Source organism: Pteropus medius, unplaced genomic scaffold, assembly GCF_902729225.1.
Source record: "Pteropus medius unplaced genomic scaffold, Ma_sr-lr_union100, whole genome shotgun sequence".
NCBI classification, from domain to species: domain Eukaryota; kingdom Metazoa; phylum Chordata; class Mammalia; order Chiroptera; family Pteropodidae; genus Pteropus; species Pteropus medius.
The window spans coordinates 2,336,825-2,621,066 of NW_024349801.1; the positions used below are offsets into that span (position 1 = coordinate 2,336,825).

The 284,242-nt window shown below is 52.6% G+C and overlaps 4 protein-coding genes and 1 long non-coding RNA gene across 9 annotated transcripts in view; 1 reads left to right on the forward strand and 4 right to left on the reverse strand.

The window, feature by feature from the left end:
• The window catches only part of IL17C (interleukin 17C), a 3,187-nt gene extending 2,560 nt beyond the window's left edge, over window positions 1–627 (reverse strand). Inside the window, exon 1 of the mRNA XM_039888678.1 lies at window positions 1–627. This exon is cut by the window's left edge and continues 370 nt beyond it. The gene's annotated coding sequence lies outside the window, so the exon portion shown is untranslated.
• A 4,591-nt stretch (window positions 628–5,218) lies between these two features.
• ZC3H18 (zinc finger CCCH-type containing 18) lies at window positions 5,219–62,088 on the reverse strand. Of its 3 annotated transcripts, XM_039888680.1 has the most exons (20): window positions 61,906–62,088; window positions 61,246–61,431; window positions 55,019–55,617; window positions 46,826–46,910; window positions 45,976–46,047; window positions 37,716–37,864; window positions 37,298–37,390; window positions 36,181–36,338; window positions 30,886–31,003; window positions 29,255–29,523; window positions 14,787–14,978; window positions 13,778–13,903; window positions 12,515–12,619; window positions 11,263–11,406; window positions 10,725–10,784; window positions 9,372–9,532; window positions 8,931–9,130; window positions 8,167–8,263; window positions 6,854–6,950; window positions 5,219–6,132 (listed from the first exon to the last, which is right to left on the reverse strand). In XM_039888680.1, the coding sequence occupies exons 3-20, from the start codon at window positions 55,601–55,603 to the stop codon at window positions 5,925–5,927; spliced, it is 2,919 nt and encodes a 972-aa protein (XP_039744614.1). In that variant the 5' UTR covers window positions 55,604–55,617; window positions 61,246–61,431; window positions 61,906–62,088; the 3' UTR covers window positions 5,219–5,924. The 3 variants fall into 3 exon arrangements, with proteins under 3 accessions (XP_039744614.1, XP_039744613.1, XP_039744615.1); XM_039888679.1 differs by lacking the exon at window positions 61,246–61,431 and having other exon boundaries at window positions 61,906–62,087; XM_039888681.1 differs by lacking the exons at window positions 45,976–46,047; window positions 61,246–61,431 and having other exon boundaries at window positions 61,906–62,087.
• A 30,850-nt stretch (window positions 62,089–92,938) lies between these two features.
• ZFPM1 (zinc finger protein, FOG family member 1) lies at window positions 92,939–167,902 on the reverse strand. 3 transcript variants are annotated; one of them, XM_039888683.1, is made up of 10 exons: window positions 167,481–167,901; window positions 137,503–137,631; window positions 134,718–134,834; window positions 110,802–110,935; window positions 101,969–102,071; window positions 99,809–100,018; window positions 95,709–95,942; window positions 95,358–95,453; window positions 95,119–95,265; window positions 92,939–94,931 (listed from the first exon to the last, which is right to left on the reverse strand). In XM_039888683.1, exons 1-10 carry the CDS (start codon window positions 167,518–167,520, stop codon window positions 93,172–93,174), a joined length of 2,970 nt encoding a protein of 989 aa, XP_039744617.1. In that variant the 5' UTR covers window positions 167,521–167,901; the 3' UTR covers window positions 92,939–93,171. The 3 variants fall into 3 exon arrangements, with proteins under 3 accessions (XP_039744617.1, XP_039744616.1, XP_039744619.1); XM_039888682.1 differs by having other exon boundaries at window positions 92,939–94,991; XM_039888685.1 differs by lacking the exons at window positions 95,119–95,265; window positions 95,358–95,453 and having other exon boundaries at window positions 167,481–167,902.
• An 8,905-nt stretch (window positions 167,903–176,807) lies between these two features.
• On the reverse strand, window positions 176,808–227,802 carry ZNF469 (zinc finger protein 469). Its single transcript, XM_039888686.1, has 3 exons — window positions 227,431–227,802; window positions 194,092–194,152; window positions 176,808–190,059 (listed from the first exon to the last, which is right to left on the reverse strand). Exon 3 carries the CDS (start codon window positions 189,931–189,933, stop codon window positions 178,267–178,269), a length of 11,667 nt encoding a protein of 3,888 aa, XP_039744620.1. The 5' UTR covers window positions 189,934–190,059; window positions 194,092–194,152; window positions 227,431–227,802; the 3' UTR covers window positions 176,808–178,266.
• A 4,081-nt stretch (window positions 227,803–231,883) lies between these two features.
• On the forward strand, window positions 231,884–236,379 carry LOC120622901 (uncharacterized). The gene is made up of 3 exons (XR_005658585.1): window positions 231,884–232,694; window positions 234,237–234,401; window positions 236,080–236,379. It is a non-coding gene; the product is annotated as an uncharacterized LOC120622901 (long non-coding RNA).
• Window positions 236,380–284,242: the final 47,863 nt, after the last annotated feature.

Here is a 284,242-nt window from a genome sequence, read left to right on the forward strand (position 1 = left end):
CATTCTCAAACCCTCTGTAAAAGGGTTTTACAGGCTGAGTATTCTTTTGCAATTTGCTGTTTTGATTCCACTTATATGTTTTTGATATCTGGACCTAGTAACCTGGGTACCTGGGGCGGGGTTGCTCATTCCACGCCATGGCACAGCGCTCCTCCAGGGTTTTCTCCTGTCCCCTGTCAGTGTATATGAGGTTGGCTCCATTTTTTATCTAAGATGATCAAGATCAGGTGGACACCAGTGTCTTTCCCCTTCTGCCCATGGGGGAAATGTTCCAGGAGAGACGTGGGGGGCTGGGACAGTGAGCGTCTTCAGGTTTCCACTTGGGCTCCTGTGGTTTTATTCAACAAAAGTTCAAGCTAAAAAGTCTGAGATGAAGGGGGTGAGAATGCCTTGGAAACTTAGGTACAGTGGACCCTAGGAAGCTTTATTCAAGGAGGCCCTAGAAGCCTACCTGTGCCCCACCACTCAGTGCTGCTGGCTGGGAAGGAGAGTGCTGGGGGGGTGCCTTTGTTATCCTGAAAAGGAGAGAGTTTGGAGCCAGATCTTGCAAAGGCTGAGGACCTTGCCTGCCCTGGTCCTCTTGAATCAGAGTCTAACACAGCAATCCCCAACCTTTTTGGCACCAGGGACCGATGCTCCTATGAGAATCTAGTACCTGATAATCTGAGGTAGAGCTGAGGTGGTGATGCTAGTGCTGGGGAGCAGGTGAAGATTAAAGGAGATCCCACGCTGCATTGGCCAGATGGAAACGCTGTGGCAGCAGGTGCTGCTTCATAACCGTTTTCTCCACTTACTCTGAATGATGGATGGATAGATGCATTGAGTCCCCAAGGCTGCTTCTCCCTACAATGCCCTTACCCACCCACCCACCCACTGCTTGCATGCCTCCTGCAATGGGGAGCTCACTCTCTGTATTAGTTTGCTAGGGCTGCCATAATAAGGTTCTACAAACTAGGAGACTTAAAGCAACAGAAAATTTTCTCTCATAGTCTAGAAGCCATAAGTCCAAAAATCAAAGTGTCAGCAGATTGGTTCTTTCTGGGGTCTCAGTAAGGATCCTTCCTGCCTCTACCAGCTGCTTGTGGCTGCTGGTAAACCTTGGAGTCCTTGGCTCATAGACATATCACTCCAACCTCTGCCTCTGTGTTCACATGGCCTCCCCTGTGTATCTGTGTCTTATAGAGATACTCACCCTCATCCAGGATGATCTCATTTCAAGATCCTTACCATAATTACATCTGCAAAGACCTTTTTCTCAGATAAAGGCACATTCCTCGCAGGTATTGGGGATAGGACTTCAACATATTTTTGGGAGGGGATACAATTGAGCCCAGTATACACTCTACCAGGATGGGGCCTGGATGCTTGTACTGTGGGTTAGGTCAGGTGGAGAGAGAGACCCACATTAGGCTGAGCTGAGCCCTCCCTCTCTGCTGGAGCACTTGGGGGGGCCTCAGAAAAATTTCAGTCCTTCCTTCCATCCCCAAAAGGTAATGCGAGCCCCCTGTGGGCATGGACCATGTCCCAAGCACATCCTGGCACCTTGGAGCTCTATAAATATAGCAGAACGAAGGGAAGAGAGGTGAGTCTGGACTCTCCTGTGGGAAAAATGGGATGACAATGCCTCATACGTGGGGACACATGGAGGCCCATGCTGGCTGGACAGGAAGGCCTGGAGTCAGAGAGACTAGCTGGCAACCACATTGCTTCCTTTGGGCTGAAAAGCCCAGACACACTCAAGCAGATACTCCTGTAGGTAATGAAAAGACTGTAAAACTGTTGCCTGAGCAGGGGTTCCCCGGGCGTCCTCGCCCCACAGGAATGTGCTGGATGCTCTGGCTAGAGTGGGGCCCTAGCCTTGTCCCGCTGCCCATGCCAGCCGCTTGTGGGGTGAGTGTCCACATCTTCTATGTTCCTGTGTCTGCTCTGAACAGCCAGCCAGCTGGGTGGGTGGGCGGGAGCCGGGCTGAGTGGAGGAAACTAGGACCCTGGTTTCGAGCCCATTCTTCCTTGCAGTGTGCTCCAGGTGCTCCCAGTGCTGTTGTGGGGAGGAGGGGCAGTGAAGGCCAATCCCCGGAGACCAGCATGGGGACTAGGGGTCAGGGGTCCCGCCGTACACAGAGGTCAGAAGGACAGATGCAGGGCGAGCCGGGGTGGCACCTCATTCCTGGGAGGCTGAGGCAAGCACAGAAGTCCCAGGTTGGGCAAGACTGGAAAGGTGGCAGCCAGAGGAAGGCTGGAGTGCATCCTGGAGGTAGTGTCTGGGAAGACCCCCTTCATCCTCCCTCCTCCTCAAATCACGCCCTCACCCAACCCCGCCCTCTGCAGACCACGCCCCACCAACCACACCTCCACATTCCAGAAACACAGAATGAAGGGGACTGAGGTGCAGGGAGAAGGATGTGTGAGGAAACTGGGATGTAGGAGTAGATGCATGGTAGGACAGGTGCAGAGTCACAGACACTCAGACAAATGCAGAGACAGAGATTGGAAGAGGGAAGGCGGGGGAGAGAGAAACAGGCAGAGGCCAAGGCAGGAAAGCAGAAATGCAGGACACACAGGGACAGACACACTTCTGGTGTGGCCGGCCTGTGGCTCAGAGCCCTTACAGCCCTGGCTGGACAGAAGTGGGCCTGGGTTGGGAGGTGGCCTGCAGGAGGGGTTTGCCCCAGGCTCTTTAGGCTTCAGGTTTGAAGTTTTCCCCCATCCTGGAGGAAGGCCCAATGGCAGGGCTCAGACCCCTTATCTGTGAAGTGGGAGCGACAATACCGTTTCCCCCTTCTCCTGGGTACATGGCCTTCCCAACCACTGGGCCCCAGGCAGCCTTGTCTGCAGTCGGTCTATCACACAGCCCAGTTCTCTTGTGCGCACAGCACTTTGCACCATCAGGAATGACCTCTTTACCTCATCTTTGTCCATGACCCAGTCGTTTGGGGCTGTCTGGGGCTGTCCCTGTTTGTTTACCCAGGGCCAAGGCCAGGGCCTGGCATCCTTCAGCCCAAGCTCCTGGAACTGCCACGGAGCTGGGTGGTTGGCAGGAAATGGTGGGGAGAGGGCAACCTGGGGGAAGTAAGGGCAGGTGGGGGCCTAGGCTTTGGGGGTAACAGCAGGGGCCTGGCCTTAGGGCTGGGAAATGGAAATTTAAACCTGATCCCTTCCCTGGAGAAGAACTAATAATACTGGGAGCTGCATCAAGTGACTCCAAGGTTACACTTGATAGACAAGGTGACAACGTGAGGACAGCACTGTGGCAGCAGACAATGGAGGGACTTGGGAGGGGATAGGGCGGGCTTGCCTGAGCTGTGAGAGGAAGCAGGCAGTCAGCCAGGCGAGTTCCAGGACCAGGGAACAGCATGTGCAGAGGCTCTGGATGGAAGCATGGCAAGCAGGCAGGGAAAGGCAGGGAGGGTCAGCATCTGCAGCGTGGCAAGGCCACCACTCTAGCTGTGGAGGAGTGAGGACTGGAGGGGCAGGGGATTCCGCAGTGGCTTGCACACTCAAGGAGCAGTCTTGTGGGCAGAGATGGAACCTGAGGAACTCATAATTATTCCCACTATTTGCATGTTAACCACCTGTCAGGATCTCAGCCCTCACGTTCCCTGGAGGGCAAAGATGCCCAAGGAGCCATCACACAACAGAGGCGTCCCTTTTCTCAGACGCCTGGCCTAGAATGTTCTTTCTACTAGGCCTGGGGAGTGAAGAGTTGGCTCAGGGTGTGGCCTCCCATCCCTCCCAGGACAGGAACCTGCCTCGGCCTAGCCCAAGTGAGCCATGGCCCAAGACAGTGAATAGAAAGTTGCTAGTTTAAACTCACCTTAGGTTGGGGAAGCCAGGGCTGTGGCTCCGGCCCAGGCATTAAATGTCAGGGTCAGGTCAGACTCTTGGGACGGGAAGAGGCTGATCAGGTGGGCAAGGAGGGCCGAATGCAGAAATCTCTGTGTTCTCACCTGTGGGCTCCTGACTTAATTAAGCAGGGCAGTCACTGCCTAGCTGGACTGCAGGGTCCAACGGCTCAGGGGCAGAGGGCACAGGGACAGGCTGGAGCTCAAGGTATCCTGGATCCTGGCTCCATGTCTTTGAAAGCCACCCATTCAGAGAATGGGGGTTTCCTTTGCTTTGATAACCAGATAAGCCTTTAAAAATTGTGGAGACACGTGACTGAGGCCACCGTGATGTACGAGGAATCTCCTGTCCTGTGCTGTGGAAGGGACATGGACATGAAATGGAAACAGTGCACTCAGGAGGCCTGTGTGGCCGGCCCACAGCGCTCCCTCCCTCCGTGTTTACGTCTAGTCTAATCGCCACGCAGCAGTGGGACCGAGCGCTGTGGAATGTGCCCTGTAAGCTGGTCGCAGCTCAGCAGGTCATACAACCAAGTGAGAACTTCAGGCTGCTGCCTCCTGATGCTGGCCCCACAGGGCCCTACTGCAGGACCAAACTGGGGGCAGCAGCCTGGGTTCTGGGGGCCATTTTTGTCCACAAGCATTTACGGCACTTGCTATATGGTAACCTGAGGGTGTCGGGGCACTCCAAGGCCTATGGCACCACTCCATGAATTTAATCCCATGAGGAAAGACTTGGAGGGAGCACTGGGGTCTCCCTGCTGGCAGTCTCGGTGGCCCCAGGGGCTCTTTGGGCTGCAGCGAGCACTGCAAAGGTGGCCGCTCTCAGAACTGCTGACATTCTGCTCTGCAGAGGATGACAGAGTAGCTCTGGGTCTAGGACTTCTCAAGCTTAGATATGGGCACAGCTGTGTGGGGATCAGATGGCATGTTTAAGGATCTGCATGGGGAACTGGCTTTGGGGTTGGGTCTGGCCCAAGGAGTGTCCTTCCTGACCTTGCTCGCCCAGGGCCTGCTGCTAGGAAAGGCTGCCACCGGCTTCCGTTCATGAAACCCCACCAGGGCCAGTTCCACCATGAGGAAGCCGAGGTGCAGTGCTCCCTGGGGGCTGTGGCCAGAGGGCAGAGTGTCTGGGCTGGTGGGTGAGTGAGCACCTACTGTTCCTGACTGGCAGCCCCCTGGGAATTGCACAGAGGTCTCAGGGGGACTCCGGGTCCTCGGCACCCATCAGCCAAAGGCTCCTAAATGCAAGGCGGGCTCCTAAATGCAAGGCAGGCCCAGCGGGTGTCTTGAGGTGGCCAGGCCCCATACCGTGGGGAGGGTAGAGGGTAGGGGGACCTAGGCACATGCAAATATCACCACCAGGGATAGACAGCTGCTTATCAAAATATTTTATTTTAGGAGACCCCTCAAAAAAAGACCCTCCACATTAGACAGACGCCCAACAATATACCCTTGGCCTTTTTTGGTCTTTCCTTTTTTTTTTTTTTTTCCTTTTCAAATCAACTAAAACAATTTGATGCTTAAAATAAAAGACAGGAAATATTTCCTAGTCAGACTTTTGTCAAGAATATATATATTTTTTGATCCTGGGGACAGGTGGGGATGGGGAAGAGGCTGCTCAGAAGCATTCGGTGTTCCTGTCGACAGGAGAAGTGTGGTGAGGACACCACACACAGCAGGGCGAGAACTCGCCTGACTAGCAGAGGGAGGAAAAGAAGACGGGGAAGAAAAACGTATGGGCTGGCTGATCCGGGCGTCTGGGACTCATAATTTACATAAAACTGTGCCACGTCCTCGCTCGGTGCTGTCTGCCGCCTGCCTGCCTGTCTCGTGGGACCTCTGCTCTGGGGAGGGACTGGTCAGTGTGGTCGGGAGAAGGCTGAGGTTCAGCGTCATCTTCATTACGTGTGTGTGGCTTCTTTTCCAGCTGAGAAACTTTTTTTTTCTTTTTTAATTTTTAAAAAGACTCACAGCCAAAATAAGACATTAAATGCAAAATCCAAAATGGCTGCGCTTACCCTATTTATAAAAACACTTGAGTCTCTGCCTCCAGTGGGGGAGCCGAGCCTGCGGGGCCCACTACACTTTCCCGGGGATCTTGGCCCGCTTGCGAGCTATGGCATCCTCCACGGCTTTGAGCTGTTTCAGGAGCTCCTCCCGCCGAGATAGCGTGCTGGCCTTCCCTGATTTGGTGCCGGTGGAAGAGGCAGTGCCGGCGTCTGAGGCTTTGCCGGGCACACTTGTGACCTTGCTGGAGCTCTTGGACTGGGGTGACAACTGGCGCTTCCTGTGGGAGTGGAGAGGCCATTAGAGGGGTCTGTCTGAGTGCCTCTCCTCTGTGCCACCAGCTTCTCACCAGGCAGGGCACACGAGGTCTAGTCTGGGACCCAGACCCTGTAAGCTGTACCTGCCAGGCAGAAGGTGCCCTCTCCCCAGGGAACAAAGGCCTCACCATGGTGGATAAGCAAACAGGGCCCAGCCTAGCACTCCGCTAACCTGTCCCTTCTACTTCTAGTCTTTGTATGCAACTTCCCTCTGTGATGAGGAAAAACCCAACACTATTGGCTCAGGAGGACCCTTGAGGCTGTGGGGGCCCCCAGCATGTGTGGGGAGTTGTACAGCTCCTTGAGTCCTGTGCCCACCCTCTCCGTGTCCTCCCTCACCCAGCCCTCAACCCCGAGCTGCATGGTGCAGGTGCACAGGATCTTGGAGTTGACTTCCTGGAAAAAGGAAATTGCTGTCCTACTTTCTGTGCCTGACATGGAAGGTTAGAAAAGAACTATGACCATCCTGGCCCCTTTCTCCCACCTCAGGCTGTGAGCTGAGTGCCTTGGGCCATTCCTCATTCCAGGACCCACTGGTGGGACAGAGTGAGACGTGTGTGGGGCTACCCTCTTGCCTCGAGATCTAAGCCCAGTACACAGTCTCAAGCTGCATCTGGGTCTGCAGATCCTCTTCAAGGCAAAGGGGCCCATGTGGTGTGCCAGGGTCACAGGTAGGATACTCACCTGTCTGGCAGGGCCATGGGAGCCTTGGAATTCTGGCCTCTTTGCCGCTCCGACTTTGGGGAGCCCAGTCTCCCGCTTGACTTTCGGTCCCGAGAACCTGGGTGACAGGGACAAAGTAAGATCAGGGTCCCAGTTACATGTGGGGGTGGTAGTGCAAGGGGCTGGCCACCCTTACTGGATATCAGTGACCATGTTCCGGTCGCAACAGCTCGGCATAGCTTTCCCCTTTTTATAGGAAGAAGAAGGAGGGCAGAGCTGGTAAAGAAAGGGGAGAACTGATCTCATGAGAATGAGGCTCCAGGAAAACTCCAGAAGCTGAACTCCAATTTGGGTTCCAGGTTTCCTGAGCCAGTGTCTAAAACCGCTGAGTTTTCATCATCCAGAAAAAACCCTTTCTCCTTGCTTTGAAGAAACTTATACGGGTCTTCAAATGGGAACAAAAGTCACGGTAGTTTGAAAAATAAAAGCAAAACCAAGAAATCAGGAGTGTTGGCTGCACTGCTGTCAAGTGAGCACGTGGGGTGAGAGCAGATGTGTGGGTGGTCACCACCTGACAGAGACAGGTGGGCTCCAGAATGAGGGCCAACGTGACCATTGTGCCGTCTGTGTTTTGAAGGCAAGGCCAGCCCTGGGCTCACCAGCAGAGGCAAGTAGCACCCCACTCCCTCCCAAACCTTCATGCTCCTGATGGGCCCCAAGACCTGCACACCCAACTGCATGGAGGTTTGGCCGGCCTCCTGCCTTCTGTTTTAGGGAAGAAAGATGGCCTGGCACAATTCAGGTTTTGCTTTACTTGTTAAATCCAGCCAGGAAGATGCTCCGAGTCTAGGCCAGGGGTTCTTAAGGTGTGGTCCTTGGACCGCCAGGGGTCCACACAGTCAGACTGTTTTCATAGCACACCAAGACCCTGCCTGCCCTTTGTGCTCTCATGTTCTCACAGCCTAGGGTGAAGTTTTCCAGAGGCCGTGTGTTTTATGCTATCACAAGAGATGAGAACCTAGCCATTGTCTTTCAGCCAGATGTTAGAGATTTGTGACAAAAAAGAAACAACAACGATGTCATTCTACTAACTTTTGTTTTGGAAAATAGTTATTTTTTCATAAAAAATGTTGTTTGTGTGTTAAAATATAGTGACTTATTAGTTATTTTAAAATAAATGTTAAAAATTTTTCTTAGTTTTAACTTTTAATACTGTAAAAATTGATATATATAACCTAAAGGATAAGAAGTTCCCTGGGGTCCTCAATATTTTTAAAGAGCAGAAGGGGTCCTGGTCCCTCTGCCTGTCAGGCCCCTGCAGGGACAGAGCTTACCTCGGTCTGGGGACATGTTGGCCCGCTTGGCTGGAGGAGGGCTTTGCCTGTCCTTGTCAGAGGGCTCATACCGCTTCCTGCTCCCTTTATCAGCGGCCTGAAATAACGGAGAAAGCACAGTGAGGACACAGGGCCTAAGCTGCTGGCCACCAAGTGGAACATACTAGAAGGGAGCAGAGTGGAGACATCCTCATGCCCAGACCTGCTCTCTGCTCTTATGGGCCCCATCCTTTGGGCTCCCCCTTCACCCACATGGCCTCAAATGAAGCAGGGCCCATCGTTTGGGGCCTTGATTCTCTGTAGCGAAGGTGCAAGCAGAGATGCTGTGCTCCGGTGAGGGCCACAAGCCAGGGACAGGACTCCAGCAGACGTGGCCTCACCCTTCTAGTTCCATGGGGCCCTGGGGACATCAATCGCAGAGGCCAAGTCTGCTTTGCTCTCCATCCCACTGCTGCCCTGCGGGAACTGGAAAGCCCAGGCACAGGAAGGAGGGCCAAGAGGGCAGGTTCTCAGAGACAGGGAGAGCACTCTCCCCTGGATGCTCTGATATCCCAGGACGAGCTGTAGGAACCTGTCTACCCTGTGCCCACGTGTCCCTCTACTTCCCACAGAGCTGTCCACCAGGGCAGGAGGATGAGCAGGGGTAATATGTGGCCACCAAGTCTGAAAGGCCACATGCTAGCCCTCACTCATTCTGAGTCCCAGGATGACTCCAAGGTGCACGGTTCCTTGGAACTACCCACCAGAAGTGCTTCTGGCCTCACCTTATTCAGCAGTGTCAACTTGATCTCCTTGTGGGCCACAAACGCACTCTGCTGGGGCTGTCCAGGGGGCGCCTGCTGGGGGGTTGAGGATTGCTGGGCGGATTTACCGCCTGCGGAAAGTTTTGAGGATTTGGGCTGTTGGGTCGATGAATCTCTTTTCCGCTTATCCTCTTTAATGCCGTCTTCTTTTTTAGATTTTCCTGCCGATGAGAAATGTTTGGTCACGGTCACTGAGCCAGTATAATGGTTTCCCACATGCCACTTGGTGGAGGACTGTTATCAGCCAGCTGATACGTGCACAGGGATGCAACTGGGAGGCCAGTGCGTTCTTGTCTGACCAGCTGCACGCATTGCTGACCGAGGCACCTCACACCCTCTCTCCACAAAGGGCCTGCCCCTCCTCTGGTGCCACAACACCCAGGATACAAGGAGCCCCTGTACCTTTCTCCTTCTTGGTCTGGGCTGGGGTGGGGGACCTAGAGCTGGCTGAAGACACAGGGCTGGCCAGGTCTGCATACATGTCGTCCGAATCCACACTGTGCACTGAGCTGCTGCTCGACGTGGCGCTGGACACTGAGGAGACGCTGCTCACGCTCAGGGACCTAGACACACATGAGCCTGTTTGCACCTACATGGCCCTGACTGCAAGATGGGCTGGGGATGGAGAGCTTAGGTGGGGGTGGGGTGGGGGGCTTGGTGCAGGGTTCTATGTCCAGTTTCCCCAACTCCCATTTTTAAGGAATGTGTACCCACCAAACCTTAAATTTCAGAGGGGACACTTGGTAAAGGTGACAAACAGTGAAGGGACACTCACATCACTGAGTGGAGGCTCCCCATCCTGTTTGTTGGGCAGGGACATAGGACTAAGGGTCACCCCAGAGTAATTGATGACAGAATTGAGAGTCCCAGTGAATGATGCACACAAAGGGAGAGGGCTTCAACCTGCAGTGACATCAGACACCAGACTGGAGACCACCTTAACACACGGCATGTCTCAGGAAAGCATGGAAATGACGGCCGATCTCTTGGGTCCTTGGTTTTGTCACAGCTCACGCTGCGCAAGGACTCGACATGCATAAAGCTGCTATGCTGGTTTCTGCTACGTACTATATCTTACGCTCTGAGAAAACACCAACCACCGTTTCCTAAGGTGATCAGACGCTGGGAGGAGGGAAGGGGAAGGAGAGCACACCCAACTATTCTTTAAAGGTTAGGTCTTTAAACCTATTTAGAAATATTTAGGTAAACATATATAAACCACTTGCTGCCTAGAAATGAAAGAGAAAGTTTGATTCGAGGAATCTTAAAGACTGATTTAGTTCTGTCTTCTTCTGAAACAACTAAGTAGCAGAATTCTTTTCTATTTATTTTCTCAGATTTTAAAAAACTGACTGTCCCCAGCTGCCTCAGGAACAAGAGGCTGGGGCAGGACTCAGCCCTCGATACAAAAACAGGTATGAGGGCATATACACCAGCCTCACTCAGTCCTGCTGGGCTGGAAGTGCCCTGGTGTCCTCGAGCCAGTAAGGTGCTGTGGGAACAGAGGTGCTGTGTACAGGCCTCTCCTACATGCCTGGAGCCATTGGGCCAGGCTCCCTACTATGTGAGCATTAGTGCATTCTCTTCTCTTTGTCCAGTGGAGACAGCCAGCCGTGCCGCTTTAAAACAGCATTCAGGCTGCCTGAGGGAAAAGGGCACCACACCGGAGCTGACCCTTTTCCAGGGTTCATGGACGACTGGGAGGCAGGAGTCAAAGTTGATGAGGACTAGGGCCAGAGAGATGCTGACAATGACCTGGATCTGGAACTAGAGCCGCTGTAGCTGCTGCCGCTGCCGCTGCCACTGATGGTCCGCCTGCAACACAACCAAAAGTCCTGCCACTCACATCTCTGCAGAACTGACAAAGGGCAGACAGTCTTAAAACCTGGGCTAATCACCGACCTGAGACAAATGTTTAACCAGTAACTTGCCACAGATGTGAAAGTAGATAGGGCTCTATTTTCCTTCAAGTACATCTTTAAAAAACAACAACAACAACAAAAAAATCCTCCCTCCACTGTCCTCAAATCACTATCACTTCTTTCCATGGAAGATTCATGGGTACTAAAGAAGTGCCTCCTCTCCTCAGGTGGAGTAGTGCGATGGGCTCACACTATCCATTGCACTCATGGGGAAAATGAAGCTCAGTGAGGCAATATAACTAGCCAAAGCCTCACATGTCAGGGAGAGAATGGGTCCTTGGCCTTAACTGCTTTGCTCAGGAGTACCCCCTCCCCCAGTGCTGGCATCAAAGATGTGGAAATCCCAATGAGGGTCCCCCAGAGTGATTTACCTCCTGGGGGGGGTCCTGGCTTGCCGCTCTCTCCTCCTGGCTTCCCGAGGGTCTCCTGGCTTGGTGGGCTCCGGGGTAGGAGCAGTGGCCTTAGGGACCTGTGGTAGGGCTGGAGGTGGGGCTGGCTTCTTCACCACCTTCTCTCTGTGACATAGGATGGAAGGAGGTTAGATCTGGCGGAGGGACCTGCCAAAGACCTCAGGGCACATCAGGTATTGATCCCACCTTACACTGGGCTCTCAGAATGCTTCTGAAGCTACGGAGCACCAGCCCTGCTTCCCCTTCACAGGCAGAAGCGAGAGGTGCATCCCCAGCAGGAAGAGATTCATCTGAGAGCTCTTGAGAACAGCCAAGAGCTGGCACTGAAGCCCCTTGGACCCTCTGCCCCGAATGTGTGGGTGGCCCTGCAAGGGTACTGGGACACACTCACATGTGGAAACCACACGGCAGTAAAAAAAAAGTCCCGCCCCACCCCAAGCTTTTCTTTACTGTCAACATGGGAAAACACTCTAATTGTTTTAGCAGCACTGAGCATCATGATTCAGATGAAGCACAAAGCATGCACCTATCAGAAACCCTGTCAACAAAGTGCCATCAGCAGGAAGCAGTCTTGGGCAAAAGCTAGCTGCTCAGCATGGCACTGAGGGTAAATAAAAATCTGCCAAATCAAGATTTGCGCTGATGAAAATGCAGACCTGAAAGCATGCATCCTGCATGACTTCGTCTGTGTTAAGTCTGGGCAGCGGCACAGCCGCCGCAGGGGTGTAATGTTTGTATAGTGAGTTCTAGATGTTTTAACTTCTCCCATCAGTCACATCTATTGAAAAGGATCAATGTGACCAATTCCAGGAGTAGCAGAGGGTGAGACAGAACTGGGCAAGGTTGCTCTTTCTAAGTATCACAGGCAGCCCTGGGGCGGAGCTTGGCAGGAAACCCCGCCCACTTATTTGTCCAATAAGAGTGGAGCCAGTGGCCTGTGTTGTGCTTGCTCCAAATCTGAGGAGCATGACCATCCATCGCCACACTCCAAGCAGGGGTGCTGGAGCACAGACATGACACATGGCCCCTAGGTCACATGTTGGGAAGTGAGAGGCTAGGCCTGCACCCTTTGGCCTCCAGAGCCCAATCCCCCGCTGCTCTGCCAACCCCAGGGGTCCCATGTACTGTTCCCACAGGGCTTCTCCACAGACATGATATAAGAGGGAGGGAGGGAGAAGGCTGGAGGCTGCCAGCCTGGCCACTGGGCACTTACCCTGCTTTACCGAGAGGTGGAGCTGGCTCCCCCTTGGTTCTGACAGAAGGTCTGTGTGGGGAAGGCGTTGGGGACGGGGACGGGGATGAGGAAAAGGACCGGGACCTAGGGAGTAAACAGAGGTGTGAGGAGGGAGTGCTACGGTGCCCTGGTCCAAGCCTGGGGACACCACTCCAGATTCACAGAGAAGGCCATTATGAGCTTCTACTTATTTGCCTCATTTAAAATGGGTTTCAGACAGTTTTTGGATCTTGTAAAATATAGTGTCAGAGGAGAGAGGAGAGTGCTGAGGGGACAGCTGGTGTCAACTGCGCACGCACAGGAAAGGCTGTAGGTAACCCTCCTGACATTTTGATTTCTAAAAATTCCAAATTTCCCAACTTGGCCTCAGGCTTCTTCCCGCAGCTCACCAGTCTCGTTTCTTAAATGAAGCCACACATGAGGTTTCTCCCTTGTTGACCAGTGTCCTTTCTGTCTTCCACTTCACCTTCTACAGGCTGCATTCCATGGCTGCCCCAAGCCTGGCAGCCATTCTGTGCCCCCTAGATACTGCTTAAACTTCCTGCAAGAAGGTCATGAGGCCCCAGGGCCCACAGCTGACCCTCTAGACACCCTTAGAAAAAGGTTTTCTTCCCCTCCGCCAACCAAGGCTAATGTTCAACATTCATGGAAAACGGGCCCCACACATCATCTACTTTGTTTCACAGTCCACTTTAAATGTTAACTGGACCATCAGATTCAATAGCTTCAATGATCTAATGCTATTCTAATTCTCTCTACAATTGTCCCAAAGTAAGACTCACTGCCAGGAAGGGGCACCACTGTGAAAGAACAGATTCCCGCAAGACGAAGTGGTCCATTTATTCTCAAAACATCTGGGGGGATGCTTCCCAGAGAAGTGTGTGTGGTGTGTGTGTACTTGTGGTATGTGCGTGTAGGGTGTGTATGCGGGTGTATGTGTGTGTTGCCTTATTTCTGATTTTAGCACACTCCCAAGCAGGCCAATGTAGTCTGAACAATCTCTTGATGTGCACTGTGTGTTAAGACCTCACAGCGCCTGCAGTTAGTTAGTTGGCACCTTACTGTGTATTCTTCAGAATTTACCATGTGAAGGTACCTTGGTGAGACTGTTTTGAAAACAACAGTACCTGGAAGAACACTATCAGGACAGAGACCTACCATCAATACAGGCAACTCAGGAAGACTTGGGTCACACCCAGAAGTGCCCAAGCTTGCCACATCCGCTGGGCCCTGGGAATGTACCTGGACCGGCTGCCTGAGAATGAACTGTGTCTGGAAGACCGGCTGGAGTAGGAGCTGTAGGATGAGGACCGGGACCGGGACCGGGACGAACCAGAGCCAGAATAGGATGAGGACCGTGAAGACGACCTAGAGCATCCAAGGGGAGAGAGGAGAGGCCAGGTCTTCCTCTACCCCTGCCTCGCCCACCAGCTCTGGGCCTAGGGTGCAGACCTGGACAACAAGGCTACACTCACACCCAGATACACCCCCACACACTCACACAGACTCACCCACCCTTTGGACACCTTTATGAACATGCTGCAGTCCCATCCCCCTTATGGTGGGAATGGTGTTTAGAAACCAAGACCTGGGTGCTGGGTGTCTCACTGTCATGGTGACACAGCTCCTAGGCCCTTAGTGGACAGAGCCAGGATATGTGCATGTGTATTCCTCCATCTGTCTATCTGTGCACACAGTGAACCCTGAATCCACACTGGTACCTACCTGTAGTTCCCACCTAACACACTGGCTCCCCTGGGGTCGCCCTTTCTGATCTGTAATGCCTTTTTCTGGCAGGGACAGACCTAGCTCTCACCATCCACAACTTCCTCACTTGTCTGTTAAGAACTAGTGTACACACAAGTTTCAGAGTTGCTAACTCCGACTCACAGGAGAAACAGAAAAGTTCACTATGATGGGGCTTGAGCTGTTCTGCTGGTTTCTCCTTATGGTGTCTCTCCTGGGGTCACCCAGGCAAGTGTTCTCCCCTGCTGACTCACCCCGCCCTTTAGCTCACTGGCCAGGCCTGTGTTCCACTCTGGGTCACCCGTACCCTGGAGAATCTCCTCACATGAGACTGTAAGATTCTACGCAGCAGTCTCATCTGCTGCTCATGTGCCAGCATCACTCAGTCAGTCTCTGCTCAACTAACAAATGCTTGTTTGGTCCCGCTGATGTCTCCCCAGGCAACAACTGTGTGTCATCACTGTGGTGTTTATGAACAGTCACTCCCATGAGCCAGCCTTCTCACCTGGAGGAATTGGAGGCAGAGGCTGATGAGGCTGATGTTTTTCGACGCCTTCGTGCCCGGCTAGGGGAGACTGATACTCCGAGTTTCTTCTTGGGAGATTTGGACCGGCGCCAAGGGTCCTTCCACTCGTCTGCTCGCTTTACCTGTGGCCCAGTGGAGGTCGCCTCCTTCTTTGGTGGCTCAGCTTGCCGGCTAAAATCACAGAGGTGTTAGCAATTCTTGGGCCACCTTCCATTTGACAGTACTGCTGTTTGGTGAAAGAAAATGAAGAGTGAGATGATGACATATTGGCTTTTTTGAGGAATGCCTACAAAAATAAAGGGTCATCTCTAAGAAGTAGCAGATATTCCACTTACAAAACTTATCTTGAACAGGACAAGCGGAGCTTTTTCCATAAGTGGTTTCCACTCACATGTATCATCTTAAGGGGAACATCCATCTTTCTCCTTCACGGCACCTAACTATATTGGTGCTTCATTTTTTGGGTGTAATTACTTATTTAATTCTTATCTTCCCCACTACACTGCAAGCTCTGGGAAGGGCAGGCATAGAGGTGGCCTCATCTAACATGTTTTCTCTAGAGCTGGCACACTGTGGGTGCAAAATAAATACTTATGAAATTAAAGGGTAATGAAGTATTTTTTAATTTTCGAATGCATTAGAAATTTTGTGAATTATCAAATCCAAGTCTTAAACACTTCCTTTATTCTCTAAGGTTTTAAAAGACTAGTTTTATTCACCAAGAAACATCCTGATTAAAACTCCAGAGAGAGAGATGAGAGAGAGGCCCACAGAAAGTCACAGGTGCGCCTATATAATAACCATTAACTAAATGCAAGAGTCCAGACTGAGGACTTGTGGGTTAGCAAGAGAACCTGACAATTCCCCTCCAATCCTAGCCGGGCTGTGGAATTGCTGATGACAGATGGGCAGATGAGACCAAATGGAAAGAAATCAAGTCCTAAATGTGAAAGCCACACACTGCACTGGAGAACTCAAGAGGGGGGAGGGAGGCAGCGATCACGGAGTCCTGACTGTGAGAGCCCACCCAGCCCTGCCCAGGGTGGAGAGAAAGTGGGAGCGGGAGGCTCAGCACCAAGCCAGGGCCCTTTGCCTCGCAGAAATACCCACAAACCTAAATGTCTCCACTTAAACACACAAGATGACACGCAGAGAACCAGAACCACTAACGGTAGTTTAACATGAAGGTATCTGCTGGCCCTGTGATTTTTTTTTTTTGTTAATTAAAAAATTATATAAGTTCATTAAAAATTTTTGGAAAATACATAAAGTAAAAGCAAGAAAATAAACATCCTGTTATCTTGCTCTCCAGGGACGGCCAATGTTTAGCATCTCTGCATTCTCTTTCTGCCTCTCTTTTATCTTCCACGATGTACACTCACACGTCTGCTCACACTCACTCTAACCACAGCTGGGACCTGCTTGTGACTGCTTGGCAGACTGCGGGAGCAACTCTTCCCACATCGTCCATTTGTGAAGACTGGTCTTTCTTGACTATGTGACAATTCACTGTCAGGTGTCACATAATCTGAACATTTCTACAGTTAGCTGCTTCTTTTAAAAAATACAAATAACATTAAAATAACCCTTATTTACAAATCTTAGGGATATCTTGTTTTTTTTTTAAGGGCAAACGCCTAAGAAGTGGAACCACTGGTTCAAAGGAGATGAGCGTTTTATAGGTTCCTAGTATACTGTCAAATATTTTCCCCGAAAGTGAAGCCAATTTATACTCACCCAGCAGGGGGAGGTGTCCATTCTACCTCACTCTCAACACTGCTGGGTTCCTGTGTTACCAGTGAAATAACACAAGTACCACTAGACAAAAATAAACCCCAGATCCTGGCAGCTGCACACACAGAAACTATTTGTTCCCAGAGGCACCAATGGCTGGAGGGTTCTGTCCTCTGTGATTCCTGGCACCTGTGAGTTCTGATCATCTGCCTTGTTCTTGGCCAGTTTTCTAGTAAGCTCTTCATTTATGAAGGATTGTAAGGCTATTTGCTTTAAACTGTGTTTGATGATGGTATTTGTCACATAGAGCATAACACTTTGTCAAGTCAATTCCTTTTCCTTCTCTTGTGTAGTTTCTTTTAGGCTTACAGAGCCCTTCTCTATTCCAAGTCACATTTACTTGCATTTTTCTTCTAGTTGATCTAGAGTTTCTTTCTTATGACTATTCCTACAGCACTGGCTGATCAGCTTCTCTTTCCCAAATGGTTTGTGTGCGACGCCATCTTTGGTATATATAAATTCTTATTCTGAGGTGGGAGTGCTCATGGGCTGTGCTCTCCCATGTATCTATCTACTTTCATTCTAGAATCATATTCGCAGATAGACCCACGATATACAAATAGTCCCCAACTTACAATGATTTGACAGGATTTTTCAACTTCACGATGATGTGAAAACAATACACATTCAGTAGAAACCATACTTCGAATTTTGATCTTTTCCCAGACCAGCGATATTTGGTACAATACTCTCTCATGATGCTGGGGAGTGGCAGTGTCAACAACCGATCCTCTACAGTGTATTCATTGTGTTAGATGGTTTTGCCAACTGTAAACTAATATAAGTGTTCTTAGCATGTTTGAGGTAGGCTAAGCTAAACTATAATGTTTGGTAGGTTAGACGTGTTAAGTACATTTAGACTTATATTTTTGATTTATGATGAGTTTATCAGGACATAACCTATTGTTAAGTTGAGGAGCATCTGGATTTAAAATTCTTAATACTCTTAATTTTCAAAGATTTCCTGGCATGTCCTGCCTGTCCTTACCTACAGAAGGACTTTAGTGACAGTCAGACCCTGCTCCTCCAGCCCCACTGGGCTTTGGATTAGAATGTTATTAAACTTATTAACAGCATTTATTCATGTATTCTTTTATGGGTATCAGCAAAGGGTAACAGTTTTCCTCATAAGAAGTTCTGCCTTATTGGGGTAGAATTTTAGTTACTATGAATTCTCCACCACCAGTATCTCAGCATCTCGCCTTATATCTGGCTTTGCTGTGACCAGTATCTAGTTATGTGACACCATAACATAAAAACCATTGCCTGTTGATATCTTCAGAACTGTTTAATCAATCAATCCACCAACTAGCAAGTTCTATGCCTACTGTTTGCCAAGAGCCACACCAGGAGCAACACCCAACCTATAAAGCTGCCTTAAGGACACATTAAATTGAGGCATAAAATCCCTGTTACCTCGGCCCAAACCCTGAGTGCTATTGCCACATAAGCTCAAAAGCATGATCTCCTGGAAAGGTAATCCAGGATGGAAGCAAAACCTGTCTGATGATTCCAGCCTGTCACAGGCCATCGGGGAGCTGCTTTCACCTTTATACTTCCTGTTATTCTCATTCTAAAAATGCAACAGGAAAGGAAGCACCTTGGTCACCAGGTTTTTCATTAGTCATCAAAGTGGCCCAGCTCTGTCAACCAGCAGCCCTTCTAAGATAGGGAGAGAAGAAAAGATGGAAATCAAGGGAGTGATTCATGACACAGCCATGACAGTACTGAAAGTTCTTGCTGTAGTGACTGAGAAGGAGAAAAGAATGCTGTACCCCGTCCCCATCACAGTATGGAAAAGAAAACTACTTGAGGCCATAGAGAGGTGACCAATGCAGGCCTCCATAATCTTTTATTTGGAGTCAATGTTTTCTCACCAAAAAGAACCTTTCACTTACCCTGGAGATAAGACTATAGGTTTCAAAATGAGCTGGCTCCTGTAACAGTGACAGAATGAAGCCTGGAGGTGTCCCTAAAGTCTCTCACTCTCTGTGCTGGTGCCATGGATGGGCCCGAACACTCCCATCAACCCCAGAGCCAGTCATACACAGACAGAGCCAACAGCTGGTATCACCTTTCCTCGGAAGGGCCAGTACCAGGCCTGGCAGTGACCCCAGTTTAAAAAGTGAAAATATTTTAAAAATATATAGGTGGTACCTAGATATAGAAAATCATGTAGTTGGCATAAGAATGAGGTAAGTTTAGGGATCATTCATGTTAATGAGCCACTCTGTGGACCACCAAAGTCAAATATCAATGAGCTAAACCCCAATTTGTTTCTCTCCCCAGACTTAGGGGACCCAAACCAGAAAGAAATGATGTCAGACTTGGAAGGAAAACTTAAATCATTCATTTTAATGGCAAATGTTTTGGGAAGAATGATGGCATTAACAATCAATAAAAAAATTCATTAAAAATTCCATTTGGGAAAAATGTTCATATGATACCGGGGAAGGGCAGGGAGAAAAGGCAAAACAGGTATGCTCTCAAACTCTCAAACACATGCAGTGGGAATGTGGCCAAGCTAGAACAGCAGCAGTCATTTCTAAGGCCATCTTTTCCTCTTTAATTTTTATTTTTTAGAAAGTTTTCCAAATTTTCCTAAATTGTTGTAGTTTAAATTTATTACAGAAAACACCTCGAATGTTATTTTTTCCCCCCATTTCTGCAAAGACAATGTTTTAACACTATTGATGAGTACACGCTCTCAGAAATTTTACTAACTGGTTTTAGGCACATGTTCTCATCTCTTATAGGAACCTCAAAGGGGAAGGAAAGTGCCCCTGCGCACTGACCTAAGGAACTGAAATGTAAAGTGGCTTGGAAAGAGTATATGGCCCACACTGTCAGTCTTCAACGGTCTTTAAGTGCAACACCATCGAGGATAGCAGAAGTCTTCCTGCACCCAGTGGCAAATTAAACATGACCTAGTTAGTTAGGGAACAATAACTAGAGGACAGGGCTTAGGCTGATGTGCCCTGGAAATCCTGGTGAGGGTGGCACTTGACAATGGGGCCCATAATTAGGGTCCTCAGGTGGCCAGACAGGTTTGCTCAGGCTTTGGGGCTGGGGTCATGTCGATGGCAGAGAAGTAGAGCTGTACTTCTGCTTTCTGAAGGAGCATAAGATATCTCAGGCTGAAGCCCTTCTCTCACTGAATGACAATACCCCAGGGGAGAGCCTGGAAAACTAGGGAGACAAACTTGAAAAACTAGAGAGATAGACAAACTATATCCAGACAGAAAACAGCAGGCTTGCCACCATTTCCACACATGCCACCCACTAAACCCTGAGTGCAGGTCAGCCACTTAACAATTTGAAGACATGGACAGGAAGAAAACCCAGCTGAATGGAGACAGCTGGTAAGAGATGATCTCAGTCAGGAATACTGACATCAAGAGCTGGCAGAAGTTTGGAATTTGCATAAATACTTCTAAACAGAGAGGAGTAAAAACCCTCCAGTAATCTCTGAGAGAGGAAGTGGCCTTCCCCAGGCATAGCTAGGACACAATCTTATCTCAACCTGATCCTTTGTTCAAGGCCACTGGAGAGAGACTCCAAGGAGCAGAGGTCAGCTGTTTTGTGACTGTCAAATAAATATCACAACAAAGGGGCTGTGAGTCAACTCAGGACATGCTCACATATTACATCAGCACCAGAGGTGTTAATGCCGATGATGCAAGTCGGCCATAGCGAGCGTGTCTGGAAATTCCGACCTGGGTAGCTGCCAGGTTTGGGGTCAAAGGTAAAATTAAGATAAAAGGGATGAAAGTTCTCTTCCAAAATCAAAAGAGTTAAACATCTAATAAAGATACATGTAAAGAGAATTTGAAGCACATGGATTTCCCTCCCAAATCAACTCACACTCATGTCCGGAGAAGCTCAGAACGTCTTTCATAGCAACTCCTCTCTGCTATTTCACCTGGACATCTTTGTGGAGCATCACACTCTGCTCACCTCCCATAACACTGAGCCAAACTGCCTATGTGGGTCTTGAGTGTGCTTGGGGCTGCCATGCCCCTTTCCTAGACTGTGCTGGTGGCCCTCCTGTCCAGCCCCCAAGTGCACACTGTCTCCAAATCCTTTCCTGCTCCACGCCACACAAGGCAGGAGGCTCCTGTTCTCAGCATGCCTAGGTGGATGCCTGCCAGCAGAAGAAACTCCAAGCCCCAATCAATCCCTCCCTCCAGAATACCCATGTAGAGTGAAGTCCCTTGCATTCCCTGCCCAGGAGTATTATTACTTTTTATGATTCGTCCAGCTGGCTGTAACCCCTCCTCCAACCTCCACCATGCAGTGTGGCCCTCTCTTAGGGACCTACACACAAATAAGAATGTGATATAACTTGTATTTCCTATTCACATTTCTCAACTCTGCGTCCCTCACAGGACTGAACAAGAAGGCTTGCAGCACACGCCAATGCATGCTGAATCAATAAGGCGCAGAGCAAATCCCAGCACCCTGTCAATTCCAGGGCCCAGAGTATGAGCCCTGACTGGTGGCCCTGATGGAGCAGGACTTTCCAAGGGTCCAGGGACTTACACTAAGTGCTGCCATGCAGGTGAAAGTCCTTCCAAGGGAGGCTTGAAAAAGTGGGGGCAGGAAAGATGGGCTTTCACTGGTGAGGGGGGCACCCAGGGATGACAGACCTATAACTTTAATCCTCAGATTCTGAGAACACATTTGAACTTGAAAACAAGCAGCTAAACCTGAGAGAAATGTAACTTAACAAAGGCGACACATTCCCATTCACAGTTTAATTTCTGGGGGAACAGAAAGAAAAATAATCTGTACTGTTTCAAGTGGTGGACAGGTGTCATTGTCTTCCTGTTTCCATGGTGAGGGCTTGTCATTCAAATATATTTCCTGAATTTCCAAGACTATGAACATTGCCTTAAGTTCTTTATGTCACTTCTCCACTTCCCACCCTTGACCTCAACCGTGAATATACAGCTATGACTGCAAACAGAGTAAGGCTCGAAAGGGCTCAATAATGCTTCTTTCTAATTCTGATCATATTTGTATTCATCTGTACTCATCGAATTCCTACCCGTAACAGATGTCTCTATTTAGCCCTGAACACACAGAAACCACTATTTATCTACCTTTCCATCTTTATGAAATAGTTGGGCAACTTCTGGAAAATTCAGTGAGTAAGGAGTCAAGAAGTTAAACAGGATACACTTTTTCTTAAATATGCCCTGGGCACAATGACTTTCCAAGAACTAAGCAATTAAGCCCTGCCCAGGACAGATCAGAATGAGATTAGAAAGGTAAAATAGGTTTATTAAACTCTCAGAGGAGTGTCTTTTGCGCTAACAGAGATATCAGTGACTATTTTAAAGCTAAACGTAAGAGCTGGGGATCCAACTCTGTAGTCTGACCACGTGGCTCATCAGGGGGCAGTAAAGGAAAAGACAGAGTCGGGAGTGAAGTGGAGGCCAGGTGACTTGTCCATCACAGGGCCTCAGGATGGCACCATTCCACTTCTCAGGTTACGTGCATCCTGTGCAGCTCCTGACGGCAGTCCAGGTGTAGTCATCTGACACATTCAGGATCAAAGGTGTGTGACACCACCATGGAGGTCTAAGTACAATCAAACCCAACTCTTAATGTTCAAAATCAGGAAATCAACAAATTCCACCATTTAAGATGTGCATATCAATGAGACAGAACTGAAAGGTGGTGATGAACCCCTAGTTGTTGGAGGCAACGAAGAAAGGAAACTGAGGTGAGCAGCACTACGCTGGGCAAGGCTGGAGGAGAGGCCGATGCACCAAAGAAAACGGAGGGAAAAAGTCACTAAAAGCCGAGGGAAACCTAACATATATATTTTACAAAAAAGATAGCAGAGTCCCACGGACCAGTCAGAGCAGACCAGAGTGACCGTCACCCTTCTCTCTAGTGTGGCAGAAGGCCATGCAGCCTTAGTTACAGCCATAATGGCGAGTCAGAGCTGGACGGAGACATACCGGGCAATGATCCCACTTGGAGCATACTTAGTAACAGGCCACGCATGCAGCACCGGCAGCCCCAGATGACGAGAACCCCATCTGGGAAACAACCAGGATTCAGTGAGTGTGAAAAAAGGGGCAAGAACAGGTGTTCCCTTATGAAGATTAAGCAAATCTCCTAGGAAATGAGGAGCCTGCCATTTCAAGGCACAGCTGAATGTTTAGTCAACAGCTTTAAAGATAACAGGCAGTCTGAGCAATTCCTCCAGGAAGGTCCCAGCTACTATTTATGTTTGGAATGAAATTAATTCACCTAAGCCAAAGAAGTTCCCCACCTCACTACACCTAGAAAGCATACCCACTGGCTTGTTTATAAAGAGCAGGTTTCACAAAAGGGATTTCCCCTAACCTACATAAATGCATTATTCTACAGAATTGGTTAAAAGGTTCTGCTGTCTAAAAATAGCTCCAGTATAGAAGTGGATACAAGTTTTCAAAAGGCATATTACAAAAGGAAAATGTGGGTGAAAAGTGACACAATTGCTAAATACAGTGACGCTGCATCTAGCCTAGGAGAACTAGAGAAAAGCTGAGCAATCTCTGAGGCAGAGATTTGAGGAAAGTTCACCAATTGTTTAGAGGGGTACATACAGCTCAGGCAAGTGAGAGAGAACCACAGGAAAGAGTGCTGACAAGGTGAGGGAAGAAGGGAGCCCCTGGTGTCCTGCTGGCCTGCTACGCCGTGCTTCTTTCTTCTGGTAATGGGGTGTCTGGGCTTAAAGCCCTTGCTGGTTGCAGATGAAACAGAATAACCACCGTAGTTTACTAAAGTTTATCACTGTCCACTCCAACTTATGTCCACTGGACCCTGCAAGTACTAGTCCCAGTAGAGATTCTGCTCTCCAGTGGCTGGAGACAGAAGCTTCCCAAGTGGCTCTTTTTGGATGCAGTTATGTCATCCTCCTATTTTAGGTGAAAAAGTTCTTTTCATCCAGCTACTGATGAAAAAATTCCAAACCTGTTGAAAGCTAAATAAATAAGCTCTTCTGTAAGAGAGAGATCATATAAAGGTATTATTGTAGGGAAATTCAGTCACCCCTGAAGTGGTCACGCCATCTCCGGCTGATCAAAGAAACTAGGAGGCCGTGCTGGAAATTCTGCTCTGGTGAAATCCTAGCCCTCAGACTGGTAGTGGGGCTGGCAGGGCTCCAGCCAGGAGATCAAAGATGGGGTTCAAGACTCCTTAGCACTAGTGAGACAGGCTAAATCCAGACCAAGTGACAGGAGTGCCCTACCTCTGCCGATGGCAGTAGATGTTGGGGGGTAGAAGCCCACAGGATAATAAATGAGAGTTTGGGGAGGAAAAGAAGGGAACAAACAAGGTCAGACACTGGGGTGGGATGGAGAGAGAACAGATCCACCCAGTTTGGTGAGAAAAGCTGCATCTGATTTTAGGAAGAACTCACTTAGTTAAGCTTCCTGATCTCCGATCTACTAATTCAGCTGAGCGCTCAGTGATCCTTTCTACTCTTGAGAGTCTATGGTTCTACACATGTAGTATTTGGAAGCTGTTCACAGCAATCTGCTGCTTGGGGATCAAGCCAATAAATGCCACAGCTTTTAAAACACTCTTTTTGTATTTGTAGGTACTTTCCTCTGGAGAGATCAGGCAACAATGAAGATACAAGCGAGCAGTGGATGGTCATCTGTCCCATGAGTTAGTAACAAGCCAAGAAACACAGCTGACCTATGTGGCTATCCTCCAGCAAGTACTCTAAACAGTACCCTTGTGGGCATAGCCACTCCTGGGTCCCTCGGCTAGAAACACAGACACCTGATTTGAAAGAGCTGCCTGGCTTCTTGGAAACAAGCAATGTTAGTATGGGCTGGGGAAGGGGTCTGTAGCCTGAGTAAATATGAGTAAATATGCTTGTGAAAACCACAAAACTACAAAACTAGACTTGCTCATGTGATTGGGGAATCCACAGAGTTACATGGGCAGTGATATCCTAGCCATTGCTTACGTCTCTGCTTAAGACCAGGGATCTGGACATGCACAAAAACAGAGCCATTTTATGGATCTGGAAAGCAAACTGAGTTAGTTCTGTTTGCACAACTCAGTATGCAATTTCACCAATTCTACAGCACTCACTTGTGTCACATGGTAAAAATGCAGGCTGCTACCAAACCCAAAATTCATTTATGGCTCCATCAAATGTTCATGAACGCTAGCTCTGTGCCAGCCTTACGACTACAGGGCCTTCCAGGGGATTACATTCTGGATGGTCAACAGAGGATAATGGATAAGTGAAAGAGGGACAATAACGCAGGGTAGGAAGACAGGAGTGAGTGGGGAGACCTCTTTGAGTAGTGGGATCTGATCAAAGCCCTGGAGACACTGGGGAAGAGGGAATGGCAGAGCAAAGGATGAGGCTACAATGATCAACAGCAAAGAGGTGTGAGTGGCCAGCAGGTGTGAGCAGAGGAGTGCTGGGCCTCATCTCCCAGTGGGGAAGGCAGCCCCAGTGGAAACGCCATGCATCTCAGGGGAAAGGGCTTCTAGGGGACTTCAAAAGGACCAATACCAAAGAGATCAAAATCAAAATTCAAATAAACATATAAATTTCAAGATAACTGAAAAAGTGATTACTGTAACAAAAAGATTCATTAAAGCAGTCTTTTAAAGAACAAACCCAGTGCATCTAAAATATGTGATTTACTCTAAATGTTCTTTAAGAACATTACTTTGCCCAGTGTTAGAAAAGCATGAAAGAATACAGTAAATTTAAGGGAGGCCAACTTACTGCAATTTAGATGACGAAAACAGTTAAAACTGACACTTATCACAAACTAAGCATCCTGCTGCAGGCATACATTTAATATGAAAGACTACAGTCCTGATGTTTACATTCAGAACTACAACTGTACACAGGAGCTTGTCTCATCAAAAGGTCAAGATAAAGGGATGAGAGAGCCTGGTTTCATCTACCAAAAAAAAAAAAAGGGTAAAGGGGGTCAAATATATGGTGACAGAAGGCGATTTAACTTTGGGCGATGAACACATAATGCAGTATACAGATGATGTATTACTGAATGGTATACTTTACACCTATGTGATTTTATTAACCAACGTCACACCCCAATAAATTTAATTTAAAAAAAAACGTTAGAACTAATGAATTCAGTACAGTTGCAGGATATAAAAATCAGCATACGAAAACCAGCTGCATCTCTCTGCACATTAACAAACTATCTGAAAATAAAACAAAGAAAAAAACCTCATTTACAATTGCGTCAAAAATAACAAAATGCTTTGGAATAAATTTAACCAAGGGGATGAAAGATCTGCACGTTAAAAATTATCAGACATTGATGAAAGACACAAATAAATGAAAAAATATTCTGTGCTCATAGACTTGAAGAGTCAATACTGTTAAAATGTCCATACTACCCAAAGCAATCTACAAATTCAATGCAATCCCTATCAAAATTTCAATGGCATTTTTCATAGCAATAGGAAAAAACATTCCTAAAATATGTTTGGAACCACAAAAGAACCCAAACAGTCAAGCAATCCCGAGAAAGCAGAACAAGCCTGGAGGGATCATACTTCTCAATTTTAAACTACATTATAGAACTATAGTAATTAAAGCAGTACTGGCTTAAAAACAGATACATAGATCAATGGAAAAGAATTGAGAGCCCAGAAATAAATTCTTGACGATAGGGTCAACTAATATTTTACAAGGGAGCCATGACTACTCAATAAGTAAAGGACAGCCTCATCAATAAGTGATGCTGGTAAAACTGGATATTCATATGCAAAAGAATGAAACTGGACCCCTATCTTAAACCATTCACAAAAATTAAATCAAAATGGATTAAAGACTTAAATGTAAGACATGAAATCATAAAACTCCCAGAAGAAAATAGGGAAAAAGCTCTTTGACATGGGCCTTGGTGATTTCTTGGATATGGCATGAAAAGCAAAAGTAAACAAGTGAGACTACCTTTAAACTAAAAAGCTTCTGCACAGCAAAAGAAACAAAAAGACAACTTATAGAATAGGAGAAAATATTTGCAAATCCTATACCTGATAAAGGGTTAATATAAAAATGTAATGAACTCCTACAACTCAATAGCAAAACAAAATCTCATTAAAAAATGGGCAGAGGATCTGACTCAACATTTTCTCAAAGATGACATACAAATGATCAACAGACATATGAAAAGATGCTCAACATCACTGATCACCAGGTAAATGCAAATCGAAATCACAATGAGATATTTCCTCACACCTGTTAGGATGGCTATTATAGAAATAACAAGGATTGGCAAGGATATGGACTGCTAGTGGGAATGTAAACCGGTGCAGCCACTATGAAAAACAGTAGGAGATTCCTCAAGAAATTAAAACTAAAACTACCATATGATCCAACAATCCAATCACATCTCTGGGTATATAGCCAAATCACTCTTGAAGAGATATCTGTACTCCCATGCTCACTGCAGCATTATGCACAATATTGAAGACATGGAAATAACCTATGTGTCCATTGATAAATAAATGAAGAAAATGTGGTATGTATATTCAATGGAATATTATTCAGCCATGAAAAAAGATATCCTGCCATTTGCAACAACACGGATGGAACCTGAGGGCATTATACTAAGTGAAGTAAGTCGAAGACTCTGTTTTTGCTGTATGTTCTCACTCATATGTGGAATCCAAAAAAGCCAAACTCATAGAAACAGAGTAGAATGGTGGTTGCCGTGTGCTAGGGAGTGGGGGAAATAGGGAGATGTTGGTCAAACGGTATAAATTTCTAGTTACAAGGTAAGTTCTGGGATCTAATGTACAGCATGCTGACGAATTAACAATACTGTATCGTACAGTTGAAAGTTGCTAAGAGAGTATATCAATCTTATCACCACATGCAAAAAAACATAATTATGTGAGGTGACATTGGTGTTAACTAACCTTACTGTAGTAATCGATTCACAATATAAATGTATCAAAATCACATCATATATCTTAAACTTACACAATGTTATACGTCATCTGTATCTTTTCTTTAGAAAGCTGGAATAAAAATAAGAGGGCTTCCTTTAAAAAAAAAAAGGAAATGGACATGATCAAGAAAGTAAAACAACAACCCACAGAATGGGAGAATGTATCTGCAAACTAGATATCCGATAAAGAGCTTATACCTATATAAAGAACTTTTACTACTCAATAATAAAGACTAACAAATTTATAAATGGGCAAAAGATCCGAACATTTTCCAAAGAAGATATACATATGGCCAGTGAGCACATGAAATGATGCTCAACATCCTTAGTTATCAGAGAAAAACAAATCAAACTACAATGAGATACCATTTCATACCCAATAGGATGACTACAATCAAAAAGATGGCTAACAACTGCTGGCAAGGAAGAGGAAGAAACTGGAACCCTCACATGTTTCTGATGAGAATGTAAAATGCTGCAGCTACTTTGGGAAAGTCCAGCAATTCCTCAAAAGGTTAAACGTAGTTACCACATGACCCAGAAGTTCTACTCCTAGGCATTTACCCAAGAAGAACGAAAGCTATGTTCACACATATACTTATACATGAATGCTCACATTCATGACAGCCAAACTGCAGGAACAACCCAAATGCCCATCAATGGGTGGTTAAACAAAATGTACATCCATATGATGGAAAATTATTCGACCACAAAAAGGAATGACATGGCTACATGCCACACGCAGTGTGGATGAACACTGGAAAACATGCTAAGTGAAAGGTGTCAATCACAAAAGACCATATATAATAAATCCATATATGTGAAATGTCCACAATAAGCAAATCCATAGAGATTGAAAATGGATTAGTGGTTGCCAGCTTGGGGGGCGTGTTTAGGGAAAATGAGGTGTGACTGCTAACGGGAAAGAGGTTTCTTTTAGGGGAACAAAGATGTTTTAAAATTGTGATGGCACCACAATTTTAAGCTGTGCTATATATTATAAACCACTGCATTTGTACATTTTAAATGGGTATATTGCATGGTCTGTGAATGATATCTCAATAAAGCTATAAAAAAATACACAAAATTTCATCAAGTTCTATGATTTTCTAGTGAGGAGCAGCTGTCCTGCTCCAATATTCAAATATGTTTAAAAAGAAAAAAAAAAAGGCTGTGCGAAGCCCCAGAGCCCGCCCAGCCTCTTGGGCCTTTGCTATGGGGCCATGTGTTCACTGCCCACCCCAGCAGTCTAACTGGCAACTCTCATAGAGCAGCATGGAACCTGCCACACAGAGAACAAGCTAAGTGGAGAGGCCAGCTGTTCCTGCATTCTAGCTGCTAGAGCGCCATACTGTGGCCAGCAACATGCATATCCTGAACCTTCCAATTTCTTCTTCCAAGTCCCAGAAGAACTAGGAATTCAGAACTTTCCTGATTTAGGAAAGTAATAGGGTACACACAGCACATGTTTTGTAACACATGTTACATGATGGGGCAGCACCTACTAATCAAAACACATCAACATTTCTTTAGCGACTGATTTTGGGACGGTGGGTTTGGGGCTGTGGGAAGCAGGCAGATCTGCTGATCAACAGGGCCCAGACAGTGGAGCTGCGGGCCCCAAGCCCTCCTCCTCTCAGGGCCCCACACCCCGGCCTTCCAGACCCCAAGCAGTGGGCAGCCTACCTTGGTGGCTGCGGGGAGCGGGGCTTTGGCTTCTCCTTCTCCTTCTCCCGCTCTTTCTCCCTGTCTCGGTCTCTGTGCTGTCTGTCCTTCTCGTCCCGCTTGGCTCGCTCTCGCTCCCACTCCTCTTTCCTCCGCTGCCGCTCCTTGTCTCGCTCACGCTCCCGCTCACGCTCGCGTTCCCGCTGCCGGCGCTCCCGCTCTCGGTCTCGCTCCCGCTCCCGCTCACGCTCGCGCTGTCTGTTCTCTCGCTCTCGTTCCCTTTCCCTTTCCTTTGTTGAAAAGCCAAACACACATATACCAGCTGTGATTTAAACACTTAAAACAGAAAGTACAGAGAAAATGCAAAGAGCAAGCGAATGAAAATTAGAACAATCTCTGGTGTTAATTTTGTTCGAAAGTTTCTCTTTAAAACACAATGTTAAAAAATAGATTAGATGCCAAATTAGAGTGGAATAAGACCTAAGAGTGAACCCTTCTAACTACTAATTTTAGGCTAATCAGCAGCCCAGGCTGGTGCAAGTTCTGGCACGTGAGCCGGTGGGCCTCCCTGGCCTCAGCAACTCATGCTTAAGGTGGAGACAACCCAGGCACCTAAAGCACTCTGCTTAGTGGTGTCTAGGACAGAGTGGACACCCCAAAATGGGGGCTCTTGTTTTTCTAACCATAATCCTTGAATACTTTTTTGAACTACTGTTCTGTTTCATTCATTCATCTGCTGTAATAGTCAAAATTAAAAGTGAATAAAGCCCAAGTCACAGTACACTGACGGGCTCTGGCTTTAGGAGGCCTATAGGGAAATAAAGTACACTCCTGACCTTCATGCTGCCCTGCCCCTTAGACACAGTAGGGATACGTGGTGGAAAGGGACTCCAGCAAGTCTCTGCTACCTCTAAGGCTGCTGGGTCTGACATGAGGCATCTGCACTCCTGCAGCCCAACCTCAGTGAGGAATCTGCTCTACTGGAGAGAGGGGCACGGATGGTCAACCAGGGTCCCCATCTCTTTACAAGCTTACCAATGGGCACCCAGGGCTTCCTTTGGTCCTAAAAACACATGACTGTCACATAAGTCATAGCACAAAAACTACTAAACTGCCTCTAACTGATCTCTTCCCAGTGGCAGCTTTTTTCATATCACCCTAACAAGCATAAGATTAGGGACCCAAAGGCTGAAGCGTATATATTCATAAATATACTAAACTCTCAGGGAAATGCCAATATAGACCAGTTCTCCATTAGACCAACAAGGCATGGCTGGTAGAGGCCCAAAGGAATATACTTAACTGGTTAAGCACAATGATTATAAATGGTGTTACCAAGGAGTTTGAAAAAGTAATATGCTTAAAAGGGTGAAACACACAACCCTGTAAGCCTGTATCAATAACCCGATCAGCAAATCTAATCAAAAAATAAAAAAACACAGCAAGAACAGAGATAAATCCAAGGAAGTCTATTTAAATCACCACATATTTAATCTGTGGATCTCCATTAGTTCTCTATAGTCAATTTGGGCTGGAGTTAGTATACCATACCAACATGATTAAGCCCACATAAAGTCCTATAAATAAAAAAGGGGGCAATTTTAATGAATCAATCAGTGAAGTTCAGATCTACACATCTCAGTCCTACTTACCCGGTAATTGTGGTATGGTTCTGTTTCTGTATATTGCACCCTGAAATTCTCATACTGTCCACCACGCCAGAACCGCTCTATTTCATAGTCATAATAAGGATCTGCGTAAGGCTCAAGTCTGAAAAAAGAACGAATAAAAAGAAAGTCTTTTCACTTAAAAATATTAATGCAAAAATATTACATAAAATGTTAGCAAACAGAATCCAACACCATATTAAGAAAGTAATATACCATCACTAAGTGGCATTTATTCCAGGAATGCAAAGGTGGGTCAATATTAGGAAATTCATGAGTATACTGCATATGATAATAGACCTATAGAGAAAAGTCATAGGATTCCACCCGCGGATGACAAAAATGTCTGTGATAAAAATTCAATACTCCTTCCTGATGAAAATAAAAAAAAAAAAAAAAAAAAAAAGGAAATAATACTTTCTTAAATGTGATAAAATATATGTATACACTTTAGAATAAAGCCAGCATCTTACTTCAGGGGAACAGGGGGAACATTTCTATAAGATCTGGATGAGGCAAGGAGGCCTGCTGCCTCCCTGATGACCCACCATTGTGCTGGAGGCACTGCCAACGTGATCTGACTAGAGGTGCCCAAGAGAGGAAAAATGGGAAAGGAAGTGAAATTATCTCAATTTGCAAATTAAGTGATGCTATATCTGAAAAATTGAGACTTGATGTTAAAGACAATTCAAAGAGCCAGAAAGAAGAACCCAGTAAAGCAGAGAAAAATGAACATACAGAAACCAACATCTTCATATACATAAATAATAACCAGTTAGGAGATGGAGTATAGAGAAAACCTCATTTACAACCCCAAGAAAGGAGAAAAAAATACTTAGGAACAAAATGTAATTAACCAGAAATGTACAGAACCTATCTGAGGAAACCTTCAAAACACCCTTGAAAGACATGCAAGTTCGTGTGACAATATTCCTTGTCTTTGCATAGATGACTGGACATTAACAAGATGTCAATTCTCCCTATGATAATTTATAAATTTAGGACAATCCCAGGAAAAACACCAAATTTCTTCATGAAGTAATATGAAAAAGTAATATGCTTAAAAGAGAGACATGCAAGACCATACAATCATACATGGAGAAGACAAGACACACCCTGAGATGTGACAACATTACAGGAAACCTGGGAATGAAGATACAATATGGACTGGAGGAATAAAACACAAGTCCAGAAACAGACCCCAGCACCTTTACCTCAGGGTAAAGGTGGACTTTGAATCAACAGGGACAGGACAACAACTGACTGACTAATCCCTGGGAAGAAGGTTTGAGTAGACCCATGTTACTCACTTGGGCTAGAAGCCATGCACACTGACCCAGAGGCCCTGCCCTGTGGGTGCCTTGAACCCAGGTTGGGGGCGGGGGAGGAAAGGTGAACATACACTTGGCAACAGATAGACCCCAGACAGGAGGTTCTTTCAAGGATTTCTTGGCTCCAGACCAACTCTCCCCTTTGGGTAAACTGGAAGGAGAAACCAAGGCATCTCCAGCTTGCAGAGGCCCCCACTCTGGGTAGCTGCAAAGGCCTCTGCCAGGCTTGTGCTGTCACCCTTAGTTGCTGCCATCTCCAGTTGTCTGCATGGCCTTCCACTGCCTACTTTCTAGAAAATCTCTCCTCCAGTGTTTCCAGTGCCTCTGGCAGGGATAACCCAAGGCTGGCTCTGCCAAATAACACAGCTTTTTTTCATCCCAAATAGCCAGACATCTTTCTAACAATCTAACCCACACACCACGCAGATCATATTTGATGACAACAATCAGTAACTTTGCACAGAGGCCTGCAGCCTGGCATCGCGCTACACAGAAAGAAGTGAGTATGGTCCCCAGAGCACAGACTTTTCCTGTGACCTTAAAGATACAAAAGCCAACACAAATATACAGCCAATGAAGACCCCAGAAAACACTTTCCAAATTGAGTGTGAGGATATGTGCTCTCACAAAGGGGTAAGGTCAGGTAAGTCTGTGTTGGGAAAACTGATTAAACAAAATGAAAATGACCTCTCTCCGGAGGAACTGTTCAGTCTTAGGCTACAGATGATGGGAAAAGGGCATGCAGTGTCCCCTCGGCCTGCCTCCCTCAGAACCAAGTTGGGGCCACAGCCATGAATGCAACCCGCCAATGATTACCTCCTCAGGCGCAATCACGAAGGACAGATGCTGGCAAAGGTACAGTCCTAGTGGGCATGTGGCCTGGCAGTCTGGCCCCAGTTTACCAAGCTCTGTTCCTGACAGAGCTAGCGCCAATGACCTTATTCCTCACAGGTGACATCCTGGGCATCCTGGGGGCCCCGTGTGTCTTTTGGAACATTGGCCCCTGCAGGACTCAGTGGAGTACTCTCGGTACAGTGCCCCACAGCCCTGTGCAGAGATGACATTCCTTAATGTCTTCTATGCATGAAGTCTCACAAGTTGGATGGCAATTGAATAAAGTGCCTGATGTGGTAGAAATGGAACTTTAAAAGATATGAATTGGGATGTGTTTGTCTAGGATAGCATTATTTTTACTAAATAATCATGCTAGCAAATTCTGTTTATTTCCAAATATAGGTATAAAGAAAAAACTTATTTTCCCATCCGTTATAGCAGTGGTCCCCAACTTTTTGGCACCAGAGACTGGTGCTCCTATGAGAATCTAATGCCTGATGATCTGAGGTGGAGCTGAGGCGGTGACGTTGGCGCTGGGGAGTGGCTGCAAATACAGATGAAGCTTTGCTCACTTATCCGCTGCTCACCTCCTGCTGTGCGGCCCAGTTCCTAACAGGCCAGGGACCAGTACTGGTCTGTAGTCCAGGGGCTGGGGATCCCTTCTTTACAGTATCCCAGAATCCTTCCTCAGGAGTTCTTGAATAGGCAGCTTTCCCATGGGTTCTATAACCTAGCACCTAGCTCCACATGATCAGAACCTGACCACACTAAGGAGATCCTACATGGTAACTATTCAGTTTTTCTATCCCTAAATCTTAGCATCATATCTGACGGCCTATGCCCCTGGAACTGAAATCTGTGGCTCTCCGACATCAGCGGGCATCAGAATCACCTAAGGGCCTTGTTAAAAACAGCCGGTTGGGCTCCACCCTCCCTAGAACTTCTGATGGGGCAGCTCTGAAAGAATGCACTTCCAACAAGCTCCCAGGTGATGCTGCTGCTGGTCTAGGGACCATCCCCGGAAAGCCACAGCTTTCAGTCATTTTACCATCTTTCTCTACCTGGGACATAACTGTGATCGCAGGCATGCTGCATCACTGGGAAAGGAGCACCTGGACACAAAACAGTAACATCGCAGGGTTCCAGTAAATGAGAACTAGTAAGGTTGGTCTTTTTGAGTCTTAACGTTGACGACCCTTGAGCCTCTTGTTAAATTTCAACTTAGTTTCTCAGTCACCCTTTTGTACTTCCTACTTCGAAGATGCCAGCACAGCTGGCCTGCGTGCCCTCCTCAGAGGTATGAGTTCTAGCTCCTCCTCCCAGCTTCTCAACCTTAACAGTTCCAACCTACACCCCTGCCCTTAGCAGCTACTTCCTACAAGTTGCTACCTTTCCCACTGCTTCTGTAGTCACCCAAAAAGCATGTCTTTATGTTAAATGTTCTCTATTAAAATAGCTGAGTGGTCTCCTCTGCTGAGTGGACCCTGGCTGACATAGCCCTTACACTGAGTGTCATTAGAAACAGTTTAGATGCTTTCCCACCTGACGCATTCCAGGACCCTGTTCCCAGAGGTCTGGAGTGACCAGGTCTGGGTGGGGCCTGGCACATGCATGTCACAGAAGCACAGCAGATGTTGAACAAACAAAATACAATTAAAAATCTTGCCCTAAGGCCTGTCCTCAGAGGTTTCAGAGTCTCAGGGTCCTGTAGCATCGACCCTCCTTGGTAGAGAAGGCAGCAGCCAGTGCCAGCCTGGCACCGAACATGGGGCAGGGCTAGAGCACAGGCTCTTGTGTGGCCAAGACCGCCACAGAACCAGACCTGCCTGACTGCTCTCCACTGGCAGTTTCTCGGTCTATGCTCCAGCCAGCAAGGGAAACAGTGTCAAGGATATGGACTCAGAGGTGCTTCCTTCACCAGTCACAAAATCCACACCCAGAGCATGTTCTGTGCTTTAGATTACTTCTGTATACACCAGCTCCTATGACTCTCAGAAACACTCCCCAGACAAGGAGGACAATGTCATCACCCACATTTACACTAGAAAGAGATAAAGTTAAGACTTGGGGCGATATGCCTTCAAGGGACCCACTTCTCACTCACACACACTGTGATCTAACACTGTCCTCACATACAGAATTAGAAAACAAAAGTTTTAATTATTCTTTAAATCTTTATGTCTTAGACCTCTGAGCTGTTAGCTGCCATGACAGGCCTACAAGCAGAGTCTAGAGGAGAGTAATCCACGACCAGATAATCCCTAGACAGTCTAGTGGATTCAAGTCAACATGACTGAATTCTGAAACACAAGCACTTGTATGTGTTCTTTTTTTTCTGTACCTTTTGCTGTCATTTCAGCCAGAAGTCAGTGATTGTGACTTTCCAGTAAATGTAAATGCATAAATTGTTGCTACAAGACTAAGATGGTGCTAAAGCTAGTTCGGAGCACTAAATAAATTATACACCATCCCCATGATCTGAGTCCACATCATACTGGCTGTTCAGAAGAAACCTGGCCTGTTTCTGTTCCCTTAGAGGTAAGTGCTTTCGCCTGGGATTCGGAGCTCTGGGAGACAAGTGCTGTACTGATTAAGTTACACAATTTTTAAAGATTTGACTTATGTTTTTCAACTATATGTACTTCCTAATTATTTTTTACAAAAACAGTACTAAAATATCTGGAAGAAACAATAAAGATGGTATTATGTTAAAAGGGTCGCATCTGCCATGCTCCTGGATTTTAGTGACAAATTTCATAGGTTTTCTTGGTTTCTGGGGAATTTGGGAAGGGGTCGAGAGGAGACTTACGGGGCTTCAAGACCAGCTGTAAAAACTCAAGAGTTCGTATGAACCCAAAAAGGTGTGAGCCTTCTCCAGTCACACAGCCCTTACATGAAACTAAAACATGCACTTCAGAGAAGCAAAAAACTGAGGAAAGTCAATTGCAAAGAAGTCTGAAATTATCTCAGGGATGTCATTCTCAGTCAGGGACAGTGAACAGTCATCAGCCCCCACACACCTTGGGGACCTACGTGCTCTCTTCCAAGCCCCACACAGCTGGGGACAACTTAATTCTCTCTCGAAAACGGAATGAAGAGGCAAATCATTCCTTACGTTGTGTCTCTGACATCTCTCGTGATCCGATAATTCCAATCTCGGAAAACTTCATTTTCCTTGTCAAACTCCCGTTCATCTTCCCCAATAGTCACAGTAAACCTTTTTTCTTCAAAATCAGGCTCTTGTTCTTTTCGAATGGTTGCCTTTTTTAAAACCTACCATTGTGAGAAGAAACCAACACTGGTTACTGTTAGGAAAAACAAAGGGAAGCCTGTCCTGATCTGACCCAAAGCCTTGGCCCCTGTGGCTGGAGCGGCCCCGCAGAACTGGCACGACTGAGTACTCAGCAGGCAAGGTGTGCCTGAGCTCTATGCCAGGGGCATAGGACCCCATGTGCCTTTCTGTGGGACTGGAGCACCCTGTCCCTGCACACAGTTGTACCTGGCAGTCAGGATGGGCCCACTAAGCAGCGCCACTAAACTGACATTCTGGGAAGGGTGTTGGAGGTGGCCGCTTCCTAATAATAGTCCTGGCATTGAACCAGGGAGTCCCAGATATTCATTCAGTGATGAGGACACAGTGTAGAGAAGAAAATAAGTCTGCTCAGCGCAGAAAATGCACAAGGAACGAAGTGTGAGCTGAGGTAGCAAGGAGAATGATTTTGTTTTAGTCTATCACCTCACTGAAAAGAAACTAACATAAGTGGCTCAGAAACAGCCTAGACATCTGGGACAAGAGTGTGGCCTGGAGTGAGGAAGTGGGAAGGGGCACCCATGTGCACAGTGAGGATCTCTACAAAGAGAGGATGGCTTCTCCAGAAGACAGGTCGCTAGGGGTAGAGGTGGATGCTAAATCTGGAGAATGGCTCTGAGTGGCTGGGGGCTGCAGCACCAGCTGGGTGTGACCCAATGTTACCTAAGCCGCATGAAGACAAAGGTGCATGTTCTAGGCTGGAAGTCCATGGCCTCCTGGGCTTGGTCATGACCTAGCATGCCTCACAGAGACAACCAGACATTGTTTTCTATTTTCCAGCTCTTCAAAGAAATCACAGAAATATACCTCTTACTTCAGAAGCTTTACTGAGTTTTCAGTCACTGTCTCCAGGTCAAGGAAATGCTAGTTTTATGCAAAGACTGCCACTACTCTTTTTCTTCTCAGGTTTTCTGCTAGTTACCTCTTTCGCATGCCGAAGTCCTCGTTCCCAGGCACTCTCTGTGGGGGGTTCTGGAGGGGGTGGAGGCAAAATTTCATCAACTACTGGCCCACCCTATTAAAAAATGAGACAGGAAAAGTTGAGAAAGCAAGCAAAACTTTAAAATCTAAAAAGAAATGGGAGCAAAAACACCATTTAAACATCAGCTGGCTGCGCACTGCCTGGTCTCTCCTGAGTCTCACTCTGTCTTGATATGGCTGCCCTGAGTCTAGGATTACCTCTACGCATGGAGACAAAGGAAGCATCTGGAAGGCAGCTCTGACTATGACATCACAGAAATGTCTTTTATGCAAGTGGCATTAATATGCTTTAAGCTGGAGAGTCACAGAGCTTAGATGTCTGATTTGCTACTTATTAAAGAAAAGAGGTGTTCACGCACCCAAGGGTTGGCAGGCATCAGTGGGTGAGGTCCGAGAGGCGGGGCACCATTAGGCGGGAAAGGTTCGGCTTTGGTGATTAGGGAGTAGTTGCCCTTGTCGTTGACTCCAGGGTGTATAAACCTACAATTCATTCCCCAGGTACAGTTCCCTAAGGAAACAAAAGTCAGGTCAGAATGGGTCAATGAGAGCCCAAGTACATGAGGTCAGACTCCTGCCTGTTTTGCTTGGGCAGCAGCTTTCCTGAGGATCTGCTGGGCATGCTCACAGGCTACTGGTGTCACTTTTCACCCCATAAGCTGCATGAGCCCGAATGTGGACAGGCCAAAGCCTAGGGGCTAAAGTGGCAGGGCCAAAGCTCACAGCAGGGCTGACACTCCCCCCACCCTCCCCAGCCCACCTCCCCGCCCCAGGGAGCCAGGGCAGCTATGCAAGTGTGCATGGGCTCACTCCTTAATGAGCTCCCAGCCTCCACCTCCACACACACCCAGGTCCCCAGCAGGCAGGCCTGGATAGTCTTGGACCAGACTCTCAAGCTAGGGAGTGAGCAGTATTTCCGAAAGGGCTCCTGAATGGAGCCGGTCATGTTAGAGGAAACACAGCCCTTGTTCCAAAGTCACTGTGAGAATAGTTCATTTCCCCCTAAAAAGAGAAAAGTCCAAGAGCCTCCCAGTTAGAGGCGGCCCCTGCTCTGTGGGTTTACTGCTCAGAGACACTGTGTTCTCAGCCAGGCTCACAGGTGCATATATAGGACCATGATTCTGACTCAAAAGCCACTCATACTGAAATAGAAATCAATGAGAAGCATAAAAATGACCAGAATTCTATAAGCTTGTCCCATGATGGTCTTTACCAGCTCTGTAAATCTGCATTTCTCTTATCAAAAACTCACAAACCATTTCAGGATATTTCTGCTACTTAAATGGGTTAAAGTTAAAACACATCGACAATGATAATAAATTAGGTGTTTATACTTTGCAAAAAAAGGTCATCTTTTAATATTATTCAGCGAGAGAACACCAGGGTTATTTAAGGAAACCACCTGCCTTTTCGACAGAGACTGCAAGAAGTCAGTTTTTAATCTAATCTGTGAGTAAATCACTTTTTAAAAATTTAATTTTTTTGAGTAGATAACATGTACGCAGGCTCAAAAATAAATATGGTACACAATACCTAAGTAGCTTTAAAAAACATTTTCAATGGGTTAACATGTAATTAAATTTTAAACTATTTTTAAATATATGTTCACTTCTAAACATATTCCATTTGAACCTATGTCAGCTAAACATGTTCTCCCTTGTACAGTGTAAATTAAAGAGAAATAATCATTTGGTACTTAGCAAAAAGCCAAATTTTATCTTTTAAACACTTAAATGAATACTTAAATTTATGTTAAAATCAACTTATTATATTGATCTAAATTAAATATGAAATAAAGTATGCTTAAAGTTGCTTCTCTGGGAATGCAAAAAGTGACAGATTAACTCTTAAAATTCCTAAAAGTGTTTGTAAAATCACATAGAAGGCACTTCTAAAATTCTAGAGTCTCAGGAGGTTTAAAGAAAAAAAGACATCTAAATAAAGAATTCCAAAATACTGTCTTCACTATGACTCATAAAAACTCATACTGTAGTACACCTTGCTTTTGTAGTTAAAAAAGTAAAAGCTCATGGTAGAAGATTTGCAAGTATAGAAAAATATTAACAATATAAGCAACTTTTCTGTAATTTTTTTAACCTAATATATATATCTGGGTTAATGGGTATTTGTTATTCTCTGTTCTTTTTTGTATTTAAAACATTTTCAAAACATAACATTAACCATAAGCCAGCGCACTGACAAAAAAGGTCTTTTATTGGTAGGGGGAGCAAAGAGGAAAAGGTGGCTGAGAAGAAACATGTGAGGAAAGTAAGAGGAAAGAGCAGGGCATGCACCAGAGACACCCATGAGTGACAGAAGCTCGTCCCCTTGGACCCTCCTGCTCTTGGGTGTGCTAAGATCCTTGCTGAGCATATGTTTGGACCTCTAGCTACCAGAGAGGACAGATGTCCAGCAAACACAGTCAGAAGAGAGCAGTTGGAATAATGCAATCTCATTAGCCTTTTTAAAATGACATTTTTATCTGTGTAGAAAGCAGCCTGGAACTGTTGGGGACTGTGGAAAGAGACTTTTATCATTTATTGTCTTGACTCTTGTCAGCACGTGTTACTTTCATAATTAAAAAGATAATAATAATTCAATTGGGAAAAAAATTATCTGGGAAACGAAAGCAAAAGTTGATCTTCTGGTTTTAAAATTGTATGGTGGTCTGCTTCTGAATGAAACTTCACAAACACAAAAGTTATGTGGATTGTGATTCTCACTGGATGAATAAATAGGTTTACAATTATATAAGGACATGGCTATGAGCCAGAGGGAACAGAAGAAATGGCAACAGCTGTGATGGGGGCAGGACAGTGGGACAAGTTTCTTCACCTTGATAGTTTTCTTTTTCTTAACTGGATGGTGGGCACATCAGTAATTGTTTTATGCTTTTATTATTCTTTATACCTTTATAAACATTATATATTATGAAGAATTTCATAATAAAACTAATAAAAGCAATACATATAAACAAAAAGTATCCAAATACTCTAAAAGATATTCAGGGAAGTCTCCATGCCTCCAAGGACCCTCCACAGAGGCAGTTATCAATTTATTGGGGCTCAATTGGTGTACCTATCTCTATTTTTTCCTCGTTATATTATACACTGTGTTGAACCTTTTTTTTCCCCCACTCAATATATCTACAAGAGAGGAGCCTCCAAGTTCAACAGCAACAAACCCAAACTCTTATCAGTGAAACAGACATGACATATGCAGGAAACCTAATGCTCCCCAGCAGAAATCAAGGAAACTAGACACAGAAAGGACAGGAAATGAAATCCACATCTCCCATGCCAGCAACCCACTGGTCACAACCCACACACACGCAGCGCAAAGAATCCATCTCTCCCATGGTTTGAAATGTCAGAAAAAAGTATGCCACGTCTGTGGGCAAACGTATGAGCACGTGTGCATGTGATGTCCAAAAATGCTACCAGATTTTTAAATTTCTGATTGTTGGTTCAAATGGTGATCAGCATAATGCAGTGTCATATCATTTTTTAAGCTGCAACGTCACTGTATTTACAATGCATCCTACTAACACTTGAAATGATTTCACATTTTCTCTATTTTTCATACAAAGTACTTGCTTCAAACTAGAATTTTAAACGAAGACTTGCTTATTTCTAAATAAGACACTTAAGTCTTAAATATTCCTTGTTCCCATTTCCTGTTAGTCTAAACAACTCAGAACAGGTAATAAATATCAGATTGTGAACATAAAATAAAGCAGTTTAAAGTACTTCACGACGGGAAGGTAGAATATTTAAAAATAATTAAATATTAAGAACAAAACTAAACTCTACAAATCTGTATTCTAATAGGCATAAATCCAACGAAACATCACACACAAAGTGGTATAACACCAAGAACTCATGTGTCCTTTCCTTTTCCATGTCACAGAGGACTGTGACAGAAATGGATAGACAGTCACAGACACTGAGCAGAGTTCTGAGATATTTTAACTTCTTTAGGGAACACATTCATTATAGTAGTCAAAAAATTAAAATAATTTCTGGACGGCTTCCTTATGAATAACATAGAGTTGAAACCAGCAGTTATCTAACTTTTTGGTCTTAGGACCCCAAAGAGCCTTTGTATGGGTTCTATCTATTGATATTTGCTACAGAAATTAAAACAGTAAATTTAAAAACATAATATATAACGTATATAATTCGTTAAAAATATTATCATAAATGTTTTATGAAAATTAATTATTTAAAAACCAACAAGTGATATAAATAGTATTATTTTCCTTTTTGCAAATCTCTTCAATGTTAACACAGAATAGAAGATAGCTGGGTTCTAAAGTCTGCTTCTGCGTTCAATTTGTTGTGCTAGGTTGTTTTGGTTAAAACAGGTGAAGAAAATCCAGCCATAGGCAGAGATATAGCTGGACAAGGAAGGAGCATCATTTAATAGCCTTTTCAGATACTCTCAGATGTTCTTTGATGCTGCACCAAACTCAGCAATGCGGGATCTGCAACCCTATCACTGAACTTTTCTGACTCTGTTCCACTGAAGTCCACTGGTCTATCTTGAACTATGAATGGATCTTCTACCCAGGTATGATTCTGTAACATCACATAATGGCCATTTGGAAAAGTTCATTAAACACTACAAAGCTGTCAAGCTCATGGTGGAGATAGACACATTCCAAAATTCTAATTTTCACTCAAGAGCTCAAATTTTACCATTTGCAAAAGATATTATCAGTTCTCCTTAAAGCAGCAGTCTCACTTGGTGAGTCTTTGAGAAGACCTGGTTTTACGGCACCATGGTGTGTCATGGTCATTCCTGCGAATCACACACTTCGTGGGAAGAGCAGCTGGCGCAGCTCACAGTGCAGACCTCCTATGTGCCCTCCCTGGAGATGACCTTTGCACTTCAGTGTGCAGCAGAGGGGCTCCATGTGCACTTCTAATCTTGTCATACTGAATGTAGAAAAGACATGTACTGAGGGCTGTTATTGGGGTGATGAAAATGTTTTAGAACTGAAATGTGATGATGGCTGCACAACTTGGTAAATTTAATAAAAATCACTGAATTATACACTTAAAACAGGCAAATTTTATGGTATGTAAATTATATCTCATTAAAGTTGTTTTTTTAAAAAAAGATCTGTCCTCAAGTGTAAAATTTAACTATAACTTTTACTGCTCTATCACAGATATCATTAAGTCAAACTGGCATTATTTAATTGTGGGTGCACGGTAATCAATACCTGACAATTAGTACAGAGAATGTTATAATGAAAATAGTTTTGATCTCAGGGGTCCCCTGAAAATGCCTCAAGGACCCTTAAAGGTCCACAGACCACATTTTGAAATCTGCTGCTTTAAATACGAACAAGACAGGGATTCAAAAAAAGGCAATAGAAATTTTTCCAAAGAAGACATACGAATGGCCAAAAAGCTCATGAAAAGATGTTTGACATTACAAATCATTAGTGAATTGCAAATCAAAACCACAATGAGTGAGGAGATACCAGCTTCACGTCCATTAGGATGGTTACTAAAAAAAAAAAAAAAAAATTGGAAAATAACAATTGTTGTTATTTGTTGTTGGCAAAGAGGTGAGAAACTGGAATCCTTGTGTACTGTTGGTGGGAATGTAGAATGGTACAGCTGCTGTGGAAAACAGTATGGCAGTGCCTCAAAAATTAAAAATAGAACTACCAGATGGTCCAGCAATCCTAATTCTGCATATATACCCAAAAGATGTGAAAGCAGGGTCTTGAAGAGATATCTGCACATCTACCTTCACTGCATTATTCATAAGCTAAAAGGTGGAAGCAACTCAAGTGTCTTTCATCAGATGAATGAACAAACTGTGGTCTATACAAGCAATGGAGTATTACTCAGTCTTAAGAAGGAAATTCTGACATGCTACAACAGATAGACCTTGAGGACATTATTCTAAGTAAAATAAGCCAGTCACAAAAAGATAAAATACTGTATGATTCCACTTATTTTAGGTACCTAGAAAACTCAAATTCATAAAGAAAGTAGAACAGTGGTCCCAGGGGCTGGGGGGAGGGAGAATTCGGAGTCAGTGTTTAATGAGAAAAGAGTTTCAGTTTTACAAGATGAAAAGAGTTCTGGAAACGAATGGTAGTGATGACAATAAGAATATACTCAATGCCACTGAATTGTACACTTAAAAATGGTCAAAATGGTAAATTTTATGTGTGTTTTACTATAATTTAAAAAAAGAGAGAGTAGGAAGCAGGAGGGAAAAGGAAGCCTGGCTCACAGAATGGGCTGGGTGGGTACTACTGACAGCTGAGTAAATCAGAGACTCAATGCAGGAAACAGTTTAAAGAAAATGCCATTTTTGCCTTTGTGAATAGAACTTTGTGTCTTGATGAGTCAACATAAATATGTGAGAGGTAAAAATATATCATAAATGAAGTACTGGTGCTTTAAAATGTTTCAGTTTGAATTCCTAAGTTCATTTGTTGTCAATGGTCACAAATATCAGTGTGTCTCCATTGGGGCAATTAAATGACTAATCTGTGGATCACAACTTATATAGCTAACAAACTTTTTAAACAAGAATTTTCAAATTAAGATATAATTTACATGCCATAAAATACCACCATTTAAAGTATAGTGAAATTCAGTGGGTTTTAGTATATTCGCAAAATTGTGCAATCACCACCACTACCTAATTCCAGAACATTTCATCACCCCAAAAGGAAACCTGTATTTATTAGCCACCATCCCCTCACGGTTCCCATCCCTACCTACCGGCCAAGAAAATGACTAATTTACTTTCTGTCTCTATGGCTCTGCCTATTCTGGACAGTTTACGTAAGTGGAAATGTACACTATGCGGCCTTTTGTGTCTGGCTTCTTTCACTTGGCATAATGTTCTCAAAGTTTATCATGTTGTATTATCAATACTTTATTCCTTTTTATGGCAGAATAATATTTCATGGTATGAGTAAACCACATTTTACTTATCCATCATTAGTTGATGAGTTGTTTCCACTTTTTGGCTATTGCAAATAATGCTGCTACGAATATTCACGTACAAGTTGTATGCATGCATGTTTTCATTTCTCCTGGATGGACACCCAGAAGTGGAATTGCTGGGTCATATGGTAGCTCTATCCTTCACTTTCTGAGGTGCTGACAGACTGTTTTCACAGCACCATTTTATATTCCCACCAGCACTGCTTGAGAGTTCCACTTCTCTGTATTCTTGCCAAACACAACAAACTTCATTTTCAAAGTGACTTCTCTTGCTGTTGAAGGGAACTTAAATGCATCCATCTCAATTTAACACCAAGCTTATAAATTGCAGGTAAGCAAAAACATGTACATCTGAATACCTTCTCCTAACTAAGCAAAAATAGGAGCTATGTCCTAGAACACTGAAAGAATCAACCATTTCCCTCTGCATATCACATTACTCTGCAGGTGAAACAGACAGTAGGGAGGAAAGGTAAATATATATTTTAAAAAATATTCCTGAAACAAGTTACTGATCACATCTAATTAAACTGCAAAAATGGCCACTTGCTACTAGCTTCAAATTTTTCTATTGCAGAAAGCCTTACCCACTGGTCTCACTCCCTGACATCCAAACTGAGCACTTAGTTCAACCCCCCAAGAGGCACCTTGCTCCTATTGTGATGTGACCCTGGTGACGTCCATAGAGATGACATCCTGTCCTTGTCCATCGGGCACCTCCTGATGATGCTGATCAACTTGCAGTTCCAGCAACAACTTCATTCGTGTACATGCTTCTCTTGCTAAAGTCTGGAAACTATTCCAGCGGTGTGACCCCAGCACCTGGGCCAGAGCCTCTGTGGCATGAACGGTGGGCACTGCTGCCTCCTGCTGTGGGAGCCTCTGGCTAATCCTGACCGCCAGTTTATGAACAGTGCTAACTGGAAATGGCTGCAAGTACATATACATATATGCATACATATTTGTCTCCATTGCTTTAATCTAGAAATTTCAGAGACGGATTGACATTTATTCTCACATCATTATGGAAAGGAAGTCTTCTGCTTCAGTTTAAATTTTCTGAAATACCAACACTTCAAATACTTTTTAAAACATATTATGTGCTTATCTGTGGTCTTAGGGTGGCTCTGCTGCTCACAATGTAACATCTGTTCTATAGCACACGACTATGCTGGCTGCCTTCCCACGCATAGTGGAGCCCATCACATGCAGAAGAGTCAAACTGTTTCCACTTGGTAAAAACAACAAGTACAGAAACAGCACATATCCTGAGGAGCACGCTGACCCAGGTCCTGAGTATGCTAGTAGTCCCTCAGCTCCCATGCACCCTCATCGTCAGGCCATCTCTCAGTACCAGGGATAGGGTTGCTCAAATGCCACCTGAAGTGCAGAGCTACCCTGTGAGATGGGACTCCACCATGCCCATGACCCCACCCTCCCCGCGAGGTTATCGCACAGCTACTGAGAGCCCCTTCAGGTGCCTCTAAATTAAGGCTCGCAATTGCTCTCTGCCCTTTCAAGCCTCCCCTTCCTTCTGGCTTCACAGTAGTACTCTGGGTCCAGGAGAAAGAAGTCTGGCCTCTGGAGCAGGGGGACTTTGAAGGACTAAACAGAGTGAATAGTGTATATTTTGTACCTTTAACCTGGTCTCTGAATGGTATGGAATTTGATATTGGTGGAAGAAGAGTGGATAATGGTGTCACAACATCTGGAAAAGAAGTACAGGAAGCTCTGGTGAACTTTAGATGGTACACGCAGGCTGGGTCAGTGAGCAAAGTCATCATGGGTCAGAGCAAAATTAAGAGAAAAACATCCTCCTACTTGTCCAAGGAAAATGCTGAATTATAAGACATACCCAACCTAATGCTGCACATCAAAGAAACCTTAAGACTGTGAATCCTCATTTCCATTTCCAAATCTCAAGACTTTAGTCCAGCCTTTTCACCAAGATTTTATCACATCACCACCTGTTACTGCTTCTTGACTCACACTGTTCAGTTTTCAAGAGGGAGCTTTGCTGCTTTCAGAGGCCATCCCTTTGCTATTTTGAAATCCATTCCAAATGAAAGATATACTTCTGATACATCTTGCAGAAAAGTGGTAATTTTCCTTACAGTGAGGGGAAAATGTCAAAAATGGTACCTGGGGTATTTTGCCTTATAAAAAGGACCACTTAGAAATATTATTTATATTGTCTATGTTAAAGTCATTGGTTTGTTACAAACAGGTGGGCCTGGAACCACAAGTGTGAAAATGACCAGGCTGGCTCCCCTCCGAGTTAGTCATTAACGTGATGACCAATAAAATAATCTATTGTTTCATACTAATACCACAATAACCACCATCACAAACTGTCACAGTCTGGCCCTAAGAACAGCCTTGCATAGGCTCCAGGGCACTCAACAGGTTGAACCACCACCACAGTCCTGGGAAAAGCTGAGGCCACACAAATGGGCCATGCAAAGGCCCCTCATTCAGACAATTACCTTTCATGAAGAATCGGCAGGTGGGACGAGGCCTCACCTTCCTGTCACTGGGGTCCTTCACTTCTCCCTCTTCCAGATCATCATCCTGAAACAGAGGACAATGTGACTTGCAGAAGGAATCGTCTAAACGAGAGGGAACATGCAAGAGGGGCATCTACCAACGGGCATGGCTTTCGCCAAACCAGAAAGGATGCGGTCACAACACTCGTGTCTGGGCCATTTGCCAATTCATCTACATTTTCCAAACCCGGTTCCTCATCCACACAATGGGACAGCTCAAAGCTTACCTACAAGTCTGAGGCAGACCTTGAAAGAACACTGAGTAAAAACACTGTGAAGCACGTAGTGCACGGGGTTTGGTTATAACTTTCTTAACAGCAATTCTGGGAAGGAAATGGTTATGCTTAAGATTTTTAATATTTTGTGCATTTAAAGAACATTTATAAAACAAAGTATCTTATGTCCTTAAAATTCAACACTAACTTCTAATTTAAAAGTCTGGGAGCAGGAAGGAGGGAAGTTAGGAGACTCAGGTCAGAGATGACACCTGGCCAGTTTTGTGGACTCACCTTTCACTTCAGATCTAGGTCCTTCTCTTCTCATTCTTAGTCTAGAGTTCTTAACCTTGGCTGTCAATTTTTAGAATAATGTAGCAGTTTTAAAAAGACCAAGCCCAGGGATTCCAAATAGCAGCCACAACATCGACCACAGCCCTGTGCCCACCCTGGCCCCCACTGCCCAGGGCCTTGATTGCCGCCCACCTGCACAGACCCCCACCCATGCCCCTTTGTCACCAATGATCTGCATAGACTCCCACCTGTGTCCCTCAGTCACCACCAACCCGCAGATTCTCACCAGTGTCTCCAGGTCACCACTGACTTGCACAGAGTCCTACCTGTACCCTTTAGTTGCTACTGACCTGTATAGACTCCCACCCACGCCCCTTTGTCACCACTGACCTACACAGACTCCCACCCATGCCTCACAGTTAAGATGTTCCCGCCTCCAACCACCCCTAGCCCAAGCAGGTATCCAGTTGCCCTGCTGACATCTCTGTTGGTTTGTCCAGAATGGAACTGCCCGTGTCCCAGCCTGTTCAAGTGTCTTAGTGCAGGCAATCCAAGGAGTCCTACAGCGCAGAGGTCTGGGAGTTAATGGACTCCTCTCTCATCTCCTGTAGCACCACTGTCTTCCATACCATGGCCCAGTCCCGCCTGGTCGGGAGAAGCACTCCCTAACTGGCATCCCCCACTCTCTCCTGAGCTCGCCCACACTTCCCACAGTGACCTTTTCAAACCCTAGCCTGACCATATTCTTCCCTCTCCTCTTCCCTCTCCTCTTCCCTCATCATTTTCAGATTGCAGCTTAAGTCTCCTTCCTCAGGGCCCCCCATCTCCCTTCATGATGGGTCCTTATAGCTCCCTCTCCTGCAGCACTGCTCATGGTCATCACAGCCTGCCCAACAGAACTGGAGGTTCCACCAGGCAGGACTGTATCTGTCTGCTTACCATGTGTTACTGGTCCAAGTGCAGTGCAGGGCTGGTAGTAAATGGTCAGTATTTGCTGAATGCAGAAATGCTGAAGCAAACCCTGGATTTATGATGACTTATTTTTAAAGCTTAAATATTTGTATAATCTGTGTCTTGAAAATATTTAATTAAAGGCATCTTATAACAAAAAGAACAGATGCCTGAAAGTTATAACCTTAAGAGAACCAATAGAATTTTTTAAGAGATTAAATAATTAAGTTCTTCATAGGTCCCTAGAATTCATCTTATAACTGAAAATTTGTACTCTTTGAATATCTCTCTATCTTCCTCAGCCCCAGAATAATTGCTTTAAGTTTTAGAGAAAATTAATTATTTTAAGACAGAACACCTCTCTCTCCTGGTCTTTTAGCCTGTATTTTTTTTTTTTTTTTTACTACTTTTCTCGCAGTAATGATTACTACACCAAAACCTGAATATGGTATTTACATGAGCTCAAATCTAAGTTGAGAGCATATTCTCTTTTTGTTCTCATTAGAAAAACTAGACCCGTTTGAATGGCTAGAATCCATTCAAATCTTCCTGACTTAGAAATTAATGCATGGAGTGAAATGATGAGTATAGAATAATAGTTTTTCAAAAGTCAGGATTCATAGTAAGTGTACTTTATCAGATTTAAAGAGGTGTGTGTTACTGTAAAGGTTTCACTTTCAATATTCGCAAGAGCAAAAAGGAGAACCACCTACCCATCTTAAGATTGATAAGCAGTCACATGAATCATATAAAGGACTATACGCAGCTACTAAAAATGATCGGTAAACATACCTAGAAATGCACAGTAAAGCACACGATATAATGTCAACTCAACGAACACAGAACAGCATCTACCAGCTGACCAGTCTTCTAGTACCTACACCTGCCAGGATAGAGACAGAGGGCTGTACACGTTGGTGTGCTGGGTTTATGGTATCTCCTTTAATTAAAAAAACAAAAACAATCAATAAATCACCCAACAATATAAAATATCCTGAATGGATGTTATGGATAGATATTAAGTGATGAATGATTAAAACAAATTCTTAAATCTTACAGAGTTTCATGCAAATACAACTCAAGAAAGGGATCTCCACGGCCAAACTCACAGTGCTCATTTGTTTGAGGGCTGTTACATCAAGTGCGTAACATATGGGAATTCTTTCAGGCCTCCTGACCATGTGACCTAGAGCAGAGGCAGCAGATAGCAGAGGACAAGGAGGGGCCCTGGTGGTCCACTCAGAAGCAAAATGGTGGGTCTATGAGGACAGTGTCCATGAAGCTTTCCGCATACATCACCCCAAATGGCTAAAATGGCACAAACACCTAACTGGGGGAGTATGCAAGGCCCTCTAGAGTTTACAAACCTAAGGATGGTTCACTGGCATATCTCTAGCAGCGCTTCCTAGGGGTCAATATGCACAGGGCACATTCAACTTTAATGGATGGAAGGCCTGAGTTTGAATTCTGGTGATGTGACCAGAAACATGTGCCTCCACTTTGAGCTGTGGTTTCCTCTAGCAGAATAGGGCTACATTCACAGTGCTCATGTACAGTGCCTCGCATAAAACACAAGCAGTGAATACTCAATGAGAGCTCATGATTTTAATGGAAAAATACCTAAGAGACAACATGCCAAAATACAATGATCTCTAAGCAATGGTAGCATAGGGGATTTTTACTTTCTTCTTTGTGCAGGTTTTTATTTTCCTTAAAATACACTCAAAAACCCAAACCAATGCCTTCATATGAGAAGTCATTTCCAATATGGCAGCTTCTATAGCGACAGCAGATAAGGAGATGGTCACCACATGGCACGGCTGTGCAGGGAAGTAAACACGGCATGTGGACATAGGCACCAGAGCAGAGGCCTAAATGCCACCTGGGCCAACCACAGTCTCCTGAAACCTGGGATCCTGCAACTGTAAAATGGGATATAATCCCTTACTCCAAACTTTCAGGGCCAGATGTTTTGGGAATTCAGAAATGTTTTGGTTTTAGAAAGGTGATTTAATGGGGTAAGAAGCAGTACCCCATAACAATAACAGTAGTAGTTCTGTGAGATGTGTGACCAGCCCCACAAGGCGGTAAATACAGGAGTACAAACAGCCTGGTGTCAGCTCAGGCTGGGACTGCCATCTGACGAGTGAGGAAACCTTTCCCTTCTCAGGGCTTCTGGGCTCTCCTGGCTGAGAGCAAGGACTGTGACCTGTGCTTATTCACATGGCCATGCTGACCAGTCCTTCAAGTGGCTGACACCTCATGGGCTCTCTTCTCAAATGTGGCACAGGCAGTGGCTTCCTAGGCTTTGGCAAGGGGACCGATGCTATCCAGTACCTAACTGGCTCGGAGGAGAGCGAATACAGTGATTGCACCACTTGAAAGGAGTGGGCCTTACAGATAGTGAATGCTTAGCCATGAGGGTAAGCTGAGAATGCCTTTTTGTAGAAGATAGTATGTATCCAGACATAAAAGAAACAGCTGCAGTTGAACAGAAAATATAAAATACCTCCTGCAAAGAAAATGCTTCAAAGTATTTTTGAATGTGTGTGGGCTGAGAGCTACTACTTCTGACCAAGGAACCACATGGACTGTCCATTTAGGACATGGCTGCTGTCCTGCTGTCTCTGAGAGGCCACCCGACCAGTGTGAGTCATCAATGAGAAGAGGACTGGAACAAAACATGTACCCCATCCTTTTCCAAAGGGGCTATATACTCAAGGTGGTGGAAGTAACAAGTGGTTGAAATGACAAGTAATCTAAAAACAGAACCGAGTAAATGAGACAAGGAGAGAATGGACAGACCAAAGATGGGAGGATGCAAGCCTGTAAAGGTGAATCAAAGACACATGAAGGCTGTTTAATCTGCTCATCAAACCAAGAAGGAAGAAATGGTTCTGGTGAGAGACTAAGCAGAGAGGTGCAGAAGGAAAGAACTTCATACAGTGGGAGTTGATTACAGTGGCTCCATTCATTCTTCTCAGAGATGCATAGGTAGAAACAAAGCAACAGTTGTGTCTGATTTTCTTAAGTGTGGCTTCCTGAACAGGTAAGGGACTGTTAAATAAGGCTCACACCAGGCTCAGTTGCCGGGGACCTTCGGCCCTAACTCCACAAATAACCAGGGTGCTAGAAACAGCTAGGCCACACCGGTGTGCAATATCCCACCCCTACCACAGCAGGGAAGTACTTCGAGAAAAGCATTTGTATCTGAAAGGTGTTGTGGCAGAACACCAGAAACATATAAAGGTAACTTAAGGCCTTAGTCACAAACTGTGTGGTTTAGACAAAAGAATTTCAAGGGTTTACTGCACAAATTGACATCACTATCAAAGAAATTACCAAGAGAGCAGAAAAGTTGGGAAGTGTGGGGGTTCAGTTCACCTTTCCCAGTGACCCAAAATCTAAAGAGAGAAAAGCAGGACGATACACCTGACAGAAGAGAAGAACTCCTCAGTTACAATAAATGTCTCTCAGCGTTCTAGACTCTTTCAACTCAGCTGTTCCCAGAAACGCAGGACTGGAGGTTGGGGGAAGAGATGGAGCAGCGTGTGTGCAGGAGGGGCCCTGTGAACTGTGAGTCTCTTGATTCGGCCAGCCTGGAAGATGCCCACTGGGCACGGATCCGCTCGGGGGCCTCACTGAATGTACATTTTTTTCCTCAAAAAACATCCAGGTAGTTCACTCTGACACCAGAACTGCGCTTGAAAGCCATGGAGGAAAAGTCCTCTGCGATGTATACTTTCCACCAGGATCAGAAACTACTTTGCAGGGATTTAAACTAAAGGGGACCAGGCCAAAGGCCTGTTGGATGCAGGCTGTTCATGGACCCAAGTGCACACGTCTGGTTCCCTCTCCATCAGAGAAATGCACCTGGGGACAGGACATTTTGGGAAAGAAAGATACAGGAGTGTGTGCTTGGTGGGGACATGGGGCATATACTCTAGCAGATATGTGACAGGGAGCCAGCAGTAGTCATTCATATACAAGCTAACACATGTCTACCCTAGGTTCTTCCAATGGTGGGTGGTTACAGCTAGCGCTGGCCACCCACACCCAGTGCTCTCTAGGTGCATGGCTCTCCAGGACAGACCTTCTGTTCACTGCCATTCTCATGGCATTCAACTTAAATGTGCCCCAAAGCAAGAAGACAGTTACTGACAATTACAATGTGCCAGGTCCTGGGATACAGAGAGAGCCAGCCTAGTAGTCCCAGATGTAAGGAACTTGTGTTCTTCAAGGTGGGGGGAGGGGGACGGGAAGCAAAAGAAACAAACATGCAGATGACCTGGTTAATTTAACTGTGGAAGTACAACAAAGGAAGTACTAAGCCAGGTACAACAGAGAGGCAGGAGCAAGGGGCAGAGCCTATGTAAAGGAGGTGACATTTATGCTAATAAAGGATGGGGAGAAGCTCAGAATGAAGTCAGGCAACCAGAAGAGACCCTACAGGGCAGGTGAACTCCTGTGAGGGCCTAAGTCACCATTTACAAGGGAGGCACTACAGAGGTGAGGTCTGCCTGTCCCTGAGGTGGGGGCAGGCTCTGCTCTAACCTGTCACATCCTCAGCGTGGTTCAATAAGCCTGGCACACTGCAGGGCCTGCCAGTGCTGTGTCCAAGAGCGGAGACCTGCAGGGGCAACCTGGTTAGCAAGCACGGTCTGTGGTGCAGGAAGGAAATCGTCTTCCATGGCTGAAACTGTACCTGGTCTCCGCAGCAGCACACTGTTTCTAACCAGGCTGTGGGGCCCCTCATGAGGGTGCCATGCAGGGCAAAACAAGCCAAACCAACCCATCAACGGTGGGATCTGGGTGGGCAAGAAAATCAAACTGGATTTATTATTTCACAGGTTGCTTCTAGGAGAAATCAGCCAATCTCCAGGAAAAATGTTTTCTAGGGACAGTTCAATTCAACTGAATGTCTCACATTGCCACATCTAAATTCAATAGAAAAACCCACTGGTATGATGACACCAAGGCCTTCCGGGACCTGCAGGGAGATACCTGGCCCCATATGATCGTGGAAAGGCAGGAGAGTAGATGAATTTCCCCCTTAGACTTATTCAACAGTTGAAACGAGAAGAGTGTGACTGGTCTTCTCAATGGGTAATGGACTAGGTAGAACTCCTGGACCAAAATCAGAAGCTCCCCCAAATTACCTGATGGCAGAACAAAGACATGGTTTTTCTCTCTTTAACACTGAAAAACCAGACTCACAGGCAATCTCAACCAATGGCTTCACATTCTGCCCAAAATTTCATCCAAACTGATTAACTCGAATGTTATGGCACCATTTTCCCCTTTGCCGACCCTGTCGTAGAGGTGAACTTTCCAAAAGTGGAAAGGAAGCACAGCTGGCAAAACCTAAGGATACCTGTATGACAATGTCCCAACAACGCCCTTTTAAATAAGACAATCTTAGGTACAGGTTAGTAACTAAGACCATCTCTTATACTTAGTTGTGAGAAGATAAAAGATCTAAAATTCTAATCTTGTAACCACATACATACATCCCACGAAATTTTGTTCTTATGAACCAAAGTTAGATAAGCAATGTCTAAAACCCTATAAATTCACTGGGCACACCATGGCCACCTCACATTTTAAAATGGACTGAGCACATAAGTACCAACGCATGGTAAACCTGTGGTTAAATATTAACTAGCAACTTCTTCCTTCCCAACCCAAAACATTTCTGAGAGATATTCCACATACTTTTCACTAAGATGACTCTCAGATAAGTAAAATCTCCTTCCCTGGGGTAGAGGAAAAAACACGTTATTTCAATCTGCTGTGTTCCTCTCTTGGCTCCTTTGAGTAAAAGCATTACTCAGTAAGACTTCAGGCTCTTTCTCCTCAAAACTCAATTTCTTAAATATCATGATTAAAGTTCTTTCAAAATGATTATGTCATAAGACCCCAAACTAGCCCTATTGAAGATGATATATTACAAGTCTTATCTTCTCACCTGAAGGACAGATCATTTAAATAAATTATAAGAAAGTGTAATGGTTTGATCAAAAGCTGAGATGTTTTGCCACACAACCCCACTTTATCCAGTCCTGGAGATCTTTTCAGATGCTTGGCCCAGCTGGGACTCTCACCAGAGGACAGGCCATGGGACAAAAATAAAAATGCCTAAAAGAATAGACAAAACTGGAAGGAAGCCTCTTGAAATTTTTCAATCTCAAGAACCTGACAAGGACTAAAGATCCACGATGGTTCTAGTTGAATGCTAACTCAAACAGGATTTAAAGATAGCAAAGACAAAGAGAGAAATTACCTCTTCACTTCTTAAAAAAAAAAAATTCAGAACTTGAAAAAACAATTGGGGCTAGGCATTTTAATACAATCCAGCAACAGCACCAGAGAGATGAGTGGGGGGCCACGGAAATTCTGCCAGCTATCAACCAGTAGACAGAAGTTTTCTGAATCTAGCCTATTTCTCCTTCTTGATTTTTAGCACTTCCTAATTACCATGGCGACTGCTCCCAGAACAATCTTATTTTCCTGCACTCTTCCATCCCACTTCCTTGTTCTGAGATGAGCAGATCACTGAGTTAACCCTATGAAGAGCCCTCCTCCTGGCTCCTTCACCAGGCCAAGGTGCAGCTTACGGCAGGAAGTCCTTCTGGGTTTTATCTACGCACACTCGCAGCTCAGGTATACTCACATCAATCTCCCCATCATCGATCTCTCCGTCATCATCCTCTTTTTTTTTCTCCTTGGCAGCCTCCAGGGGCTCCTTGTCTTCCACACTGTGGACACCTGCCTTCCCCTCCTCCCCAGGAGCTCCTTCTCCCTTCTCCTCGTCATCCTCGGCCCCAGCCTTCTCGGCTTCATCCTCCTGCCCGGCAGGGGCTGGTTCTTCGGGGACCTCCTCATCGTAGTCTAACTCATGTTCATCCAGTTCCCTGGTGACTGACGAGGCCTCGTCCCTCAGATCACTTGTGTGGTCTTCCTCCCCACCATCCCCCTCCTCTGCACGTGGGGGGCTCGTCGGGCCCCTGCTTAGCTCCTGAACCTCGGAGTCCTGGTCCTGGTCCTCCTCTTCCGAGTGACTTTCCTCTTCCTCCTGGCTCAGTCCTGGGGCAGCATTTTCCTCATCCTCCAAATCAGAAGCCCTCCCCCCAGTTTCGTCCAAATCCTGATCAGACCCACTTTCCCTCAGAATGTCATCGTCTGAGAGCCCCTGCTGCTCCTCTTCTTCGTCCTCTGGAGAGCGAGGGTCCCGTTCAGGGCTCTCGGCCACATCCATCGGTACCCACAGTTCTGCAAAAGAAAGAGAACACAGAATCATAGCATTTAACAAAATGGAAAGTGAATCATGCCCTGGTTTTCCTGGCCCCATGCTCATACCTGACCTGCAGGGGAGGATCAGGACCTGCACTTTGCTTGGACCTGCACACCTTCTCCAAACTCCAGATCCCACTCCACAGACCTCCGCTGTTGGCTGTTCTACCACAGAGGATGTTGGGCCATCCCTGCACACCGCACCTCTACAAGGCTGGACTGTGCTCACTAAGCTGTGCATTAAGTGCCTCACATCTGCAGTAGCCAAGCAGAAGGACACCTGGTGTACCCCTTCTTCAAACAAGTGCAAACCAAATAGTTAACAGAAAATGAGTGATAAGATGTGCATTGCAAGGGACAGCCTTTTGGATTTGCAGGCTAGATTGCTGATGAAATTCAAGAAATTCTGCATTATAGAATCAGGCAGCAAAGTTGAAGGCACATGTTGGACCATATTTCTGGAGTTATCTGAAGGGTCTAGAGCAGAAACCCAGCCCATCTGTAGGCCTGTTTCTGAATGCACTTTTCCAAGTATGACCCTGCCTATCAGAAGCACTTGGGATGATCTTGGGCCTCACCACAGACCTGTATGCTGGAGTTGCCAATGGATGCCCAGAAGGCGGCATTTATGTACTTCGCAGTTCTCACAAGAAGGTTAACTACATTAATGTACAAAGACGGCACACTGTTCCATTTGTTTTAAACGTAGATTGCATAAGGCACGGTAAAGTGTGTATGCATGAATCCAACAGCAGTCTATAAGCAAACACCATTCACCAATGCAAAGTGTAGCAAGTTACCACTAAGTTAGTCTGAAATAACAGGAACAATGAAGGGTTCAATGTTCACTTGATTCTTCAAAATTTTTTATTTAAAATAAATGTATGTCACAATCATGCTGCTTTAGCATCTCAGCAAGATCTGAAAACATATATAAATTTACAATTCTTAGTTATTTTATGTATTTATATAACCAAAGATTAAAAAATATATATATCTTTTAAATTTCTACTTTCCAAAGGAGAACCTGGGTTTAAAAATGCACACATCAAGAATTGGCATTGGTATTTGAACCTACAGTTAAAAATATTTTGGGGCTCTAAATGGAAATTATTATAGATCAGCATACATTAAGACAAATCACTTAAAATTCATCACATTATAAATAAATGGTTAGCAGTAATAAAAATTTACCAACCAATTAATTCAAAATCATTTAAGTAGATGATTTTGAAAATGATTCATTTTTTGATCTAACTACAATATGCAGAGGTAGGACTACTGAAAGAACTACTAAAGTCAGTTTGAATATGGCATACTCTGCCGAAAAATGAAAAGCTAAGGTTACTCTCATGGCTTCCCGACCTCCCTGCACAGGGCAGAGCCTGTCACTGCACACAACACTCCTACAGCCCACTGAAATGAGCAAGGATGAGAAAGCTACCAAGAACAGGGCCGGCTGCTAGGACTCCCTATCCTCTCAGCTGTTCCAGACAGAGCATGGGGGCAGTTACAGCAATCAGCCATGGACCACTGGCAAACTGGTGGCCTCTCTACTCCTTAATGATGTTAAAACACATAAGATTTTCTTTTGTGTATGATACTCTATGCTTATCTCTGTATACTTTTTATTACATTGTATATAGGAAATCTCCACAGAAGGGCAGGGACTTTATCTCCCCAGCTGCTTAAGCTAGCAGGGCAGTGATTACTGAGCCTTAACATCACTAGTTGAAACCAAACAAATTCTCATCCTCCCATGTTACAGACTAATGGTGACCTTGGCACAAAGTTACCTCTTAAATCAATCAACCAAAATTAAATGTCCTCTCAAACTACTTTAAAAATCACACAACTGATACTCTGCAGAAAACACTCCCTCTCTCAAGCCTATGATTGAACTTGCAACATACTATCCTATTCACAACTACAAACTCTCATAACCTGATAAAAGCTCTTTTCCAGGGCCCAGGTGCAAAGTGGTTTCTGTTTCGCTGTCACTGTTATGACTAGATCCAATCAAATTGCTTTTTACATTTTAGCAAACTTGAAATTAAATCCTAGAGTAAGAACTGGAAGAAAAGAGTGCCTAACTTCTAATACCTGAACTAATGCAAGTAGGCCAGTAACATGGGACATTTACCTCTTGGTACACTGTATCTTTATGGGATACATGGGCTAATACAAAACAGTGTGGGCTTCTGAGGTAGAACTTGAACCCCAGCTCTACAACTTCCTTCCTAGCTTTAGGATCTTGGGCAAATTATGTAAACTTGCCAGACTTCAGTTTCTTCATCTGAAGTATGAGGATAACAGTAACTACTTTATGAAGCTGTTGCAAAAATTAGATGAGATGAGCCTGATAATGTGCCTGGCACATGCTCCACACATTTTAACTTAAACTGAATTAATGTGAAGGTGAGTAAAAGTAATTCTCAACTTCCAAAAGCCATACTCCTTTCACCCCTGTCAGTTTCAGTTCAAGTCTCTTGGTGCACTCAGGAGTAATTCATTCACGGTTTCATTCGGCAAGTACCAGAGAATCTACTTAATGCAAGACTATTACTAAAACAACTTCTGCAATAAAATCAACAGCCGCCATTGTCCACTGTGACCACTACTCTGTCAGGCACTTGACCAATTTCTTCCTATCAATCTTCCAAATAAGTGATGTTCCCCTTCAAAGAAAGGAAACCAGAGCCATATGGCCAGAGTAGGTATCCTGGAACTGAACTCAGAGCTGCACCTCGAAGGAATGCTCAGTCTCAGAGCCATGCAGGAGATGAGCTTCTGTTCCCTGGCTAGGAACTAAGCCCCACTTTTTGCCATTGTTCCTATAGGAAAATGTGACCCAAGTTCCAAACTGATTTTATAAATTCCTTTTTGGAACACAGCCCATGCATAAATTGGGGACTTCTACTGCACCAGTACATTTTGCCTGTTTTTCTTTTCTTCCTTCTAAAGTTTTGTGCTGATCCAGCTATAGTCCTATCTTAGCTTTTCTAGAACCACGCATTTTTTCATATAAATGGAAGTTAACATATTATTTATACAGACTAGTTAAAAAAAAGTGATGATCATATGGAGATCCAACTTGTGACACCATTTATTTTATAATTTTAAATTTGTCTGAAGCTTGAAGCTTGAAACAGTGACAGTATTTAAACTAAACAATAATGCCCTCAAGTTTGAATTATGGAAATTCAACATTCTAAGGAAGCAAAGATAACTTCCCAGCTCTCAAAGGTAGCTCTCATTACTGACCAGAGGTGGTGAAGTCAAAGGTCCTGAGTGCACCTGCTACTATCAGGAGCGATCCAGTGCTGTCAGTGATGTTTAAAAGCTTTTTGGGGAGCAAGGATTGCTTGAGAATCTGATGAAGATGGCTTCCCTCCCTAGAAAAACCTGGACACACACAATTTACCTTCTATTTTAGAGAGTTCAAAACCTTCCAGATTACGTACTCTTGCACTAATTATATTGTACATTTTTCTACAATACACCCATACTTAACACGCTTAGAGTACTTGTTTGCAAAGTCTTTTGGAAGACTCCCCTACCCCCCCATGAAGTGCCTGAGTGGAAGGGCTCAGACCTCTGTGTTCCCTGGGCTTAGCCAAAGGCTGGAACTTAGTAACAGCTCCTATGTAATTTACTAAACTGGGCTATCTTTTAGACTGAAAGGGGGCACTGTAAACAATTACAATAGGCATGAACAGGGGCTGTCCGAGGCACATGGGGACATCCAGTCACCCTAGGAGGCCCTGACAATTTCTTGAGGAAAGGAGTCACATCTCTTCTTATGGAACTTCCTGGGAATTTACAATCTGAGGCTGTACACAGGTGAACACCTCGCAGAGGGAAACATGCCAAAGAATCTCCCTGTTATTAGAAACAACCTGAGTCAAACCTTGCTACACAGAAGAGGAGATGTGTCAGTAGAAGTCAAAAGATGGACTGTATTCCAGGTCCCACTATGGAAAACTGTCTCTCTAGGTGTCTGTGTCCTAAATTAATCTGAGATTAATTCAATTTGGCAAATATTTGAGTGTGTGTTCTATCACAGGTGCTAGAAAAAACATGTGGTTATGTCAGGTGCTAGGAAAAACACTGTTAAGTGTAGACAATGAAATGGAAGGTCCTCTGGTCACATCCTCACCAACGCCCATGTACACAGATTTCACCGTTTGTTCTTCTCACACAATCGCTCTGCAATCAAAGATTCTTGGCAAAGTTTAGAACTAATTCTTTAATCCTTTCTTTGATCCATAAGATGGTGAACTTGCCCAGAGAACAGCATAACAAGTATCCACTACTGTCTCCACTGCCTACTGCATTTGGCAGATGGTGACTGACAAATGTTTGCTGAATGAATACATGACAAAAGCTTGTTACTTGACAAACTACCTGTTGCATACCAGAAATAAACTGGAAATAAGTGCCTAACTTTTAGTAGACCACACCAGAACTCAAGCATAGTGTGGGAGCTGTCTCATTTCCCAGAAGTCACTCTGGAAGACTGCACACTGATTCCAACGGCACTGCTAAAGCACAGAACATCTTGGGAACTTCTCTTTTGAGTGACCATTAGAATCTGCAGAGCATGCTCTGGTCGCTCTCAGTGGCAGCAAATCTTCCTCTTCTCAAGGTGGGTCACTTTGAGAAACCACAGGAAGCCGTTCAGAGCCTGGTCTGGTAAGTGAGGTGAGTTACAAGCCAGGTAAGACAATTTTTGGTCAAACATGGGGTGTGACTATGTAATGAGACTGATTTCTCATATGGCTTATGTATTTACTACCAAAACAGGAGTTCTCAAGAGGTTTTGGCAAAGAAGCACCAATGAAATACAAGCATAACCTCTTGGGATAACAACTTTAAACAGAGCAGTCCCTATTCGAATGCCTAAATTCTGGTACATCTGGTTAAAATTCTGATCCATAACTTCATGAACTTACAATATCTAAAAGAAAGATGTCAAAGTTGGTGACAGACACCACCCCTGAACTGACTAAGCTTGACCACCAAAAACTCAGGGAGGAAGCACTCATCTTGAAATGATCTGTAGCTGTGAAAAAATAACAAAATAAAAAAAATAATAAATTAAAAAAAGGAAAAAGCCTCTTTAAACATGAGTAAGGCCACGACTTACCTGTTTTCTCTTTGGAATGACTCCACAAAGCTTTCTTACAAAGCTTGAGCATTTCCCACCCCAAACCAGAGAGGTCCAGCCTTTGAGACATGTTTGATTGCTTTCCAGAGCTAGCTGGGCTCCAGGTGTCTCAGACTGTAAAATTATCAGGCAAAGACTCCCCTCCCAGGGCTTGGAAGTGGCAATCGGCCTGAGTCCAAGCTCATTATGAATCCCAACCTCTACTCTGGGCAAGGAGCAATCCATGGGCTATATGATGGAGGTGTCTCCTGGGAGAAATAATGAAAGTCGTTGCTATGACCCTAAACAGTACTTCAGATGTCAAACGGCCTCTTTTTCCATTTTCCCCAAATGGATCTGAAGACTGACCTACTCTTGCAATTGAGTTTGCTGATATTTAAAATGATCGACTACTCTACCTAGCAAACTTAGCTGTTATAAAGAATTTAGGAACTTACGTTTTAGCGGGAACAAAACTGGAAGTCTCAGTCTTAGATTCTTCCAGCACCATAGCTGCAATTAGTTTATACCAAGGCTCCGACATTATTTGGGCTAACCAAAGGGTCACAGAAGTTACATATTCCTAAGAGAGTGGCGAGCGTCTTGAGAACAGCCAATACGTCCAACCTGTGCACACTGGGAAGCTGAGAAAACAAGTTCCAGTAGGCTCCAGAGAGCTCAAAGTTTCCAAAGAGCCCATCCCCAGTCTGGGCTGGCAGCCTCGGGAGGGCGAACCTGCGTGCCTCCCCCCCACCTTTGTGAGCGGCAAACATGTGCCAAGCGAATGTCCCGGAAGAGAAATGACAGCTTCAGGAAAACCAACTCCACCGCGGGGCGCGGAAGCAGTCGCGGGGAGCTCGGAATCTGAGGGCTTCCAGGGTCCCCCAGACTAGCTCGCCGCAGACGGAACGCGGGGTCGTGACTGTCTCAGCGACCCCTTCCCGGGGTCCGAAAGCCATGGTTCGGCCGGAGGAGCAGCCCGGTGCGCTCCCCGTAGGCGGCGGCGGCGGGCTCCCGGGCCTGGACTCCGCGCCGCCGCCACGCTCCCCGCCTGGCCACCTCCGCCTCCTCCCCGCCGGCCCAGCCGCTTCGCCGGCGTCGCTGCCGCCGCCGCTTACCTCAGCGCGAGGGCGGGGAGCGGGCCACGATTCCGCTGGGGTCGGGGCGGCGCGGGGAAGACGTCCCTCGGCCCTTCCGCTCTTCACAGGCTCCGGCTTAAGGCGCGACGCGGGCGGAACAAACGGGCTCCACTACCCGCGGGGGCCGGCCATTGTGCGACGTCATCAAGCCGCGCCGGTCGTCCTGCGGACCGGCGGGCTTCCCCCGCTCGCCCCGCCTTCTGTCCTCTTCCTTCCGGCCCCCGCGCGGCCGCCTCCGCGCGCTCTCGACTCCGCGCGGCGCGTGTCCGAGTCCGCCTCGGCGCAGGCGCCACAGGAGGCCACGCCCCCGTGTGTGTGTCGGTTGGGGCGAAGGGGTCGGTGTCGGTAAGTGCCAGCCCTCTGACGGAGGAGGGTTTACGGCGGCGCCCGGTTGCATCACGTGCTGAGCCCGAAGTTTCCGCCTCCTGGGATCTAGTTCTGGGTAGGGTTCCGATGTTCGCAGTGTTGGTTTCGGCGTCAGAGCTTGTATATTTTACTTCCGTCAGACTAAAGAACTCCATTCTCTTAACCGTAAGCGCCCAACACAAAAAATCATATTTGAGATAGTGAATTTAAATATGAAAGTTTGAACGTTTTTAACTTTCCATCAGAGTAAATGCCCCCCATTAAATGTAACCAGTTCAATGTAAGATTAATCATTTTTGAGATATTGAGTTTAAATTTAAAAACCAGAAAATTTTAACTAATTCTGCTTTCTTAAAAATAATCAGCTGGGAATCCTACACTGTTGGTGGAATGTAAATTGGTGCAGTCACCTGGAAATCAGTATGGACATGCCGCAAAAACTTAAGAATAGAACTATCATCTGGTCTAGCATACCCACTTCTGGATATTCATCTGCAGAATGTGAAAACACTAATTTGAAAAAATATCTGCACGCTCATGTTCGTTACAGCAGCATTTACAATAGCCAAGCTACGGAAGCAACCTGTGTTTGTGGATAGACGAATGGATAAAGAACAAGTATATGTCAATGGAATGTTACTCAGCCATAAAAATGTGAAATTCTGCCAATTTGAAAACATGGATGGACCTTGAGGGAATTATGCTAAGTGAAATAAGTCACACAAAGTCAAATGCCATATGATGTCACTTATATATGCAATATAAAAAACAAAAGCGAACTCAAAGCGACAGGCAACAGATCTGTGGTTACCAGAGGGAAGAGGGGGTAGAAGGAGAGCAAAACAGGTAAAGGGGTCAATGGGACAGACGGAAACTAGACTTTTGGTGGTGAACAGGGTGTAGTATAGATGTCGCGTTATAATGTGGCACAACTGAAACTTATATAATCTTACAAACCAATGTTACTGCAATAAAATAATCAGCTCAAAACAAAAAATCAATTTTGAGATACCAAGTTTAAATACCAAAGTCCATAGTTTCTGTAGGTAAAGAATCAGGACATGACTTAGCTTATCCTTCAATATTTTTTCCAGGCTAAGACTAAACATTTAAAACTATTTCCGTGGGACTAAGTGGCTTCTGCTCTATTAAATGCAACCAGTTCAACACAAATTCATCATTTTTGAGATCTGGAGTTTAAATAGTAAAGCTTAAAAATTTTAAACTATTTCCGTTAGACTAAATAGTTCTGCATCTTTTAAATGAGATCAACTTAACCTGGTATAACCTTTTTATGATCGGAAGGACATCACGTGAAAGCTTACTAACTGCTTTCACAGACCCTCAGGGGAAGCCTCATAGAGCCAGCCTGCAGAGGATCAGTGTGTTCTCTGTTTAAAGAGGAACCTGAACTTAGAAGGGTACTGGGCTTGGTAGAATGCTCTGCTGTCCCCATCTTAAAATTCTCATTTTTTAACAAGGGGCCTAGGTTTTAATTTTGCTCTGGGCCCTGCAAATTATGCAGCTGGTACTGGAGATAACTAATGATTTTGGGGGATGCTGAGCAGAGCAGACCCTTCCTCACTTCATCTTCGTCCTCCAGGAAACCTCCTCCTTGGGGAAACCCACCATCCTGCCCACAAATATGAGTCCGGATTACAGTGAAGTTGAATGAACTCATAGGTGTTTGCCCCATGTTATCTGAATGAATTAATGAGCAAAGGAAGAAATGAAGGCGTTATCAGAGTTACCATATGACCCAGCAATGCTACTCCTAGGTATCTAAACCAAGAGAGCTGAAACATATGTGCACACAAAAACCTGTACACGATTGTTCATAGCAGCATTATTCGCAATAGTCCCAAAATGGAGACAACTCAGCTGTCTGTCAACTGATGATGGATAAATAAAATAGTCTATGCATACAATGAAATATTATTCAGCCGTATCAAGGAACAAAAATCCCCTCTCCCTCTGTCTCTCCCTCTCAGTCCTCATCATGTGAGGACACAAGAAGGTGGCATCTGCAAGCCAGGAAGGGAGCTTTCACTAGAACTGGATCATGCCAGCATCTTGTTCTTAGAATTCCATGTTCCAGAACTGTAAGAAAATAAATTTCTGTTGTTTAAAGCCACCAGACTGTAGTTTTATTATGGTAGCCTAAGCTGACTTACACATTGCATTTACAGGAATTATCTAGAACAGGGGTCCCCAACTCCTAGGCCAGACTGGAACCAGGCTGCACAGCAGGAGGCAAGCGGCAGGCTAGCCAGCAAAGTTTCATCTGTATTTGCAGCCGCTCCCCAATGCTAACTAGCAACACCGCCTCAGCTCCACCTCAGATCATCAGACATTAGATTCTCATAAGAGCGTGAACCTTGTTGTGAACTGTGCGTATGAGGGATCTAGGTTGCACACTCCTATGAGAATCTAGTGACTGATGATCTGAGGTGGAGCTGAGGTGGCAATGCTAGCTGGGGAGTGGCTACAAATACAGATTAACATCAGCAGAGAGGTTTGACTGCACAGAGACCATAACAAATCAATTGCTTACAGACCCATATCAAAACTCTTATCAATGAGTGGCAAGTAACAAGCTGCATCTGGTAGCAGGCTTTATAGTGGCAGGTGAGTTGATGTACTTCAATTGCACAGCTGCATCTGGCAGCAGGCTTTAGGTCAGAATCTGACACTAGTCTGTGCGTGGCGCACCCATTATTTTATTTACCACTTCCATCAGCGCCTCTTTCCCGCACTGCACACTTGTCTCAGTTTTGGTAAGCCCACAAGCTAACCCTAGCCAAAATGAGTAAAAAACAAATGTTACTGGAGAGCATCTTTGAAAAGGGGGAAAGACTCAATGATGAGACAACAGAAGACTCCAAGACAGCCAACAAAAAGAAGGCTGCATTTAAAAGGAAATGCCAATGGTCCTACTTAAATTACAAGTTCATTGCAACAGGTGATTTGCATTCTCTGAGCCGCTTTTTATACCATGTGGCAACTGGCTATCCAACGAAGCCACGAAACCTTCAAAACTGCTTCGCCACATGGAGACCCTGTAAGTACCCTGTATTAAAAGACAAGACTTCGGAATTTTTCAAACGAAAAAAAACATGAACAGGAAGAACAGAAGCAATTATTGAAGGCCACCACTTCATTAAACGTGTCTGCACTGAGAGCATCATTCTTGTGGCTAACCGCATTGCTAAAGCTAAGAAGCCCTTTACTACTGGTGAACAGTTGACCCTGCCTAGTGCTAAGGAAATTTGTCGTGAACATTTAGGAGAGGCTGCAGTTCAAAAGGGGGCATGTGTTCTTTTTTCAGCTAGCACCATAACTAGATGATGAAAGAGCAGAAGATATTGAGGCACAATTGTTAGAAAGGATCAGTGAGTCACCGTGATAGACAATCCAGGTTGACGAGTACTGATGTTGACAACAAGGCAACAATGCTTGTTTTTGTGCAATATATTTTTCAGGAGGATGTACATGAGGATATGTTATGTACACTTCTGTTGCCACCCAACACCACAGCTGCAGAACTATTCAAGTCTTTGAATGATTACATATCAGGAAAACTGAATTGGTCCTTTTGTGTCGGTATATGCACGGACGGAGTGGCTGCCATGACTGGACGGCTTTCTGGTTTCACTACTCGGGTCAAAGAGGTCACTTTTGAATGTGAGTCCACGCACTGTGTTATCCATAGAGAAATGCTGGTTAGCCGAAAAATGTCACCTGAACTTAACAACGTTTTTCAAGATGTGATTAAAATTATCAACCACATTAAAGTACATGCCCTTAACTCACATCTGTTCATGCAGCTCTGTGAGGAGATGGACGCAGAACACAGACGTCTTCTCTTATACACAGAAGTGAGATGGCTTTCTAAAGGTTGATCACTGGCCAGGGTTTTTGAGTTACAAGAGCCGCTCCAGAGATTTCTTTTAGAAAAACAGTCACCACTGGTAACACATTTCAGTGATACAGAATAGGTCGCAAAACTTGCTTACTTGTCTGATATATTCAACCTGCTTAACCAACTCAATCTATCACTTCAAGGGAGAATGACAACTGTGTTCAACTCGGCAGATAAAGCGGCTGCATTCAAAGCCAAACTGGAGTTATGGGGGCAACAAGTGAACATTGGGATTTTTGACATGTTTCGAACATTAGCAGAGATTTTGAAACAGACTGAGCCAGGGCCTTCTTTCTCCCAGCTGGTGCACGATCACCTGTCTCAGCTTTCAAAAGAGTCTGAGCGTCACTTCCCAACCACAAAGGACCCCTGAATTGGGAAGGGATGGATCTGCAACCCATCTGTAAATAAGCCAGGTGAATCGAATTCGTGCTAAAAGAGGATCAACTGCTTGAGATCAGAAATGATGATGGCCTTAAAAGTATGTTTGAGACAACTTCAAAGCTCCATACATTCTGGATTAAAGTCAAGGCAGAATATCCTGAGATTGCCACAAAAGCACTAAGAAAAGCCTCCTTCCATTTCCAAAATCTTATCTTTGTGAAGCAGAGCTTTCTGCAGTGACAGCAACCAGACCGAGATTACGAAGTAGACTGGATGTAAGCAACACACTTCGCGTGTCACTGTCTCCCATCACCCCCAGATGACCATCTAGTTGCAGGAAAACAAGCTCAGGGCTCCCACTGATTCTGCATTATGGTGAGCTGTATAATTATTTTGTTATATGTTACAATGTAATAATAGAAATAAAGTGCACAAGGAATGTAATGTGCTTGAATCATTCTGAAACCATCGCTCCACCTCCCTAGTCTGTGGAAAAATTGTCTTCCACGAAACTGGTCCCTGGTGCCAAAAAGGTTGGGGACTGCTGATCTAGAAGACCCAAATTCATAGAGTCAGAAATTAGGTTAGTGTTTACCAGGGGATGAAGGAGGGAGAATAGAGAGTAAAAGAAACTACCAAATGGGTAGTTTCTTTTAGGATTGATGAAAACATTCTGGAATTAGGTAGTGCTGATGGTTGTACAACTTTGTGAATATACCATTGAGTTGTGCACTTTAAACAGGTGAATTTTATGGCATCTGAATTATACCTTAACAAAGCTATTATTTTTTTTAAGAAGAAAAGAAATGAAAGGAGTCAAGAGGAGGGGAAAAAATGCAGGGTTAGAACTGAGAGGAGGTGAGAGTGGAGAGGAGAAAGGGCTGAGCGAAATGCAGAGAGGAAAAGGGGCAGGACTCCTTTCCGCAACTCTGCCTTCTAACCGAATCTCAAATTCTCTTCCCTTTTCTTCATCCCCCTTGACTCTGGTTCCAGCCACCATCACCAGGATTAATGCCACAGATCCAAACTGTCCCCGCAACCCCTGTCCCCTGCTATAATCTTGAGTTGGTTCCAGTCTCACCTCTCCAGCCTGAGGCCCCTCCGGCGGCTCCCTCTGCACCCAGAGGAAATCCAAACACTGAAGCCTGATGCACCTGCTCTTTATGATCTGGCCCAGCCAGCCCGGCCCACCAGCCCTTATGCTCCCTCCCTGGCCCTCAATGTGCTCCACACTTTTCTGTTCCCTAGGTCTTTTTACATGCCACTCCTGCTGCCTGGAACACTGTTCCCACCTTTCCCCTTCATCTGGCTAAATTTTAATCATTCTTCAGGTCTCGGTCTGGATGGACATCTTCCCAGAGCCCTGTCTCCAAAGCTGGGAGAGAGCTCCTGGAGGGCAAGACTGCAGTGATCACCCTATAACCTAGGGTCAGGCACTGAATTTCTAATCACAATGTTTGCAACATCTAGGGTGTGTGTGTGTGTGTGTGTGTGTGTGTGTGTGTGTGTGTGTGTACTAGGCGGGAACATTTAGAAAGTCTAAGAAAATGGCTGAGGTTGGATTAGAACCCAGGTCTCTCTGAATCTAAATGCCATGGGCTTGAACCTCTGTGCTTTGAGCCAGAGACCCCAGGCGTGAAGGCGTAAGCACCATCACTTTAAGCCTCAATTTTACTGCTTTGTAAAGTGGGGTTATTCACATTTGCTGCCTCCTTTTCTGGAGGAAATGAAGAGACCACAAGGTGATAGATACAAATATTGTTGGTTCGTGGAGCTTCTCATGAACAAAGATCCCACCATTATCTCCATTTTATAGATTGGGGAAATATAGAAGGTGGAAAGTCACAGAGCTACAATTTCATCCCAGGCAGTTGGACCACAAATCCCAAGCCTTTCGTGACATAATGGACGAGGCCGTCCCTAGATTATGTTACTCTGGCTGTGACTGTTAGGTAAGAAAAACTTAAACACCTGTCTTATCATTTGGGGGCACTGTCAGCAGTCACTCTGATGCTAATGGGCACATTCTCTCACATTCTGGGTGCCAAAAGGCATGGTCGCGTCTGACAAGGGCCACTGGATCAATCGAGGACAACAGGCCTGCATTTACGCTACTTACCATGTGAGATAGCTGTCTCCACTGAGCTGTGGTGGATCATGCTGTCCTAGTTTCCAGGTCCTGTCAGCCCTTCTCATTCTCAGGTCACAACATGGAGGACACAAAAGGCGCGGGCAGCATCAGGCTCATGGAAATTTAAGTTCTGTCCATCTCCTTCCACTTGCTCAGAGCCACATGGTGGATGCAGTAAGGACCCCTTCCCATTCTGTGTGGGACTTCCACTCACATCACAACCCCTACCCAGACACAGTGTGAGGATGAGAAAGGGTGGGTCTCTGCTGTCAGGTGGCCTGATCCCTGTGGACCTTGTCCCTTCCAGGCTCCTCTACAACATCCTATGGGGACCCAACATCAACCCTGTGTGGCCTCCTACCCTCCCTCAAGACATCCAGGGGTGACCCTCAAACCTCACTAAAAGGCGGCTGCCTACCAGTGCCTCTCTAACAAGGTTCTCAGCCCCACTCTCCCAGTTGGTTGAAAGATTCCTGGGACCCTCTGTGCCTGAGGCTGGGGAGTTTTGCTGTTTCTGCTGCCCCCGCCACCCCCACCCCCACCCCTGCCACCGACCCAGCACTCTGCAGGGCCTCTGCAGGCTGGTTTGGGTGAGTAAATGGATGAATGTCAGTTTAGTTCCAACCATGTGGCCCTTATCAAGGTCCTGAGATTTCTTCCCATGTTTACACTTTATGGCTTTTCTTTGGCATATCTGAATGCTGGCATCACTGCTTTTGCACTTTGGGGGTCATTATTAAGTAAAACAGGGTCACTTGAACATATGCACTGCAATACCACAATAGTCGATCTGATAACTGAGACAGCTACTAAGTGGCTAATGGACAGGGAGCATATAGAGCATGGAGAGATGCTGGACAAAGGAACGATTCACTTCCTGGGCAGCACTGTATGAGATTTCATCATGCTACTCAGAACAACGAGCAATGCAGAATTTACAAATTGTTTATTTTTGAAATTTTCCATTTAATACTTTTGGACCATGGGTAACTGAAACCATGAAAAGCAAAACTGTGGATAATGGGAATCACTGTACTTCTCTATGACATCAGTTTTTTTTTCCCCCTATGACATCAATTTTAACAGCCAGATACTCTGCTTTGAGGACACAGCATCAAGTTTTTACCATTCCGAATGGACATTTAAGTTGTCAGCAAGTTTTCTTATTATGGACAAAAGCTACATAACCGTGCTGCACCCAGGAGGTGCCACTGAGAGTTTCTACTGGTGGTGGGTGAGGGTGGGGCTGCTCTGCTGGCTGCAGGATTCCTGGGGCATGCAGAGGGTAGAGACATGAGAAAAATCTGTGAAATGTGGTCTGTTCGCACGTGAGCTAGTGGGCACAAGAACTCAAGGCAGAGTAAAAACACTTTTTACATAAGTGCTGGGCAGTGATGTTATTGCTGCTCTGGCAGTCTCTCTCCTGTCCTAGATGGAAGGAGGATCCCCCCATACACACCAGATCAAGGGCAAGGGGTGTGGTGTAGAGCAAGGGCCAGCATAAGGCTGAAAATGTAGATTCCCATCTTGGCTCTACTGCTTCTAGACACGCTTCCTCCTTCATCAAGGGGACAAAATAATAAGGTTCCTACTCTTCAGTCTGCTGTATGGATTGGCTGAGGTAGTCCCCACATAGACAACATGGTGCCTGGGGTATAAAGTACTCACTGAATCTCAGTTTCATTCATTATTGCTGTTAGCTGTGTGATTCTGGCCAAACCGCTTTCCTTCTCTGGACCTCTGTTTTCACCTCCGCGTGATGAGGGCCTTCATATGGATGGATTTGTAGTTCCATTCCACACCATTGGATTCTGTTTTCTTCCAAGTTCACTCAGGCCTGCAGCTTCTTCTGCAAGGCTGCTTGGAAGGCAGTAGGGTGGTTTCAGCACCAGAATAGAGGACAGCAGCCTGGGAGCTGTCCATGGGGCTGAATTCACTGGAGGACCTCCTGGAGGAGAGGGCAGCAGATGTGTGGGTGGTGGGTTGGGGATGGCAGTAGCAGATGGTGAGAGATAGAGAAAACTGCCACCCACGGGGCACAACAGAGCCTTCTGTGTGACTATAGCTCATGGAGTCACAGCTTTCCCAGCCATTCCAGGCAGCCTTAGCGGAGAGCTGAGTGCTGTGTTTGGGAGTATTAAGGACCACAGCCTGCCATGTATGCCATCTCCTCTGCCACTTTTTCTTCTTCCCATAAGCTTTCTCTCCTCTCCACTCATCTCTGTGGTCCCAAGTTCAGCCGGGTCCTGGAAATCACATTTTTGGACCAAACTAATGAAAATTCTACTGAGCCAGAACTCTTGTACGAGATGTTCATAGCAGTGTCATTTGTGATTACCTCAAGCTGGAAACAACCCAGAAGTATATTGACAGATATCACACATTAACATTCGCAGCCTAGTCCTATGAGAATATTACACAGCAGTGGAAATGGATGAGCTACAGTCACACATAGTGGAGATAAATCTCTCAGCATGATGATGTGAGTGGTAGAAGCAGGACACAAACAACTGTATGTGGTTCTGATTATAGAAAGTTCACACACAGGCAGGATAAAGGATGGATTTTGCAAATGAGAACCAGGGAAGGGCAGGGGCTGGGAGGGCAAAGGTGATGGTTACCCGTGTGCTCACTTTATTCATTCAACCATTAATTTATCTTTCATGCCCCTTCTCTATGTAGAACACATTTCACAATGAAAATGTAAAGAAAGAGAAAGATACTAGTGGTCATTGGATTTTCCAGGGGAGGGGACTATTAAAACCATATTCATAGCCACTGCTCCTGGGGACTCAATTTGGAGGCTCAGGAATCTGCATGTTAACTGAGCTCTCCTGGGTTCCTAGGAGAATGCCTGACCCGCAGCCTGAGGACCTTGGCCTGGAGGCTGGAATCTGCATTCTAAATGCCTTGGAAGAGCCAGGTCCCTGGCCATTGCGGGGAAAGAGTCTGGGATTCCTGTTTTCTGAGCCCGCTGAGGGGCCCCTTTGGGGTTTCTTCCTGAGAGAAGGGATGCCAACCATGCCCCTTGTAGGGTGCATGGCAGCAAGCCCCGGTCCCAGTAGGAAGGGTCTGGAGCACCCCTTCCCCTCAGAGCCTCCAGAACCAGGCTCCAGTCCCACTCCTTCACCTGAGTTAGCCACTTGCCTTTCAGAGCCTCAGTTTCCTCTCTGGCACATGCTACAGGAGGCGCTCAGCAAGTGTGTCCTTCTTCCCAGATCACTGTGAAGGGCTCTCGAGGGGTGGCCACCACACCAGAGTCACCTTCAGATTCCAGATAGCTGAGCATCCCCAGTTAATCCCAGCCTAGCCTCTCATGGAGAAGGGGACTGGTCTCTGCCTCCTTACTTCCTCCCTCGGTCTCTGCCTCGCTCCTGTCAGGCCACTGTCAAGGGCTCAGCTGGCTAGTTGGGGATCCTTCCCAGCCTGATGAATTCCTGGGGAGCCCCCACCCAGAACCTGGGAGGAGAGGCAGTGGGCCCTGGGCTTTCTTTTCACAGATCTCCCTGCTGGGTGGGCTGCATCAACCGACACAGAGTTGGTGTGTTCAGCCATGCAGAGGGAGGGTGAGGGGCACGAGAGAATGGGAACTTGGGGGCCCCACGTGTCTGCACATACATGTGCAGCATTGCAGCCTGTAGGATGAGAAGCCTTCGCCTGTGGACTGACTGTGATGTGGGATTGCTTTCCCTTTCTGTTTCTCTTGGAAAGAAGAGAAGGAAGGCACCCAGGTTCTTCATGGGGTAAGTTCCCAGCACTTGCAAGTTTCTCTTGGGGGCTGGGCTGGTAGACAGTGGTCTGGGCTGCCCGCTTGGTGGAATGTTCTGTGGAGAAGGGCAAGTGTGCAGGCAGGAGGGGATAGATGGGGGGCTCACTGAGATGCAGATGTGGCTGCAGGTGGGGGCTTGCACATCTGGAGAGGCTGCTGTGAGAACTCCGGATTCAGTCCCCAGGGCTGCCAGCCTCTGCAGCTGAAAAGGAAATGAAACCTTTGGGGGTTCTCTGTGGTACATTGTGATCCTGGGGTGATTTTCTCCTCACCAAACAGAAAAGAAGGCTCATTTTCAGGAGAGTGATGGGTCTGGGAGCCATGTAGATCCATGTGTGGGGTGTATGCAAGGTGTCTGCGAATACAGGGTGTGGTGTGTGTTCTGTGTACTTGCATATGTGGGCATGTGAGAGTGGATGGCGTGTGTTTGTATTTACAGTACAAACACTTGTGTTGTGGGAGCTGCAGTGAGGGTTGTGGGGGCTGTTGGCCACTAGGGCCAGGCAACTGGCCCAGGGACCAGCTGTGGGTGGTGATCAGGCTCAGCTTTATCTGCACAGAAGGGCATCTGCTGCCAGTTCCAGGTCATAATGAGAGTTGACTTAGTTGGTGGGGAGGTGGGATGGGGCTGCTATGGGCCAGCTCTGCATATGTTTGGCTTCTTACATCAAGTTGGGGCTCTGAGAGGAGCTGATGTGTGGCCCTTTAGGCCAAGGACACTAAGGGTTAAAGGGCAGAGGTGTGTGTATGGTGTGTATATAAGTGTGTTGTGTGTATTAGAGGTGTGTGAATGTTGTGTGTGGCATGTGTGTGTTTGGTGTGTATGGTGTGTATGAGAGTACATTGTATATTGTGTCGTGTGGTGTGTTTTATGGATGTGTGTTATGAGTATGTGGGGTGTGTGTGTGTGTCCCATGCCCTTACCTCTTTGCCCAGCTTCTAGCTTTGACTTCACTCATTGAGCAGATGACTTTGGCTCTTTCAGCTCATAATAAAACTTTTCCTGTCATTCCCAGGAGCACGAAAAAGGAGGAGGGCACCTTCTTGCCCCCTCCAGCACCTGGTCAGCCACTATGGAAAATAGGACCAAGATGGATAACCCTAGTAATGTGTCATTGGCGTGAGACATTGCCCTCCTGGGCTCGATTGAGTACAGGGTGGTCTTGGTTTTCCTGGTGCTCCCGGTATGCATGGTGGACACTGTGGGCATTACCATAGTGATCCTGGTGGTGCTGACTATGCGGGACATGCACACACCCACCGACTGTTACCTCATGGAGCTGGTAGCCAAGGAGTTGCCCAATGTCTCTGATAGTGTGGCCGGGTAGTGGGTCTATGGGCATGCCAACCGCCTGGACATCATTAACTTGGAATATCTGGGCATCAATGTTTCCTTCTGCTCCATCCCAGCAGTCACTGGGGAGAGGTAGATCCTCCCAGCCTTCCTCCTGCATGGTATTTCCCTCACCACAAAGCAATGCATCCAGGACTTCCTTGTTGGGAGAACAGAGACTCAGTTGAATGGAGAGGAGAGCTGGGGTGGGACCCTGGAAAAACCTGGCACTAGGGAGCAGGCGTTAAGAAGTGGGGTTCTCATCTCAACTCTGTTGCTAACTTGCCAAGGCAATCCCTTCATTCTTGTTCTGTTTCCCCATCCAGAAAGTGGGCATTTGGACTGGATAATTTCTTGGGTCTCTTCCGGTTCTAATTTTTAATACCTGAGAAGCATTTTAGCCTCATGGTTAAGCATGTAGACTCTGAAGTCTGCTGACTGGGTTCAAACCCAGCTCTGCCACTTCCTAGATGCATGGCCTTGGGCAAATTGGTCCAGAGGACTGATGGCATTTCCAGGAGCACATAGATTCAGGGCATAAGTGGGCAATGCCTTCTGGCATCCAGACCCTCGCCTGGTCCTGGCTCTCCCCAGCTGTGCCCATCTGGGTCCAGTGCATTGACCTGGTGGCCTGGGTGTTGTGGGGTGGGGGGATCCAGGTCTATGCTGTGAGCCTGGCCATGAGGGACATACAATGTCATTGGCTGCCTCAGTCAGTGACCTTTGGAGGTGGGAAACACCTGAGACTGGAGCAAGGTCAAAGGCTTTTGAAGGGCACCAGGGTCCCTGTGCTATAGCAGTTGTGACTGTGCCTGGTGGGCCTCAGGGACAAAGGTCCTCAAGGAGCAAGTGAGAACTGGCCCTCTTTACTCTGCCAGTTCCCTATGGCTGCTTCAGAATGGCTACCTGGCTCCCCAAATGGCCCTCAAATTCTCCCATGAAAGAACCAGTTCAACCAGTCCCCTTTCCCATTTCCCCAGACAGGGAATCTGACTGGCTAAGCTGGGTTAGGTGTCCCTACTGTGGTCTAATCACACACTTGTGGGCGAGTCACGTGACCCCACTGCTTCTGGTGCAACTGGGCACCCTGTGGCTGCAGGTACATCACCATCTGCTACCTGAAGTAGGCACAGACTATGTGCACCATGGTCTGAGCCAAGCAGACCATTGTGAGCCTCTGTGAGGTGGGCAGGTCCATCTACTGCCTGCTCTGGCTCTTCCTGGTGGACCTCACCATCAGTGAGACCCAAGGCCTGGAATGTGGCTACGAGGTGTCCTGCAGCCTCTACCTGTCCATCTACTTGCTGGACTTTGCTGTCTTCTTCATCGTGCCCTTGCTGATGGTCACCATCCTCTATGGGCTCATTGGGACAATCTTGACTCACCATGGGGATGTGGCTGGAGGCAGGAACCAAGGAGGGGCAGCCCCACAGACCAAGCAAGGGCAAAGTGGACAGCTGCCCCAAGCCCAAAGGCTTCCTATCTTCCAGGAAGCAGGTAATTGAGATCTCCGGGGTTGGTTGGGGGTGGCAGGTGGGGTACTAGAGGGTGGGAGGAATTGGTACACAGAGAGAGGCAGAGAGAAGAAGCAAATTCAGCATTTGTTTATTAATTCAACAAGTGTCTATCAGGCACCGACTATATTCCAGGCATGGTTCTAGGTGCTGGGACACAGGGGAGAACACAACAATATAGACATCTTGACCTGCCGGTTCTCGTGGCAGGTGGAAATACACCGTGAGCACCACAAGTACACAAAAGTCTGTTAGAGGAAAGAGGGGAAATAAGGAAAGAAATGAAGCTGGGAGAAGAGAGGCTTTGGAAAGAAAGTGATGACTTCATGGTGCCCGCTTCCTCACCACAGTTCATGAAGAAACTGCTGTTATCCTAATGCTGTAAGTGGGAAAGGAAGGCTCAGAGAGGTTATGTGGGCTACCCAAGGCCACCCAGCCAGAAAGCAAGGAGCTGGGATCTAATTTAGGCCTACCTGCTTTAGCATCCCTATTCTCACCTGCTGCCTCTGCACCCTGGAGGCAGCAGTAGGTAGGTGCCAGGATTAGTGCAAATGAGAGGACTTCCAGAGACCTCCCCTTAGCTCTGGAGCCCCTACGAAGCTCCCTGCATGGGTCAGGTTGGTGGCTGTCTCTGAGGCACATGTCCCTTCCCTTTTTCCAATGACCTCACCTCCCTCAGACATAGACACAAAGAAGCCTTGATCCTAACAGACTGTCCTTGGGCTGGAAAACCCCTGTCTCCATCCCACTTCCCCAACAGGTTTATTTTTTGGGGTCTGGGGATTCACCTTTGGGCTGAAAGTATGGAATGGGGTCCCACCCAGAGGAACACGGCTGTCGCAGAAAGGGGCCATCGGACTACCATGAGCGCAGATGGGTTGCAGGAGAACTTGGGTCATGGGCGATACATGCTGTGTGATCTCTTAGTTCTCTGAGCCTCTGCTTCCTCATCTGTAGAGCAGAGAAGGTAATAGCACCTTCTCAAGGTGCAGTGGGAAGGGCCCAGTGCAGGGGAGGTAATGGGGTGTCGGCCACCACTGTGTTTATCCTGGACCTCTCTGTAGCATCTGGGTATCGAGGCCTTGCTCCAGGCATCAAATCTTTGCTTGGTGGGAATTTGAGAGGTCTAGGGGGCAGGGTGCATTTGCGGGGAGGAGACTCAGGGCAGTGACTATTTACCAGCCTATGTGGAGATATTACAAGATCCTATCAATAGGCACAGCTCTGAATGCCAGCCCTGCGTTACTGCATAGGAAGTGTTTAGCACAGTGCCGTGGATAAGCAGTGATAGTTTTAAGTTATTATTTTAGTAACATTCTCATCACTTACTCAGCAAACACTTCCTGAGGCAGGAGCCATGGCTGCACCTTCCTGTGGCATTTGCTTGGCCCCAGCCAAGTGGTGTGCTGGGCCCCAGTGGCTTCCCCTCTCCCGCCCTCCCACAGGTCACCAAGATGCTGGTGGTGATTGTGCTGCTCTTTGCTCCCCTGTGGATGCTCTAACACACGCTGGTACCGCTCAACTCCTTTATGGCCCAGCCTTTCCTAGATCCCTGGGTCCTTCTCTTCTATGAGAACCTATGTCTATACCAACAGTGCCATCAGCCCCACCATCTACAGCCTCACGTTCCAGAAGTTCCAGGTGGCCTGCCAGAGAGGGGCTGCAGAGGTGAACAGCCTGCCTCACCACCAGCAACGACAATGCAGTCCAAGAGACCCCCGTTGAAGATGCAGACCAGGAAGAGTGAGGTCGCCGGCCCTCAGAAGCTCTGCCCCCATCCCAGCTGCAGAAGCCATATATCAGCACAGTCTGAGGGCTGCTCTGCTGCTGGTCAGCCCCTCTGGGCCTCTCTCTGTCTCCACTCTCTCAGTCTGCTCACTGCTGGGTCCTGTAGTCATCTGCCCTATCCACTGTGGCTGGCAGGGCCAGGAGAAGGGCAGACATCCCTGTTGCCAATGACTCTCAGCTTCAGGTCCCCAGGGGCTTCCTTCATGAAGCAGGACATTAGAGTGTCCTGGGTCAGGTGGTTGAAGTTCAAGTCTGGATTCCATTTGGATAGCTCTCTTACCTCCTCCGGAAGCAGGGGAGGTGAGAAATAGGAAGAAGAAGCCGAGAGAACGCCAGCCTTAATCTTTGTAAAATTATGGCCTTCTATCATTATTATTTATTATTTTAAGCATTTTTTTCCCCTGGGGAAAAGTCCTGGTAGGTATTAAAGGAACACACCTCCAGTCTTTGGAATACTCATTCATCAGCCTAGCTGTGGACAGCGCCACCTAGTGCCTAGCTTCCACAGAAGGGTACCTGGCTTCCACTGCCTTCCACCCAGGCTCTTCATGCTGCCCCATCATTGGCAGAGAGGCTGTTTCCACTTTGCCACCCATGTGTGCTAAGAATGACCTGGTACATAGGACTACTGCTTCCCTCTCTTTTGAGTTCTGTCCCTGGGCCCAAATCCTGGAGCAGGACTGTCTCTGGGTCACAAATGGAGTAGAGCACTTAACTTAACCAGAAGCAGAAAGCTATTTCTGACCTCCATGGCTGCCAAACGTGCAAGCTCAGTCTTGTAGGGCCCACTTTGACCTTCAGGCATAGCCACCTATTCCCCTGTGGGTGAGCCATGGAGCTCCCAAAAAGAGCTAGATATGACAAAGCCATGAGACCCCTGACCCCATCCCTGTTCCTCTCAAGATTATTTTCCTCTCAGGCCCCTGCGATGGTCATTAAAAGCATATTTTCAGTGGAGACTTGTTTGGGAGGAGGTCTGAGTTTTCCAGAGGTGGCCTGAGTGTCACCTTGGCAGCGGGACACCTGTGTAGGGTGATGGGAGGCAGGAATGAGGGCCATCAGGGGCAGCAGGCATCTTGAAGGCTGGGGCCAACCCAGCAGGTGGTGTGGGCGGTGGTGAGGCTGTGTTTCCAGAGGAGGCTAAAGGATGGATAGGGGAGGATGGGAAGATTGGGGGCTTCACTGGAGGAAGGGTGCCCACACTGTGACCTTGCAACTGAGCTCAGTGGACAAAGGCATCTCCTTTGGCCACTGATGGCCTGCCAGTGTCAAGGTCCAGTCATTGACATTAAGAGGCCAGTGCTATGCAGTCTTGCTGTCTGAACTGTTCCTTTAATATTTATTTTATTTTTTTTGCACAAGAACATCTCATCAACAGGGAAGTTAACTGTTTTGTTGTCCCTTACGCAGGACATACATGAAAATCAGGAAGTCAGTTAATTTGTGTATCCCTTACTTTCCTGCAAATGAAAAAAGAAAACTTCTAAAAGGCAAAAGGTCGCCAAGCAGATTCACTGATACCCAGGAGTGAGCCTGTGTCTCTATGACACATAGCTCTCAGGCACTCAGTGTGGTGGTCCAGGAATCCTCAGACCTGGAGATTACTTGATCCAATTTCCATTTCCTGGTTCTCAAGTGCTGTGGACCAGAATGGCAATTCCCACATGTGAATCCCTTGGGCCCCGGCTGGAGGCCTGAGGGTCTATGACAGAGGGGTCTGGGAGATACTCAATGGTAGCCACGAGAAGCGATAACCATAGTGAAGTAGGCTACAAAAACTGTGACAGCTGGTTTTGTGTTAAGCACACTGGGGTGGGGGCCCTTGAGCAAACAGCCCTAGCCCTCTGGCTGGGCTACCCCCACCCCTTAACTGTAACAGTGCCTGGTAGCAGGCAACACCCCTGTTTAAGGTGACAAGGCCCATAAACTGTGCTATAGATGTATTTCCCACCCCAAGTGGCTAAAAGTGAAAAGCATAAACCGGGGGTTCTCGGCTGTGCCATGAAATCCTCACAGACAAGTGTCAAATTTGATTTATGCATGAGATTCATTCTTCCACTTTTCAGATTCATGCTGTCCTTGAAACTACTGTCAGCAGAGCTTTCTGCCATGTATGAGTGGGCGTGGCAGTCGGGGCGAAGCCAGCCGGTGGAAGGGCTTGTGTTTCTTGGGAACAAGCCCAGAATGCTGTGGTCAGAAAGTGACATGGCCCCGAGAGCCACTGGGATGGAGTGTGATGATGGCGGAGCCCTTGGGCATCAAGATATGTTGGTGTAACGGTACTAAGTGCTGCTGGAGGCTCCTGCCGCTGCTTCTATTCTCTGAGAGCATATGCAGCCTCGACATGGGTCTGAAGCCTCGAGAGTAAGCCTCCCGCATGGTGTGGTCAATGAAGAGACAGGTCCCAGTGCCGGCACAGGCAGACCTATGAATCTCCTCGCCCCAGAGACAGCAGTAAGGGAGGAAAAGGTGTGGGGCTGTGTGCTTTCTGCCTCAGACTCGGAGCTCAAGCCTCGGAGGGCCGCCTCTAGGAAACGGCTGAAGCGCTGCTGTGTGTGGTCCCCTCTGAGCCTTCTCAGGACAACATTGGACTTTATCTGAGCCTGCGCTCCCAGAAAAGAGGGGCAGGGAAGAATTCCTCATGAACCTTTTGTTTTCCAAATATCCTGGGAGACGGCTGACTGCCAAGAACCCCTTCCCCAAATGATCGAGCTGAGACCCTGGTTTACTATTCTTCATGACCCCCATAAGGCCCACAGATGACCCCCTGGACTACCTGTGACCAGGCCAGACCCAGACCCTCTAGCTCCCTGTTCTTCGTCTCATGGTTGACTGAGATTAGAACTGTTTGTCCCCTTGAAACTAGCTAGGCTCAGAGAAAAACATTTCCCTCAGCTGACCCTGACTTCCCTGATTGCAAAGCAAGCCCACCTGGAGGCCATCCACCTGTCACCTGTAGACCACCCACCTATCACCTGCAGACTATCCATCTGTTACCTGCACGCTACCCACCTGTCACCTACAGACTACTCGTCATTTGTCTACTCTGCATACAAACTTAGGGCAAAACCACCTGTCAGGACATGTGGCCTTCAGAACCACAGAGCTCTCTGCGCTGCAAAGGCCTAAGTGAAATCAAGGCCTTTCCTATGATTTTATCTTTGGCATCAGACCCAGTGGTGACTCTTCAACTTAGAGTTTGCAGGGCAGAGGCTGGGCAGGTGGGGGGAGGTAGGGATGGGGGTTAGGGAGCCAGGCTCTTGGAGGGGAGTAGCTCTGGGGCCTCTCTGAGCCTCTGTTTCTCATTTTCCATTTATATGAAGCCTCACGGTAGTCCTGAGGATGAAGGAGGATGAAACGTTTGTGGTAAACTGTGAGGTATTCCTGGGGTGGGGGGGTTCACCCACACGATAGGTCATTATTCAGTAGGCTGTCGTGAGCTATCAAGGTGACTTAGGCATCCAAAGGCCCCAGCTAACCAGCTAGTGGAGGCCACCTCCTGTGCAGGGGACCCAGGTTCCTGGAGGTAAACTGAGGAGGTCTGTGGGACAGACAACAGAGCACTGGACCCGTGTGGGGTGGGGGCTGCAGCTCCCACAGGGCTGAGTGCTTCCGGGACCGGGATGCTCCCTGCCTGGCCCTGTGTGGGATGCTGGCCAGGGGCCAGGGTGCTTACTCAGATTCCTGCTGTGTTAGAGACAGAGAGACAGGGCCCCGCAGCATGTGGAGAAGGATGGGGTCTCAAAGGGCACTGGGGCTGCTGTGCCTTGACTAGCTTGTGTCTAGTCAAGGCACTAGTCTAGGCACTACATTAATGTCACTGGGCCTCCAGTTTCTTCTTCGGCAAGACAGAGAACTCACTCCCATGGCCCCAGGGGGAAGGGGATTTAATCTAGCAGTTCTCAAAGTGTGGTTGGTGGAATCCTCGAGGTATGTAATGTAAAAATCACTTAGCCGTCATTTGCCTTTTTTACACGTTGACTTTTGCACCGATTGGGCAGAAGAAGCCTGGCGAAACTGCTGTAGCCTGAGCTGGATGCAGGCAGTGGCCCCAACCTGCACTCACAATTACTGCGTCCTTCACACTCAGACATGCAGCCAAAGAAACACAGCTTCTTCTGGGACTATTCTTGATGAGGCAGCAACAAATATTAATTGTATTAAATCTCGATTCTTGAATTCTGTCTTTTTAATGTTTTTGGTGACAAAATGGGAAGTGTGCAGGTTGTCTGGAGGGAAGGCTTGTGTGCCAGGTGTGCTCTTGGAGCTGCGCCAGCTGCTCTTCCCATGGAGTATGTGTTCACTCTCAGGAATGACCATGACACACCATGGTAACGCAGAACCGAGTCTTCTCGAAGCCTCACCAAGTGCCACTTTAGGGAGAACAACTGACAATATCTGTTGCTAATGATAAAATTTGAGCTCTTGAGTAAAAATTAGAATTTAAGGGAGTCTGTATCTCCTCCGTGAGCCTGACAGATTTGTAGTGTTTAATGACTTTTCTGATAAAATTGGTGATGATATTAACAAGCATTATGTTCAGATATTGTATAATGAAGTATGTCACCATTTGGGAGATCAGTATGACTCTGAACTTAGACTTTCCAAATGACGCAATGTGGATGTTGAAGATCATACCTGGGTTACAGATCCTTTCGAAGTGTGAAATAGACCATTGGATTTTTATGTAACAGAGAATGAAGAGTTTAGTGATATGGTAGCAGATTCCACATCAAAGCTAATCGTTCAGAATCGATTACTTTTTGGTGCAGCCACGATGGCCTGACAAGGCTATTAAAACACTCCTCCCTTTCCAACTACATGTGTGAAAAGAAATTTTCTTTGTATACTTCAACCGAAATAACATATTGCAGCAGATTAAATGCAGACTCTTCTCACTGAATTTTCTTTTTCTTTTGGAAACTATTATTTTTTGTAAAAGCATTGTGTTAACATGTAACAGATTTATTCCTGTTAGTTTTGAATAAAATAAGTACTTAAAAAATTCTCAGTCTTCACGTCTAACATGGTAAATACCTATAGATATAACCCACATAAATCAAAGCTCTTTGGGGGTCTTATTAATTTTTAAGAGCATAAATTGTGTCCTGAGATTAAGATTGCGCACCACTTAACCAGACAATAGAGGCTAATTAATTTGCATAGTACCTGGCAAATACTGTTCTTGATAAATGATCATTTTCCGTCCTTCTGGTTTACTTTTGGAGAAACTGAGGTTTAGAGAGGAGAGGACCACCTATGGACACAGGCAGGACCACACCACTGCTGGTCTCCCACCCAGTGATGCCTGCTCTGCCCACCTCATCTTCCACCCTCTTCCTCCCACCTGTCCGCCCCTTCCCCCGCCAACCTGTGATAACTGAGCAAGAGTGTCTTGGTGTAGTATTTCTCTGAGAAGCTTGGAGCCCTCATGACACTTGCTCAGAATCTATCCCTTCCACCTCCCCAGGGGCCACCAGTATCTGGAAACACCTCTGAGAAGGCAAGTCACTGTGAGGGATAGAAAAACCCCACACCTGCCTTTGAGGAGCCTCCATTCATGTCCCCAGTTACAACAAAATCACTGCCAACTTTTAGCTATAAGCAAGACATGCTCATTATGAAAAACTAGGAAAAGAGAAAAAGTGAAAAGAGCTCCTGTATAGTTCCTTTGTGTTACAGCACAGAGTATAGTTGACCCTTGAACAACACAGGGGTTGGTTAGGGGGGCCGACTTCCTGTGTAGTCAAAAATTCATGTATAACTACAGTCAGCTCCAGTCACAGAGTTTCTCCATGAACAACGTGGTTTTGAACTGTGCAGGTTAATTGAAAAAAATCTGTGTATAAGTGGACCTGCAGTTCAAATGTGCACTGTTCAAAAACCAACTGTACCTTCAAATCCATCATCTCACGTGAGCTTCTCTGCAGGCCACCGAGAAAGCAACCGGTTCTATCTTACAAGAACAGAGGAGGCGTAGGAGGCTGTCTGTGGTCACAAGGATTTGGTGGAGTCCAGACCCAGGCTCCTCCCTCATGTGCATCAGCTGTTGGGGAAATATGATTAAAACAAAATCTGTCGACCCAGAAAACCTCTCCTCAAGGCTAGAAGAGAGAGAGAATGATTTTATTACGGAATAAGCATGACCCTAGAATATCACTTGTGTCGCATCTGCTAGGTGATCGCAGATGGGAGGGCCCACCATTTGGTTAGCCGAGATGCAGCCCATGACACACGTGTTCTCAACACAAACAAGAATTAATTCTTAGGAAAGAGGACTTGACAACATTATTTGTCACATGTAGTTTATGCTGAACCTATCTGGTAATTGGGGGCCATCTGTGTTGGCTAATTGCCTTTATCTAAAGGAATAATAACACTTCTTGTATCTCTGACAGGGGCTGGGCTTGCAGCTGGGAGCCAGGTGCCTGCTAAGTTAGGCTTCTGCCCTCCACAGAAACTGGGAGATAGAGTGCTCCCTTCTTAATGATCACATTCAATGAGGTGGCTCCCAGGTCCTTCAGAAAGGCAGTCCTGGGCTGTAAAGTTGCAAGAGGCTTATATAATTTTAAAAAAGATTATGTACATTTCAAAAGAGGCAAAACAAGAATTCACAAGTTTTCTAAAGTAAATGCTCTAAGGAGAGGGAATGATCCTATTCCCTTTTTGCACCTGGAGAATTAAAAATTTCCCCTATTTCTCTGTGTATTTGCTCTGGCCCAGCCCATCAGGGCGTCCTGAGGTGGGCTAGAGATAATGTGCTAGGTTGTGTCAAACTAATTGGGAGCAGGGATGTCCCGTGCAGAGGAATAGGCTGATAAAAGGTGTTAGTGCAGGAGCATTAAACCTGTGAGGGACTGGCAGAGTGTCATCAAGTTCCTGAGATGCTGGCTCTCCTCAGCTGGGGAACTGGGAGCCTGGCGCCTCAGGCCACTGGAAACACTGAGCTGTTCCCTGGATAGGCCCAAGCTGATTGAATCCTTTCAAAACCTAGATTCCAGGATCCACATCCATAGTGGATAGCTGAACTGGAGTGTCTCTGTGTCGTTAGGAAATTACAGAGTCTTAGAATGCGAATGCAATCCAGTTATAATGTTCTCACAGAGCCTGAGCCCAAAATGCCTCATTTGCTCCTCTCGTGATTCTGGAGTAGGACCATCCCTGCTTTGCTGAGGAGAAAAAATGAAGCTGGGCAGTCGCTGTGCCCAACTCAGCATCACTACTGGAACATGGAAGCAGGACTCACCTCTGGTTTTAACTCCAAACCTTTGTCCTCTCCAGCCTGCTCCACCGCCCCTTGATTTATTTTCTTTTTTTGACTTTCTCAACTTATTTAATATTTTGAGTTTTTAAAAAGTCAAATGTGAGAGGCACCTCCCCCGCCCTCACCCCATGATAGTTGAACTGGAGTGTCTGTTGAATGAGAACATCTGTAATGAAGAAGGAGAGTTGATCTGAAGTTGGAGACACTTGATGCACAGGTCAAGTGCAGGTGCAGACATATGAGAAACAGGCTTGGCCACTGTACAGATGTGACCGATGGCTGTAAACTCAGGCCCCCAAGTGTCCATACCTGCAGGTTGAGAGCCATTAAGTCAGAACAGAGTTCTCATTTCACAGCTGGGGAAACTGAGGCCCTAAGAGGGGAAAGGACTTGCCCAAAGTTGCTTAGAGACACTGTAGACCTGGGCACCAGTTGTCCTGATGCTGGTGGGCCTGGCGTCCGTCACAGCAAGGTCTCTTCTAAACTCAGGGTGCTCCCAAGGCTTCTCGACTCAAATTGCTTGCATTGTCCTGTGTCTGTAACAACCAAGAGGCACCTTCAATGGGTTTTGTCTCTTTAAATGTAATCAGGGCTCCTGTCTTCTCACAGCAGGCAAAGGATAACTCCCGCTACCTGCCTCTCACCTCAGCCTGGCCCAGAGGTGTCCCTGGAGCCCCACTCTGAAGCCAGAGTGGGGAGGGGGCCCAGGTGTTCAGCCACAGCCCCCATCACAGCAGGGCATTTCTGGCTGCGCATACAGTTCGTAACAAAATCAGAATCTAAACTAACCCTGCTGAGCGGCTTGACTTTCCTGCCGTCTTGATTCAAGGCCACTAAAACTGGAGGGTTTATTTTGATGTAAGCCAGTGTGTGAGTATCTCAGTGTCCCAGAGCTGCCGTGACAAAGCACCACAAACTGGGGTGTTTAACACAACAGAAACTTATAATCTCACAGTTGTGGAGGCCAGACTGAAATCACTCTGAAATCAGTATCACTAGGTCGGAATCTAGATGTGATAAGCAGGAGCGTGCTTCTTGCGGAAGCTCTAGGGGAGGATCCTTCTAGCCTCTTCCAGCTCCTGGGGGCCCCAGGCATACTTGGCTTGTGGCCACATGGCTCTAGTTTCTGCTTCCGTGATCTCACGGCCTTCTGTGCTCCTGAGTATGTCATGCCTCCCTCCTGTAAGGATATGCAAGATGATCCTGAATTTACCTGGATAATCCAGGATGATTGCTCCATCTTAAGATCCTTAATTTAACCACATCTGCAAAGAACATTTCTCCAAGTAAGGTCACATTTACACGTTCTGGGGCTGAGGACATAGTTTATTTTAGGGGCTGTAGGTGGCCGACCAAAGTGAGTGAGAACAACCAGATTAGATTCTGATCTTAAAAACTGCCTCCTGGCCTGTGCTTGGATGTCATTAGATCATGGAAAGGACAAGAAATAGTGGCTTCTTAGCATGCACTCAGGTGGCTTTAAGAGTATCTGTTTGCTCTAATTTCTTTCTCTCTCATTCTAATGGAGGGGTTAGCTCAGGCTTTGAGTCGAATGGATCTGAATTGCTACCCTCACTCTCCACTTATGAGCAGGGTGGCGAGTTAGCTGAGCCATCTGAGCTTTACTGGCCTTATTTGTAAACAGGATTGGAAGCAAAATGTCACCCAGGTACTTGTAAATGAGATGCCGTATGCAAAGGGTTTGGTAGCAGCCCAGCCTCGTGGGAAGCTCCTAAAAACAGGGAGCTTTTAGTATGAAATAGGAATGGGAATCCACATAGAAATAAAGGCACGGCCTCGTCGTGAGGTCAGATGAGAAAACATCTGGCACTAAGCTTTGTAAAATGTAATATGCTCACCCGTGGGATTTGGGGGCGGGGTTCATGGCAGAACAGCAGGACCTTGTGACAGATGGCCAAGTCTTGGTGGCAACCACTTTTCCAGAAAGCCTGCTTGTCATGAGTGAGGCTCTCAGTCTGCAGTGTGAGGGTGAGCAGCCAGCACATTAGGGTGTCTGCTAGGGTCCCAAGGGCACAGAGTTCCAAAAACGATGTCCACAGAATTGAGAGGCAGCCCACGGAAGGGGAGAAAATCATGTATCTGATCAGGGATCAATACCCGGGATAAAGAACTACAAGTCAACCACCAAAACTAAACCACCTGACTCAAAAATTAGCAAAGACCTGTGTAGGCATTTCTCCAAAGAAGATATACAAATGGACAATAAGGACATAACTAATCATTAGGGAAATGCAAATCAAGACTACACTGAACACCACCTTACACCCATTGGGATGTCTACTATTTAAAAAAAAAAAAAAGAAAAGAAAACAAAATAAACAAATAACAAGCACTGGCAAGGGTTCCAGAAAAACTGGAACCCTTAAGCACTGTTGGTGGGATTGTAAAATGTTGTGACTGCTGTGGAAAAATCTGGCAGTTCCTCAAAAAATTAAACATAGAACTACCATATGACCTAACAATTCCACTTCTGGGTACACACCCAAAAAGAATTGAAAGCAGGGTCCTGAAGAAATATTTCCATACCCATGTTCATAGCAGCATTACTCACAACTAAAACATGGAAACAACCCCAGTGTCTATGAATGGATGAATGGATAAGCAAATTATGGTCCACATACATTATGGATATTATTCAGCTTTAGAAAGGGAGGAAATTCTGACACACGCTACAACGTGGATGGACCTTGAGGACATTATGCTCAGTGAAATAAGCCAATCACAAAAGGACAGATACTGTATCATTACATTTATATAGAGGTGCCTAGGGTTGTTGAATTCATAGAGACAGAAAGTAGAAGGATGGGTGCCAGAGGTGTGGGGAGGGGCACGGGAAGCTGTTGTTACAGGTGCAGTTTCGTTGGGAAGATGGGAAGTTCTGCGCATGGTGGTAATGGTTGTATGATGTGGATGAACTTAATGCCAATGAGCCGTACACGTAAAAATAGTTAAGATGGTAAATTTTATGTGTATTTTACCACAGAGGATAGTCAGATGTGCCCTGGGGAGCATTTCATTACCTCCTCGACTCTGAAACCAGAGTTGACTCCCCTAAGAGTGTTGGGTGGCCCTGTGGGTCCCCTTTGCAAAGGTGGATATTCTATGCATGTGAAGAGGGTGGATGTTATGTCACGTGAATTTTACCTCAATTAAAAAAGAAAAAACATAGGGAGAGGAGAGTGTGGTGGGGAGTGAGCCAGGTGGGGAGCCTGGTCTCCACACTGCCCTGGCAAGACCCAAACCCACTTGAGGCCCTGGGCACTCCCACTTTATGACTCAGTAACAGTGCACTGGTGGTCTGAGTCTTGTGCTCCAGTGGCCTCTGTGAGCTCTGCCCTCGTGTGCCTGCTCTGGGAGGGTTAAGTGCCTCTTGCCTGCTGCCAGGATGGCACACGTCCTTCTCCATCTCACCGAGATCAAATTGGGATAATCTGCTGGCCAATTCCAAGTTGTCTTAATGTAGATAAAGTACTTAGAAAGGTCAGCAGTGTAATGATCATTTTAAAAGAGTCTTATCTCATCCTGTTTGGGGAAATAGTTGAGCAGACAGCTCTCCGAAAATCGTTACCCGGCTGAGCTTGGATGCTGACTCCCCTCTCGTGGGCGTCCCAAGTGGGTGAGGAAGGCCACACGGTGGCTTGCATTGGTCATAGGCTGGCCCTCAGCTCTCTGTGAAGTCTAGGTTTGGGGAAGGATGCCCTGTGGCCTCTGGGCTCCGCTGTTTTCCTGGTCTGGAGTTTGACATCAGGCTTTGCACGAGTCAGGTAGAAGAGAGAGATGTCTGTCCCCAAGCCTACCTTCTGACCGCTGGCAATATTCCCTGGCTGTTTCCCCTTTCAGAGGCCCATGAACCTTTATCCTTCACCTGTGGAATCTCCACTGGCTCCACAAAAATGACATCTCCCTGCCTGGGTCCTGGGCTTGGAGCCACCTTGGGTGTCCGTCCCCGTCCCTGGATGATCTGCATCTTGATCAGGCATGTCAGGGCTGAGACCCTTCCTAGTCTGTCAGAACTGGCCCTACTCAGTGTGTTCGCCTCTTTCATGGCAGAATGGACTTCAGTGTGTGATAGCCCTCAGGGTGCAGAGGGGAATAAGGTAGAGAGAGAAACCATCTCTAAGGAATGTATGGTTTTGGAGGGTGGGGGACCCCAAACTGGGGAGGCAAGGGGCAGGAAGGTGGGTAGTGGCTCTGTGATGTGACACTGGTCCCAACCTGCCAGGACTGGGGCTGATGACCTGGAAGCCCTTTCTGACTCCTGTAGGGTGAATGGGATACTCTCCTGGGAGAATGGCCTTTGATGATAATGATATGTCTATCACTGATATTAGAGGGCATGATCCTGGTGGCAATGTCAGTGGGGCCAGGGGGACCCTCCCATTTTACTGATGAGGCAAGGGAGGCTCAGGGAGGCCAAGCAGTTGAATCAACTCTCATTGTCACAGGTAGAGTTGGGACGTGGACCTCTGCACCATGGAGGCTCTGCCAAGGTCATCTATCTGGCCATGGCATCTTCCTGCTCTGAGCCCACCCAGAATCTGTCTGTTCAGAACAAGCATGCCCCCTTTTCCTGTCGCCTTGAGGAAAAGGGTGCTCAGTGCCGAGTGGTCTCTACCCGTTGGCTTCCATCACCTGACCTCTACCCAGGCTGGGGCCATGTGTGCACCTTGTTTTAGTGCCCCCAGCAGCCCTGGGTGGAGGGAGGGGAGCAAGTTGAGCCCCCTCTTAGCCTGCTGCCCCTTCCATAAGAACAGTGAAGGAAAGACAGGCTATAAACCGGGTGATGTGGAAGGAGTTTGATTACCTCCTAGAGCCTGCAGGTACTCTGCCCGGGGACCTCCCCGTGCCTTCTTGATGCTCCCTTCACCCACAGCCGACCCCGGTCTAGGCCCTTCCTGAGCTGGCTGGTCATCTTTGCTACTCCTTCCCTTTCTGTGGAGACAGACTAGTTTCCGAACTCTGCGAGACCTGTGTGTTGTGTGCCGTCCTGCTCCGTGTCCTCCTGAGGCTTGGACTGGCCACTCCTCCCTGCTTTCTCCCACCCCTTACCTTCTGCCTCCTCATAAGACAGAGGGTGGACAGGCTTGGCCAGCCCTGAAGTGTGATATGGCAGCAGGCTCCTGTCACCTGGCCTACTGGCACAGGTAAATGTATCACTGCTGACCCCTGGTGCCAGGAATGTCCACCTGCAACCATTACTGGAGCCAGGCTGTACCCAGCAGTGTGTGGGGTGCCCAGGGCTGCGGATGGCAATGATCTGGATGTGGGCTGCTCACAGGACTCTGAGTGGATGACCCAGTTAGGAGGAGAAGGGGTCAAGTGGTGGCCTTCAATGTGGGCTGTGTATGTGAGGAGCTGTGGGCCATGTATGTGAGGAAGGATCCCTGGGATGGACAGGAGAGGCTGGCTTTGGGGATGGGCTGTAGACCATCAGGGTGTGGGGGAGGGGGATTTGCTTTTTTGTCTATTGGCCCTTTAACTCCCTCAATGACTGTGTGCCCCTCCCCAGTGTCAGGCCATGGGCCAGGTGCCCAGGATACAGTGGCCAAGGCCAGCGAGGACTTTGGGGAGGGGCTGGAGAGATAAAACCAGGAGATTCTGAGTGACCACTGTTATGGGCGAAATGAACAGCGTGATAGTATGGAGGATCAGGGATGTCCCCAGGCTGACAGTTGCATGACAAGAAGGGCAACCCTTCTGAGGAGGCAGACCATGATGAGGTGCTAAACTGAGCAGCATGAACAGAACCACAGAACGTGGTGGGGTGACCAGACTTAGAGTCCACTTCTGTGCGGTGGGAACACCTGAAGGCCTAATTAGGGCATGCTGCCACCTGCTCTCTCAACCACTCCGATCTCGGCTGGCAGAAGCACAGGTGGTGGCCAGTCCACTGGATGGGGTGTGGCCAAGGGCATAGATGAAGTGGCAGCTATCCCTGGAGAGGTAGGGCCAAGTGGACTTGCTGGTAGGTTTGGAGAGAGAACCCCGGCGAAGCTGCAGACCTGGTAGCCAGGTGGTGGATAGGAGAAATCAAGAGCTGCTTTGGTGAAAATGAGAATTGCTTTGACAGTGAGGTGTGAGCAGGTGAAGGTGGTGTTCTGTTAGGGTGGATGGTGATGTCTGCATAAGGGTGGGAAGAAAATGAAGGGATGAGAGGGGTGCCCGGTCTTGGACATTCAGGCACCTTGAGAGACATAGGACAATATCGGGTCAGAGGGCAGATAGGTCTAGGGCTCAGAAGAGGCATGGCTTGGCTAGAGATTTAGGGGCACAGGAATCCGTGTGCCCATCCAGAGAGTATGTAGTGAGAGCTTCGAGGGAAGGGCACGAGGGGCTCTGAGAGCCTTGAACTCTCAGCATTTAGAGATGCAGCAGGCTAGGAGGTTGGGGGTGGATGAGAGCAGGGAGCATCAAGTTTCCTGAAGGGAAGTGGGAAGGAGGCCAGGGCACTGTCCTGGGCTATAGCTGGGATAGTGGCAGCAGGGAGGGTGGCAAGTTCTGGTGTGAGTTGGGGTGAGTTGTGGGGTGAGGGTGCTTGAGAAAGATGCAGGGTCTACTATTGGTAGTCTGCGGGGTATGGGGAACACTGGAGTTTGAGGAGGTAGGGGGTGGGGGTAGGCTCTGTACCATGGGCAGTAGGGTGCCCAGCCCTACACTGGGGGGTGCAAAGGAGGACGACGGGACCCAGGACCCAGTTGCAGGGCCCTTAATGGGGAGCAAGGTGCTGCCTTAGAGCCTCCAAGTCGAGCCACCATGGGTCTTCCCCAGGCCTGGGTGGAGGCAATGGGCTACAAGGCCCAGGAACACTCTGGTGACAGGGCTCAGCCTGGCCAGTAATTCAGGCCTGCGGTGGGGGTCAGGGTCGGCTCTGCCTTCTGAGCTGAGCTCTCAGAAGGGGCTGTGGGATCACTGAGCACACCCCACCCCACATTTACAGGTATGGAAACTGAGGCTTTTTTTCTGTGTGGCACTGTCTTCCATTCATATCTGTCCTATTCATTTGTCACTTTGTGTAGGGATGGGGATGTAGCTCACTAGGCGGGGTGAAGAGCTGGACGCTGGTCTCCTCCATTTCTCGTATCCAAGTTGCGGTTTTTCCCTCTTTGAGGATCTGTTGCTCATCAGAAGCCATATCCCTGATATTCCCCAGCATCTTTAATTTTTTAAGAACAGTGTTCGAACATCAGAGTAACGTCTGCCTTTCATTTGGTGATCTGGCTGGGAGGCGGAGCGTCCTGAACTCCCTCTGATAGTTCATGCAGAATGCAAATGAGGATCAGGGCTGAGGGTCTGTGGTCTTTGCAAGGACAGGCATCTACAAGAAAGGCAGCTTGGCTTTCCTGAGACCCTCCACCAACCCTTCCTTGGAGCCCAGGCCCCTGGAGGGTAGGGAACCTCCAGGTGGTTACGGCCAATGACCCTGGCCAAATGACCCTGTCTGGTCAAGCCCTGGTGCTCACGTCCAGCTCAGAGCAAGTGAGAGGGGAATGTGTATCTGACAAAAACCTGTGGACGATGCCATGGAGACTGTTCTTGTCCAAACACAGGCTAGTTAACATGTCACCCCTGCGGGGCTGGGTGGGAGGGAAACTTGCCTTGAGCCTGGATAGTGTAGGTGGGTGGCAGAGAGCACCTCTCAAGATGGGTCAAAGGTCAGAGTTCACTTTTATCCACTGTAGGTTGCTGGGTGAAACTGCTACTTCAAGCAAAGTTGGAAAAAGGTGCATTTTCTACTAGGGCCATTAGGGTGGAAAGTGCCAACCACCGCCCAGCTTCTAAGTGGCAAGACCATGGCTGGACTCAGCTCACTTGGGACTGGTCTAGTATCGTTTGGTCCAGCCATCCCATGTGCAGCCCCCACAGCACCAGCAGAGCAGACCGGGGGTGGAGTGCCCCTGTTCTTCACGCCTACTGCAGCCACCACAGGTGCTGTGCTACCCCCAGTTCAGGATTTGCCCCCGTAACCATCTCAGGGGCCACTGTGGCCTTTGGTGCCCTCTTCGGCTACCCACTTCTCCCCCACCAGCTTTGGTACACAGGGCTTCATCCCTCCCCAAGATGCTCCTATCCCTGGAACTTTGGTGGCCTCTGACTGGATAGGTGACACCAGGACCCAAGACTGAGCCAGGTGGGAAGGCTGTCAGCTGGTTAGGATTAAGCTCTTCTCTTTGGTATCTGGTAGCCAAACCATAACTTCTGGTTGGATCTTGGAGGGGTGGCAGCAATGGACCTAGAAGGGCAGTGCCTGCTTCCCCTGTGCCGCAAGTGGGTGCAGAATAGCTAGAAGGGCAGCAGTTCCAAGTGTATAGGGCACCATCAGACTAGTCTGGGGCTCTGCCCAGATTAGAGCCACTAAGTGCGTGACTCTGGCAGGGTACCCAGTCACTTCAGACTGCAGTGGCCTGTGTATGATGGAGGTGGTGGTGGTGGGCCTCTTGGTGCACAGATCACCCAAGATGCTTGCTGTGTGCGCCCCCACCCGCTGGGCCCTCTACTCAGAGAACTGGGCTGCTCTACCACTCTGCTTATCAAATTGTACTTCTTTATTAAGTGCCAAGGGTCCAGGCTGGTGCTGCCCCCTGCAGCCCCCTCTGCCGAAGCCAGTGCTTGGTGCGTTTCCCAGGAGCCAGAGTCCCCAACAGCCAGGGGCTTGGGGGCGATCCTGTCTCTGTGAGCGGTAGGCCAGCGGGCCCTGACTCCTGGAGAATAGCGGGGCGTGTGAAGCAGTCTCCTGTCTGTAGTGTGGCCGCTAGTCACTTCACGTGCTCAGCGGCGTGCGAGGAACAGTAATACTTCTTGTGGGCGATGAAGGTGGACAAGCTGCTGAACTTGATGTTGCACAGGCGGCAGTACCTGTGGTTGCCGTTGGGCAGGGGGCCCGGCGTCCCTTTGCTGGGGGTTTGGACGCCTTTGTCCAAGTGGGAAGGAGGCGTTGGAGGGGCCGGGGGCGGGCCAGACCTGGGGCTGCTGTCAGGAGGCCCAGCGGGCACCTCCTGGCCATTAAGGCCATCGCGAGGAGCGGCGGGCGAGGGAGTCCGGGCCTCTGCGCCGGGGCCAGCCAGGGGTTTTCCCAGCAGCAGGCCGTGCGCCAGGCGCAAGTGCTCGACTAGGTCTCCGCAAACCAGGCCGTTCGGGGGGCAGTAGGGGCACACGACGGCAGGGTCTTCGGGGGCGCGCGGGCGGCGCGGTGCCGCGGGGCACGAGAACTTCTTGTGCGCCAGGTAGGCCTCGAGGCTGTGGAAGCTCACGCGACAGGCAGTGCACTCGTGGTAGTCTGCCAGGGCAGGCAGCACAGGCGTGGGGCCGGTTAAAGGCGTGGTCAGGGCCTGGCGCCGCGGCTTTTTGCTCAGGTCGATAGGCCCATCAGAGGGCTCGGGCCCACTTCCGCTTCCGGGCCGTGGCGACGGCGAAGCAGGCGGCTCAGGGGCGTGGCCTGACGCCGGTGGGGCGTGACTCGGCAGCTCGGGGGCTTGACCCGGAGCCTGCAAGGAGGGGCCTGGGGTCGCGGGGGCGGGGCTGGCCGCCTGCAGCTCGTAGAGCTTGCGGCGCCTGCGCGTGCGCACAGGCGGCGCTACAGGCGCGGGGGTGCTGGTGGTTCCCGGGGGCGCGGGCCGGCGCGGCGGCGGATCGTGTCGCGAGGCGCAGTAGTAGCGCTTGTGCACCGTGTACGTCTCGTGGCGGCTGAAGCGGATGTTGCACGCCTCACACAGCGTCCGGCGGGGGTCGTCGTCCTCGTCGGCCCCACTGCCCGGGCTCGGGCTGCCCTCACTGCCGCGGCTACCCGCCTCGGCGTCGGGCGTGGCCGCATCCCCTGCCTGGTCCTCGCGCGCCCCAGAGCCCGGCGATGAGCTTGGCGCGTCGGGCTCGGCTGGCGGCGGGGCGGGAGGTGCGCGCGCCGGGGCTGGGGGTGCCTTGGGCCTGCGGGTGGGGGGCGCATCGTCTGGTGCGCGGCGGCCGGAGCAGTAGAGGCGCTTGTGCACGTAGAAGTTGCTGACGTTGTTAAAGGTGATGTCGCACTCGAAGCACGTGGCGCCCTTGGGGGCCCCCGCGAGTAAGCCGGCTGGCGACCCTGCGCCCGCGCCCACCCCTGCCTGTAGCCGGCTGTGCACCAGCTCCGACATCTTGGCCAGAATCTCCGAGGCTGGGGGTGCCGCGGGGAACTGTGGCAGGAAGAGCGCGCCAGGGCCTGGACTGGAGCCGGGTGTGGGGCTGGGCAGCTCGGTCTTGACCCGGGCCGGCGCGGGGCTGGGCGGTGAGGGTGTCCGCGACGAAGGGGCTGGGGGGGGCCCTGGCTCCACTTCGGGCTCCTCAGCTGCCTCCACCTTGATGCTCCTGGGGACAGCCAGGGGCTCCCCGCTGCCCCCGTTCTGGGAGGCTGCTCTGGCCTCTCCGTTGGTGGCTTCGGCCAGGGCTTTCCTGTCCAGTCCTGGTGATGGGGTGGGTGCCAGGCCCAGTTCGGCGGAGGCCAGGGGGCCGTGCAGGGCTGTGTGCTGCTGGAAGCCGGCCAGACTTTCTGCAGGGAGACCCCAGGGGCCACACTTCAGGGTTGGTGCAGGACCTGCCTGGGCCAGACCTGAAGAGGGGGCAGGGTGGGAAGGGAGAGCTGGGCGGGGCAGAGGTGGTGGAGGGCCAAGGCCAATTGAAACCCCACTATCTCATGGACCAGCCCCCTCCCAAGTCCTGGTGGGGCCTGGGCTCACCTGAGGGGTGCTTGACTGCCGGGTGGCCGGCCCCTGATGAATAGATCTCAGACTTGGAGCCTGGCTGGCAGACCATGTGGTTGGTCACCAGGTGGCTGTAGAGGATATCCCTTGTCGTGGAGATGAAGCCACAGCTGTGGCAGACACCTGCAGATGGGCTGTGGTGTCAGGGCCCTGGAGTGGGTGGGCTCCACAGACACCCCCTGATCCTCCCCCTGTCCCTTTCCCAGCCTGCCTACCGCTCAGTGTGTCGGTGTGCACCTTGAGGTGCCGCTCGCAGTTGGCCTTGGTGGTGAAGGCCGACAGGCAGATGAGACACACGAAAGGGCGCTCGCCTGGAACACAGGGCCCAGTGAGGGGCCGTGACATCGGCCATGTGTGGAGGGCTCTTCAAGCCTCCCAGGATCCCGGCCCGGGCCCAGCCCCGAGCTGACCATCCAGACAGCCACAGGTGGGCTGCATGCCCTGGGAGCTGTGGGAGGCTGTGCGATGTGGTGGGAATACCACTGGTGCATCTGTGGTCTGGGCACAGCGGGCACCCACACGCTATCGTAGAGCAGTCTAGGGGCCTGGGGGGCGTGGGGCCTCACCACTGTGGCTGCGCATGTGGATCTCCAGGGAGCTGGCGCTAGGGCAGCTTTTGCGGCACTGGGGGAAGGGGCAGATGCGCTCGTTGGGGTACGGCTCCTTGGGCTTCTCATCCGTGATGGCTGTGGCAGGGGAGCTGGCGCTTTGGCGACTGGCGCAGTAGTACAGGAGGTGAGCTTGCAGATTCCGCTCACTGCGGTACCAAATGCCACAGTCCTTGCAAGGGAAGACGTCTTCTGTGGGTTGAGAGGTGGGTGAAGCCTGAGGGGACACCGTGGTAGCAGAGGGGGTCCAACTGCAACCCAGGGCAAGGGCAGTGGATTCTGCACAGTGAGGGCTCTGCCCTGGCTGACCCCGGTATCCTCCTGCTCTGAGCAGTGAGGTTTGTGACCTGAACCCCCACATTACTGTTGCCCCTTCTCATTTCTCATTACAACCCAGGTGCTCTTTCTACAGATCTCCAGGATACTGTGGGACCATGTGCATGGGGGCTCTGAGCATCCCCCAGGATGGCCTCCATGCTGCCTCCCAACAGTGAGCCCCATAAGGAGATACCGTGGCCTCATGGTGTGCTCATGGGAGGAGCATGGACATACTAGTGGACACCTACAGGAGTGGGACTGGGGTCTGAGATGTGGTTGTGTCAGCAACTTGGTGGGGGTGACCATTTACAAGTGAAGAAGGTGGGTAAGTGTGTGCAGGTACATGTGTACTGGCTAGGAGGCCATGAGGGATGGTGTGGACCCAGATACTTGTGGAGGGCAAAACAGGAGCGTGCATGCACATGTGAACAGGTGTGTGAGTGGCCAGGTACACAGGGACCATGCACATGAATCCCCAAGCACTTAGGCACAAGGATGAGAGGTGGCTTCTGGGGCTGTGGTGGACAGGGAGTGAAACCAGGAGCTGCAAGGAAGAGCCCTTCCCTGTCTCCCTCTTCACCACCACTCCCACACCTGGTTCATTCCACATCAGTCACCAACTGAATGGTCATATTGCTGAATCTACCAAATTTATCCCAAATGGGCTGCCTCTAATTTTTCTCTTTATAGGAGTTTGGATTGCAGGGGTGATTTTGCCAGCAGGTGAAGATTTCTCTGATGGGTGCTTTACCAGTTCTCTGGTTCTCAGTGTGTCTTTATAGCAGAATTTAAAGGAATGTTCTGTTAGTCTCTTCCTCTGCTCTGTGGTGGCCAGCCACCCCTTGGCCGAAGACAGCCATGGGAGGGCTTGTTCTGCACCTTGACCTTGAGGAGGAACAAGGGGCCCAGGGGTTCTTTATCTAACTTTTAGGCCATGGAATTTACAGACCAGTGTCCAATCTGGTTTCTACTTCTGCAGGTTAGGATATGTTTCTCAACTTGGCTTCTCTAATGTTTGTCCTGGGTCCACAGTTATTGCAGAGGTGCTTCTCCTCCACCCAGGAGGCTGCCAGGTTTCCCACCTCTCCCACTTCTTTTAAGGAATTTAATAATATCTACTTGGGTGAGGTGGCCACCCCTCATGTCCCCCATACTTGGAGTTTTTCTGGTGACTTTTCTGGCTCTGTTCCCTTCCTATTGTGCCATCCTCTGCTTTTCAAGTTGCCTTTCATGTGGGGGCCTCAAGGCAGCTTTGTTTTCTGTCAGCTGGGGCTTTACGCTGAGATGGGGACTTGAGGCGGGTTTGTTTTTTTTGGTATCTGCAAAGTCAGTGCTGAGGACTGTGCTACTGGAGCCTCAGAGGCACATTCAAGCCCCAGACAGCGACCCGGAGCTGACCATGGGTCAAGTCTTGGATGGGCAAAGCCCAAGTAACCTGCATAAACACCTTGAAGCTGGTATTATTATTATTACTCTCATTTCATAGGTGAGAAAACAGCCCCAGAGTGGTAAAGTCTCAAGAATTAAACCGACTGGGTCTGATGGATGCCGGTGCTCGAGTTCTTAAGGCCCTTGTGGACCACCGGTTGAAGAAGTCTGTGCAAAGGGCTGGGGTTTGGAGGTTTAAACAAGATGGCTTCTCAAATGAAATGCTCCTAGGACACTGCTGCTTGGGGGATAGGTACTGACACCAAAACCTGAGGCCAGAGAAGAGGAAACCAGGGCTCAGAGGGGCTGAGCCTGGGCTGGCTTGAGATGGCAAGCCCAACACCTAGGGCTTCCTATACACCCCCATCGGTGTAGCCCACGTGGAGGAGACAGAAAGGTGGCCTCCACGCTGAGGACTCAACTGACCTCTGCATGCCATCATGTCGTGCTAGAGGCCATTCCCTGAGTTGGGTCCCTCAGGCACTCTGTGGCTGTACCTCCCTGTCCTAGTGAGGTGGTCATCCTGGCCTCTGATGTCCACACAGGACCTGTTTGCTTGGTGCTGCCCTCTCAGCCCCGCTGCAGGACCCACATTCTCCCTGGGGCAGTGGCCTTGTCCTGTCTGGCCTAGCCCCACTACTCAGGCTTTGGGGTCAGACCTCACAGCTGTAGCCTGCTCTCCCCGACCCTGGTGTCACCAGTTTCTCTCTCCAGGTCATTTCTACCAGCATACAAACACCACGATTACTCAGTTTGAGCAATGCAGGCCATGTCCCCTCAGACAGGCTTCCTTTGTCCTCTGTAAAAGCTTCCTCCCTGCTCTGCTACAATGGTTTTGGTCAGGACCTCAGGAACCTTCACACTTGCCCAGGCCAGCAGTCGCCTCTCTGCCTTGGTCTCACCAGTCAAGAGACAGCAGACACTACTGCCCTTGGCAGAATCCCCCAACTAGTGTCCACATGTCCGGTCTCTTTAGGGGGCGGGGGGGCCTCATCCTGTGCCATAGTTCCCCATGGCACTTGTGGGACTCTGACTAAGCCCTGAGCCCCAGCACGCATCCCTCAGCTGTCTGAGGGTCATGATGCTCAGAGGGGCTCTCTTCCCTGACTCTTTTGCCAGTGATGGTGCCAGACATCCACCCAGACAGCCACATCAAAGCCCCGGCCTTGTGCTTGCTGCTACCTCCTCATCTAGACTGCCCCTGGCAGTTCCCTGTGGGCTCTGAAGTCCTATATGGCTCTGCCTCAGCTGCCTCCACCTGCTTCAAGTCAACACCTTTGATTTTCTAATTTTGCAACCCACAGTTGCCATCCAACAACCAGGTAATTTCAAAACCAAATTGGGTCATACCTTTTGCAGCTTAAAGCCTCTAGTGAGGCCTTGTTGCTCTGAGAAGAAATCCCATCTTTGCCTGGAACGACCCTCAGAAGTTTATCCCCTGCATGCTCACCATACTGCCAGGCTCCAGCCACAGTGACCACCTCCTGGGCCTTAGCCCTGCGGGCAACCACTAAACTGCTCTTTCCTGGTGTGCAGGTCTCAGCCTGTTATCTCTGAGTGGCTTTTCCACTCCAATTAAAGTAGCCCCGCCACCGTCTGACCACATCACTGTTTTTCTTCATGGGCTTGCCTGCTCCTGCTGCCCCATCTCCAAGTAAGGCCATTTCTCTGGAGTGGTGGTGCCCTCGGGGTGGGTCAGCAACCCTGGTCCCTCCGCTGCTTGTTCAGTATGGATGGTTAAAGAGTACGTGTGGAATGAGGGAATCCTATTTAATTCTCACAACAACCCGTAAGGCTTAATGTGTCCTGGGAGAAATGAGGGACAGTTTCCCACTTCAGATATACTGAACAGGTGCCTTTACCCCCAGGGCACACTTGGCTGTTAAAACTGAGTGGTGGGGCTAGTACCAGCATCTAGTGGGCAGTGCTGGGGGCATCTGCTCTGCTCCAAAAGGGAAGGTGCAGGCTCAGGTTTGTGCGTGCTTGCTGGGCCTTTCCTAGTGCAAGAGACCTGGGGATCCTGCTGCCTCTGTGTTTGAGCTAGGTGCTTGCTACTCCCCTGCCTCCCTTCAGCCTGCTCAGGGCTGCCCCATCACTAGGCGTAAGCCAACCACATTGCTCTCATGCACTAGCCACAGCCTGGAGCTTCCCGCCCCCACATGGGACCCCACTTTTAAGCTCCTCTGCTCAGATCCTAGTGGTCACAGATCTCTGCAGATCTTGAGCTCCTGGGTACCACCTGCAGCCCTGCACCCCGGGGACTGTGCTGTCTTCCCTGCCATGCAGTTGGGGTGGCATGATGGTGTACTTACTGTTGATGATTGCTGTGGCTAGGATAGATGCCATGCCGGCCTGCTGGGGCAGAAGCTGGATGTCAGTGTGTGAGGGGGCCAAGCACTCGGGCTCTGCTGGCTCCTTCTTCACAGGGTGGCTGGGGGTGCTGTGAAGCTCAGCTGAGAGGAGCACGCTCAGCAGTCCACCTGCTGGCACCGGCTTGGTAAGCCTGCACCAGAGGGCTTCATCTGCAGGGGTAAGAGCACCCGTGATAGGAGGGCCAGGAGCCCTGGGCCCACCACCCCTGCTCTGCCAAGACTCTGCCCATCTTATCCTCGTGAGCCCCTCATCTTAGAGATCAGCATTTTGAAGCCTGGGGTCGGGGATGGAGCCAAGGCCATGGTCAGGGAGTGGCCACATGCAGGTCATAGCTGTGGCTGGCTGTTTTCCACAAGCTGTCTTGCCTCTGTGGGGTGACTAGATGGTCCCCCAGGCCTGCCTGTACCGTGAGCCTCCCTGCCCTGAGCCTATGGAGTGGGAGTGCCCCGAAGGTGGCTAGAACAGCTGTCCCATTTTGCAGGGGAGGGGTGGTATGTGGGACAGGGGGCAGAGCACCTGGGGAGGGCCTAGTAGCTGCTGGGCAAGGTCCTGGACCAGCCTCCTTGCTCCATTCAACTCTGATACTGCACTGTTCCCTCGGCAGCCTGCAGGGGGCAGTGTTGGCCAACAGGACCCCAGTGAGGGGCCCGACCATGCCTGTCAAGCACTAGGCCTTTCAGCTGCAAGAACCCTTTTCCTGCCTGGGCAGACACAGGTGGCTGGAGTCCTGCTGGCCAGGCTGGCAGGAGGGGCAGGGCAGCCAGGTAGTGCTAACTGGCTCATGTCCTGGCTGGATGTACAAACTCAAGGCTGACCACTTGCTGCCAACACCAGGCTCTCCAGTGCCTTACAGCTGCTCTGGGTCCTTAGAGTACCCCTTGGTGGAGAGGACGGGCTAGGGTTCTTCCCCCATGAGGAGGGTTAAACTGAGGCACACAGGGTGAAGTGCTGGCCCAGGTGCACAGAGTAGATAGCAGGGTAGGATGGAACGTCCAGTCCCCAGATACTGAACCCAGCAACACCTTGGCAGCTCCCAGGTGGGTAGAGGCCAAGTCGAGGAGCTGGTCACAGGGCTGCTGCCTGGCCCCAGTGGCCTTTGGCTCTGTCTGGAAATGAGAGCCACTCTCAGGATGGAACTTTACTTTTACTGAGGACATTTGGCTGAACATGCTATGTGCTCAGGAGGTGGTGGTGGGTGTGACACCGCCAGAACATTCTAGCAAAGTGAAGCCCCCCATAGGGGAACAAGACGGGTCTCCTGTGGTCAATGGGTGCACAGCCCTCCCAGGTGACCATGTGGCAAATGGCCTTCACTTAGAAGTTGTCACGTGTCCACACACCCTTTCCTGGGACCCAAGCCTCCTTACTCGTAACAGGGGGCCCTCATCACCCTGACACTCTGACCCTCACACATCGGGAAGGCTTTGCTGCACCTTCCTCAGGAATAAGGCCACCGGGGCAGGCAGGATTGCAGTGATGGAGACAGGTCCCTTCATCTGTGTGGCTTGAACTCTGAAGTGAGAAAGTGAAGGGGGCGAGGACACCTATCCTGTTCCCCCTCCCCCTGCCCGGGCTCTCCCTCCTGGGTCCCTTCTTACGGAAGTTGCAGGGAGGCAAGAGGGACACAGGAAGGAAGCCGGGGCAAAAGCTCTTGGGCTATGAGCCCTTGTGCTTGATCAAGCCCTTTCCTCAACAACACAAAGAAATGGAGGCCCAGAAGGTGAGGGGACTTACTCAGGCCCCACCCACAGTTAGGTTTGGACACCGCCCTCCTGAATGTTCCTGGAGTGGGCCAAACTGCACATGCCCTAGCCCAGTTGGCACCTGTAGCTGGGCCTGCTGGCCTCCCTGGCCTGGGTTCGTCCACGGCTCCAGTGGTCTCCCAGAGGCCCTGAGAGTTGTCTCGGCTTCCTGAGACCCCGCTTCCCCACCCCCAGGGCAGACATCTGTCCTGCCCCAGATGGTTGTTAATTGGGGTACTAGGGGTGCAGTGGTGGCCAGCCCCTCAGCCTGGTTCAGAGCAGGCTGGTTTCCCTTTAAGGGCCAGCCAAAGGACCTCCACCTTCCGGAAGGCTGAGAGGGAAGCGCCAGATACCAACCCTTCCTGTGGATCTCCGCATTGGCCTCGGCCTCCGTCAGGGCACAGGGCAGTGTCCTCAGCCAGCAGGCCTCGTCCTCCAGCAGCAGAGTCAGGGCTGGGCTCTGGGGGACAGAAAGGGGGCATCAGCAAGGACGCAGAATGGAAAGAGCCCAGCCAGGGACTCCCGATGGGGTGTGTGGGGGAAAGCCCAAGAGACTGCCTGGTGGGGTGCTGGGCCAGGCTGTGGGATTGATACTCATCAAGTGCTGAGCTCGAAACACATTTTAGGGATATGGCGCTGGGTTCTCTTGGAAACAGGCCCAGAGAGGTCAAGCAACATACTGATGGTTACACAGCCAGCCAATGGCAGAGGGTATCACTCTCAGACCTGTGTTCTCTCTTTACCACACCCCATCCTGGCAGGTCACTGGGAGCTATGGCACATTCCATGGGTACATGGGGTTGTACCAGGCACAGGCTCTTCCCACATGAGCACCCAGGGGCCTAGAAAATGAGCTCTGTGGTCTGAGGCCAAGATTGGCTCAGAGAAGACAGCATCTCCCTGGAGAGGGTCTTTTGTGTCTTTTCTGACAGTGGGACTCCCTCCCCATTGCAGGGCACATGGTGGGCCCACCTTTGTCCTGACCATCCCTGGGGCCAGGACACAGTGGACACTTGAAGAACACCAGTAGCTTTTTGCTGAGGTCTCCAGGCAATTTGATGTCCCCATGCTGAGGCTGGCTCAGCATGGTCTCCTCCCTGTGACCCCCATATACCAGCCCCTTGCCCACCCGGCCTTGCTGCCAGCCTGGAGAGTAAGCAGTGTCCTCTCATCTCACAGGTGAGGAAACTGAGGCATGGGGAGGGAAGGGAAGAGGGGGGACAGTCTGAGCCAGCATCTGGCCCAGCCATGCTCTCTCCCCAGCTGGGTCTGCCTGTTGGCCTTTGTAGCACCTGGAAGGAAAGAGCACTCTGGGTTAGGTCCTCAGGGCTGGGCCTTGGATGGGGGTGGCCTGATTTCCAGCACCCTGCAAAGCAGAGGAAACACGTGTCCCCTGTCCCAACGCAGTCTGGTGTCAGGAGATGGCTGGGTGGCATGGGCTACCTACAGCCCCACTCTGTGGCCCAGCCCCTGACATAGTGCAGACCCATGGTTGGCTGGCAGGCAGAGCAGAAACCTGGCCCTCTCTGCCTGAGACTGGGGTGACTGCTGCCACCTCTCGGGCCTCAGCCCCACCACTGGACCCTGGTTCTGGGCAGCTCTGCCTGGAGGTCCCAAGCTCAGCCACTGAGTTCCGCATAGAAAGGTATGGTGTATGTTAACATTTGAGTATTTTTGTTTTATAACTTTTACTTAGAAACTGAAGAACCAATGTCACTTGCTGTACCTGGAAATGCTATCGCCTAGACAGGGGTGGTTTTGTGTACCCTAGGGCTGCACATGGCAGTTGGTGAGGATGCTGCCAGAACAGGTGATGGCACGTGGGGCATCCTCTGATGGGTTCCAGGCACCTCCCTGCCAGGTCCAAGCCCATAGCACTTTCCTGGGCTTTGCCCATGCAGATCATAGGGGCTCCAGACCTGGGCATCAGGGTCTAGTCCAGGCTTGACATTCCCTACTGTGACCTTGGGCAGGGTATCACTCCTTGACCTACCCTCTAACCACCTCCGTGTTTTGTCCCCATCTGGTGGCAGACTCAGGGACCCAGTAAGATCAGGCCAGTGTGCTGGACACTCCTGGTAACAACTCCCAGCCAGGTTAGCACACCCCGGTTCAGTCATGGAATGGGCGAACGGAGAATAGCTGGCCAGCGGGTCAGGAAGAGCCCTGCCATCCAGCTCCATGAAGCCCTCCTCAGAGCTTCAGCCCAAGCCTGCATGCTCACTCTGGACCCATCCTGGTCCTGCCAACTGCTTGCAGGATGGGTCACATCCATGACTCTGTGACTCAGTTTCCCCCAGGGCATTGGGAAGAAGCAATCTGTGTGAAGCCCTCCTTTGAAACAGTGCCCTCCTGGTACGTGACCAGCACATGACAAACAAGCCCCCACCATCCTTGCTTTCACATTCCCTTTGGCCAGCAGGACACGCCAGGCAGGCACTTGCCTTTGGGCCCAGGAGGCTGGCATCCACTGCAGCACCAGCCAGCAATCACCAAATGTCAACTCGAGGTGGGGATCTCCGCCAAGGAGCCGCTTTGGGGCAGGCTGGTGTCAGGCAGCTTTTAAAAGACACCGGTGATTCTGACACTGAAGAGTAGGGTGCCAGAGCTGGGTGTCAGCTGGGGGTCCCCACTAGCTGGGAGTTCTGTGGAGACCACAGCGGGAGACAGGCCTGAGGCAAAGTGGAATGGGTGGGGCTGGCGCAGTGGTGGGTGAACCAGCGGGGCCAGCAGCCGGCAGCAAGGCGGAAGCTGGGGCCTCCCCAAGTCTCTAATGAATATTAATGAGTGGAGGAGAGTGAAAAAATTAATCTGCCTGATCCTCTGATGGGTGCTGCGGTAACGATATGAAATCTAATTATTCGTCCCAATATTTCTAAACCCTCAAACTGAGACTGACAGCCTCCCCGTCGGTTTAATGCTTATCACTCTCAGGAGCGCGTGTTCGCAGCATGATAAAAACCCCCGCGTCCAGCTTTGCTGACGCTGCAGAACCCCTAATTTTCCGTGTATGTTCCAAGCAGATGGAAGGCAGGGGCGCCATGTCCCTGGCCAGCTCTGTGCCTTCTGCTTGGAGCAGCCCGTCTCTGTGTTCTGAAGGGTACTGAGTACCCAAGCTTGGTGGCTGCCCTGGCCGGGCTGGGCTGGGTGACGGCCCTGTCTTTGAGGGCAGGTGAGGAGGGAGGGGATGAAGGGGTCTGGGGGGCCTCTGTCCTGCACCCTGCACCTGATATCCAGGAGGAAATCGGCTGGGAGATCCAGGGCTTTATGGCTGAACTTCACCCCTAGATTCCCTCAACTCTTAACACTTGGAGTAGGGTAGGGATGGCTCCTCACTTAAATGGGGAAGGCTCGAGATGGAGGGGGACAACTGTCTGAATGTCAGCCCAGCCTGCTCTCACCCCCACCACCCACCCCAGGCAGCCAGCCCCTTGCCCTGTACCAAGCAGCCTACAGGACACGTCCCCGCCCCCAGGATTACACTGGGTGAGGAGCAGATTTGTCTCTTTTTCCCTTTTGGAGGGGCTGACACTATATAGGGCTGCCCCATTACTCATTATTTTTTCTTTTTTCCCCCTATTTTCTCCCCAAATCTCAGCAGCCCAGGAACAGAAGCCCTTTTCTCTGGTGGTAAAGGCACTGGCTGAGGCAGGTCCCCTTCCTGGCCCGCCCTGCCTGTGGGCAGCAGGGTGTAAACCTGGAAGGGGCCGTTTATTCATAACTCCCCACTAGCCCTCCTGCCAAAATAAGCAGAGCCCTGGGTGCCTCCAGCCACCTTCCCTCTGTGGGTACCCAGTCTTGGTGCCTAGTCTGGATTCAGCTTGCCCTGGACAGGCCCTGTCCAGAGTTAGTGAGAAGCCCTGCCCACAGTCCCTTGGGGTTTCCCGGCCCCTCCCTCCTGGCTCCAGGCCAGCCCCACCCAGCTCCTGGATAACGGGCGGCCACTTTAAATTCTCTGGGTGCATCTGAGAACGCTCCTTGTTTCCCCAACAAAGAGGTCAGTGTCTGGATTCTGTGCCCACTGATAACCATCAGAAACCCTATCTCTGCCGCATCCGCTGTGACAACTTTATCTAAGGCTGTTCCCAAACCTGGCGGTGCTTCTCTTAAAGCTGAGTTGAGGGGAGGTGGGGGATCTGTTCTGAGGGAGGGTGGCCCAGCATAGGAAGCAGACAGCCCTGCAGAAGGTTAATGGGGCCACCAGGCCTCCCCCCAGGTCACCACCAGCAGGTTTGTGGGAGGGCAGGGCTGGGGCAGGCCAGGGGGGGCTCTGACTAGACCCTCCCCTCTGTCCTTCAGCCAGTCCTGAGAAACCACGAGCCGCCCAGAGGCAACAGCCTTCAGTCCTTGGGCCCTTTTTGTCTCTCCCAGACCCTGTGAAGAACCCATTTCACAGGCAGAGACTGAGGCCCACAGAGGTGAATGGTGCTCAAGGCCATGGGAGGTGGCCATGTGCACACAGGACTAGAACCTAGGTCTGCATGATCTCTACTACATCACTGCAGACTTTTCTTTCATTCATTCATTTGACAAACAGTCTCCGAGAGCCCGCTTTGTGCCAGGAGTGGGTCACTGTGAACAGTACATGCAGTCCTGATGTCCTGGTGTGGATGCTGGAGTAGAGAGGCAAAAGCAAGCCATGGAGGCTGGAGGGTCAAGTGCTGGAGAAACAGGGACAGACTGAGAAGGGCTGAGGCTTGGCGGGTGCAGGTGCAGAGTGCAGGCCACTGTAGCCAGGGCAGTTGGGGTGAGGCCTGGAGGGGTAAAAAGGGGAGTTGTGTGGACACCAGGCAGGAGGGGACATCGGGGGAGGGATAGCAGAGGAAGGGAAAATGGGGGGAGGGGATGGCATGGGGAAGAGCCATGTGACTCCCGGGCATTTTCCTCCGGGTGGCCCTAGAACTCAGGGAGGGAGCCAGCCATTTGGGTGGGCCTCGTGCCCTGGCCCCAGAGGGGTGGCCAGGGCTGAGGAGAAGAGGCCTCTCCCAGCCCTCAGCATGGGTCTTTCCTATGTGGCAGGAGGAGTCCTGAGTCCCTGGGACCAGCTGAATTCTCCTGAGCCCCCAGGTGGCCAGTCTGGGGGCCAGCAGCAGGTCTCCTGTCTGGGGCTTGTCCCATGCCACACTCTTCCTTACCCTGGGGCTCCAGAGGAGCCCAGACTTCACCATCCCCTCAGGGGCTGCCCCATGCAGGGCCAGGGGCCAACCGGGCCAGGCCCTAGCTTTGCTACTTGCTAGTTCTGTGGAGTGGGCTGAGTGTGGCCCTCGAAGATATGTCCACGTGCATGCAGCCTGAATGCAACCTTGTTTGAAAAAAGAATCTTTGCAGATGTGATTAAAATAAGGATAATCCACACGAATGATTATCCAGGTGGGTCCTAAGGAGACAAAGTGTCCTTAAGAGAGAAGAGAAAGGGAAAAGAAGAGGCAGAGGTGGGACTGACATGTCTCCAAGCCAAGGAACTCTAAGGATCACCAGCAGCCACCAGAAGCTGGAGAGAATATAGTTCTGCTTAAGACACCCAGTTTGTGGTACTTTGTTACAGCAGCCACAGGAAACTCTTACATTCTGGGGAACCTCTCTGAACCTCAGTTTCTCCATCTGTATAATAGGGCTATCGGAACAGCTGCCTTATGGTTGAGGTGAGTCAACAGTGTCAGCCTAAAATTCTAGCCTGGGGCCTGCTGGGGAATAACCACCTTAGTCCTAGTGATCTGTTGGCATCCCCAGCTCTGGGCCAGGCTATACTCCAGTAGTAGGGGAGAGGGAGGGGAGCATAGCTTCAGGGCATTTCCCATTGGGTCCCATGGGGCTGCTGGGTCCACTGGACAGAGGACAACAGGCGGGAATGGTTGGGAGAGGCTCCCAGAAGCACAAGGGGCATGGAGAGGGCCATAGGGCTTATAAGTAAGGGGCAGTGCTGGGGCAGGGAGGTGGGCAGGAATGGCTGGCGGGCCAGCTCCAGCACTGTTCTGCTGTACCCAGGCCTTAGTGGGCAGCAACCACCTGCTGGTGGGGTGTTTTACAACATGTCATGCGTCACCGACTCTCACTTTCCAGGTAGGAACACTGAGGCTGGACAGCTGCAGCCAGCAGCAGGGTGACCCATTGCACCTGGTGCTGTGATGTGGAACATTTCAGCAGGTGAGCAAAGCAGGATGTAGGGTGGCTTGCAGTGCATCCCTATCTGGATAAAGAAAGAACTCAGAGCACCCCACACGTGGACACGTGGGCTGGGTCCCCAGAAGTCAGTGCAGTGACAGGCCGGGGGTGGGGGATGTCTTCCCTGTGCATCCCCTGTCCCTTATGACCTATTACAAATAGATGTAAATGAGAATCAAAGAGGAGAAAGGAACATCGCTAGGCGTGCACTTGGGCATCTAGCCTCAGGTCTCCTCTGGCCCCTGGCCAGGGCTTGCCCTGCTGTGAGGTTTGGCTCTATTATGGCAGTGACACCTGATGCCAGCATTCAGGGCTTCCTACATGGAGGGATGCTAAGAGCCTTGGGATGCTACACCCCAAGGGTCCCAGCCCCATTTCTCTTTCCAGGTAAAGGACCAAGGAGGCCCACCCAATTGACCCTCTACACTGATCCCTGAGCAAAGACTCGCCTGGGGCCACATGGCAGGTCAGGGCCTAGGGGGTCCGATTTCAACCTCTCAGGGTTTTTCTCCACTGAACCTGTTGCCCTCCTTGGCAGCCATGGGCCCCTCCCAGGTCTCATTGATATTACAATGGCCTTATGGCTAAAGTAGGTAAGTCCTGTGGGGTCAAATGGACAGACAGATGGGCCAAGCCAGTGTGGGCCAAGCTGGGGTGAAAGAGCTCATTTGTTTGTTCATTCATTCATTTGCTCATTCATTCATTCATTCATTCATCCATCCACCATCCATTTATCCACTTATTCACCATTCATCCACCCGCCTTCCATCCAATCATCTATCCACCCATTTATCTACCCAACCACCCATCCACCATCATCCATCCATCCATCCATCCATCCATCCATCCATCCTTCCATCCATCCATCCGTCCGTCCATCCTGAATATTTCTTTTGTATCTGACTGCAAGTTTTAGAGCTGGCTGGGTCTCTAAGCCCTGGTTTCCAATAGTGGAGGTTGCTATTACATCAGGGAGGGACTTTCCAAAGGTCACACAGCAGGTTGGTGCCGGAACCAACTCTTGACCCCACACCAGGCTCTGTGCCCTCTGTGTCCTTCCTGGGGCTCCCACCCACAACGTCCAGCCACCTTGACCCCACTCCTGCCTATGAGTGTTCTCCCCACTCCCCCAAGGAGACCAGCAGGAAAAGGTGGCCATACCCCATCAGTGCCTCTCTCCCTCCTCCCTCTCCAAAGAGTGAAGACAAACCGCCTGGCTGGTGATAGGATGATCTGGGGCAGGAGGTGTGTGGGGGAGAGAACTGGGACCCATCAGCTGAGCTCGATAAGGGGCCCGCTGAAATGTTAGCAAAAATATTTAGACAATAAATGAAGTATCAGAAAGGCACACATATCTTTAAGAAATCAATCATCTTGTTCGTGCGTCTGGACATTTGGCGCCAAGGCAGAGATAGCGCCTGCTGGGGAGATAAGGGTTAATCAAGGATTTAATTCTGCAAGAGATAAAACTGCAGGGAAGAGCAGGCGAGGCTCTTTCCTCCCTGGGCTCCTCCGCAAGCGCCTCAAAGGCCTCTGGCTTCTCTGGTGCTGGCTCCCTTGTTCCCTTTGGACATTATCTCTCTGCCTGGAGAGGGTTTCCAGCCTCGTGCCAAGTCTCCCCAGAATGACCTGTGCCCCAGGCCCAAGGAGGACAAAACTCCCAGAGAGGAGGCTGCAGATGGGAGGGAGGGCAAAGTGGGGACATGGCCGGGATCCTGGGGCTGGTGAGGGTGTCTCCTGCCCCTCAGCTCTGTCCTTTTAGAGCCTGCAGGCGTCTCTGGGGTTGGGTGGACCCTCTGTTATTTGATTCGATGACTTCAGAAAGTCACTTAAGCTCTTGAAGTCTCAGTTTCCTCATCTGTAGAATAGGGACAGTGATCCCTGACTCAGGGCGGGAGGGAGGAAGCAAAGAGAGGCTGTAAGGATGGGCGCATAGTATGGTGTTGGGAGAGTCTGGACACTCAGAACATGCCGAGACCCCCCCGTCCTCAGCCACCCTGCCTTTGCCGCGTCACTGCTCACAGGTTTTCTTGACACTTTGAGAGTTCAGAGATGAGAACCGAAGAGTTCCCAGCTCACTTACTCCTCATTCCAACTATTAACTGCGCCCAACAGCCTAGCCTCTGACGACTCAACTGCTGCTTGAATGCCTCCAGTGACGGGAAGCTCATGGCCTCCAGAGACTGCTCTAAACACTACAGAGGAGGGAGGGCCCTAACTGCTAGGTTGGAGCTGGTTAGGGCTATCAGGGCGGCATTTGGCCTCCAGGTGCCAGTGTTGAGGGAGGAGCCCCACCCACACAACCCATTACTTCCTGCTGACTATATGGAAGCTGATTGGAGGCCTATACCTGGGGACTTGAGACCAGGAGACCCAGCACCATGGGGCACCTACCAGCCAGTGTGTACCCTGGACCAAGCCACACCTGAATGCCACATCAGAAATCAAAAAGGGCCCAGGTCATGGCTGTACCTGCACATTTGGAGTGCCTGAGCCTGGGCTTGAAGGGACCAACCTAGGTACCACCTGGCCTCCAAGACAGGGGCCGTTAGGACTAGGAGGTGTTTCCTGAACACTCATAATGCACAGGCCCCTCCCAGTTTCCATCATACTATATGCTGCCCATTCTGCTGCCCCAAGCTTACTCATTTCCCATAATTGATGCACTAGCCACAAGCCAGATCCAGACTCACCACCTGACTCCTTATTGCTTCCTCACATTGAATGCCCTTCTCCTTGGCTTCACCAACTTCTCATCCATTAAGGGTCCACTTAAAAACCCCTCTTCCAGGAAGCCCTCCCTATTTCACCCAAGGTTCTATATGACCCCCATTATCTCCTCTAGGAAGCCTTCGTTGTGCTCCCAGCCCTCCTGGTCTCAACACTCACATCTTCCACAGAGTAGTGGGAGCTCCTGGGCTGGAATCTAACCTGCGCCTGATTCAGGGGGTCAAAGGGGCCTGGGCCCTGGATGGGATGTGCCTTGGCTGTGGAAAGTGGGTGGGCTGGCCATGGTGGGGCTTCTTACCGGTTCTGCCTGCCCGGGGGAAGAGGCTCTGCTCTGGATGCTTCCTCGGAATGGACCCCAAGACAGGCCCTCAGCGAGGCTGTGTCGAGCTTGCACGCACTTCTGTCCATCCTGCAGGACCTGCTCCAGCTCGTCTGTGGGGAGAGACATCAGTGGTATGAGGAACACGTGCTGTGGTGACTGCCCAACCCTGCTGCCTGCCCAGGTCCAGCCCACCCCTGTAGCCCTGGCCCCCAGGAGCAGCCGGGGGGCTGCGGGGCAGAGGAGGAAGGGCTGCCCAGTTACAGAGATGATAGCTGGTGCCTGGTTTCTGGGAGCCAGGACAGCCCCTGTGGCAAGACCACTCCTGGAGACAATGGGCTGCAGAGATAGGACAATGAGGGGTAACTGCAGCTGGATTAGAGCATGCAGGTGCACAGCTTGGGAACCATGGCTGCTGTGTCAGGGACACGCATGGTCTGGAGATCCCTGCTGCTCTGTCAGGGACACACGTGACCCTCGCACAGGCCAGAGTGGCACTGACAAAGTTGCCTGTGCCCAGGATGCATGTATGAAGCCAGGTCATCCCTGCTGCCTGTGCTGGGGTGGCATAGAGTGGAGGATGATGATGTTGACAAGACCCACCCCTATCACTGCACGGTCCTCCCAGCCCCTTCCCATTGGCTGGGTCCCTGATTCTGCAGAGCAGGCTGGTGAAGGTAGCCGTGGAAGAGTTGGGCTTTGGTTTCCACATCTATAAGATGGGGTCCCCAATACTTCCTACCTCCTCAGGGTAGTATGAGGCTTGAATGAGTTAATCCACCTAGCATGCTTAGCATCGGGCCTGGTGGGGGAACCGAGGCACCGAACCAAGCACTTCCCCCAAGCCCCTCAGCAAAGCCAGAAACTGAACCTAAGTGATACTGAGGTCAATTCCATTTACTCCCCACAGATTGGTGGGGACCCCAGAACACTGCTGCTCCCATACCCCTCACAGGACCCTTGCTCACTCTCTGGAAGGTCTGTACCCTGACTCTTGCTGAGGCCCTCAGCCAACTGAGGCACTGGGCCAGCTGCGGCCTCTCTCGCGACCTATCTCCTAGCTGAGGGTGTAAGGCACCCAGGGGGCTGTGGCTATCTGTGCTGTGGGCGGGGCCAAATTCTTGGGGGCTCTGTCAGCTCAAGGGGCCTTGGCCTTGACTCCATTGCATGGCTAGAGTATTGGCATCCGCTGGAGGATTCTGTTACATTTACACAGACAGATGGGCCTCAGCTGTAAGGCCCTGCTACGGTCATTCTCACGGGGCAGGGTGGGACCGTGGAGTTGAACAGGGTCTGCAGTCAGGCTCCGGGGTTCAGTCTAGTCTCACTACATGATCCACGTGACCTTGTATAGTGGGTTGAATGGTGGCCCCCAAGAGATCCGTCCACCCGGAACCCGTGATTACATCCTTATTTGGAAAAAGGGTCTTTGCAGATGTAATCAAGTTAGGATCTCAAGATGAGACCATCCTGGATCATCCAGTGGTTCCTAAATCCAATGACAAATGTCCTTATAAGAAGAGACACACAAAGGAGAAATGCGAGGAAGAAGGCCATGTGAAGACAGAGGCAGAGAAGGTGTGATGCAGCCAGGAGAAAGCTGTGCCTGGGGCCCCTGGGAGCTGGGAGAGGCAGGAAGGACCCTCTTCTGGAGCTTCCAGAGGGAGCATGGCCCTGCTGACACCTGGATTTGGGACTTCTGGCTTCAGAACTGTGAGAGAATAGATTTCTGACGTTTTAAGGCACCAAGGTTGTGCAAATTTGTCAGGGCAGCCCTGGGAAACTCACACCTGCGTGTTACCTGCCCCCACCCCCACAGCCTCACAGCCTCACAGCCTTAGTGTCCTCATTGGACAAGGGGATGGTGGTGGCTACGCTCTCAGAGGGCAGCCCCTCCCCAGGGCACACACGCTCTGCCCAGGAAGGGCTGGCCACATTATACCTCAGGTGCTACCTAGGCTGTCTGGGCCCATGGAGGCCTCACATGGCCCGGCCTGGTCCCCGAGTGAGCACTGCTGTGGCGGCCCCACTTCCTGGAGCCCCGATTGGGCAGGCTGTGGCCTTAATGGGCCCGATTATCAGATAACTGCCGGCCTAATGGCAGAGATAACGTGTAAATATGCCAGGAGGCCCAGCTAAAACGTTCTAACTGGGTCCTTGTCTTCCCCAGGGCAGATAAGATGGCAGGGGACCAGGGCGAGGCCAAAGAGGCCGGCGCCCCTTTATCAGCCTCACAGAGAGGGGGGCAGAGGCCGGCTCTGTTGCTTTGTGGCCTGCCCATGAGGGGCCTTGTCCTCTGCCAGCCCACCCAGGATGCCTGGGTCCCAGCCCATGGGCCACCCCCTCCCCTGGCCCTGTAGTGCTTGGTACCAAGGGACAGAGTAAGAGCTGGCCGGTCATCATGGACAGGAGTGTGGCCTGGCCACACGCAGTCACCTGATCCTGCCCAAGCTGCCCTATGAAGCTGGCCCTCTTCTTACGTCCCCTGTACAGATGAAGAAACTGAGGCCCTGAGAGGCCTTATGGCTGGCAGCAAGATGCCAGGATCTGAACATAGGCTGCCTGGCTCCAAACACTGACTGGGGTCCCGGCCCTTCATGTCCTGGGTGTATCTGGGTCTCTGGCCCTCTAGCCGGCTGACCCTCAGGGGTATGTGTGGGAGGAAGAGGCTGTCTAGAGATGAGCTCACTGGGAGTTCATTTGTCCATCCAAGCATCTGTCTCTCCAGCCATCTGATGGGTCCAAGTGCCGCTTCTGAGGCTGGTGGAGAGCCCCCCGTGGACTGAGCCCACTCAGGCCCGTGGGATAAAGGCAGAAGCATACAGAATCCTAATTCCATGCCTGCCCCTACCCTGACAACCAGACATGCACTAAGCCACCCAGGGATCAGCCTGCACTTGGGCCTCTGAATAGGGCTGCCCATGGCCCCTCTGGGAGCTAGTTCTGGTAGGGCCACAGGCAGGACAAGGCCACGACTCCCTCTGTTTTCACATATTATTTTCCTTTCTGTGTACAGAACGTTTATGACGGAGCTGTTCTCAGCCTTGTCGGTCATGGAGCCCCCACAAGGAGATAACGCCTTCCGTCTGAGGCTGGTGCCCACCTTCCTGAGGGAGGAGGAACTTGGAACTCAGCTCAGTCTCCCATGTGTGGGCCGAGCCCCACCCAGACCCAGGGACACAAAGTGGGAAGGAGGTGGTTGGCCCAAATCACCCCTTGAGCGACAGAAAGAATGGGGTAGTCCCAGGACTCCCTACTTGTCACAGCTACAGGGGCCTGTGGTCCCTTCCCCAGGGATCTGGTTTGCCCCCTACCGTGTCAATGAAGGAAGTGGGCCCCCGACCTGTCCATACATGCACCCATAGGCAAACAGCCATAATCCCTAACTGGAGCCGCTACAGCTGGCCAGTGGGGCGAGCCTCCCCGATAACAGCATGGCTGGTATTCCCCATGGCAGCTGCTGCATCGCCTGGGTATCATGTACCGCCAGAGAGGGCTGGCCCCTGATAAAGGTGGCCGTTCTGCACACCCAGGGGCAGAATCCACCATTCAGGGATCCGGGGGCTGGTCAAAGCCTTGGAAAGGCAGGGAGGCATGGGAACTGAGGGACCTAGGCTGGGGATTGGCAATGGTCACTGTGACAATCCACCTCCTTGGTCTTAGGGAGGCTGTTTATGGTCTGAATGCAGGGCCATGGCAGGTGCCTGGCTTGATGAGGGGAACATGGCTGGATCCCAGCGCCAACTCACCCATTGACTACTCTTGTGCAGTACGCAACCTGTGCAACTATCTATGGCAGCCCTCATGATGTTCAACTGCTCAGATAACCTATTTCTAGCTTCTAGTTCCTTCTCAAATCCTTACTTGGCTGAAATGGGGTCAAGCATGGTTAAAGCCCAGTTAGCACCTAGCAGAGACCCTCTCCCAACCTGAAGTAAAATTGCATGAGAAAAGTGGGGGTGGGTGGGACCATCTACTCCTGGCAGACTAGGTACCTCACGAGGGCTCAGTTCAAGTCCAAAAATGAGTGAAAGCAGAAATGAGTAAGGGAGAGAGGTTAAGGGGTAGGAGACACTGAGCCAGGAGTAAAAGCTGGCAGAGAGAGTGACAGGCAGGAAGATGTCGTTATTTTCAAACAGCTTCTATAATAGCTGGAGGACCCAGACAGTGGTGGCCTTGCAAATGGTCAGCTCCTAACCACACTGACAGGAAACCCAGGGCCCAGGAACACTTAAACCATACCCTGAGCTCGGGCTGGAGGTGGGACTGGAACCCAGGTCTCTGGACTTGTGGCTCAATCACGAAACCCCATATGGGCACTTGGGACAGGGACAAGAAAGGCATAGCCTCTGCCCTCGGTGGCTCCCAGGAAACACATGTGTTGGCATCTCCAATGGTGGGCCAGTCAGGGTAGGCTTGCAGGTGGAGGTGTCCTCCCTGGCAACATCCTGTGACCTATATTTCCGTTTCCTTCTCCCAGAGCAGCTGGGGTGAGGAAGGCACAGAGAGATGCCAGCTCCAGCCAGGTCCTGGCCAACTTATCCTTGCTCTATTTATCCTGGTCCCTGGCCCCTCAGCTAGAGAGTGAGGGCGATGCCATTTGTCCCAATAAGTTACAATCCTCACACAATTTCTGGCCCCCATTATTGAGCCTTAGCCAAGCACATGGCACAATCTACAGGGAATTCTCCTAGTCACACTGAACTTGTTCTCTGTTGCACAGAGCGGGAGACTGAGACTCAGAGAAGTTAAGGAACCAGCCCAAAGTACACAGCAGGTAGGTGGGATTTGAATCACAGCCCCAGCCATGCTCATGGCCAGGGTTTGACACCCCTTTCTGTGCTGAGGCAGGAGGTGATAGAGAAAACAGGACAGGGAGGCTGCTGGAGTCAGCCCCCAGCTCTTGTCCCGTGGCTGACTTCCTGCTCTGTCCTCGTTTTCCCATCTGCAGATGGTCTCCTCTGGGAGAGGGGCAAGCCCACGCTGCCTGGGTGGACCCCTTACCTCCACGGGGGTCGGGCCATTACTACGGGGATAGCATTAGGACGAAGACTAATTTATTCTGGTAAACAACCCTACACACATTATTTCCAGGATAAACATGTTGCACGGGATTCAATTTTACTCTCAAGCATCTGTAAGGAACCAGATGAGAAAACTCGGCCTTTGAATACTTATATGATTTGCATATCTATTTAGGTCTCAGAATGCTCCTATGGTGTCCCAAGGGGACAGAGAAGAGAGGCAGAGCTGAGTATTGCCACCCGGGCCATTTCAGGACCCTCTCTTGGGAGTCTGGTGAAGTGGGTGGCCAGGTGGGAGAATTGTGGTCTGGAATTAAGAGGCTGGAGCCAGGGCCCGTCTCTGCCTGGCTTTTGCTGAGTCTCAGTTTACCTGCTGGGCTGGTGGCTGTGCAAGTCGAGGCTAGTATGTTGGTAGTCATAGCCAGTGTTACTTTTCCTCTCCTAGGAGCCCAAGCACCCTGAGGCTTGTGGTCCGACCCAGGGCTGCCACTGAGCTGCTGCCCTTAGCCTGGGCCCCCAGCTCTGCTGCCACCCTGGAGCCTGTGGTGGCCTCCCTCATCGACATGAACAAGTCAGTGAGGAGGTTCCATTCTTCTAGCTCTGTCCCGCCGAGGTGGCCCAGAGAGTTTGAACAACTCACTCAGGGTTGCACAGCAGTCACTCCGACTAGACCAGGCCTGAGCTCCTTTCTCATGGAAGATTCAGGGCTTCAGCCTGAACCACCTGGTTCCAGAGCCCACCATGCCTTGTCTCCCAGGCCTCAGTTTCCCTCTTGAGCAATGCCCCTGCAGGCTGGTTTGCAACTCCGACTTAGGGTGGCCCTGTGGGCTTACAAGAGTGTCCATGAGCTCGGAGGCTGCCTCCTGCACCCTGCTGGCTGGCCCCTCCTTTCAGAGCCCAGGCTCTCTTTGTGCTAATGGCCGGTGGCCTCCAGAGCAGAGTCCAGCTGTCCTGCAGTCCCCACCCTGAAAGGTGGGGTGTGGGATCAGCATGTGGGAGCCCACCCTGGGGTCACCGCCAGCATCCACTTATCTAATCAGCTCCATCTCCCCTACCCAGCCTCACCCTGTGGCTCCTTGTGGGCCAGCTGGCCCTGGCTTTGCTGGGGAGCGGCCCTATCTCAGGGATCACGCTGTTTGCCTTTGATAAAAGTCATAGAAAAGGGAGAGAAAAAGGAGTAAGAGGGAGAGAGGGAGGGAGAGAGAGAGAGAAAGAAAACCCTGGGGTGAGCAAGAGCTGCCCTGGCAGGGTTCTAGAAGTCTCTGTGGGTGCGGGCCCGGAGTGGGGCTAGCTTGGAGGTTGTGTGGGCCCTGAGAGTGTGTTTTCAACACATCCTGTACTAGTGTGAAAAGTAGGCCCAGAGAGGGCGAGCAGCTCTATCAGAGTCACACAGCAGATCATGGCTGGCCCCTCTCTGTTCCCCTTGGCCTGTTATAGGCTGGCACAAGCTCTCCCACAATGACGTGTCATGCAGACCCGTTCACTTGCACACCTGCTCAGCTCCTCTCACTGGATCTCCCCACGATCTACAACATTAAGGGGCTGTAGCCATTTTATTAAGGGTGGTGTGACTGGCCCAAGGTCACCAGCTCTGAAATCCAGCCCTTTTCCTCCCTTCCAACGTGATCTTTCTGACTAGAAAAGTAGTTGAGGCTCTAAAAGAAGGCTGAGTGGCTCCTTCTTCTGCTCCACGTGGTCACCACCATCCAGGCTCTGACTGCCCTCTCTGCAGCTTCAACAACTGACCCTGGCCCTGCCTTTCTGGGACTGAGCTGCTTTGAAGTGGGAGTGGGGGACTGATTCCAACTAACTCAACTGCTAGAGGATGATGTATAAACCTCCTCCAGCCCTGAGGGCTCTAGAATCTGTTTGTATCCTGCCGCTGCCATCTCTCAGCTGGACACATGGCTTCCCTCCCAGCCCTCCGTTTCTTCTTATATGAAGTGGGAGGTAAGAGCATCTGCCTCATGGGTCATTGCAAGGTAAAACGACATAATGGATATTGTACATGAAGGACCGGGCCCACACATGGTGAGTGGTCGATGAGCACTTACTCAGGCAGCCAGGAGGGGTCTGGCTGGGCTAAGCTGTAGCCCCGACATGAAACTGGCCAGGTGTTCAGTCCCTCAGGGCCAGGGCCCCATCCCTAAAACAGATGACACCAGTGCCCACTCTCAATGGTGACAGGGCTTCCTGATGGGTCTGGTATGGCACCACACACCATGGTGGGAGTCACGGTGGTGGGCTGCAGCTGCAGCCATTACCAACTGCCCGCCTGGGCACCTACCCATGGTCTTGGCATGTTGGGGAGTTTGGGAGCTTCCCATGGTGGGGCAGAACCGTGGTCACATGGACACACAAACGGGTCACAGGCAGGCACACAGGCCACCTTCTGGATGGTTATTGTGAGGTGCGAGTTGAGAGCGCCCCAGGTCGGGTAGGCACCATCTGAGGCCACGGCACCCCATCTGGATGCCCAAGGCCTGTGGCTGGTCACTTTCCTTTATGCTCTGAGAGTTTGTTCTAAGTGAATGCTGAGGCCTTGCTCATGTGATCTGGCTACAGGGGGCAAATCAGGGCTTGGGGAGATATGCCTGGGGGAGGGCAAGTTCTCTTCAGCTTCTTAGAACATCCCCATCTGCTGGGACCCACCCTGTTGGCCCTGTTTTTCCTTCCAGTTTACAGATGGGGCAACAAAACTCAGAGGAGGCAGACCTGGCTCAGGGTCCCCGTGTAGGACTGTGGACAGGCTGAGGAGGCAGACACTTGCCTGAGGCATGTAGAGGGCCGTGGGGATGTGCCTGGGTGAACTGGTGAGGTCAAAGTACACTGTGGACAGCCAGCTGCTCCCAGGAAGCCCACTGTGCTGCCAGCTCTTCCCTAGGCCTGCACATCTGTGGGAGCTGTGTGGCTTCTACTATTTGGACTAGTCTGGGGCAGTAGCAAAACTCCCACCCAGGACTGCTGACAGGCTTGGTGCCATCCTTTGAGCTGTCCCACCCTCCAGGGCATGGAGAAAGCAAACATGCCCATACAGCCCGGGGTCTCGGGACCAGGAGACCCAGAGCCATGGGGCCCAGCTAGCCGGTGTGTCCCTTGGATCAAGCCACACCTGAATGCCACATCAGGAAACGAAAAGAGGGTGGAGCTTGATTTTAGTCCTGGCTCTGTCACCAGTGGCCACAGCACCTTTGGCCCCATCTCAGGCCTCAGGCTCTGATCTGTGAATTATGGGAACAAAATATTGAGGAGACATGGCTAAAAAAGCTTTGGAGCAAAAACAGTGGGGTCTGTTTTCCCTGTTCTCTGCCAGTCCAGGGAAGCAAGGCTCGAGAAGGTTGAAGGATTGTCCAAGGTCACATGGCCAGCAAGTGGCACAGAGTCAAGCCCGTGTCCCTCTGACCCTAACCCAGGCAGTGTACCCTCGCTCACAGTAAAGCTGGCACATCACATGGCTGGCGCGCTCCAGGACTTAAGCACAGTCCTGGCCCCATTTCACGGATGGGAGCAACTGAGCTGAGAGGGGAAGAGATGATACTGATGCCCAGGCCGTGCACACAGGCCACAGGCCCAAGTGTTGGAACTTGCTCCCAGGCCCCGCCCCAGGCCTCTGGCCCCATGGCAGTTGAGAGGGCCAAGATAGAAGGAATAATCTGAAGTGGAGGGAGGCCATGGCGAAGGCAGTGAGGGAGCCTCGGAAGCAAGCCCACCTGAGGGCTTGGCAGGTCAGCGGCTCTTGCGCCCAGGGTTTCGACACTGCCTCTAGCCTGGGTATCTCCGCAGATTCCCTCAGAGAGGCCAGACCCCCACAGGACCAGAGAGAGGCGGCTGGAGGAGCTGGGAGCTGCAAGCTTAGGGTATGAATAAAAATGAGGACCAGTTGTCATTGTTTAAAAATAAGATTTCATGTATAATCTGGGATCTTTGGCCTTGCGGGAGATATTGGATGCTGTGGCAGAGCCAGGCTCTGGTTCTTGCAGGGCCATGACACATGGAGCCCAATGCCAGCTTCTGTCCCTCAGACAGTGACCACCTATCCTGAGATGATGCCCTACCCCTTGTGCCTATACTGGCCACAGGCCACAGGGCCACGCCTCCATCTGATCATTTTTGTTATTTTGCCCTAGTGGGTGCCCAGCACTGGAAATGTAGTGCCTATTTCACTGACAGAGAAAATTAGAGAAGAGAAAATTCCTGGGAACCGCCCAACTTGTTACATAGGGCCTCTGGATGCTCCCCACCTGGTTCTCCCACCACCCTGGGATGTCTCTGGCTTCTCTGCCCTGATCCCTGGTACCCGCTGCCCAGTGTGGCCCTTGCTGACCTCTGGGCCTGGTTATGGGTTTCCAGCCTCTGCTGGCACCTTGTCCCTCAAGTGCCTAGGCTAGTGGGGTATGCAGAGCCTGAGCCCTCCCTGGAGGAGGGTTTCCTTCTCATTCTAGGTCAGAGCTTTCCAAAGGGCCTTAAACCCAGACCTTTCTTCCTAAGAAGTTTCCTGTAGACTCTGTGCTCACAATGGCTGGGTGCAGGGGGCTCCTTGGAGGGGCTTCCAGAGCTTGGACCCCGAGGCCTCATCTTGACCTCCTCCTGTGGGTGGAGATATACTTGCCAGGAGACCCATGGTGGCCTGCCCAGCCCACCACACCTGCCTGAGGTTCTGTTTCTAGTGGACGTAGGCTGAGTGCCCGCCACTGGGCGAGATGCCAGCTCTCAGACCTCCTTTCTCCTGCCAAGCCCTGCATAGTGGCTGTGCCATGTAGGGCCAGCTGAGCCCAGGCAGAGCTGGCAGGTGATGTTCCTGGGAGCTGACGGCAGAGGGGGCTGACAGGATGGCACTGTGGCTGGCTCTAACGTGGGCCAGTAAGTACAGGCACAGTGCCCGCCACAGGGCTGGGGTGGGAGGGCCCTCCAGGGCCTCTGTGTGCCCAGCTGCACTCATGCATACAGAGGGGTGATGCCCTTGGCCACAGGCCCCCCACCGCTTGCTTTGTTGTGCTCTGAGTGCCACTGCTCCCATCACTGTGGAGTTGATGCCTGTATTTTATTAACTTTCAATCTCTCCACTAGAATGTCAGCCCCTTGGGCTGGGGTCATCAATGGCTCTGCCCTGATGGTCCCGAAAGTGCTGGGGACCAAGCAAGCAACTGGAGTGTCTGGAGTGTCTGGTGGATGGTGGCAGGAAGCAGAACCGGAGCTGGACACTCCAGTCCAATTGACAAGCACAGGCCTGGGAGATGGGGTGGCTGGTCCTACCAGGCATGGAGGGGCCCTGTGCCAGCCACCTCCCCACCCAAACCTGGGGAGGGGCCAAGCCGCTCTGGCCTCCTCACAGGGGTGGTTTCAAGCTGCCCACCCACAAAGAGGCAGTGGGCAAGGAGGGGGATGGCTGAGCCTGGAGTCCACTGTGGATCAGCCGCACCAGCTAGCCAGGTGGGGGACAGGCAGAGAGGACAGACCCAGGTCCTGGAGATCCTGGGCCTGACTCCTGTCCTACCTGCCAGCTGGTGCCTGTGAACTTCTCTCCCTATCACTGGAACATCACTGGGGATTATTGATTTTTTGATATAGAACAACAGCCCATCTTTATCGGGTTGAACCCTGGCCCCAGCTAATTGTGGATCTGGGACTGCCTGGAAATAGCCTGAGTGCAGGGTGGGGCCTGGCTCCCCTGCCCGGGACCTGTAGGGCCCGTTCACCACTAGCAGGCCCAGAGGCCTGTCCTGGTGAGAGGGTGGCCCTAGGGAAAGGGGTGCCCGTGGGCTGGGAAGGGGCAAGGTCTTGGCCATCATCTGGACTGGGCCCCAGGTGGACAGCAGGGGCCGCTAAGAGGCCACACTCAGACCCAGAGGTGCCTTTTCTGAGGCCCTGAGGGCAGCTCAGAGTCTCAGGGGAGGTTGTGGTGGGGGACTGCCTTGAGATCTGATCATCCCATCTGAATCCCCGAGATGGGTCTCCTTGGGGGTGGGATGTGTTTCATACACTCTGCCCCATCAAGGCGCAGCTGAGAGAACTGGCTTGACTGGCAGGAACAGTCACGGGGTGGGCAGTGGGGCCCGAAACTCTAGGTGTCAGTGTGCTTGGCCTAGGACACTGCCTTGGCCTCACTGGGTTTTCCAACAAGCTTCTCTTTCCTCCCCATCCTGGATGGAGCCTCCCCCTAGCCCAAGAACCACAGTTTCCTGGGTGTTTCAAAGTACGAGGACTCATGGTCTCTCCCCGATTCTCAAAAAGCTGACTGTCCATGGTCTGTCTTCCCACCTGCGAACTGGAGAAAGGGAGCCTCATCAGCTCCTGGGCCCTGATACTTTGGTCTTGGGAGACCCTGAGGCCTGAGCACTGGGGTCAGGGTTCCTGGCTCTCCCCTGCCCTGCCTTGTCCTGTGGGCGGGCTGGAAGCAGGATATGTGATAAGGTAAAGAAAATACCTCATGTGCAAATAGCTTATCTGGCCCCTATCAGCCTGAGCGTCCTGGCCCCTGCCCCCTGTTTTTCTAGGGGCTGATGCCACAGAGAGGGCCCTTTCTTCTGATCCAGCCTCCAGCTCACTGCCTCTCGACCCCTGGCCTGGCCAGCCCACCCCACTCCCTGCCCTGGGCTGGGGCATGGACCTTACAGGGCCCCGTCTCTTCTCTGAAATGGGCAGGAGGGGTGGGTGTGAGGATGAGCGAGGATCTGGGCAGAGGCCCAGTGGTAGAAAGGATGAAGAAGAGTGGTCCCTCCCATCACCACTGCCTCTGCTGGGGCCCTGGGTCCACACCAGCCACAGGTGAGTCCTGCCTGGGGGGCAGCAGCGGGCACTGAGCCAATACCCTGGAGAATATCATGACACTGCCACAGCCTACATGGGACGAGCCCCTTAGGGATTACAAAGACCCTTCCAGAAAAGACGACAGTCCCTGAGAACCTGCAGACCCTTCTTTATGAGCACCAAGTACCTCCCACCTGCTCCGCCCACAGAGGAGGCGTTTACCGTGCGCAGGGAGGCTGGGGCCTGAGGAGGGCTATGGCTGACTCACCGTACCACTAAGCCCCATGGCTCTAACCGGGGCACTGGCCCCCGCTGCCCCAGGGGTCTCCAAAGGACGGCACAGCACAAGGTGAGTCCTGGGAATTGTTAAAGTTCCCTCTTGTGAAAGCCGTGTACGCTCACTGCACCGTGTAAAACCAGCAGACACCTATTTTCATGGCACTTTATCAATTCGATCTTCAAACCATCCCATGCCATAGAAACTGGTGTTATCCCTTTTACAGATGAGGAGACTGAGGGTCAGAGAAGACCCGGCCATATAGTAAGTAAGGCATGGTGACTGAGTTTATACCCAGGTCCCAGACCCTGCCAAGTGCTCTGTTCTTCACGTCCCTGGGTAGCGGGGGGTGGGGCGGAGGACAATGACTGTGCCAGGGCAGGGCTGGGGAAGAGGGGCGAGGAGGCTTAGAGTACAGAGAGCCCTACCCTGCATGCAGTGGGTACAGGCTGATCCCTACCCCAGACATAGCTCCTTTACGCTGTGCCTCTACTCAGGAACTCTTGGGGCTCCCCACTGGGCCCTGAATGGAACACTCTGCTGCCCATCTAGCTGAGCCCATGACTAGGTTCCACTGGAGGTCCCTGTCTCAGGGACACGGTGCTTGTTCCCACCTCTACTCCTTGCTCCATCTCTCATCTGCCAAAGTGATTGCATGTACCCTCTGAGACCCAGCAAGGTCCCTGGGCTCTGGGGAGGGGCAGGTAGACTTTTGGCAGGACCAGTAAAGCTCAGGGACCAGGGAAGGGGGTGGCTGGTGGCGGGGCTGCCCCACGTCAGCCCCAGATTTGCTGTTCTTGCCCGTGGCCTTTGGCACTGGGCATGTTTGACCTACTGTGTTCTTGTGGGGAGAGGCACACCCTGGTGATGTGTTGGGGACATCTGTATAGATTTGCTTCTTTTATAATCATTTGTCCCTCTTATAGAAATTCTGCAGGCCAGCAAAAAAATAAAAATAAATGGCTTGCTATCTTCAACACAGCGTGATGACGATTCTTGCCACTCTATGCTTGTCCACACTGAGATTATTTATCTGGGATAAATTCCTAGAAGCTGAACTGCTGAGTCAAAGCAAGAGCATCATAGTGCGGTGCAGGGTCCGGGAGGCTCTAGCCTGGGCACCTGGGTGTATGTGACTGCTTGCTGGTTGGGGAGGGGGGCGGTGGGCCTGGGTTCCCAGAAACCACTGCAGCCAGGTAGCAGGGGAAGTTTTGGTGACAGACAGGAGCACTGAGGCTCAAGGAGGCTGAAGGAACAGCCCAGGAGGCCACAGGGCACTGGGATGACCCAGATGGGTGCCTGGGGTCAAAGCTCTTCCAAGGACCCGTTGCCAAGAGCACTGGGGCACCCCGAGGGATCGGGCTGAGCATGGGTGGGAGTCCATCTGCAGGGGCGAAGGCAGGTTCTGATGGGGAAGGGGGAGGGGCCGAGGCAGGCAGGGTCCCCTCCCCACTATGACACACAATAAGCCACCGAGATAGCATCACGCCTCATTTCAGGCCCCAGCTCGGCCCTTTCGGGCAGGATATGACCAGTCCTCGAACCAATGGCGGCCCCTTTGTCCCATCTCTGGGGACCGATCTTATCGGCCGCATCCACGGCCGCCGTAATGGAAAAACGTGGTGAGGAAATCAAAAGTTACGCATAGAGATAGAGGAATAATAAATAAATAAGGAGCCCAGCTCGCCTGGCAGGGAGAGGGGCTCTCTGAGAACAAAGTGTTAATTCATGGGCTGGGGGACTGAGAAGTTAGTGGAGGCCTGGTTTCCATCCTGGGTCTCAGAGAGACACTGCAACTCACCTAGCCTCAGTTTCCTCATCTGTCAAGTGGGTGCGATGGAGCCCAGTCCTGGGGCTGGGGGAGATCCCGTGACAAATGGTGCCTGGCACGAGGGAAGTGCCACCTACAATTGCCAGCAGGCTGCCTCTGTCTCCCTCCTGGGCAATGACAGCTGGCTGGTATAGGGGAGAAAACTGCCTGATGGTGACCCTGACATGTCCCAGCTGAGGCTGCATGACCCCAGGGAGAGCCCAGCACCGTGGCCTGGGGACTGCATAGCTCCAGGGACTGCACAGTCCTGGGTGTGCTTGGAGAGAGCCACCATGTTGCACACACTGCCCTCCCGCTGCCCTGCCCTGCCCTCCTGACACCTTCAGACAGCCTGAACATTCTGTCCTTGTCCCATAGAGGAGCAGCTTGAGCCCAGAGAGGGGCGCGGTAAGCCCAAGGATCCCAGTGAGAGACATGACAGCTGGAAGCCAGGTCTGCCCTGGTGCCAGTGTGGGGGCCACACCAGCAAGGGTAACAGGACAATCAAAGTGCCAGTGACAAGGACAGTGATAGTGACAGGAACAGTGACAGTAACAGTAACTAGTAACAGTGACAGTGCTGGTGACGGTGAGAGTGTAAGAGCACCGGTGACAGTGACGGTGCTAGGAAGAGGGGAGGCGTGAGCACTGGTGGCAGTGAGCGAGGCGTGAGCACTGGCACTGGCAGGAGGGAGCACGCCGGCCGCACCAGCATCACCGCTGACAAAGCAGCAGCAGCCCCCGGCAGTTGTGGGAATGGCCTATTGTCAAGCACCAGCCCCTCAGGGTCCTCCAAGTGCATCTGGGGACATTTTACTGGGAGGCAACAGGCTCCGAGAGGTGAGCTGATATACCCCAAGCCACATGGCCAGGCTGCAGTGGGGCTGAGTTTGGGCCCAGGAGGAGGACAGGGAGAGAAACTTCTGGAAGGGGCAGCCACGACTCCAGGGGCTCCCCAGGTGGGGGTGGGCAGACCTGCATCCCATTAATGTTTGGGAGGGGTAGGTTGGGCAAAGGCTGATGCTCAGACACACAGCCGACTAGTGGGGTGGGCTGGCTGGGGCAGGAAGCTGGTGGGAGGGCGGAGGAGGAAGCTGGGCTTGATTAGAGCCCGCGGTCAAGATAGGCTGCCTTGGCCACAGATAGGCGCTCCCGGAAGGCCAGTGAGGTCAGTGGGCAGCATAGGCAGGCTGCCAGGCCTGGGCCCTACCAGCCGCTGGGATAGCTGCGGACCTGGGCCCTAGCCACATTCCTCACTGGGCACCCCACTGCCCACTCGCCCTCCACCCTAGCAGTGTCCAAACCCTCTGAGGAGGGGCCCTGGGAGCCTATGAAGGTGGGCGAGGGCCATTCTCTGGGAGGCAGACTGTGGGCTCAGCTCTCTAAGTCGCCCAGCAGTGGTCCTGGAGCAGCCGCCCAACTTCTCTGGGCCTCGGTTTCCACGTCTGTAAAACAGGGCGTCTGGCATCTGACACTAAGTTTCAGTCTCAGCCTTTTCTTGGGTCTCCCGTGTCTACCCCAAACCCCTACAGTCTGCTCCCCACACAGCAGCCAGTGCAGGCGCCAGCCCTTGCCTCTTCCTACTTTGTCTTCATTTCCCGCACGAGTCCCCCACCCCACTCAAATACAGAGCTTCTGCACGCTGTGCTCTGAAGGGCATTTCCCCAGGGTGTCCACTGAGCTCTCTGTGCAACTCCCGAGGGTGAGGGGTGGCCTCACCCAAGCCCCCTGACCACCGCTCTATTCCTGTTCGCATTCCCTGCTTAGCCTGCGCCCCTCGCTGACTGCTCTCTCTGCTACAGGCTGCAGCTCTGGGAGCGTAGAGGCTGGTCCGTTTTGTTCATGCTATACCCCCAGTGCTTACAACAGGGGCTAGTATACAGTAGGCACTGAATAAATAAGTGAGTGAGCGAATGGGGATAAGCTCCCACGAAGCGGTTAGATGGGATGGCGGTCGAGTCTTGCCAAAGAGCTGCACTGACTACCTGCTCCTCCCATAGGTTCTGCCCTGACCCAACCCATGACCCTAACGCCCAGGTGCCTTTGTCAGGAGTGGAGGTCCGAGTCAGAACCAGGCCAAGGGACAGCTGCTATGGCAGGGTGCTGGGTGGTCAGCTCTTCTGGGGTGAGAAACTGCTGAATAAAGTGAGGGGACTATCCAGGGCTGAGGGGTCAGCGACCCAGCTATGGGAGAAGCCATGCCAGCTCTGTGGTTCAGTTTTCTTCATCAGTTAGAGATGGGGTGGGAGGTCTTACTTCAGAGTCCGCTCTGCACAGGGCTCTTCTGGGGTGCTGTGCATGGCCCGGTGCCTGGTCCCCGGGGCTTCCTGAGAAGTACAGGAAGCAGCACCCATGTGGGCCGGGCCAGGCACAGAGGTGAGGCCACGAGCTCACCGCCCCACCTCAGCCCTATCCGTCACGGGGCCTTGCGCAGAGAAGTGGGCAGTCCTGAGCTTTGGTGGTGGACACGGGCCAGGGGTTCAGGCCCTACCCTGGCCTGGGGACCAATGCTCTGGGGAGAGGTCATGAAAAAAGCTTGGGGCCTGGGGACAGTGGTAGCTAACGTGTCCATTGGTCAGCCAGCCACCCTTGGCCTGTGCTGGCCAAAGCCTGTGACCTCTGAACTTGTTTCCAAGATAGCTACCTGCAGATGGGGCCCTCACACTCTGAGCTTGCCTCCTCACCCCTGCACTTGCTCCAGACTCAGCTGGGAACACTCACGGCCTCAGAGCTCTTGCTTGCTCTGTGCCCTCTGCCTGGTACTTTGTCCGCAGATGGCAGTTGGTTCCCCTCACTCTTCTGGTCTTAGCTCAAACATGGGCTCAGTGAGGCCCACTCTGGCCGCCCAGTTTAGAATCACTCCCCATCTTTTATTCCAGAGCCTCATACCCTGAAACACGTGACATTTTTACTTCTTTATTATTTAGTCTCTGTCTCCCTCACTAGGACATCAGCTCCCTGGGCGCCTGGACTCTGCCGGCACTTAGCAGATGCTTAATACACAAGTGTTTTCTGAGCGAATAAACAACTTCCTTCTCTTGCTCACTCCTGGGCTGTAGACCCCATACTCCTCTAGTCCTATGGCCTGTGTCACCCCCACAACACGAGGGCGGGACTGTTCCCATCTCTGCCAGCACCTGCAGTGCACCTGGCCCCCAGTAGGTGCTCAGGAAACACCTGGGAAGGAAGGATGGTCATGGCAGGGACACACAGCCCTCTCCGTAGCAAAAGCTCCGTTTCCCCCAAGTCTTGGTTTGCTCAGCTCTGAAGTGAAAGGTCAGGATGGTGTGGGGCCTGCTGGATAGTCTCAGGGAACCTGTCCCTCTGGGGTACCTAGTGTCGACCGCTTTCCCTGGGACACCCAGAAAAAGGTGGCTCCTGGCCCAGCGTCTGGGTCTGGTCTCTGGAGCTGACCCTAGGCTGACCCCTGCCATCCGACATCCTCCTCTCTCGTGCCCCTCCCCCATCTGTTAATCTAAGACAAATAGGCCTATCAGGCTGCAATGCCAGGCCTGGTGATAAAGCAAAATAGCTGAAATGATTTTTCCCACCCACACATGGCGAACTGGCAGGAGGGGACGCGTGGCTGGGCCGTATCGGCCCATCTCCTGGGCTGTCCATCAGGACAGGCCGTCCTGCCTCAGCCGCCAGCCCGCCTGCTGCCCGATAACAAACCTTGAGGTTTGCATAGAAACTCTAGGCAGCAAGATTAGTCAGCCGAGTATGGCCCAGATAGCCAGTCGGACGCCCTCGCTCACACTCCGGGGCGAGGATTCTCAGCCTTCAGTAGGACCCCTGGGACCCTGGGGACGGAGACCAGGCTCCAATCCCCGAGGAGGAAACGGCTGACAGATGCCTCCTCCGGCCGCTCACAGCAGCCGCTTCGCTTGTGCTCCCTGGGGGTGCTCTTACCCAGCCCATTCTCTGCAAGGCAGCTGACCAAATGCCCTGCTCGTAACCTTTCAGCTCCTCCTTTATAGCCAAGAGAATGGAAGTGTCTCCCTGTAGTCCATGGCATTGAGCCCAAACCCTGGCCCATGTGTGCCCTGTCCTACCTCTCCCCAAGCCCCCCCAGCCTCTAATCCTTCAGCCACACACATGCTTTAAACCTCAGGACCTTTGCGTGTGCCAGCTCCTCGCCTGAACACTCTTGCCCCATGCCAATTTGTACTTTAGGCCTCGGCTTGGCAGGGGCTGGGGCATAGGGGTGGGGTCAGGGGCCCTCCTACAGTACTGACCTGGCTCTGATCACCTGGCCGTTACCCTCTGCTGACCTGCAGTGCCGTGGAGACCTGGCCAGCCTACCCATCACTCCCTCCAGGGCCAGGGATGGAGCTCGACAAAGAAGGTAACACCTGATGTTTGGGCAATTAGACTTATTTTGTAAACAATAGTCACCAGGAAAGAACTCCAGACCCTGAGACAGTGATGGGTGAAGGAGACTTTGCTCTTGGGGCCCTGATCACACAGCCGGGCCAGAAACAAGGAGTGTGTCTCCTGGAGGCCAGCGTGGGGGAGAGGAGAGGGTACTAAAATGAAGCCTAGAGATACCCCCAACCACACAGGCACAGCTCACTCGAATCCTAGCTCCCTGTCCACTATGGGCTGAGTGACCTTGGCCATGTTGCTTCATCTTGCTGGGCCTCAGTTTCCCTAATTGTAAAGTGGGGCTCAACTAGTAGCTCCCTCAGAGGGCTGCTGATGGGATTAGGAGAGATAATAGGTGTGAAGGGATAAGTGCGGCTCGAGATATGCAGAAGATGTGAGCAAAAGTGGTTCTCATCAGGTCCTGAGCACGCAGGCGGTTCCGCAGCACTCCATGATCCTCTCGGTGGGCGCGAGTCCCTATTCCTGCCCCATGGCCCTCTCATAGAAACTGGGCTGCCCCAGGCAGGGGCTGCGGGACCCAGGGGAGTCCGCCTCAGTCTTAGCTCTAGGGAACCTTAGGCTGCTCCCCAACTAAAGGCCCTGGCTTCTGGGGGAACAGAACCCACTCACTCCTGGAGTCAGGGTGGGGGCAACTGACCCTGCCCCCTTGAAGGGACTTTTTACCCCAGGAGTGTCTCAGTTGCTACCCCACCTGGGGCTGGGTACAGGTTGCTGCTGAGTGTTGGTGAGTAAAAGGTGGGTGGCAGGTGGTCCCCACCCCTGTTTCCTGGTCCTTTCCTGCTCCACCTCGGCTTTCCTGCCCAGTGTCAGTCTGGGGACCTGTGGATGAGCCTCCTGCCCATCCAGTGCCCTCACGATAAAGCCAAACCATGGTCCAACAGTCGATCCTGCACAGGAGGCTGCCCCACCACCCACAGATCTTCTCGCCCAGTCCCCACCCCTCCAAGGCTCTGCCCAGTTGGATTTATTTTGTAAATAGTGGTTCCAGGAAAGAGTTCCAGGCCCTGAGACACTTACAGGTGAAGGGGACCCTGCTCCCAGGGCCTGATCACACAGCCAAGCCACAGGCCTAGGCACCCACTGTGCTGACCACTAAATGTGCCCCTGGCCATGCCCTTTCTTCCTGGGCCTGTGAAATCCAGGCCACCCTCATGGCCACTTGATGTCCTCTGGGCCTCCTGGGTTCCCCTCCTGCTCCCCAGTGAGCATGACACCCATGGTGAACAGCCCTGCGCTCAGTAGCCAGGTGTCAGGACCACGCTGCCTCCCAAACAGGCAGGCGGAGAGCTAGACAAAGATGCTCATTTGCCACCTCTCAGTGACCAGCACAGACGGGTCGGGAGGAGAGGGAAGGGAGGGAGGTCAGAGGAGTGAAGCCTTCTCAGGTCACCCCAGGGAAGTCATCTTCCCTCTGCTGGCCGAGGGGCTGCTCGGTGGGAAGAGGCCCTGGGGGCTCCCAGGGAGAGGAAACCCCACACACGAGGCCCCCCTGGGGGCTCAAACCTAGGCCCAGCACCCACACATTGCCGTTTCTCCCTTTACCTGTCTTCTTACAATGTGCCAGGCAGGTCAAGGTCATGCTGACAGCTACTGGACAGAGGCTTGGACAGGGCCATGAGGTAGGGGGCAGGCCCAGGACACCCACATAGTCAGATGAGACCCTCAGGGCTCAGTCCTAATGGGGGCCGACCTGCTTTTTCTGGGTGTTAAGTGAAGAGGCAGAGGAAAAGAGGGTGATGGAAAATGTGGGGACAAGGCACAAGTAGGGGTGGGACACGGGGCAAGTGGGACCAACCCCTGAGGAGCAGAGAGCTCTGGGCCAGCAGAGCAAAGGCAGCGGCAGCCACCCACCCAGACAGGCTTTGGGGATTATAGATTATAGCTCGAAGCCATTTGCATATCAGAATTTTAAACAGCCAGCCCCTCCAGCAAACAAGGTCATTTCAAAGATAAAAATACTGAGTTCCCCTCTTCCTGCTGCCTACCCCCTCTCCTTCTGAATTGGGCTGGAGGATCAGGCCAGGGCAGCTCCAGCCCAATGTCCTTTTCCCCAGCTCTGGGGTGCCTTCCACACCACAGGCTAGGACCCCGTCCTCATAGACCAGAGGTTGGGGTAGGTCCCCTGCCCCACCCTAGTCCACTTTGCTTGGCACAGAGGGATCCCCTCTGCTAAACTCCCACTCCACCTCTTCTCCTTTGGAACCGGATCCCAGGCACCAGATCCCTCCTTAACCCCTGCTTCCTTCAGGCCCCAGGGCCTCCTTTCTGGGCCTTGATCCCAACTCTGAGCCTTTGTATGGGCTGTGCCCTCTACCTGGCACCCTACCCTCTCACATGCTTGAGGCCCTTGCTGCCCTGTGGGGCCCTCTGGGTATGTACTCCCTAGGACCCCTTCCCGCACACCACATAGTTGAAGCTAGTGTTGCTTGAGCTCTGTGAGGGTGAACATCCCTGGCACACCCAGCGTTTCTCCAATACTTACTGGGTGCAGCTCTGCTCCAGCCCTCACCCACCCCTGGTGGCTCAGAGGAGGAGGTGATATCTTAGAGGTCACACTGTGACATCACCACAGAACTGGGCCTCAAACTCAGCCTGGACCCTGGGCTCTGATGGACAGGAGACCTGGCTCTGGTGCAGTGGAGGCGTCTTGGGCGAGGGGAGGGTGACGGCATCTATGGGGCTGAGATGAACATTACCCACAGGGAGCGAAAGGTGCTTCTCCTTGCTCCACAGCTGCTCAGCTTGGCCGGCCCCAAGAGGAGAGTTCTGGCTGTCTCAGACAGTGGCTTCCCCCCGCAGGACCTGCCTATACCCTTAGTCTCCCTTAGAGGAACCCAGGCTCCCAGGGTGGGGTGACAGTCCTAAGGGTGATGCTGAGGTGAGGCGCTCACTCTGCACCAGGCGCGATTTTCTCCTCACAGCTCCCTCAAGAGGCTGGTACCCTCGTTAGCTCTATTGTACACATGAGGAAACTGAGGCCCAGAGAGGCCAGTGGCCTGCCCACAGCTACTCGGCAAAGCTGGGACCCTGGCCTAGAGAGCGGACTGGGGGTTTGTGCTTCTGCTCTCAGGACAGTTCGGGGGTCCGACTTGAAGCAGCAACACCAGAGAACCAAGCCTCCAGCAACTGACACTGCTCATAACTTTTGAAAATGAAAATAAACACCCTAAACATCTCTCCAGTCTGTTTTTGGAGCTCTGAGGTCACCAGGTATGAGGCAGGGGCAGGAGGAAGCTAGGGCAGGGCAGCGATGGGGCCAGGAGATGGTGGGATGGAAGACTGGTGACGGTCACTCGCAGGCCCCAGACCAGCACTCTAGTGCTTACAGAGCCCTGCACATCCGGGGCCTCACTTGTGTGTGCGGTGTGTATGCAGGGCGTCCTGGGAGGAGAGGGGGTAAGGAGGCCTCGTTTCTGCCCTGTGCCATGTGGGTGCCTCTTGAGGGTTCTTGCGGCCATGTGCTCGGAGCCCTGACCATTGGAGGCAGGGCAGCCAAGCCGTACCTACTACTGTGCAACCGAAGAGATGGACACTGATGCCTGTTGTCTCCCTTGGGCTGGTGTCACCCGGGTCCCAGCCAGTAGAAGGCGGCTAGAAAGGTGAGGAGGGGAAAGCTATCGTGGGCTGCAGAAGGGCTCCATGAGGCAACTGGCTCCCACCCTCGGGCAGGCCAGATGGGAAACTGAGGCTCGGGCCAAGTCACTTGCCCAACGCCAGAGAGTGTGGGGCACACTGTGGTCAAAGTTGCTGCCCCCATTCCAGAGGGGAAAGGAGGGTGGTGCCCCCGGGCTGGCCTCACAAGCTGCTGATGAGGGTGGGAGCTGCATTTCCCCGCATACTTGGGGATAGGGGACTAGCTGCAGGCCAGGGATCAAGAAACAGGGAGAGAGAGACAGGCAGGAAGTGACGCTCGCACATGACTGGCAGAGGGGCTCAGAGGAACAGAGAACAGGAGAGAGGGCCTTGGACTTGTGAAGAGCACCAGGATTTGCAGGTGAAGGTGGCAGAGCACTGGCTGTACCTCTGTCCCCCAGATGGTCACTGCTGGGCAGTGCCCTTGGGGAGACCAACCCAGCTGGGCCCCTGTGAAGCCCTGCTGCCCCACTGCCGGCACGGACGGTCCCCGTGAGATAAGAGTCCACTGGGCCTCTGGCTTCCCTGGCTGGGCGATAAGTGTGGCCTGCTTGGGTTCTGATAGGGGGCGGCCACCATGGCGGTTGGCCAGCGGCCGCTTATCGACCCATCGCTGCCCACTGCACAGAAATTCATATCTGTGGGAGCTGATAGGGAGTCCCCAGGCCCCTGAGGATGCAAATAGTGCAGGAAGCTCCCGGGTGCACCCCAGCCCTCACCCAGGTTCAGGTTCTGGTCTCTGGGAGACTCTGTTTTTCCATCAGTGAAATGGGGATGATGGTACTGCCATTGCGGGGTAGATAGGCACCACCTGGAGGGATAAGCAAAGCTGGCACTCACGAACCTGCAGCCAACTCTGGAGTCAGGCGGTGGGTCTGCACCCGGCTCTGCCACTTCCCAGCTGGTGACCTTGGACAAGCCCCTTGGCTGCTCTGTGGCCCTCTGCCAGGCAAAGATTTCCCTGACACTCCCCCTACTGCAGCAAGGTGAGGCCCTCACCATGTAGTTTCTTCCCACCAGTCATGACCCTCACTTGTATTATCACATCCGCACGCATGCTCCCTGAGGACCGCGTTTGCTCACAGCTGTACGTCTGGTACACAGCGGGCGCTCAGTAAATGCTTGCTGCATCCACACATGTGCCTGGCATGAGTGCGCAGTCTCTGTTCCACCCTTTCAGTCGCAAGAACCACGTCCTCCCTCTTCCACCCCCATGCAATGGCCCTTGATGGCAAGCTCTACCTGAGCCCAGAGACGCAGCCCCACCCAACCCTCTCACACACCAGCCTGTGTGCCCAAGCTGAGGAACCACAGAGACAACCAACAGGCCCAGACTTCCCTCTCTTCATGAATGGGTAGAATCGGGGGGATACAAAGAGAACACATCTGGTGGGAAATCCGAGGTTAGAATTCCAGCTACGAATTGGAAGGGTAGTGGGGCAGCACAAAACCGCCCTCAAAGACACTTCCTATGGTCCAGGACCAGGCAGTTTGTAGCCACCTCCTGCCTCCCAGGTGGCTTGCAGCCTCTTGGGGGGATTGGGGGGGCCGGTAGGGGTGAGTCCTCTCCTAAGTACCTGCACAGCTTCGAACCTTCAGCCTGGCTGGGAAGGCCCTCCACATGCATCCACCACTGTCTTTGTGCTGGCTGTTTCTGTCTCCTGGGATGCCTGTCCCTGCCCTCACTGCCTGTTTCTTTCTCAGCCAGAGAAGATTCTACCTCCTGGGAATCCTCAGAACCTTCCGGTCTGCTATACAGGGCCTGGGATTCAGCTCCGAGCATCGGCGCAGTTCAATGCCTGCCTCCAACAATACTGCCAGCCCCATAAGTGGGCTGGACTTTGGAATAGGCACAGGCTCAGGCCTGGTGGGTTGCCATCGACCTCTCTGGCCAGCAGGCCAGGCCCATCCCACCCAAGCTGTCAGGGTGGCTAGTTCCCAGGACTCCCAGAAGGCTGGGGCCTAGGGGCATCCTGGAGGGGTGATGCTGCTAGACCTGACTGCAGGCATGGTTACCTGGTCCATTCCAGGAGCAGCTGGCTTCCTCCTCCAGACTCGTCTCTGACTCCTGCCCCTTGGTCTCCTCGGGGCCTCTTGGAGGTGTGGGGGGCGGCGGTGGCAGGGGATTAACTTCTGCAGAGAGAAAAACATGATCAACTCCCTCCAAGCCTCTGGTACCAAGTCACTCGCCTGCCCCACCCTATGTCCAGGAAGGACACTGAGACCCAGGTGGGTGAGCACAAGCCTAAGGTCACCCACCCCTAGGCTTGCTTTAATTGGGAAGGATCAGACATCTCAGTTTTCTCCTTGGCCTTTAAAACCTCTTATCCCTTCATTAATTGTAGCAATAATTGCTATCCCAGCTGCTGTTAATAATTAGAGTGCAGGATGGCCTACCAGACACGCCCAGGCAGGGGCACACAAGAGAGCTCCGCCTCCCCGGCCGCCTCCTCAGGCAGCTGGGGGCCCCTCCAGCAGGCTCTGGACCCAATTCCAGCCCAAAGGGCATATTTGCCTTCCCTGCCGGCCTGATAACCACCTCGGCCCCCAATCGATGAGCTCCCATAAAAGCCCCCCCTTAGTGACGTCACGTGCCCGGCAGATTATTAATACCCGAGATAAGGGCCGTGATTAACATCAAATAAATCAATCACACAGTATAAAAGTCCTATTATTTTTGGCTATAAATCAACGTGGCTGGCATTTGAGCTCTAGCCGCGGCCGGGGAACCGCGCTGGGCCCGCCCGAGAGGCAGATATTGCTCCTGCTGCCTTATCACGTCCATCGCCACGTTATCACCACGGCCTGTGCCAGGTGCAACTCCGGCTGTTTTTTCTAGGTCCTTCCCCACCCCCGCCCCCATGCAACCCCGGCTCCCAGATCAGATAAGGGGCCTAGCTCCCCAGGAAAGCCACTGGGTCAAAGTCCACCAGTAATGAGCCATTCACCCTTTGGCAGATATGGGCCTCAAGAGGCACCGCCCCCCCCATTAGTGCGCAGCACCTAATAGTAATAGTCATGGTGATGAGGTGGCCCCTCACATACTCTTTCAGCCCCTCGGCCACCCCGAGGGGCGTGTGCCCAGTTACAGATGCAGAAACTGAGGCTCAGGAAGGACAGGAACACAGCCCAGGGGTTGGCTGGGGGGAATGCTAGCTGTACCAGTAAGCCACATGAGATGATGTCTGAGGACGGCACAGATAATAACAACAAGCCAGAGCTGGCACCGGAGGCGAGGCCCAGGATGTCTTTACCCAGCCTGGAGGTTCCTGGTGAGCTGAGGGTGATGGATGCCCCGGCTCTGGGTTTAAGTCCTGCTGGCCCAGCCTCTTCTCATGGAATGGCCCAATGGGCCTGCTACTGGGGAGAGGGACACAGGGGCTAACAGGTCTCAGAGGATGAGGCTCGTTGGGCTCCTGGGCCTGTGACATCTCTGATGCTCTGACACTGAGAGATGCTGGGGATAGAGGGTCCACAGTGAGAAGGACCCTCCCTGCCAGGGGTCAAAGTCTGTCTGGGATCTCTGCCCCTCCCCTGCCCCTCCTTGGCTTCTAATCCTCCCACCCCTCCCCTGCTGTCCATTCCCTAGCCCACCTCGGGACCTTTGTGCTACAGGTGCCACTGCCTGTTATACCTGTCCCTGTGCACCCAGAGCATGGGTGGCATTTTTTGGGTCTTTGGTCAATGCCTCCCCCACCCCATCTCTCCTTCACTCTCAGTCATGCCCATGTACTTACCACCCTCCCAAATGGTCCAGTGTGTGGCATATATATCCCCCATGAGACTATGGTCTGGGGGTAGGTAACTCAGCCTCTGTGTGCAAAGGGCTTCATGGTATAGAATGGGAACAGGAGTGAGATCACCACCATCACCATGGTGGAGGATCTGGTGGATGTGGGAGCCTCTCCATCTCAGTCCTGGGGGTACAGGAGGGGACGCCCCAGCTTCGAGGCCCTGCCCGAGACCTGGCCAGAGCAGTTCTCTTAATGTCAGGTTAATTCACTCCCGGGTGGGGCTCTCTCTTTCCATGTCCTTTTCTCAGCTTGAGAAATGCATCCCTTCTGCCCCTGGGGGAAGTGCCACCTGGAAGGCCCTAGGAGATATTCCAGGTGCCTGGGGTGGGGTGGGATGGGGAGTAAGCAGGGGGACGGGGAGTAGCCAGGGGGACGGGGCGGAGGCCTCAACGTGAATCCAGACCTGAGGGGCAGATCCCGGCTCAGGTGCTTACAGGCTGTGTGACTCTGGGTAAGTCATTAACCTCTCTGGGCCTCGTTGCCGCTGTAAAATGGAGTGACATGCCTTAATAGGAGAACTTGCTAAGTACCGAGCACCATGTGTGCTGAGGCAGGCGCCACAGTCAGGCAAGGCCTTGCTGCCCCATTTCATAGAGGGTAAACTGTGGCTGGGAGGGGACATAGCTTTCCTGAGGTCACTCAGTGGCCCATAACTCCTCCTCTAACCCTGGGCTAGGCCTTCCCCACTAGGGCCTTGATCTCCCCATCTGTACTACAAGGGGCAGGACTTCTAAGACTCATCTGCTGAGGGTGTCCATGCCTCCTCTCTCCAGCTACCCGCTTCCCCTTCTAGTCCCTGAGGTCAGGCCTTAGGCTGGGAGCCACTGAGGTCTCCCCTGGTCCTCCTGGGCACAGTTAGCCTACAGACATACCAAGTTCAATGTCACTTTACAGGTGTGGAAACTCAGAGGGACTGGCTCCTGTGAAGTCACAGGTGAGGACAAAGGAAGGTGTGGGGTGGCTCAGGGTGCCAAACCCCAGTCTGCCACGCCCACTGCCTGACTCACCTGGACTGGAAGGGCTCAGGGGCTTAGGTTCCCCCGAGGCCTCTGGCTCTGGTGCTGCAGCTTCCCGCTGTGGGAGGCCAGTCTCTGTGGCCTGGGCCTCTTCTCCAGCCTCCATGTCTCCGAGGGAACCTGTGGACACAGCCCAGGGGGAATCATGAGGCACTGGCCACTCCTGGTCAGAGGCCATGACAGGGCATCCATCAGCATGGGGGCTCCCTCAAGGGTCCCTGAAGACTTGCTGTGTGAACCCCACTCCTGCAACAATTCTAATGTCTTGCAGTCACCGGCCCTCCCACCCCACCTCATCGGCCTCGCAGCCTCTGCTGGCCCCACAAACTGCTCTTGCCAGAACAATGTTCCCAGCCTCTCCCCTCTGCTCTACTCCAAGCCATGGGAGCAGCTATGGGGGCTCTCCCGGGGCCAGGGGCCCCTGAGGGTTACACGAACGCCATGGCCTACCCCATCCCATAGGTACGCACTGCAGGGGTTCACGGAGCCCAAGTGTGCATCCAGAGCCCCTGTGGGTAAACATCTCCTGGGCTTTGCTCAGCTATTTCCTCCGCCTCGGACCCCTCCTCTGGGGAGCGCCTCGAGCTCAGGTTTTGAGGTCTGGGAGCTTCGCAGGGGTGGGCCCCAGCACCCAGGACACAGGAAGTGCTCAGAGAAGCTGATTAAAGGAATAAATGCTTGATGGGGCACAGGTGAACACACAGGCATCTAACCGCTGGGGGCTAGAGTGCCCCAGGCCTGGGGCCCCCTAATTCCAAACCTCAACCTCCCCAGAGACTCTTACAGGAGTTGCCCCATGGAGCCCACCGAACAGGTGAGAAGACAGATGAGAATCAAGGTAAGTAACCTAAACCCAGACCCCCCTGTGAAGGTGTGGAAACTGGATCCACCAGTGCTCCTGACTGCAGGCCAGGGTGGCAGCCTCTGACCCGAGGTCAGATGAACGGTGCCAGTGTGGTGGGCAGAGGGAACAGTGAAGAATAGGGTTCCCCAAGACTTGATGTGTGAACTCCACCCGCTCCCCAAATCCTCTAGGCCCCTTCTATCCCTGTCTGTCTCAGCCTTGGCCCCAAGACAGGTAAGGGGTGGGGCTGCCTCCTGCCCCAATTACAACAGCTCCTTGATTAACATTATTTCCTTATAATGTTGATGAGCAGCTATAGGAACCTAACTGCAGTTTGCATCAATTAGCCTAAGGGTAAAACTGGTTTCATTATACGTCATTTTACTTAAAGTCACAGAACCTACAGATGATGTTAAAAGAGGACTCATTGTACCTAAGTTCCTCTCCTGCAGCCACCTGTCCTGCCTCCCACCGGCTGGTTATCAGGTAGATGACACCCATCATCCAAGTGTGGTGTGGGGGAAGATCCTGACTCTTGAACCCCAGCTATGTGCACTCAGGAGTCGGGGTGTGGGGGTAGTGGTGGTTCTGGGCCCAGGCCCTCTTGATGCTGAGGAAATGAAGAAGAGTCTAAAAGCTGTGGCAACATCTGTAAATTCAGTGTCCGAGGTGCCTGATGGAGCACAATGGGGCTCGCTCTGGCTGGTGACAGGAGGCACCAGAAGGAAGGCCTGAGTTGGCAGGAATGGAATGGCCACTTCTTAAGGGCTGAACTCTCCATCCCTGGAGGCAAGCAAGTAGCAGCAGAAGGAGACTTGCTTGGGATTCACACCTCTGTGGCTGGTGGTTCCTGACCTTTTGTATGCTATGACCCCTCTGGGAATCTGATGAAATCCAGTGCCTTCTCTCTGGGGAAAACGCACAGACGGACCAAAATTTGTCCAGTTTCAGGGGCTTCTCACTAAATTGCTAGTGTTTTCCTTCCTGGTACCCTCACTCTCCTCCTTTTCCAGGGTTTTCCAGGGGTGAAAGAAGTTGGGTAGGTGGCTGATGAAGGGAGATGGGGCCTGCTGGTGCCTTAGATGCCTGTCCACAGAGTAACAACTGTGCAAACAGCCAGCATCCAACAAGGGCCACACAAGCTGGCTCATGGCAGCAGGAAGGAGAGACCCAAGAGACTGTGATAGAATGAGCAATGTTGTGGCCAAGTTCACTGGCTTACTTTCAAAATCTAGCAATTTACATGGAGCAGGGAGGTGGCAAGCTGGTGTCTCTTTGCATTTCAGCTCACCTCTCTGACCAGAGGCGGATGACAGCCGGCTATAGTAGTGAAAACTGAGTTGTTCCTGGTGAGGCAGACACCTTTCCTGCCTTCTGAGGGCAGACACTGTTTTAGAAGGCAGAGGCGCCAGGACCTCTGGACTCTGCAGGGGACTTCCAGGCCAGCAGAGGAGATAGTTAAACAATAAATGGGCCCCAAACAGAAACAATGGAAATTTATAAATGTGCTATGAGGGAGGGAGGCAAATGAGAAAGAGAAGGAAAAAACAAAAAAACAGGCAGAGATGCTACTTGCAGATCTCAGAGGGGACGACATTGGTACAAAGATGAAGGCTTAGAAGGCAGAGGGAGTGGCTTGTGCAAAGGCCTGTAAATTGGACAGGCCTCATGAGGTAGAGGAAGGAGCAGGGATTCAAGGCTGAGAGTAGAGCAGGGCTGACCTAGAGGCGGGGGACATGTGGATCCTAATCTTAGGGGCACTGGGTAGCCACAGAGGGTCCCAGCAGGGGCAACAGGGTCATTTCCCAGCTGCAGCCCTCTGGACTTTGCTTCTGATGAGTCCCAACCTCTCCAGGACACTTCAGAGCTATAATTACTCAGACCACACAGATCCAGCCCCAGGCTAAGCCTCTGTGCTCTCATCAATGCGCCCACACGGGCCGGCTCCGTGGTGGGCTGGGCACACCCCAGACCGGTCCGACGCGTGCCTCTGAGACAGGTAGGAGGCCTGACCCACCATGACCTCCCTTGGCATGCACTGGGGCAGGAAAGCAGAGGCTGCAGTGGAGGCTGGCCTTCACTCTCTCTCCTGTGGGGTCAGTCCTGAGTGGGCACTTCCAGTCACTGGGGCCAGCACACAGTCCCGGGGTCAGCCTATTTGCTGGCCATTTTCTAGAAGCCCTGGTGTCTTCTGTGGCTCATTCAGAGCTGGAGTGGGTGCCCTAGGGCTGAGGCCCCTCCTGCTGGATGGCCATGGGACTTCAGGGCCTCAGTGTCCTGCTCTGGAGAATGGGTACAAAGCTACCTGCTTTTAGGGACTACAGGGACCGGAGCACTGGGGCCAGGCTAATACTGGACACACAGCTGACACTCTGCTCCCCACACCTGCCAGCGCTGAAAAGATGCCTTGCTCAGGTGGGCCTCAGTCACCCAGGGAGGCCCTGAGCTCGTGGCGGGTCCATTTATGAGAGAACAAAGGCACACGCTCTGCACAAAGGCGTGACAATGAGCGTGAAGAAAGAGGCTGCCGGCCTTGGCAATTTATTCTAATGTCTCTAATTCAGTTCCAGCACAATTAAAACAGCTCTGATAATGTAGGAGACAATTGCTAACCAGCAAATTTCTACAAGCCCACGACGAGGATGTGGCACAACGAATTCCGCCCCACGCCTGCCTCGGCACCCTGAGAGTATGCCACATGACCTCTTGAGCCCCTGTGACACCCCTGAGGCCACACAAGGGCACCTGGGTCCTTGATCCACTTGGGTCTCAGATAGGAAGTTTTCTCTGCTGGCCAGGGGCATTGGTAAAATGCTTTGCTTCCCTGGGTGCCCTGTGCTAGCAAAGAGCCCTGCCTGGCCCTTGTGAGACCCCCTCTCAAAGGCCTTAACAGCTGAGCCAGGCCAACCCGTGGCCAGGCAGGAGGTGTCTTTGCTTTGTGACCTCGGGCAAGTCACTCTTTGTGCTCAGAAACCACACAGCTCCTACCTAGCAGGATGAAATGTGGTGCCACCTGTATCTGAGCTTAGCTCAGGGCTGGCACACAGTAAGTCCATCTCACACATGAACTGTTATCACGATTAGCTATAATCACCCATCACCCAGTGAGGCCCAGGAAATGGTGGGGGGATGTGTTATTATTAAGCACTGCCCATATATGAGCCCTGTGCTCAGCGTTTTACAAATGTCCTCTTTACCCCCAAGCCTCTTTAGTTAGCCCAGGGGTATAGAGGTGGTGGGGAAGGTATGTGTGGGGAGCGGGGCGTACTACCAGGCAGCCTGACAGGGTACATAGAGGATTGGTGGGAGAGGACAGCGGGAGGGTGGTGGGGGTGAGATGGGGGGTGAGGCAGGATCCTGATGCCAGTCGTTATGGGCGAGTGTACCTTCTAACACCCCCCAGAGGGAAGCCCAAGTCAGGCCCACTTTGTAGATGAGTAAACCGAGGACCAGCAAGATGAACTGACCTGCTCATGGGCTTGGGCCAGGAAGCAGCGATGGGGGACTGGTGGGCAGGAGCCTCCCCCAACATGCTACCCTTCCAGACATTGCCAAATGCTGCCCCATGCCTCCCTCGCCCTGCTGATGACCAGGAGCAAGAGCGACGCTAGTCTCCTTGCCTGGCATGGTGGAGAGGCCAGACACCTGTCTGGAGAGCCCACAGGTGATGACAGTGGTCACCACTGGCCAGGGCAGCACCGAGCATGGCCCCTGCTGTCCGAAGCCCCTCAGTTATCATGGTGAGCAGACGCCTGCACACAGATCTGTCTCCTGCTCATTAAGCTAGACGCTGAAATGGAAATGAAAACATAATAGCTATTTGATTGGGGGTGAGATATTTTGCATATTGGCTCGGTGCTGATAGTGGAATTTCATCAACTCCCTTTCTTCATGCTTTAAAACTGAATTACAGAGACAGGCTCTGTGGAGCGGGATGATCTCAACTCCTCCAAGGCCCCGAGCAGCAACGATTAACGATGACCCGCTCCCGGCTTCCACCGAGGCAGCTGTGGGGGAGGCGGGGTCCTCTGGAATGACTGCCTTAAAGAAAGCCAGAGCTAGGGGCTGAGAAGGGAACAAAATCCCCCTGGACTCTGGCCTGCAGGTGGACCTGCCCGGTGGGTGCCGATGGGGATGGCTCAGAGCAGCTCAGAGCACTGGATGGGGGAGTCTGGAGGCCCCGGGTGAGTCCCCCCGGTTCCCGTAGACTGTACCTGTGTTGAGTGGGGGGACTCTGAATGACACCAGGTCATTGGAAATGTGAAGGAACCAGGGCAAAGTGCTAGTGAGCTCACCCTGGACTGGGGCTTGACCGTGGGTTTGGGTCTCTTCCTTGTGCCTGCCTGTTGCACGGGTCGTTTATGCCTCTCTGGGAAGGTCCTCTAGAGTCCTAACTTACAGGGGAGGAGACAGAGGAACAGGTACCCCCTCTCCCAGGCAATCCCTTCTGTGTCAGGGCTAGATTTTGAAGGCAGGCCCGCTGCCCTGTGGTTGGAGTAGACACAGTGCTCTGTTCCTCCTCCACCAATGTCCAGGCCTGGGGTGACGCAGAAGAGGGAGAGGAATACCAGGCAGACCCTGGAGTGCGGGTGGACCTGCGCTCCGATGGCCCCATTCTCAATCATTATTCTTTCATTCACTCACTCACCAATGCACTAACAGTTCTTTATTCACTCATTCACTCATCAAACCTCCACCAAGTGCCAGACCCCCACAGGCAATGGAGACCCTATAATGACCAAGACCTACTACTCCCAAGAAAGAAACCTGAAAGACGCAAGTGTGGCCATTGCCACAAAGGAAAGGTGGAGGTGCCAGTCAGGGAAGCCTTCCTGGAGGAAGCAACAAATGAATGGAGATCTGGAAGAGAACAGAAAGAGGTTGCCTGAAACCGGGGCCAGGGAAAAGCATTCCAGGCAGAAGGAACAGCAGGATGCTGAGGCTGATGACCTTGTACAGGCTATGCCTCCCTGAGCCTGGTTTCCTGAAAGCTAGGGATAGAAACAGTCTTGTGCCATGGGCTTGGGTCAGGGTTCAGCGAGGTGGTGCCAGTGGGTGCTGAGCACAGACTTGTGGTTATTATTACAACTGTTATTGTTTAAGTCTCCAGGGAGGTGCCACCTGCCCCTCTGGGGGTGAGGGTAGGGGTGGACAGGGCTGGGGTGGCTGAGAGGCTGGGGCCTGGGGAGGGCGGTGCAGGCAGAAGAGAGAGACCTCCCCCCTAGGCTGGCAGAAGGCCTGAAGTCCTGTCTTGCCGGGCAGCTGGTGGGTGGGCAGGGGCACGGCGCTGCCAGGAGAGAGACCCTGGCCTCTGGGCAGCACAGCAGCCAGATAAGGCCCCGATAACAGAGAGAAAATAGCAACAGATTCAGACTTTCCCACCGCTGGGTAGCGGGCAGCTCAGGCCATGGCAGGGACAGAGAGGCGGTGGAGACAGCCCTGCTCTCCCCGAAGGAGCCGTGCTGTGGGAGCTCAGGGTGATGTGACTCGGCCATTCCGAGTTGGGTCTGAAGCCTGACCTCTTGGCAGTGGGCAATGCGGCCTATGGTGAAGCACTCCTTCCTCTAGATCCTGGCAAGCAGGACTGGATGCTCTTAAACCTCTCCCAGGTAGATTTGGCTAGTGTTTGACAGACAGGAAAGCCGAGGCACAGAGCGCAGGGGAAGCTGGCTGCTCTGGCCCAGCGCCCCCGTGTTAGCCGCGCCCCCCAGCCTCCACTCATGGTCCAGGCCTCTCAGGACCAAGAGACTCGTACTTTATGCACAACCCTGACCAGCAGCTGAGTTGCTTTCCAGGCTGAGGTGGAAGGGGAGAAGCAGGTCAGAAGAGGGGAACACTGGGTAGGGACAGGATGGGGTCCGGACCAAGCCCAAAGGACCAGAAGGGAGTCCAGTGTATGGGGCTCTGATGACGACAGGGTGTCCCTGAGGCCCTGCTCAGAGCGGCCCCCGATGGTCCTGGGGCCGGTAAGGTCAGCTTGTGTCACCCACTGGGGGCAGGGGCATGCCCAGTGGGGCTTTTGATAGGAAAGGGTCTGGGAAAAGGTGGGTGGGCACAGGGGCAAGTTCTAGACCCCCAGTAGAAGTTACAAGGCCTGGGGAAAGAGTTTCACGCAATCAGAACTTCTTCAACAGCTTCTCTAACATCTGGCACAGAGGCAGGTCCCTGGTCCGCTGCCTCCTAGGAGCTTGTAGCAGCAGAGGAGTGGGAGTTTTCTTGAGGGGCGCAGGCACCCACGGGAGGAGGCTAGAGCTCTGAGAGGTCCTCCTGGGTACCCAGCCAATCTCTAGCACTGACCAGCCTTCCTTGCGGGCCCTCTTCTGCCCACTTCCCACCAGGATGCTGAGGCCTGGCACGGATGCCACATGGAGCCTGGCAATCTCAGTGGGTCCACCTACCATCCACTCCATCTTCCCAAATGTGGCTGGAAACTGCCCCCTTCTCTCCACACCACTGCCACCATGGGGTCCAGACCATCAGTAGGTGTTCCCCACCAAGCCCTAGCTCCTTCCTGCTCCATCCTTGCCCCAGGATGAAGCCTAAACCCCTTCTGTTGCCCTGGCCCTTCACCCACAGGGCCTCGGGGCACGCTGTCCTCTGCCAAGACATTCTCTCGCCACCTCTCTGCCCAGCTAAGGCATCTTCACCCCTCAGTGAACTCTTCCTCCCATAGTCTGGGTGTCCCCAAAGCCTCACATTTATTTGCAAGTCGTTTGTGTGTTTTTCCGGGGGTGGGGGTGGGAAAGATCTGGTTGACTGATGCTCCCTGCCCACCCTCCTAGTGTCCAGAGGAGGATGAAGGGTGACACCCTGCAGCCAACTTCAAGGAAAGTGCCGCCCCGATAGCCCTCGTGGGGTGTGCCCATGTTCAAGAACTGCACCAATGGCCACGAGGACGAAGGTGCTACTGGAGATGCAGAGGGTCCCAGCGGAACACAGAAGTCTCTGGGGCCTCAGTAGGCGTGGACCAGGAGGGGCCCGCAGGCCCATGCTGTGGCCCACCAGTGGTTCTCATCAACCCAGGATCAGTCCCAGATGACAGCTTGGGCGACCACAAAGAGGATGTTGGCAAGATAATCTTGGCTTATTCGAGCAGGCAGCCTGCCCTGTGGAGGGGACAGCGAGTGTCTGAGCCTCTGCGTGTACTGGGGACCTGGATCCAGACGGCCTCCAGCACTGGTCCTGCCTACTCCCACCCCCACCTTACTGACTGCACGAGCGGGACTGGGGCAGAGGAGATATGGGGACTGAGCAGCTTGACTCTGTACTTTTTCAGCCAGACATTGCTTGAATGAACCCTGAAACAGGGAGCTCACTACTGCTCTTACAGAGTCACAGACATCTGAGTCCTAGACTCTTGTGCCTCTCAGGCCTTGGTCTCCCCATCACAGCTGTGTATAACTGCCAGGCTATGAGCCTCATAGTCCAGCAGGCACCCAGGCCAAGCCCGGTGGTGCTGGTGAGTGTGACTGTCCCAAGTAAGCCAGGCTGGAGGAGGGTGGCTGGCCACTGTCACAATATACTCTGGGCCATCCGAGGGCAAAGAGATGCCCTCAGCATCAAGCACAAACTTGCAGTGCCTGGGGGGTGCCAAGAAGCATGCTCTCTGGGAACATAGAACCACGTTCTAACGAATGAGCTGCTGGGACCTACTCCAGCTTCTGACAAATTAAAAATATCTCATGGAGATATAATTCGCATACAATAAAATTCATCCTTCTAAGCGTCACTCAGGTTTAAAGGCCTAAGTGTTCATTGAAAGAAGGGAGGGACAGTCATATATACCCAAACAAAACCCAGGCCCCCCTGTGGCCCAGTTGTATGCAAAGACACATTGTAGCACCTTTGCTTGTCAACTCTCCCATACCCCAGCCACCCATTGCCTCTCAGGCCCTAAACCAAACCAGCAGCCAGGTCCCTGTCCTCTGCTCTCACTCCCTGCACCTTATTTGAATGTTCATTGTCACAGCTTCTCTCTCCGTCTTCCCAGGTCCCTTCTCTCCACATCCACTTTTTGGCTCCATCACAGGCCTGGAAGCCAGGCTGGCTACCACCAGACCTCGCCGTAAGGGGACGGAGAAAGGCCTGGGTGTCAAGGACAAAATAAACCTTCTCCTTGGCAGACGGAGGGTGGGCGAGAGGTAAAGGCCAGCGACCATGCTCACGTGGATATTTTGTCCCTCTGTCCCCATTATGCCTGTGGGGCTGCTATAACCAAGAGCAGCTGCAGGCCCAGAAAGAGGACCCATTTTCTACCAGTGTAGCTTTGGGACTGGAGGACCCTTTCCTAGGCTCCAGGCTCTCCTCGCCGTGTGGCCTTCACCCTTTCTTCCTTAGGCCTCACCCTCCCTGGCCACTTGACGGTCAGCTTCCTAGCTCCTTCCTCCCAGGGCTGTCAGTTCAGATTCTAAGGACACACTCTTTGGTGGATGGTGGTCCCCCAGTCCATCAGAGACCCCAGGCAGGGCAGTACTCAGGTAAACCTGTACTCAGGTTTACCAGTGATCTCACCTGGAAACCCCACACCCCCTCAACCTATCCTCCTTTGCTCAAACGCCCCCTACCCATGGCTTTCGATTTTTCTCAGCACCAAAGCCAAAACCTTACCATGGGCCGCAGCCCACATCGGCATTCCAGCTCTGGAACGCTGCCTGGCACACAGTAGGTGCTTAATGAATACTGGTGACTATGTGGGGGTTAGGGGTAGGGAAACAGGCTGCTATTGGATGGCTTGGCTCAGAATCGGGTATGCTGGGGGTCTCCCAGGCTCCCACAGGAGTGGGGCTGGGGTAGAGGAGTAGGAGAACTTGGGGTATCTGGTTTGGCCCCTCAGGGAAGCCTTGGGGTCTGAGCCTGTGAGTTGGGGGTGGGTGACCAGGAGCTGAGCCCCAAAACAGGGACATGCCACCTCCCCCACTAGTGGAAGATAAGCTGGGCCTGCCCTGCCTGGGGTCTCTGAGGCCTGGGCGGGTGCAGCGGCTCCAGGCTGGGAGGGACAAGATTTGGAAAGATAGGATACTGACACTGGGCAGGGGGGTCCTGCACCCATATCCTGCCCCCCAGCCACCACCACTTCCTCCTGTGGTCAGCATAACCGACAGGCAGAACTCAGGGGGCTTAACTGCCTTGACCTGAGGGCCACGCCCAGTGGGACCTAGAGTTAGCCAGGCACTCCCGGTACTCACGTACCCCTAGAGGTCTCATGGGGCAGGAGGGACCGCAGGCAGCATGGGGGCCTCTCCCAGCCTGGCCCCTGCAGGAGTAAACGGCAGTAATAATGACAGCAGTAGGCACTTAGAGTGGCCTCTGAAGCAGGGCCAGTTCTAAGGACTCAACCACACAGCCGTTCTGATCCCCAACTCCTTGACTTTGTGTTACTTTCTTTTACAGATGCAGAAACTGAGACAAAGGGAGGTAAAGAAACCGGCCCAAGGCCTCACGGCTAGCAGAGTGGATAGGCAGCCCACCTGCTCCCCTCTTCGGGACCCTGCCCTGCGCCCAGTGTTTCCTGCCCAGCTCTCCCTGTTTATTGAGGTGGGGAAGGAATTTGGACCCAGGTTTGCAGACTCCCAGGCCTGAGGCTTTGTTTCTCCTTTCACCTGGCCTCAGCTTCCCTTCCTGGCCCCGTGTCACAGACAGCATGAAGCCTGGAGAAGCCCTCCCTTCCCTCCCCCTTCCTTTCTGCACCCATTCTCTGGTTGCTGGGTGACTGCTATACGTCTGCCCGGCCTCCCCACCCCCAGCCCATGACTGTCTGTTCCCCGAGGGCAGGGCCTGGGCTCTGACAGCTACTTTCTGCACGGTGAGGGGCAAGCGTGCTCCTCTCCACCATATGTGAGTGTCTGCCTGCTTTCCTGCTGTGGTGCAGGGTCAGCAGGGGTGTGCAGTGGCCGGCACCCAGGTCACCGCCCTCCCTTCGGCCTCCTCTTGCTCAGATCCCCGGGACACACTTGCATAGTCCTCAACAGTTCATGAAACTCTGCCAGGACCCTGCTCAGCAAAAGCCTGTAAAGAAACTGGTTCCTCTGCACAGAAGAGGAAACTGAGGCAGAGTGCTATGCCAGCCCCTGCTGGGTGCCGTCATGGGCCTTGGGCCATCTACCCACACAGCTTTTCAGGGGCTGGGCTCCAGGACATATGAGTCCGGATCTAGGGAGCCTGCTTAGACCTTGGGTTACATATCTGGCAAATGGGTACCATAGCACTGACCGTGTAGCGCCATTACGAGTGGACAAGAAAAGGCTTTGCAGAAGGTGAAGACTCCTCAGATGTGAGTTATTCCCAGGAACACTATGACTCCTATCAGGTTTCAGAGTGTCTGCCACGTGCTGGTCAACTGTGGGCAAACAGTCCAGATGGGGGTGTGTGTGTGTGTGTGTGTGTGTGTGTGTGCATGTGTGAACTGATGCTGGAGGAACAAGGACATGAATCTCAGATACCATGAAGAGCTAGGACGGTACAGGATGGAGAATGGTAGGTGGGTGTGGGGGTGGTCAGTGAGGGCTTCTTGGAGAAGGACGAGGAGATATTAAAGTTGTGATCATGAATAAGGAAAACTGTTCCAGGCAGAGGGAACTGTCAACGCAAAATCCGGGAAGGTGGTGGGTTCCAGTGCTGCAGCTGCAGACAGTGGGGGTGGAGGAACAGAGGGGCTGAAGCACAAGGCAGATGGTCAGGGGTTTATTCTTGGTACCTGGGGAGCTAAGCAGAAGACTATGGGCACTGGACAGCAGGGAGGCCAGGGTGTGTGGCTGTTGTGGATGGCCACCACCTCCAGGCAGCCCCCAGCTGGATGCCACCTCTTTGGCCTCAGTCAGGATCCTACCCTGCCCCGAGCCTGCCCCCTCTCTCGGGCCAGGGCCAGTGGGCTGGTCCCCCACCCCTGTCCCCAGGGGCAGGGGCTGGGCAGGGTGAGGCAGAGGAAGGGGAGGCAGAGGAGGTGGGAAGAAAGAGTGGGGCCTGAGAAAGCCCAGCCCGGCTGATAGGGGAGAGATTGGTTTCAGCCGGAGCTGCGGGCCTGCCAAGTCCACATCCTATCGCGCGGCCTGCACTTACTCAACATTCATCTCCGCTCAGCTTGGAAACTTTATCAACGCTGGAGGTTGGCGCCATCTCTGGGCCTGGCCACTCCCCACCCTCCGATGGGCCCGATAGCCACTGATAGATTACATGAGATTGTTTCACTCTGAGGACCGATTACTAATACTCCCGGGAGAGAAGGCACAGACCATGTGGCCTGGGCAGGGTGGGGAGGGCCAGGTCACTCGTGGGGCGTGGGGATCGTGGAGAACACATTTGGGGCCACGTGGTAAAGAAAGCAGTGTGTGACTGGTGGGGAGGTGGAGGGGCAAGGCCATGGTGTGGGGTGAGTGAGACTGGTGGTCAAGGTCATGGCATAGAACGGAGAGCAGGAGGCTGCCTGGGGAGAAGACTGGAAATAGTGCCCAAGAAAACAGGGGCGCCGCAGGCTCCAGAGAGATTCTCCAGATGGGCTGATAAGGCTGATAGATGGGAGCGGGGCCACGGCTAATGGAGCCGTTTCCGGGTAGCCCCCATGTCAGATGGATGGAATCACACTGCTTCCTGGAAGGCGAAAAGGCCCAGTGTGACAGCGCCCTGCCGTCTGATAGTCGGGGTGGGAGACCCCAAGGAGGGATGGGTAGTCACGGAGCCCTCTTCAGCTCCAGACTCCGATCTCACCTGGCCCTCAGGCCCTACTGCACTGGGACCTGCACTACAGCCACTATGAAGGGGGCCTCTCATCTCCCATTTTACTGAAGAGCTGCAGCCCAGGGAGAGGTGAGAACTCTGGGCCCAGGGAGTCCTGGGTGTAGGATTTCATTCACCCCTCGGGGTGGGCAGTTATTACCCTCTCTTCCAGGCCAGGTCATCCCAAATCTCTGTGGTCAGGCCTGAGAGATTCTAGTGCTCAGACTTGCGGCAACTACCCCAGGCTCTTTCTCCAGTGCTCTGGAGATGGTGTGCAGGGAGGAAGGAAGAAATTGGTCCTCTAGGTTGCCCTTTTCCTTGTTGGGTGTGGCCAGGTCCTAAGCAGCAAATCTAGTCTGCTCCCACTGCACATATGGGCGTTAAAACATCAGCCTCAAATTCAGAGACAGAGTAGAATGGAGGCTGTAGGGACCTGGGGGATGGATGGGGACTTAGTGTTCAATGTGGACAGAGTTTCTGTTGAAACGATGGAAATTTTCTGGAAACAGATGGTGGTGATGGTTATACAACCTATGGATGTACTTAACGCCGCCAAATTGTACATTCGAAAGTTACAATGATGAATTCATGTATATTTTACTACAATTAAAAAATATCTGCCACCCAGTGCCAAGGGGCACACAGCAGATGCTCCGTAAGTGCCTGTTTTCTTCCTTGGGGATTCAGAGACACAGGTCCCTCCCTATCCATGTGCATAGCCCTCCACAGTGACTTGGCCTTCCCCACCACCACATTGCCTTGGGCCATTTGCCAGATGTGGAGACTGAGGCCAGGGCTTGCCACGGTCTGTCCCTGTGTCCACGGATAGGGGTGGAGATGCTGAGGGTCTGTGTCAAGTCCAAGAGGCAGGCCAGACCAGCTGACCCGTCCCATAATGGCTCTGGGCAGAGTTCTGCTGCTGGTCATGCTTTGACCCTGCTGGGCTCCCAAGGAGAGAACCGAGGCTTCCCTGGCATCTAGCTCCATACCCTGCAGCCCAAGAATATCCAGTGAGATTGGACCGAGCCCCAGGTGTGTGAAGCACGGTCCACACAGCCCCTAATGGTCTCCTCACAACCTCAAAGGGCCCCATCCCCATCTCACAGAAAACGAGATCTAGGCTCAGGAGTTTTAGTGACTGGCCCAAGGGGAACCCAGTGTGTATTGGGCTGGGATTTACACTCAAGGCATGTGGCTACAGAACTGGCAACCACGACCCTTTCTAGGGTAACTGACAGTCATGACGATGATGGTCACATTGGGGCCTTGACATTACAGCTTTGAGCCAAACCCTCTGGCTTGTCAAACATTTGCTGGCATCTAGATTCCCCAAGCCCATCAGGTCAGGGCAAAGTGGAATAGAAAAGTCTGGTACATCAGAAGGAAGTGGAGAAGGAGGAAGAGGAGAGAGAAAGAAGCGGGGAGGGAGGAGAGGAGCCACACAGTTCCCTGTGTACCCAGCTCACACCCTGGGCCCAGAGGCCGTGTGGCTGTCCTGGAGGCAGGGCTAGGCAGCATGCTGAGGTGGTGCTGGCATTTGAACTGGGCCCTGGCTGTGTTGGTCAGTGCAGAGCAGGGGGCTGGCATTTCTCTTCTCACTGTGATATCTCATTCCCTGCTCAGAGCTTTGCCTCTGCTGTTCCCTCCGCCAGGAACATTCTTCCCCACACGTGCCACCATCCCATCCGTCTCTGCTTAAAGTCTGTGTCAGTGTGGCCACCTGGCTTTCCCTGACCACCAATCCCCCAGCTCCAGAGGGCCCTTCCATTGTTAGGGATTCTTTTTTTGCCTATTTCCCCATCAGCCTAGAGCTCCATGAGGGCAGGGATTGAGGCCCTGCATGTGAAGGTCACTGGGATCCCTGGTCCAGGCCCCACACACAGTAGGTGCTCAGTACAAGTCAGAGGTCAGCCTGTCTGTCCCAGTTCCCAGGCAGCCTCAGAAGGAACGAGCCCCAGCCCTGCCTCACGGACGGGGACCTCGCTGTTCACTGGTAAGGATCCTAGTTCCTGCCCTCCAGGGCTCTGTCCATGACGAGCTCACGTGCAGGCACTAGCTATTGCTTCCAGTTTCCCTTTTTCCCTTGGGTTTATTTTGCTCTGCTGGGATAGGGGCTGAGGTGGGAAGTAGATTTAAAAATCAATCCAGAGAGTATTTATCAAGCACCTACTGTATGCTGTGTACTTTTCTGGGGGAGACAGAGCTGGCAGTAGAATGGGGGGCACCTCTTAGAGAGATTTCCAGGCAGGTGTTAGGAGACCCCTCCCACACTATCCTTTCTCTTTAGCACACTGAGTCCCTCTGACCCTCACACCCCACCCCCAACCCCCAGGAGGCACCATCGCCCAATCTTATGAGATGGGGAACCGAAGCCCGGAGAGGTGAGGGGCTGAGAACACACTGGCAGTCTGGTTCTGGCCTGATGGCCCCCTCCCTGTTTCCTCCCCTTAGATCTCAGCCCTAACTCGTCCTTCCTCACCTCTCTGCTATTTTCCACTTACGCGTTTTTGAAAAACACCCACGCCTGTGGCTGGTTTTTGGGTCACGAAGCCCTACTGGGACTGTGGGAGCTGGGGGGGGGCCTCTGGCCGGGCTCTGGGCTGGCTGGGCCTTACCTGGGTACCGTCTTGCTCACAAGACATCCCGTGGGGGTGCAAAGTGACTTTGAACACAATGAATGCCCCAAAGTTGCTTGAACATTTCCTACAGATACGGTCTCCTGTTTTGTAAATTTCTGAAAATGAGAAATCCGGAAGACCCCAAGTTTCTAGAATACATTACAGCCACAAAAAGAGTAGGGAACCCCCAGAGAACATCCTTGTCAATGTGTAGATGGGGAAACCGAGGCCCAGGCAATGACAGGGCTTGCTGGGGAGCACAGAAACCGCCCTGGGAGGCAGAGACGAGACTCTCCTGATTACAGAGGGGAAGCAGGTCTGACAAATGGGTTGGGACTGTCATTCATGAAGATGGTGCTACCAAGAGCCTGGCAGAACATGGTTCTGTACAAAAATCATAGCTGAGGGAGGGCAGAGAGTCGGGGGACAGCATGCACAGGGTCTGGAGGTGCCCAAACACAGGGAGTAGGAGGGGGAGCTGGCTGGCCTTGAGCTGTTCCCACCCTGCTTTTGAACTCAGTGTTCTCATCTGGGAGTCAGAGTTGGCAGCGCTGATCTAAGGAACACACAAATCCTGGCCCCCCAATTCAGGCTGTGGGGATCTGGGCTCTGAGGGTCAGCAGGAGGTCATTTAAAGGTCAGCCTGTCTAGCCTTCTGTGCACAGGCAAATGGGTGGCTCTGATAGCAAGGCCTGGAGTGATTGGCCCTTCCAGAGCTGGGGCAGGGAGATTTTCACCACTGGGGCAAGATCTGGACTGGGACACTGTCAACCATATTAACTGCTTTCAATGGAGGAGGCCCGCCCCACACACAGTGCTCAGCCAATCCCTGGGTCTCACTCATGTCCATTTGCATGCCCCATTTCCACTGGCTGCCAGCACACCGGTTAGGACCTTGGTTCCCTGGCTGATGGGTGCCTGAAGTTGTTGAGTGGGCAGGATTGTAGGGCTGGGCTGCAGGGGCTTTGGGGAGCTAGGCTAGGGCTGCTGGACTCTGGGGGTGCTAGACTTTGGTGGACTAGGTTAGGAGGGCCCCGTGCTCTATGAATGCCAGATTCTGGGGTGCCAGGATGAGAGACTTGGGCTCTGAGGGACTGGGCTGGGCTCTGGGGGAAGTTAATAGGATCCTGGGCTGGGATCTGGGAGTGCCAGACTCTGAGGGGCTTGGCTGGGGCTCTGGGCTCTGAAGGGCTGGGCTGGGCTCTGGGGGAGAGCTTAGGTTCTGAGGGAACAGGTCCCGGTGGTGACTGGCTCTGGGTGACTTGCCCGAGCCCCAAGTCCCTGACACAAAGGGCTGCCTGCCGCATGGGGAAGACTTGGGTTATAGTTCATAGTCTCCCTTTTCCTCTAAGGTTTTCTCAAATTCTCAAACTCCACCTATCCCCCTCCCCCAGTTAGGAATGATTTAGAGGGGGAAAGATTCTGAACCGAGGTCACACAGCCAGTTCCCGGCAGCACAGCCGGAGCCTCCCCAAGTCTTAGTCCCCCCAACACCAAGGCTGGGTCCTTCCCTCCAGGGAGGACCTGTAGGGGGCAACTTCTTAATTTTAGCTGCCTTGTCTCAGGGTGGGCTATTTTTTGGTTTCCTTTGCAAAATGATGATGATGATGATGATGATGATGATGATGATGATGATGATGATGATCTTAAGAGAACTCAACCCCCCTGGCTTTTGCCTTAGATCTAATGACGCCACTTTCTCAGGGCTCTGTGAGTTGCGGGGCGGTGGGCTCAGGGGTGTGAGTGTGTGAGTGAGTGTGCTTGTGCTTTTGTTCCTGGCATTTTGGTGAGTGAGATAAGGGGAAACAACAGAACCGCTCAGAGCAGCAGGCAGATAGATAACAGGGATAGGACTCCTCCACCACACAGGCCTATCGTCCTGTTTATCACAGTTCCTTTTTCTTTCTTGTTGGGGGTGGGTAGGGTCGAACACACCCCCAGCCCCAGCCCCCAAGCCAAGGAACCAAGGGGTAGAGAGCCTCCTTCTCTCAGACTTCCTCCCTCAGTGTGTCCAACACATCCAGCACCCTGGCCCAGAGCTCCTGGCTAGAAGGGGTGGAGGTCCTGGGGTCATTGTCACCATGCAGACAGCAGCAGCAGCACATCTGCCCTTGCAGAGCAAAGAATCCAGCTCCCCCTCATCAGCTCACACAAGGGTCCCAGGAGGGGATGACTCCCTGTTTCTTGGATGAGAGCAGAGAGGCTCAGAGAAGAGACACAACAAAGGTGGAGTGGGGTTGAGATTTAAACCTGAGCCTGGAGGCTGGTGGTCTAGAGACTGGGTGCTGAACTCCTACCTTGAGAAGTCCTGCTCTTGTGGGCATAGTTGAGCGGGGACAGGGAACCCACAGGGGAGTTGGCCAGAGCCCAAGGCCTGTAGTGCAGGTCTTAGTATCTTTAGCTCCATTTTACAGATGCAGAAACTCAGGCTCAGAACAAGGCAGTGCCTATGAGCCATAGCAACAGGGCAGGCTGGACCCCACATTCCCTCTGCATTCCCTCTGGCCCTGGTGAAAATAGAGGACGGCCGTCTTAGGAACAGACTCCCAAGGCCATAGAAAATAGGTTTCAGGACCACCTGTGTCACTGGTGGGACAGGATGGAATCCTGGGCCTCTACAAACTGAAGCTGTTTGCCAAAAATAGTCCAGGAAGAACACTGATGAGATTCATGGAGCACGTGTAGCCGGCAGCCCCAGGAACCCTTGCCCCTGCACATTTGTGCTCCCTAGAGAGCCCCAGAACCCTCAATGCTGTCCCCATTTCTCTCCCATCTCATTCATCAAAGACCAAGGAGGCCAGAACTGTGATTATACCCATTAGGTGAGGAAACTGAGGCCCAGGGACATTAAGTCACTTGCCCAGGCCATCCGCCCGGGGAGCAGGAACCAAACCCCAGTAACCCCACCCTACACTTGTCTCCTTCCCCTGCATATGTACCCATTTAACTGGAAATAGCTGACTTCCCTTAGAATACTGAAAGAAATCAAAACCCAAGATAGAAAGAAACCTACTTTATCACCAAAGGAGCCAATTTTCTGAGAGCAGATGTAGAGGTACCTATCATCCACTGTTCTTGGGCAGGGCTGCGTGGCCTGGAGTAGTCACACACCTTGACCAGGCCTCTAAGCCAGAGTCTCTACTGCTCTCTCCCGTGCTGTGTGACCTTGGGTGGGTTACTCAACTTCTCTGAGCCTTGAGTCTTCCTCCTAGTAGAAATGAGGTCAGAGGTGCCCTTCCTAGGGCTGCTGGGAGGACTCTACAGGATAACACAGGTTAAGTCCAGGCCTGGCATATCCCATACTCAGTAAAGGGAGCTATTACCTTTACTGAGTATACTGCCATTAAGATTATTATAATTGGGGAGTCCCAGAGCCAACCAGAAATGTTGCTAACTGCCCATTCAGGCCTCCTGCCTCTGGGCTCACAGAGAATCTCATTTCTCAAGGGTCATTTTAAAAATCAATGCAGAAAGAGGGGAAACGGCCAGCTGCCCTGTGGCTGCTAGGAGCCCTGTAGTTCCTCTGGAGGACCCTCTGCAAGTGAAGGAGGCGGGCTTGGCCCGGCTACTGTCCCTGAGGGTATGCCAAGGCCGCCAGGGCCTTGTTTTCCCCTCCTGCACAGCTGGGGGCTGGGTGTCCCTCTCCATGAGCTGGCCCCCCCACAGCTGCCTCACCTGTCCCTCACTGGGAGGATTAGCCACACGCCGGCCCTAATCGCCGCTAATCGCACCATCAGCACCGGATCTTAGATCAGCTGAAGGAGGCAGCTTTATCCAGACAGACGCGAAGATGGCACCTCAGTCCCATCTGGGCGCCGCCGTCACTCACGGCAGCTAGGCTAGCCACCAGAAACAGGATGGCTGGGGATGAAGTAGGGAGACGACTGGGAGCCCTTCCCTTCCCCAACTGGCAAATGGGGCTCTGCTTGGTCCCTCAACATTTATTGGGCACCTACTGTATAACTAGGCACTGTTCTAGGTGTCCAGGAGACAGCAGACCTGAATAGGCAAAATTCCTGCCCTTGCGGGGCACTGCATCCTCTCTGTAAGCCTGGGCCCGTTTGACAGTTGAGGAAAGCGAGGCACAGAGATGTGCCCCGAGAGTTAGAACCCAGGCAGCCAGGTCCAGACTCCTGGCTCTGACAAGGTTTGAATTCCCCCCACAGAGGGCTTGCCCCCAGGCCCAGGCACCAATCCCTCCAATGTGATTCCTTCTTCTCAGGGAGGCCTGCTCTGCCTCCCTGGCCAGGCCCTGGGATGCTGTCTTTGTACAGAGGCTTAGGAGGTGCATGCTGGACGCTCCAAGGTGCACAGCCGGCCCGGAGGCCAGGAAAGGCCCGGGAGAGACAGCCAAAGCCTCCCCTCCAGGGCCCCCACCCTCTCCACCCTCCTCCCTACCTTCTTTTTCAAAAACATAATTTATCTGTGTATTATCAAGAAATCCAGACACTTTAATCAGTGAGCTATGAAGTCAGAATTTCCATTCTTATCTGCGGGAGGAGTGGAAATGGAGGAGATAGGAGCAGAGCGGATCGCTGGTGGGGAATGTTAATGGGTGGAGAGGCTGGGCTATTGGCCACAGAGACGCCATATCTCCCCCATTATCAAGGCTGTATCTTGCCAACCATCTGGGTGCAGTAATGGGGCCAGTTCAACTTTCCGAGTTATCACAGGAGCTGAAACCTGCGCCCGCCAGAGGCCCGGACCGGAGACAGTTCGGGGCAGACTGGGCTTTGGCCGGCAAAGCTGGGAGGCAGAAGGGAACCGCTGGTCTGGCCAGGGCCCCTGAGCGCTTGTGTGCGTGCAGACCCTCAAGGCCACTGAAGTGAGTGTAGGGAATCCCGCTGCTCTCTGGACAAAGATTTGATTTTGGTGGGGCCAGGTGTGGGCATACTGCATAGGAGGGGAAACTGAGGCAGGAGGCCACCTCTGGGTCCCAGTGGGGCTGGGTGGTCCTAGGGCCTTCTGAGCTGTGCCAGGCCTGGTGTGTGTGGGGTTGAGGGGGGGGGGGGGGGCAGCAGAGTGGAACGGCTGGGGCGTGAACACCATTGCTCTCGTACCTTTCGACCTGCAGGGTCCCCTGTTCACTGCCTAGGGCCTTTTCTAGGCCCAAGCCCCAGGAGCAGGAAACATCAGTAGGGTGGGGGACATTCTGGTGGGCTTTGCCCCTGTAGGTCCTCACCTAAGGCTCAGCTCACATTCCATAGACCCTTGGCAGCCTGGGGAGCCTGGGGTATGTTCCTGTGCCCCTTAAATGCTGAGGGCCTCCCACTTCCCTCAGGGCCCTTGCACGGGACACTTGTGGGGTGGGGTACTCAGGGCCCATAAACAGAACACCTCTGTCCATTCAGAGGAAAAGGTCCCCAAATGCACTCATTCCAAGCCCCTGGAGACTAAGTGTTCCCACTCAAAGAGGGGCAGCTGTGGTGTGGCTCATGGGTCTCACCCTAGGACCCCTTCCACCCGGATGCCCTGTCTGATAACTGCGGTTCTAGTTGCTCTCCTGCAGCTGGAATGCTGGGCAGTAGGCACCTTAGTCCAGAGAAGGGAAGGGATTCACCCAAGGTCACACAGCCAGTGAGGAAAGCAGGACGAGCTGGATGCTGCTTGGAACCACAGGAAGGTCTCAGATTCCTGGACTTGAACTTGGATGTCGCCAGGCCTAGCAGGGAGCTAAGAGCTCTACTCTGAAAACCGCCACCATAGCCATCTTTGCCCTCTCTGCAGTCCTGGGTCTGACCTTTAAATTCTCAAAGCCTTAGTTTCTCCACTGTGCACTGGGCTAATCACTGAGCCTCCCTTGAAGGCTGCTGGGGGGAAGGGTGTGAGCTCATGGATGTAAGTCCTGGGCACAGAGCAGGGGCTCAGTTAATGGCCAGTGAGCCCAGTGTGGTTGAGGGATGAGCTTGGGGCCCCAAATAAGCTGGGGGCAGATGGAGGAGGCCACGCAAGGCCCTAAGGCTGCCCATGGGTCTGAGGATTGGCTTTAACCCCTGTCTCAAGGAGCTGAGTGCTGATTACCAGAGCAGCCCAAAGTTGAGGGGGCAGCAACAGGCCCATCACTCCCTGGGGGCTAAGAATCCACAATACCTAGAATGGATCCACTGTTGCCTATGAGGCCCTGTCCCTAGCAGGGGGAATTCTGGCAGCTCTTGTCAGACCCTCATTGCAGGAAGGAGCCAAGACAACCTGGCTCTGGGGCCCCTTCCCCTCTTGCTCCTTGGGTCTGACTTACAGGGTGGGGACTTGATGGAGAAAAGGGAAATTGCGGCAAATTAGGAGAGCTGGAGGTCTTGAAGTCAGACACCAAGAGGAATTGTTAGGAAGCAGCCTGAGGGAGCCTGGGGAGGGGAGAGGTGCCCCTCTATCTTCTTCATTTTAAATTCTGTCGAACAATACGGATGACACACCAGCTCTGGCCTAGGCTGTACCTCCTATGTCAAATCTCATTCGTCTCATTGAGATGTCTAGGGAGGTCTGTTTCATCTTGTAGAGGGAAACTGAGGCTCAGGGAGGCTCGATGACTTACATGAGGCCCAGGCACCATCAGAGTTCAGGCCAGTGTCCCCATGACACCCCCATCTTGCAGAGACAGAGAAAGGTTCAGGAAAGTGAGATAATTTCTGGATACCTGTGGAGTCCAAGAGCCTTGACCCCAGGATTCTACCTGTTCACAGTGGTAGCACCCATATTCAGAGATGCTCCCTGTGGCCTCTCCTCTTTCCCAGGAAGCAATATACCTGCCAGTTATGAAAGGGGTAGGGGGGAGCGGCTGGAACACAGGGACCCAGGCTGGTTGCTGGGGCAGGGCTCACACAGACCACTCCATCTATCCTGTCTCCACCTCACTCATAGGCTGTGTGACTCTGGTGCAGCCACCTACACTGACTGATCCTCCATTTCTTTGTGTGCAAAATGGGTTGAGAACCCTAACTGGAGAATCGTAGGAGGGGATGCCTGCAAAGTGCTTAGCAGGTAGGAGCTTGCAGACGCTGGCTGGCTGGCTGAGTCTTTGTCTTCACTCTAGCTCCTGAACTGGAGGAACCAAGAGCACCAGGGCTGGGCTGGGCTGGGCTCTGACCAGGCCTGGGCTCACGAAAGCTGTATATCATCACCCCATCACCTCTTTTACAGGTAGGGAGACCCAGGCTCTGAGAGTCCACAGGCTGCCAGCCCAGGGTAGGCAGAATGGAGGGACAGGAGGCCAAGAGGAGGGCCGGCTTATCTGCCTCACCGGGCTCTGGCCCAAGGTCAGCTGCCACATTCCTGCCTCAGCGGGGCCACTGCCTTCTCCCAAACATGGGGTTTTGGGGAGGGAGAAGGAGGAGGGGAGGAGAGGGGCTAGAGAGGCCCTAGGAGGATACAGAACAGAAGAGCAGGTGGCTTAGGGGGCTGAGTGGGCACTGTCCAGGGAAAACTCTGCCCACCTCTGGGGTCCACAGACCCAGCTCCTGTGTCATGAGGCCTCAAGCATGTCACAGTCTCCAAGGGCCTCAGTTTTCTCACCTATAAAATGGGTCAGTCAATAACGATGATGATCATAACAGTAGGGAAGAGCCCTGGGCAGGAAAGGACTGAGATGGCTTAGGTGTGAGGCTGGCCCAGCCCAGGGTGTGTTATAGTCAGGGCACCCCTGCCCATGAGTCCTTCTTAAAAAATGAACACTGTAGCTCTTGATGGACACCGTAGCTCTGAGAGGACACAACCCTGGGTCAGCACTTTACAGTTTGCATCTGAGATCTCACAGACCCGACATAAAGGCCCCAGGAGGGAGCCACTCTTATTAAGCTCCTCCTTCAAAAGTAGGAACTGAGGCATGAGAGAAGTCATTTGCCCACAGGGTCACAGCGAGGCCAGGACTCATGGCTGAGCAGTGACCACTACTGCAGTAGCCTCCCACTCTAGAGGCAAGGGCTGGCCTGAAGCCCAGAGGACAGCCCAGGCCTGGGAGCTCAGCACCCCAGCTCCCTGCTGTGGGGGATGGAACCCTGAGGTCCCCAAGGAAAGGGTCTTTGTCTTCAGCCCACCTGGTGGACCCATGGACAGTTGTGGTGATGGGAGCAATATCACCCAGTAGCACACAACCTGGGTCCCCACCCGATCTGGGACCTTGGGTATGCTCCAACAGCTGCTGTTTGTTGACACCTGCTGTGTCCTGGTGCTTGAGCTCTCAGCACAGCCACTGGACCAGGCATCGTGTTGCATACATTCTACAGATGAGAGACTCAGAGCTAGGAATGGAAACACTCACCAAGGTGCTCAGCTGGAAAGTCATGAGCCGGAGTTGAACCTCCAGTCTCACTTGGGGTTTCTAGCTCAGATCCACATGCTGAGATGAAAGGTTGGGGTGAGAGTGGAGGCTGAGACCCAGACCTCCCTCAGAGTTAGCCCATCCCCCCCTCCATTTCCTCTTTGACCCAGGCAGAACTCAAGTCCCAACCTCTTGCAGACTTTATGTCCTCATTTGAAAAATAGGGCACTGGACTGGGATGTGCTCAATGGGCAAACTGAGGCAGAGAGGGAGCGCCGCACTGATGCTGCCTGGTTCCCTGGCAGGAACCACTAAGTGTGCCTTCCTACGGAGACCCCACCCCCTCCTGGACCTGCTCTCCCAGGCTGAGCCAGGCCCACTGCTCTCCTGGCCCTACCAACTACTGCCTGGGGGCCCCCAGTAAGCCCACCTTCCTCTCTAGGCCTCCAGCTCCCATTCCATCTGTGAAATGGGCACAGGGACAGAAGAGAGTCTGGGGTCCTCTCACTTGGCTACCTGGCCTTGTGGCTCCTCAGCTCTGGGCTGGCTTGGTTTAGACCCATCCAGAGCTCACTGTAGGTAGGGTAGGAGGTGGGGGCGGGGGGAAGAACATTATCAACCATTCCTCAGTGCAGGCCCTCTTCTTTCTGACAGAGTAGACCCTAGCCCAGTGAGGGCAAACAATGTGTCAAGGTTGCACAGCCTGAGTATCCACTTGGCAAAATGTGGTGGGGATGAGCAGGAGGGGAAGGCTGGCAGGAAGAGGGGTCCACAGGGTTGGGGAGTGGGTGGGGGCACTTCCCCGGCAAGGCCCTGCATGTGTTTTACTCTCTGAGTTTGGGTAAAGGAATTTCTCCATCTCATATAAGCTGGAAACTACAGATCTGACCCAACTGACCACAGAGATACTGCCAGGAGGAGGAAGAGGATGATTAGTGGCATCTGTTTCAGATGACGTGTATTTCCCTTCGATTCTCACAGCTGTTCTCAGGGGCTGGCAGATGGGGAAAACGAGGCTCGCATGGGGAAGGCACTGCCCCTAGTCCCACGGCAATAAGTGGATCCCAGCCCACGTCCACTTCATGCCCTGTATCCATCTGATCATTTAGCTGACAGAGAGTTCTGAAAGGCCCACTGTGTGGGCACAGGACAGACCCACTCACTCCCTGCTCCCAGGGAGTGAGTGATCACACAGACTGATGAAGTCACTTCAGGAAGGGTGGGTATGGAAGTCGGGGAATGACCTGCCCGTGCAGAGCTCTGAGCAGCCGTGCAGAGGACCTGTGGCTGGAAGAGACCGAAGGAAGCCAAAGAGAGAGATCCTTCCAGCCTCGGTTTGTGCGCAGCCCTGATGAGGAGCTCAGTCCTGAGGGGAGCTGCCCCTACAAGTGTAGGCTCTCTCCTTCTCACAGGGCCACATGCAGTGTAGCTTGAAAGGAGCTGAGCTCTTACCAGTGGGGTCATCTGCTCCCTACTGCCACAGTCAAGGACACTGAGGCCCACAGAGGGCCAGGAGACATGGAGGTTGACTTTCTCTGCAAGGGGAACCCCCTTCACCCCAGGGTACTCCTGCCTGAGTGGGGAGCAGCAGATAAGGTCCAGAGAGCACACATGTAGCTGTGGCCTCAGTTTCCCCATCTGTGAAATGGGGCCAGGGGCAGCTTCAGGAAGATACATGGGTATGGTATCTTCCCGGAGCCCAGCCAGGTGCCCAAGTGTGGCTTGGCTGGCCTACATGAGGGCCCAGGCCTGGGTCTATGGGGTAGGTGATAACAATCGGCGAGGCAACAGCTGCCTCCAGGAGGAGGCCTGTCGATGGCAGATAGGCCGGCCGGGAGTATTATTCACGAGCCCGTCAAGCCCCAGGAACGTCTGGTTGGCATAGAAACAGGAGATAAGGGGTACAATTAATGGCATCGCATTCCCTCCTCCTTTCTTCCCCAACTGACCCATTTAAATCGCTGGCAGTGCTGGTGCCATGCTGGGCTCCTGGTGACCTCTGGGGAGGGGCTGGCTGGGCGATCAGGGCTAGGCCAGTCTCAGGCCCCTGGGTAGGACTGGGTGAAGTCTCCCCAGGGGCCACCCCTGCAGAGGAATGTCTTCTTCCATGGGGAACTTGGCAAGGGCAGGGTTGGGAAAGAACCCAGAACACCTCTGCTCCCCAAGGCCATTTCACAGGTGTGGAGACTGAGGCCTGGAGAGCCCAGAGGCAGGCAGAGGTGCGAGGACTGTGGGAAAGCAGTGTGATATTCATGGATATACCGGTTCAGAGTGAGGGGCCAAGCTACCTGCATTCCAATTCTGGCTCTGCCACTTTCTTGGATGAGAAACTTAACCTCTCTGTGCTTCAGTTTCCCTAGATTTAAATGATGATAAGAATAGGACCTGCTTTAAGTTAATATGTGGCCTGGCACAGAGTAAACTCTGTAAGTATTAGCTATTATTAATATCATCATTACTATCGAATGAGCTGACTATCTTCCCTGAGGCCCAGGAATGCCAAGAACAGTCCGGAGCTGGGTGAAGCCCCACCATCAAGGGTGGGAGGCTGGGCTCCAGAGTGCACCAGTCCACATTCAGGAGTGGGGGTTGTGAATAAGTCCCTCCGAAGGTCTCTAAGTCCTCTGTCTCCTTTGCTCACTATAGCTTAATCCTCATGCCCTCCAGAACTCTGAGGAGGGTGCCAAAGCCAGCTGAGGGCAGGACTTAGGTCCCTGTCAACCTCTGGATGACAGGGACTGTCATACCCGTTTTTCAGAGGCTATGGCAGGCATGGCAAGCAAAGTAACCTGCCTATGATGGCTTGAGTCAGGGGCAGCCAGGTCGTCACAGCCCCCTCTTTCCTCACCTCTCTGCCATTAGAGTAGGGCGATGGGCATTACAAGGTGGCTCCTAGGAGCTAGGCAGACTCCAGGTGCCTCCCACACATGGAAAGAGAGTGTGCATGGCCTGTGCCAACGATCACGCTTACATTCATAAAAACTCACACAGAGACCACCTCATCTCTTTTCTGGGCCTAACCCTGGCTCTCCCATAACTAGCCCTTGCCAGAAGGCACTGACTGTTAGTTCCACAGGTGGGCGTCAGGCTGCTGGGGAGAGCAGGCAGGTGATTTTGAAGCTCGGAGTAAATTAGTCATCCTGTGGCCACCAATAATTTGTTTAATCAAACTCTGAGAATGTGTGAAAAACACATCATCTAGATGGAGCTGGAGCAGCTGTTAGGGCTGGGCCCAGCGAGGACTGGTGGGGCTGGGCAAGGCCCAGCTTCTTCTGAGAGCCCCTTCCCTGGCTGGCCTTGGTTTCCACTTGGTATCTGGTATCCATGGTCCCCAAAGACCCTCCCACTGTAAAGGCCTCTCGACATCCCTAGTCTGACCTGGGGATTCACTCCTGTCGCCGTTTTTCAGAAAGGGAAACTGAGGCCCAGCCCCACCTTCCTGACCTCATTCTCACCTCCTTAAACAGGCCAGCCCATCCCTAGCATCCCCTGCCTCTTAGCTCCCCACAACAGCCAGGAATCATCACTTTACTTTTCAGAGTTGGAAAGTGAGGCCTGCCCATTGTCCCTGGGACTCCACCATGGCTGACCTCTTCCTCACCTCACTGGAAGTCCCCCCATTCTAGGAAGTGTCCCCAACTACTTAATATACTCCATCTGCTCTCCACTGCCTACCCTGTATTGACTTTCACACTGCCACCAGCCTCACTCCCTCCTATCTCTCACCAAGGTGGTGTGACCCAGTGCTTGCATACAGCAAGTGCTCAATAAAGACATTCTGAGTGAAGCAAAGCAGATCTATGAAGATCTTCTCTCCTGATTTGGGGGACTTGCTCAAAAAGATACCAGCACACTGGAATCCCCCCAAAACTCAGCCTAGGGAATAGAAATCACCTCGATTTTTTTTTTTTTTCAAGAAAACTCCAAGCAAGTTACACCTCACACTTGCCATCAACGACACCAACCTCAACATGATTCAAGGGGAAAAACACCCTCTTTCCTGCTGGAGGTGCCAACCCTACCCCTGGCTATCTCACACTATCTAATAGGAATCAGGGGCGGGGTGACGTCCTCCCCACTCCAGGCCAGCACAGTCACTTTTCTTTCATTTTGATGGACTGTACCACCCGCAGGGGGAGGATCACCTTCTTGGCAATGAAGTGTGTTTGGGATAAAAACTCGCCCAGACAGACGCACCCTGGCGCAGATGCCAACTCCTCTTGCCCCTGCCTGGGTCCGAGGCCCCCACTCGCCCCAGCTGCGACGCCCCTAAGCTGTTGTTGCCTCGAACCGGCGGGGCCTGGTGGCCATAGATAAGGCTTCTTATCGCTCTTGGCGATCGCCATCCAGCCAACCGGCCCCAGCGTTTATCGGAGCTCACATCGACCCAGGGGAGAGGAAGGCTCGGCGGGCCGGGGGAGCCAGGGGTCCCGGGCTGCGCCCTGCCCGGCGCTCCCCGCCAGCGCGGCCCGGCCTATCATCTCAGCCATCTGGCCGACCAAGGCCGAGCTCCCGCCTAGCCCTACCCCGCTCCCACGTTTGAAGTTAATAAATGGAAGCGCCTATCGCCGCCGCCATCGGTTACGCGCCTTATCAGCGCAGCACATCTATCTCTGCGCGGAACAAAAGGCGCACAGAGGCGCGGGCAGCTGTGCCCTGGCTTTGGTGGGAGCGCGGGGGGCGGCGGCCCTAAGCTCGGTCCCCTCCCCTCTGCACCCACTGCCTGGTTGCAGGTGAGACCAGTGCGGCCGGCGCACAGCTGCGAGGTCCGCACGCACAGCCCCGGGCAGAGGGCGGGAGGGCGGGCGCCGCCGCTTGGTGACAATCAGCTCTTGCATCTTAACTCGCAAAGATCTGCGGTGGGGAGGAGGCGCCCGGGGCCGCAGGGAGAGTGCCCGGCCCCGCCTCCCAGACCCGGTCCCCTCCCCTGCCCAGGTCCAGGGCGCGTGGAGGGTGGGAAGCGAAGGCTCGCTCATGCGCACGCTGGGGTCCCTGTCCCCAACCCGCGCAGCTCCGCCGACCCAGCTGGGCCCGGGCGCTCACCCTGCTCGAGGCCTTATCGGCGCTGGCGATCGGTTCCCAACCTGCGATCTCCTTGCCCGCGCTATCTGCATTTCTCATCACGCCGAAACACACACACATATGCACACATGAGAACAGACCGAACAGAGGCGCACAGGGGAGGAGGGGAAAAAGAAACCAGAGACCGCGCGCAAATCGGGACCTGTGGGTGGTTTTAATACTTCAGTTGACTTGATAGAAGGCGACTTTCTGAAAATAGGTCTCCCTGGCACATTGAGGCAATCGGGTTACGGGAACCTGGATTCACACTTGTGTTCCCACTTCTTCCCGGGACCTCTAGAATAGACACTCCCCCAGGAGTTTGCACTTGGGGTCCTAGTGGCAGTGGTTATGTGGACATAAGTGGCAGTGTCCGGATGCCTGGGGCTGGGAGTGGGCCAGCCACCGCTCATCGCCTCCCAGAAGGCCCCAACTACCTGCCAGTCTGGACTGGGAGATGCGACCCCCGGAGGAAGTCTGGCGCCCCAGCCCTGGATGTCAAAGCATTAAGTTATTATTGGCGTGGAGTGGGGAGCAGCGCTTCCTGTGCGCTCGCTCTGTCGCTCCTCGCGCACCCGAGTGGCCCAAAGGGTACGGGGCACTTTTATCGCGGGGGCATCCGCAAAGTGGACATAGCGGCCGGATGGGCAAGAAACTTGGACGCGTGTAGAGGCGACCCTGGCCTGGAGTCGAGTCCCCAGGAGCCCCCTCTCTGATTTGGAGCAGCCCCTCGGATGGAGGGCGTGTGTGCCCACAGGCATCCGAGCACACCTTCTGCGGCCTTGGTCGGGTCGGACCTTCAGGATGTTGTCTTTGAGCTGGGAAGGCTCGAGTTCCAGACCCTGGAGACAGGATGCGGGGGGTCTGAGTGGCTGGAGCCCAGTGCTTGGGCTGCAGTAGCTGCACAGGACCCCCACGCTCTACCCTCGCAAGGCACGCGGCTCTGTGGCCAACAGGAGTGGTGGTGGGCGCAGGGCCGGTCCCCCGCCACTTGGCCAAGCATTTCCATGCGGCCCTGGTTGCCCCCTCTCCCTCCTAGGTCTCTCTCTCCCCCTCTAGATACAAAGCCTGGGAGAGTCAACCGCGCAAGATAAGATCACAATTTCAGCCCGTCCCGACAGAGCGATCTTATCAGGATGGGACTTGCAGAATGGAATATTTTAAACTTTATCTGGGCCCAGATCGGGGCCACCTTATCGCCGCACCATCTCGGAGATGCGGGGGAGGGGCAGGCCGCGAGGTGGGCGCGTCCCCAGCCACCGCGCTCCCCGCCCTCTGGGCGGACACCCCTCCGAGCCGGACCCCCGGTGCCGAGACGCGGGGGCCCAGCCCGCCGCTAAGATTAGATTACCGCGCGCTTGGCACAGAACGCGGGGGGCGCGGCGCGGGGTGAAGGTCGCCAGCGCGGCGGACAGAGCGGGACGGGCGGAGGCTGGTGGGGGACCGGTGGGGGTCGGGGCGGGAGGGCGGGCAAAGTTTGACTCACGCTTGATCTGCCGGGGGTTGCTCTGTTTCCTCCTGGACATGTCTCCGGCGCCGCGTGCCCTCCCGGCGGCCGCCTCTAGCCCCTAGAGGGCGGCGGCGGGAGGCGGGGGCGCGGCGGGGCCGTGTAGCGGCTCATGCCCCCGGCGCCTGGGCTCCACGGCCGCCCCAGCCCGCGCCCCTAGCCCGCCGGGCCCGGCCCAGAGCCGCTGCGGAGGCCAGAGGCTTGGCCCTGCGCTGCGGGCGCTCGGACCGCCGCGGGCGGCGGACGGCGGGCTGCTGCCGGTCCTCGGCTTTCGCGCAGACGCCGCCGCCGCCGCCGCCGCCGCCGCCGCCGCCGATCAGCTTTTCTCAATGGAACCTGCGGGCAGCGCGCGGCGACCGGGCGGCCTGGGCCGGGGAGCTGGCGGCGGGCGGGCGCGCTGGCGGGCGGGCTGGCAGGCGGGCCGGGGCGGAGTCTGCGCGTGACGGGCGCCGCGCCTCCGGGCCCACCTCTTCCGTGCTGGCCCCGCCCCAGGCGCTGCGGTCCCGCCCCAGCCTGCACAGAGCTGGCCTCGCCCCGCCCTCACCGCTGCGGCCCGCCCCCAGCACTGCGGCCACGCCCCCGAACTAATGCTAGTTTGTCGCCCTACCCCGCCTCCGGCTCCGTGGCCCAGCCCCGTCTGGCCCCGCCCTCACTGAGACGGCCTCATGTAGAGGCCACGCCTACGGCCTTGGGCAAACCTCTACTCTCATCGACTCTTCCTGGGCCCTACAGCTTTGTACCCAGGCCCGGCTCGAACTCAGCGACTTACGCTGTCTCGCCGCTCCGCGGCACGGTATCCGGCCGTGCTCCAGGTCATTCTGAACCTGACCTTCGATGCTAGCTCCGCACCCAAGCCTGACCGGACCTGGTTCAGCCCCTATACGCAGAGGCCCCGCCCCGTCCCCGCCCCGGCTCCTCCCTTGCCTCGCCCCGAGCTTTCCATGGCACCGCCCCCAGCCCTGAAACTTCGTCCCTAGGTCCTCTGTTTGGCTCAGAACACCTGGCCTCTGCTCCCTCCTCCACCTGCGGGATGCGGCAGTGAGACGTCAGGAAGCCCAATGCCTTGACTCCCCACATGTCTTAGGCCAGATTTGGAGTGTGGAGTTGGCTCTGGGCGACTCTGGCTTTCATCCGAGACTTCCATGGAAGCAGCATCTCCCCGGGTCCAACACCCTGTTGGCCGTGACCCCCAAATGGAGAGTGGGGACCTCGGGTCCTCCTCCCTTAGGCTCAGATCTGGCCGGAAATCTGAGAGGGTACAGAAGCCAGGGGTATGTCCCTGCTCTCCTTCCCCAAGCAGCCCACGGGCGTTGCCCCTCAGAGCCTCTTCTCCGCCGGGCACCCCTACTGGAGGCCCAGGAAGCAGGCTCCTCAGTAGGCTTAAGGAACCCCTTTGCCCCTTCTGCCTGGGTAATCCGAAGGCAGGGAGGGTCCCAGGATCTGTTTTGTTCGTTCCAACCCTGGTAATGGAGATGACCTTTCGGATATGTTAATGGGACACCAGAGGCTCCCAATCTCCAGTGAGGCTCAAGTTTACACAGAATTAGTTGTCGCTGGGAGCACAGTTGTATTCTTTTAATATTCTTCGTCTGCATTTGGTGCCTGACCCTCTCCCCTATGTTCTTAAGAAATAGGGAGTTAGCTGGGCCCCATGCTACCAGGAAGAACTTTGCAAAGAAACGCACTCACCTGATGGCAGATAATCATCACCATTGTCACATGCAAGGCTAGCTGAGTATTGAGCCCTTTGCCCATGAGACCTCCACCCACCATTCTGACTCCTATTACCTTTGTCCCCACCCCACAGATGAAGAGAAGGGTAACCCCCAGAGGCTGAGAACTCTCCCCTGCCCTGACTGCTCTCAGGGGGGTGTCTCTGGGCAGGAGAGTGGCAGGCAGGGCAGGAGGCTGTGGTCCACCCCAGGACCACCCACCGACGCTGGACACAGAGGAACATTAAGCCTGGGAGGCCAAGATACCTGCCCAGGGTCACATGGCTCCCTATCCAGGGCCAGTGGGTACAACCTTCCTATAGCTGCCTGGTGTTATTATCCCTCGCTGAACAGCATGGGGCCCATGGCTGGCTGTTTCACTCACCCAGGGCTCCCATGATATTTGTTGACATCTGTGCTTTCCATTGGGCCTTAATGCCTTCCCAAAGATGGGGAATTGAGAATCAGGGGGATTCCTGGAGGAGGTGGCCATGGGCTGGTACCTGCACTATGTTTGAGGCTCTATGCACAAACATCCAGGTTGTTGCTGCTAGAATGGCTGGAAATCTGTGTTAAGGAGGATCCAAGGGGTCGGCAGGAGAAAGAGCCATAATTGATTAGTAATGTCTGCCTAGGGTGCAGGATTAGAAGATTGGAATTAACTTTGGCCACTTCTTTGCTCATATTCAGATGAAAAAACGGAGGCCCTGCGAGGATCCAAATCAGCCAGCAACTTAGGGGCAGAGGCACGTCAGAAACAGAACCTGCTGACAAGGACCAGCTATATCATTTTTAGGGCCCAGTGCAAAATAAATATGAAACAAGAATTTCAGGGCAGTGATGGCAGAGTGTTAAACCAAGTGCGGGGACTTCCCAAGTGCAGGTCTCATGCATCTGCGCGGGTCACAGGCCCATGAAGTGACATGACAGCCCTGACCCAGGTAAGAGCTCTTTCTGGAGTATTTTCCTTCTATACTTTGCTTCTCAATCTGCCCTTCAGGGGATATTATTACCCCCATCATACAGAGGAGGAAACCGTATTGCTGGTGATCAGTGGTGATGCCATGGGACCTTGAACACACTGCTACGCCCTCAGGGGAGATCTGTTGATAACAGAAATAAACTGAGGAAAAGGAGCAAGAAATGAAAGGAAGGTCTGGGTGAGCCCAGAGCAGGAGCAACTGCCTCTGCCTGTGGAATTCAGGGAAGGCTGCCTGGAGGAGGTGACTTCTGAGTGGGACTTTGTAGGAGTCCCTGATCAGGTGGGAGAGGAAGAGCAGGGTGTAGGGTTGCTGAGAGTATCCCACTGGCCACCTCCATCTCCCATGGGCCGCCTGTTGTAAACTCTAATTTCTGCCTGCCCCTGCATGACTGCAGAGTGCCAGGATTCACATCCAAGTCAGTGGAAAAAACATAACTGCATTCAGTCCACATAAGGGGCTGTCGGCACCCACTGTGGAACTGGGAGGGACTTTGCATGGAGCTGGGCTGCTCTGATCAAGGCCTGGTTGTGCCCTGCTTGCTGAATTCCAAGGCCAATAGCAGGCTTCCTGGAGGCCTCCTAGGAGGTGCCAAGGGTGTCTAGGTCCAGGAAGATCTCCTGGGCATGGGTCTATCCTGGGCACTTACTCTAGGAGTGATGTCATCTTTGCATCATCAGCATTTTCTAAGCCCTTCCTTTGGGCTGGTTCATATTCTCTCATGATGTCCTTGTACCACTCTCTGGTGGTTATGACCATCGGGGTCATTCAGACAGAAAGTGGCAGAGCTGGGTCTGGGAGACAGTATTCAAGGCTGTTGTGGAAGCTATGAAGACAATAAGCCTCAGAGTGGTCCTCCAGCAGCAGAGCTTCCTGTAACCCCAGGCAGGCTAACTCCAGAGCTCGCGTTCTTAATCCTTGCCTGGGAGCTGTGAGAACTGGGTTGGAATCCTGGTTCTACCATTTTAGTGGGCTTGATCAGGGCTCCTCTAGCCTTGATGTCACTGTAGTTCTGGGATTACATCTCATCTACCTCTGCCCTCTGACTTGTGGGCTGGCAATCTGTGGGCATGCTCCATGCTGCCCTGCCTCAGGAGGGTGGCCCAGGGCTGGGCGGTTTGCTTTGGGTAGGGGAGGGGGCTAATTGTGGCACCTCCCATGTGCCAGGCCCTGCAGTGGTTATTGGGCTATGACTAAGGGAGCCACAGAATGTTCTGGAAACTTAAGCTGGACATTGAAGGATGAAGAGGATGCTCAAGAAAGAAGTGATGAGAGAAAGACATTCTCAGCTAAGGGAAGAGCAGGAGCAAAGGCAGGGAGAGCTGAGTGTGGGGTTTCAAATGCCTGGGGCTGGAGCAGACTGTGGGGCCAGGCCAGATGAAGGGCCTCAGGATACCAGGACACACCAAGGGCCCTCTTTCTGTTTTACCGTACCCCAGTGTCTGTGACTTCACCTCTTTATGGGTCTCAAATGCTCCCTGAGACATTGCCACTACCCCTATCCTGTTCCAAGCCTCCCTTACCTACCACCCTGACCACTGCTGCCCTCACCCTGCGGGCCCTGCAAAGCCATTACTGCCCCTGGTGCAGTCGGAAGCCATCACGAGCCATCGTGGTAACCTCTGCCTCTGCTTGCCCTGCTCTTATACTCTTTTCTGAACTTCCTTATACATGGGTCTAGGTGTCCTGCAGCCTGGGCCTTTCTGAAAGCTCTTCCTGCTGTGGCGCATACCCTTCTCTCCCACTGCCTGGCCCACTCGTCTTTCCTTGGGGAAGCCCATGAATGCTCCCAGAGAAGACTAGGCCTCTCCTCTCTGCTCTGGCTTGTGGGCACCGGGGACCTCTTCCATAGCGCTCAGTGCTCTGCCATCTTACACTAGCAGCCATGAGGATAATGTCATGGGGGCTTCCTCAGTGCCAGGCTCCATGCTGAGCACTTATATAGGTCAAACACACTGTCTGCTCACAGCGGTGCTCTGAGGACTGTTAGAATTCCCATTTGCCAGACAAGTAAACTGAGGCTCATAGACATGAAGTCATTTACCCAAGGCTACACAGCAACTAAGTGGCAGAGCCAGATTCTTTCTAGGAAATCCACACCCTCTGCTCCAGAATGGACTCTGGTTGCTGCATTGGAAAGAAGGGGGTCCAGTCTGTCCTCTTGCCCCTGCCTGGGCCAGGCCTTGCTTTCCCAGCCGCCAGTGAGCCCAAGGCCCTGGAGCCACTGGGCAGCTGCATCAGGGGCCCATCCTGACATTCGTCAACACCGGCTTTGTGAAGGGTTTAATTAACTTCCTGTTTCAAGGGGGGGATAATGAGTTTTAGCACCATGTGACTCTATAAGGAGGTCAAACAGCAGCAAGGATGTCAAAATAAATTAAGTTAGGAATTAGGAGGCTGCCTGTGGGGGCAGCAGGGGAGGAGCTGGCTCAGGGACAACTAGATGCTGCCTGGGCCACCCCGGGCTGGTAGGAGCAGGTGGGTGGGCTGCTGACTTCGCTGCTCCCATCGTGGATGGGTGGCTCTGGCCTTGGAGACTGGGCTCAATCAGTTCTTTCCACAGTTGGGGACTCCATCTGAAGGATAGCAGAGCGAGTGGGCCTGAGACCACATGGGACCAGCCCCTTCTTCTGGAATGGCAAGAGCAGCCTGGGCACAGGAGCCCTGTTCTCTGTAAAGCCAGCATCTCTAAAAAGCTGCACCCTCTGATATCCTGGGACACAAAGGTTGTTGCCTGGAACCTGTCCTAGGTCTTTTGGTGTTAGCTAGAGTTATGCTTCTGTGCAGCTGCCCAAATGTGGCCCATTGACCCCGTGGGGCAAGGCGGTACCGGCAGCAAGTATTATCTGGAAGGAAGTATTATCTGGACATTTCCCAACTCTGAGAGCTGGGGTCACGTGGTTACATCACCAGATAGGAAATGCACACTTCCTCACAGGAAGACTTCCTTTCTTTCATTCTCCTTCTTTCCCCCCTCCCCGTCCTCCCTCCTGCCTTATTCCCCTTTCCTTTGCTCCCACCCCTCTGCCCTGCTCCCTTTCCTCCTCCCTTATCCCCTTCTTCCTGCTTCCCGCCCTCAAACGTGTATTGAGCTCTCACTCTAGGCACTAAAGGCACAATCGTGAATATATACAACACATCTCCCAGCGTCAAGCCACAGGAGAACAACAGTCACAGTTAAGGAGTGGGCCCTGGGGCACATCAGAAAGTCAAATGTGCTATAAATAAAGCAGCGGGGGCCCACCAGGTCACTGAGGGTGCACCTGCCACCTTAAACAGGTGGTTAGAGAGACCACAGAGAGGAGGAGCTATTTGAGTACAGACCCGAAGAAGGAACCAAGTGCATGCTGGTGGGAAAGGGTCTGGGCAGAGTAGTGAGATCCACCAGTAGTGAGCCACAGCACTTAGGCCTCAGATAGAGCCTCTGAATGTCTCGGCTGGAAGGGTTTTTGGTGATTGTTGTACCCATTTAATGAGCAAGAAAACTGAGGTGCCCTGAGGATAATGATGAACCTGAGGTCTCCTGGCTTCCAGCTCAGAGGCCATCCTCAGTGCCTGTGCTGACGGAACACACCCACCTTCCCTCCTAGGCCCCAGACATAGGCCTAGGGGTATCTCTCAACAGTGCAGGCCAAGGTGCAGTCTGTTCAAGCCCAGCTAAACTTTTGGCCTCGGGAGGCTGTCTCCTGCCTCCTCTCTCTGCCTGGGGGCTCCCAGGAGGAAGTCTGTGGCCTTGAGCTACAGCCCACAAGGCCACACCAGCTGGTCAGTGAGGTAGACAGTACCCTGTGGGAAAGTGTCCCTGGCCTTGGGTGCCCAGGCCTAGAGTGGGCAGGAAGGAGAGACAGCCCCAAGGGGCTCAGATTGGCTACTCTGGGGACACCATCCCCACAGCAGTAGGAACTTGGGCACCTGAGGACAAGCTTCTGGGGAAATGTGCTGCTCACCCACTGGACAGGCAGAGAAACAGGAGGCATGTTGGTTCAAAGCTGGATTGTCAGAGTCCACATGTGGCACATTCACACGTGACATGGGCAGAACCCATGGGCCTCCAAGTCCTGTCCCTTCATGGGGGATGCTTCAAGGAATCCTGACACTGGCCACCTCATAGTGCCAAGGATTTGCCCCTTCCCTGGGAGCTGTCTGCTCCTCTGAGGCCAGCTCTGTGGGATCCTTTCTGTTGGATTCTTCTCACTGTGAGTATGGCTGTCTACACACTTTCTTGGTCTCTAAGGCATTTGTGGCCCCAGAATCCAAGGAAACCTCACTTTAGATAACATTCTCCAATGGGTTCTCTAGGTGGTTGTGGCCAGCAAAGCTCCCCCTTTGTGGGGCCTAGGGGAATTCCGCCCCATCGCCAGCTGCTGTCCCTCTGGCTGCCTTGACCACCCAAATCCAGGCCTCCACCCCCTTCCTCTCTCTCCCAGCCTGTTGCCAACTCCTGTACTTCCTCACCTGGTCCCAGGCACTGTCTTCTCTCCCACCCATTTCTGGGCTGGCGGGGCTGAGGGGTCACTGGGGTCAGGCTTTGGGACTTATTAGAGGATGCAGTTGAACAATACAGACATTTATGTGACCTTCTGCTAACACATATCTCCCTCTGCCCACTCCCGTCTGCTTTGGGGCAGCCCCTGGAAAGACCTGCTGCCTTCCTAGGTGGTGAGCCAAGGCAGAAGCAGCCCTGCCTGAGGACATGTGGGGCACGTGGAGGGGGGTGGTGCTGTGCCTCATTTTCTCAGCTGCAGGATGGCTGGGCATTTTCTTAGATCCTTAGGGAGCAGTAGCTCCTGCAGGGCTCCTGTGCCCAGGCTGCTTTTGCCTGAACTCTCTTCCATCCTCATCCAGCCCACTCCCATGGTTCAAAAGGGCCCTTTAGGATGCCTGCATGGGGACCTCTCAAGGGCCAGGGCCCATAGTACTCACATCTCAGCGTTGTCTGGGAGGGTCAAGTGTTTGTGTGTGGGCCACACGCCATATCAGCGTGTGTGAGGCCACGAAGGAGTGTACACACGTGTGCAGTAAGCACGAGTCTCTGAGCCTCCTGGTGAGGCTGAGTGCAAGGGGATGCATGTTTATCGTGTTCGTGAGTGGGAGCAGCGGACAATGCAGAGGCCTAGAGTCCAGCTGTCCAACCCAGGTGCCCAGCCAAGCTGGGCGAATGCTGCCACCTGCTGGCCAGGCCAGCGTGTCCACCCTGGGGGCCTTGGCCACAGGAGGGGGCTTCAGTCACAGGAGTTGCACGGCTTGCTCATGCCAGTCCCTGAACAGACTGGAGCCACGGTGGGTCTCCAAATGCCATGAGCATCAGCACCCAAAGGGCATGTGACAGCACAGAATGTCTGTCCGCCTGCCCCAGAGCATCTGATTGAAGTCTGGGGCAGAGCCTAGAATGTCCACCATGTTCCCAAGTGATGTGGATGCTGCTGGCCCTAGGCCCTGCCTGAGGTATGGTGGGCTGAATGGGGGGCACCCAAGAATGGGAGCACCCAGTGCTGTGGATCCTCTGTGTCCCATGGGTCTCCATCCCAAGTCCCCAGTCTTTCTCAAACACGGCTCAAACTCGTTCGCCTCCACCCCACCCCCTCTCACCTTTATGCTGCACTCAGGGCTCTTCCCATCCCTTTCCATTCTTGATCTCCAGTCCTGTCTGTGGCCCTGCTATGGTGATCCCCAAAGAGACAAAAGCCCCCACTCATAACAGAATCTGTTTGGAATCCCATGAGGGAGGGGGGTGCATCTGGTTCATTTCCCAGTGCAAAGTAGGTGTGTAAATGTGAGATGATGGGCCAGGCCCCCTCGCTGAGTCCCTCATGGCCGCCCACCTGGGGTTGAGGGTGGTGCACCGATCAATCGGAGGGGCTGAGACTGAGGGAGAGGAGCTGGGAAGGGCGTTCCTGGTGGCAAGAACTGCACAGGCAATGGCCTGGCAGGATGAAGGTGAGTGAGGTGGTAGGGGAGTGTGTGGGTGGGGCAGGGGCTCTGTGGACCTGGACAGGAGTGACGAGATCCCAGTTACAGTTTCACATGTGGGATCCCTCTCTGTGGAAAGGGCTCAGTGAGCCTCCCCTCCCCTTCCCAGCACGTGCCGCTGAGGGCCTGCTTTGAGCAGTCTCCCTCATGCCTGGGCCCAGGTGGCCATCAGGGGTGGAACCAGATGGGTGCCTGACTCTAAGCCTCATTTGCCTTCCAGGTGCTTGTCCCTGGCACTGGAATCTGTGAGGGAATCTTCAGGACATGGTGGGCCCCAGGTGTCTGAGCCTGCAATGGGGGAGGATTTCCTGGTTTCACCCCTCATACTGCCTCTGATACCTTCCCGTGTCCCCTAAACCAAGCCACATTAATGATTTCCTGACACTTTATTTCTCCTGCTCTGCTCCCCAAGGGCCCCAAAGCCATGAGGCTTCAGAAACAAAGAGAGGCTATGCTATGGCATTATCTACACTGTGGTAATAACCTTGGAGGGACTGGTGAGACCACTTTGCTTCTTAGGCCAGGTAGACTAGGTGATGGGATGGAAGTAGCAGCTGAAGCTGACACTTTATGAACCAGGTTCCGGGTCTGGGAGGGCAGGCAAGGTAGGGCTGGTGGGAGGACAGGCACCACACAGCAGAGGCTCTCTGTGAAAATAGTGGGAATGTATTTGACAGGATGAGTATGCTGTGATTCGTACAGTATAGCCTCAGAGTTCCTCCACGTTTTATTTATCAGGACTAAAGAGGCATTCTGAGTGGCACACAACACCTTCTAGAAAGAAGATTTGGGCCTGATTTGGTCTCTTTCAGAATACCAAGATAAAAACTTTTGACATACACATTGCACCCAAGGTAAAAATGGAAAAAAAAAAAAAAAGGAAACAAACCACAAACTTCAGACACCCAAGAACAGAAGGAAGCCTCTCCCACCCTCCTACCCCCTTCAAAGACACAATTCTGAAAAAAGGACGTGTACCGACCCCTGGGTCACGTCAGTGCATGAGATGCCAGCAGCACCATACCCGGCCCTGAGTGTCCTAGCCGGCTGCTCTGACTGCAACCCTGGGGCTGGAGCTTGCTGGCACGGGGGAGCCAGTGAAAGACTTCTCAGGGCAGCTGGTGCCTGTGGGCCTTCTATACAGAGCCCCCATTGCGCCTCCCCACCCTGTCTCCCCACCCAATCCCCTAAGTAAAACAAATTGAGGAAGCCTGTATTCACATTACAACATGAAAATAGCACCAGAAACTTCAGAGCTAAATTGCTGATATTTGCAGCGAGAGCTCCGTGTAGGAGGAAGGCTCTAGAAATCAATTGCAGAGGCTGGGTTGGGGCCGGGGGAAGAGGGGTGGGATGGGGAGGGAGGACCAACCAGTGGACCGGTAGAAGCTAGCCAGTGAGCAGCTTTCTCCCTGTCTGGATATGAACCTGGTCCTCAGGGGTCAAGGGGCATTGGAGACCAATGCTTCTGCTGGTGGTACAGACAGTGGCCGTCAAGATCGTGTTGTCAGAGAAGGCCTGTTGTGCTCTGGGGGGGTCAGGCAGCTCACAAACCACTCTTCTAGGTGGAGAGCCCTGCCACTCCCCACCCCCCATCCCATTTGATTTGTAAAGCCACTTTGGAATTCCAGCTACAGCAGCAACAAGACTAAGAGGGGTCTGCCGCCTTCTGACCATGGCTGCCTCATTGCACTTCCCTGATAGCTGACATAGGGAGGGGGATCCTCTTCACACCATCAAAGGAGGGGCTTCTGTGGTGTATTGTGCCTACACAACGGGAGCACACAGTATGTGGGGTGTGAGCTGCTCTTCCTTCAAGTTCTTGGTACTGAGAAAACAGCTGTGTGGTCTCAAAGAGACTGCAGCTGGCCTGCCCTTCACCCTCACCTTCCAGCTGTCCATCCACCCCAGGCTCTGCTCAAAGCATTAGTCTCAACTCTAACACCGAAGTCTGAGCATCTGTATGGTAAGTCAGATGGATTAAGATGTGGCCTCCAAGCGAACTCTCTCAGAAGACTGAAGCTCACCAGTGTAGACAGGAGTCCCTCATTTGCTGGGCTTGTCCCCCAGCCCTTCTCCCATGCACTTGCTCACTCCTATAAATTATTCAGAAGGGTCCTTTTTCAAAGGGATCTTGAAGCTGGTTAGTCTCTGTCCGAAGAGCTGGCTGAGGAGGTCGCTCTGGGACTCAGCTGTCCAGCAGGCACGGGGGTTGGCAGGTTCAGCACCATGGATAGCTCTGCCCCTCTTAGGGGGCCTGTGCAGGGGTCTCGCCTCAGGGAAGGCCTTGCCCAGCCCGTCTTTGTTGCGTCTGAAGTCTCGGTATGAATGGCCAGGCTCCCCCTTTTGCTGCTCAGAGGGCTGGGGCAGCGTTGCGCTGTTCTGGCTACTGGATCTGGTCTTGGAGGGGAGCACACGGCTGGGAGTAGCCTGCTTTCGGGGAGCCCGGGGTGGTTTGTCAGGGACTGAAGCTCTCCCCAAGCTCCCCACATTTTCATTCTTGGTTGGTCCGAGGGCCCGGCCCTTTCTCTTCTTCTCTTTGCCCTCCCCATCCTCCCTGGGGCCCGGGCTCCCCTGGGGCCTCTGGTTACCAGCTTCCCTTGATGCCTTAGAGTAGCTCTTGGCTGGAGCTCGAGTCAGGGGCTTGTCTGGGGTGGGGTTCTGGCCTAGGCAGTTGGGCTTGGCTGGGGTGGTAGCTGTCTCACTTTGGAGCTGCCCGCTGGCTGGTTGGGGCTGGCTGCCACCTGCTGTCTTGGTGCTGTGCTGTTGGCCTCCATGGCCTCCGCTGTTGGGGCCCGGCTTGGTTTTGAGGGCAGTGGGCTTCTGCTTGTCCTCAGTGCCATGGGTTGGTTCTCCAGGTGTTGGGCTGACCATGGCCTTCTTTGATGGCACTGGGAACTTGGGTGCTTTGTTGGGAGTGGACAAAGCTGACTTGTCCTTTGATGAATTCCGGCAGCCCCCATGCTTGGCAGTACTGCCTTTGTGGGAAGAGCCCCCTGTGTTCCCCTCAGGCACCATGTGGCATGTAGACACCTGCTTCTTCTGGAGCAGGGAGGGTGCTTCTGGGCAATAGGCAGGGGCACATTTGCCAGGGGTACCTGGGGTCCTGCATTTCCCTGAGAACAGGCCAGCAGGCCTCTGTTCCTCTATAGTTCGGCCTCTGGCCCCTGGCCGGGGCAGAGGCCCCTCCACCGGGAAAGCCTGCTGTAGAAGAGGCCTTGGGCTGCCTGGGGAAGCCTCATTTGTGTGGCTTTCCTGGGCTTGGTCTGGCTTGTGGCCATTTTTACCACCAGCTGAGGCCGCTGGGAAAGGAGACAGAGATGGGAGCAAGAGCTCCTGGGGGTCAGAGGGCAGATTGCTCCCCCTGACCAAGTTGCTCACAGGGTCCATGGGTCTCTCTGGGGTCCTGGGCTGACCCCTGATGCCACCTGGAGCCGCCTCCAGGCAGGGCTGGAGCAGGGCTGGGGTGGTCACCTCACTCAGGGTGGGGCTGCTGTCCAGGGGTAGAGACTGGTCCACAACTGGCCCGGGGGCGCTGCTGGACGTGGCCACCCTTCGCCGTTTGCTGGGCAGTGTGCCCTCTCGGGCTGGGGCCTTCTGCCCAGGGGCTCCTGGCCTCCGTACCCCACGGAATGTGAAGGGTTGCTGCCCCCTCCTCAGGTGTTTGTCCATGTGTCGGTCGAACTGCTCCTTCTTGGTGAATGTGTAGTTGCAGGAGCTGCAGACAAAGGATCTCTTGCTGATGTGTGTGACATTGGCACAGAGCTCACAGGTGTACAGCAGGGTATGCTGCATCTCCTGCTCTTCCCTCACTCCATGCTCCCTGGCCAGGTGCATGCGGAGCTCACGAGGCTCAGGGTAGACCAGTGGACACTGGGGACACAGGAAGACGCGCTGCGGGCTGTGTACCGCCAGGTGGCGCTGCAGCTTAAAGGGCTTGGGGAACCGCTTCCCGCAGTGGTGGCAGTCGCGGGAGGGGTCCTTGCAGTCCTGGTGCACTGGGATGCTGTGGAGGAGAAGCTCGCGATTGGAGCAGGGGTCAGGGGATGGGTTGGGGCACGTCTTGGTGGAGCTGGGGAGAGTAGCGGAACTGCCGGGAGGAGTGGGGTTTTTGCAGGCTGACGGGCTGCCATTGGCCAAGGTGCTGTCTGTCATCGAGGCGCCATCCTGGTTTGAGTTGTTGGCGCGAGCCTTGGGTTTTGCCCTTTCCCTCTCTGCAGGGCCCTCATTTGCCTGGCCAACTGAGCACTTGCCCTTGTGGGGTTTGGACACCTGCCCCATGATGCTGCTCAGAAAGTGTGTGACAGTGCTGTCCCCTTCCCAGCATCTAGGAGGGTCCCCTAGGGACCTCCGTGACGGTCCCTTGCGGGCGAACCGAAGGGCGTGCTCCCGCAAGTGCTCATTGTACATCCAGATGTCGGCCACCTCCCTCAGGCACATGCCACAGGCCCACAGCCCTGCGCGGCCCTGCACATGCTTCTCTTGCAGGTGGTCCCGCAGCAGCTCACGAGAGCCAAACCTGCGCTCCACACACATGTAGCAAGTGGGGGGAGGCGAGGGGCTGTGGGCCAGCTTGTGGAGGTCCAGCTCACCGAGGCTGTGGAAGCGCTGGAAGCACACCCTGCACTTGTAGGGTGCCCTCCCGGCCTTGGCTTGCCTGTGCCTGCCTGGGGTCCTTCTGGCCCCGGCTGCCTCCTCTGTCCTTTCGCTTCGTGGTCCCTGGGAGTTTGCTGTGGCCTTGAAGTCTAAGAAGCTCATGCTGGAGAGACCCACAGGGTCCTCACAGGGTCCCAGGAAGCACAGATCTTGCATTTCAAGTTTGGCGCCGAAGCTCTCGAGATCCATGGCGTTCCCTGGGAGTCCGCAGTCATAGTGTTCTCGTTCCAGGTTGGGAGGCTCGGGGCTCATGTCTCCGAAAGAAGAGGTGGTCTCATCAGTGGGAGCCTGCAGCTCCAGGCCTCGCCAAGCTTCTGGGACCATGTGCAGCTCAGGGATGTTCTCTGATGGGTGATCCTCGGCGCTGCAGGAGGGCCCCTGCTTGGCATAGTCTGCATCCAGGTCAGGCTCCAGGGCCCACGGTCTGGGCCCAGGGGCCCAGGGGTCAATGCCAGGCATCTTGCTGCTGAGGAAGCCCTCCAGGAGGAAGGATTCGGGCAGGCTCATGGCCTCGTCACTCCACGGGTCCTCGTGAGACAAGCAGAGGGAGCCCGAGTCACTGAGGTCTGTGGGCAGGCGGGCAGAGGACAGAGCAGCACTGCCCTGGAACTCGCCACTGGGCTCCAGTGGGGGCGGGGGCTTTGGCTTTTTACAGCGCTTCCCGTAGACTCGGGGGTTCTTCTTCCGAGTTAAGCGGTTGCTCAGAGGGAAGAGCTGGGAAAAGGAGGCTTCATCATCAAACAAGCTATGAGGGTCCCTGAGACCCGAGCTGGGGTCTTCAGGAGCCACACACTCATGTTCCTGGACCCTGTCTTCTGGGCTGTGCAGGGGGCTCTGGAGGCAAGTGCTGATGGTGCTGCCTGCTTCAGAACCACAATTCTCTGGAGGTCCTGGAGGTCCAGATGGGGGCTTGTGCCCCGCGCAGACACCTTGCCCTGACTCACTTTTGGCCACTCTGCTGTTCCTTGCAGGCTTACCCTTAGCTGCCTGTGATGGCCCTCTGTAGATGCCCGATGTCCTGGTGTCTCTGGATCCCTGGCACCCCCTTGCCGAAGCTGCCTTCTGCTCCCCTGGTCCTTCCCCAGGAGACACCCCCTTCATCCTCCCTGGACGGGCCACCCAATTCCCAGGTGACTTCTGTGTGGCCATCTTCTCCAGGTCTGTGGCCACAGGGAGAGGTGGCTGTATGACCTCGGTCTCGAGCTCTGCCTCTGGTGAGAGGCAGTGGCTCGGAGGGGCTGGGCAAATGGCAACCTCAGCCGATGGATTCCAGGGGCTCCTATCTGAAATCACATCAGGAGAGACTGGAGGACTACTATCCTCCCGGAACCTTCTCGTTCTTGGCTTTCTCGCTTTCTTATTTGATTTTCCCTCTGACTTGCTGGGGACGTCTGTGGGCTCTCTGCCCCACCTCCGGCCTCCTCCTCTCGCTGCCTGTTTGGGACGAGGCTCATTCCTCTCCAGGCGGTCCCGTTTCCTGGGCTCTGCAGGACTCATGTCCACCCCTTGCTTGACCGGGCCTGGGAGTTGTGGTTCCCGGCTGAGGGGACAACCTGGTGTTCCCAGAATGCCAAGCCCCCGCCTGAGCCCCTTGGATGTGTCAGGACCTGGGATGTCTTCAGGAGCCGTGGAGCCCTGGATGGGAGGCGAACCAGCAATGTGGCTGGGGCCACTAGGCCCGTGCTTCAGTTTCTCCTTCACAGGTGCCCTGCGGCTTTTCTTTCCAGGGGTGCGGCACATCTGGGCTGCGGGCTCCCCAGGGTGGGGAGTGGGCAGCGCCAGGGGGGTTGGCTGGGAGCTGGCCCCCCTGTGCAGCCTGTGCTTCCTGGCTCTGTGGCGGCTTAGGCCCGGCCTGGAGCGGAAGGTAGCCGAGCAAACCTCACAAGTCACAAGCTGCCCGCTGGGGTCTCGGTCCTTCCAGTGGCCATTCTCAGTGGACACGGGTCTCTTTCTAAAGCCACGAGGCTTCTGTCTGGGGTCCTGGGAACAGAGGGTGTCCTCCTCGGGCATCTGGTAGAGGATATTTCTGAGGCTCTGGGGGGAGACGGTTCTGGAGTTGCTGGCTGTGCTGTTTAGAGAGGTGGCTCTGCCCGGGTGGAGCTCTTCGTAAGAGCGAGTGACTGTTGGGCTCCTAGTACCAGCTTCGGAGGCCTTTGTAATGCCAGGGTGCTCAGCCCCAGGTATCTCCAGTTCTTCCTGGCCCTGGGAGCTGGCCCCCACCTGGCCTTCCCAGCAGGCATGGGGCTCTGGCCCTGTGGTCTCCTGGGTGGAAGGGTCGGCAGGCGCAGTAGTGGTGCTCTGGCCTTCCCCGTTTCCTGGGGGTTCTGAGGAGGGGCCTTTGGGCATCCTGTCAGGGCCGGTGTGGGGTGGGGTTCCCCTGCAGCGTTGGTCTGGACACTCAGCCCTGGGGCCTCCGACTGCCGCCATGCCTGTGGCGGGAATGCTGGGTAGGGCAACAGCCTTGATGGTCACTCTTGGGGGAGGAGGGGCATCACAGACAGAAGATCCCCTCAGCCTCTCTTTTCTGGAACTCTCTAGGGTTCTTGAAATGTGGCCTTTAAGGTGGTCCCCAACATGGGTGGGAGTGAAGACATTGACGAAGCTGGGCTGGCCCAAGGGAGGGTCTTCCAGGGAGCTGTGTTCTCCCAGGAGAGGGCAGCAAGCCAGACTTTCCTTGAGGCCAAAGGGGCTTGTCCTTAAAGAGGAGGGTGCCGCTGGGGGCCCCCCAGCCCCATCATCTGTTGGGGCAGGGGTACAGTCAGCCGTTTTTGGAGTTGTCCAGGTAGAGGAACAGGCTGGCAGGTGCTTTGGGCTGGTAGGGTCTCTGCAGGATAGAGAGGCTGGGACCAGCCCCCTCAGCTCACCTGAAGGCATCGTGGGAGGGTCTTCCTGGAGCAGGTGCTCAAGGCCACAGGGAACCGGGGTGGCTACAGAAACGGGCAAGGGGGCACATCTGGCTAGGTTACTCATGGTGGGTTCTGGGCTCTCCCCAGAGAGGAATAGATGCTTCTTAAGGCCTGGGCTGGCTGCCTCTTCTGGAGTCCAGTCCTCAGGCTCATTTTGGGAGTGGGCTGCTGCCAAGGTCGGGACAAAAGATGCTGCATCAGAGGTGGGGCTTGGGATGGCCCGTGCCTCATTCTGAAGGCCCAAGGCTGCCCTGCTTCCCTGGAGCTGTCCTGTTAGTTGGTTTGCAGCCCCAGCTGGGCTGGCCTGTGTGGTTTCAGGATCAGCATTGACTGTGGCAAGGTCATTTGGCTCCTCTGGGGTCCCCCAGTAATCTGGCTGTAGTTGGCTGGCTTTGCCTTGGCCTTTGAGCTTCTCAGCCTGGCCGAGCAAGCCCAGATGTCCATCTGTCTCTGGTCCCAGCTGACATCTGGACATTTCAGGGGCAGATGTCATCTGCACGCCCCTATCAGAGCTCTTAGCAGGACTGTGAGTGACGTTCTCACCTTCTATGCTGTCCCCTTCCCGATCTGAGGGACTGCTCTGTTGAAGGTTCTGGGTGTTGGCAGGCAGAGGCCCCTGTAACCCCTGTGTGTCATTTTCATTCTCAGCTGCTCTGGCCACCAGGAGCTGGAGTTGACATAGGGGGCTTGTGGCTGGGTCCTGGGGCCTCCTGCCAGGACTGGCATCGGGCACACAAGCAGGATGTGGGGAGGCCCCCGCTGGTGCAAACTCCTTATTATCCTCAGAGCCAAGGCCCCCCACCACAGGGTGGGGCCCTGCTCCTTCTGGCCTGCCTGTGATGCTTACAGAGTGTCCCTTGGTGATATCACTGTGACTGGCACCAGAAGGTGGAGCGGCACCCAGATGCAGAACCCTGGCACCTTGAAATGCCAAGTCAGGTGCCAGATGGGCGACAGGGCTGCTGAGTGCTTCCAGCTCAGGCGCATCTTGGCAAGGCCCCTGTGCCTTGAGGGATCCTGGGAATAGCCCTCTTCTCTGTGTGCAGGGAAGGAGTAGCAGGATGTCTTTGCTGTGATGGATTCTGGTGGCTGTGTCATTTTTAGGAAGTAAAGGTTCATGGTTTGGGCTGCATTTTACTAAACTCTCCCTTTCTGATGGAGGCTTGAGTGGCTCTCTAGGGTCGGGCAGACAGGCTTCTGGGCGGACCCTACAGCTCTCTTCCGCCTCGAGAAGCCCCGTCCTGGAGATTCTGACATTCTGCACTGGCTGGAAACTGAGGCTGGCTCCAGTGGGGCTGAAAGGAGCTCCAGAAATCCGGTCTCTGTGGGTGCTAGGGAGAGGGGCTGCTTCTCCCGGATGGAATGAGGGCCATTCCTCCTTGGGACTCCCCAGAGTCCCCTGTTTGGTGGCTACAGTTGTTTCTGCCCCTTCCTGGCGTGGACTCAGTTCCTCAAGACCAGTGAGGTTGGTTGCAGAGAATGTGTCCTTTTGGGGCAAGGTGGCCTGGTGGCCAGGCAGAGGGGTGCCTGTGCCCGAGCACACCTTGCCTTTGTGCTCAGCTCCACACAACTCTCCTGGGGCCTCATGTACATCCTGACTTTGCAACTGACTTTCTAATTCGGTGACCAATCTCTTGATCTCTAATTCATCCTCAGACAGGCTGTTCATAAAAGCGATGCTACATTCACTAACCTTGCTGGGCAAAGGGGAAGGACTGGAGGCCACTGTCCCTTCACAGGGACGCTTTTTACTGAATGCCTTTTCCCCTAAGAGATCAGGAAAATGGCCCAGATGGCTGGACAGCATCGGGGACACTTCCTCCAGCAAGGACCAGCCTTTCTCAGGGAGAAGTGAGGGGTATGGTGGGTCTAGCTGGGGTTTCCTTGGGGGAGGTTCGGTGCACACAGATGGTGAGTTGGTATCCTCATTTCCAGACAGGCTGCTATAGATTGGCGAGTTGAAGCCATCCATGGGCAGCCCTGAGAGGAGAGGCGTGGACTCCGAGGTCAGCGGTGATTTGGCTTTGTGTGGGTCTGTGTCGGCTGTGTAGGGTGGACTCCTGGGAGGTTTTGGCTTGAAGGAACTGGTGTCCACACCATCCTGGCGAAGGTGCATGTTGCTGGCTGGCAGAGTGTCTAGAGCTGAGGGCTTGGAGTATAGGTCTTCGTGGAAACAGCCAGCCAGTTCTTTGGGTCCAAGGAGCAATTCACTGTGGGGGCTACTGTAAGGCTGGGGCCCCTTTTTGGTAGCTGGAGCCACAGAGTCTCTGTTAAAAAGAGCAGGGTCACAGCCAAGATCAGGGGTCTTTAAAAATAGGATGTTGGGCTCAGGGTAGGCAGTGGTGGTGTTAATGACAGGCACCAGTAATTCTCTTGGCAGGTAGGCAGGAGGGTCCTCTTTGTCACCAGAGATGGGATGTTCTGTGCATGGGGAGACGCCCAGCAGACTGCCTGCACCTGGTGCTGGTGAGCTCCTGTGGGGCACCATGGTGTCCTCTCTGCCTGGCTGTGGTTGCTCTGGGGCTGGGGGACAGGGACTTCCTTCCACACACGTGGCTGGAGGAGAACTGGAAACGCCTCTGAGCAGCTTTGTGGTATCAGGGGGAAACTCTTCAGCAATTTCAGAGTTCTTGGTCTCTTGGGGAAAGTCTAGTGATGGGTGGTTTTCCTCTGGGGTCTTGGCGCTGGTGGGAACCTGCGGGAGATGCTTGGGGCTTCTCTCCTTAGGGCCCGCTTTGGCCTCAGGGCTCTCAACTGGGCCTGGGCAAGGCTCACTTGGCTTCTTGACTTCCTGCTTCACGACCTTCTTGGGTTTCCGCTGCTCTCGATCCTCTCGGGAACCCGGGGCCAAGTCCACTTCCTTTCTCTTCTCGCCCCGATGCCACCTTTGAGAGCCGTGGCGGGGCTGGCCTGTGAAGCGGGAGCCCCGTGGCTGCAAGGCATCCTCCTCCTCAGACTCCGAGGCATAGTCGTACTCCTGGAGCCCGCCATCCAGGGTGCTGGGCTCGGGCCTCTGGCTCGCCAGGGAGACGCGCCCATCCTGGTCCTGCCGCACCTGCCGCTTGTGCAACTGGTTCTTCTGCTGCACAATCTTGTGGATGAGCTCCTTGCTCCAGGTGCCACTCCGCGTCTTCCTCCTCCTGGAATCCTTTCCGGGAGACAGTCGGAGGCGCTTAGAGCTCCTGGTCTCCACTGGGAGGGCCTGGCCACTGGGATCTGCGTGGCCCTTGGGGCCCTGAGTTCTAAGGTCCCGGGGGTGTGGTGGCTCAGCTCTGTTGCCCTTCCTCTTGGTCCTTAGGCAGGTGGCTCTGGTGTTCCTGCCCGGCCTCTTGGTGGTGTTGGCCGTGCCCAGTTCTTTCCGGAAAAACTTAAACTGCTTCCCTTTCCTCTGCTGGCTGGCCAGGCTGGCCCCATCTGCCTCTGCAGACACTGGGCCCAGGGAGCGGGTTTTAGGTCTGTTGCAGGCCAGGTAGCTCCTGTTCCCAGGGCGGGGGTCCTGGGGTTCCAGTGGGGCAGCCACGGCCGGGAGAGGGAGCTGGGCTTTGTTCTCTGGCATGGCCCCCACTCTGGTCTTGGGCAGCTGCCCAGAACTGAGACCTCTTGGGCCAGAAGGTTCCTCGTCGGCGAAGACGTCGATAAAGCTGCTGTCGATCTCAGGGTTGTCTGACTGGTACTCCAGGCCATTGAGTGCCTCGGTGATGAGGCTGTCCAGCTTGGCGTCGTCCTCCAGGTCCAGGTCTGAGGCAGGGAGTGGGAAAGGGGCAGCAGCCAGGCCAGGCAAGAAACTTGTCCTCAAGGGGTCATCTTTGCCGTCCACTCGGACATCCCCCCCTAGCAGGAAGGGGACCGTCTTAGTGTGGCCGAGCGGGCTTGGGTTCCCGCCGGTTGGTGCTTTGGGGGAGGCCAGCACAGAGGGGGTGGCGGGGGGCGTGGGGAGCCCCGAGGGCTGTTGGTGTCTCTCCCGGGTCTTGGCCAGGAGCAGGCTGCAAAACTGCCGGTGCTCCAGGAAGGCAGCCAGGCTGCTGTAGTTGCGGTCACACTGCTTGCAGGTGAGCAGCACATCTAGCTGGTCCAGGCTGGCACTGCTGAGTGGGAAGTGGTGGGCAGAGTATGGGGGCGGCTCAGGCGGGAAGCCCACATCAGGGACCGTGCTGGGGAACGGGGCCTCCTCCAGGTGTTTGAAGGCTCCCTTGGCCCCCAGCCTCTCTGTGGGGAAAGGGAAAGCCTTGACTGGCTCTGGCTGGTAGTGAATGGGGAGGGTGTGTGAGGGCTCTGGGGACGGGAAGGGGCTGCTGGTCTCCTGGGGGTGAGTAGGGGTTTGAAAGAAGGTGGACGGCCCAAGTGGGCCGGGGAGCTGGCTCTCCTCTGAGCTGGGGTTGGCTGGGCTGCTGGACAGTGGTGACAGTGATGAGCAGGTGCTGCTGCCAGCCGTGTTGGTGGCAGGTGAAGGCAGTGGGGACTCACTGGGAGAAGCTCCCACCAGCCTGGCTGGGGGCAGGCCAGAGGTCCCTCGGGGTGAAACCTGGGGCTGGGCCACCCCAAAGAACAGGGGCTGGGCTCCGGGGTCTTGCAGCCCGTTGTAGGTGAACAGCCCCGGGGAGCCACTGCCGTGCTGGCCCGGGCTGTTTCTCAGCAACGTCAGCTTTTCTCCCGGCCCGGGTGTCTTGCTGGCAGCACCTAGGGCTCCCTGGCTGCCTCCCTGCCACTCTGGGGCCCCTGGGGGCAAAGGCAGCCGGCTCAGCATCTCTACTCGATGGGGGTTAGGCCCAGTGGCTGGGAGCACCTGGGGCCAAGGCAGTGGGGGGCTCTGGGGAAGGCCAAGCTGCTGGCCTGGACTGGGCTGGCCTTCAAAGAACACACTCCTGGCGGTGGATGGAGGCCCCAAGGGAGGTGTGGAGTAAGGGGCTGTGGCGGGGTCCCAGAGCTGGGGCTGTCTGGTGGGCAGGGGCCCGGGGGTGGCCAGCTCTGTGTCCAGAGACCCAGGACTGGTGCCCACCCTGCTGGCTCTGGGGCTTCCATACACCTGCCCGGTGAAGTGCCTCTGGGGTAGAGAGTTTGGGGGTCCCCTGGGGCTCCCCAGCCCATTGTGGGCTGAAGGTGGTCTCTCAGGGAGGGCTTTGGTCAGGCTCTTGTGCAAACTGTCTGGGAAGGTGGCTGTGCTCTCTGAGAAGGGGTGGGGGACCGGGTGAGCAGCACCAGGTTGGGGGAGAGCATGGCCGAGGTCACTGGGGGAGTTGAGGCCGCTGGGCTGGCTGGCGTAGCAGGGCAGGGTTTGGGGAGCAGGCCGGGAGGGCAGCGGGTAGGCAGGGCCCGTGCTTACTGCCTCTTCAGGCCACGCTCCCTGAGGCTGGGGGAAGGCAAATACCAGTGCCCTCTTGGAGTACTTAGGCCCAGCTGTGTCCTCGGGGAAGGATTTTGGGCCGGCCCCGTGAAGCGCAGGGAAGGGGAACTGGAAGGAGGCCACCCTGGGGCTGCTGCCTTCAGGGAAGGGCTCCGGCTCTGTGGGGGACACCCCGAAACTAGCACCTGGAAAGTTGTTCTCAGCAGTGGGAGGCCAGGCAGTGGCCCCACTGGCCTGGAATTCCGAGTAGGAGGCCGGCCTGCAGGGACTGGCGTCGCTGCTCTGGGGGGCCCGGTGGGGGGGGGGCCCAGGGGTTGTGCTCGGTGAGGTATAATTGGTGGAGGTAAAGCTGGAGGGGGTCTCCTGGAAGCACCTTTGGAAGTTGAGCTCTTCTGGGGCAGGTGGGGCCTCTGCCTCTGGGGGCTGGGGGGCTTCACGCTGTGGGCCCTCAGGGGTCTCATCCAAGGCTGGTCTGGCCTTCGAGCCCACAATGCTCAGACTGTAGAGCTGCTTGGGGCTGCTGTCTGCCCTGCTTGCACGCCGCGTGGGAGCCTGTGTGTGGATCCTCCCTGGCGGGGCCTGGGGGCTGCTACCCTTCCCATGGGGGATGATTAGGGGCTGGGTTCTCGGGAGTGGGGCCTTGGGCTCCACCTCCCTAGCCTGCTGAGGCTGGGTATCAGGAGGCTCCAGGGCCTGGGCCCCACTGCCCGCCTCTCTGATGGCCTTGGTGGACCTGCTGGCCAGGGCACTGTCCTCGCCAGGGGGCTGCGTAGCTGAGCCACTGGCTATGCCACTGGCCGTTTGGCAGGGCTGCAAGCCTCCGGTCATAGTTGGGGGCGGCGCTCCACGGGGTTGCTCCCCAGGCATGGCCCCTCTGTCTGGGCGCTAGGAAGATGTGGTGGTCCGAGGGTGTCCGCAGGGAGTGGGCCAGGCGGCCATCCTCGCCCCTTGGGGGCCGCTGGAGAAGCCTGGTCTCATGGTCCTGAGCGGAACCTGCAAGGAAAGGATGGAAGTGAGTAGGGAGCCATGGAGGCTCTGCGGCTCCCATGGAGGTCTTGACAGGCTGCGATCAGAAGCAACTGACATGAAAGCCCCCATTGTTAGGGAAAGGGGTTCAGCTCCGATGGCACTTTGAGACATAAGAGGAGAAAAGGGTTCCTTCTAGACTAAACCAGGGGTTAGGGGTCGGGGAGAGGGCGAGAGGCAGAAAGAGAAAAAGAGAGTGCTGTTTGGGGTCTGCTGGTCTCAGAAGACCCCTGGCTACCTCAGAGCAGCCCTGCTGGGGGCTGGCCAGGCTGTGAGCAGAGAGGCCCCAGACCTGTAGAGGCCACACAACAGAGATGACAGGCACCTGGTGGCCATTGGTGTAGCCTGAGCTATAGCCCAGGAAGGACACAGGGGACACCTTCGCCTGCCAAGAGGAGGGGCCTTGCATCTGAAGCCGAGTTGGGAAATAAGGGGTGAGACTATACACACCTGAGTCTGGCCTGAGGCTCTCACCTGGTCCTGTGGGAATCTTGGGGCTGGTCAGCACAGGACAGCCTCAAGCCACTTGCTCTGGGGGTCCACTGGTCAGCCCCCCAGGGTTGGGCCTACATCTGTATTTCTAGGCAGCACCAGGCACCACTGGTGCTTGCTCTCTGCACTTGAAGACCTGCCCAGGAATTGCATCCACTGAGGACGGGTGTTTTGCCTGATTTGGGGCACGTGTCCCTCTCCCGGGTGGATGTGGTTCCAGTACTGGCCAGCAGAGTGCACCACATTGTCCCTTTCCCTGCCTGGTCTGCCCAGTGGCCCCACCCCCATTTCAGTAGCCTGGGGGCCCCTTCTCTCTAAGCAGAGGTCTCATCCCCTTCTCCGGGCCCCACTGCCTCAGGCCCACCCTCCACTCCTCTTTCCATCTTGAGACTGGGAGGCTTTGGGGCAAGGGCTTGTAGGTGAAGTTTGTTGAATGAATAAATGACAGCAGTAACAGCAGCTGTGAGCTCTTTCTGAGCACCTGGCTGGGGACTGGGCAGCTGAATGCTTTCTACCAATCACTTCTCTTGTCCTCTGGGGAGGTGAGTAACTTTTCCACAGCCTCACAGCTAGTGAAGGGCCCAGGGGGTCCCCAGGAGGGGCCTCCCCAAGCCATGTCACACATGGTCTGGACACCTGATCAGCCAGCCTATGCCTGGTGTGGGGACAGTGGCAGCCCTCATGAAGCCCCCTGCATGAGAGGGGGCAGGGCCTGTGCAATGCCATTCCCCCTGCTGGACTTTGAACCGCTTGGGGCAAGTCCTGGCTCAGCCACTGACCTCCTATGGGACCTGTGACTAGTCCCCCAGCCTCCCTGTGCCTGGAAGATGGAGATCCCAGGAGAGCCCCGCCGATGGGGCTGTTGTGGGATGACATGAGTCTCTGTGTCCAAACCATACAGCAGGTTGCTCATGTGTTGTCCACTGTTCGTGTGGTTTTCTGACTATTCCTGCTTCTGCCTGAGCCCGTGGCTGCTGAGCTGGGGAGCCTGTGGCTTATTCCCTGCTCCTTCCCCATGGCCTGGAGTCTGGCACATAGTAGGCATTCATGACTGAGGAAAGGTCAATTTTCACACCTTTGAAATAGGGACGGTAATGGCGCCTCCCTCACAAGGTCGTCCTGAGGTTTAACATTCTATGTGACCTGGCGTGATGCCTGGCACGCAGGGGCGCTCCCTCCTGGAATGCCAGCCTTAGTGTCCCCATCTGTGCATGGGGTCTGTCCAAGTCGCAGCCACACCTTAGGTGGGGCCACCTGAGCCATCCTGTGTGGGCTTTTAAGGAGGAGCAGATGCCTCTGACCGCACAGCCCCACTTGCTCTCAGGGGCACTTGCGGCTTCTAGGCAGCCCTGAGCTCTGCTCAGAAGGCTCCCCGTTGGGGATCCAGGTGGTAGATCACATGACTAAGATTCTACTGTCCCCATGGAAGGTTTGCTCCTGTTTGTCCCATTGCTGGTAGGCTTGGCCACATGGCTCCATTTGGCTACTAGCTGTGAGCAGCAGTGACTCATGCTACTTCTGAGCAGAGACTTTTAGAGCTGAGACCTGGGAATCCGCCTTGCTGCTTTTTCGAGGGCTGAGGTCACAAGCTGTAGTCAGGCTGCTTGGTTGTCTTGTGGGTGGATTGGCTGCCTGGTTGCTGGTGGGGCACTGTCTACCTCTGGGCTGCTTCTCCATCTGCCAAGGGGGAGGGGGTCAGACCAGGGCCCTTTTGTTTCCAGCAGCCAGAACCAGCTGCTCTTGGTGGGAGGGCCACTTATTGGGGCTGACCCCTTGTTCATGAGTTCACACTCACACAAGTGCTTCTGGATGCCTGCCCCATGCACAGTGACCAGGGGAGTAGACAGACAGTAGCTTCAGAGACTTGGCCTGGGCTCAGAGCTCCTGGAGGGCCCACAGAAGCTAAGCATGTGGGTCAGGAAGCGACATTTCTTGAACACATTTTGCACGCTAGATAGAATTTAACCTAGGGCCTACAGGGGTCAGAGGAGGGCGCTTCTGCCCGGCTGGCATCAGAGGAGGCTTCCTGGAGGAAGCAGCATCTGTTCTTGCCATGTGGATGGCCAGGTTCATGGCACAAGGATGTAGAGGGCATTCAGGGGTAGGAACTGTGAGCACAGGCAGGTGCAAGGCTGTTTGAGGAAACTTGGAGAAAGTTCTGTGCCTGGAAAGGAACTGCTCAGAACTAGGCCAGTTCTTGAAGGACAGTGAGGCCTTTGTAGGGTGAGTAAGTGGGACCCCAAGTAAGCGGGCAGCCAGGCCGCAGCCCACAGCTTGGACAAGGGTGGCCTGCTTCTCCGTGCACTCTGACCCAGGCCACGGCGTCCCCTTACCGTTAGCTCCAGGGACGCCCCACAGGCATAGCTCTTCATGCAGCTTCAGGGCAGTGATTCAGTGAAAGTCTGTCTGGGAGCCCTCTTTGAACCCATTGTGGGCTGGTGCCTGGTCCTCCTTAGGAGTAGGAGGGGCTCTGGCCTGTGGGACCTCCCCTCCTGAACTTCTCAGACAGCCTAAGGGGTTAAAACCCAGGCCAACTTCCAGACCCAGGCCCAAGGGCTCCAACTGCAACAGGCAATGTCCATGAGGTCGGCCGTGCAGAGGTGCTGAGGGCCTCTGAACTCCCAGGGCCTCCTGGGCTTGTGGGCCTCCTTCGCCTGCTCCTGAGCAGCCCGCCACTGGGACATTGGTGCAGAGAAGTGGGGAGGGCCTGGGGCCTGGGCAGCTTCCAGAGTTGTTTAGGGGGTGGCAGGTGAGGTGGAGTAGTTGTCAGATAGTGAGCCCCTCAGATCCAGGCTTTGAGCAGCCTCTGAGAGGGTGGGTGGGCGGGACCCTGGTTCTGACTTCCCCGCCCATGCAGGGTGCATGCCCCTAGGCACCTCTGCCAGCCTTAACCAGCCTTGGCTTCTCTCATCTGTGATCTGGGAATAACACTGGAAATTATCTCAAAGGATCATGGCAAGGGCGAAATCAGTGAATAAACTTCATAAAGCATTTAGCAGAAAAGGTCGGGGGTGGGGGGCAACGTATTTTCCAGTCAATATCATAACTGTTAAGTCCGATTTGCTCATCAGCACAAAGAGAAACGTCATGAGGAAACTACAAGAAGGGGTTTGGGGAAGGCTGGACGGGGTCTGAAAACAGGAAGAAGAGCTAATTTTTGGTTTTAAACAACTGTGCCCCAGGCTTCTCTCAGGAAAGAAGGGGTCTGATCTGAGGAGGCCTGACTTGCTGGCTGGTGGAGGACATCAGGTGACAAGCTGCTGCCCGGAAAGTTCATCTCACTGGCTCAGGGCTGCGGTTAGAAGCCACGTGTCGGCCCTGACAGCTGGCTTGGGGAGATGGTCTCTTAGGAAGGCAGCTGGCAGCCCCAATTACCGCCTGAGCAGGGAGATGGAGGGAGACAAGGAGACGGGGCCGGGGTGGGGTGGGTGGGGAGGCCAGGACAGGGGCATCCCCGGCCGGGTGGTGGCCTGCCAGCCTCCAGGCCAGCCGTCCTCTTCTACATACCTGGGAGTTGGGACCTCAGCTGGGTCGCTGCACGGCTTCTTGAGGAATGAGGATTTCTTGGCTGCAAGGAAAATGGAAAGTGTGTCAGAATCTATGTGGTGCTTGGCTGGGGGCCAAGAGCCCTGGGAGGAGTCGGGTGGAGTGAGTGGCTCCCAGGCGAGGTCCCTTTACACCGAGCAAAGCCAGCAGGGTCCCAGGGTACCAGGAAGCTGTCATGGGGCTACAGGGAGATGGTGAGCTCAGGAGGCCGGCAGGCAGCTCAGCTCAGCCAGGCGACCCTGCAGGGCTGGGGGTCAGCGGTCTGCCTTTGCCCCAGGTTTGATGATTATTTTACATTTCTTTTTGTACTTTCTTGTGTGTGCATAGATCGCACCTTCGTGTGGCTCCTGAACTCGAGATAACGTTCAAAGTTCTGCAGTGAGAAGTCTCACCTTGCACCCTGGCCCATTGACCTGTTCCCCTGTCCTGTTTTGTAAGCACACAGAAACTTCTTACGTTTCTTTCCAGAGTTTCTTGAGGCAAATACCAGCAAATATGAATAAACAGTCCTATTTTCCCCCTTTCTTCAACAAAAGATAGTCTACTGCACTCACTGTTCCACACCTCTCTTGCATTTAACAACGTATTTCAGAGAGAATTCCATAGCACTCCATAAAGAGATTCCTGTCTGTCCGTCTGCCTGTCTGTTTCTCCACTACACACGGCTACAGAATATTCTGCAGAATGGATGAACAGTCACGTATGTAGACTCGGATGGACACTGGGTTATCCTATATGGACCTTACAAACAGTACCACAAACCAAGTGCTAGTGAGAACCGCAAGGTAAACTCTGAGATGGTGGGGTCAAAAGGCAAATGCATTTGTGATTTGCAGAGAATCTGTCAAATTAATCCCTGGGGTGGTTTTAAAATTTGGCCACAAATCCTCTGATCCTCCTTCCTCAAAAAGATGGGGCTCAATTCCCGCCCCTTGAAGGTGGACTGGCCCTGGTGACTTGCTGCTAATGAATGGAGTATGGTGGAAGTGAGGGGGTTGGACTTTAGAAATTAGGGCATAAAGGGCACTGTGGCTTCTGCCTTGCTCTCTGTCTGATCGGTCACTCAAGGGTGCAATGTTATCAGGACATGCAAGCAGCCCTGTGGAGGGTCCGTGAGAACTTAGCCCTGCTGCCCACAGCTGTATGAGGAGGCAGCTTGGAAGTGGCTCCTCCAGCCCCAGTTGAGCCTTCAGATGAGACAGCAGCCTCTATTGACATTCCAGCTGCAATCGCTTGAGAGGCTCTAACCAGACCTCTCAGCCCAGGTGCCCAAATTCCTGTCCCATAGAAACAGATAATAATGGTGTTGCTTTAAGCTGCTATATGTCACACAGCAATAGACAAGTAATCGGTTACACCAACTTGCATTCATCCTGCCAAAGCAGAGAACCCCAGGCTTTAATGTAAGTCCTGGCATCACTGTGCGCCCTTTCCCGGCGGAGGCAGGCAGGCTGAGGCCCAGAGAGGGAGGAGGACCACAGGAGGCCACCAGTGACTCAGTAGAAGAGCTTTCACTACACCTTCCCATTCATTCATTTATTCGCTCACAGATCTGCGCATTCGTGTCAGATGCTATGCTGGGCACTGGGCATATAGCGGTGAGTGACTAATTCACTGCCTCTGACTCATGGCGCTTACAGGAAAAGTCAATGGATAAATGAGGTGTCATGATTATTCAAGTCATACAGCATGTAGTAAAGCACACAGGGAGGTGAAGCAGGCCTGCTCAGGACCATGCCTGCCCCATGCTGGACAGAATGGCTCTTTACCTCACTCCTGCCTCAGTGGCCCCTTCCCATCCCTGGGGTGCTCTGCTTCCATGTGCTGAGCCTGTGGGCGGAGCTCCGACACCCCATCACCCTCTTTCCTCAGCCCCCAATCAGTAGGCCCGACGTTCTACTTGCAGTGTCGCAGGGTCCTCAATGCCAGCTGCCCCTCCGGGGGCTCCAGGACTAGCTTTCCGTGCTCAGATCATGGGGCAGGCTTGGGGCAGCGCGTGCCCTAGGTCTCGGGTTCCCGCCCCAGCCCAGACACTTGGCAAAGCCCCCTGGTGTGCATCGGTGTAGGTTTCAGCAGCCTGGGGCCCCTTTGAAGTGGGGAGATCCAATCCTTCAGATCCAGGGCTGCCCCAGGGAACCCCAGGAGTGCAGGAATCTCCTTTCCCTCAGAAACATTACCTGGCCCCTCTCTTAACAAGCCTGGCCCCCGTGCTCCAGGTAACTCGAGACTACGGTCGTGCTGGTTGGCTCCGGCCCTGGGTGTGGGCGGCAGCTCCTGGTGAGGGTGGTTCTGCCACAGGCCTGGGCCCCTGCCCTCTCTGTGCTGCCACCAGTCCCCCTGCCCCTTGCACAGTGTCCGCCTCTGCTCCCGATCCTCTTCCCTCACTTATCCTTTTAACCTGCCCCGTTTCGGCCGTGGCCTCCTATCCTAGAGCTGGGCTCCCTCCTCCCTTCATCTCCACCTCCAGCGGGCCCCAGGCCTGGCCCTTCCTGCTGAGTTCCCTCTGCCTAGGACACCTCCTACCTTCTTTCCCGTCTTCTTGATTTCTACCCACTTCCAGGGAGACCATGCAGTAGGTTATCTTGGCCTGGACTTGAATCCTGGCTCTAGCACTTCCCAGCTGCGGGACTGGAGCCAGCCTGAGTCTCGCAGAGCAGTTTCCTCTCCAGTAAAATAGGGATGATCAAAGTCTTGACCTCAAAGGGTTGTCAAGGAAGATTAAAGGGGACAACACACCTAAATCATTCGTGCAGACCAGCTATAGTAAGCCCTTAACAGATGTTTGTTCTGAATGTGGTCACTGCTCTTCCAGGCTCCTCTGGACCAGTCTGCCTCTTTTGAGAAGCCCTCCGTGATGCTCGAGTCAACCTGAGAGGTATTTATTCACGAGGCAGTGCTTCACCCAGTAGTTACCACTGATCACTCAGCCATGCATGGTGGGGCCTTGGTAAGGGGCTCTCAAGCATGAGTTGAGGTGGAGACTCTTGCCTGGGAAGCCAGGGTGAGAGCATGTGGGGCTGGCAAGGGGAATGCGTTTTATCGGCAGGTAATGGGAGGCCACAGAGGGTCAGGGACGCTGTGGACATGCGTGGGCACACGTCCGCAACCAACCCCTGAGCCCTGCTCCCCATCCAAGGCACCAGACAAGAGGCAAGAACCAGCTGGAAAGGGCAGCAGAATCCCAGCCCAACCTGGGTACTGTATGGGAAACTGAAGCTCAGAGCAGTCCAAGGGCCAATAGCCGGTAGACCCTGCCCCCACCACCAAGTCGCTCTCCTGGGCCTCTGGGAGGCCCCTGCCCTGCCTGAGTCCAGCCTGGCCTCTGCGATTGTTGATCCCTGCTTTGCTTCCAGGCCCCTACCCTCGCGAGCCACCTAAGCTATCTCCCTGGGCACTGCCCTGGTCACCCAGCCTCCCTGAGCCTGCACCACGACTAGCCTGAGGCTTGGCCTGGTCCCTCCAACCACTGGTCCACTCCTAGTGGGCGTGGTAGATAAACCCAGGGGCCCTTCCTGCCGGCCCTCCTGGGCAGGGGCCGGTTTCCAGGTCATCTGAGATGAGCATGGCTAGCAGAAGTGTGAAGAACACAGCCATGCTCATCACCCTGTGACGATGCCCTTGCCCAGCAGGTGCCACTCTCTTGGTGTCCCCCACCCATCCCAGCCCCTTTCCTGGCTGGCTGGGCAGCCAGACATGCCCCAAGTCCCAAGCAGAGTGGAGTGGCCCAGAACGGCGCCCAGGGTTCCCAGTTAGCTGTTCTTGCTCTAAGGGGCTGTGGCGTGGTTCATTCTGACATTTATTTCACAAATATCTCCCCTTCCTTTTCCTTCAAACGCTGCCGCTTTGCTTAAAAACTATCTGTTACTCAAGTGCGCAGATAAACCTCTGCAGGTAAAATTATATCTGAGATATGGCCCGAGGGTACGTTTAAGAATACAGCACAAATTATCAGCTGCATTTATCTTAATTACTTTGGAGAAAGTGGAGGCTGGCATTGGAAGGGGCTGGGAAGCGGGCGTTTGTCCCACTTTATCGGGTGCATATTTGAGATCCTTTAACAGGAGGGAGATAAGAGGAGCACGTGGGGAGAAAATGATGTCTTCCAAAATGACAAGGAGGCACTGGGGAGGGCAGGAGCGTGCTTCAAGACAGGGCCCGGTGCCCGCCAAACCCACCAAGGGCTGGTGTGGCACTGACCACTCTCTTCTGTCCTTTTTTCCCTCAAAGACCAATATTCGGGGGTGTGTGACAATGTTGCCGACGGTAGCTCTTCACTTCCAAGACTTTATGTATCATCAACTCTCTAGAAGTGGCTGGCGCCTCCATCAGTGCCTGAGGACCAGCCCTTGCCCTGTCTGAGCTCCTCCTAGAATGAGCTCTGCAACATCCCTGGGACACCACACACCTTCATTCTGGACACGAGTGCTGAGCGGAACCTTATTCTGAGTGAGGTGGGAGCCCTGGAACTTCAAGCAAGGACTGGCAGGGTCTGACTGCTGTTTTACAGGATAGTGCTGGGTGGGGGTGTGTGTGGGGGAGGGGCTGTGCAGAAAGGTTTGGGGGCTGGGTGAATGCAGGAAGAGATGGGAGCTAGCCGCCCATGTCCAGCTATGCTGAGAAGCCCCTCCCTGAGCCTCAGCTCCTGGACGTCAGCCTCGTCTGGTGCATCTCGGTGGCCTGTGTGGATCTGGAATGAGCTTGCTGGCCCAGCTGAGCACCAGCATCAGGAGGGCTGCCAGAAACGAAAGGCAGGATTCCCAGCTTGGTCACCAGCTCTGCCAGGGGCCTTATCTGATGCCGGCACCAACTGGCACTCTCTGGAACACTGGACATCAGCTGTACGGGTGGGAGGGACCTGGCTCTTTAAGGGTCCTCGGTGCCCTCACCTGGAAGACTGGAATGACCATACTGTCCCACGTAGGCTGAGCAGGGAAAGGCCAAGCAGTGAGATCGGAGACTTGAAAGAAAGAGAAGTGTGGAGTCCTGTGTGAAGTCAGGATGCCGAAGATGCCGGCAAGAGCCCTCAGTACCATTCGGGGGGCTGCAGGGAACTCTGCGCCTTCATCCCCAAGCTCCCGGTTCAGATGCCCACACGCCAGAGAGGTCTACATGCTGTGCTGCCTGGATCCTCTGCCCTACTACCCTCTGCCCTCCCTCCCAGCACCCTCCCAGGCACCTACGCCCGCTCTGTCGCCCTTCGTGTTGCTGCATGCCAGGCACGTTCCTGCCTCAGGCCCCTGCACTGCTGTCCTCCTCCTAGGGTGTGCCTCCTCTCCCGCCTGCCCTGGCCTAGTGCCAATGCCGCCTCCTCCAGGAAACTCCCCCTGACCATGCAGCTAGCACAGACACTGCCCAAGGTCACTCTGCCCCTCCAAAACCTATTTGTCAGTCTCTCATGGAATGTCCTGTCCATGCACTGTTGCCACCGACTTATTGCTGTACTCTGTCCCCTCCCCTCCCCACCACGGAACCTCCTGGGCCACTCTGGCTCAGGCCCCACTGTCCTGCCCAGGGTCCAGCACAGGCTGGAAGGAGTCCGGAGCTGCCTGGCTCTGCTGCTAACCTCCCTCGGTGCCTCAGGAAAGCTCTGCAGTCCTCAGCGTGGCCATCAGTGAGGTGGTAGTGCCTCCGTCCAACTCCACAAATTGCAGGACAGGATGAGACACATATTGGGGAACCTGGGGCCCAGACTTCATGGAGGGAGGCTGCCTGGAGCTGTCATTCCTGAGGATCCTGTGGGGGGCTATCTCCTCGGATCTGGAACTCCAGGTCTGAAAGGCCAGCTTGGGCAGTGTGCAGGGCAGGGACCAAATCCCCCTCTCAGCATATACCCGTGCACACACACTCATAGCATACACACACGTGTACACATGCTCACATGCATACGCCCTCACCAAGGCTGTGGAGGGACTGTACACTCTGCCTCTGAACCTCATTTCTAAATGAAACCCACTCAAGGCTTCATGTATAGGGGCCAGCAGGCCGGAGGGGCTGCCTGGGGGTGGTGGGCATGGGGGTTTGAAGGCAGCCCCTAAGCCTCTCCATTTCTCTTCCATTACACCCGAGTTCAGAAATGTCTGATGGCAAGGCTGACAGTGTTTTCGGAACACATCTCATACCCTCAGTGTCCACACTGGGCCAAACTCAGCCTAGTGCACTCTGGCTGCCCCTGATCTATTCCTTGGAGAGTCCATCCTTGCTGAGAGGGACACGGGACCCTTTGGGGCCTTCCTGCAAGGGTCTGGTGTGTAGGGATCCTATTGGGACTCAGTGGCCCCAGGAAGCTCCCAACCAAGCCAGGGGTTAATGAGCAAGTGCTGGTTGTCCAGAGCGGGTTGGTCAGGACGTGGAGGGCAGCAGGGAGTGCTGGGACACACAGCGGTGTTCTCCGCAGCAGAACTCTGGGGCTCCACGGAACCTACTTTGAAAACTAAAGCGGGCGGGGGATTTTCTTCAGATTGGCCTCCTTGAGAAGCTCTGTCTTGGAATTCTAGATCAGGGACCTCTGGGGGCATCTAGTTTAGCATGCTCACTTCACAGACGGGGAAGGGAGGCTCAGAGAGGGTGCTGGCTTGCCTGAAAGCCAGCCTGGGCTCTCGGTACCTTGGGCTCTGAGTTCCTGGCAAGGGCAGCACCCCAGGAATGCTTGAAGGAGCCTCTAGCAGCAGCTGGAGGGCTGGGTGGTCTCCCAGAGGAGTGAACCACTCTGGATGCTGAATAGCAATCCTGGAGAAGGATTGACAACATCCCAGGCCTGCTCTGGCTTGGGAGCTGCCAGCTGGATAAGTCCCCATCCTTGTCACCAAGAAGGACATAGTGGGTGAGAGAAAGAGGCTCAGAGGGAACAGGAGGAGAAAGCAGGAGAGCGGGGTCGGCTTGTCTTGGCCTGGAGCCCTCAGGCCCCAGGATGGACCCTGCCCCTAGCATGGCTGCAGACTTGAGGCTGCCTTGGGCTCTGCCCAGAGCAGATGGTCCATCTTGCTTTGACTCTGTCTTCTGTAAGGAACCTCTCACCCCAACCCTGAGGGCCCCAGGAAGGGGGCAGGAAGCCGAGTATCCCCAGCCTCAGCAGAGCCTGCTCGCCCCTGGCTCTAGGTCACACTGGGAAAACCCCTGGAGGGTGAAGAATGTTCAAGGCTTCATGTGATTCTGATTTTGTGGGAAAGATTGTCACCATTCCTTCCCCCAAACAACCTATCGACATTCGATGGCTCATTATAAAAAAATCAGTTATTTTCCATTACTTTAACCATTCGTCATGAAGTCCCAAGTGCTTTGTTATGATCGCAGGGGCCCCCTCTGAAGTGGCTCCTTCAGTGGCCCCCTTGTTCCCACTGCCCTCAAGGTGAGTGAATGGTCTCCAGACCATGCATCAGCACCTGGAGGCGGAGTCTGGAGCCCACTCAGACCCTCCGGGTCCAAAATCCCGAGCTGGGGTCCAGAGCCTGTCTTGGGAATCCTGCACATTGTCACCCGGCCACCCCATGACACCAATGTATGACGAGTGAGAAACACTAGTCTGTACAGAGGTTGGATCCAGGTGAGGGGAGGGAGAAGCGGGGAGACTGCAGAGAGGGGCTGGGGGACCCTGGGATGTGTGGGGCCTCCCTACATGCTCTATCGGCCTCCCTGGGGCCAAGTGGCTGGGCCAGGTGTGGTTCTGACTACTCCAGGACTTAGGATAAGTCACCTTAGGCCGGTCTTCTTACTTCTAGCCATCCTGGGGGTAGGAGGCAGCATAAGACCCATTTTATAGAAGCTGAGGGAAGCTGAGGCCGTGGGCAGTAGATGGATTAGGCGGTAGCTGCGGGACTCACTCTGTGTGCCTGAGAGTTCCGGAGAAGGAGGCTGCCTACTCTGGCTTTTGGAAACCAAGCCCACCTCACCCCAATTCAAATCCTCTGCGTGAGAAATAGAGTGGAGGTCACTTGAGGCCTCCTTCTGGTGCTCGGCGGGATGGCGGGGTTTAATGAGCTGTCTCCTGAGTGACAAGATTAATGAGCTGCCTCAGAGGCCAGTGGCTGCGTTAATTATTCTCCCATCAGGTTTGGAATCCTATCAGCCTCCTTTTTCAATTAAAAGTGATTATATTTTCACTTTCTAAGGATGAGAGGATTAGTATCATGCTGGCTAGCAGGCAGCTGGGTTGGGGAGGGGTCCTCAACTCAGGGTTCTGACGACTGAGGGGAATGAGCCACTGAATGAGGGGCCTACAAGAGATAGCTAGCTGAGGGGAGAAAATGGGCACTTACTGAGTGCCGACTACCTATGTGCCACACCAGGCGCTCCCAGGAAATAGCCCAGTGACACACGTGTTGCACGCTGGGCTCAGGGGCCGCACTCATGGGAAATAAGCACTCAGTCCTAGTATACAGATGAGGAAACTGAGGCTCCGAGTATAGGGGACCAGTTCAAGGTCACTCGGCTCCTGCATGGGGGGCTGGGACCCGCACCGAGCCCTGGCCGCTCTCCTGTTGCCTCTCGGGCATCCCCTGGGACAATCTTGAGTCTGTGTCCCGCAGAGGGAGCCTGAGTGGTTGGAATCCCCACGCAGGAGGGTCCTGTGTTGGGCCCTGCTCTGGCCCTACCATATGGTAGGGCTCCCAGAGCTCCCTACCATAGCCCTGCGTGGAAAACCCTCCATGGCAGCAGCCCCCTGGAGAGCTGGAGGGTCGATGTGTGGTTCCCAGGACAGGGGACTTCGCCTCGGTGTGCTCAGCTGTAAAATAGGTACAGCCCTTCCCCCTGCAGCACATGTCCCGGTGAGGACACCTGGGAATGTCGGGAGTACCTGAGAAAATGTGGGGTTGCCTGAGAAAACCTGAGGGTTCTGGGAGGCAGCAGACACTCAGTAATTGTCACTTCCCTGCTCTCCTCCTGGCTGGGGCTGGGGTTGGGGCCTTGCTGAGGTTTGAGGAGGGGTGGGGGCTCCTGGCAGTGGGTGGGCCTTACAGAGGCCTTGGTCTGCAGGTGGGAGTGAGTGGCCCTGCTCCTCTCTGAACTCCGGTCCTGAGGGCTGAAGATGTCCTGGGTGCTCACTTGCCTCATTAATCCTCTTGGGTCCATGAGGTGGCTCTCTTGTTCTCTCCATCGCTCAAATGAGAAACCGAGGTTCTGAGAGGGGAAGTGACTCTTCCAAGGCCACACAGCCGGAAGCAGCACCCAGGACAGGAACCTCCTCACCAGCAGCTCAGGGCGGCCACCTGTCCATAGTGTTTACTGCGTGAGGCTGCGCAGGGTGCTAGGCCAGCTGGCCCTGCTGTCCTCTTGCCTTGCGACTTAGGCCAGCCTCTGGGCAGCTGGGATCCGAGGGCCTGGCCAAGCTCTCCATGGGCCTGCTGAATCCAGCTGATTGATCGCCTCTGAGAAGCACTCCAGGGGGGCACCGTTTCCTATGGGCAGGTAACCCGGCTCAGGAGGACTGAGTGGGTGGCAGGTGGGTGGACTTCTGGCTGCAGCATGCTGGCAGTGAGGCTGCCCTCCCACAGGACATCCCCCGGTTTGTCTGAGGGCAGGCGGCTATAGCAGGGAGGGCAGAGGTGGCTGGCCCTGGGGCCTAGCCCCCAGACACTGCGGGCCTACTACCTTCTCCCCGCAGCCTCACCTGGGCCCTGGTCCATCACTCGGGCCCGGTTCCGTCACTTGGGCCCTATTCCCGGTCCTCGAAGGCATTCAGTTCCTACCCGACGTGGGCCTTTGCCCTGCTGCTGCCTTTTCCCCACAAGCTGTCAGCTTTCCAGTCTGGGCTCTAAAGGCCCCATGTCTTCTTGGCTCTTCTGCGTGAAGAAAATGCATGCTGTCTCCTGCCAGGCTGTCAGCTGGTCCAGGCCGTGTCCACCTTTGCTCACATTCATCCCGAGTTCTTGATGCACAAACAGTAGGTGCTCCTGTGTGGAGGCACACTCCCAGTTGAGCAGTGGGAGCTGTGAGGGCATTCAACTTGAGAGGCCCTGGGGGCTGGGGGGAGGAGGCTGGTGGGGCAGTCTGGACACAGGCAGGGGTTTCTGGCCCTGGGGACGAAACCCGTTCCTCTTCCAGGATCCAGGATTCACAGGATCCAGGCCCCAAGGAGTGGTGGTGGGGTGTGACAAACTGTCAGCCTGAGGAGACTGTAGCTCTGCCCATCCCTCAAGGAGCCCGCATCCCTGACACTGAGGGGGTCCTGGGACACCTCCACCCACAGCCTGTCGGGGGGTTTCACCAACCCCAAGTCACTGTCATTTCGTTTACAGATGGGAACACCGAGACCAAGGCCACACAGCCAGAGGCAGCCCAGTACCGAGCTCATGCCTGCATAAAGTTGTCCCTACTTCTGCAGGACACCTCCTCACGCTGGCCTCCTGGCCTGGGCAGTGAGCCTCCTTCCTCAAGTCCTCTCCACAGTACCCACCAGCTCTGTGCAGGAGGGGAAACTGAGGTCTGGTAGGGCGGACACACACACAGCCAGTGTGTCGTGGAGTGGGGCCTCAGGCAGACAGGACAGTCATCGACAGGTGCCTCTTCTTCCAAGGTGGAGCAGGGGGCCCCACACTACCTGTGCACTCTCTTTCACAAAAAGGCAGCAAACACACGGTGCTAAAAAACAAAAGGGCCGCCAGGATTCACAGCCAGTGACAGCCTTTCCTGAAAGCCACCCTGTCTGGGTCTTCAATTTACCGGCTATTTACTCATTCAGCTTCGCCTGCTGCCTGGTGCCACATGTGAGAAACTGTCCTCCCGCTGGCCTTCTCTGGGGAGAGGGCTCCATTGCCAAAGCCACAGATGGTTTTTCGGGGTGGGGGTGGGGGAAGGGAAGGAAGAGGTTCAGGGGAAGGACAGGGTGAGTCTGTGCTGCTCAGTGACAGAACCCTGTCTCCTGCCTCACCCTCTTCTGTCTTCAATAATGTCACCTGTCGCCTGTCCTTCTAGGTCTCCTGCACCCTATTCCTCTTCTTGCTGGATTCAGCCCCTGGGCCTCACTCTCTTAGACACTCACATTTGACTATTTTTCCCTGGACCGAGCTTCTGGTTAGTTGTATGTGGCTCCTTGTCCCCAGTGCCAAGGACCAAGGCTGGACGGAGGTGGGATCGGCATGTGTTTCTTCAAGGAGCGGGGAGGTGAGAGTTAACACTGCTGGCCTCTGATGCTGGCTCATGGTTGCATGAGTGGCACCGTGGCCCATGCCTGAAGGCTTGATGGGCAGCTGCTCTGAGCCCCGCCAACGGTTGCTGCCAGGATATATAGCACAGCGGCAGGATCTCTGATTTTTCAGGAAAAGCCAGAAATCCAGGTTTTAAAGTGAAATCTCTCCATTTTAAAATTTGGCAACAAATTCACATAAAACAAAATAACTACTGTGTGGGCTGAAGCCGTCAGAGCCAGATTGAGCCTGTGGTTGGTCTTGTGTGACCTTCCTGTGGGCGGTACACATTCCAGGTGTCCCACCCACTGAGGTCCTCTGATCATTCATTCATTCATTCATTGAAGTACCTCTGGTGTGCCAGGCTCTCTGCCAGGTGCTGGGACACGACCATAGATGGGATAGACGCAGACCCCACCTTAGGGGGCTGACATCCCAGTGGGCGCGGTTTAGGGCAATCAGGATGTAAACATGGGTCTCCTGTGCCCTGGAAAAGTCTCAGGATTTCCAGAACCCCTGCTGGAGTGGGAAAACCCCTCACTGGCAAAGAACCTTGTGGACTCCCTATGCGGCAAGGCTCAGAGAGGTTAGGTCATGTATTTCAGGTCACACAGTGGGCTTCAGAGGGGGTGCTGAGAGGGCAAGCTCGGGGGAGGCCATGTCCAAGGTTGGGGTCTTGTGGGGGGCTGTGCAGACAGGAGGGCAAGCTGAGTGGTGTGCATCTGATGCTGGAAGCCTTGCCAGCTCTGTGGAGGGTAGAGTGAGCTGAGTCCCCCACCCGGGCACCTCCCTGGCCTGAGGCTGAACTGGGTTCCAGCAGGAGACAGGAGCAAGGCTGTAAGGGAGGTAGGAGGCCCAAGGTGTGCCTGGCATGGGGGTGGTGCCTCCCCTTGCCTTCCCAAAGTATTTGGGCTCTCCTCCAGGGTGGCCGAGGCTGGTAGCTGCCCCGTTACCCCAACTGCCCACAACAAGCACGCAAACCTTGCCCCTTTCCTGACTCACGGCCAGGTACCCTGCCTGCTAAGAGCTGAGTCCCTCCTCTGGAGGGTTGGCTGCTAGCGAGGTCTTGCTAAGTCTCCAGGACACTGGAAGGCAGAGAAGGTCCAACACCCTGGATGAAACTAAGGCCCCATACAGCTTTGTGATGAAAAGGGGACCTTTGGGTGGGGGGGACTCATCCACACTCCTCAGATAAGGAAACTGAACTCTAAGAAGTTGAGACACTCGCCCATCAGCACGCAGCCAACAGGCCACAGGCCCTGGAAGACCTGGGTTGGCCTCTGTCCTGCTGCACCTTTGGTGCCCCACTCTCTGCGGCCCAGGCCTCCAACATCTCCTGCCCAGATGATTGTGCTGTTCCGTCTCAGCTTTCCTGGTGGCTCCCAGCACCTTGTTTTCCCCGCAGCAGCAGATGGATCTTTCCAGACACAAATGAGGCTGAATCTCCCGTGTAAAGGCCTTTGAGGTTTTAGAATTAAGTCCCACCCTGGCCTACAAGTCCCTGCACCACTGGGGCCCCGCCTCCCGGGCCTTCTAGAAAGCGCTACGCTCACACATGCCTCAGGGGCTTCGCCCTTGCTATTCCCTCTGCCTGGAACGTTCCTCCTAGACCTCCCTACGTTTGCCTGCACCTGGTCTGGATGCCTCAGATTAAATGTCGTCTCCTTGGAGAGTCTCAATGGGAGCGATTCGCCTTCAAGTCTGTCTTATATTTTGTAGCTCCTCCTCCCTCCGAATCTGTCTTTGCTGAGGCAGTGCACAGGACAGGAGAGAGGGAGTGTTGTGGGTTGAACCGTGTCCCCCAAAAGCTATGTCCAAGTCCTAACCCCTAGAACCTGTGGACGTGACTTTGTCTGGAAACAGGGTCTTTGCAGATGTAATCAAGTCAAGATGAGGTCATTCTAGGTTAGAGTGGCCTTGTAAGACACAGACACAGGGAGAGGCCATGTGACAACAGAGGCAGAGACTGAAGTGATACGGCCACAAGCCCAGGGTTGCCTAGAGCCGCCATGAGCCAGAAGAGGTGGGAAGGCTCCTCCCCTAGGGCCTACGGGTCAAACATGGCCTTGACCAATTGTCCACTTCTCCGTGAATGATCCACTCTTCTCCATCTCGCCCTGTTTAAAATGCTCATAGTCTCTCCTGCCCCTCTCCTCTCTGCCCCCACATCTAATCTAATCCATCAGCACTCCCGCTGGCTCTGCCTTCGACAGAATCCAGACTCTGACTTCCTCCAACACCTGCACCCTCTGGTCCACTGTGGTCACGTCCTCCCTGTGCTCCTGTCACTACTCTGTTTGCCAGTGTCTCAGAGGGAAGCACGGAGCTGTGTCTTGCCATTTCACGGCTGGCTCCATGGTGTCCCCTGAGGCCCTGACACCGTCCCCACTTTGCAGGTGAGAAAACTGAGTCACAGTGAGGTCAGGGATTTCCTTTCCCAGTATGATGACCTGAGTTCAGAGTACCCTGTGGGGAACCTCCATGGGCAGGAGCCCCCAATTCCTGCCACACTCTGGGGGTCTCTGGCTGCATGACCCATGCCGCGGTCCTCGAAGGCCCAGCTCAGTCCCTTGTCTCTGTGCAGAGGGGCTGGCTGGGAGCAGGGGCCACCTGGGCAGCCTGAATAAGGCCAATATTCATCCCAGACAAGCTCTGGCTCTGCTGGCTTTAGAGGGTGGCGCTGGCTGAGACCCCGCAAAAAGCCCCTCCTTCTCTTGGCCCTCTGGGTGTTTTTCTTTCATCAGCTGGAGAAAAAGTAAGAAGAAAGAAAGAAAGTAGGATATTTTGCCAGGGATTGAAAAAGGCACTGTGACCATATTTATCTTTGATGGCATGTGGGGTGCCAGGCACAGGGAGTCCCCTCCCTCTGGCGTTTGAGGTGGAAGTGAAGAGAGGGGCCAGCCTTGAGCCAGTGAGGGTCTTTGGGGATGATGGTGGGGGTGAGGGTGCGAAACCCATGTGAGCCGACCACTGGGCTTGAAAGTGAGAGACAGAGGAGAGAGAAGATTCCTGAAGGGCGAACTAACAGACAACCATTCGGTGCTGCGCATGCGGTCGGTGCTCAATAGTGTTTGCCGAATGGATTTATGGGTGTCTGGCAAAGCCATTCGGAGCCCTGTGGAGTGTGCTGACCCTGACTTCTCATGAGGGCCATCCCCTCACACTGGCCCTATGGCGACAGCCCTTCCCTCGCTCTCATTTCTCAAGCTTTTATTCCCCTCCTCCCAGCTTTGTTTCTTTGAAATGTGTACTTCTGCTCCAAAAAAGCACTAAACGTGACTTAGGGAAAATGATGCCTATACCACAAAGTGAGCTCTAAATTGAGCTCTGAGCTTCCCGGACATCAAGGCAAAAAGAGAACAATGCACAGTGGACTTGTCTCTCCCATTATCTGACCAAAGTGGAGCACATGTGGGTCAGACAGTTTTTTTTAGAACTTCTAACTAATCCCTACCTCATAGCATTGCAGTGAGTTTAAAAGAGGTGCTGTGCTCCTGGTGCACGGTAAACGCTCAACGGCTGTGAATTCCTCCCCTGGTCTTAATATGTGAGGACGTAGAGGCTCAGAAAGATACATGGCTTGTGAGGTCATCCCACAGTGAGTGCGTGCAGGAGGCTGGGCGCTGAGGGGCGGCCGCGGCTCATCCTCCATTTTCCCCACCTTAGGGAGGGGGCCCAGCCCAAGGTGCTGCCCAGCTGAGGTCTGCGAGCTGCCAGGAGCCTGGAAGTGGGGAGGATGGCGATGCATCCCCTACTCACTTAGCCCAGGCTCTTTCCCAAAGTGCGGCGGCCCTGGGGGCCATGGTCGTGGGGACCTTTCATATCTGTGGTCTGGCCATCCCAAACCGCTGGTGGCTTCTCATCCTGCTAGGATGGACCACTAGAGACCCAGATTGTTGGAGGCCCTTGAATGGGAGGAGTGCCAGGTAGGGAAGAACGTGGTGGTGCATACTCTTTTGCAGACAGGTGACCCTCCAGGGGCAACCCTGGGGGGTGATCCTTGTTTGGAGGTGACTCTGACCTGAGGTGACTATGACCTGTGTGACCTTGACATGAGGGGTGATCCTGACCTCTGGTAATCCAGACCTAGGATTAACTTTGACCTGGGGGTGGCTATCATCTGAGAGTAATGCTGACCTGGGAGTGATCCTGACCTGGGGGACCATGACCTGGGGGTGACCCTACTCCAGAGCCAAGTCTACAGGAAGCCACGGCCTACACCTCCTCAAGACGTGGCTACTGCATGGATCAGGTGTGAGTGGAGACAGAGCTAGGACAAGGCCCAAGGTAAGGCCCAGTTGCTTCTGCCTTGGGTGACCCGGCTCACCCAAGCCCCTTCGAGCTCCAAGCTGCTCCACCTGCTCAGTGAAAGCCACCTGCGTTCGGGCTCCCTGGCTCAGCCGGGCTCCCACTGGAGTCGCAGAGGCTGGAGAGCAAATGTGCAGAGCTGCTCCAGTGGGTTAGCCTCGGGCACCGGGGAGGGGCTGGCTAACAGATGCCACTCTTCAACACTGCGGACACGTCCTGTTTGTCTTTTTGTTTTTTCTAAAATAACATATTTATGCTAATTTTTAAGAAAACGATTGTGGGAAATAAAAGCCACTTGGCAACCTGAAATACCATCAATAGGAATAGTTCGGTAACTACGGGACAGTCCCCAGGCCACTGTGGAACTGTCACGGAGAGTAAGTAGGGGCCCATCCTGTATTATGCTAACAGAGCAGCTGAGATGCTCACAGCACTGGAGGTGGGACGGCTCTGCAAAAAGCAAACAGAGCCATCTCTGAGCATGTGGAGAGGACCTTGCAGGTTTTTGGACGGGGACTGGAGGGGCAGGGCCTGGCCTTCTCACTTTTTAAACATCCCAGTCTGAGTTTCTGACATGAGGCAGGAATTGCTTTTATAATGAAGAGTCCAAGAATGAGATCTTCTGCAGAACTTCTCTCTCCCCTGCAGCACCCAGATGCTGGTACCCTGGCCCGCAAGGAGCTCCCTCTGGGGGAGGGTGGGCAGGGAAGGCACACTGGGGGGCTCTGCAGGGCACCCTCTAATAGGTGGGTAAACTGAGGTCAGGGAGAGAAAGGAGCGCTCTGGAGCCCGAGCCACGGACTTGCCAGGCCCCCAAGTGAGAGGCCCTCACCCTACTGTTCCCACATCACACGCACACTTCTGACCTCTTGCCCTATTCCTGGACTCAGCTCCGGGCCCCACGGAGGAGCAGTTCCCTGGCCGTCCCACCTCCTGGGCTCCAGTTGCTCCCAAGTAAAGTTGTCCCTGGCTTCTGCCACCTTTCAGCTTTTTCACATCTCAGCTGGTCGTAATTAATTTCCTTCAAAGTCCCCCCAAAGCAGTTCAGCCACATTAGTGCTTGCCTACTGCCAGACACTCCAATGTGTGTGTTTTGGGGGGTGGGCAGGAGGAGAATGCAGAAACCATCTTGAATTGCTAAACTGTAGGGGCTTTTCTGCTTCTGGGGCCAAGAGCTGCAGGGCTAGAGAGTATTACTGGCCTGGGCTGCAGGGTGGGCACGGCAGGGCTTCGATGGGTCGGTGATAACCAGGAGGGACATTGCGGCCTCACCGGAGTGGCTGGGAGGGTCTGGCCTTGACTCCAAACCTTGTTTGCATTTTTGGGGGGCCTCTGAGCGACCATGGGGCCTGCGGGGCCCATCGCACTCTCTGCTCTGCTCCAACCATGTTTAGCAAAGCCTTACTCATGCTACCTCGATGGGGACCAGTGCCTACCTTCTCTCAGCTTCTCTCAACCACAGTCCCCTCCAGGCTCTAAGGTGCAGATACAAATGCCCAAAGCGCTGGGTGAGAACACACTGATGCAGAGGAGCTGGGGGTGGGCAATAAGGAGTGCTGGGGACTGAGCCCGGCGGGAGATTCATGCTATATTCAAGGGGGCAGCAGCTACTCAGCCCCACCCAGCTGTTTCCTGGTGGTGTCATGGCCCAGCCTGAATGCTTCTCTTGGGTTGCCAAGAGAAGCTTGGATATTCTTGTGGACTTGTACAATTTTAAAACAGCTGGGACCAACCACAGCTCTGGGTAGATCTGATCCAGGGGCTGCCAGTTTGCAATCCTATCCTGCATGTGGCTGCACCCAGGGTTCAGGATTCGAATCTCCTTGCTCTGCTCCAATTTTACCTGTGGAACATCCTTGCAGATGCAACTGTTTCCTTTGAGTGAAAATCTGTTTCTTGCCTGCCCAGCACCCATCCTCTTGTTCCTGGCAATAGCACCTCGAGTTTCTTCTGGGGAACCACGCTCCCCTCCCCTCTGTCCATGTGGTTCTGGCAAGGCCGACTCTGCCCTGTTCTATTAGCCTAGATTCTGATGCCGCTATTTGAATACCTGGATCCAGCTATGCCTGAAGCATGTGCTACATAGCCCAGTTATGGGAGTCAACAGTCTCATTTTTGCTTACTCTATTTTGAGTTGAGTTCCGTTCCCCTGTGACTGAAAACTGTCCTGACCAAACACAACCTCACATGGGGCACACAGGTGACCCCTCTGGACATTGGCTTCATTCTGGTTTGGCCTCTGGCCATCCTGAGGGGCTGGACATACCCTGTGACCTGCTCGTTATTTTTCTACTCACATAGCCACTGGAACTTGCCTCTCCCAGTGGTCTGCGCATCCTTCCTGCATCTCCGCTCTCCCTACCCTGACAGCTCAAATGGGATGAGCCTCCAGAGAGTGCATTCGTTCGTGAACTAGTGTATGTTGCATGCCTGTCTTGGGCCTCAAAGAAACAATCCTGCACAAGAGACTTCCACATTTCTCTAAGGCCTCCTGGTCTCTCCATGAGAACCTGCACAGATGTCCACATTCCTGGAGACCCACAACTTCCTGGGGCCTGTCCCTTCCTTGCCCTACCAAGAGGGCCCAGGGGAATGTGACTGCAAAGGAATATGGCAGCAGGACAACCTCAAATTCATTCTAGTTTCTAAAAAAGAGGGAAACAACTCATTCACACTGGTAACTCATTAATACCCTACTCGAAACACCCCACACTGCTGATCGCCAGTTTGTCATGCCTCTGAAGGGCCCACTGCTTTTCTTGAAGTCTTTATAGGTAAAATGATGTGGCATCTGGGATTTGCTTTAAAAAATGCAGCAAGAGTGAGTGTGGGGATGGGGACGGATGGAGGCAGATCACCAGGTGTCAGTATCCCTTGCAGGTAGGTGATGGGGCATGAGTTTCGATGCCTTTATTGCTACTTTGATGTATGTTTTAAAAAGTTCACTATAAAAATGTAAGAACAGTTATTCTATAATACAACTACCGCCACAAAAATTCAAACTGCTTTTTTAAGGATTCCAGAATTGCAAGGGCATTTTGGGCTACTGGATGGCATACAGATTTCAAATGCACTGTCAGTTCTGGAAGGAAAGATTTCTAGAGAGGGGGTCTCTCAGTGTGGCCCCAAGAGATGTGGGCAGTGGGGGGCTCCTTCTTGGCCTCTAGGCAGATCACAGAATGTATTGTCCAAACTGGACACTTCTGGGAGTAAAATAATTCATTATAAATTCATAAAATTGTAAAATGGAAAGAGACACTGACTGAGGAGATAAAATCGGCAGGTAGAGATTCACGCTGCAAGAAAATGGGGAGAAATCGCAGGGGCTTGCCCCTTGCTCTGGGGTGGGGTAGGAGGCTGCACCACCACCCACACATGACCCCACCCCACCATCCCCAGGACTCTGCTTTAGATGACAGCTCACAGGCTCCTCATTCCATCCAGCTCCCCATCCCCCACTCCTAAAGGTCTGGACCTTGTAAAAGTTGAAAGCATCCTATCTATAAGTATTTCCCACATATTTGAACTCTGGTATGTGCGGCTGGGTGTTGCATTTATGGTTTTATCTCCCTAGGGAGAGCTGGCCTTTTTATGGGGTCTTTCTGTTCCCTGAGGATGGGTCAGATGAGAGAATCAGCAGACTCAAGAAAGCTAAACTGGCCGTGTGCCCCAGGCTAGCTCCTGGCCACCCTGCCCAGCTTGTTTTCCACCAGGAAAATACTGGGTTGGGGAAGCGAGTGGGAGGTGAACCCATTTGGACAAAGAGGCCCCAGGGACAGGAGAATGATGCTTGGATGTGACAGAAGTAGCTTGGCCCCCAGCTACTGGCAGAGCCAGCCAGCATCCCATGAAGGCTCAAAGAAAGCAGGTAATAGAGGTCTGGGGGTGCAGGTATAGACCCAGGCTGACTGTAGAGAAATCAGAGCTGTGACTAGGGGCCAGGGCAAGTCCCTGTTTACAGAGAGGAGACTGGGGGCTCCACTGGGATGCAAAATGCCCACCTGGGACATGACATGCCCAGATAGCATCCTCTCCCCGCTCCAGCATCCCCGGACTGTCTTCTCCTTACCCCTCCCCTCAAATTGTGCTCCTATGAGTTTATTATCGCTGCAGTGCAGTGTCTACTCATGGTACTGTGAGTCTTTGATCTACTCATTCACCTCCTGTGTTGGATGGGTAGCTCCTGGAGCACAGAGCCTAGTTTGACAGGTTCACTCTTTTGTCTGCTGCTTGGCACAATGTCTGGCAAATGTAGTCATTCATCTACCCATTATCCATCTACCCATCCACCATCCGCCCATTCATCTACCTATCAAATCTACCTGCCTGCCTTCCTTCCTTCCTTCCTTCCTATTCCTTCCTTCTTCCTTCCTTCCTTCCTTCCGTCCATCCTTCCTTTCATCCTTCCTTCATCCATCCATCATCCATCCATCCATCATCATCATCCATCCATCCATCCTTCCCTTCCATCCATCCATCCATCCATCCATCCATCCATCCATATATCCATTCGTCTTCAGGGCTAGAATTTGGATCCTGGGCCCTGGGTGCAATATTCTAGCCTCCAGCTTACTGCAGGGCTGAGGATGCTGCAACATCTTGGAGTAAGCAACTGCCCCACCACGTGACCCCCTATCCCCTACCCCGAGGGTGGATCTGATATGACTGGAGCTGGAGGGCACAAGTATCATAGCTCTGCTACTGATAGCTCTACCTCAAAACTGAGAGAGGAGACAAGTTCCCCACCTCCCCTGGGCTCATGCCTAATCAGTTTTGGGGTCCTGTTGGGGAGGGAGGGACCTTATACAGCCACTGGGAGCTGTGTTCCCCTTTCTGCTTGAGCCTATGAAGGGTCCCAGGGCCTCATGGGTCAAAGAGCTGGCAAGGGTCTAGGGTGGGGGAGCCAGTTATGACCTGGACTGCGGCCGTCCTTCCCTCTAGGTGGATGCGCCTCCACCCCCAGAGGGAGACAGTGGCCTGCTGTGTTGGCTCCTTCCCCGAGTTGCCTCAGTAACCGCTGTGCTGGGGTCCTTGAAGACACCAGCACTTGCCCTGAGAGCAGGGCCGACTCTGCCTGTCCACCGAGACGCCAAGAAACACAGACGGAGCTGGGGCAGGGACCCAGCTCATCCTTAGTTTCTGACTGGGGTCCCTGTGGTGCAGCCACTAGTTGACCCACGGCTGAGCCAGCCCCGAGACCTCCCTTTGCTGCTGCTGTTTTCACAGCTGAAAGGAGAACTGATGTGGAGAGGCGGGTTCTGGGTCGAGGAGGCCGCCAGGCTGGGGGGTTGGAAAGCAGGCATAAACAAAGTGCTTCCGAGAGCCCCAGCCGCGGCAGGACTGTGCTCCTTCCTGCCTCACCGGGCCAAGCGGAAATGCATCTGGGAGCAGCATAAGCCGCCTTGAAAGGCCTGAGCATGGGCCCCTCTGCCAGCAGGTGGGCCTCAGTTTCCCTATTTGGAAAATGATGCTGTCATCCCTCCCAGCTGATTTTGCAGAAGAGGCTTTGAGCTGCCAGCCCCAGGAGGAAGCTGGGGTGCCGGCCTGAGTTCCTGAGATTAGATCTGCTTAGCTCCCTTGCTGGGTGGGGTCATGAGCCTGCTGAGGTTCAGAGTCATAACGTGGGCTGGGCAGAATCGAGACTTGGGAGCTCGGACCCTAGAGGTCAGGCTCTTCCACTTGTGCCTCCATCCCTTCCCACCATGGGGGGTGATGGCTCCATACTCCTCAGTGGTGGCCTTGCGGACAGATGTGGACGATGCAGCTGGAGCATCTGGGATGAGCATCAGTGCAGCTCACACTGACCCACCATTTCCCTTCACCCCAACTATTACCTCCATCACCTGGGCTGATTCTCACGCTAATCCATGAGGCACAATGACGAAATTCTCACCTCTTCACTGAGGAACTGAGGTCCAGAGAGGTGTGACTTGTCTGGGGTCATATAGACAGAGGCCCATTGTGCTTGTGTCACCCTGAGGCCAACTGGGGGCCTGGAGTGTGGCCCCTGCCTCCTGGGTGTCCTGCCCTGGGAGTCCCAGTGCCTCTGCTGGCCTGTAGGCACAGCCTGGCCTTCCTCCTTAGATGGCTGTCGGCCCTGGGGAGGGGACATCTAGAGGAAAGGACTGCCTGGCTGGGGTGCTCTCAAAATGACCCAGCTGGCCTCTGCCCAAACCACCAACTACCAGCTACATGAGCAAAGCCAGCTGGGACCAGCTGGCCACCCCGAGTGGCCCAGGCAGGAGCAGCAGAAGCACTACTGCCAACCTGTAGAATCATGAAAAATGATAAACCACTGTTATCTGAATTCCGCAGGTCTGGGGCTGTTTGTCACACAGCAATGGCTGTGTAGTATTCAACGTCTCTTGGCTTTAGTTTTCTCATCTGTTAAATGGGGATAAAATAGACTTCCTGGGGTGTTGGGGGGTTAGGCGAGGTGGCGCAGGTCAAGCTCTCAGCACAGTAAGGGCTGACAAATGACCGCCGTTGTTGTCATGTCATCATCATTCTGTCCCTGGACCAACGAGAACGACTGTTATCCTGTGGGGAAGTGACTTGGATCTGATCTGACTGTCTGGTCACAAATCCCATCCCAGATGCTCCAGCTGCTGCAAATGACCCAAAGCCACATTCATCTGCATAAGTCACATCTCCTGTTGTCGGGGTGCTGGGCATCCTGACCTCCTCCAGGAGTCGCCATGTCTTTGCACCAGAGTCCTGAATAGAGGGACCAGTGGTGAAAAGTGGGGTTGGGAGGACCGAGCTCCCCTCACTGGTCACTGCGAGGAGCCGGACACCACAGAAGGCCCCTTCTGACTGCACGGCAGGGAGGCGGGGATCAAAAGCTCGGTCTCGGGAAGGAGAGGAACTGCTTCCTCTGGCATTTTCTTCATTTGCTGATAGAATATGCTTTCTGAGCCTTTTGTTTTGTTTTCTCTGTCCTGGCTTCGTCCAGTGGGCTAAGGCCTCGTCCTGCCAGGCTGCTGGGCATGACTCCATCTCTCCCGTGCATGACTCTAAGGAGGGACAGAGGTGCCTCTGACCTGTACTCAAGGGTCTGGCTGCCTTAACACCAGGGGCCTGCGCCCCAGTGACAGCCTGGGGAGTGAGGACCACGCTCTTCTCTTGACTGTCACTTCAGACTTCCATATGCCAGCATATATAGGACAGAAGGGGTCTGAGGTTGTCTTAGGCTGGGGGTTTCCAACTTTTATGGCCACTGAAACCTTGGTTCAAATGTTCGGAAGAAATCTTACAGAGGAGAACCTATCTATCTGATCTCACCCCCAGATCCCAGGGGTGGGCAGCCCTGCCCCAGAGCACCATGTGCCTGGGCCATGGAGACTGAGTGAACAACGGACTCAGATCTACTAATGAGACGCTTCTCTGGGAACTTTTGCTGCGGTTGCTGGGTGGGGCAGAGGCCTGAGCTGCTGGGCCTTCTCTGCCACTCTTTAGCAGGGTTTCCTGATAGAGGGGCCAGTGCGGCAGAAAGCAGAACCAAGAGGTGGAGAGGGGCCGACTTCTGAGGTGTTTTCTGGGAATCTGGATCAATCTCTGCCTGAAGCCTGCTAGTCCATGGACTTTTCAGTCCCAAAAGCCAATAAATACCCTTTTGGATTTGAAGAAGTTCTGTTTTTGTCACTTGTACTCAAAAGACCCGAAGCACAGGAACATGTAAAATACAGCTTGACAGCCAAGCTAAAAGTGGGGTTACAAGGAAAAAGGACACAGAGTGGGGGTATAAGAACTGGAAATGAATGAATGGACGGTGGGTATCCCTATGGATGACTCTGCTTCGTGCAAACCCCAGCCCGACCCTAAACCCCTAGTAAGGGTGAGTGCATGGGTGGAGGGCTCTTGGCCTTCAGTGAGACGACTAGCTTGCACAGAGGCTCTGAAGTTCGTTCACTTGGGACGGCCCAGGGTTGTGACCTTCAGGGACAGGTGTACAGAGGAGAAGCATGAATGCAGCGAGCACTCTTGACTGATTGGGGCCACATGGAAGGACTGATGTACTGGGGGCACCGTGCGTGGACTACAGCTGTTACTGGGTTGTGGGACGACCAACGTAGGTGAAGGAAACACATTTTAGATTCATACATCTGGGCTCAGTCCCTTCTCCTTGCTGGGTGTGCAACCTCAGAAACTAAAATGGGAATTACATGTGATAGTGTTATCTACCCAGAGGTGTGCTGTGGGATCAACATAAAACAAACCGGACAAAGTCCTAGCATGGTCCGTGGTCCACGGTACCTACCACCCCTCTGGAGCCTCTGAGACTTTAATTATTCCTAGGCACCAGCCCGGCATAAATACAGCCTAGACATCCAAGAAAAGCACGCTGCCGGTACAGGGAACCTTTCCCAGAGCTAAATGCAGCCTGGGTGCTGAGCATGCCGGCAAGCACACTCAGATAACAATCGGATTAGGCAGGCCCTGAGCTGACCCTGGAGTGGGCACGCTCCCACTCACCGGGAGGGACCGCCCGTGGCCAGGCGAGAGGGCCGCCGGCTGCCTTTCTTCCGCTGGGAGGGTGCTCCGGGCGGGCGGGGAACAGGAATGCATGTGGGCTGGTCGGCGTTTAGAATGTATTTATAGATGGAACACGGCTGCCAGCCGAGTGGTACCCTCGAGGTCAGCTTCCTGCCAGGCCCTGTGGCCAGATGTTTACTGAGATTGCAGAGAGACCGCCCCGCCCACGCAGGCCCGGATTTATTCCACACCCACGCTCCGAGGCTGCTGCGCGCTGGGGCCTGGCCGGGCTCCAGGAGCTCGGAGAGGAGATGGCAGTCTCCACCCTCACTAGGTTCCAGTGCTCCAGGGACTGGGGACACTGGACCATCGTGCACAGGGTGGAGTTAAGAAAGAGCAATGGAGGAGAAGCTATTCATGCTGCCTTGGGAGGGAAGCCTTCTAGAGGAGAGCCAGGGCAATGCTGGAGGTGGGTTTTGAAGGACAGACAAGTTTTTCAAAAACCCCCAAGGAAATCAAAAATAGGACATGCAATGGTATGGTGGTGATCAAGCAAGTGGTGCACTTGAGGATAGCTCCTGTCCAGTGTGCCTAGAACATGGCATCTACGGGGAAAAAAAAGGAACGGTCTTGAGAGGGTCTGGAACTTTCACGTGGGCAAAATTGCCAGGGGAGCTTGTTAGGATATAGATCCTAGGCCCTCTCACAGCGGTTTTGATTCAGCAGACCTGGGTGAAGCGGGGAGACTGCAGTTTAACTGCCTTGAAGGGAACAGCATCTGGGGTCACAGACTCCAATTTAAGAAACCAAGACCCGGAGAAGGAAGAGAAGTCTGGAGAGGCTTCCTAGAGGAAGCAGCGAGAAGGGGGAAGAAGGCTTGGACGGGACTGGGGGACTATGCTAGGGGCAGGATCAGGGATTCCACAGCTGAGGGGCACCTGGAAGCCAACAGTGCATGGCAGCCACGAGTGCTTGCACATGGCGGGTCGGAACTTAGACTCGCGCTAAGTGTAAAATGCACACCAGACCTCGAGAACCTAAATACTTATTGATTTTAGATTGATTGTGTGTTGGAATGATAATATTTTGACTATATTGTATTAAATAAAATTAATTTTATCTTTTTATTTTTATGTTTTTAAATGTAGTTACTAGAACATTAAAAATTACCAGTATACCTTGCGTTTATGGCTTGCATTATCTATTATATTACATTATATTATATTATTGCAGATACTCAGATACAATGACATACATGCATGCACGTGTGCGCACACATATATGACATGTGCAAACACTTGCATGTGCACCCACACATCAACACACAGGCACACACATGCACTCACACGTGTGGGCACACCCTCACTACACACATGAACACACGAATACATCCATGCATATACTCACAGATATGCACACACATCCACACACATTCATGCATGCAGACACACACACACTCATACACATCCCTGCTCTGATGGCTACACACAGCCAAATGCAGGGACAAGAGAAGGTTTTGGTCTCTGGCTTTCTTGATCCTGAAGACAGCCCCTTATAGAAGACAGGTCATGGACAGCAGCAGCCCTGGCCTTTTAAGTGGATTCTTGCTGGCTGGGAAGTGGGCCAGACGAACACCCACTCACTGCCTGATCTGCCCCTCGGCCATGCCCGGGCCTTTGGGTTCCTGATGGCAGGGCCAGCCCCTTCTCCTCTCTGTGCCTCAGTTTCCTCACCTGTAAAATGACGACAGCAGCCTCCCTTCCTGAGTGAGGTGACACTACAGTCGTAGGGGCTCCGCCACCTGCCAAGTGCCCACCTTCCCATCATGGTCCAGACCAGCCCTGGATGGTTGAGTGGGGGGTGGCGACTACCTTGAGAAGTGGGGATCCCACTGCCCCTGGCAGATCCTGGCCAAGGGCCCCATAAGAACATAATCCTCCCCTCAGCTGCTCGCCCTCAAGCCCCTGGGACGAGGGAGGCTGCAGTTAAGAACCAGGGTGGGTTTGAATCCTGGCTCCGATTCTCAGTTGTATGATAAATATAGGTTGCTCCATCTCGCCCCTTCTCCCAAAAGAAGGGGCTGCTGGGCCTGAGCCACCTCCTGGCTTTCCTTGGTCCTGCTTTCTGTTCTAGGATCAGCGCCTTGGACATGCTGTCCCTACCTGGAACACCCATGTCTTTTCCTGGTCTCACCTGGCTGGCCTCACCTGATCCTGCCCAGATGCCCCTCCTGTGAACATCTGTGCATTTCCTACAGTTGCTACATAAGAAGAAAGCACTGCCTGCCCTTGCTCCCTGGCTGCCCCGAGTCAGACTGTGAGCTCCTGCAGTGGAGGAGGGGCTGGTGGGTTCACAGTAGCCCTAACGCCTGGAGCATAGCCTGGCCCCTGGGTGGCCCTCCACAAGTGATTGGAAGGTGCATGCACGAAGCACGGAGGATTCTCACTGCCTGGCGGTGTCAGTGCTGCAGCTGTCCTGGGGACACCACTGTCTTCTCCAAGTGTAGGTTATGGCTAAGGAAGTCAACCTGTCCAGGGGGGAAACTGAGCCCCAGCACCTCTCTCCCATTTGGTGTATCAAAGTGAGATGCTTCTTGGCAGGAGCCAGCTTTGGAGTACCCAGGGCAGAACATACCTGCCTGTTGAAGTTGGAGAAGGTGTGTGGCAGGGGTTGGCCTCCGGTCAAGGCAGCTTGGCCGGAGTCCCCCTGACCTCTCTAACCGCTCCTTACTGTGTGGATTTTCATCAAGTGTCTTAACCTCTCTGGGATAAGAATGGTGGATTCCGCTAGTTGTTGGGTATTTCTACTCTGATTATGCATTCCAAAACTGGAAATAACCACAGGATGGGTTTGGGGACTCACTGGGTCTACTTTGGGACAGACCTGAGCTAAAACTGCATAGGTCACCTGACCTCGATAAGTGATGTCTGGATCTCTTGAGATTAGTTAGACCAGTTCAGAGCCAGAGTCCCCGAGCGACATGCTTATTCCCTCTCCGCAGTGCACAGTTATCCTGGGAAAAGGTCATGGGTCCCTTTGGGGAAGGCTGGGAGAAAGACGAGCAGTGTAAACGTCTGGCAGGATAGCTGGGTCCTGCCTGGAGGGTCCTGGCCTTCCCATCATTCAAGGGAAGATAGCCGGTAACAGGCATGGCGAGAGCACAGGGCTGGTGCTAGTTCCTCAGAAACCTCAGGGAGGGGTGCAGGCCAGAGGACAGAGCCTGCTGCAGGACAGGGCCATCCCATAACAACATGGCCTAGGCGGTGACTGCTACTCTGCCTCAGTTTCTCCATCTGTATGCTAAAAACTCAGGCTCCCAGGCAGAAGGTGAATCCCAAGCTCCACTTTTGCTGTATAGCCCTTAGCCAGCGCCTCTGCCTCCCATCCATAGAAAGAGGGTGAAGAGGCCCCCTACCCCTCACACGCTGGTAGGAATGGGAAGTGGTGCAGCCACTGTGGAAACAGTCTACCGGCAGCAACTCAGAAGGGTAGAGTGACCATGTGATTCCACAAATCCATTCCTATGTGTCTACCCAGGGGAAATAAAAACAGATGTCCACACAAAAACCTGCACACAAATGTTCACATTGTCCAATGGTGGAAACAACTCAGATGTCCACTGATGTATGAATGGATAAGCAAAATGTGGTCCATCCACACATTGGAATATTATTCAGCCTTAAAAAGGAACGAAGCCCCAGTACAGGCTGCCACATGGATGAGCCTTGAAATCGTTATGACAGATGAAGAAAGGCAGTCACAGAAAGAAAAACGCTGTGTGATTTCGCTTATATGAAATGTCCTGAAAAGGTAAATCCATAGACAGAAAGTTAGCTTAGCGGTTGCCAGGGACTGGGGGCGGGGGAATAGGGAGTGACTGCTAATGGGTATGGAGTTGCTTTCTGGGATGATGAGAATGTTCTAGACCCAGATGGTGGTGATGGCTGCATAACCTTGTGCATATACCGAAAACCACTGAACTTTACACTTTAAAGGGGTGAATTGTATGCTGTTAAAAAGAAAACCAAAAGGTTCCTGCTATGCCAGGCTGAGGTGGGACAGAGACACCCACTAGCGCCCAGCACCGCAGCCTTCACCTCCAGTACCAGGAACTGGTCTCGGCTCCCCTGCCTCATCCAGCTGTGGCCTTGGTAACTCCACACTGACCAGCCCCTGGCCCTGCTGCATCAGCCGCCGCCCCTGCCAGGAACCCAGAGAAGCCCCATTCCACAGCATTTCAGAAGGCAGTGCCTGGCTCACCACATGAGGACCCAGAGGAGCAGGCCCTGTTTAAACATGGCCACCTTGGCCCAGCAGCCTGGTGGAATGCGGAAAATGCGACGGTCACATTCTGCAGGCAGGCGGAGGCCGTGCCCAGGCTGTTGGAAAGACTCGGTGGCCGTTCATGAATGTGGATTCTGTTTGGCCGCTGGCTGGGACACTGACCCTGCAAAGCAGCCCAGAGTCAGGACAGAGGCTTTTAGCAGACAGCCAGGGGACAAAATGTCCCCTATCCTACCGCTGGTTCCTGCCTGCCTGCCTGCCAGGAGGGCTGAGAATGGAAGGGGAGGCTGCTCTGGGCATGGTCCCACGCACGAGTTCCCCATATGATTCACGTGGGTCAGTGCCCTCATCTCTTGCACTCACCTCCTGCACTCACCTGTCCACTCACTCGCTTGCTCACTGGCACTCTGCCTCTTTCCTTCACTGGCCACCATCTCTGGGGTCCCACCAGGTGGGGTGGCCAAGCCCCGGACAAGTAGCTGCATACTGTACCTTGAAAGCAGGCCTACCTGGCCTTCTCTGTAACACACCTGAGGCCCCCAGGGGTCACTGCTTGTTCAGGCCTCATGGCCCCTACGGCTGAGTGGGACCTGACCCGGGACTCTTGAGGCTCCCCCCCCAATCCCATGTGTTTTTCACTCAAGGGACTCGCCCACTCTAACCTGGGAGGGGCAAGAGCTGTGGGTGTGGGGTGCCTTCCTGGGGGGAGAGAAAAACTGTGCTACCAGCTCCTCAGCGGCTGGTGGTGGGTCCCCTCTTGCTTCAAGCGCTGGGTGACAGAGAAGACGTGGTGGAGAAGGGCCCTGGGATGACCTGGTCAGGATGCAGCAGGTAAGACTCCAGAGTCTCCCAGACAAGTCCTGCCTTCTCCATCTTCAGGCTCTTCCCACCACGGTCATAAATGGAGCTTATATTTGGAACTGTCCTCCCCAAAGCCAGCTCTATTTAGACAAGGATGTAATTCTCAGAGACCACTTCAATCCCGACAAGAGCGGGGATGAGTAATGAGCAGGGAACCTATAGTTTGACGCTGGGGTCACAGCCCCCAAACTCCTGCCAATGCAGTCAGTGATCTCACGTTCTGGTCGCTGGGAGTCAGGACCAGTAACCGCAGGCGGCTGAGCTTGGGGGCGGGGCCCGCAGGCTTTGAAGAACATCTGCAGGCAGGAACTCACAGTGCTAACCTCAGCCAGGCCCCAAGTCCCCAGCACCCCTGGGACGGGTCTCCGCCTGGCCTGCCGCCTTGCTTCCTACACCTCCCAAAAGTTGTCATGGTGGACCCAGGCGCTGCAAGAGTGATGGATGCATCTACAAGAGTGATGCAGCCCCAGAAAAATGTTGATGGGATCTGGGTGCCTGACAGCTCCTGACGAGGGAGGAGGGTAATCCTAAGTCAAAAATGACAGACTCTGTGACTTTTGGGACCACTGGAGGAGGAGCTTCCAGTGTGCACGCATGACAGGATCGTGTGTATCTTCAGGAGCAGGAACGATGGTCCGTGCACAGCACACACATCTAAGGTGGCACCACCACGTGTGCTTTGGGTACCTCTGGGCATATAGGTGGCCCCCTGGGTGTTCACAGCCCCAGTAAGCCAAGGAAGCAGAGTGCAGGCTGGGTGCCTTTGTGCAGTGTACAACTAATCCAACTGTGCAGACCCATCTTTCATTCCACTTAGGGAAATGGCGGGTCCTTAGCTGAGTTCATGGTGGGACTGAATTACAGGATGGCTATCAGTCCCCAAGGACAGCATCTGCCACCTCAGCCATGGCTACCAGCGAATGGTGAGGATAAACTAGCAAGGAAGAGACTAAAGAAACAGGCTCTGGGCACCTGCAAGGCTGTCTCGCAGAGCTCGCCCCCACACTCCACCCTCCACATTGTTCAGTTCAGCCCACAATACTTAATGGGTCGATTCCATCAGAGAATGAGGTTGGCAACAGAATCCTAAACGTCTCCCAGCCAGTGTGGACTGACTGTCCGCTGTACCTGACTCAGTACCGACAGGGCTCTGAACAGGGTATCTCCGTGGGGGAAAGTCTATTGGGAATGCACACAGACGATGAAGGTGGGATGTTGGAAGGGCTGAGGGCATAGTAAAGGGAAGGGCATTCTGACGGGAAGGGTGAGACCACGTGGAGTGGCAAGGAGGTGGCCAGCTGGTGGAGATGGGAGACAGGACGTTGAGTGTCCACAGCAGGAGGTGGGAAGTGGGAGCCAGTGTCCACGAGGACGGTCCTGGGAGAGGAGAGCGGGGTCGGACTGTGGCCGGCTGGCAGTGCAGGGTTCCAGCTCTAGCTCTGTCTGCGGTGGGCAGGAGAGTGGGCAGGTCACACTCTTTCCTAAGTTTCTTCCCCACCAAGCACTTGTAGAATGAACTAAAGCAAAAATGGGCCAGCTGGCTGGGGTGAGCTACCCGCTGGGGAGGAGTGGAGAAGGCAGCGTCCAGCAGGACCCAGGCTGTGTCCTGCCTTGGCTGCACGACTATTTCCTACAACCTCCCTCCATCTTGAACTTGTAGGGCACCTTGCACCCTTCTAAATCTTTCGCATCTTCAAAACCTTTCCCACAGACCCTATGAGTCTCCCCAGAAGCATAGGAAATAACCACAGTAGCTAGCATCTGCCACGCACTCACAGTGCGCCAGGCCTGTGCAGCAGCACTCTATCCCTCAGCCCATCCCACGAATCCTTGAGTCCTCCCCATTTTTCTGAAGGGAAAATCAAACTCAGAGACGTTGGTGACTTGCGCACAGCCCCTGAGCAGCTGATGTTGGAGCCTGCACTCTTAATCACTACACCGCCTCCCCCTCACTCTCAGCCCCTCATTTTGGATGAGGAAACAGACAAGTAACTGAATTCTTAGAAAGAGTCAAAACCAGAAGGGGGTTGGGGTGGGGCTTGGCTTGGAAATCTTAGAGCTTCAGAGGAATTCACAGTATGAAATGATGTCAAGAAGTACATGTGTCTTTGGCACCATCAGTGGTGGCAAGGGTCCAGAAGGAAGGAGGTGAGAGCAGGTCTCTGCTTCCAGGCCACCCTGGTGTTCAGCAAACGCGAAGATGGGGCAGAGACCCAATGACTTTCTCCCCGGGAGGAGGCAGGATGGTGCCTGATCTGGGATGTCAAGTCAGAAAAGGCATAGGACCTGAAAAGATTAGGCTAACAGGGGACGCAGTCTCTCTATTAACATTCTCCAAAAGCAACCGAGTGTGAGTTAAACCCGACGTGTTGTGTGCTGCCCAGGATGACAGGACCGGGATCGACAGAAACCACAGGTAGGAGGCTTTTTGTCCAACCTGAAGAGAGCTTTCTCATATTCCTTTGGCATATTCCAGCAATGGGACCATGGAATAGGCTGCTGTGATAGAGAGTGAGTCCCCCATCGCTGGGGGTATTCAAGCAGAGTTAGTAATTGGAGGCAGGGTCTGGTGGCTACTGAAGCACTGATGAAGGGGTTGAAGTTCATGACCTCTAAGTTCCTTATGGCCATGAAATCCTGGAACTTGCTGTTTCTACACAGTGGCCAGCCTGGGGTCTAGGCACAGGAGCCACATATCCTTCAGTTGTGTTTCTCAGGACAAGATACTGTAGGGGCCATGGTCTTCTCCAGCTCTAAACTCCGCTTTCCCATTCCTCCCTCTCCCCACGCTCAGGTGAGGTTCTTGGCAAGCTCTGCCCGCGGTCCCAGGACCTGCCAGCCGGGGCACATGGCACAGGAGGGCACACCCTCCTAGAGGCTGCCCTGGCTGCCCTAACCAAACCTGTAACTCCGCCCAACTTTCTACCAGCTCCCAGTCTGACACTATCCCAGTATTTTACCTGTTTATTCTGTTTGCTATCAGGAAGGCAGGGGTCTTGCTGGTTTTGAGTTGGTGGTGGTGTGCCTGGGACAGTGTAGGGCACAGAGAGGCTGCTCACCTCTTTTGTTCAATCAATAGGCAGAGGCGACTAGAGTCTATGCATTTTTGTTCAATCAACAGGCAGAGGTGACTATAGAGTCTATCTGACAGATGGAGAGAGACTATCCGCCGCGGCTGCTCAGCAGATGTGCAGCATTGGCCCAGTTACCTAATCTCTCTGACCCCCAGTTTCTTCATCTAGAATGTGGGGTCCCACCTTATTCCATGATATAAGGATTAAATGCAGTAACACGTGGCACAGTCCCTACATAACGCCGAGTGTAAGGAGTTAACAGCCACCACCAGGGCGCAGGAGGCTGCTCGCCTGGGAGTCCCCCACAGCCTCCCTGTTGCCCACGGACCTGTCCCCCAACCCGGTTACTGCCCAGGCCAAGGGTGCACGGCACGATCAGGGTGGCCGCGGGAAGTCTCAGCGAGCCCGGCTGGTTTTCCCTTCCGGCCGCCGCCGCGCGGCGCCGCGTCCCCACGGGTCCCTCCAGCCCACTCCCTCCGCGCGCGAGCCGGGCAGGGGCGCGGGTGGGGGTGGGTGGACGGGCGCCGCGTGGCCTACCCGGTAGGAGCCCAGCAGCGTGGAGTCCCTGGGCCGGCCCAGAAAACCCCACCCCGCCCTCCGTGTTGCCTCTGCCATCGCCTCAAGCGCTGCGGGCCAGCACTCCCGGGGGCTGCCCGGAGGAGGCGGCGGCCGGGCTCGGGGACTAGCAGCTCAATGAATGAGCCCGCCTGCGACCGCGCGCCCCCGATATCCCTGGCCATGCGCCCCCGCTCCCAGCAGTCCGGCCGGGCGGACCCCGCTCCCCGGCGGGCACGCAGCTCCGGGCATTCAGCCTGCACTTTGCAAAGTGCCCAGCGGAGCTGGCCAGCCTCTGCAAACGGTACTGGGCAGGGCTGAGGGCAGTCGGCCCGCACGGCCCCGCTGAGCCCCCAGCGCCCTGGCGTTGGCGGAGCTGCACGTCCCGGGCCAGGCTAGGGGGGTCGGAAAGCCCGGCCGGGGCCGCGGCGCAGCGAGGCCGGGAGGGTCCGTCCAGCCCCACTGGGGCGCGCCACCGAGGGCACGGGGAGAGGCCGGGCCGGGGACACGGGGGCGCGGACAGCTAGGTGACCCCGAGGTCCAAGCCCGAGTCCCTCCGAACCGGAGCCGGTGGCCCTGCCCGGGAGTGCGGGCGGCGCGGGGCGCGGCGCGTCCACACTCACCTCCCGCTCCGAGGGCCCCACTCCGCTCGCCGCGCTGGCTGACACAGACGAGCGCTCTGCGGCGCGGGGCGCAGTCCCATCCCGACCGCAGGCCCGCCCGGGCCGTGCAGACGGGCCGCGCGCCCGCCGGGCACCGAGCCGTCCCGCCGCAGCCGCGCCGTGCTCTGCCCCTGCCGGGCGGGGTGGAGAGAGGAGGAGAGCAGCCTCCACCCGCTTCCCAGGCCGGCGCGCTAACGGGCCAAGTCCTCTCCAAACAAGCTCTAGGCAGCCGGCTGGGTGCTCAGAGGGCCCTCCGCCCAGCCCTGGGCAGCCCGCGGGTCAGCCCCCAGGCACAGGACCGGCTTCGGTTACAAACTTTTCTCCCCCACCTCCCCCGCCTCCCCCCGCTATTTTTAGCATCACTCTTCCTAGGTGTTTGTTTCATGGGATCCACTTTAGTGATGGAGGTCCCTGATGGGAAAGGTGTGGAAGCCACCAAACCCCTAGCCCACACCCTGTTGCCAGCCCACCCTCGAAATGGCAGGGCTGCCCTGGTCAGATGCAAACCTGGAATTAGCGCGATTTTCAAAAGTGCTAGCATAAGCGTACCCCTGTGGTTTCCAACTGCTCCTCTATCCCCACTCCCTCCCCATCTCCTCTTCAGCCCTAGCTAGGTACCAACACGTTAAACATTTCCTCCTGTGCTTCCAGCTGAGAGGACGAGGGGGACAGATGTGCCACAACGGTCACTTGGCATCTGCTTGGGGGACTTCATTTTTAGGTCCCCCAGGCTGGCACCTCAAGGGCATCCTGGGAGGAGGTGCTCTTTCTCCAAGGTGGGAGTCGATGGTCCTTAAAATCTTGGTGCCTTCGCTCTAAGTCCCCTGGTCCAGGCCCAGGCCTGTCACAGACCAGTCTGGTGAATTATGGAACACAGATGGTGGGGAGCTGGAACCATGCAGGCCCTTAGCATGAGAGGGCCCTTATGGGTCATCTGTTCAATGGCTTTATTCACAGATAAGAACATGGAGGCCCAGAGAAGGCAAGGGACTTGTTTGAGGCCACACAGCCCAGTGCATGTGACACTGGCTGTCCTGGGGCAGGCAGGAGTGAGAGGCTGGTCCTTGGTGTGGGCTGGCGGGTCTCCTTCAAGATCAAGATAGCCTTCATTGGAAGTGTCCACCAACAGATGCAGCCCCTCCCCCACTTTAGACAAACCTAAAGTGTGGACTTAGAGCGCTTCTAAGAAATGAAATCCTAGGAGAGATACTTCACTTTACAGAAAGGCATGCTTTCAGAATTAGTCCTTTGAACAATGTTCCCCCTGAGAGCACTGCAAGCATGCTTTAATTTACACAAGTTCAAGTTTCACACCCTCTTAGGAACACCTTTATTATGTAAAGCAAAGTATAGGTAACACACAGGATCCTGCACACTAGCTTGGAAATGAGTGAATGGGCCTGGCCCTCCAGCTCTGCCTGCAGGGGGTGGAGCTCTGAGCTGTCCATGTACAATTTACAATAAGCTAAAATACACGACAAGTCGAAGTCGATTTTCCTATGTCTGTTCATTATAGTATGTGAAGGAGATTTCAGAAATTCCTGTCAGTTGATTTGAAAACGTGAATTGAACAAGAGACAAGGGACTCAGAGGCCCCCCTGCCTGGCCCTGCTTGGTGCTGAGAGGCTTGGTACTGAGAGGCTTGGAGCCTCAGCTCACATTTCTGTGGCATCATTCTAGGCTCTTTCTGTCCATGGAAAGTGGCATGGGAAGGGTTTGGGTTGAGAACCCCCCTCGAATTAATTGGCATTTCAATCAAGTTGGTTTCCTAAAGTTTCCAGTGCCTGGGGTCCCCTGCTCAGACAAAGTTCCCAGAAGGTATTTCTTTCCTAATCATTCCTACTGAGTCTATTCTTGTTTCTAAGAGAGGCCACAGTTTCAGAACTCACTTGTGTGTGTGGTGTGTGTGTCCAGCCCATGGCATACCTGAACATCCCTTGGGTGTGAGAAGCTATCTCTATTTCACAAGCGTTCGGAAGTGACAGAAACCGTCACTTAGGGCTGGGACCCAAGACCCAAGAGCCAGTGGGCTCCTGTGCACCCTGGGCCTGAGACCGTGCAGATGGATGACTCCCACAACCCTGAGGGGTGGGGCGCTGCTCTTCCCTCGTCACAGGGAGGTTTAGCACATGCTCCAGGGCACACGGCATGCCTCTCCTGCCCCAGGGCCATCGTCCTGCAGAGCTGGGTTCCTCTGGGCCTCCATGTCTCAAAGCCCTTCAGATTGAGACAGTAGACAGCCCCTGAGCTCCCATCCTAATCCTTCAGGCCCACCAGCTTCCTGTCACCCAGTGCTTCTCAATAGGTGGTGACTTTGCCCCCTCAGGGGATATTAGCAATGTCTAGAGACATTTTTGACGGTCATGACTAGGGGTCTGCTATGACATCTAGCAGGTGGAGACCAGAGATGCTGCTAAACATCCTAGAATGCACGAGATGGCCCACAACAAAAAATTACCCTTCCCCAGATGTCAACAGTGCTGAGGGTGAGAACCCTCTTGTCCACCATCTCCTGGGGGTTGCCAGCGGTCTAGGCCCCTGGATCCCAGAGCTCCCCTGCCTGGCCAGGCACAGCCTTCTCTTTATAATCCCCCAAGCTGAACATGCACCTATATCCGCCCCTCCTGGGAGGAGCTGCTCAACACAGGACACCTGCATGGGGCACTGAGGAGGGAGTATGGGCTGGCAGGGTCTCTTGTGGTGGTCCCTATCCCTATGCTTTGCGAGGTCATAGAGCTGGAAGGTTTCCGCTGTGCCAAACCTCCACTATCTATGAGGAGACGGCCTAACAGGGGTACTGATTTCGAGTTACCCTGAGTCACAGACATGGAACCCAGCTCTTCTGCTCCCGGCCTGCCCCCATGCTTCCAGGCCTCACTACTGGCCACCCTCAAGGAGCAGAGGCTCCCTTGGTCTCCCACGAGTGTTGGGAGAACTAGTCATGGCTCCTGAGTCATCCCCTTGACTTTTGCCTGATGTCAAAATGAAACCACGAACCCAAAGCCAGGGATGGAGTGGGAGGAGTGAGAAACCTCCGGCAAATTCCAGGGGCATAATGTCACATGGCCACTCTGGCTTGACACTGACAGCCCCTTGGCATGTGGACACATGTCCGTCCAGACAGCCTTGAACTTTGAAAGCAAAGTCCCATACCTGCTCCGTGTGGGGGTCCACACCAGACCCAGCAGGGTCCCCAAGGATGAGACCTCTGACCTCAGACCAGGCCTGTGGCTGTAACATGGAGTGTCGGATGTTTAAACCTTCCTGAAGTTTTTGCAGCAAGTTTCGCCTGTGATCTCTAGGGCTCTCTCGGGATCTTTTGCCCCATTTGCCAGATGAGGAAACTGAGGCTAGAGAAGGCAGGGAACCCTGTCCTAAGGGCATGGGTGTTAGTGGTAGAGCCCATCTGAGTGCTGCCTGTCTGCTCCTCTGCTTGCCACTGGCCTCCCACAGAGTCCATGGTGAGGACATGGCAGGCAGTGGCTGCCTGAGCCCTAGGGCACACTTCCAGCCTCACAGATATGCCTCCAGGGTGGCACTCCTGCTTCTTGCCAGGGTCCTGGCTGGTTAATGGGGCATGTGGATTTGGTGGTTCTGATGCCCTGTCCCATTAAGATGCATTTCAGTACAGGTGACAGCAAATACAGAAGTACACAGAACCTGAGACCTCTCCAGGAACTGGTAACCTGGCCCATCGGAACTAATTATCTGCGCAGTGTCCCTTATTTTCTAGAAAGTGGGCTCCAGGGAACCTAAATTAGAAACACAACGTCAGTAGAATTCATCAGTTAGTCTGTGAACTCAGGAAGCCTGGCAAAGGCAGGCTCGGCCTTCGTTCCCCACTGTGTTCTACCAGCTGTGTGTCCTTGGGCAAGTCAGCAACCTCTCTGAGTTCTTGCCTGTTCATCTGGGAGTTGGCAATAGTGATGTTCACCACTCGGGGAGGATTTAAGAGACCGGAGGGCAGAGCCGGCCCCTGAGGTATAGTGGGACAGCCCCAGCATTGCCTGAGAGTGGCTGGGGCCTCTGAGGGTTTGGAGCACTGGGATATAATAACGGTATTCCAGGGAGGAGGATCTGTGGTCCCACGGACACAAGGGCCCTTAATGCCCAGTGCCTGTTCCTGCGGCAGACCCACTTTGGCCCTGACACTCCCTACACCCCTCAGGCACCCAGGCCAGGGTCTAGGGCATCAAAAACAAAACAAAACAAAACAAAACAAAACAAAACAAAAAACAAACAAAAAATATACAGGCTCTGGAGTACAGAAAGGAAAGTACAAAACGGAAATGAGTACATCTTTATCTACAAGGCATGACATCAGCTTTACTGCTCAACTGCCACTCAGCTCCTCAGTGGTCATGTGTAACACCTGTGGTGCATTTTCGGGGTCTGCTGTGATGGAGGTGGGGCTCACCCAGGAAAAGGGGTACATGGGGGGAGGGTGAGAACAGCGGAGTGAGAGGGTCAGGAGAAAAAGAGAAAGAGAGGAGGGTAAGGGGAGAGGTGAGGAAGGGGTTGAGGAGGAGAGGCGGGAGGGAGGGGGGAGCCTGAGAGTGGCCGGTGGGTGGGGCTGGAGCGGGAACCTCTTTCCAAGGAGACATTCCAGACTGACGGTGGCGCATGACTCAGCGCCCTAAGCGAGGTTGTTTCTGCCCTTGTCTTCCTGTCTTCCAAATGGCCCCATTCGTGAGCAAAAAGAGGGTGAGGAAAAGGGTGCTCGTTCCAAGGAGGCTGTCACACACAGACACAGGCACAGGCGCGCCCTCCTGCCGTGTGCCGTGCTCACACGCACGGGCCAGCCCAGGCTAGGGGACCCGTAGCCTGGCAGAGGGTCAGAGTGTGCAGGACTTCGGGAGGCAGACCTTTCCCAGGACTGACAGCCTACTTCCTCCTCTCCTTATGATGCCAGCTCCTCAACCTCCAGGAAGCCCTCCCTGCCAGCACAGTGGCTCAGGTCTCCTGTGTTTCCTGAGCTCCTCCCAGCACGGCCAGCAGGCAGCTGGTGGCCCAGGTCCAAACCCCAATAGCCATGGAGCTCGAGCCTCAGTTTCCCCATCTGCCATGGTGAATCGAACTCCTTGAATGGGCCCGAGCCCAAGCGTGGCCGTTCACCCCCTGACACTCTCCGCAGAGCGTTCCGAACTCAGCCTCTCGCAGGCCTTCGATATGGGAATCCTTCTAATGGAAAGAAAACAGAGGCGGCGGAGACCGGCCCGGCCACGGTAACCCAAGCCAGCGGCCTGCTGCATGAATGGGCCCTTTCATGGGGTGGCCACAGAGCGAGGGCCTGGGGTGGAGATATCTGCGCTGGGCCCAAGGAATGGCAGTGCCCGGGGCAGGGAGGAGAGGGACTTTGGCCTTCAGCTCTGGCCTCTAGCCTCAGGGCCTCCAGGCCCAGCACCCTCTCCCTCTGAGTCTCGGATGCCCCCTGACACCAAGCCTTGCTGCAGGAAAGGAGCCAGCCATCCCCGGTCCAAATGCCACTGTCCTCATTTTTTTCCTATAATTATGTCTCTGAGGGATAACTACAAATTTACATTTTGCTCAGCTTGGTCATTTATTCGGAGCTTGCGTGGAAGGCCAGGCTGTAAAAGGCGCATTGATGTGTGTTTTCGTGTTGCTGGGGTGACCGGCTGAGGCGCGTGGACACAACCGGCCCTTTTAGCCGGCGGCTCTGCGAACAGCGGCGCCCTCACCACCTGGGCCTGTGCAAACGCCTCCGCTCCACTCGCCATGAATGACTTCAGTGTACAGAGGTTTTCTTTTTCCATACCTGGCCACCAAAACTTCCAACATTCTTCTAGAAAAAATGTGGCACGCTTCCCTGGGATCATTTTCTCTCTGAATGGCTTATCCATCCTGGTCCTGCCCAAACATAAGGCAGCTCTTCTTCCATTTAGCAACATTAAAGAAAAATCGTGCTTCTGTTTTTGCCACCTGCTGCTATGGCCCCAACAATAGCTCCCTTCTGACTTCATGGGGAACAAAGGCTATTGGTTAGACATTTCTCTGAGTCTTTGAAGAGACGTGATAGGCTGGCTATGTGGCTCCGTGTTCAGATTGCCCTGGGTGTGTCCGGCCTGCAGAGGTGATCAGGGCCCAGGCTGAGTGCAGAGCCGGCGGGTCTGGAACCAGCCCAGTGAGCTCAGTCCCACTCTGGATATCGGCAGATATTCAGGTGGCCCCTGGCCTGGGCACAGCCTGTCCTGGATGTCCCCACCCATTCCTGCCAGGCACTGCCGGGACGCTGCCTCTCCCCCTGGGGTGGCGCCCTTCGGCAGGACACCTCCTTGCCTCTAGGGAGAATGCCAGTGTGGGGGGGACAATGATGTGCAGATGGGTAGGAGGCCTGATCTCAACTCTGTGTGTGTGCGGACGCACATGTGTGTATATGTGTGCGTGCATGCGTGTGAGCATATGCATGTGTGTGTGTGTACACATGTTGGAGGATGTACATGTGTGCACGAGTGTGGGTATATATATATGTACACGTTTATATGTATATGAGAGTATGTACAAGTGAGAGGGTGTACATGAGTGTGTGTATATATATGTCCACAAGATGTGTGTATACACATGTATGAATGCATATGCCAGTGTGTGTACAAGTGTGTGTGAATGTGCGTATATGCATGTGTGAGAAAGTATATATGTGTGCAAGTGTGGGTATATGTGAAGGAGTGTGTGTGCATGCTTGAGTGTGTATATGTGTGCACATATACGTGTCTGAGTGTGTGTCCACACCTATTTTTTCTGGAATGCAGGATCCACGAGCTGGAGGGCAGGAACTGCCTGGCTCATACTGCACACTCAGTGTCTGCAACAAGGCCTGGCATGCAGACAGCTCATATTTGATGAATAAATGAAGAACAAAGAGCTTAAAGACATCTGGAAGGAAACCTGTGAGAGATGACGAGGACGAAGCCCAGGTATGTCACTGACACCACTGATGGTTCAAGCAGCCATAGGACCTGCATCCCTGAGGCGGGGGGTCTTTTAGGACTTTACCAGGTTAATTATTTAGTCCTCAGAACTCACCCAAGCCGGTAAGGGGTCCAGAAGCTTGTCTGAGCGGCAGCGTGGCAGAGTTCTGGGTTTACATCCCAGCTCTGCCTCTTATTATAGCAAGGCTTAGCAAGTGGCTTCCCTGCTCTGTGCCTTGGTTTCCCCATCCCTGTCCCCGGAGGGTTGTTGGGTTATTGATGGCCGGCATCAAGCATTCGGAATCTAACGGATGAGAACTCTTATTATTGTCAATGCCTTTTGTGGATGACTTATTTTCTCCTTCACATGTTCCCAAACTTCCACGGTGGTTGTAATCAGAACAGCCCAAGGATGATTGCCACCAGCATTTGCTGCCTGTGTCTGAAGCCGTCTTTCTCAGAACGTGTACTGACTAAGAGTCCTGGCTGGGGCTCTGCCTCACGCCTCCCTGTTCCCCCAACAGGTGCTTAGTGGGTGGTGCTATGTGGAGCCTAGGGCCCTGACCCCACAGACACTTGTCACAACAGCTAGGGAAGATCAGTACACCTCTTGACTCACCCCTAGCTGTTTCTGCTTGTCCGTGCCTCAGTCACCCAGGGTCCTTGAGGGTGGGCTGGGCACTCTCTTGGCTGCCTGTCTGGATGGTGAACTTTGTGGCATCATGCTGGCTAAGGCACCTTGGGCTGGCTAAGAGGTCTTGGATCTCTCAATTAAACCCTTTGGACCACAGGCCTCATCCTGATGTCTGGGCTTGACTTTGAGTGAGATCAAGGAGGAGGCAGTGGGTTTACAGCCCAGTGACTATGCCCTGACCTTACAGGGGCCACTTGTCTCAGCTCCTTGTTACTCCCAGGTCCTCCCAGATCCTGGGCCTCAGACGCCAGCATGACCACTCCTTCCTGGTTCTCTCACTTTTCTCTGCATTGTCCTGCCCACTGGCCTCCTGACCAGCCCTCATGACCTGCTTTTCTCCCGTGCCCTGATTTACCCCTCTCCCTGTCAGCCCCAGCCTGCCCTCTCCTCCACATCTGGCTGCTGACTTGACTCCCTGCCTCTCATTTCACCCTTTCTCTGGGCCAGCCTGTGGTGGGAGAGGGTAGTTTATCTGCAAGCCCTTCCCCAGGCCAGGCCCTTCCTCGTGGAAGCCCTGGAGCAGCTGTGGAGCCTCCTGAGAGAAGAGCAAACCATGCTCCGGCCTCATCTGTCACCAGGGGAGTCCCTGGCACTCCACCTCCTCCCAAGCTGTGCCGCCCACTACAGTGGCCAGTGGCCACAGGCACTTGTTTACATTCAAACTAAATAAAAGTAAAAATCCAAGTCCCCAGCTGTATTCATCACATTTCCAGGGCTCGGTGGCCCCATGTGGTTTGTGGCGCAGTGCTGGATGGCATAGATAGAACATGTTGCCATTGTCACAGAAAGTGGTATTGGGCTTGCTCTTCAGAAAGGGAGCCGTACGGTGCGATTGTAACAGGCATTAGAAAATGTTGAGTATTGAACCCAATTCAACAGTACCATTTCCCAGTTTATTTTGTATAGTTAGCAAACAAAACAAAACAAAGCCAGACATGTAGCTACAAAACCTCTATACTTTACCAAACGAACCTGCCCTTGTCTATTTAGGCTCCATCCCTCCAGCAGCAGCGTCGGACCGAAAGGCAAATGAGTGACGTCCCGGCACCCAGGGCAGACATCACCAATCAACCAGCCGCTCACCCCTTCTATCTCTCGGTCTTCCTCAACCGTGTCTCCCAGCCAACCCTTCCATGGATGGGAGTGAGCACCTGATACCTGTCCACACCTGGGCCCAGCCTGCCACCTGGCCAAGGACCTCAGAAGAACTGTAAAGATCCTCAGGCCTAAGTTGGGAATGCAGAGCACTTTACCATTGCCTGTGTGCACGGATCTGGCGCTTTTGCACATGTGAGGTTTGTGTGAATGCAGCCAGTTCTTGTGCTTTCAGGGCCCTGTACTGTCTGGGCATTTCGCTGCCAGCTGTTTACTAAGAGCAAACAACATCTTTATGTCTCATGTACACTCTGGAACCCATGGGGCACCGCACCATTGCTAGGCCTAAAGCGTAGCCAACACGCTTCCAGGGCACAGATGCAGCCTCTAAGAACTCGGTGGCACTCCAATCGCAGCACAATTGCGCACACAGTTGTTAGTTAATGAAATTCTAGTTATGTAGGGATGGCAAAAGTGGGTTAGTGTTGGCAACAGGACGATGTCTTACCCATTGCGAAAAGGTCCACGGGCACCACAGGAGGGATCTTTCTAAAACACAAACTTTGTCATGTCACGCCTCTGCTTGCAGGCTTCTCATGGCTCACCTGGTACCCTCAGAATGACATGGACACGCAGGTGGAGACTCAAAGCCTTTCCCCACCAGGCCCCAAGCTACGTCCCCAGTGTCAGCGCCTGGCCCTCCTCATCCTGATGATGAAGATGACAGTGAGGATGGTGAAGGTGATAGTGGTGGTGACGACAGTGGAAATGATAGTGATGGTGATGGCGATGATGATGATGTCATGACGGCGACGATGGCGATGAAGATAATGGTGATGGTGACAATGTTTTCACTACTCTCCTTCAAAGAATGCTCCTGTTTCCTGCCTTCCTTGCTTGTGGCATAGAACTCCACAGGCGTGCTGAGCTCTGGGTGGGTGACAGTACGGGAGTGTGTGTGACGGAAGAGAGCTCAACAGCATGAACAGACGAGGCACTCATGTTCTGAGTGACATCGGCTCTATCGTCTCCCCTCTCTGGGCTCTGGGTTCCCTTTCTGTGAAACAACGGGGTCGAACCAGGTGATACCTAGAGGGTACTTCTGGGTCTAAGGTTTCCTGACTGTCAGTGTTTGTATTACATCAAGTAGATTTGCAGGGTTCCTCCTTTTTCCTTGAGGTATTTGTGTTTCCCTAGGTGAGCCACTTCCTCTCTTGGGGCAGGAATGAGCAGGGCACAGGAGGACTTGGAGTACCATGTCCTGTAGAGCTGACCGCTCTAACTTTGGGTGGCCTTGGGTATGAACTGAACTCCCTGGACCTAGTTTCCTCCTCGAGGTGACTGTTCCCACCACTCGAGGAGGGCTGAGAACACATGGGACAAGGCAGGGAAGGGCTGGGCTTGGAGTCTGTGGCTCTGAAGAGACTTGGGGACACCTATCCTCTACCCAGCACTATTCCAGGGACTGAGACAGAGCTGAGAAGGGACAGACGTCATCTCTATCCTCATAGGTTGTCTTCTCTAATGTCCACTCCCTTTTCTCCTGGAGAAAGGTGCAGCCTGGAAGGGGAGGGGTGGTCCCTGAGGTTCTTAGTCACCTGAGAACTAGTCTCTGAGTCTCTCTTAGACCTGACAGAGCCCGGCTCAGAGAGGCTCTGGGGAGATCTCTGCCATCTTTGAGTGGAGACTTCTCTTTCCAGCCACCAAGAGACGAGCATGGTGTACTGGGTTGAGTTGTGTCCCCCTAAAAGATTTGTTCAAGCACTCGTCCCCTGTATCCATGAATGTGGCCTTATTGAGAAACAAGGTCTTCATAGATGCCATCAAATTAAAATGAGGGTATGTCGGACAAGGATGGCCCCTGATCCAATTACTGAAGTTCTTATGAGGAGAGAGGAATTTGGACACTGACTCAGAGAAAAAGGTCATGTGCTCATGGTGGCAGAGAATGGCACTTAAGGGAGCCTGGAGCCCCCGAGAGCTGGAAGAAGTAGGAAAGATCCCCCTAGAGCCCTTGGAGGGAGGAGCATGGCTCTGCTGACACCTCGATTTTGGAATTCTGGCCTCCAGACTATGAAAGGATAAATTTCTATTGTTTTAACCCACCCATTTTGTGGTAATTTGTTCCAGCAGCCCCAGGACACTAAAGCACCCAGGAACAGTGACACGAACGGGCAGCGCGAACACGAACCATCAGCAGCTAGTGCACATAAATGCCTAGTCCCAGAAAGTGACACGATAGAGCATTATTTTCTTTAGCGAATGGTCAAAAGTTTAAAACTTTTGGGGTTTAGAACAACGGGAACTCCCACACTGCTATATTCTGAAACATTCCTCCATTTCATGAATTCATCCCATGGAAGAATTAGATTCAGGGTGGTGTACCCCTCGCACTTTGTGACGTCAAAGATGGTTTAACAACACACGCCGTAGCCAGGAAGCACCAGGAAGTCATACTTTTACCAACACTGGAAATTGCTCTTTATGTGCAAGTGTAAAAAGCCAGATGTAAGAGACATCTATGCTAATTTTATAAAAAAGCAACAAAAAGCAATGTTTGCTCCTAGGGCAGGGAGCCTGAGGGAGAGTTCACAATGGGTATCTCTGGGTCATTTTGAAATTTCCTTGTTTGAGTTTTGCTATAGTTTCCAAACTTTGTGTAAAGAACAGGTATTATTTTTGAAACAGGAAAACAATGCAATTAAAAGCAGCCCAAGTGCTTGAAGCCACGGCTGCCTGGGCCAGCTGGCGCATGGGGAGGTGGGTCCCCAGGCGGGACAGAGCAGACAGCTGCGGTTTCTGAGGGCACAGCAAGAGCAGGTTGTTGTGACTGTGCAGACATCCCTGGGAGCTGGAGCTGAGGCTTGGGTACTTTTGTGATTGAGCTTCACTTGGCCTCCCCTTGGCTGGTCTCTGCTCAACCCCATCAGAACCCGCTCTGTCAACTGAGATGTGGGTCAGAGCCATCCCGCGGGCTTGCTGTGAGAATGCTATGTGAATGTGAGCTCTGACATTAGCATTCCTGTACGAGATGAGAAGCTGGCTCAGAGAGGCCAAGTGACTTGCCCAAGGTCACACAGCGATGGTCTGTGGACCGACATTAAACCTTGTGGTGTCCAACTTCAAATCTCATGTTCTTCCCACATGGCTTGCTACCTCTTTCAGTGGAGAAGAGGGAGTGGAGGCCTAACAGGCCCCTTGGGCCGGCCACATGTGGGTTTGGAACATCAGAAGGAATAGACTCGCTCAGCCTACATGAGAGTGCCGAGGAGTGTGGAGGAGCCCAGGGAAGAAAAAATAGGCCCTGATCCAAAGGGCTGGATTTGCATGTCACTCGCATGCCAGCCTGGAACATGGTCCCCTGATGCATGGTGGGAGGTGGGCTTGGGTGTGGTGCGGCCAGAGAGGGACCTTTGAGATTGTTGGTGGGTGGCCAGAGCCTTGTGTGGGATATGTGTCACGGGTTCAGTATTTGTTCCTGGATCCTTGCCACCAGCTGAAGGCAGGGGTCAGCAGAACTGGGTCCTCTTGGAAGTGCTACTGAGGTTCAGAGGGTTTGGTGACCTGTCTGAAGCTCCCCGCAGGTGGTGGCCCTTGTTGCAGGAGAGACTCTTGGGTTAGACCTCTGCCTTCCCGGGCGGGGCGGGGGAGGGCTTACTCCCAGGTGCCTGGAGGTGAGTCCCTGGACAGGGAGCTCCCTGGAAGTCAGCACTTCACTCCCTCCCCTTCCCTGAGGAGGAGAATGGTGGGGGCACACAGCTCAGATCCAAGAAAAAGTGAAAGAAGCACAGCAAGTCGACAGCCACTGCAGAAGTCACACTCCCCTGGGCCATGCTTCCTCCAGGCCACACTGTCTGGGTCATGCTCTCCCTGGGCTTCTCCCAGCCAACGACTGTGCTCCATCCCAGAGAAGCAGAGCCCAGAGGCTTCAGAAAGCTGCAAAGAGGAAGGACAGAGCTGCTCACCTCACAGAGCCCTGCAGGGAGCTCTGTCTTCCGTCTGCTGCTGGGGCGGGGCTGTGTCTGTCTCCAGAAGAACCCTCTGGAGACTCCCACATACATGGGGTCTCTTGCCCTCTCTTCCCTCCCCTCTATTCCATCCAAGCTGTGACCCAGAGGCTCAGCCATCTGTGCAGAGAGGCCGGGCCCTGATGCCAAATCCCCTTCCTGGGGCAGAGGCAGGGCCAGTGAGCAGGCTTGTTTGTATTTGATATAAGTGCTGGATTGTTCTCTCTGCCTTCATCGGCTATTATGCGGAGGCAAGTCCTAAAATAATATTGCACTTCCTCCCTCATAATTTGGAGAGAGGACACTCATCCGGAATTGAGCTGGATGGGGATGCTTTCATGTGTGAGCACCGGGGACTGTGCACTGCCTCCCTGCATGGCGGATAAGAATGCCGGACTCTGTGCTGGCCAGGTTCTCTGAGTCCACCGGTGTGGGGGGCTACCCTGGGAGAGGGCTGCTTTTGTTTTTTAATGACTATTTCTTTTAGAAAGTTGGTCCCCTCATTGGATTGTTCAAAATTCTGGACAGGGCTATGAGCCTGGGACCCCAGAGACCAGAGCCAGTGACTGGCTGGCGACCAATTGCAAGTCTGGCTCATGCAGGCACCCCTGGGAGATGGTGGTGCCTGGTGCATAGTGGGTGGTCAGCACGTACTTGGGTTGACTCCAGCACAAAGAGCACTCACATAGCAGCGTTCTCTCTGTAGTCACGGGTCGCTTTGCTTTGATTTCTAAATGCTGCTTTGGTCTACGACAGCGGTTGGGAAGCATGCTTCCTTCTGAAGTCCTCAAAACCCTTTTGTATTTGTTATCATAGCAAGTATTCTGGTGCCCTAGGCATTCAGGGAAGAGAGCAGTCATTCTTCACGGGCTTCCTGGTGGAGGTGAAGCACAAGCTTCCATGCCACTCAGACCCATGTTCAAATACCAGCTCCACCCCTAGTGCTGGGACCTTGGGCTTAACTACCCCTGTGCCTCAATTTCCTCACCTATAAAATGAGCTCAAAAATACTAACCGGGAAGCATTTTTGTGAGGATTGAGATGAGATAGCATAGGGCCCAACATCTAACTCCATGCACAATGCTACTATTATTAAAATGAAAAACATAATATGTAGTTGGAACTTAATATGTCAATTTTTAAAAATTATTACACAGACATTTGCTGAACACCCACCATAAGTCAGACCCTATGGCACCAAGGGCACACAGAGAGGGAGAAGACGTGGATCCTATTTTCCACTGAAGCAGGATGATGATAGTGCTGATGGTAAAGGCGATAATGGTAATGATAATGATGGTGATGATGATGGTGGTCGGGATGATGATGGTGACGGTGGTGATGGTGATTATGATGATGATGATAATGATGATGGTGATGATGGTGGTGATGATGGTGATGATGATAGTGATGGTGAATTTTGCTTCTCCTTGACCCAAGGTATATCTACCTGGAAACTGGGTATAAACTTTTTTGGAATGAAGGTGTTTGCATATGTATAATCAACTTAAGGATCTCCAGTTGAGATAACCCTGGGTTATCTAGGTAGGCCCTAAATTCAATAACTGGTGTCCTTATAAAGAAAGGCAAAGAGAGATTTGAGAGAGACACAGATGAGGCCACATGAAGACAGAGGCAGATACTAGAGTGATGCAGCCACAAGCCAAGGGATGCCTGGAGTCACCAGAGGCTGGAAGGGACAAGGAAGGATCCTCCCCTTGAGACTTTGGAAGGAGTGAGATCCCGAGACACCTTGATTTTAGACTCTGGCCTCCAGAACTGGGAGACAATAAATTTCTGTTGTGGCAATTTGTTACAGCACCCACAGGAAACTGATATAACTCTTCTGGGAGGCTTGGAAAAATCCAGATTCCCAGGCTGCCCCAGATCAGAGTCTCTGAGAGTGGGGGTGGGTATCACTGTTTTCTAACACTTGTTGAGGCACAAAACTCAGCCCTTGAGGGGGAGCCAGGGAGAGGGCAGTCACTGGCAGTCACGAGCCCCGGGTTCTCACTTGTACGTACCGCTGACCTCCTGGGTGACTTTGGGCAAATTGCCCCTTCCCTGGGCCCCTGCTTCTCCGTCACATTCTGGTTCTCTGAGGCTTTCTGCCAGCAGCAGAAGCATCCAGAGGGACCCCTCTTTCAGAGCCTAGAGACCACAGGTCCCACTAAGTTAACCCCTAACCCCTTCCCTGGGTTAATCAACAGGGACTTGCATGGAGAGGGGACAGTTGGGAAAACTCCTCTCAGCCAAGGGCAAAGGGAGTTCAACCAGCCCCAAGGCTCCTACCCTGTCCCACACAAGCCCCATCCCTCCACTTGCTTGTAATGACAAGTATCTTCATTATCCTAGAATAAAAGTAAAGGTCCTTTAACACATACAATTTTGAAGGCATTATCCAGTGCCATGAACAAAATCCATGATGGAGACACAGTTGTTTGCTCCTATAGAATCACAGTGAATGGGACAGATGTGCCTGCAGGATGAGCAGGACTTAGTATCTGGGATGGCATTGACAATGAGATGCCCCAAGGGAACAAGGAACTTCTGGTAAACCTTTAAAAAGCAAAAGTGCCACCTTCTCTAGATATAATCTGCAGTTGCATTCCTGGAAAAGTCATTGTATGTTAAAATTGTGCACAATTCTGATTAGACGAAAACAGGAGTCAGATGAAGGTTATTGTAAAGAGACTTGATCAACTTGGATGTCCTGCAAGATGCTCCAAAGGCAGGTGGTGGTGTAATACTTTCTCATCATGCAAGCTGATCAGTGCATGGCAGAATATTAAAAAACCTGCCCCTATAGGACAGAAACCTGCCTCTAGGCATTCGGACAGTCACAGTGCCCCAAGGGGACAGTTATGCTGCCTCCAAGAATATCTGGCTTTGGCCTCCTGAACAGGCCTTGTCTATCCCAGTGGGCATTCAAAGTATCCCCACCCCATACCTCCATTCATCAACCCCTCACCAGAGCCTGGAACCTCTTACTTTTGAGAATGTCCCTCAACTTGTATTTGAGGATGCTTTTCCTTCAGCTGATGCTAGAGTTTGTTCCTGATGGAAAACAAGCAAACCCCCATAGCTGGGATTGTGGTCAGGCTGCTGGATGGAGGCCACGGAGACCTCTGTGAGGGTGATTAGCAAAAGTGCTAATGCCGTCCCTGGAATGTGAAAAGGCTGCTGGGAGACATGTGCCAGGCCACCTGGCTTTGCGAAACTCCCAAACCCCACCAAAATACAATAATATGAGAGTTGGTTTTGATGGAGTATGGTCACAGAGAAGACACACTTTCATTTTGAAAAATAACAGCAGCTCCCACAGTTTGGGGGACCCCTAAGTGGTGCCTCCGGATCCCCCTCCTGCAAATGTTCCTTGAGAACTGAACATTGTTACGGGGGAGTGGTCCATCCTGTGTGTCACAACATGGTGCCTCTGGGGTGTGAGGGCCCCAGAGGACTTTCCCTCTGCAGAGACAGTCCTGTTGTGATAGGCAGGATCTGTTTAGCTTCCTGCCCCCACAAAAGGAGAGTTTGTTTTCACTTTGAGCATAGAACAGCTGCTTCAATAGTTTCAATTCAAGTGTGAAAAGGCAAGTCTGGGACAATTTCAGCAATAAAATTAATAATGATAGTAATGGATTATAACCAATAGAATAAATAAATGGTCACAGGTTCACAATGGTAAAAATAATTGCTTTAATACATAAATGAGAGAGATAAGCAACTCTTCTTACAGCATACCCCAAGTATAACCGTAGAGGGAACGACATACACAGGGAAGCATCATTCGTCTAACATTGCAATAATAGTCATTGGAGGCAAAATCCATCAGCAGATGTTAAAATTAGTTAACCAAAGTACAATGAGGAATAGACTATTTCCACAGTTGCACAGAATCTCCCTACAAGACACCTCTTAATTACAAAGAGAAAGAGAGTAGTTTACAGCCTCAAAACACGGCACCGCTTAACCAAATGATCAAAGTCATTGCTGCCTGGAAAGGGACACAGAGACATCCTGTGTTCCCAGCTCCTGCTCTGAGAAGGATGCTGATCACTTCTGTGGGATGCCTGCCAAAAGGTACAACCAGTCTCATTGTGCAAAATATCAAACAAACACAAATTGAGGGACATTCTCAAAATAACTGGTCAATACTCCACTCTTGAAAGTGTTAAGGTCACAAAAGACTGAGAAACAGGGCCAGGTTGGAAGAGACTAAGAAGACATGGCCAGAAAATGTACTGGCCGGGGTCCTCAACCAGAGAAAGGACATCAGTGGGTCAACAGGAGAAGTTCTACTAAGGGCCGGAGGGTAGTGAATTTTAGCGTGTCGACATTAATTGTCCCATGGTTATACTCCATGTTAATATTAGGAGAAGCTGGGGACAAGTATGTCAGAACTCTGTGCTATTTGTGCAATTAAAATGATTTCAAAATAAATAAATAAGAAGGCCAGGGTTAAACACCTTACAGCCTCTAGTTGACACTTTCTAGAATTTTTAGACCTTGGTGTCTCCAGCTCCCCCTCTTTTTCCTAAGGCAGAGTGTAGACGCCCCCATCATCCTGGTCACGCTCCTCTGAATGAGCTCCAGTTGGCCAAAATCCTTCCTCAAGGCAATGTAAACATGGTGGACTCTGAGGCCAGGGCGTGGATAGCCAAAGGGGTCCTCCCTCCAACTCTTTATGATTCCATCACCTGAGCAGCTCATGGTCACTCGTGGCTCCAATAAATACTTGCAGATTAGATGAGACCCCTCCTCAGCCTTAGCCCCAGTGCCAACTCCTCTCCTCTTTGGGGCCCCTTGAGAAAAGCACCTGTGGTTAACAGGATAATGATCCCCAAAGACATCCATGTCTGAATCCTGGGGCCCTGTGAATATGTTACCTCACATGGCAAAGGGACTATGCAGAGGTGATGAAGTTAAGGGTCTTAAGGTGAGGAGACAATCCTGATTTATCTGGGTGGGTTCACTGTCATCATGAGAGCCCTTATAAGAGGGAGGCAGAATGGTCAGAGTCAGTGGGAGATCTGAAGAGGCTACATTGCTGGGTTTGAAGATAGAGGAAGGGGCCGAGAACCAAGGCATGCAGGTGCTTCTAGAAGTTGGAAAAGGCATGGAAAGGATTCACTCCTAGAGCCTCTAGCAGGAATGTGGCTCCACCAACACCGTGATTTCAGCCCAGTGAGACTTCTGACATGGAGGCAGGATATAGAGGAATTGGGATTTGAACCCAGCAACCTGACTTCACTCTCCTCCTGATGGTCTGTGTGGTGGCACCCCCATGTTGTGATAAGTTAAATGGGACCCTTGCCACCCTCACTCACCCTGACCACAGTTCTTATTTGTCAAGAGTTCCAATGATGATGAAGGACATGTACGACCAAACTCAGCGTTGTGGCCTATACCAGTCCCACGGAGTTGACTGCTCAAGGCCAGGACCCTTTGGTGGGTTGTGACATGTGACAGAAAAGCCAACTCAAATGGATCAAAGCAAGAAAGCGAATGTTTGGCTCACATAACTGGAGAGGGAACTGGCAGTCCTGGCCACTTGCTGGCTGCTTCCTTCCCTGGAGGGTAGGAAGATAGCCTCCAAAACGCTAGCCTCGAGCACTCTTGGTTCTGGTGCAGCAGCAAATGGGAGCTTCTGACAGCCCCAGAACACATGGTCATTGCCTCTGAATGGGTCTCATGCCAATCATGGAGGCTGGGAGGATGTGATGCTCTGATTGGATGTACTGAGCTGTAGGCCCATCCCTGGAGCCGTGGATAGAATCGATACTAGCTTGATCCCTGGAAAATAAGGAAAGTGACGTAAACCAAAAAAAGAAGGGAGACTGGATGTTGAGGGTTAAAAACTCAACAAATATCCAGCACAGGCATAGCTTCTACTCTGAAGATAAGAACATGGAAGTCTGGGAATCTGCCGAAGATTGCTCAGCTGACATTTAGCAGAGCTGGGACTTGACTCGGAGATCCCCAAACAGTGCTATTTCAATGTCTCCACAAATAATTGGAAAATGAAATTTAAAAATCAATACCATTTGAAACATCGGAAGACATCAAATATCCAGGAACAAACTCATGAAGAATGTGAAAGACATTTACACAAAATATTGTATAACATCACTGAGAGAAATTAAATAAGAACCAAATAAATGTAGGGATATACTATATTCATGGATTGGGACACTGAATTGTGTAACAATGTCAATTCTTCCAAAATTGATCTATGGATTAATGCAATTCCAATCAAAATCCTAGCAGGTTTTTTGAATCAACAAGCTGATTCCAAAATTTATGTAGAAATGTATAGGAACAAATACAATGGAATATAGGATTTCTAAAACAGGTCAGTCACAATGTCTGGGATGGAACCCAAAATTATCTGATATATGAAGAAATAGGAAAATGTAACACTTTTTCAAGAGAAAAGACAACCAACAGAGGCCAACACTGATATGACTCAGATATTAGAATCAGTAGACAAGAATTTTTAAGTATTTATTTCACTATGCTCAAGGATATAAAAGAAATTATGTTTGTAACAAGTAAAAAGACAGAAAACCTCAACAGAAAAATAGAAACAACAAAAAGTAGGCAAATGGAAATTCTAGAACTAAAAAATACGATGCCTGAAATAAAAAAGTCACTAGGTAGGCTATATGGCAGAATGGAGATGACAGAGTAAAAAGTCAGTGAACTGGAATATAGTTCAATAGAAATTATTTAATCTGAAATCAGAGAGATAAAGATTGAAATTAAAATTAACAGAGCCCCAGGGAGCTACAAGACAATATCTAAAGGTCTATAATATGTATAACTGGAGTCTTAGAGGGAAGGAACAAAGAATGGTGCAACAAAATTATTTGGACAGACAATAGCTGAAAATTTCCCCAATTTGGTGAAAGACATAAATTTACAGATTTAAGAAACCGATTGGATCCCCAACAAGAGGAATATGATGAAAACTACACTTAGGTATGTTATAGTCAAACTTCTGAAAACCAAAGACAAAGGGAAAATCTTGAAAGCAACCAAAGATAAATGGCACTAAAAATCCAGGGGATCCAAATTACCACAGAATTTTCATAAAAAACAATGGAAGCCTTAAGGTTTCTGATTTTTTTCCCGCGGAAGTTTAGTTTTGCTTTTTCTAGATCTTTATGTAAATGAAATCATACACTGTGTACTCCCTCTGGGGAATGCTGGTGAGCACAGATTACCTGGGATTATCATTATCTGAGGTTCCGTATCTCGACAGATTTTGGCTTATGTTTGTTGGAACTCATTGAATGATATTTTTAAGGTTTGAACATTTCATTGCATGTGAAGTTTACCTGAAAAGACAATCAAGAACTATAAACAAATGTTGACCTCTAGGTAATGATATACAAGTTGAAGTATTTTGGGCAGTGTATACTAATGTCTGCAACTTATTTTGAAACACATCAAAAATAAGATGGTTTGATGGATCGATAGATGAATAGAGATATGATAAGCAAATTCATTGTTAATTGTAGGATCCAGGTGGTAGGTATATGGGTGATCATTGTAGAATTCTTCCAAGCTTCCTTTGTTTGAATATTTTCATAATCAAGTGTTGGGGGAAAAAAAGAATTAATGCAAACCACATAGTTAGAGAATATATTTGCAATGCTTTTTTTACAACAAAGAGCTGGTATCCAGAAAATATTTTTAAATACTTCTAAAATCAATAAGAAAAAAGACAACTGCATCTTAGGTAAGTGGTCAAAGATTTGAGTAGCCACATGACAAAAGAGGATATCTCAATGGCCAATAATGTTTGAAAGTTCTCAACATTCTTAGTCAACAGTGACATGGCAATGAAAACAATATATTCCTTCCCACACAAACCAGAATGACTAAAATGAAAACAAAACGAGATAAAACAAAAGAACAGATGATACCAAATGTTTGCTAAGAGACGGAGCCACTGGAATGCTCAGGTACTGCTGGTGGAAGTGTAACTTGCTACAAATACTCTGAACATGTGTTTGGCAGCACCTTAGTAGGCTGAGCATACGCCCATCCAATGACCCAGCGATTCTACTTTTGGGGATAGCGTTGATGGAAATGGGTGTACCCGTGTGCACCACAGATATGCTCAAGAATGTTCGTAGCAGCACGAATTATAGTAGTGCTAAACTTGGAACAACCCAAATCTTCACCAATGGCAGATGGATAATAAAATATGTTACCCTCGCACAATGGGATATGATACACCCAAGATGTGGGTGAATCTCATAATGTTGAGACATAATGTTGATGAAAAAAAAAAAAGCCAGACACATAAGAGTATATTCTGAATGATCTCATGTATGTAAAATTCAAAATCATGAGCCTGGCCTCTGGTGATGGAGGGCAGATGCTGGCTACTAGTGGATACTTTTGGGGAAAGTCCTGGCTGGGAGGATTCCGGGGTGCTGGAGTGTATGCATCTCAGTGATGGTAACGTGGGCGGGTGAGTTCACTTTGTAAACATTCCAGTTATGCATTTTTCTGTATATAAATGATTCTACAATATTCCTACAGGACACACACACTGACTTCATGGCACTCTGCCCAAGGCAGTCCGGGAGGCCATGCGGGAAGGCCAGCCCCACTCTGGTGCAGGGATCTTCCAGCTGGTGGGGTCCTGGGGGTCAGAGGTCAGAGCCCACTGGAGAGTCCAGGCTGAGTCTGTTTACTTAGCTGGGGCTCCTCACAACGTCCCTTCTGTTCTTCCTGGGCTGACGTCATGTACTGCGGGCTGGGCAGAGTTACGATTGCAGAGGAGGTGGCCCCTCCAGCAGCCCATCAGGAATGGAACCCACCCTACAAGGAGCCTGATGAAGGCGGACCTCAGTTTGCCCTAATTTCCTTTGCATACGTGCGAGCTCCTCTTTTCCTGCCTCTCTCTGAGCTTCAGTTTCCTCCTGGGCCAAATGAACGTTTGGGGCAAAATCTGCTACCCTGAACAGACTTGAGGGGGTGATGAAGGAGACTTGGAGGAAGAGTAGCTTCTTGTTTCCGCCATCTGCTCTGGCGCACTCTGGGTTCTTACCGCCTGCTTCCTTCTGCCTCTCTTGTCTACACCTCCGGGCCTGAGTCACTCACTTAACAACTAACACAGTTTGAGAAACATTTAAAGCACGGTGCACATTTTTTTTATTGCATGAGCAACAAAAGCATTAATTGAATCATGATCTCCCATAAATGTGGATGGGAAATAACTCTGTACAGCCTCGAAATAGACTTGGCATACTTTTAAGCTGAGCTGTAGCTAACTCAAACCAAATACACCCATTTCTTTACCATCCTTGCTACTGCTCCCAGCCCAGCCCCACCCTGCACTTCAAGTAGAGCCAGCTCACCCAAACACTGGGACGCTGGGGCTAAGAGAGGCCTCAGGGTCAACTCCTACCTCCTTGCTGATGCCTCTGAGGCCCTGGGACAGGAAGGGGCTCCAGGCTCAGGGCCGGGCTGAGAGTAGAACCTAAATCTTCCAGTGCCCCTTGGGAGGTCATTTTCTAGGGCTCAAGGATTGGGTATCCACCTACAGGTGAGGGAGGCACAGAGGTCGGTGCTCAGGCAGCAGGTCCTGACTCTGGTGGCTTATGAGCCCTGGTACTCACACCCTTTGAGGTGGGGTTGTCACTCCCATCTCACAGGTGAGAAAAAGGCCTACAGAGGCTGCCAGAGGGAGAGCAAGTGGAGAGGAAGGCCGGTACGAACCCAGGTCTCCATGTCTGCATCCTTTGTCCCAGAAGAAGCACAGGGCCATCCCCTGGTGTACTCACCCAGCTCCAGGGGTATGCCACAGCCTCCCCATCCACCACCTGCTGGGAGAGTGCAGCCTAGGCAGCTCCTGTCCACCAGGAGCAGCCCAGCCCTAGGCTTCTTGGGGCTCTGCAGGAGACTTTGGTGGGTTTCTACATCTCCTCCTCAAGCACGGCCTGGGTACCCACCATGTACTGAGGGTGCACTGCTGAGAACAACCTCAACCCTACGCCCATTTCACAGCAGAATAAACTGAGCTTCTAGGAGCTTCTCTGTGCTTGCCCAAGCTTGCACACCTGTTAGCAAAAGAACAGGATTCAGCACCGAGCCTGGCCTGGTGCGTCTCACCCCATCTCCACTGAGCTGGATGTTGTTCCTGCCCTGAGGAGCTCTGAGGCAGACAGTGGTGATGGAGAGGTCTGCCTGGCTGTCCCAGGTCCTGCCACTGGACATAGGGCTGGGTCAGAGTCTTGGGGCCAGGGAGGAGGGAGCAGCGCCCTTCTACCATATTGCCTTCTTTATTTACCCCACCACTCCTGACTGGGCCTTCCGGAAAATTCCGATCTGGAAAATTCTGATTTGGCAGCTGGCAGAAAATGATGATGATGACATTAATCATGTGTGTACATATACACACACATGCACATACACACAGGTATATTCCAATGCACCACAGGTATACATAGACACACACATACAAGTACATACCAGCACATGTACACACACACCAGCACACACAGGTACACCAGCACACATATTCACACACAGGTGTACACACTCAGACACACAATCAAGAACAACTCTTCCTGTGGACAGAGGCTCATTTATTGAATTCTTTTCCAGGAAGTCACTGAGGCTCAGAGTATAAACACACTTCATGTGGACCTGGGAGACCTGACCCCAGAGCCTCTGACCCCAACCCCTCCACTCTGACTTTTGACCCATGGCTCCCATGCTTGACTGCTATGTAGACTGGCAGGTAGGGCACAGGTCCTCGGGGCCTCAAGGGCTCCTGAGCCCCAGGAGAAGCCTTGCTAGGTGAAATCCAGCCATAAGCCTGGTGTGTGAGAGAGCCACGCATGTGGATCTGGTTTTCATGAAAACACACAGAGATATTAAATTGAGTGATAGAGGGTTTAGCAGTCCATTTTGCTGACATTTGAAAGAGGTTATGGAGACCACTTTTTATGAAGGTCCCAGCTTGTAGGCTCTCTTCATCCAGGAGAGGCTCAGGTGACATGGTCACTCCTGGGAGGGCCACAGGAGATCCTGCGAGCCCAAATCCTTTCCCTGAGCTCTTATTTTGCCAGCCTTTGCATGGGACCCACATGGCATGGGCTGATGGTCCCTGACCCAGAGACCAACCTGCCAAGAAGTGGCTGGTGAGGGCATGCCTGTAGTCCAAAGCCGCCTTCTTGTCCTCCCTGGGGAATTTCATACACCCTCTGGTCTGATCCCACATGACTCTACAACCCTCAAGTGCAGGCCTGTTTGGGTCCTCCTCGGGCCTCCTGCGAGCTTGGAAATGCACGTCCACTTACTTGCAGCTGGGATGACCTGAGGACCACCTCTGTGATTGGGGGCCTGGCCTTGGGTCCCCTACCTGTTAAGTGGGTTTTTCGGCAGACCCACCTCACTGGCTGGGTGCTGGCCTCGCAGGCTGTATATACTGCATCAATGGCAGCTACCAGTGAGGGTGTGAGAGACAAAGTCACCAACATTGTTTTCTCCTGTTTCTCAGCTTTGTCCCTCAGGTCAGTTACAGAACCAATGAGATAATGAACATGAAGCTGCTTAGTCCACGAGTACGGCTGGATACAAGGAGGAATTCGTGCTTCCGAGGTCAGAGCCGGAGGTTACTGTAAGGAGCCCATATTTTAGTTTCAGCGTGTGCAGCAGGGGAAACCAAGGCTTAGGAAGGTTAGGGGGTTACTCAGGGTCATAATGCTGGAGCTGGAGTTAGAAACCAGATTGCCTACCTCTCAAAAGCTATGGCCCAAGTTTTTTCAGCAGTTTGCACTATGGATTCCATAAGGAAGTGTGATGGTCCCATTTTAGAGCTGAGGAACTGAGGCTTGGTGGGGCTGAGTGGTCAGCAGCAGCTCACTAGATAGGCCCAGGTGGATCCAGCATCTAGTTGTGTCCACCATCCTGTGACCCCGATCGACCTCAGCATACCTGAAACCTGTGGGAACAGGGTTGCATGTCCACATTCCCTGCATATCAGCGGGGGGATATGAGTCCAGAGGAGATAAACGGGGCTGAAACTGAGGACGGGAAAGTCTTTCCAGCTTCTGGGTGCCCTCTGCTCAGGACCACCTGACCTTGACTCATCTCCAGCTCCTCCCTGGCAACACCCCACTTTGATCTCAGCTGCTCATCAAATCCTGGAACATTAGAACTGAGAGGCCCCCTTTGAAGCCGACAGAGGTGGTTCTAGGACACGTAAAAGGAAGCACTGTTCAATGGGCTGCGAGGAACCTAGTCTCCTTGGGAGGCCGTTTAGGCTGAAAATAGAAATTAAATTCAAGGAGGGTTTAGATAAATTAGTGCATGATAATAAACAGCTGCTATTTTATTTGTGCCAATGAACCAGGCAAGGGGGCAAATCCCTTTCACATACATCCGCTTAATCTTTAAAACATTGCTTCCAAGCATTTATTATCCCCTATGTGCCGGTGGAAACTGAGGTGTGGATGGCTTGTGTGGCTTGCCTGAGGTTACATGACTGGTAAGTGGCAAAAGAAGGATTCGATCCTGGCTCCTTCTGATTCCAGAGACAGAGTTCGTAATCACTGTGCAGAGTTCGTAATCACTGTGCCAGCTCCTCCCAGTCCATGCTCACACCAACCTCTCCACTTCAGACTGCATCCTAGGCTCCGGAGGACATCCAGAGAGTGCCTGAGATGCCTCAACAATACACCTGCCCTTAGGACATGAGGCACCACCCCTCATTTCTTCTCTCTTGCCCCCTGGGGGTGGTGGTGCTGTAGACATAGATTCAGCCGCAGGGCACGTCCTGCTGTCCTGGTGCAGAGCTCCAGGTTTCCATCACCCCTCCCCGAGGCCCAGCTTTCTTCCCATGAATTATAACTCTTTAGGTTGAGAGGGCACATCATAGGGAGCTGTCTTAGTTTTCCATTCATTCATGCAATACGTTCATTCAACAATTGAATCCGCAAGTATTTATGAATTGCCACTGTTCTAGAAGTGCTTAGAAGTTCAGATGAAAGGAAATAACAAAGATGAGAGGAGAAATGAAAAAATGGAGACTAGAAAGACAACAGAAAAGATGAACAAATCTAAGAATTGGTTCATAGAAGAGAGAAACAAAATTGACCTTTAGCTAGACTAAGAAAAAAAGAGAAGACACAAATAAAGTCAGAAATGAAAGAGGAGACATTACAACTGACATCACAGAAATACAAAGATCCTAAATGATGATTATGAACAATTACATGCCTACAAATTGAACAACCTAGAAGAAATGGATAAATTTCTAGAAACATACAACCTACCAAGATTAGACCATGAAGAAATAAAAAAATCAATCCAAATAGACTAATAATGAGTAAGGCGATTAAACAGTAATCAAAAACCTCCCAGCACAGAAAAGACCAGCACCATATGGCTTCACTGGTGAATTCTACTATTTAAAGAAGAATTTAATACCAATACTTCTCAACTATTCCACAAAATTGAAGAGGAAGGAACACCCTCAAACTCATTTTATGGGGCTGGCATTACCCGCGAACCAGGACTCTACAACAAGAGAAAACTACAGATCAATAATCCTGATGAATATAGATGAAAATCCTCAACCAAATACTTGCAAACCAGATTCAAGAGCACATTAAAAGGATTATACATCATTATCAAGTGGGATTAATCCCTGGGATGCAAGGATGGATCGATACACTCAAATCAATCAACATGATATACCATGCTAACAGACTGAAGCATAAAAATCACATGATCATCTCAATAGATCCAGAAAAAGCATCTGATAAAATTTAACCTTCATGACAAAATCCCAACGTATTAGGTATAGAAGGATTGTACGTCAATATTATAAAGCCCATGTAGGACAAACTGACAGCTAAAGTCATACTCAATGATAAACTGAAAGTTTTTCCTCTATCGTCAGGAAAAGACAATAGTGCCACTCTTGCCAGCTCGTTTCAAGGTAGTACTGGAAAGTCTAGCCAGAGCAATTAGGCAAGAAAAAGAAATAAAAGCCATTACAATTGGAAAGGAAAAAGTAAAATGGTCTTTGTGTACATATATGATCTCATGTAGAGAAAATTCTAAAGACTCCACTAAAAAACTGTTAGAACTCATAAACTCTTGGTATAAAGTCAACATACAAGTATCAGTTACGTTTCTATACACTAATGACCAACTATCTGAAAAGAAATTATGAAAACAATCCCATTTATAATAGCATCAAAAAGAATAAAATGCTTAGGGATAAATTTAACCAAGGAGGTGAAAAATCTATAAACTGAAAACCATAAAACGCTGATGAAAGAAATTGAAGAAGACACAGATAATTGTAAAGATATTCTATGTACATGAATTGGAAAATTAATATTGTTAAAATGTCTATACTACCCAAGTAATCTATAGATTCAATGTAATCCCTAACAAAATTTCAATGGCATGTTTTTACAAAAATAGAAAAATCATTTCTAAAATTTGTATGGAACCACAAAAGGCCTCAAATCCAAAGCAATCTTGAGAAAGAACAAAGCTGGAGGCATCACACTTCCTGATTTCAAACCATAGCACAAAGCTTTAGTAATCAAAATAGTATGGTACTGGCATACAAACTGAGACACATATCAATGGAACAGAATAGAAAGCCCAGAAATAAATCCATGTATATATAGGGTTTTTTTTTTTTTTGAATCACAGCAAGAGTAAACTCTGAACCCACTATTAGTCACCCCTAATCTATGCCTCCTTGCAGCCCCTGGAAACTACCAATTTACTCTCTGCCTCTACAGATTTGCCTGTTCTGGACATTTTGTATAAATAGAATCACACTATATGTGGCCTTTTGTGACTGGCTTCTTGTGTTTTGCACAAGGTTCTTGAGGCCCATCCATGTTTTAGCCTGTGTCGGAGATTTACTTTTTTATGGCTGAGCAACATTCTACTGGATGGATGTGCCACATTTTATTCCTCCATCATCCCTTGGATGACCTAGCTTTGAAACCCACTTGTAGATGTCAAAATGGGATGCTAGAGTAAGGGTTACCTCACCCCCACAAAAAAGCATGAGAGGTGAGGGTGGGTGGTGGGCTGGGACCTTTGGGCTGGGCAGCACCCCAGTTCCCTAGTGGAAGGCCTCCCAACAGCCCCCCTCATCTCCAGCCAGCCAGACACTGAGGCTCCCCTGAGAGGGCTGTCTTCAGTGCAAAGAGAGCCCCACTGGGCTCTGTAAATGGTGACCTGGCATCAGCATGGACCCTCGACCTTTCTCAGGCGAGGCCAGAACATCACAGCTACCATCTGTGGCATGTGGCCCTGAGGGGCCAGGGCCCTCTTGAGGCTTTGTCTTTAATTTAAGTTTTCTTGACAACAAACCCCTAAATTCCAGAGAGTAAGCTAAGTGAGAGGAAGAGAAAGATCTGAGAAAGTTACCATCTCCATAGCCCCATTTTATGAATGGGGAGACTGAAGCCCAGAGCAGCATGGTGAGGTGCTAACGGGTAACTGAGGCCATCAGCAAGGACAGATGGCCGTCTAGGCCTTGGGCCCCCCCACCAGATGCCCAAGTGTGTGTGAGGCCTGGGGGAAGCTGCACTGACAAGTGCTCATCACCTCTCCTCTGAGAGTCCTGAGTGATGGCCTTGCTGAATCCCCACCACCATGAGGGACATACTGCCACTACCCCACTGATGACAAGGAAATCAAGCCCAGCAAGGCCATAATTGTCCAAGGTCACACGGCCATGGCAGGGGTGGGGCATGAGGTTCCCGTGGACTGTAACAAATCATCACAGAAGTGTCTAAAAACAACACACATTTATTCTCTGACAGTTCTGGAAGTCAGAAGTCAAAAATCAGTTTTGCTGATTTGACTAAAGTCTAAGTGTCATGGAACTGGTTCCACAGGGGAGAATTTATTCGTTCGTCTTTTCCAGCTTCTAGAGGTGCTGTAGTCCTTGGCTGGTGGCCTTGAATCACTCTGACTTCTGCTTTGTCTCATCTCTTTCTCTCTGACCCTCCTGCCTCCTCTCATAGGGACCCTGTGATGACATCGAGCCCACCTAGATAATCCAGGATCATCACCCTTAATCACAGCTGCAAAGTCTACAGACTCCAGAATTAGGACATGGGTGTCCTTGGAGTCGTTATTCTGCCAGCCACAGCGAGTCTGGGCTTGAACTTAGGCTCCTCGACCCTCGAGTGGGCATCTCACAGAAGGGAAAACTGAAGCTCAGAAAGGCGAGGCAAAGCGAGCTGTCTAGCTGCAGCTGGTGAGTGGCCTGGCTGAGGGCTGAGTGGTGCTGGGCTGCCTTGCGTCCCTAAGAGTACTCTGGGCTGAAGGGTGCTGGCTGCCCTGGGGCATGTGAACATCTGCTGGAGCCCATGTTAGGTCTGGCCCAGATCCTCACAAGCCAAGGAAAGAGGAGATGGGAGGAAATCTGGGGGAAGCGGGCAGGGCCGGGCCACCCTTGGGATGGGAGAAGGGGACTGGCGGGGACACCGCCCTCAGCAGCAAGATTTGCGAATACGGATTTAGAGGGGCTGTTGTGGCTGTCTTCTCTTTCAATGTGGAAAGTATTTTTCCTCCGGTAACTAAAGCAGCTCTGTGATTATACCATCAGCCCTGAAGATGGAGGCATTGGGAAGAACCATAGGGAATATGGGATTTGCTACGGAGGGGTTGGCTGCTGAGCAGGCGCCCTGCTAAGCTTTGCAATGGGGATCCCCCTGGGGTATGTAAAGTGGAGGGATGTGTGCATGTGTGTGTGTGTGTGTGTGTGTGTGTAGCATGTGTGATGTGTCCGTGGTGTGTGTGCGCGTACCATGTGCGTGCATGCGCAGCATGTGTGGTGTAGCCTGCGTGCGCATGTGGTATGTGTGTGGCGTGTATGTGTATATAGCATGTGTGCATGTTGTGTAGCATGTGTATGTGTGCTGCTGTCTTGAGGAACACCCAGGGCCCAGCAGGTTTTCGTTCAGTTCTTTCACTGTGAAACTTGGATCGCGTCTCTCTCAGCCTCAGTTTCCTTATCTGTCCAACAAGGATGCATACTTCTGACTGGCTGTGTATCTGGAATCAAGATGTTGGCAACAGTGAGGCAAGTGGCTGCCCCGCTTCTTTTTCCAGAGTGCTGGAAGCTCCCTCTGCCTTCTGGCCAGAGCTGTGCTGGCCTGCAGCGCCATAGCACCTTCAGATCTTTCCGAGTGAAGTGATGGAAACTGGGGTCAGAGAGGCTGTCAGTCTGCCTGGGGCCCACAGCCCGGAGGCAGGAGACAAGGACCTTTGGGATCAGGGCGCAGTGGCTGGTGGACCTCTCTGGGAAGTGTATGGTCTGAGGGCCTCCACCCGTTGCTCCTTTTCTCTCTCCCTCAGGGGCCAGACCTGCATGGCTGGAGGCTTTCCCCTCACTTGGTCCTCCCCGCCCCATAAATCTCTGGCAGGATTAGTCTCATCTCTTCTTGGGGAAGCCAAGACCGGAAGTACAAGAGAGAGGAGGGGACAGCGCGTGTGGGGCCCCAGAGCTGAGAGCCAGGTGGGCAAGGTGGTCTGTCATATCTTCTTAAAAGTAAGGACTCTACTCCGGGGTTCATCCTATGGCTTTGAGGTGACACTGTTGAAGGATCCAGGCTGGGGTCGGGCAGAGGAGTTCTTGGCAAGTGTACCGAAGTTTCCCAGATAACTGTGCCAGGGCCTCTGCTTTGGCGGCGAGTAGACAAGGGTAGCTGACCCCTCAGCCCACAAGGGCTCCTGTCTCACCAGAGGCTCCCCTGAAGTGAACAGACCACAGAGGCCAGTCTCTCCCTGCCCAGCTCCTCAGCTGGCTGGACCAGGGGAGGGGAGAGCCATCTGGAGAAATGCGCCTGGGACAGAGCCAGAAGTCCTGTCCCCAGAGATGTCAGCTGGGCACCAACAAAGAAAGAGTAGAAATGGAATAAAAATTCTTTTTTAATGCTCTCGGCTGCTAAGTTCAGCGCTTTAGCCAGAAATCTGAGCGAAGTGCTCACACTGTGGCTGGTTCCAAAACTCCGCCTTTCACGCTCCTGCCTGGTCCAAGAATCATGGGAAGAGGAGCCATTTTCCTCCTGTCCTTCCAGGGCCCTGTGTTCCCAGGTCGTTACACTGAGATTGGATTAGGGAGCAGAGCAAGATCATGATTTAAAAAGACAGGCCAGGTAAACAAAGGCAAAGTGAAGAGAAGCACCGCCAGGTCACCTTGGGGGTCCGCAGAGGCAGGGGTGTGCAAACTCGACACCGGGCCCCGGGTGGGTGTGCTAGCCCAGAATTCCCTGATAGAAAGCTCACTCGCAAAATCTGCCTTCCTTCCAGGCCTTGGGAGCGTTTCATCAGCATGCGAAGAACATGGGCCAACGTTCCAGTGAAGCTTCTTGGGAAACGACCCTTAGCTGCACCGCAGTCCTAAGGTTCTCTGCAACTGTGTATGAAACTGGCTCTGAAGAAGTCCCCAGGTGGGCGAGGCAGGGCAGGTACAGCCTGCCCAGAACTGAACTTGAATTTGGAACTGTTGGCCTGGAGGGTTCCTAAGAGTGCTGTCTGAGTGACCCTCTCATTTTACAAGGGGCATGGGGTTGAGGCCAAGATGGGAGTCAAGTGTCCAAGTCATATGGTAAATGACCACCGAGGGGGCCCTAACTCAGGTCTCCTCACTCCCAGTCTCACATTTCCCCCAAATTAGCACCAACTTTATAATGAAAAAGACGAAAAAAGGAACCATAATATCTAGCAACATAAGCTTGACTGGAAGATTCCAATTTTCGGCAACGATCTACTCTTCCCTCCCCAACCTCTGCAGTAGTATTAGACTTCTCTGCCCCGTGGAAGCTGGCCTTGGCCAATAGAATGTGGGTGGACGAAATGATGTGTACATTCTGAGCCCAGGACTTAAGGAGCAGCTGTGTATCCATTCACCCCTGGGAACTTCTGCTTGGCCATGAGAGGAACAAGCCCTGGGCATCCCACTGAACCAAGAAGAATATGGGGCAGACCTGAAGTGAACCCACAGCTTGGAGCCAAGTTCAGCTGAGCACAGACTAACCCAGATGTATCCCAACAGACCTGCAGATGAGTGAGCAAGAAAGGCATGTTTATTGCTGTATACCACTGAGAATTTGTAGTCATTTGTTACACAGCCATAGCTGAGTGACACAGCTTGAAATCTGGTAAAGATAGAGGGAGGATCGGAGAGGTTCCTAAAATCTTCAGAGTATTTTCTATGTACCAGGCTCTTATAAGGATGATCTAATTTTATCTTCTTAATAATGCTATGAGGTTGGTATAGCCATTTCCCCTCTTTTGAGACAAGGAAACAGGCTCAGATTGGTGAAATGACTTCCTCAAGGCAACATAGGCAGAAAGTGGTGGAGCTGAGGTTTGAACCCATGTCTGTGTCTCCAAAGTGCAGTTAGCCACTACATCTGCACTGTCTAGTAGGGTAGCCACTAGCTAACTGAGTCTATTTAAATTTAACGAATTAAATTAGATATAACTACAAATCCAGTTCTTCCCACTAGCCACCTTTCAAGTGCTCAAAAGCCACATGTGGCTGATGGCTGCCGTATGGGACAGCGTGGATACAGAATATTTTCAGTGTCCCAGGGAGTTCTGGTGGACAGGGCTGTGTGGGGATGGATTCAGGTCACTGTTGTAACCACCTGGGAGATAGTTCACTTGCCACGTCCGGCTCTGCCACAAGTCCGCTCTGTGACCTTGGCATCCGTTCACCCTCACCTCAGTCTTGTAACCTGTAGAACAGGTGACGAAGAAAATGGGTGTTCCCAGGCCCTTCTAGAACCTCACTGCAGGACTCTGGGGCCATGCTGGATGAACCCCAAATCAGGGCAACCGTTTTGACAGTCACAGCTGTGCTCTCGTGATGTACCGGCCACATGTTTAAGATGCAGGCTGTTCTAGGAAAACCCAGATGCTGGGTGATAGAGGAGGTGGTACCCAGGGCACTGAGCCAGTCTGGGGTCCTGGGGCTGAGGTGTGGGTTCCAGGGCAGCTAGTTTAGGAGGAAGCCCCAGTTCCAGCTGGATGTGGGGTACATCTACAAAGGCCAGCCTTGAGGTCCTGGGCAGCCCCTCCCTGGAACCCAGACACTTTTGGGGAACTTTCTGACTGCATCCTATATCCATCACGGCCTTGTAGAGGGCCGTCCCCAGGTTCATTACATGCTGTGGTCACAGAGACTCAGAGAGGGTGTGGGCACTGCCTGAGGGCACACAGCATTAAGAGGCAGAGCCTGTGCACACATAGCTGTCTGGCTCCCAGTCCCGATGTACTGCTCCATGCACTGATCCTACCCTGAGCCCAGGCGGCTCACCTTGGCCTGTGTGCCAGACACTCTGACCATGCCCCTGGCTCTTTAATAAGCATTACATTTCAGAACAAGCAGGGATTTACTGAAAGTGGCAGGGTTAGTGTGGAGCATTCCTGTATGCCTCTCATGCAGTGTCCTGGCTCGTCCACATCCTACAATCACGTCCTACAGTTGTCACAACGAAGGCACCAACATTGACGTACCATTTCTTTCAGATTTCCTCAGTTTGTCCCTAATATCCTTTCTCTGTCCCAGGATCCCATCCACGATCTCATGCATATTTAGTCACCATGTCTCCTAGGCTACTCTGGGCTGTGATAGTTTCTCGGACTTGCCTTGTTTTCGATGGCCTTGAAGTTTTGTCCCACCACTGGACAGCAAGGAGCTAGGAGAGCCGCCTGCTTGTCTACTAGGGCCAGGGGGTGGGGTGGGGACTTGGGCCCCAGCCTGTCTGCCCCTTCACCCTACCACCTCTCTAGGTGAGCGGGGACGGCTCCTGCCAGGGTCTCCTAGCCAGCCCACGCGTGCCGTCCAAGGACGGAGGCTGGGCAGGGCTGCAGCATCGTGGTTGCTGCCATCGCTAGACCGCAGCGTCAGACACTCTTCTCACATTAGAAGAAACACTTACCCAGGGAGAGGTTAGAGGTGCCGCATGGAGTGAGGGATCCCGAGCAGGAGCCTCCTTCCCTTCCTCCTGTGCCTCTTCCAGGCCTGCCCTCCCTCGCCCCGATTCCTCCTTCGCCTCCTGCTTCAGGTCTTTCCCTTCACCTGTCTCTCAAATATTGCTGTTCAAAGGCCCCTCAATACAGGACTTCCTGGGGGCAGGCCTGTGTTATCAGGGCAACCACCCCCTGAGAGCCTGAGTCCCCATCTCTACGTCCTTTCCAGCCCCCGCCTCCCATCTTACTTCTCTAGCTGGACACCATCTTCATGTCCACATGTCAATGCTGAGTTGACCCCACTATAGCTGATGCCACTCCTTCCCTGGTCTCCCTAGGTTGCCAGGAGCCCCTTGGGTCGCCCTTGCCCCTGGTGCTGTCATGTTCTTGGTCCCCGGGCCACCCCTGTGCCCCAGTGGCCCTCCATCAGTTCTCACCTAGCAGCCTTCACGCCCTGATGTGCTGACTCCTCCTACCTCCAGGTTGGTTCTGGGCCCCCGTCCCCTTCAGGGGAGGCAAAACCAGTCATGGCATCCACTTCTGCTGTGCTGCCCGCTGGCCCTGCCACCATTGTTGTCCTGTCTCTCTGCTCTGATCCTGTAGCATCCGCTGACAAGAGCTAAGAACATCCGGGAATACAGGTGTCTGCTCTCCAGGCAGGACTGTGAGTCAGCACGAAAGGAGAGCAAGATTACCTCAGACCCTGGAGGGTGGCTTGATCTGAGGAAACCTGGAGACGGCCCAGGATAAACCCCCAACAAGAACGGATCAGAAAAGCAGCCGCTTGCCCCCTATGCTGCCCTCTTCTAAGTCTGTCAGGAAGAAATAATATTTTCCTCCTTAAACACATTAACCTCCCAGCTTTGGGTCACCCGCTTGCTCTTTCCTCATTTGAGGCAGCAGGAAGCACAGAGGAAGGAAAAGTGGTTTTCTGGCCAGCTTACTTCTTCCGTATGTCCCACCCCCTAGGGTCCAGCTGCCAGAGAGGGCGGAGGCGGCAAAGGTCGGCTTAAGCGTGACCAGGACATTGAGAGGTGTGTCCAAGTCTCCCCACTTCCTCTGGACCAGAGGCCCTAATGGTGACCTGGAAGTAGCCCCAAGAATCCATGGGCCCATTATGAGCAGCAGGAGAAGGACTGTCTGCCAGGGAACCCAGAACTCAGAATCCCAGCCCCAGCCCTGCCAGGGGCCTTCCACGAGTCCCAGGTGAGTCAGGGTCCCTCCCTGGGCCTCAGGGGCCCCGTGGTGGTCAGTGGATGCCAAGAACATTCTGCAGACAGGCCCTAGAAATGGAGGGCTCCCCATGGTGAGCTAGAGTCTCCGTGTCCTGCCTCAAGTAAACTCTGTGGTGGAACAGAGGAGGAGCAGCGAACTGAGGCCCTATTTACCATTTCTCATCTGCTCACCCCTTCCTCCAGGAAGCCTCTCTGGGCCCCTCCCTGGCTGTTTGGGTTGCCTGCTTTTTCCCACTGTTTTGCGCATGCATCAGGGCAGCTCGAGGGTTTGCACAGCCACGTCTATTTCCAGTGCCAGGCACAGGGCACACTGCAGGTTCACTGAGTGAACAAGCAACCTTGGGTGGGCTGTTGGGCAGGTGGTGCATCCACGCCAGTGTGCAGAGCATGGCTGACCACGCCGTCGGATATAAGCTTAACGTGGGTCTCGGGATGGCGATCTGCTCATGACTTTCTGCTCGCTCTCAGGGGAAGAAGGTCTTAGGTCCTTCGTCATTGCCCTGTGGTTGAATTTGAGGCAGGAAGGGCTCATATTAACCATTGGTGACTTATCCTCTTGTGACCAGGCCCTGGGTATAGTCCCTGCCAGGGGCTTGGAGCTGGGGGGCTGATACGACACAGGAATTAGACAGGTCCCCGACGGGGTGATGCAATGAGGAGGACCCTTCAGCTCTTGAGTTCCCACAAGCACGCGTGCTCCTCTGCTCTGGCTGTCCCCAAAGCCCCCAGCCATAGCGATGAACAGGATTCAGTCCACTGTCTTTCTGTCAGAGGCTGCTGGGTGGGCTCGCTTTCCCTGAGAATGAGCACCCCGGCCATTGGGAAGAGGGATGGAGATAAGGGGTATGGTCTCCTCACATGTACCAGCAGGCAGTAAGCACTCCATAAACTGGGGGAAGATAACCAAAGGGGACAGCCACAGCCTATTTGTATGGCCTGTAGCTGGGAATGATCTTTACATTTTTAAAGGATTGTTAATAAAAAAAAAAAAAAGAAGTGATAGAGACCATATGTGGTCCACAAAGCCTAAAAGATTTACTATTTGGCCCTTTACAGGGAAAGTTTGCAACCTCTGGGGTGGAGGAAAGGGCAGGGCACTCAGCTGCATGGGAGGGTCCTTGGGTGGTGGCCAGGAGCCCTGCAGCTGTCCTCTCAGGAGATACCCCAGCCCCACCGGCCCAGACTCCTGGTCTCTCTGGAGGGCCCTACTTCCCCCCAGCCCAGGCCTGGCCTCTCTGGAGAGTCCTACCTCCCCCACCCAGGCCTGGTCTCTTTGGAGGAACCCCCCTACCTCCCCCACCCAGGCCAGTCGCTTTGGAGGGCCCCACTTCCCTTGCCTTCTCCATGGCCCCTCGGAGCTGGTCCTGCCAGCAAACACGTGTTCTGTAGACGAGCGCCTCAGCCAGCCTTCCTCCCGGCCCAGGCCAGCAGATCCTGTTCCAGGGTACCTCCCTGCACAGCCTGCTCCTCCACGCTCGGCCCATGGAGCTGTGTGGCCCTGAGCCAGGTGCTCCTCCCTCTGGGCCTCAGTTTCTTCACGTGCTTGGCGAGTGGGTCTGACTGCCCTTTCCTGGGGGCCTTACAGCTCCAAATGCCTGTGTCCTCCACCTCCCCCGCCACCCACCCCCCGAAGCCTGAGGACCACTCTGAGCTTCACGAACAGGAGGGGCACTGTGAGAACTCATGGGCCTGCTCTGGCACCTGGCTTGTGACACCTGGCTGGTGACACCTGGCTCACTCCTACCGGTGAGGTGCTCAGCCCAGAATAACATGAATCTGACCTGCATGCCAGCTCCACCCTCGGCCGCGAGGGCCTGGACTGCTGCGCTGGGAGGGGGCCTCCGTGACAGATTAGCCATGTCTGCTGGGGATGGGGGAGGTGGCGACAAGAGTGCTGGCTATTTGCTGACCCCACTTTACAGTATGGGCTGGTTTCCTTAGTGCAGACTCTAGCACTTTTCCTCCCTCAGAATAGAATTAAAACTTCTACTCTCAGCTAGGAGGCTGGTCCACTGGCTTCCTCTGTCTTGGAGGCCTGCCACCCCGCCATGCGACCTGGGCTTGGTGACACCCAGGTCCCTGCTCTGCCTGATGTGCTGCCCGCCCCGTCCTTCTGCAGACTCCCGTTAATTGTCAAGGCCCCTCGGTCCAGGGGGCTGATGGCTCAGTCTTCTTGTCCCAGTGACTGTTATGCTTTTCCCGAGGCCTCCGTGTCTGTGGTCTATGGTGGCCTGGGCCTTGGCCAGCATATCTGCCCCTCACCCTTTCGGGAACATTGGTGGGCTCAAGATTTCCCAGTGTGGATGCTCGGTCAACACTGGGTGCCTTGAAACAAAACGAGGTCCCTTATCTGCCATCCGCAATCCCTGGTGGCTGCCATTTCCAAGGCGGGGGCTCTTTGAGGGCCAAGCACTGGACTCCTGCCGAGACAATGGCCAGCTCTGAGGTCACTCTTGGCTCCATTTGCCAGAGCCCCCAGGGCAGCCCCAAGAGCTCCTGTGTGGTCTCCAGGCTTGTCAGATCTGGGGAACCATTTGTACACGAGGCTCCTCCTCATGGGAATGGGGACATCATACACTGTCTGTCTTGTGTTTCCTGAGCTGGGGTGGTAGGGTAGTGTGGGTGGAGTGATCTCATCAGGACACCTTTTGCCATCTCCAAAATATTTCAGAAACATCAAAAGAGAGCGGAGGGAGTTGAGAGAGAAGCATTTCGTCATGCCTGCGGGAAGCAGATGGAAGAAGGGGCATACCATTTCCCATCAGTTGGGCTGTTTCAGACAAACCCGTGTCCCCTCTGTGGCGTCTGGAAGCTGACGCTGCGTGTTCACACAACCCTCACCAAGGAGATGAAGACTGGCCTTCCTCCCACAGAGGGGAGAACCCAGGAAGGGGAAGCCCTGCCGCACCCGGCGCGGCCCAGTGTGCCTGTGCCTGCCGTCTCAGACTAAGCTCTCCCGCCTTAGGGCACAGCGCCTTGGGCAAGTCAGCTCAAGATGTCCCCAGCATTCTGGGGCATGCATGCTGTCAGGTGCTATGTTAGGTTCCAGAGCTGTGGTAATAAAGTGCCACCAACTGGGGGGCTTCAAACAACAGACATTTCTTCTCTCCCAGTTTTGGAGGCCAGAAGTCCGGGATCAAGGTGTGAACAGGGCCGTGCTCCCTCTGAAGAATCTAGGGGAAGATGCTTCCTGCCTCTTCCAGCTCCTGAGAGTAGCTGGCACTCCTTGACATTCCTTGGCTTGGGACAGCATCACTCCGATCCCTGCCTCTGTTGTCATATGGCCTCTCTTCTGTGTGTGTCTGGGTCTAAATTTCACCCTCTGATAAGGGCACCAGTGTGACCTCATCTTAACTGATTAAAAGACCCTATTTTGCTATGAGGTCACAATCACAGGTTGTGGCGGGTGTGGTTGACCCGGCACAGCGGCCATGCCGTAGCTCTGACCTGTTTCCTCGTCTGGGCCTCTGAGGGTCTTCCATGGTGACAGCTGTCAGAGAGCTTAGATGCTCTGAGTTCTGAGAAGAAGAAAACCCCCGAAGATGGTCCAGTACCTAGGAAAGGTAGAAAATGTTCCGGGGGGAGGAAGCCACAGTGACAGCCTTTCCTAATCAAATGGCCGACGTGTCACAAGAGACACTAGCAAATGAGTGGCACTCGGGTTGTTAGGGTTCATTTCGCGCCAGGACAGACGTGGTTAACAAATCATAGAGCCCTTTCCCGTGGGCCTGGTTGTAGCTTAGTCCTGCCTTAGCCCTACAGGCAGGAGTCACCACCACCCAGGAACCTCCTTCCTGGAGCCAGAGGGTCTCTCCCCAATTAATCAGAGGAACTGAATGGGCTACTCGGAGCACGCAAACGGGCAGCCAGGCAGTTTGCCTGTGGCCTGCTGAATGTCCTGGATACAATTAGAACTCAAAGCCAGAACCGCTGGTCAGATTACAATCATTTTTCTGAGTTATGTCACCTAAAGCCCAGGTAACTAAAGAAAAAGCAGACAAACTGGACTTCATCAAAATTAAAAATGTTCGTGCTTTAAAGGACATTACCAAGAAAATAAAGAGACAACCCATAGATTGGAGAAAATATTTACAAATGATATACTTGATAAGAGTCTAGTATCTAGAATATCTATAGAACTCTAACAACTCAACCACAGAAAGGGCAAAAGATCTGAACAGACATTTCTCCAAAAAAGATGCACGTGACCAACAAGCACATGAAAAGATGCTCAATGTCGTTTGCCATTGGAGAAAGAAAAATCAAAACCACAAGGAGATGCCACTTCACCCCCACTAAGATGGCTAGAAGCAAAAGTCAGAGAGATAGTAACAAGTGTTGGCAGGAATGTGAGGAAATCAGAGCCCTCCTGCTCAGCTGGTGGGAATGAAACTCGGTGCAGCTGCCTTGAAAGAGTTTGGCGGTTCCTTGAAATGGTAAACGTAGAGTCACCAAAGGACTCAGTAATTCCATTCTTAGGTGTATCCCCAAGAGAAATGAAAACATACATCCACACAAACACTTGTTCGTGAATGTTTGTAGCATCATTATTCATAATAGTTAAAAAAAAACCCAAATACTCGTAAGTGATCCATGAATATATAAATGTGGTTTATCCATACAATGGAATATTATTCAACCATAAAAAGGAATGAAGTACTAATAATTGCTGCAAATGTGGGCAAACCTCGAAAACACTATGCTAAATGAAATAAGCCAGATACAGAAAGGACAAGTACTATCTGAATCTGCTTACATAAACTGTCCAGAACAGGCAAATCCTTAGAGATGAAAAAGTAGATTCCTGGTTGCCAGAGGCTGCAGGGAGGAGAAATGAGTGTGACTCTGAATGAGAATGGATGGCGTTTGTTGCAGGGATGATAAAAATGTTGCGGAATTAGATGGTAGTGATGGTTACACATCCCTGTGAATATACTAAAGCCACTGAACTGTACGCGTTAAAAGGATGAATTTTATGCTGTGTGACTATATCTCAGTTTTAAAAGTTTCATTCATTCATTCATTCATGCACGCATACGTTCATTCAGCATTTGCCAATGCACACTCTGGAGAGCTCTTAGGTTGGTTCTGTGCAACCTGAGATCAGTGGATGAGATCTGGCCCCCCTAGAGCTTCTAGGCTGGGTTCTCGGTCACATTCCCCCATCAACCCCATTACTCTTTTGATGAACCCAGAAGTCCTCTCCAATGAGCTGTGCTCAATCAGGTGAAGGGAGACAGCAGCTCTGAGCTCACTGCTGGGGCCAAAGAGCTCAAGGGTGGGTGAAGATGGGTGTGAACTCTCCCCTCCTCCCACTGAACTTCTCTCCCCCAAAGAGATGTGCTTGACCAATGGGATGGCATGGAAGTGAAGTGCTGGGAAGGGAGGATCCAGGATCGAGCCATCAGAAGGCTCCTGGGGATGCTCACTATTGGGCCTTGAGCTGTCGTGGAAGAATTCCGACACCCTGGGACTGCCTGCTGGAGGACCCTCTGTCCAGCCCATAGTCTCTTGTGGCCCAGTCTTCCAGCTGTCCCCTTGGAGGCCCACTGTGAAAAGAAAGCTACCTTGGAACTTCTAGATCACCCTGTCCTCCCGCTGACCACTGCTGACCTTTGTAAACAACACATGGCCCAGCCTGTCCTGCCAAGCTCCTGATCCACAAGATCGGAGATAAAATAAGAGGGCTGTCGTTAAGTGCTAAGATTTGGAGTCGTTTGTTAGGCAACCGTGGAGAACTCAGCCTGCACTTGACCCACCTCCCACTTCCACTTTCCTTCCTTGCCCGTGGAGGCAGGGAAGGCACCACCGGAATTGACAACATAGATGCACCTGACCCTAACGCTCACCTGAAACCAAACTATGTCACATGGACTGTTGAAGCTGTGGCTGCTCCAGCGAGAGCTGCATCACTCTCAAGGGCCCAGTGCCCCTTAGTCCCTGCTTGGAGTGTGCCTCTGTTATAACCCAGTTCTGTGGTTCTGCCAGGAGTTTGGTACTTTTGGGTTTCTCTAAGGAAATGAGGGGCGCTACCTTGGGGCTGGGTTTATCATCCTCTGTGACCAGGAGCTATGAACTGGAGTTGCCTGGGCGAAGAGGGAGACGCAGAAGGGGCTGAGGACTGAGCAGGCAGGACTGGGAAAGTGCTTTGTAAAGTGACCCTCTACGTCAGGCATCATCATTAGCAGAGGTGGTGGAGCCCCGTCTGATGACTTTGCCAGGACTGTCCTGAGTACAGCTGCAGACAGGCCAGGGAGGCCCAGAGCCTGGGAGTGGGCAGGGAGGCTGACAGCCAGCAAGCTTCTGCTCCCACAGCAGGACACACAAGCACAGAAGCTGCCAGAATCACATCTGCCTCCCTGCACCTGGGCCTCTGGGCCAGCCTGGGATGAGCTGGGAGGCATGGTGCCTGGTAGGGCTAGAGAGTTCTCAGCCTGGGGGCCAGGGTTCTGGGTTCTGGTCTCATCTGGTCTAGCTCGCCTGATTTGCTGAGTGATTTGCTGGCCCTTCAGGCCTCAGCTTTGGGCAGATTATCCTCCAGACTGTAGTGTCCCCTAGAATTGACATCTACCTGGAACCTGAAAGAATGATACTATCTACAAATAAGGTCTTTGCAGAGGCAATCAAATTAAGATGGGGTCACCCTGGAGTAGAGTGAGCCCTGATTCGAGATGACTGGTGCCTTTATGAGACGAGGGGACACATGGAGGAGAGGCCTTGGGAAGGCAGGGACAGAGACTGGCCACAAGCCAAGGCACTCTAAGGACTGTGGTGATACTAGCGTCTGGAAGAGGTCCAGGAATGATCTTCCCCTGGAGCCTCTGAGCGAGAGTGGCCCTTCGACACCTTGATTTCAGACTTTCAACATCCAGAATGTGAGAGAATACAACGTATGTGAATTATCTATACTACAAGACAAAGAGAAACAGGGAAGGGCTGGGGGCTCAGAAACCCCACAGTATGGGAGGGGCAGGGCCGTGCTCTTGGTTGCTCCATCTCTCCAAAGAGGGAGGTGCCACTCGAGTGGTCTTAGAAGGTCACTACTGGCCATCTGGTGTAGGACGGCGGTGCCTGCTGGGCGGCCAGTTGGGGTGAGTCTAAGGCTATATAAGTAACACATGACAAGCGAGTAAGAGGCTGGGTTCTGCTTTCTAGACCATGCCCCCTCCACCCCCCAGCTTATTTGCTGCAGCCCATTGCCACACCACGCCCTCTGTGGAAAGGCTCCAGGGTCCAACACTCATGGCTACTGACTGACCCAAATGGTTCAGAAAACTATGACACTTTCTCACTGCCTTCAGATAGAAACCCTGCTGGCCAGCTGAAGAGGGAGAATTACAAAACAGAGCAAACGGACCAAAAAACATCTCATCCTCTAGGGTGGGGTTCCAGGTGGCGAGAAGGGGACAGATGTCTTAACACAAGAGACTCAGTCCGAAGGCAGCAATAAGACACTAGGGACATGATTAAAAGGAATGAGGAAAAATGAAATGCTGAGAAGCCATCCACAGGCCTGCAGACTCGGTGACAAGCCACTGCCTGTTGGAGGGACATGAAACCCTCAGAACTCGGCGGCAGGAACGATGTCAGGGGTTTAGGGCCAAGAGTGGGTCCTCCCCATGCTGTTGGCATGGTTGCTGCCTGGCAAATTCAGGTGGTTTCTTGGGCTGAGGACTTATTCGGGGCAAGTGCACTCCCAGTTTGATCTGCACATAGGAAAAGTCGTTCCCCACCCCGCCCTCCGGCCCCCAGCTGGTCAGCTGACCTTCCTGCAAGGGTCCTGGGGCTGCCGCAACAAAGGACCGCAAACTTAGCAACTTAAACACAAATTCATTCTCTCTCAGTTATGAAGACTAGAAGTCAAGGTGTCTGCAGGGCGACACTTCCTCTGAAGGCGTTAGGGGAGGATCCTTCCTGCCTTTTCCAGCTTCTAGTGGCCCCAGGCATCCCTTGGCTTGTGGCTGCATCACCGCAGCCTCTGCATCTGTCTTCACATGGCCGTCTCCCTGTGCCTGTGTTTTAAATCTCCCTCTGACCTCTTATGTCTCTCCTAAAAGTATACTTGTTGTTGGATTTAGGGTTCGGAGTAATCCAGGATGATCTCATCCCAAGATTCTCACCTTAATTACATTTGTAAAGATCCTTATTCCAAATAAAGGCACACTCTAAGGTTTCATGACAAATATTCAGGGGCCACAAGTCAACTCACCACCCACCCCTCTCAGATGGGTTGACTGCTCCCGGTTCTGGGAGCCATGCCCGCCTAGATTCTCACACTTGCTGCTGGGGACTTTGTGAGAAGGTGTCTCCACTATCAGGCCCTCAATCCCTTAGGCTGTTTTATTTACTATTATGTCCCCAGAATTGGTCTCAGAGCCTGGCACCAAGGGGTCTGAGGTAAAATGTGATGACATGAATTGACTCCTTCCTTTTCTTCTCCCGTGCTCAGTGTGGGTCAACTCTCAGCTTCCCCATTTAATTTTACCTTCCTCATGATGTTTAGGAACAGACCAAACCTCCCTGACCCCCATCCGCTGGAAGAATAGAAGAAGCTCTTTCCTCTGAGAAAGCAGGCAAAGCAGCTGTGAGTGACTGTGCAGACACATCTGTTGCCTGACATCTCTGTCTTAGCATCTGTTTTCATCACCATCGGACTGGAAGAAAGTACGCACAAATTTTAACCACCACTGTGAGTACCCCGTGGACTCCTCTTTCATGACCAGCAAATCTGGAGCCCTCTCTTAGCGGGCCATGCCCATCAGTCCCCAGGATCTGTCCATCAGGACTCCTGGTCCTTGGACTCGAGGATGCCCGTGTTGCCCATGAAGGCCAGCGTGTGGCCAGTGGGTGTGTTGTGAGCCCAGCTGGACTCCTTTCACTGAGCCTCACAATAAAGTCACCAATGGGCAGCAGCAAAGATGACAACAGCGCGTGGTGGTGGGGTATCTCTCACTGGGAGCACATTTCAGGGGTTCTAAGGGGTGTGGGGAAGGGCTGCAGGCTGGGAGGCAGGACCCCAGACTGAAAGGGCAACCTGGGGCTTAGTCTTCTCATTTGCAGAATAAGGTAATACCACTCCCCCTCAAGAGGTTGTTAATGTAGACCCCACCGTGGGAAGATCTTTGTAAACTGTGAAGTAAGAGTCCTGGGCGATGGGCTCCAGGGGATCCCGCCATGTTCCCTGGCATTCCTCTTTCCAACCTGCCCATTTTCAACTCATGTGTTGTTCAGCAGGGAAGCTTTGCTTCATTCACTTAAGTGGTACCTTCTCGCCACCCATCCCACTACAGCACGTGCCTAGTGGCTGCACAGGAAGGTTTCTTCTACTAAATGACCCCCAGCCTGCAACTCGGACTCAAAACCAGATCAACACCAGCCCCAGCCATGCTCATGAGGACCGCTTGCTGATGGCTGGTGCCAGCTCCGAGGCTGTGCCTAGCATGGAGGTGCCTGCACAGCAGAGGCTGTGAGAGCTGGGAGGGCGGTGGGCACAGAACGTGCACTGATGGCCGCATCCAGCGTTCCCACGGGTGTTTCCAGGCCCCAGGCGCTCCCGCAGCTCCCCACACAGACAGCGTCATCCTCTTGTAATAAGCCACAGCATTCTTGGACGCCATGCTGAAACCTGACCCACTTAATACCTAAGGGGATGGCACACTCAGAATGCTGTTTCTTGTGAGTCATTTTCCATCCTCCATCTGTCAAAAATTTTGTTTATTTCTATAAAGATTCTCTCAGTGGCTTTTCTGACAACTAAAGACAAAGGGAGGGGTGGCAAGAGCCCCAGTCCCATGGTGCCTGTTCTCAAGACCATGAGGAGAGTGTCTGCTGAAGGAGACTCTGAAGCTCCAAAGGCCCGTTTCAAGGGAGAGGGCCTTTGACCAAGGGGCCCGGACCATAACCAGTTCTGTTCTCAGTGAAACAGCCTTGGGCAAGTCAATGCCATTCTTGGCCTCAGTCTTCCTGTGAACAAAGAGTGTACGGTCCCCAAACCCTGTGTCCAGGACACATGAGTGTGTCCACAGAGGGAAATATGAATGATGATGATAATAATGGTGATGATGATGGTACTGATGATGATGATGGTGATGATGGTAATGATGGTGATGAGGATGATGATGGTGATGATGATGTTGATGATAATGATGGCGATGATGGTGATGATGATGGTGATGATGGTGATGATGCGGCTGCCCAGTGTTTAGTGAGCACATACTGTGAGCCAGGTGTTTTTTCCAACATATCTTACACAGTCTGTGTGACCTGTTTGGAACATAAGGAATGCTGCTCCCTTTTTGTGGATGAGGCTCAGATGAGTTAAAGGACCATTCCAAGGCCACAGGGCAGCAAGCAGGTAGTGTGAAGGTTCGGCTAATCTGGCTGCCTCTCAGTGGGCAGCCTTCGTGTAGGTGGCGTTAGAAGTGGAGGTCAGAGGAGGGCCAGGAGAGAACTAGCTCCTTTTCTGGGGGCATAAGACCTTCTTTCTCTATCCCAGCTGGGGACAGAGGCTCGGGCTGTGTCTCCACCTCTTGAGGCAGCAAGCCAGACGGGAGATTCTTCCTTGGCCCCACCATCCACCAAGTGGAGGCCCAATGGAACCAAGGAAATGCAGAATAAAACTAGGAGATGATGTTTTGGTCTTTGGTTTTTGTTCAAACGTGGGATCCATTGGTAGCATGCAAAACTAACGAAGGCGTGGTAAAGCGGACCTCTTGGCTCTGGGGTGGTGGCCTAATTGGCCAGCACTTCAGGAGGCTTGGCAGTAGGCATGGACACTTCACACAGTAGTGCTGTGGCCCAGCAGTCCTGCGGTCAGGGAGTGATCCTACAGAAATGCCGCAAGAGCATTCACACCGATATGCACGAAGGATGCTCGCAGCGGACAGTTTATAACAGGGAGCTACTACAAGGACCTGCATGTCCATCATCGAGGGACTTGGTAAGTGAATTAACAGATGTCCTCATGGTGAAAGGTTCCTGACAGTAGAGTCAATGGGCTGGCCTGATGCACGCTGCTGTGGGGGAGTGTGCTCTGGTGTAGTAAGCGAAAGATGTACTTTCAGATCCCGTTAACAGATAGTACACATCCATCAATGATCCAGAAGGTCACACACTAGTGTTCACAGCAATTCTCTGCAGAATGGGAGTGGCTGGGTATCCCTTGGATGTGGGCTCATTTGGGCAGGAACTGAGGCTTACCTCTGGCTATGTGTCCCCAGCCCTGAGCATCATGTCTGGCAGGGTGGGTGGGGGTGTTATGCATGGGGTGAATGGATGCAGAATGGATGAGCTGAATTTAGTAGGGACTAAGTCAATGACTGAGCAGAGTAAGTGCAGGGCTTACAGCCTGAGGTCTTGGTCAAGTTGCTTGCCCTCAGCCTCAGCTGACCTCTGTAAAATGGAGTGTGAAAAGACCCCTGCATGGAACCATCGAGTGGGTGTGAGGGCTGACCAGGCTCTGTAAATGGTACTGCCCTTTGCCTGGTCCTCCCTGGTTTTGCCAAATCTTCTTAATTAGGGGGGATGAAAGAGGAAATGATGGTTGAAAAAAGATGGAGAATGGCCACGAATAAAGGCAAAGGCCTGAGGACTTTCCCACGGGCCAGGGTCGTTCCACGACCCTCCCCGGAGCCATCGGCGAAATTCCTGAGCAGAAATATCAGCCCCCTCTGTCCCACCCCAACTCTCATCCAGCAGAGGGATGGGCACAGGGAGAGGATGCAGAGAGAACCATGGAGATGCAGCAGTTAGAGGAGGGGAGGCTGGGGTTCCGTGCCGCAGGGGAAGCAGGTGGGGCCTTAATAACAGTTTTGAAGGACACGATAGTGAGAGGCCCAGCATCTCCACACGGCCAGCCTGGGCACTGGGTGAAGGAGCAGGAGGTCTTACTGACGGGCTCTAGCTTCAGGCAGAGGTAGAGGAGTGTGGAAATCAGGGTGCAGAGTGACAACCAGCCCCAGTTTGCTTGTGAAGAGGAGGTTCCAGGATGCAGAAATTTCAGTGTTAAACTTTGGTCATCTGAGGCTGTGGTCCAGAAATGTCAGTTACTTTTGGGCATCTTACACCCTCCTGTGGCCACCTATTGGCTGAAGAGACAGGATTCAGACCTCAGATGGCTCGTCCCACCCCTGTGGTTGGCCTAGCTGCCTGGGGTCCCGGGAAAGGAGGACACTCAGCCCTAGCCCAGGCCCAGCCACTTGCCGAGGTTCTGTGGAGCCTCTGATCTGTGCTCCCAGAGGTGACTGGGGTGGATCATCGGAGGAAGCGGTGACTCCGACAGACAAGCTCTGGCCCCATGAGAAATGGACAGAGCCCCCAAACTAGGCATGAGCTGGGGAACCACCTAGAGGGTGGCAGAAGGGTGGGGTGCAGGCACCAGTCAGAGGTGGGCAGAGCTGGGGGCGCAACTTCAGACACAGAACCAGGAGATGCTGCACTGTGATTAGGTAGTTGCTAAGAGTTATTCTCTATACGCTTCCCAGGAAAACTCAAAAGCGTGTCGTTGTCTGCATGGTGGTTTTGCTGAAGGTGCAGGGAGGCCTCACCAGGCACTCTTTTGGTGATGCCGCTCACACACTCCTGGGTACCGTGGGAGAAGCACTGCCGGCGTCTCGAGAGGTCTGGTGAGCGCCGAGCTCCGAGCTCTGGTGTGCTCCCTCCACCAGCTGACCTTCAGCACTCTGTGCCCAGCTCGGCAGCTGGGACATCCTAGAGATTTTGGAGATGCCAAAAAGGCCCGCCGTCTCCTTGGACGCCAGTCTCATGTTGCTCTTGCACATGTTTGCTGGTCCGGACGCCACAGTGGCCAGAGATGCATTCGGCCCGCCTTCTAGGACTTGGGATTTCCTTGTCGGTTTGTAACCAAACCAGCTATGGTCCCTTTAAAAAGAAAATGACCACTGGTCATCCAAAATAACAGCTGCTCCCGGGATAAGTCACAAGCCAGGAACCTTCTCAGAGATGTCCTCACTTGTAGAGCTGGGTCCGGGTTTCCTCCAGTTCACCAGCCTGGTGGAGTGGGCCGTCCCAGAGGGGCGGCTGGCGGAGTCCACCCGAGGGCTGCCTGGGCGGCTGTCTTGGGCGAGGAGAAGGGAGGGGAAGGCAGGCTGCCTGGCTACTGCATGGCCACCCGGCTACCTACTTTGGGGAAACTGCTGTAGGCACAGTGCATGGGGGGAAGGAGCCTGAGCTTGGCCTGGGGCTTGTCAGTGCCCCTCACTGAGCTGGTCTAAGCAACCTGGCCTACGTCTCTGGTCAGCCAGAGGGAGGGGGAGCTGACTGCACGCTGGTTGAAGAAAGAGAGAAAAGACAGGAAGAAAGATACCCAACAAGTGGCCTAATAGGACTAAGGCTCCTAGAGGCAGACGCTGGCGCCAAAGTCCCCAGGGTCAAAGTCCTCTTCGCAGTCCCCATGGGACCTTCCCTGCTTAGGGCACATGGGGTTTTATTCCCTTGGCCCACCTTGGCGTACCACATCCTGGTTATGGGAGCAATGTCCAAACGGCCCTTCGTGTGGCCTTCCACTCTTTGGAGACAAGGCCACACAGACCTCGGCCCAGCTGGCCTCCCAGGGCATTGAAGGAGACACAGGGGTGACAGCCCCTTGCCCTCCTGGAACTTAGCGCTGCAGTTGACCCCTTAAATAAGCTCCTGCAGGCTGCCCAGGCCATTTACTCAGGAAAGTGAAAGTTTGATCTGGACTGGAAATCCCTAAATTCTTTGAATTCTCTCCTTCCAGAAAAACAGAGTCAAGGGACGGTATGACCTTTTCATTTTGCCTCCAGGCCCCTGTGGCTGAAGGCCTCACAACCACCACCTTAGCTCACCCCTGGGGCTGCAGAGCACCTGTCAGTTCCTGCTCTGATGGAAGCCAGAGCTACAGGCATATTCCGTTGCTTTGATTTTTATTTTATTTTATTTTTAATTTTTTTTAATTTTTATTTTTTATTTATTTTTATTAAATTACCAACTTTTGTTGGTAATTTAAAGATTACCAAAATAATACTTATTCAGGGTGGGAAAGAGTCAAAGATACAGAAAAGGATGTTTCTTTCCCACCAGTTGGAATCACTGTCAACCCCCAGACAGAATGACCCACCTTCCTGGCTTCTCTGGGACTGAGGGGTTCCTAGGATGCGGTTCAGTTGGGGACACCATCCAGGGACATGTGAGTTGGAGCTGCTGATGCTCACCTCTGAGTGTGTGACTCTGAGGAGCGTGGTTCAGGTCCCATGGCGTCCCACCCCTCAGAGCACCTTTGCTCCATCTTCCGACCTGGCCTGTTCCGCCTGGAAGCTCAGTGTCCACGCCCACGTGGCCTCCATGGCCCGCTTGGCTCCACCTCTGCCAGGCTCAGGCTTCTTGGAGCCTCCAACTGGCTTATGATGAGTGGTTAGTGAAAGGAACTGAATCATATCGCGCTCATCCTCCTGTCTTATCTGCCCCGTTTCCACATCTGGACAGATGTTAACCCAGGCCTTTCCTTCTGGCAGCATTTCTGAATTCTCAGAGATGAGGAAGCAGAGCCCAGAAGAAGGCGAAGCCCCGTGGAGCTCCTCCAACTGTCCCGCCACACCCCGCACCCCCCGCCCTGCCCCAGTGAGCGCGGCAGTGAGGGTGCTTCTCCCAGCTCAACGGGAACCTTCGATGGCTCCCTACTGCCAACAGCCAACAGTTCACATGTAGACCTCTAACCCCACTGCCAGGGTTTCTAATCGGTGGGTCAGGAGAAGGGCCCAGGAACTTGTATCTTAACAAAGACCATTTTGGATAAAACCCTAGGAGATTTGGAGGTGGGTGGTCTCAGCTTCCTTTGAAGGACTGTCGCTACAGGCAGAAGTCAGAACCCTGTGGTGTGGCATTCGAGGCCTTGTGGGATCAGGCCTGACCCTCCTTCCAGTTCCATGTGCCCCTACTCCCTTTTCTGCCCCTGCTGTTTTGGCCAAACGACACTTCATCTGCCTCCATCGCATTGTTCGTGCTGTTCCTTCTCTCTGGAAGCCTTGACTCTCCTTCGCATGTGTAAATACTAGCCAAAATGCACGAGTGCTCACCCTCACTGGCAGCAAACCCTCCCTGGACTGGACTCCACCATCACTCCCAGTGCTTATTCCTTCCCCCTGCACTCAGCCATCAGCTTCAGGTCCTGAGAGTTACATCCCATTCGTCTTTGTGTCCCTCATCAGGTGCCTGCCATGGGATGGTTGCCGTAGGAGTCACTTCACCTGTCACCGATGCAGTGTGGTGTGATTGCTGCTCATTTTCTCCTTCTAGAACTTTGCATGGGCAGCTGGATGTAGAGGAAGATACTATTTTCCAGTATTCCTAGCAACCTGATGTGGTATGTGCTTAGTTCTGGCCTAGTGTGTAAAAAGGATGTGTGTGCAACATCAGGTGGTACCCTCCTCTGCCTGCATCTCAGCTTTTGGGGAGCGGAGAAGAGTTGTGATGGCAGGAGCTGAGGCAGTTATCTTAGGTCATGAGGTAAAGTGGAGGGTTGAAGAAATAAGAGTATCAAGAAGAAGGACCTGGGTCCTTGGACACCTTGGAAATGCTGTGTCAGTCCTGGCCTGCATCTGTTCAGACTCCTCGGCAGAACGAATCAACGGCTGCTCTTGTTTGGGGCCACGGCAATGTTTCAGCAGCAGAAACTTTACATTAACTGACATGGCCAGGCCTCGGTCTGCGAGGTTCCAATGACATTTTCTTAGGGAACCTTCTCAGCGATTCTATGAAGACGGCACTGTTATTTTTCTCATTTCACAGGTAAGGAAGTGGAGGTTTAGAGAGCTTACTGGCTTAGCCAAGGTCAAGTAGTCCATGGCAGAGTGAGAATTTTGTCCTTTTAAAAAACATTTGAAATAAACTTTAAAATCAGAATAAAGTGTGTGTGTGTATACACACACACACACACATATAAGTATATATATGCAGTGTATATATATATACATATGCAGTGTGTATATATATATATACACATATAAGTATATATATACACACACATATATATACACACACACATATATACATATCTATAGCTATATCTATCTATCTATCTATCTATCTATCTATCTATCTATCTATCTATCATCTATCTATAGAGAGAGACTCTTTTCAGTGTACGACTTGCCTCAGTGTATTAAGCGAGAAGCAAACAGTGCTGGGCCCCAGGACTCCCAGGCTGTCCCTACCCTCATCGTTCCTATTTCCACCGGGACCTCCCTCCTGGCTTCTTCATTCACCTCTTCTCAACTTCAGGGCCATGGATTCACACTGTGTGCAAGCGCTCCTTCGCGCCTGGGAGATTCATCGTGGGTGCCGCGGTGGCTTGTCTCCACTGCTGTGCAATACCCCCACAGCACATTCTTGCTCTGCTGGACGGCAGGTGAGTAGTTGGACTTTGGGACCGTGACCCATCATTATGGGCATCCTTTGCTGAGCGTGGTGGATACGACTGGTCTAAAATGCTATGCTCCCACTGCCGAGTAGGCGAGCTCCAGCAGTTTCCAGAAGGAGGACTGTGAACCCAGGTCTCACCACAGGGCCAGTCTCCTTGTTGGTCTCCAGAACGTGGGCAAGAAAGGCAGGAAGGAAGATCGTACGAGCAAGGAGGAGGAAGGAAGGCGGGGCCTTGGTGCTATTGCTCTGTCCAGTCTAAGTCACGGGGGACTCACCTCAATCTGCTGGGGGTGACCACAGAGCCAAATGTCAGCACGGCCCCTCCCACTCAGCCATCCTGTTTAGGGGAGGACACAGAGTGTGGCCTCAGTTGCCCTAGAATGTCAGATGTGAATACTCAGCTCCCATAAAGCCTGGCCTTGTCCCTTACAAATTCTACTCAAGTAATGAAGAACCATGCCTGTTCTTACCTCCACATTGCAGACCGGAGGGAGTGGAACCACCTGGCTCCTCCCGGCAGGAGGAAGGAGCCCAATGGGGCCCCTGCCCGCAGCTCCGGTTCTGTCAGTCCGGGCACTCCCTGGCACCCCCACCACCCGCCCTGCTCTCTCTTAGGTGGATGGAATCCCAGTTGTGACCAGGGGTCAAATCTCCACTCAGCTGAGGGCTCAGGGAAGGGCCCAACCCCACTGGGGGCAAGTCTTGATGGCTCCAGGCCAGGCGTGGTTTGGGAAGGCGCTGATCACATCAGACTGACCCTTGTCAATTGATAAGCAGTTGACGAGGGGAAAACCCAGTCAGAACAATTCTATGTTCCATGAACTGATGCTGGAAACCTCCAACAATCTACTCGGAACGTCCTGTTACGGACTATAGCTTCTCTTAGGGTCTAGGCCCCTGGGATGGGCTGCTTGCTATCCCCCAGACAGACCACTCATGGAGCAGCCACAGCTGGGGCCTGGGGGTCCCATGCCGGTGAGAAGCATGGATCCCACTCTTAGGGTGCGGAGTGACGTTTGTCCTGGAGATCCCACAGGGAGAATGCTGGGGATGGAGGAAGGATGTCCTGGACATCAGCCTCACACCAAACATGGCTGTTCTTACTGAGAAGGGGAAGCTTGACACAAGCCGACAGCATCGACTCAGAGACAGAGGGTCGCGGGGGGAGTGACAGAGAAGGGGACAGAGACAGAGAGAGGGATGGGGGCGGCATTGGCTGGGTGCCCCTGGGTGTCTGTGTGGGTGGTGAGGGGTGAGTCAGGAAAGTGCTGGGGGATCAGAGCGCTCAGCGTGGCGGGGGGCTCGATGCCCCCGCCCAGAACCGGGTTGTTCTAGAGGTCGGTAAGGCAATTTCCTGGCTGGAATCTGAGTCAGGGGAGTGGATGCAAACACCCAAAGGCCTCTGGGTGCTAAACTCACAGGTCTTGGAGCAAGGTAGCTGGAGGGTGGCCCCCAGCAAAACATCTCTGTGCCCCAGCCCAGCAGCTCTGTCCTCCTGGAAAGGGACCTCTTATTGGGAAAGGGCTCTTCCCAACAAAATTAGGACAGTCCTGGCCCAGGGACAGCAGGAGGTCCAGAGAGAGTAGAGGCTGCAGCCTCTGAAGAATTCTGTGGTGCAAAGGGCTTCTGGCCTTTTCTTTGATTGGCTCTGAAGCCCAGAGTATCCTGGGTGCTTGTGGACAGCCCAAGACGTAGGCCAGGTGCTCCTGGAGGACGGCCCAGCCCCAGAGGCCTTGTTATCCACAGACATGGTAGGTATTTCCTGGTGAGCCCCAGGCCCTCCAGTCTTGTTTCTGTGGACGTAATATGGGGGTGCTACCCGCCATTGCCAGGACAGTTGTGAGCTTGAGTAAGCACACTGTAGGTGCTCCATACATGCTTGCCCTTTCTCCTCCTCTCTAGGGATTTCTGGTTGCTCAGTGACCCCAAAAGTCCGCCCTGATGGGATAGACTCTTAGAACCCTGGGCCAGCTTCAGGAGCTGGGGATGGCCTGTCTTCCTGCAGAAGAGAGCGGGAGGGCAGGAGGGGACAAGGGATCAGGCTCCCTCTTTCCTCTGTAGGGGTCCTCTCACCCTCCTGCTCTCCGACCTCCAGGAAACCCAGAGCTTGTGCTTTCAGCTCCTGGGGACAGGAGGCCTGGAAGGAGAGCTGGCAGTTGATGGGGTTGCAGCCCAGGCATGTCTAGCTTCTCTGGGCGATTTCTGACTCCTTCCCACCTCTGTCACCTCTTCTTACCTACTCACGTTGCATCTGACTAATTTCAGCCAGCTTGTGAATGATGAGTCCGATGGCTCATGGGGGTGGGGACTCTGTGCACCATGCGCCGTGCGAGCTGCTGGGGACCCAGCACCTCCCAAGATCTTCATGATAACCCTCAGGCAGGTTCAGTTACAGAAGGTGATGGAGTTTGAGATGACACACACCTGTGAGGGCTGGGCTGTGCATCCCACAGGTCTGAGCTTTCCGAATCTTTCCACTAGATTGTCCCCACCCCATCTTGAGACCAAGGCTCAGGGGTCTGACTGCTACAAAATTGGGACTTAGGTCAAGTCCCATGACTCACAATAAAAATTCACATTGAGTCCATTTTAGGTGGAGCGTAGGGGAGGCTTTGACTTATTTCTTGTTGATTGCTCTCGCTTTTAATCACCAAATGGAGGAAAACTGACACTCTGAGCAGAAGTGGCTCCCCGGCACTTCTTGGGGACACATGTTCCCAGTTGGAAGGCGCAGCCCCTGCCACAGCTGGCTCCCAGCAGCATCTCCACTCTGGGTCCCTTGTAGGAAAGAAGCCACGTGCCTTCTTAGGCGGGTTCCCAAACTCTGAGTCAGCTCTGAGTGCCCTGTACGTGGTGTCCCATACGAGTAAGCCCATAAGCCAGAGCGGATTTGTGGGGTGGCCTTGGGGAAGGAAGCGTGCTCTCTCTCGGGCCCCTAACCTCATCAGCCCTAGAGTCCCCTTCAGCTCTGGTGTCTGCGACCTAGGTCCCTTCTGGCAGAGGGTGGTGGGTGTCACTACCCATAGTGTCCCCTGGTGGCAGGCAGTGGGGCCACATTTTTCCTTAGTCCCCTGGGCTCCTAGGTTCCTGGGTCTCCTGGTCTGACTAGGAAAATGTATTCTTAGTCATTTGGGCATAAATTGAGAATCAAGATGATTTGAGAGGAAGCCCTACATCTCCCAACATGGCACCGACAGTTGCCTCTGTGCGGGCACTGACCCATGTGATCTGGTGGGAATGTCCTGGGCCTGAACCCTAGCATTCCTGCTTCCTGGAGGTGTGAGCTGGGGTGGCCATGGGCTTTGCTGGGCCTCAGTCTCCCCATCTTAGAATAGGGGCATGGTACCCACCTACTTGTGAAAACTGAGTCATGAGCATGGTGCAGTGAGTGGGGGTGGGAAGGGCCTTTCCCGAGGTAGGGATCCAGTGACAGAGTGAGGTGGGAGGCTGGGCACAGCCTCTGTCCTCACTGAGCACGAATGATGAGACACTGTTGGTGATGGATGTGGGTCAGAGCTGTCCATGACACCTTGTGAGATGTTGGAGTGTTTTAGATCGGCACTGGCCAATATGGTTGCCGCCAGCCACGTGTGGCTTCTGGGCACTTAGAATGTGCAACCGAGGCACTAAGTCTTCTATTTCATCAAGTTTTATTATATTTAAGTCTAAGGAGCCCTGTGTGGCTGCTGGTGACAGCGCCAGAAGGCTCAGAGTTAGAGGATGGGGTGGAGGAGAGAGGCCACGTGTGGAAACTGAAAGGCAAACGACGGATTTGATACCTTACTCGTTAACAGACGCCGATTTGGGCAAGCCACTTAATCATTCTGAAACTCATTCTCATATCAGAAATAAGCTGTACCCCAGACCTGACCAATACCCAGAGTCCTGGACAAACGCAAGGTCACAGAAGTTAGTGGTCAGGAAGCTCGGCGATGTGTGTCTTTGTGGCCGGTACCACCGGGCCCTGGGAGGGCCTGCTCCCTGGCACAGCTGGAATGGAGCCGGTGAGAGAGGCCGTGGCCATCTTGTGGCTGGCTGTCGTGGTGCGACACCTTCAGCTAATGTGATTTCACGTTTAAATTGTGACAAATGACTTAATGGGGACCGGGAGCTGACACCAGGCCCAGCAGCAGCCCGTTTCCCAGGCAATCAACGTCACCCACAGGTTGAGGGGAGTGGTGCCCAGGCCCTGCTGGGCTGAGGGGCTGCTTGGGGCACGCGGCAGATGCTACGGGGTCTGGGGTCCGAGCCCAGGATGACCCCAGGGATCCTCTGTGCCCGGTGCTCTAATCCCCCCTGGCACTCCAAGCTGCCGCTCTGAAAACATCTCCATTCAATGACAGACCTGGCATTTCCTCCCAAACCACAAAGAGAGGGGATGTTCACACGGACCCTGCAGAAAATTCAGCCCCACACTTATGTCCTGAATGACCCTCAGGAAGCTCTGCCATCACCTTTGACATGATTACATCTCACAAGGTGGCTACCCCCAGGCAGGCTTCCAGCTGCTGCGCCTGCCCCGCACCAGCTTCTCACACTTCCCTGTTCACTGGGAGTCTCAGTATTCCTGCTCTCCTTAGTGTTAACAGGATGCCTGCAGCTCATCTTGTGTAGTGCCAGACAGGGTCCCCCTGATGGAGGGGCCTGGGAAGTCAGATCCATTGGCACTTCGACTATTCTCGGCTGTTTCTCAAAGCACATGGCAATTTGCTTGGTTGAAACCCAACGTTCTCATGGCTCTAAGAGGACACATGGATGAACAGGAAGCAGCATTTCCTGGGAGGGGGTTAGAGGCAGGGAGGGAGGACATGGAGACATGACCGCTGTGGGCCACCAGTCCTAGAGAGGACTTGGAATGGCTGGTTCAGTTCCTCCCGCTATGATTTTATAGATGAGGAAACTGAGGATAGGGAGGGAGAGTGGTGCTGGCACAGTCACAGCCTGAGTTACGGCCGAGGATGAACAGGACGAAAGATGCCAAGTCCTCCCTCTGGCCCACAGGGCGGCTATATTTGGAGAGCTGTGGGCAGGTCGGTGGGCCAGATGACGCAGCCTCGCACCCTTTCTCACTCTCCCTATTAAGGGGTGTGTGGAGTCTATGTCCCCTCCCCTTCAATCGGGACTTCTTGACCAGAGGGAGTGTGGCAGGGTGACGCTGAGAAAGCTGCCAGCTTTAGGTCTAAAGAAGCTGGCAGCACCCATGCCATGAGGAAGCCCAAGCATCCAGGACAGGCGCCCACGGAGAGGCACCGACAGCCCGTGCTACTTTGCCCACCCACCACATGGGAGCACCATCTTGCAAAAGGACCCTTAACCCTCCTCCAGCCACCGCAGCTGACGCCCCCTGGCACAGAGAAGTGCTGTCACCCTCGAATCCTGCCCAAACTGCAGATTTGGGAGTAGAATAAAAAAGCTGTT

Coding starts and splice junctions, on each gene's coding strand:
- ZC3H18 (XM_039888680.1), bottom strand. CDS start 55,603: ATGGATGTGGCCGAGAGCCCTGAACGGGACCCTCGCTCTCCAGAGGAC. Junction 37,391..37,715: donor TGATGCCTGCCAACCCTTGG/GTGCGTGAACAC, acceptor ATTTTTTAATAG/GGTGGGCCAGTAGTTGATGA. Junction 9,131..9,371: donor CCAGACCAAGAAGGAGAAAG/GTACAGGGGCTC, acceptor TCTCATCGGCAG/GAAAATCTAAAAAAGAAGAC.
- ZFPM1 (XM_039888682.1), bottom strand. CDS start 167,520: ATGTCCAGGAGGAAACAGAGCAACCCCCGGCAGATCAAGC. Junction 134,835..137,502: donor CCTGAGCCCTTCCAGTCCAG/GTGAGTCAGGCA, acceptor TTCTCTCTGCAG/AAGTTAATCCCCTGCCACCG. Junction 110,936..134,717: donor CTGCTCCTGGAATGGACCAG/GTAACCATGCCT, acceptor CTCTCCCCACAG/ACGAGCTGGAGCAGGTCCTG.
- ZNF469 (XM_039888686.1), bottom strand. CDS start 189,933: ATGCCTGGGGAGCAACCCCGTGGAGCGCCGCCCCCAACTATGACCGGA.